General features: G+C 35.2%; 8 protein-coding genes, 3 long non-coding RNA genes, 1 other non-coding gene and 1 pseudogene across 73 annotated transcripts; 5 read left to right on the top strand and 8 right to left on the bottom strand.

Moving 5' to 3' along the window:
* Positions 1-22,935: 22,935 nt before the first annotated feature.
* Positions 22,936-44,408, top strand: LOC126704387 (probable protein phosphatase 2C 8). 8 transcript variants are annotated; one of them, XR_007648176.1, is made up of 11 exons: positions 22,937-23,396; positions 24,610-24,718; positions 25,692-25,728; positions 25,838-25,882; positions 35,194-35,246; positions 36,569-36,730; positions 37,650-37,733; positions 38,649-38,738; positions 38,850-38,897; positions 41,227-41,340; positions 43,736-43,781. XR_007648176.1 is itself a non-coding variant. In XM_050403369.1 (11 exons), the coding sequence occupies exons 1-11, from the start codon at positions 23,158-23,160 to the stop codon at positions 44,200-44,202; spliced, it is 987 nt and encodes a 328-aa protein (XP_050259326.1). In that variant the 5' UTR covers positions 22,937-23,157; the 3' UTR covers positions 44,203-44,408. The 8 variants fall into 8 exon arrangements, 6 of the variants coding, with proteins under 6 accessions (XP_050259329.1, XP_050259331.1, XP_050259330.1 ...); XM_050403369.1 differs by lacking the exon at positions 41,227-41,340 and adding an exon at positions 44,190-44,408 and having other exon boundaries at positions 43,736-43,842; XR_007648175.1 differs by lacking the exon at positions 41,227-41,340 and adding an exon at positions 44,190-44,408 and having other exon boundaries at positions 22,938-23,396; positions 43,736-43,902.
* Positions 44,409-51,478: 7,070 nt separating this feature from the next.
* Positions 51,479-53,444, bottom strand: LOC126704067 (disease resistance protein RPV1-like). The gene is made up of 3 exons (XM_050403104.1): positions 53,033-53,444; positions 51,825-51,920; positions 51,479-51,771 (listed from the first exon to the last, which is right to left on the bottom strand). Exons 1-3 carry the CDS (start codon positions 53,442-53,444, stop codon positions 51,479-51,481), a joined length of 801 nt encoding a protein of 266 aa, XP_050259061.1.
* Positions 53,445-74,191: 20,747 nt separating this feature from the next.
* On the bottom strand, positions 74,192-97,241 carry LOC126702653 (TMV resistance protein N-like). 45 transcript variants are annotated; one of them, XM_050401417.1, is made up of 17 exons: positions 96,984-97,241; positions 90,915-91,137; positions 90,301-90,825; positions 88,954-90,052; positions 88,546-88,833; positions 88,185-88,429; positions 84,125-84,368; positions 83,066-83,285; positions 82,687-82,852; positions 81,788-82,260; positions 79,893-80,105; positions 77,776-79,475; positions 77,019-77,664; positions 76,596-76,906; positions 76,048-76,170; positions 75,708-75,840; positions 74,192-75,589 (listed from the first exon to the last, which is right to left on the bottom strand). In XM_050401417.1, the coding sequence occupies exons 3-14, from the start codon at positions 90,810-90,812 to the stop codon at positions 76,623-76,625; spliced, it is 6,090 nt and encodes a 2,029-aa protein (XP_050257374.1). In that variant the 5' UTR covers positions 90,813-90,825; positions 90,915-91,137; positions 96,984-97,241; the 3' UTR covers positions 74,192-75,589; positions 75,708-75,840; positions 76,048-76,170; positions 76,596-76,622. The 45 variants fall into 45 exon arrangements, with proteins under 45 accessions (XP_050257374.1, XP_050257388.1, XP_050257386.1 ...); XM_050401431.1 differs by lacking the exon at positions 96,984-97,241 and having other exon boundaries at positions 77,776-79,038; positions 79,465-79,679; positions 90,915-91,373; XM_050401429.1 differs by lacking the exon at positions 96,984-97,241 and having other exon boundaries at positions 77,776-79,038; positions 79,252-79,475; positions 90,915-91,371.
* LOC126702657 (uncharacterized) lies at positions 80,861-87,854 on the top strand. 3 transcript variants are annotated; one of them, XR_007647813.1, is made up of 4 exons: positions 80,861-80,964; positions 86,450-86,662; positions 87,089-87,301; positions 87,728-87,854. It is a non-coding gene; the product is annotated as an uncharacterized LOC126702657 (long non-coding RNA). The 3 variants fall into 3 exon arrangements; XR_007647812.1 differs by lacking the exon at positions 80,861-80,964 and adding an exon at positions 83,182-83,285; XR_007647814.1 differs by lacking the exon at positions 80,861-80,964 and adding an exon at positions 85,519-85,606.
* Positions 97,242-145,736: 48,495 nt separating the features above from the next.
* Positions 145,737-147,814, bottom strand: LOC126701391 (T-complex protein 1 subunit delta). Its single transcript, XM_050399469.1, has one exon. The coding sequence runs from the start codon at positions 147,623-147,625 to the stop codon at positions 146,018-146,020; it is 1,608 nt and encodes a 535-aa protein (XP_050255426.1). The 5' UTR covers positions 147,626-147,814; the 3' UTR covers positions 145,737-146,017.
* Positions 147,815-149,747: 1,933 nt separating this feature from the next.
* On the bottom strand, positions 149,748-176,455 carry LOC126703551 (DExH-box ATP-dependent RNA helicase DExH3). Of its 4 annotated transcripts, none has more exons than XM_050402509.1 (19): positions 175,873-176,455; positions 170,261-170,418; positions 170,097-170,184; positions 169,652-169,879; positions 168,142-168,237; positions 164,879-165,067; positions 164,590-164,749; positions 164,382-164,512; positions 163,012-163,185; positions 162,659-162,931; positions 158,147-158,341; positions 154,744-154,947; positions 154,489-154,558; positions 153,924-154,072; positions 152,544-152,852; positions 152,192-152,251; positions 151,919-152,071; positions 151,720-151,830; positions 149,748-150,888 (listed from the first exon to the last, which is right to left on the bottom strand). In XM_050402509.1, exons 1-19 carry the CDS (start codon positions 176,218-176,220, stop codon positions 150,397-150,399), a joined length of 3,588 nt encoding a protein of 1,195 aa, XP_050258466.1. In that variant the 5' UTR covers positions 176,221-176,455; the 3' UTR covers positions 149,748-150,396. The 4 variants fall into 4 exon arrangements, with proteins under 4 accessions (XP_050258466.1, XP_050258467.1, XP_050258469.1 ...); XM_050402510.1 differs by having other exon boundaries at positions 170,261-170,415; XM_050402512.1 differs by having other exon boundaries at positions 170,097-170,167; positions 175,873-176,040.
* A 17,106-nt stretch (positions 176,456-193,561) lies between these two features.
* Positions 193,562-196,353, bottom strand: LOC126703295 (uncharacterized). Its single transcript, XR_007648007.1, has 2 exons — positions 196,091-196,353; positions 193,562-194,089 (listed from the first exon to the last, which is right to left on the bottom strand). It is a non-coding gene; the product is annotated as an uncharacterized LOC126703295 (long non-coding RNA).
* LOC126704482 (U6 spliceosomal RNA) lies at positions 194,748-194,851 on the bottom strand. The gene has a single exon (XR_007648196.1). It is a non-coding gene; the product is annotated as a U6 spliceosomal RNA (small nuclear RNA).
* Positions 196,354-214,426: 18,073 nt separating the features above from the next.
* LOC126703052 (beta-1,2-xylosyltransferase XYXT1) lies at positions 214,427-216,727 on the bottom strand. The gene is made up of 3 exons (XM_050401957.1): positions 216,339-216,727; positions 216,023-216,160; positions 214,427-215,858 (listed from the first exon to the last, which is right to left on the bottom strand). Exons 1-3 carry the CDS (start codon positions 216,478-216,480, stop codon positions 214,645-214,647), a joined length of 1,494 nt encoding a protein of 497 aa, XP_050257914.1. The 5' UTR covers positions 216,481-216,727; the 3' UTR covers positions 214,427-214,644.
* An 8,541-nt stretch (positions 216,728-225,268) lies between these two features.
* On the bottom strand, positions 225,269-228,193 carry LOC126703277 (uncharacterized). 4 transcript variants are annotated; one of them, XR_007647994.1, is made up of 4 exons: positions 228,144-228,193; positions 226,655-227,001; positions 225,846-225,965; positions 225,269-225,732 (listed from the first exon to the last, which is right to left on the bottom strand). It is a non-coding gene; the product is annotated as an uncharacterized LOC126703277 (long non-coding RNA). The 4 variants fall into 4 exon arrangements; XR_007647991.1 differs by lacking the exon at positions 228,144-228,193 and having other exon boundaries at positions 226,655-226,713; positions 226,790-228,088; XR_007647993.1 differs by lacking the exon at positions 228,144-228,193 and having other exon boundaries at positions 225,269-225,743; positions 226,655-228,099.
* Positions 228,194-229,094: 901 nt separating this feature from the next.
* Positions 229,095-230,482, top strand: LOC126704066 (uncharacterized; annotated as a pseudogene).
* Positions 230,483-238,135: 7,653 nt separating this feature from the next.
* Positions 238,136-254,344, top strand: LOC126701913 (protein DETOXIFICATION 16-like). 3 transcript variants are annotated; one of them, XM_050400354.1, is made up of 8 exons: positions 238,136-238,514; positions 240,934-241,478; positions 241,675-241,761; positions 241,883-241,939; positions 242,194-242,432; positions 242,668-242,786; positions 242,913-242,999; positions 254,232-254,344. In XM_050400354.1, exons 1-8 carry the CDS (start codon positions 238,218-238,220, stop codon positions 254,292-254,294), a joined length of 1,494 nt encoding a protein of 497 aa, XP_050256311.1. In that variant the 5' UTR covers positions 238,136-238,217; the 3' UTR covers positions 254,295-254,344. The 3 variants fall into 3 exon arrangements, with proteins under 3 accessions (XP_050256311.1, XP_050256312.1, XP_050256313.1); XM_050400355.1 differs by lacking the exon at positions 254,232-254,344 and adding an exon at positions 243,105-243,616; XM_050400356.1 differs by lacking the exons at positions 238,136-238,514; positions 240,934-241,478; positions 241,675-241,761; ... (2 more) ...; positions 242,668-242,786; positions 242,913-242,999 and adding exons at positions 248,051-248,379; positions 251,984-252,528; positions 252,680-252,766; ... (2 more) ...; positions 253,820-253,938; positions 254,032-254,118.
* A 19,882-nt stretch (positions 254,345-274,226) lies between these two features.
* LOC126703441 (protein DETOXIFICATION 16-like) lies at positions 274,227-281,062 on the top strand. Its single transcript, XM_050402396.1, has 7 exons — positions 274,227-274,784; positions 274,867-274,953; positions 278,204-278,260; positions 279,234-279,472; positions 280,430-280,548; positions 280,660-280,746; positions 280,850-281,062. Exons 1-7 carry the CDS (start codon positions 274,240-274,242, stop codon positions 280,922-280,924), a joined length of 1,209 nt encoding a protein of 402 aa, XP_050258353.1. The 5' UTR covers positions 274,227-274,239; the 3' UTR covers positions 280,925-281,062.
* Positions 281,063-288,358: the final 7,296 nt, after the last annotated feature.

The following is a 288,358-nucleotide window of genomic DNA, read 5'->3' as shown; positions in this document are numbered from 1 at the left end:
GTTACACCATTTCGTGATCGTGTGATTCATCTTTACGAAAATTGTGTGTACACTGCTAACCTTGTGTCGTGTTGTATCATGCCACCCCTATTATAGTTTCCTAGAAATGTTGAAAAATGACACGCTTATAAATTTAGATTAGTAAAGCAATTTCACTCAATATTCGGAAACCAATAATAGGAAATAAAATTATAAAATATGAATTAAAAAAATCAAGCTTCAAAGTATTAAAAAAACATTGTGGGAAAAGGCAAATATTATACAACAAAATGTGTTATATATAAGTCTTAAAAAAAAAGTAAAAATTATTTCAAATGAAATTGCAAAGTATTCATGCATTACACAAGACATTATCTTGTTTGCCTATAAAACAAAGACATCGTGACTTCTTTAACAAAATATTAAATATAAATATAAATATATATATATAACACAATATAATATAATTGCTCAAATAGGATTTGATAGGAAAATTAATGTTCATAAATTAAAATTTAAACTTGGACATAAGTACAATGCTTGTTAAGTCCATATGTTTTAGTGTTGGCAAACTGTAACAAATGTATCAATTTGTGAGTAATTCTTAGGTACTCTTGGAGCACGAAGAATGGTGCTCCCCCCTCTCATATTCACGGTGGGGTACACTCATTAAATTATGGTGGGATCCACTATGAATGTGAGAGGAGGGAGTATCATTTCTCCATGTTCCAAGAGTACCTAAGAATTTTTTGAGTCAAATTATGTATTTTATTGTGTCTTAAAATGGTAATTGAAGGTCAATGAAGACATAAAAAATTGCTCAAGAATAGCTTAAAAAAAGTAGAGTTCCTATAGGCATAACTCCAGTCTCAATTCTTCTCGATCAATCCATCCTTGAATAGTACACTTTTTGTCTCCTAGATTCCAGACTTGATTCGATCTTGATCTATTGAACATTGACTGCAATCTCAACTCCTTTTGACCCCCTTCGACTCCTACCTGACTCCTCTTAATCTATTGAGACTGCATACATCAACAAAAATCAGCAACATAAAAAAGCATATAACTTGTCCATTTCAAGCCTTATTTGGGCCCTGTTTGTCGCATTATAAAAGGGATATTATAAACTATCCCCTATAAAGAATTTTTAGAGGGAGAAAAAAAATACTATGTTTGTGCGGCTATGGTTATGTAACCAAGATTATCTCAAATTCACCATTCCAAAAAAGTTTCATGTAGATATGAACATTAGTTGGTGAACAAGCTGAAGTCATAGCTCCAACCACATATTTGTTTTTGTGAAGAAAACCTTCAAAAGGTTCTTGAAGTCGGTGGTGTTTTTGATTGTGATCACATATGCGTCATCCATGAAGGCAATCTTTATAGTTGAAGAGTCTAGACATTCTAGTGTAGTGAAAGGCTTTCTATGTAAGTTGTCAACAGGTCAATGGAGTCTAGTAAAAGATTTTTCCCAAGATTGTAAAACTTCTCTTGCTATAGTGGATTTGCTTCATTGGGAAAATTTTCCCTTAGTGATATTTACTTTAGGACAAGTTATTCCATTAGTTTTCCTTGAGTTATCATCTTTGTATGTTTTGTATTTTATGTTGTTTTTACTTTTGCACAAAATTGGTGTTTATTTGCATTAACCGGATTGCTTAGTTCATACATCCATTAACAATGCTAAATAAATGCATTTATTTACTTGCACATTTAAATTTTCCATTTTTCAAGCTTTAACATGTGATGATTTCCACAATCTACTCACAACCAACACCACATGGCAAGTCAACAATTGTTTCCGCATCAAATTTTATGAGCCTGTGTATGCCACGTGATAAGGAGTTTAAATATGAAATGAAATAAATGCATGTATTTAATTTTGTATTTACGGGGAAAAAGTCCATATTTATGAGAATTAAATGTTTTGTCATGGATGACAATTTTGCCCTACCCTACTTGACCTGCCCTTCCCCGCTTAATCCCGTACCATCGTACGGGTTTTCCTCGCCCCGCAAAAGTGGTGGAGTGAGGTTTTAGCCACACACCACGGGTTGGGTGGGGATAGGTTTAGATTTTTTAGATCCAGCCCGCACCGCCCTACATTGATAAGGGTTATAATTGTAAATTTTTTATACCCCAAAACCCTACTATTTAAACAAACAAATCAATATTAGTTTATTTTATTCTACCCAACATGACTCTTTATCTCTCTTTTCTCTCTAGTAAGGTTGGAAATAAGGGACCAATCTTGAACTCTTGTACATTACTAACTTTTGATTTTTTTAACGTTTTCTTTTGTCTTTATTAGAAACAAATTTGTATACTATTGAATCATTGATTCCATTCAATGTACTTGTCATCATAGATTTTTTCATGAACAAAATAATGTGCTTTCCATTTGTAATTCTCTGTGGCTATGCAACCAATTATTGTCTTTTGAAATAGACTTAATGTTCATATGAATATATCATGTTGACAATAGCAAAGAAAAAAAGAAATAAAATTTTATTGTTGTGTGTTAGGGACTAAGTATCCAGTAAGATAGATTTCATTTTCAACTGAAATTTGAGTATGATATTGCTTTGAACATTCGTTGCCTCAAATATTCGGCTTGAAAGTTTAAAACTCATTAGTTCATTTTATTTATGTGATTTTTTTCTCTCCCATTATTTTATATTATCTTTGTTTGAGATATATAGTTTGTCCATTACTAAGTTGCTAAACTAATATCAGGAAAAAAAAATCATATGAAAACATTGGTAACTTCAATCCATCTGCACCTATTAGCATCAATCAATTTCCATTGATGGTAGATGAAGATAATGCAACCCCATTTTCACCTCTGTTGGATAGGCCAAAAGATGTCTAGTCTAACAATGAGATAATTGAAGAAGAGGGGAAGTACAAATCAATTTTTTGGAATCATTTTAAGAGAAGGAAAGTTGATGGGAAAGACAAAGCTGAGTGCAATTATTGTTTGAAATTGTTAGTATAGGGATCCAATTATGGCACTAAACATTTGCATAACCACATGAAAATATGTTGAAGGAGAAAGTTTCAAGACATTAGGAATATGAAACAAAATATTTGGTGAGGGATCAAAATAAAGTGGATTCAACAATGGGTGTGAATGCTTATCATTTTGATCAAAATGTATCAAGAAATTAACTTGCTCCTATGATCATCTTGCATGAGTATCCCCTTTCTATATTTGACCACATTGATTTTAGAAGATATTCAACTTCTCTTCATCCATTGTTCAAGATGGTTTCTAGTGATAGGGCAAAAATGTATTGACCCCTTGCAAATTAATTAATTAATTAATTACCCAAGTTAATTAATTAGGTTCAAATTACATGCAATAGCGTGGTAATACAAACAATTCACCAAATAACTAAGTGCAGCGGAAAATAAATTTGACACGGTGATTTGTTTACAAATGGAGAAAACCTCCGAGGCAAAACCCCACCGGGTGATTTTATGGTCACCACTCCCAAGAATCAACTATCATCAATCACAAGCGGTTACAAGTATAAAGAATCTTACCAAACCCTATGGTCTATCCCGAAATACCAACCTACAGTTAAACCCTTACCTCAATACCCAATTGGACTTGTATCATAGCGGCAATCTTTCCATTCAATGCACGAATCCCAATATGTGACTAACCAATGATGCACGGATCCCATTACGTGACTAACTTCTTTGCACGAATCTCAGTACGTGACTAACTCCTTTGCACAAATTCCAGTACGTGACTAACTCCACAATAACCTTTTGATTGATGTAGTTGATTTGCAACAGCTTCACATAGAAATACTAATAAGATCTTCAATGATGGTGTGAGAGACTTTGCTTGATTACAGAACTCAAAGGCGTACAAGGAACGTAGCAAGAACTTTTTCTTCTGTAGGAGGAGGCTAGGGTTTCAAAAAGAAAACCTTATGAAGCTCTCTAGGATTAGGTTTTCATTTTTCCACCTCCTTGTTTAAATAATAGCTCAATGGGCTCTCCTATTCCAAATAGGTATACACAAACCTTGGGCTTTCCTAGTCCAATAAGGATTATACAAACTCATAAACAAATAATCTTTTAGAATAAAAGCATTATTGGCTATAGTCTGAATCTCGTAAGCTCAATAGATCGAGACATGTGTCGAGTTTTAATGAATCTCAACAGATCGAGCTTTTGTCGAGGAAGTATCAAGACTTGCAGATTGCACTTTTCTTGAGCAGTTCTTGCGTAATCTTCATGTCTTCAATGTAACCACTTGTAATGATCATCTTGAACCTACTTAGATTTACTCAGGCTGTGTTTGGTTTATGTAAAATATTTTCCAGAAATGCTATTTTCGGGAAAGGATAATATTTTCAAGTGTTTGGTTGCATTCCAAAAAATGCTTTGGAAAATATTTTTTAGTGTTTGGTTGTGTTGCTGAAAATAATATAGAAAACACATTTTCTTCTTGTTCCTCGCATTTTCTCACATTTTCTCAGCTTCCAAAAAAATATATAATACCATTTCTCAATAGAAAAACACAGAAACAAAACCCAACCAAAAAAAATTCATCAAATCCGGTCAAATTCATCAAAACCCAACCATTTCTCAATTGCGATCTCAGTGTGATCGGTGCAATCGGTGCCGTCTCGATGCGATCCTGGGGTGCGATCTTGGCGAAGTCGAATGCGTGATCTGGGCTCTAGGTTCGCTGGCGAAGTCGAAGGGTGCGATTCGAAGTCGAAGTCGAACAGCGAAGTCGAAGGGTGTGAAGTCGAAGGGCTCTGGGTTTGCCGGCGAAGTCGAAGGGTGCGATTCGAAGTTGAAGTCAAACGGCGAAGTCGAAGGGTGCGAAGTCGAAGGGCTCTAGGCTCTGGGTTCGATCTCTCTCTAGGTGCGATCTCTCTGACCGGAGCTTGGCTGGCCGGAGGGGTGTGCTCTCTCCCTCTCTCTCTCTCTTTGTCTGTGTTTTCCGGAATCCATTTGAAGGTAAAATAGCAATTGAAATTGATTTCTGGCTTGAGAGGGGAATTTTCGATCAAAGCTGAAATTAATTTCCGTTGACCCTATTTTCCTATGCTTACCAAACACACATTTTTACGGAAAACCATTTCCAGAAGTGGTTTGAAGCCAAAACAAATGCAGCCTCAATTACAAGTAAAATGCGTTTTGTCAAAGGATATGCCAATTACATAAAAATATGTCCCTTACATCTAGGAATACAATCAAGGACATTTTGAACATCTATGATAATGAAAGTGAGAAATCAAAACATGAAATTGATAAGAATCAGGTAGAATTACTATTACCATTGATATGTAGTCTTTACAAAACAAAAGGCGAGGGTATATGGTTGTAACAACACATTTCATCCATTGTTTTTGGAGATTATAAAGATAAGTTATGTGGTACTTTTTTTTAAAGTATATATACACATTCTTCTGTTTTAATTAAATTCTTTTCAAATGTTTTGTGAACTTATTTCATTGTTAGTTCTAATTATTTAAATTTCTCATTTCAGGTTTATTTATGTGATATCTTCGCGTACAAAATAAGTGATTTCTAGTGTCCTAGATACTTTATTGGAATGGAATATTGATAAGAAGTTAACTACTGTGATTATGGACAATTGCAGTACTAATGATGCAATTATAAAAATTATCTTAGTCAAACTTCAACGTGTACACTTATTATGCATGGATTAATGTTGCATATGCGTTATGCAACACATGTTCTTAATTTGATTGTTCAGGATGGTTTGGATATAATTGGATTGTGCAATGAGAAGGTTTGTGAAAGTGTGAGATTTTGGATTGCATCAACAAAGAGAAGGCAGAAGTTTGAAGAGACAGCTTGATAGGCACATGTAGAATGTGTGAAAGAACTAGCTCTTGATTATAAGACTTGTTGGAACTCTGTCTATTTCATGCTTTCTATTGCTATAAAATATCAAAAATTCAAAATGTCTTTTATTGATTGAATATATGTGAGTTATCTTATAAGTGCATTCCAACAGAGGAAGAATAAGAGATGGCAAGTAGTATGTGTGAGAGATTGGCAGTGTTTCAAAAGGTTACAAAGCTATTCTTGAGTACCTTATACACTACAACTAATCTTTTATTTTTTAAGGTGTGTAAAATAAAAATAACTTTGAATTCTTGGTTTACAAGCTCAAGTGATGTGATTAGGAGTATGACATTTAAATGTTGGAAAATTTTGATTGTTATTGGAATGTGATTCATGGTGTTCTGGCTATGGCAACCATTTTAGACCTAAGATATGAGATTAAATTGTTAAAATGTTATTTTTCAATATTATGGTGATTAAACCAATAAAAAATTCAAAGGGTTAGAGATACTTGTTATGAAATGATTTGTGACAATAGCTCTAGGAGAATGGGTAGAGAAGGTACTCGTGGCCCTTGTTTAGGTGAGAATCCACAAGTTGATGACGCCCTTATGGACTTTGAAAGATATCTCAGTCATAAAAAAAGGGGTGAAAATATTAAATTAGAGTTAGACCATTACCTTGAGGATGATCTAATGCCAAGAACTATGAATTTTGATATTTTGGCAAGGTGGAAATCTAATGGGCCTAAGTATCCTTTGTTGCAATGTATTGCAAGGCATATCCTTGTCATTCCAATGTCAACTATTGCCTAGAAGTCATCATTTAGCACAAGTGGTTGATTGTTATGTCCACATCATAGTAAACTTCATCAAAAGACTATGGAGGCATTGATGTGTGGTCAAAATTGGTTATGAGATGAAATCAAAGGTAATTTATATATACTATAAAACTAAAGAGGTTGACTTTTTGTTGACCTCATTATATGTTAACACATCATATTTGGAGTACTCACAAATTTCTACGTTATCAAATTTATTTAATTAATTTTTTAATACCTATATTTGCTAACCCGCTCTCCTCAATACTTCTACATGCTTTTTTTCTTTTTCTATCTATCTATGATTGACGATTGTCTTAGTCTTAGCCCTTTTCCCTTTGTTTCTGTTTCTCCTAACTTCTCCTTAGTACAATACAAACTCTTCCCTTTCACTCAAACCTAGTCCAACCTCGCACACTCCAATTGCCCAAGTTGCAGATACATCCGCTATTCGATGGAGAGGCATTACGATCGTCAAGGAGCTCTTTGAGACGAATAGGGGTGTGCAGAAAACCCACCAACCTGCCAAACCCGACCCGACCTACTGGGTTGGGTCGGTTTTTAAGACTTGGTGGGTTGGGTTGGGTTACAATTTTTTTTTTATAGCGGGTCGGGTTGGGTTTAGGTCATAAAATTATAAACCCGCCAAACCCGACCTGACCCGACCCACCCATATTTAATATACATTATATATTTAATAAATTTTTTTAAAAAAAACCAGCTGTAGGGCACTTCGGTTCCACCTATCATATATATATATATATATATATATATATATATTATATTTAATAATTTTTTTAAAAAAACCAGCTGTCCAGCACTTCCTTGGTTTCCTCCTATTATATATAACATCCTATTAGTTTACAATCACACAAATGATAAACCTAATGTGTCGCCTCCCTCTTCCCCTCCCCTCTCAGTTTCTCACACAGTCACACTTCACTCCTATTTGAACTCTAACACTCTCTCCCTCTGTTGAGCCACTATCGTCCATCAGCTATCATCACCACCTCAGCGGTGGTTCTATCTTTCCGGTGGTAGCTATCTCTTCCGGTGTTAGGTAAAGTTTCTCAATGTTTTCTCTCACTCACTCACTCTATCTGTTTATCTCTCTTACTGTGGTGGATCAATGTTTAGCTTTTGCTTTGTTGATTTCTTAGTTTTCTTTTGGTTGATTTTTAAATGTTTTGTCTTTGTCTCAACCTACAGGTGTATTTCTTACTCTACAATATTTTCTCTTGTCGACTTGCTGTGTCCCTTTCTCTCTATCTTGCTTTGCAGGTTTGTCTTTGTCTTGCCCTCTCCCTATTGTTTTTACTATTGTTGTTTAGTCATTAGTATTGTTTGCCTTTAAGGAGTTATATTAAACTAATCTTTGGGGTTTTTTTAAAAAAAATATATATATTTATATTTATAGATGGCATCTGAAACTCAATGCGGCACAAATGAGGTTCCTGTGGCACCCACTCCCACAAATGAGGCTCCTCAAATGGCAACAACAGACACTAGTGCTGCTACCTCAAATCTGCCTCCCATAGAAGTAGAAGGTATAAAAAAACCTAACCAAACATCATATGTATGGGGTCACTTCATCTTATTAGAAGGTGAGAGAGTTGAATGTAAGTATTGTGGCAAAACTTATGCTACTGTGTCAAAAACTTATGGCACTACTAACTTAAGAACTCATTTGGAAGCTCGATGTAAAAAATATCCTTATGGTAAGAATAAGGAGGATAAGATTCAAATGACTTTAGCCTTCAGACCTAAAAAGAGTGATGATGTGGAGGGTGCTAATAGTAATAGTCTTATTGTTGTAAGCTACAATGAGAGCATGTGTAGGGAAGCACTCACTAGGATGATTATTGTGGATGAATTGCCATTTAAATTTGTTGAGCATGAAGGGTTTAGGTACTATAGTAATGTGTTGCAGCCTAAGTTCACTGTCCTAACTCACACTACTGTTGCGAGAGATTGCATAAGAATTTATTCAATAGAGAGGGATAGGTTGAAAATATTTTTGGAAAAATCTACCCAAAGCATTTCCCTCACCACTGACACCTGGACTTCAATCCAAAATATTAATTACATGTGCCTTACTGCTCATTTCATTGATGATGATTGGCAACATCACAAAAGGATTTTAAATTTTCGTCAAGTCCCTAATCATAAAGGTGAAACCATTGGAAAGGTGGTGGAGTCATTGTTGCTTAGTTGAGGCATTGATAAAATTTTCACCGTCACAGTTGACAATGCAGCCTCTAATAGTGGGACTGTAACCTACTTGGATAGGATAACTAAAGAGTGGGGTGCTTCTATCTTGGGTGGTGAGTTTATGCACATGAGATGTTGTGCACACATTGTGAACCTTATTGTGATGAAAGGTTTGAAAAGCCTTCATGAGTCAATTGTCAAAGTCTGTAATGTGGTAAAGTATGTGAGGTCCTCTCCATCTAGGTATGATAAGTTCAAAGCATGTGTGGAAAAAGTAAAGATTGCTAGCAAGGGTTGTGTATGTCTTGATGTTCTAACTAGATGGAACTCGACCTACATGATGCTAGAGAATGTAGAACAATTTCAAAGGGCATTTGAAAGATTACGTGTTAATGATGCACAATATATTCGTTACTTCTTGGATGATGGAAGTGGGAAAAAAAATATTAGGACCACCTAATTTTAAGGATTGGGAAAATGTGAAGGTGTTTGTGAAATCTTTGAAGTTGTTTTATGAAGTTACATTACGATTTTCTAGTTCTCTATATGTCACATCTAATGTATTTTTTCATGAACTTGTGTGATGAAGACTGAATTGACAAACTTGTGTGAAAGTGAAGATCCTCTTTGAGTATGATGGCAAGGGATATGCATAAGAAATTTGATAAGTATTGGGGGGACGTTGAGAAGCTTAATTTGATAATGTTTGTCACTATTGTACTAGACTTGAGGTTCAAGTTAAGGTTTGTAAATTTTTGGTTTACCAAATGGAATCCAGGAGCAGTGGCAGAGAACATGACAAAAAAGGTTAAAAAGGCTCTTGTTCGTATGTATGAGCACTATTTTGACTGTGATGGGTATTCAAATGGGCAAGGTCAAGATGGCTCTTCTACAAACAATGTTGAGACTAAACCTGTGCAAGATCCCCATGCATTAGTAAAATCTATTTATAAGATGCATTTGGCAGCGGATAGTTTGGAAAGCAAATCAGAGGTGGAAAGATATTCGGCTGATTGTGTGGAAGAAGATTCTCCAAATTTTTGTATTTTGAATTGGTGGAAGGTGAATTCCTCAAAATATCGGCTTCTCTCAAAAGTAGCTCATGATGTGTTAGCCATTCCTCTCTCTACAGTTGCCTCTAAGTCCGCGTTTAGTACTGGGGGTCGTGTGTTGGATCCATTTCGAAGCTCTTTGTTGCCTAACACAGTTGAAATGCTGATTTGTGCTCAGAATTGGTTAAGAGCTACTGATATAATTGATCTTCAAGAATCAATAGAAGAAGTTGAATCCTATGAGGGTCTTGAGTCAGGTAATTTTTCAACAAAGTAATTTTTTATGATTGTAATTTTTTAATTGTTATATAAGCCTTTTGGGTTTTGAAATTCCACTATATAATTTATTGTCTTTTTTTTTTTTTTTTTTGATTTTTCTCAAAGTTTGCATCTCAAGGCACCATAACAGTGGAAGAGGAAGATTAGTTGGAAATTGGAATGCTGGATAGCTTGGATATTTTGGTTCTTAGTGGGACTAGTATAGAACTCTTTTGAAATCCCCTCATAGAACTAGTTCTGTATATTTTGTTTATAAACTTAGTTTGATATATTTTATTTATAACTAAGTTAGGAACTTAGGATACTAGTTCTGTATATTTTGTTTACCGACTCAATTACATATATTTTGTTTATAACTAAGTCAAGAACTTAGGACACTAGTTCAATAGTTCATATATATTTTGTTTATCAACTCAGTTAGATATATTTTGTTTATAACTAAGTTAGGAATTCATCTATATTTTGTTTATAAGTGAATTAAGATACTAGTTTATTTATATTTTGTTTATCAACTCAGTTGGATACTTAGACATATTTTGTTTACAACTGAGTTAGAATATTAGTTTATATATTAATATATATTTTGTTTATCAACTCAGGTGGCAAGTGTGTTATATATTTTTTCTGCTCAATTTAATAATAATAGTAATAAAAAAAAATTGTCTAACCCATGGGTTCAACCTAACCCAACCCGACCCATGTGGGTTGGGTTGGACTTATGTGATGGGTTGGGTTGGGTTGATTTTTTTTTGACCCACCATGGTGGGTTGGGTCAAAAAATCCCCTCAACCCGACCCAGCCCGACCCATGCACACCCCTAGAGACAAATTTGCTAGACAGGGTAATGGACTAACAATGGTGTTCATGGGTTGCAAAAGACATCATAGCTATATCAATCATTACTCTCTCAAAATTGTTGTCATCTCCCGACTCCAATTCCTTAAGTTGCACAAAGCTAAAAATAATCCCAGTCCATGGTGTGCGTTGCCTTCATCTCCGCTACCCTGCCGATTTTTATTTCTATGAAACTAGGTCTCCAAGACATTGTATCCCATTCACCTCAAGAACCACTCCCCTTCATGCTGTTGAGTTGACATAGATTGATTTGGTTGAGTTTTGGTTAGGATTTTCAATATTTTATATTTGTTAGAGTTTATCTACTTCTACTTGAGTAAAGATGTTCCCCCCCCCCCCCCAAATTTTACTTTCCTGTATCAATTTGTTTCTAATTTGAAGATTCTATTATTCTAAATTTTTTGTAGGTAGGGCTATCCAGTGGGTGGGTCAAAGACTCGACCAAACTGACTGGATCTGATCGACTCGATGTCCAGTAGGCGGACTCGAAGCCTAGGTCAGTCAGATTCGGGTCTTCTACTAATAAAAACCGAATATTTGGTTCAAGTAGCAGGTTAAGGGATTTAAAACCCATATAACCCGACCCGATCGAAGATTTTAGATTTTGAAAAAAAAAAATTATTTTTTCGGTTCTTTCTAGGTGAAAATGTGAAGATTGAAGTGATAAGACTAAAGCACTGACTTATTAAGACTTACACGCTAACTAAAACTTACACGACAAAGCCAACATCAAATCAAAATGGTAAAATTTCAAATCAGTTTCAAATTCTTCAAAGTTTAGATGTCTTCATAGTTCCACTTCCCCATGACCACATATTTTAGACCTAGCCTCTCATCTCACTCTCTCAAAATCTTTTTCTCCATTCTCTCACTCTTTACTCTCTCTAGTCTCTCACTCTCCACTCCACACTTTCCACACTCCTCTCCATACCCTAGCTGCTATTGTCGCTACCTCATCACCACACCGCTACCTCATCACTACACCGTGACACCACTTCTTTCTTGCCTCACTTTCTTTCCACCTTGGGTTAAGTCTTCTCAACCTCTCAATCTTAACTTCTCAGTCTCATGTATATTTTCTTCCTTTTTCATCCCTCTTTTTCTCTATTTTGATTTTTGAGATATGGGTTTATCATCTTGTTCAAATTATTTAAAACTTAAAGATCATAGTTATGAGAAATTGCTTAACCACAAAGTTGCATGTGCTTGATTCCACTACAAAACATAATATCCAGTATATTTCATTGAAGAGGATTATAGTTGTAAATTGTAATGACTAGTCAGTGTAGTTACTCTCTCTATGCTTTTCTATTTGATTCTAAGATTAGGGGACCAAAACTGACCATGAGATTGGATTCAAATATGAAACCCTAATTGTTTTGATTTGATTTGTTGGGCCAAAGATTTGAGTTATCACTTTTTAAAGATGAACCCCTAATTTAAAAAGATGAAATCCTAACATATTTTTATTTTGTTTATCAGATTGTATTTTATTGCTCATTTGTTTAATTCATTTTGTTTTCCTAACTGAAAAAATTTTAACCCTAATTTTATATAGGAGTTGAAAGTTGTTCAAGTAGGCTACTCTTTTTGCTTCCTCTTCAAGTTCGAATCCTTAACAGCTAAGGGTTCTCAAAGATATCATTTCTCTTTTGTTGTTTCTCCTTTAACTTGTTGTTGTTGTTTGTTTGTTACTTTTGTAGTTGTTTTTGTTGTTGCTTTGACCTGTTGTTGTGTCACTTGTGTGTGTGTGTTCTTGTTACTGGGTTAGTAGTATCATTGTTATGGTAGTTTGCTAATGCTTAAATTTGATGTCTTTACATTATGGAACCCTCTAGTGATGCACCCCACTGCCAAACATCACCTTACTGCCCCAGCTGAACTTGTTGCCCAACCTGAACCTGCTGCCACTCCAACTAATGTCGAGTTTCCCCCACTTCCCCCTAAAGGTAAAGGCAAGGTGAGTGAGAAAGCTGCTGGTTGTGGTAATAATAGGAAAAAGTCTACTGCTTGGTTTCATTTTGAAAAAATACAAATTAGTGAGGGTCATTTTAAGGTTGTTTGCAATTATTTCCAAAAAGAACTTATTTTGCTGATAGTAAGGGGCATGGTACTACTAATTTATTGAATTATATGTCAAATTGTGTAAAGAACCTCAATAGAAATGCACTTGAAGGGCAACAAACTTTAGCTTTTGAACCCAACATGGATGGGGAGGAAGGATTTCAGCTTGTACCAACAGCCTTTACTGTTGAGGCTTGTAGAAAGGCACTCGCTGAGATGATTATAATAGATGAATTGCCTTGTAGGTTTGTTGAAGGATATGGGTTTCAAAGATTTTTAACAACCTTTCAACCTAAGTTGTGCATTAGGGATATCTCATCTCGTTAAACTGTGGCTAGGGATGTGATTGGCATTTATGATGTTAAGAAAGAGAAACTGAAGGGTCGTAAGGTGTGCCTTATTAAGGATACATAGACTAGTATTCAAAATCTAAATTATGTGAGCGTTTGGTTTCAGCTGAAACCAACGTTCACGTTTTCATTTCACGTTTCCGTCCTTTTTTTTTTAGCGCATGAACAGTAAATTTACAGTCAGAGACAAAAATTACTGTTCATGCACTGTAGCAGCACTGTTCATGTACTGTATCAACACTGTTCACGCATTAAAAATATTAAAAATAGGTCCCACGGTACTTTTCATACATTTAAAAATTATTTTGCTACAGTGTTTTCAGTTTTCAGTTTCAGCAACAATAAGTTCAATCCAAACAGAGCCTACATGTCCCTCACATGTCATTTTATTGATGATGATTGGAAGTTGCATAAAAGAATTTTGAATTTTATCAAGTTAAAGACCATAAGGGGGAGACTATAGGTAGAAAGATTTTTTTTTTTACAAGATAGAAAGTCTACTCTAGCCTAATTTAAGTGTATATGTGTGTGAAACTCCCTCTTGGAGACTTGAACCTTGGCCCTTACCCCCTACACCCCACAAGCACTTATACTTGTGAATTGACCATCACGTCAAGGGTGCGTGGTGGTGATTATAGGTAGAAAGATTGAGATTTGTTTGCATGAGTGAGGGTATTAAGGGCATATTCACTTTGATAGTGGACAATGCTAGCTCCAATGGTACCTCCATTAAGTTTTTGCAAATTGTAACTAAAGATTAGAAGGGGACTATTTTAGAACATGAGTTCTTACACATGAAATGTTGTGCACATATTCTAAATCTGAATGGGGAGGATGGTTTGAAAGAAATTAATGCATCCATTGCTAAGGTGCGTGAAGTTGTGAGGTATGTGAAGTCCTCACCAAAAAAAAAAAAAAAAAAAAAAAAAACTTTTATAAGTTTTGCGGAGAGATTAGGTATTGAATCTAAGTCTCTTCTTTGTCTAGATGTACCAACCAGGTGGAACTTTACCTACCTCATGTTAGAAACTGCTGAAAATTTTGAGAAAATATTCATATGAATGGACTTTAAGGATGATAGTTATTTTTCATATTGGTGGTTTGGGATCTCCTAGTGGTATTGATTTCCAAAATTGTAGGACATTTGTTGGTTTTTGGAAGCTTTTTTACAATGCAACAAAGAAGTTCTCTAGTTCTTTGTATATTACTTCAAACACCTTTTTGATGAGATATTTGTTGTTCAAGAGAATATTAAACATTTAATTAAATCTCAAAATCACCTCTTCAAAAACATGGCAACTAAAATGAAATCTAAATTTGATAAGTATTGGGAAAAAGGAGATAAAATTAATCATCTTTTGTATGTAGTTGTAGTTCTTAATCTAAAAAAGAAAATGAGGTTTTTGAAGTTTTCTTTTTCTGAAATTTATGAAGATGAAGTGGTTGATGAGATGATTGATTTGATGAGGGGTACCTTGGTCAAGTTGTATGATTATTACTCTTGTGTTGATTCACCAAAATGTGCAAGTACCAAGTGGGAGTGAGAGGACACACATAGACGGTGATTCAATTGGTTGTACCGATCCATATGCGATGGTTAATTCTAAATCTGAGCGTTTCTTGGAGGCCAAGTAGTCCATAGGGTGTAGCAATGAGATTGACAAATATTTGGCTGAAAATTGTAAAAGTAAAAGGGATGTGAAATTTGAGATATTAGGGTGGTGGAAGGCCAATTCAAATAGGTATTAAGTGCTGTCCAAAATGGCTAGAGATGTGCTGGCTGTACTTGTTTCTACTATTGCTTCTGAGTCAGCATTTAGTACCGGAGATCGCATACTTGACCCATTTCAGAGTTCACTCTCTCCTCTCATGGTTCAAAACCTTGTTTGTGCTTAAAATTGGCTAGAACTTGGTTCCAAATTTTTTTTTTTCACAAATCAAATGAGGAATTGGAAGATGAATTTCTTGACTTGGGTAATATGTTTAACTTCCAAACTTTTTGACTATTAAGTGCTATTAGTGTGTCTTATTCAAACAAAATTTAATCTAATAGCCTTCATTTCTTTTTCTTTTCTATTTATAAATGAAGCAGCAACAAGTGGTGGAAGTTCAAGCAAAAGTTCAAGCTCAAGCAAAGGTATCTCAATTACTGTTGATGACTAATCACTAACTAGGTTAGTTTCTGCCCTTATTGTTATTTTTATTAAGTTTGGTTATTGCCATTTCTATTGATTTTGGTTACTGGTATTCTGTATTATTTTATGAATATCTTTTTGCCCCTTTTATTGTAGGAGGAAGGACACATTTTGTATAGAATGCAGACTTTTGGAAACATTTCGGAAGCTCTTTTGGACATATTGCTTTTCTAACTTATAAATCAACTCTTGCTTATAGAAAAGAAAACTTATAGTTTATAGGTTTTCTTTTCTATAAGTCATGGACTTAATTATAGAGAATATAGTAGTTATTCTTTAATGCTTTAGAAAAGCTATTTTTTGGAAATACGTAGGTCATGTTTGGTAATAGTTTTTGTTTTCTATTTTCAAAAACTTGTTTTTGGGAATATAAAAAAAAAAAAATTCTTGTATTTTTGAAATCAAAAACATGTTTGGTTAGTTGAAATTAAAAAGATAGTTTTTTGAAGAAAAAATAGAAAATACTAAAATATGTTGTTACTGGAATTTGAACTCTAATACTAGCTCATTAAATGAGATATTTTTATTAAATTAAATGTATATTTTCATTGACTTTTGAAAATTAGAAACTGAAAATAATATTTTGCACGTTTTTAGTTTCGTTCACAAATTGAATTTTGAGAACAATTTTTGTTTTTTGTCCATTTTGAGTTCCCAAACAAGTTTTTTAATTTAAAAAATAGAAAATTGTTCTTGGAAACAGAAAATAAGGGGAAAAACCAGTGCCAAACATACCCTTAGGTATTTCATAATTGTAACTAATTATTGTAACTAGCCTACTGCCTTACAGACTTGCAGTAACTGTCTTCTGCCTTCTCTACCTCTATGGCTTACTAAGTATATATGTGTGTGTGTGTGTGTGTGTATCTAGATGAAAATATTGTAGGATGCTCTTCTTATCTATTGTTGCCATACTTGTTGTGTGGTTGTGATTGATTTATTTGTTGGAATTTGTTACATGTGTGTAATGGTCGACAGGTTTAATAGGTTGAGATGGGCTTTTATGCCTATGTGACTACTGAGTTTTCTTGATTTGTTTTTGGCTTTTTGAGGTACTGCCCAGGTCTTAAGGCAAAGGCATTTTGAAAATATTTCTTTCTTGTATTGTGTGGTTTAACAGGTAGTTAAAAGTGCTTTTATGACTTTTTATTTGTTTGCTATTTTGCCCAAGTTTTTGCATGCTATTTTGTATATTTGTTGTCATCATTGTTTATATGTGGCAACTAGAAACATTAAATTTGGACTAATATGGCTTAGAGGCCCAAAAGATTCAAAGTAGTATAGTGGCTTAATATAAGTTGAGCTTGAAGGCCCAATTTGAAATAAATGATATAAAAAGAGGCCCATCTGATGTATATATATATATATATATATATATATATTCACACTAGGTTCATAAATATATAAATCTTTGTGAAAAGTAAGCTCATTAATTTGGGCTAAAAAGGCCCGTAAAAAATAGTATTAAAAAAATTCATGCAAATCCACAAAATGGCCCAATTTGAAGCCCAAACCTGCCTAACCAATGAATCTGACCCACTAAACCAATGACCCAAACCGCTAGGTCCACCTGTATGTTCAGTCGAGTATGGGTTAGGCCCAAACCCGACCCGACCCAACCTGTGGACAACCTTATTTATAGGTGCTGAAAATTATGCTTCTCTCTACTACAACACATGTAGAAGAACCAAGGTCTATTTCTTGGTTATATCTGCTAGGTTTTCGACAAAAGGCCTCTAAAAACAACCTGTGTTTCTTGGTATTTATTCACCTATGTTAGTTTACAAGCCTGTATAGGTGTTGGGATAATAGTGTAGATGAATTGTCATAAACTATTTGATGATGACCCACTAAGTTCTATATTTATGTTAATTTCCTCTTATTTATCACAAATACCATTAATATCTTAGACTTTGTTACCTGAGGTGTGTGTTTCTGCTGTATGCAGTTTGGGGATGTGCTGACTTGGGTTTGAATACTAAAAATATAATAGTTTGGACCATCTGATTTGCTCATTACCACACCTTTTGATTTATGTTTGGATTATCTGATTTGCTCATTAATACACCTTTTGATTTGTGTTTGGACTATCTAATTTGCTCATTACCACACCTTTTTGGTTTATGTTTGGATTGTGTATTCTTGGTTTTATACTACATTCTAATGTTCAAATTTTCTTGAAATTGATCATTTTTAAGATTTTTTTTTTCAAATTGTGGTCTATTGATTTATAAATAGATATAAGTTATGTCAAATGTCAAAACTCATTATTGATTTATAAATAGATATAAGTCATGTCAAATGTCAAAACTCGTGTAAATATCAATTTGTGGCTTATTAGTTTTATGCACATCATTCATTTGACAAAATCTCTCACTTATGCATTATTTTAAGCCAACTTCACAATAAAATGTGTTATGAATTATATTTGTTATATTAATATATGTTTATAAATAATTAGCTATAACTTTAAATTTGCAATGATTAAGATCATCTACATAGCATGTATTATAACTTTTGTGGTAAAGTGGAAAAAAAAATCTACAACTAATTAATGTTTTTGAGAAGTAATGTTAATCTCAAGGTTGTATTGGGGGGGCACTTGATGGAACACACGTTTGTATCAAAGTGTCTCATGTGCATGCACCAAGATATTGAGGTAGGAAGGGTTACCTAACACAAAATGTGTTGGCTGCATGCTCGTTTGATTTAAAATTCACTTATGTATTACCAGATTGGGAAGGAGCTGGTTCAGATTCGAGAATAATAAAGAGTGTTTTAACTAGGAACGATAACTTGAAAATCCCACAAGGTAAATTTAATTCAAATACATATTAGGGTATGTTTTATATAATTAAAAATTTTATAGTATATAATTAGCAATTATTATTGTTTATTAGGTAAATATTATCTTGTCAATGTGGGATACATGAATAGAAGTCATTTGATTGCACCTTATAGGGGAGTGTGTTATCATTTAAAAGAATACTCCTCTCTTTAAAAATGCTAAAGAATTATTTAATTTGTGACATGCGTCACTACGCAATGCTATTGAAAGAGAATTTGGTGTACTAAAAAAAAGATTTCCTATCATAGCAAGTATTACAAAACCTACTTATTGTGTTAGCACATAGAATGAAACCATTTTATCACATTGCACACTTCGGAATTATTTAATGGGTGTCGATCTTGATGAAAGTCTTGTTGCTGAAGTTGATGAAGAGGTTGTTACATTCCCTTCATGAACATGTGGCCCCTACTCTAAGAGAAGATGATGATGATGCTTGGCAAGATATTATAAGAGATTCTATAGTATTAGCCATGTGGCAGAGCTATGTCCAAATGTGATAACTTTTGGGTTTATTGTTGTCATGTTGTTTAAGATTATGTTATGTTTCAATCACTTAGACATAAATGTTATACAAATTTCTCTTTCCAATTTGATATAGATAGAGAGTAATATCTACACATTATTTTATGTGTTTTTTTTTCCTATTAATTATAGCACAAGCAAGATATCAAAGAAGAATGGTGGAGATCCAAGCAAAAGAAGTACAACGGACTATTGTTATGAATGATGTTTTAGTGGATGCTTTTTTTTACATCAACTGATCATAGGCTGTAGAGTTAATGTGGAATTGGGTTAGAACGCCAAGTGGCTCTAGATTCAGGGGCTCTCACTATGGCTAAACACAAGGGAAAGATCATTTCTACCAATGCTGACAAGATACTTTTATCAGGCAAGGTGGACAAGGGGGATATTATAAGCATTCCATTAATTATGTATCAACGTTCTAATTTTTATCCCTAAGGCATATGATAACATAGTGAAAGAGTTGATTGACAAATTTCACATGGAGATTAACAAGGATAAGGTGAAAAATTGACAAAAGACACTAAAAAAGAATTTTCATGAATGCCATGACATATTTAAAGATGGATTGAGTGGTTTTGGATGGAATGATTCTTCACATATATGGACAGCTGAACCAGAAGTTTAGGAGCCACTCATAGTGGTAAATTACAATTTTTTGTGAGTTTAATTTTGTATTACATAATTATATATTTGTTGCATTACCATTTTTCTTAGTTTGTAATAGTCTAAACCTGTGGCCAAGAAGTGGATGACAACACCTATGCCCAACTACCCTAAGATGGCACAACTTTGGGCTAAAGATAGAGTAAAAGGTGATTATGCTAAAATTGCAAAGGAGAAATGTACTAGGTATGTTGCATCGACCACTATTGATGAGATTGACATTATGGTATCCCAAAATCAAGTTTCTTTGAAGAACTTTGAAGTCGAAGGTGATCAAATGAGGTCATTAGAAAATAATGTTGTATGCTCTTGAGTGTCATCACAAGATGCAATTCCTTCTAAAAGCAAGAAAAGAAGAATGTCAGAAGATGATGAACTTGGGAATGTAAGTTCCCAGCCATTTGATAGTGTATCAATGACAATTGATAAGCGACTGAGATTATGGCAAAGTGCTTTGCAAAGTCATATAGAGTAAAAGTTCACACAGCTTTGAGTGTATTGAACTTGAATCCAATTTCAAAGACTGAGACCTAAATATTTTTAATGGAAAATCCAATGTATAAGAAGATGTTCTTTGGTTACCCCAATCTTGAGCACAAAGATGTCCTATTGACACTGATGTCTAGATCTAAGAATTAATAAGTGTGAGATTTTTTAGTCAACTTTAGATTTGTTTTATTTTGTTATTTTGTTTGTTTTGGCTAGATTTATTAGAGCTTTTTTTATGCCATGCATGGACCTTTAAAAAATATTTGTTTGCCTTTTTAGACAAATGTTTATTTTGTTAACGATAAATATGTGAAACATGAATTGCTTTACAACAATCCATGTGCCCCAAAATTGCATCACTCCAAAGTATTATGATGGGACTCTTGTTAATGATTAAAGTTTTTTTTTTTTTTTTTTCAATAGACAATGAAATATATGACCTTCAAATGCTATTATCCAGTGCCTTTTGCAAATAACAAGTCCAAAGTAGTGGTTTTATACTGTTACGGTGTTACCCCGTAACACCTATTTGTTTACTATTATTGTTTCTTAGAATTTTGAAAGCAAATAACAAGCAATAAGTTTCCCATATAGTTTATTATTATTACTTTCACACTAGAAGAGATGACAATAAAGTTGTTCACAGTTTAGCTAGATTGGCAATCAATTTTTTGGACTATATTGTTGTGTGGATGGAGAATGTTTCACCACAAGTTTCCCGTATACTATAGGTTGATATAGCTATTCTACATTAATAATATTCTGCACGTTCCTTTCTCTTAAAAAAATAAATAAATAACAAGCAACAATATTGTTCACATTTTTTTTTTTGGATGAACACAATATTGTTCACATGGAGTATAAACTAGAATCAGTTTTTTATGTTCTATAATAATGAGAGGTATAGTAATAATAAAGTGTTAGGGTCCCTTTTTGGACAGTGTCTAGGCCCAAGTTGAAGTAAAGACCTCGGGCCTTTTAGTTGTTGTTTAAAGGGACTGGACTTGGTTCACTGCAGCTAAATGTGTTGTTTACAAACCAAATGGTGTATAGAGCAAGAATCCTACAATACGTACATACTAGCAAGCAAGAATATATATGTATTGAACAATTTGAACAACAAGAAACTAATAAAGAAACAATGTAATAAAGAGAGAGACAAAATAATTGTTAAAAGTTCTTCAAACACTGTGAAATATTTCATTACTTTTCTTAGTTATAAATTACAGTGTATTTACTAAGACGTGTCACAAGGTCCAAATAAGTTCAAAAATTACAGACTTAGATGGCTATCTAAGCCTCTAAGACTTACAAAGATTGAATCCCTTTGAATCCAAGTATGTTCTATAGTGGCTGTTTTGGGATATCGGACGATATTTCTCTATCTTTTACTACTTTCTCTGAGTTTTTGACAGAGTTTTCTCAATGATTCTGTTATGATTCACTATTACTCAATGCCTCTTCAATGTTGGCTGCTTCCCCATTTTATAGTGTCATTCTAGGGTTCCAGGGTATCACTGATTCCCTCCCTTTGTTCCCCTGGGTACTAGAGCCTATGTCGTGCCAGCCACTTTGGTGGCCGGTCCCTTCCTTATTTTCTCATAGTTTTTTTCTTTTGATGCCTTTTCCCCAAAAGCTTCTTGCTGACTTTTATTTCTAGGGTGTCCCTAGAGAGTTGACTTTTAATCTCTCTTCCTTCAAGGCTTCTACACCTCATCTTTTCAAATTTAGCTTTTTCGGCTACCTTTTCTTTTGTCATTTTTCCCGAGTGAGTTGGTTTCATCTCTGCCGGGTTGAAAGTTTTTCCAACTACTTCCCTTTGTGGTTCTTCTTTCTGGGTTCCCCGAGGTACTTGCCCTTTGTTCATGAATTGTTAGTCCCAAGCTTTCTGATTCCTTTCTGCATCATTGAGTGGCTGATAAAGATGTATCTATTTTTCATTCCTTGTGTTTTTTGGACACTTTTTTTGAGCTGTCTTAATCTCATCCCAGCTTTGCTGCATGTCCCGAGGACCCCGAACTTCTGGCAGTCCCTGAATATCCGGCCCAGTTCTTATCACTGGACTCCCTTTTGATTTTCTGATTTTGACAAGTTGGACTTCTTCCTTTCTTTCCTTCGTTTTTTTCAAGGCCTATCCCTTTATGGGTTATGGGCTTTAAATCTTTTTTAATGGATTTGGACCTACCATCCTTTTATCTTGTGGTGAGCTCAACCCTTTTATATGGGGTTTACCCACTGTGCTATTTTGGGCTTTGGTGTTATAACTTTTTAGACCTCAATATAAATATTACTATAAAATAATTTCATTCTATTGCTTTTAATATTTACTTTCAAACAATGTTACTTACATTTCATTAATTTTGTAGGTTCCATTTAGCTCAACTAGTAAAGTCTTCGATAATTGAATAAGAAATTTGAGGTTCAATCTCGACTTACACAAAAAGCCAATTAGGGTCTTAATTTGATGAGGAAGAGCATCAAAAGCGGAGAAAAAAAAATTATTCCATTCTTTTTCATTTTTTTATTTTAAAACATCAAAACAAAATTACTTAATTCAAAATTTTTTTTTTCATTCATATCTTTTAAATATATTTCATTCTATCCATTTTTTTTAATGATAATTTCGTCCCATTTCATTCCATTTTTCGAATGAAACCTAAATCGAATGAAAGCGAAGTTAGATTACTTCATTAAAATTTAGGTAAAAGTTAAAGAGTTTAATTTGTAATTTAGCATAAAAAGAAAAAAGAAAAAAGAAAAACAGGGGATGGGAAGAAATATCTGATTTCAGATTACAAGATTATGTTCATTCTTCAGACACCCATTTCTTCATAGAATTCACGCTGTGCAGTGTTCCCGCGCTCCCTTCTCCCACTCCTGGAGACTATCTTCTTCTTCTTCTCTTTAAAGTGTAAACCTTCAAATTACACAAAACCAAAACCAAAAAAAAATTCAATTTTCTCTGTAACCAAACGCAATGAGTGAGACCGAGAGTCCCAAGGCTGAGCCTAGCGCTAACTCTAACCCTAACCACAAGCGCGGAAGCAATTCTTCCGAGGACCAGACCGATGGCGGCGGCGTTGTGAAAAAGTTGAAAACGGAGCGATTTTTCGAGATCGAAGCTGATGCGGCGGAGGATAAGGGCTCGAGACACACCATGGAGGATACTTCGGTTGTGCTTCTGGACGCCACCGCCGATTCTCCTTCGAACTTGAGGTCCATCCCTTCTTACATTCATTGTGTTCGGTTTCTGATTTTGTGCCTGTAGTTTGAATTTGGAGCTTAATAAATATATAGTTGTTGTTGATTAAAATCACTTCAAAGTTTAATTTTTGACTGTGTGTAAGTACTTTTGAGTTGCATTGTCACCGAGCTACTTTTGCTCATGATTTAATTTTAGTCTCGGTAATTTGCTTATGGTCTTCTTTGAGCTATTAGTTGTATATGGATTTATGGTTTATGCGACGACTAGTGAAGATTGTTCTGAGGCCTTCGTGATCAGTTGTTTGGTTAAGGAAAAATGCACCATATGGAGAGGCCTGTAAAGATCTAGAGAAAGCGCATGATAGGTCCCTATAGAGGTAATGTGGTGGGTTTTGAAAAAGGAAAACGTTCCTCTAGAGTATATTAAGGATCTTTGACTAGTGTGAGAGCAAGTGGAGGCATCACAAGTGACTTTCCTATCACTATAGGTTTGCATCAAGGATCAACATGAAGTCCATCTCTCTCTTTGTACTAGTGATGCACGAGCTCATTAAAGCAATAAAAGAGGAAGTCCCTTGCTGTATGCTTTCTGCAGACGATGCTTTTTGCAGATAATATAGTTTTGGTGGATTTAACTAGAAGTAGAGTTAATGCTAGTTAGAAATTTGGTGAGATAGTCTAGAATCTAAAGGTTTTCACTTAAGGAAAACTCAACCAGAGTACGTAGAATGTTACTTTAGTAAAATTAGAAACAGAGATGCGGTCAAACTCGACGGTCAAGAGATACTAAGGAGTTGAGAGAACCAAATAGGGTAGGGGAAAACCAAAAATAACATTAGTATAGGTAGTAAAAAAGGACATGTCAATTAAGGAAGTTACAGAGAGTGTGAATTCGAATAAAATAGAATGTAGGAAAAAAATACATGTTGCGGACCTTGACTAATATGTTGAGGATCCATAGCCAACCCCAAATAATTTGGGACTAAGGCCCTGTTGCGGTTGTTGTTATTGTATTTTTATATGAAGTTTCAAAAAGCTAATAGCTTTGTAGCTCAATTGGCAAGTCCTAGTGTTTCCAATGGAAATGACTAGGTTTCAAATTTCCCCACCCCAAACTATTGAATTGCCAAAAAAACTACAGAGAAAAAAATTGTTTATATGAAGTTTCAAAGTAAATTTGTTAGTTTGATATATGGTTTTTTTTTTTTTTTTTTTTGGGGGATAGGTGTGCACATTTTGCGATCTATGATGGACATGGAGGTCGATTAGCTGCAGAGTATACTCAAAAGCATTTGCATGCAAATGTTCTTTCGGCTGGCTTACCACGTGAGTTGGTGTGTTAGCTTGGTCTGATTTCATAGATTTTTGTTTAGTGAGGCACTTAGTGAATAGTTGATATATATTATTAATTTGATTGATTTTATTGGCATTCATTCGCTTATCTGAAGTGGCTACTACCTCTACTACTATGGTGATGCTGAAAATTGGTTTTTCATATTTTATGTTCGGGATTTGTTATGAAATCTTTGTCTGCACCTTTGCCCTCACCATCTTTAATTTACTTTAAGTTTCAGTCTTTTGTAAGTGGTTTAGTTGAAAATTTTCTTCTTGAAGACTTTGTACAAGTGGACTTCGCCAATCTCCTTGTTTTCAGCTGCTGGGTTTCGTGATTTTCTGGATTCCATGTGTTCTCAGTTCTCATTAGCTGTCTTTTTATTTTGTTCATTTTGGCTGTGTTGCCTCTTGTATGTTGCTCGTATACTTGGGCATTGTTCTTTTCTTTTCCTTTTTTTTTTTATTTTTTATTTTTTATTGAATTTTATTTACTTATCCAAAAAAAGGTGCTTTCCTTCACTGATATATGAGCTTAAATATTAGTTTTTATTGATTTTTATAAAATAAATAGTTTATTATATGGAGACATTTCAGGACTTTAGTTCATTACTTATGTAGTTGGTTTTATGAATATTTTGTCAACAAGAATTTTTGAAGTAACTTATTACAAAAAAAAAAAAAAAAAAAAAGGGAATTTTGAAGTATATGCCTATATGGCAATAATATCCTGCAATTGCTTATGATTTTATGACTTTTTCATGGCTATTTCATTCCGTGTATGTAATTAACAAATATATATATAAAGAAAGGAAAAATAAAGATGAGAAAATATATGCAATGTAATTATCTTCTCTGTTTGTATCTTAATAATATTCCTAGATATTTGATTTACCTTACCTAACTGTATTTGCATTTGAATTGTTTGTACTCTGTACTCTTTGATTCATATCTCTGCATTCTGTGGTGTTGCAGTTGGATGTAAAAGCAGCTAAAAGAGCTATACTTGATGGTATGAAATCATTTGCCCATCTCTTTTTGATCAACAATCTCTCAGTCAAATCTTTTGAAATTCCTTGTCTGTTATTAGGGGTTTTTATTGGATTTTTCCCCTGATTTAGGTTTTCGGAAAACTGATGAATATCTTCTTCAAGAAAGTGTTTCAGGTACATATAATCGCTTTAAAGTTAAGCACTTATTTTTTTTTTTTTCTTTAGATGCATGAAATAAATCTGTACATTATGTCATTTTCATTCTTTTGAATCAATTCGTCCTTAAAGTGTTAGGGTTTCTGAAAAAGTAGTTGAAGCGAGAATTTTGCACGGTGAGATTTAGCTTGCTATATCTATATTGCATTTCAATTTCTGAATGATACCTAGAAGCAGTAGTATTTTCAAGAGGCAAGGGGCCTAGCTAGTACCCTTTAAATTCCAGTGGCTATGAAGTATAGAATCTGGTGTAAGTTAATGTTGGAAAACCTTTATAGCTTTTTTGCCTGGAGTTGTGTGTCTAAAAGTTTCAATAGCTACACTCTTTTATCTCTTCATTTCATATTAGCTAAGTCCGTTTGGCTAAATAAATGCCTTCAACACTATGGGATTCTTTTCTTTTGGCTTGATTGCCCTGCCCACTACTATGGATGGTATTAAAGGCTGCATTTCTTTTAAGTCATATGTCATTTCTACCCTCACTCTCTTTCTCTCTCTCTTTGTCATTGCCAATTTATGACTTCAGATGACTTACGCACTATTTGCTTCAATGATAAGTGATTAGAGTTTTGGAAAAAGTGACTCTTTTTTGTGTCTGGTTATGACCTTGAAAATAAGTTGGAAAAACATTTTCTTGTGTTTAGAAGGCATGTAAAATTAGTAATATATCAAGTAATTCCAGATAGTTATATGAATCAAAATTTTAATTTATAACGTAAATATAATGTTGACCAAATACAAAATAAACTAAAAATAAGTTGCAACCATTAAAAAAATCCCAGCTAATATAAGGGACAATAACCAGACTAACAAGAAACCATGCAACAACATTATCTTTTTTGATAGGTAAGGTATTACAAATGAACATCCATATGATCTGAAAATCCAACTATATAGAAACAAGAAATTACCCCAATTGTAGTACAATATTCATAGAGTTCTCACAAAATTGTTCTTGATATCCTGTGCCGACTGCTCTTCACCTTCTAAAGTCTTCCAATTTCACTCTCTCCAAATGGTCCACATGATACAATGAGGAGTATCCTGCCACATTACCCGATTACGATGACAATGCCAAAATACTCCCCTCTATGAAAACATCAAATCCATCACCTGCCTTGGCATCACTCACATCACCCCAAAAGCTATAAGTGCAAAGGATCACCATTCTTGGGTCATAGGGCAATGAAGAAGCAGGTGCTCTATGATTCACCACCGCATTTGCTCATGATACATCTATTGACAATCACCTATTTCCCCTTAATGAGGTTATCCAAGGTTAGTATTCAAAGCAGCTGCCCAAACAAAAAGAGCCACATTACATGGTAGCGGTGGTACCTTGCTACCCAAAACACCTTTCCAAGGGAACAAAGATGTGGCACACATATCGAAAACTCAATAAGATTGTACACTAAACTGCCCTTTCCCATCTGAATTCCATACTAGGCATCCTCAATTTCTTCAATAGGGGTGCTTGGAATAAATCAAATCCATTAATTGGTTCACCCCTTCCACTTCCCAATCATGAAGGTCACTAAGGAATCTGAGATTCCAACGCAAACTTCTTGTGTCCCCTCTGTGGGTATTCAAGGATTACACTAAAGCATCCTTTTCTGCCACAATTAAATATAAATCTGGGTACATATCCTTCAAAAAAGATCTTCACAGGCTACACCCATGAGGACCTTGCATAAGGTGGATAACATACTTTCAAGTAGCATAAGGTGGCCACCCAGATTAGACTTCCATCCAGCCAACTGTTATTCTAATCTTTCCAACACAACATTCCTAACTGCGGTGGATTTGCATGAAGACCTCCAAGGCATCCACCATAGGGAAAGACCCCACCTTGCAACAAGGCAATTCTGCCAAATATGTGATATTTTCCATTGCTCCTGCAGAATTAATTTACTCTTAGGTTCTCTCTAATATTTGTCACTGCTGCAAAGCACATAAGAACAAGGTGGATATGTAACACAATTCTGTAGAGGCCTCACAAAATAATATATTATCTCCGCAAATAGAAAAGGGGAGATATCTCTTTTGGGGAGCCCCCATTCACCATCCCACCCTCAGTTGTCCTTACCAGCATAGCACTTAGTATCTCCATTACTAGAATGAATGGTGACAGAGTTAGAGGATCCCCTGCCTTAAACCCCTCAAGCTACTAAAAAACCCCAAAGGGGAATCATTAACCATGCGGCAACATTATCACAAACAAGCCAAAGGCATTCATGGGTGTATCACATATTTGAAACAATAATAATGTAAGTCTCAAAATTTCATTTTAAGTGGTACATTTTAAAAATGATGGTCATTTTAGCCACAAAAGACAAAGAATGATGCTACCTATTACTGAGCAAAAAACTGATAATCTAGAATCTTGAAGCCAAAACTATGTTGACTAAGAAAATAATTTTAATAATTTTTTCTTTGAATCAGAAATTGAATTAAACATTGTCTAGATAAGGGATACTGTGAATATTCCCAACAAGGTCCTACATATCATCAAAACATAGTGCCACCATTGATGCTGGCCATTATTTAGCTTAACAAGAGTTGGCTCAAAACCAAACCATATAAACAGGACCAACACTGGGCAGAATAAATTTTAGAAGAAACAAAAGCAAAAATTTTGGTGTGATATCAAAATGTCATCTGATGATAGCTGCATGAAAAGCTTTAGAAAAAAAGTCTTGGAAAAAAAAAAAAAATCATGCAGAACTCATGTAATGTTTCCGCCTGTTTTCTGGAGCCTGAAATATATGCTATTTTGATTGTGGGATATACAACACCCAGTTCCCTCCACAACAACCAATTCTAAATAGTTCTACAGTCCATCATCTAAAACCCTCTTGCCCCTGGCTTTTACAAACCGGGAAAAAACCCATACTCAACCAAATTCAACAAACAGATTGGGCGATAAAAATATTCACATATCTATGAACAAAAATTAGATCAGAGCCTTAGTAACCCCCCCCCCCACCAAAAAAAGAAAAGAGTTTTGTAATTGGTTGAAAGTTAGTGTAAAATTTAGTCACCTTATTATGAATCCCTGGAGAGTCACCATGTTTTGTTCTGCTTGTTCTGCTTAGAGAAATTTTAGACTGCTTGTGTTATCAAACTCTTTCTTTGTGATCTTCTGTATTTGAGTACTGAAACTATGGGTGGTTCCATTTTCTTTTTTCTCGAATCCAAATCGTTTGAATTTTCTGTGGAAGAGGGTGGTACTTTCTTCTTGTTACGCATTTTTGAAAGATATAAGGATTCTCTCCGATCGGTTTTCATGGGAAAAGAGAGTGCTTTTCGGTTGCTTACGTATATTGAGGATCACTTGTCAAATACCCGTCCTGATAACTTTGCTAGAACCTTCAGGGATGGTAATAAGGTTTTGATTTTGCAAATGGGATTCAATGCACATGGAAGCTTTCTTATGATCTCTGAGCTTCTTCATGGTCGTCGGAAGGGCCTCATCATTGTACCAGAAGGAAAGCTGGGTAGTGGGTGGAGAGGTTTTGGCTTTCATCTTCGCAAGGCCATTGCTCCCGTCTCTCCTGGCGTCAATTTGCCATCTCATTCTGCCCCGTTTCCGTCATTGCAAAAGTTCAGAAAGCATAAGTCCTTTCTGGCGGCAGCGGTGGAAGGTGATCGGAAATCGTATGGTGGTAGTAGAACAGGAAAGCTTGCAATGCCCAATATTCAAAATTCTATCAAATCAAATCTAGCTCCCAAGTCTAGATTGAGCAGTCAGAAGTCTCAGAGCCTGGATTTGCGCGATAGGGGTGCTGGGCAGGTAAGCACGGTTCCTGAGGCTGAAGTCACGCTTGAACTTCAGGATGACGCTCTTACAATTGCTGACTCTCCCCTCTCACTAGAAGTTTCTTTACATTTGGTACGTGGGCTGAATGGCAAGTGGGACATTAAGAGTTCAAACATTAAGGAAGTGGGCTGTTCTGGTGTTGGGCCCTTGAAAGATGTCTTTAAGCCCAATGCTCTACCTGAAGCCCCCCCACTTAACCCACCTCATGTTCCCAAACTTAAGCCCAAGCCTTCGTTGGTCTGGCAGCCCAAAAGAACTGCTTGTAAAGAACTGAGTCACCTGACCACCACGAGCTGCCCGTCGTGAGAGACCCTTTCTCCAGGTTGGTTAAGTCCTGGCGCGAGATCCTTCCAGTCGTCGCCGTGCCCTTCGACTTTGCCTCTGAGGTCGTCGGTGGTCTCCGATGTCGCCGCTGCCCATTCTCTCATAACCGACAAGTCCGTCGAAGCCAGGTTTGAGTCACCGGCGACGACGGACTCGAATCTTGTTTCCGATGTAGCTGAGTCTGTGCTTCTCGGCTCCGACGAGTCCGAGGAGGCCAGGAATGGGTCGGTTTGCTCCACAGTTCACGATGAGAGCTTAATGCTTGATCCCCGACTGTTTCTCCAGGAGCATTCCGGCAATTTTGACAAGAAATGGGGAAACTCGGAGCAGTGGTTTCTTGAATTACGTGATGGGAGGAGGGTTGCGGTTCCGGTGCAGATTGCTTTGCCTCCTTGTGAAGCTACAGAGGTTTTGGCAAAGCAACAACAGCTTGTTACGTTGGAATTTTCTGAAGTCACGAACATGTCTTTGGCTCTGTTCGAAGAAGATGATGTATTGGTGGAGGATTGGGCTTCGGATTCCTTCTCGGAGGAAGCTAATCAGCCCCTAGTGGTTGATCCAATTGCTTTTTCTCTACCCTTGGCCAAGGAGAAGCAGTCTCTTGTAGATGAGGATAGTGTTGTGGGTGTGGACACTTCAAGGAGTCAGGAACCTTACTCCGATTGGTTTCAAAAGAGATTCAATAACTTTGATAGCTTCCTTGGCACGTCACTTGTGGGTTTAGAAGATCAAGCAACAGAATTTTTATTGGCTGTTGAAGCTGAATTATATCGGAGGGCTGAGGTGAACAAGAAATCGTGTGGTTCAAAAGGTTCGGGGGTGAAAGGTTTAAGAGAGTTGAAAGGGTTGTTTAGTTCCATTAATTATGGCTCTTCATCTGCTAGGCGATGTGGTATTAATAGGAATCGGGTTCTTTCCGTTGCTCAATGAATTTAAAGCTTATTTCCTGGAATGTCAGAGGTCTGAACGAAGTTGACAAGAGGCTTCAGATTCGTAACTTGTTGCGATCCTGGAAGGCTGATATTGTGTGTTTGCAAGAGACCAAACTAGAGTGGATTACTAGAGGTACTGTTCGAAGTATTTGGAGTTGTCCTTATGTCAATTGGTTGTACCTGGGCTCTGAAGGTGCTTCTGGAGGAATTTTATTGATGTGGGATAGCCGGGTTGTGGAAAAGGTGGAGGAAGCGGTGGGGCATTTTTCAGTTTTTTGCAAGTTTAAAAATGTAGGCGACCAATTTGAGTGGGCTTTCACAGGTGTATATGGGCCTAATTTGAACAATAGGCGTAGGTTGATGTGGGAGGAACTAACCGGGCTGATCAGTTGGTGGGATTTGCCTTGGTGCCTTGGAGGGGACTTTAATATTATCCGCTTCCCTTCTGAGCGTTTGGGGGCTGCCAGCTTCTCCAGGGCTATGTTTGGATTTTCTGACTTTGTTTCTTTGCATGGGTTGTTGGATATTCATATGGAAGGGGGCCTTTATACCTGGTCTAATACTTCCTCAGCTTCTAGGCTAGACCGGTTCCTTTTCTCCCCTCTTTTGGCTGATCACTTCTCTCAGTTCACCCAAAAAAGGATGCCTAGAGTTCTTTCTGACCATTTTCCTATTTCGTTGGAGGGTGGGTGTCAGCGAAGAGGCAGAATTCCCTTCCGTTTTGAAAATATGTGGTTAAGGGTGGATAACTTTGTAGACAAAGTGAAGGAGTGGTGGGCTTCCTATTTGTTCCATGGTACCCCTAGTTTTATTCTTGCTAAGAAGTTGGTTGCATTGAAGTCGGACTTAAAAAAGTGGAATGAAACTGAGTTTGGCAATGTCACTTTTAAGAAACAGGCCCTTTGGAGTAAGTTGATTGATTTGGATGCTAAAGAGGAGATTCATAGTCTATTTGCTGAGGAGAAGTTAGCTCAATCTAATCTTCGTTCAGATATTGAAAAGTTGACTCTTATGGAAGAGACAAGTTGGAGACAAAAGTCCAGGGTGTTGCATTTGAAAGAAGGGGATGCCAATACCAAATTCTTTCATAGAATGGCTAATTCCAACAGGAAAAATAATGCCATCGAAAGCCTTATGGTTAATGGTACTTTGTCGTCGGATCAGGGTATAATTGCAGACTACGTTTCTCATTTCTTCTTGAATTTGTACTCTGAGCAGCAGGTTGAGCGGACGTTTCCGGATTCGTTGGTTTTTCCAATGATATCTGGGGAGAATGCGGATTGGTTAGAGAGGCCTTTTGAAGAGGCAGAAATCTTTGATGTTATTCAAAGTTTTCATGGTGATAAATCCCCTGGTCCTGATGGCTTCCTTATGGCTTTTTTCCAAGCTTGCTGGGGGATTATTAAGCCGGATCTCATGGCTGTTTTTCATCATTTTTTTGCCAATGGTCAGTTTGAGAAAAGCTTAAACACAACTTTTGTTACTCTTATTCCTAAAAAACATGCAGCTAATGAGATTGGAGATTTTCGGCCCATTAGCTTGGTTGGGGGGGTTTACAAAATTATTGCTAAAGTTTTGGCTAATCGTCTCCGCTTGGTGATGGGGGATATAATCTCTGCATCTCAGAATGCTTTTGTGAGGGGCAGACAAATCCTTGATCCTGTTCTTATTGCTAATGAATGCCTTGACAGTAGATTGAAGTCTGGGTTGCCGGGGCTGATTTGTAAGCTGGATGTTGAGAAGGCTTTTGACCATGTAAACTGGAATTTTCTGCTACAAATGTTAGAAAGAAGTGGTTTCTCTGCCAAATGGAGACAATGGATTAGCTTTTGTCTTTCTACTGTCCGCTTCTCCATCTTGATCAATGGCTCTCCTTGTGGTTTTTTTGGTAGCACTAGAGGCTTGAGGCAAGGTGATCCGTTGTCTCCTTTGTTGTTTGTTTTGGTGATGGAAGCTCTTGGTCGAATGTTGGACAAAGCAGTTCTTGAAGGTCGCATGTCGGGCTTTAGTGTAGGTAACTTGGAGGGAAGATCCATGGCGGTGTCTCATCTCCTCTTTGCAGATGACACGCTTATTTTCTGTAAGGCTGATTTAGATCAGATTTTGATCCTTCGCATGATTCTTATTTGGTTTGAGGCGGTGTCTGGCCTTAAGATCAACCTGGGCAAGTCAGAATTGGTTCCGATTGGGGTAGTCAATGATTTTGACCTTTTCTTGGTTGTTCTTGGCTGCAAGCAGGGCTCTCTCCCTATGAAATATCTAGGTCTTCCTTTGGGAGCTAAATTCAAGGATAAGTCTATATGGAATCCTATTCTAGAGAAAATGGAGAGGAGATTGGCGGGTTGGAAACGTTTATACTTATCCAAGGGAGGTAGAGTCACTCTTATCAAAAGCACCCTATCTAATCTACCCACTTATTTTCTTTCTTTATTTCCTATTCCTGCTAGTGTGGCTAACCGTATTGAGAAGCTCCAGCGGAATTTCTTGTGGGGCAGTCTTGGAGATGATCCTAAAATCCATTTGGTTAAATGGGCTACTGTTTGTTCTCCTATTTCTGCGGGTGGCTTAGGGATAAGGAAGATTAGACTTTTCAATGAAGCTTTACTTGGAAAGTGGCTTTGGCGATTTGGGGTTGAGGAAGAAGCCCTTTGGAGGCAAGTGATAGAGACAAAGTATGGTTGTATGTGGGGGGGCTGGTTTTCCAGAGCTGTGATTGGCCCTTATGGTGTTGGTTTATGGAAAAATATCAGTCAGGGATGGCCTTCTTTCTCTCACCATATTCTGTATGATATTGGTGATGGATCTAGAGTGAAGTTTTGGCAAGACCGGTGGTGTGGAGAGACTTCTCTTGCTGTTAGATTTCCAGACTTGTTCAGATTTTGTAGGAATAAGGATGCTAGTGTGGCTGAGCTTATGATGTTCGCTCATGGTGTCCTCTTTTGGGATGTGAGATTCATTAGGAGTGTGCATGCTCGGGATCTAGAGTCTATGTCCGACTTCATGGCATCTATTTATGGTTCGCATATAAGGGGGCGAGGTGAGGATAAAATGTGTTGGATTCCTAACAAAGTTAAGGGTTTCTTGGTTAGTGGTTATTATAGAATTTTAGCTGGCACCGCTTCCATTGGGTTTCCTTGGAAAAGTATATGGAAGCAAAAGATTCCCTCTAGAGTAGCTTTCTTTGTTTGGACTGCTGCTTTAGGGAAATGCTTGACGATTGATAATTTACGTAAAAGGAAGGTGTGGATTCTGGATTGGTGCTACATGTGTAAGAAAAATGGTGAATCGGTTGACCATCTATTTCTTCATTGTCCTTTTGCTTCGGATCTATGGTCTATGGTTTTGGGCCTTTTTGGAGTTTCTTGGGTTATGCCGCACTCTGTTCTGGGGCTGTTATGGTGTTGGCAAGGCAGCTTTGGTCGTCATCGAAATGGTTATATTTGGTCCATCATTCCTCATTGCTTATTGTGGTGTCTTTGGAGGGAGAGGAATAGTAGATGTTTTGAAGATACTGAGAAATCTATTCCTGACCTCAAGCTTCTCTTTTTTAGAATTTTAAGGGATTGGTTGTTTGCTTTGCAAGATAAATCTTTCCCCTCTTTTATTGATTTCCTAGACTCTTGTAATTTTTGTATTTGATTTCTTTTCCCTTGTACACTTCCTGTGCACTAGGGTGTCCCCTTTTTTATCAATATATCTTTTACTTATCAAAAAAAAAAAAAAAAAACCTGTCAGTGTGGGGGGGAGGGGGGGAGGGAGAGAGAGAGAGAGAGAGAGGAAGCCGATGATGAGACCCAATGTTGAGGGAATGAGAGAGATTGGGAAGAGGATGTTGTTGAAAAGGGATGATGAGATCCCGAGAGAGGGGGGAGGGGAGTTGCCGGTGAGAGAGATGGTGCAAGATTTTTGGAGGGGGAGGTCAAGAGAGTTGGGGGTTGGGATGATAATTAAAAAAAAAAAATATCCTTTGGAACATTTGTCTTTCCTTATTGATAAAAAATGGAAAACATTTCCTCTGAAAACACTCACTTTTCCATTGATCAAGCTTCGAATTTTCTTTTTACTTTGCTTTTCCAGACAATGTTTTCTGTTGAGAGTTAAAACAAACACAGCGATAAGGGCTCAACATTTTCTTAAACTTGATTTACATAATAATTTATTTTTATTTCTTGCATGTTGAACATTTTTACCAGGGGGATGGCAGGATGGTGCAACTGCTGTTTGTGTTTGGGTATTAGGAGAAACAGTAAGTTTGCAATTGTTATCTTTTTTACCGTGTTCCTATAATTTAAATATTTAAATATCAAAACTTCATTCAGAAGGTGCTTAGCAAGTTGTCTTTCTTTTTGTAAGATAAGTCCTTTGAGAATTAGTAAATTACATTTACCAGCCGAAATGGTTGAAACAGACAGAAAATGTGGGTACAGGCCAAAGCAGGCTAGAATTAAAACTGGTACGTTTTAGGGGATTTACCTGTATCGGTTGGTGACCAGTACGTAATTTTCTGGCTGTACTATGTGGTATGGTGCTAAATTCACTGCTTTGGTCTTACACCCAATTTTGAAGCTTTGGTCTTACACCCAATTTTGAAAAGGCTGATTTTTGGCCTCAAATCTGTCACATTGCTTCAGAGGGCACTTGCCATTGCATCAAGGTCCGATTTCTATCATAAAGATCTCCTAAATGAAGACGATAAAAAACTTGGTAAATGTGTATCAAGGCACATATAATGCAAGTAATTTATGCTGATTTCATAGAGGTCCTACAAACCTAGCCAGTTCTTTGCGCAGAGGATCATTTGGACATAAATGCCCACGGCTTCTTGCAAATGGATCCATATTTTACCAGAGGGTTTGCCAAGAGGGAAGTGGTCAACAATATCTATAAAAAAAAAAAAAAAAAAAGATGGAGGTGGTCAACAGTGTGCCCTTGACATACTTCATCTCTACTGTAATTTGTGCTAATTTTTCTTTTGATTATTATTATTATTTGATAGGTAATATAAGAACTATTATTAATAAATAAAAGATGAATAATACAAGATGTTCATGATGATGAACAATAAGAAACAGAAGAAACAAACAGCCAAACAAAGAAGAGGGAAATCAAATAGAAAAACTAAGGGAAGACAAAAACTCTGGAAGAGACGAAGACTCAGTAAAACCCCAACAACGAGACCACTCAAAAAGACTACGATGGCTTAAAACCTTCAACTCATCCAACGTCTTCTCCTTGTTCTCAAAGGAGCGACGATTCCGTTCCAACCAAACAGTCCACATTATGCACCCTGGAATCAAATTCCAAATATTCGAGTTGTGCTTCCCGAGCCACTGATGCCAACAAGACAACAATCCCGCCACCGATCCTGGCATAACCCAATGAATACCATAAGCCTGAAGCATGAAGGTCCATAAGGTATGAGTAACAGGACAGTGAAGGAGGAGATGGTCAATCGACTCCCCATCACAACAACACATACAACACCAATTTGTCAAAATGCGACCAATTTGTATCATATTCCTTGTGTATGCCATGAACTTTTAATTGATACTACTGGATATTTTCTAGGTTTTCGTTGCTAATGTTGGGGATGCAAAAGCGGTGGTCGCACGATCATCTACTGTTGATGGATTGCAGAATCAGACAGATGGAAAAAGTCAGCTGAAGGCCATTGTTTTGACTAGGGAACACAAAGCCATCTATCCACAGGAGCGTGCTCGCATTCAGAAGGTCAGGACTGCACATGCACATATATGTGCACATGTATATGCTATTGTTACCAAAAACTAGGATCACAATGCCAATGAGCTTTAGCTCAAATGGTATCTCCTTCCCTCCTAAGAGTGAGCTGGAGGGTGTGCCATGGGTCCAAGACCCACAAGGTGAGTGTGTAATTACCAGTAAAGGGGGGAAAAAGGCATCACAGCATAGGCTACTTGGAAGCAAGCAGCAGAACATTAGCAATAAAGTTGCAATGACTTAGTTGCAAAATGCTTTTACATCTGTTTGTACACAACTTTTTAATGTTTTTCGAAACCCAACACTTTCAGTTTCAGTACTCCCCTCCCCCATGTCCCCTTTCCTATTCTTTTCCAAATTTATGCCTATCTCTAATATTGAAGGTAACTATAGAGTTAGGGATGCTTTACTCTTTGCTACTTTGGTTGCATGACTTTTCTCACCAATGTTGATGAGAGACATACTATCATAGTATCATATTTTCAGCATTTGAATTAAAAGTCAAAGTACCATATTCTTCTGTCATATGGGAAATATGAAATATTTATTTGAGGACCAACAAAAGTTGACAACAAAGAGTAACGTTACAGAAACAACAATTTTCACAATAGTCGAGTTGGCAGTTTTTATTAATTCTCATCTATGCCCATCACTGATATCACTTTATCATCTACCATTCACGGCTTGCCACCACAGTAGTTGTGAAAATATTTGTGGCTCTAGTCATATTGGTGGACCAAAGGGTGATCCTCTAGTTCAACAGTCCAGATGATAGTATGGTATTTCTATAGATGGCTGGTTCTAGTCATTGCATTATAAACTTGATAACTATTTATATATTTGTTGTCTGATTATACTTTGAACCCCTATCTTCTTTCCTTGCAATAACAATTATGCTTTGCTACTCCAGGCAGGTGGTGCAGTAAGTTCAAATGGGCGATTGCAAGGGCGCCTGGAAGTTTCTCGGGCCTTTGGAGACCGCCAGTTCAAAAAGGTCTTTAATCTCTCTTTTTGGACAATTTATTTTGTAGTTTCGTGTCCCGCAAAAGGTTTAAGCCCTGACACTTTTTCCCTTGTTAAGATGTAGGGTTTGTCTTTCTTCCTCAATTGTTTCTTTTTGATAATTTTCCAATGAATAATGCACATAGGCACTGCCTCCCCTCCTTCCCTGGGCTCTTGATAGTCACGATTTGCACCATGTTTAGTGTATATATCTGATTATGCATGGTTATATAGAGTGAAGCATTACTTGGTATCAAAAGATTGGTGTTAAAAGATAGCATGAATACATTCCTTTTGAAAGGTAGGTTTGCACTGTTATTCCCTGAACCTAGGTTGAATGAGAACTTGCCTTGGAAAGAAGTGGCAAGCAACTCCTCTATCATGTGGACCATTTGGCGAGAGAGAGTGAGAGAACATTTGAAGATGAAGGGGCAAGCGCGGGGGCGGGGGATTCATATAACTTTATGGTTTAGTTTTTGGACCATATGAATGTCCTTCTGTAATTCATTAAGGAAGTTTATTTCAAGCTTTCCTTTATCTTCTTAAAAGATCTTATTTATCAAGCCAAAAAAGAAAAAAAAAGAAGTGGCAACGCTTTTTGAAGCCTGAAGAAATGTTGAAGTGCACCTCAATTTAGTTTCACTGCGAATCAAAATATTCTTATTAAAATAGAAGAGCAATAAACGCCTGTCCAGAAACCCCGGTCATGGATTTGAATGGAATTTTTTCCTTTAGGTTCTTCATAAGTTGAAATACTTCTTTCTCTGGCCCAATCTTGCAACTCCCTACAGTTTCTCTTCCTTGGGCCTTGGAAACATGCATTACAATAAGTTCTTGCAAATTTGGTCCACCTCTCTCTCTGCTAAACTCCATAGGAATGCACTTAAAATTGTATGGTGAATTGCAGGTGGGTGTTGTTGCAACCCCAGAAATTCATTCTTTTGACCTCACAAATAGAGAGCACTTCATCATTCTTGGTTGTGATGGCCTCTGGGGGGTATGTGTTTCCTTTATAGTTCTTCATCTTCACACATGCCTTCACTATTAATAACTGGATCTTCTTTGAATTCTACTGTTATTACAGAAATGGTTTTGTCAATTGTTTTAGGTATTTGGACCAAGTGATGCCGTTGATTTTGTTCATAAATTATTGAAGGTAAGATCACATCTTTCACTTTCTTTCTGACAAGTCATTGGCAGAGGGGTGTTTGACTTAGAAATAGTTTGTTGTGTAATTGGTTTCCCAGGATTGAGTTGACATGTTTTAATTAATGGCATGTTAGTTCCTATTACTTTCTTCATTTAGTCTATTGATCCTAGAACATTTTTACCCAAAAAAAAAAAATTATGTCAGTTGTTGTCCAAGTCATTTGGCTGAAAGTTTTATTCAATGAAAAAGATTGAAAATAGCGTGTTTCTGAAACTTATTTGAAAAGCTGTTGCACTTCTAAAAACGTGAGTTGAACTCATGATATTTAAGATCTGAAATCGTGGGTTCGACTCATGATTTTACTTGAAATTGTACATTTAACTGACAATTTCAGGCTGAATGCTGCAGTCGTGACTCGTGAGATGAACTCACAATTTCAAATTCACTGTTGTCTTGTTAGCTTGAAATCAGGAATTGAACTTGTGATTGCAGATGTTGAAGTGTGAGTTTAACTCTCATTTTTAAAAGTGTCACCATTTTTAGATAAGCTTCAGAAACACCATATTTTTGACATCTTCTCTCTTTTTGTAAATAAAAAAATAAAAAATAAAAATTACAAATTTCAGCCAAATCACTCATCATTGTCTCCTTGTTACACAATTTTTCTTCAACTGCCATGTTATAGGGGAAGATGGGGTAAATTGAATCTGCATTAGGAATAGAGGCATCTATGCGAATTTATCTTGTGGGAACTCCATAGTGAATTTCATCATAGGCTTCTCCTTCTCAAAATTGCCTAATATGGTTTTGACTGGTGACCACCCTTCCATCTGTAAAACCATGACAATGTCAAGGGAATAGATTCCAAATCAGATCTGGAATTCCTGCATAGTTTGGAATGGGATTAAGGATTAGGGTTTGGTGGGAAAAAAGGTTGGAAAATAGTAAAGAATAGTCTCTAATTGTGAAAATGAAGGGAAAAACCAAGGTTTGGGTTGCTGTTCCAGGGATGTGAATGGTAACTGGGTTGTTTGAAGATTATTTGGGGCTATTTGATGGATGAGTGGTTTAGGGTTTTTAAGTTTTAGATTTTAGGGTTTTAAAGGTGACAATTAATTGTGTACTTAATAGATTTCAAGTTACTGAAAATCTATGAACAATAAAGGAATAAAATATAACTTTCTAAGCATCACATCTAGGATCACAAACCTCAAACAGAACTTTATATATTCTGAAAATTTAGAAAACTTATTCTTCTTCTAAAACATTTCATCCATATAGATGAATGACTAATACCTATTCCTTATGAAACTTGGACGTCTTGATCCATAATAAGAATCGGACTCCTTGGGCTTTTACTAGTGAGCCCATGATAAATAACCGAACTCATATATAACCAAAATTCTTTCAAAAAAAGAAAGAAAGAAGATATATATATATATATATATATAGAGAGAGAGAGAGAGAGAGTAAACCTCAAAATTACAAAATTACCCTATACACTTAAAATTAAATGTATATGAATTGTGAATGGAGTTGTTTAATGCCCAAAAATATAATAAAAATGAAACTTAATCTACTAGAAAGTCTATTCAACTTCTTAAATAGCCTTGGTATCATCCGACATGTGACAAATTAATCCTTGGATATTAGAGTTTGTTTTGGGATACCTTTTATGTCTTTAGTGGTTTCTGGCATGGTTCTCCATCAATTGATATTACACAGTTTTCAATGGTTCTAGTGGACTACATTTGATATAGGAGTATAACTAGAAGTTATTTCAATATTTCATTTTGGATTTTCAGTGGATAATTTCAGATTATAACATAGTTATTTGTTTAGTTTTGATTAGTATTTGAGTTCGGTTAGGATTAGTTGTTTATCATTAGCATTTGATTAGTATTTGAAATTGTTTAGGATTATCAGATTAGTATTTAAGTTGTTTAGGATTCGTATTAGGAGATTTTATCTTTATCATTGTGATTCCTGGAAGTTGTATATAAAACTCTAGATGATTTCTTTTGTATTCAGACTATGATTAATATTATTCAGATTATTTGCAAAGTTTGCATTGCATTTGTTTGGTGGTGAATCCAAACACCTTAGGTGGGAAGCCTAAGGTAGCGTTTGGATTGGGCTCAAACGCAGTGCGTCTGCGTTTCAGCCCTTTTTTTTTATTATTATTTTTTTTAAAGTCGGTTTTGTTGACTTTTAGTGCGTGAACAGTGCATCTGTGTACTGTTCACAGACCTATAAATTTCACTTTTTAGTAACTTTTTTATTAAAAATGAGTCACACGACACTATTTACACATTTAAAAATTATTTTGTTACAGTGTTTTCAGTTTCAGCAAAAATAAGCTCAATCCAAACGTATCCTAAGGTCTACAGTTTGTAGTGGGACTAATCTAGGTGGAAAGCCTAGGTTGTCCTGCATCAACATTTTGTTAGTAAGTGGTTTAGTTCATTTTTTGCCCCACCAAGGGTCTGGCTCTCCATGTGAGTTTATTTCACTATCGTATAAAGGAATATTGTCTAAATCATCCATTTTTTTTGATAAGTAATAAGGATGTATATTCAAGAAAACTACCTTATGCAAAAAAACATAAGGCAGAGAAAGATTATAGAGAAAGAAAAAAGAAAAGCTACTAATTACAAAGGAGAGAGCTAAAGAACATCGGAGAGAATCACTAGTGGTGAGTCCCCAAGCTCTAGACCAGTCAAAGAGTGAGCCACTAAAAGAAGCCAAAAGCTGGTCATCAGAACTTTCCATATCCTCAAACGTCCTCCAATTTCGTTCCCCCCATAGACACCACATTAAGCACAACTGAGCTAAATTCCAAACGCTAAACGAATGCTTTCCAAGCCAATTCCACCAACCAAAGAGAATATCCGCAACCGATCTTGGGAAGACCCAAGAAATCCCAAAGGATCTAAAAACCAAACTCCACAACTGGTAAGCCTTACCACAATGAAGTAGCAAGTGATCTACCGTCTTTCCATTACAACGATACATAATGCACCAGTCAACAAAATCCATCCCTCTACCCCTCAAATTGTTACCTGTAAGGACCTATTTCATACAGTAGTCCATGCAAAGAAAGAAACTCGCCTAAGAGCCTTAACCTTCCAAACACCTTTTCAAGGAAAGATTATGGGCAAGGGATTTCTTAACTTATTATAAAACGATCGGATGTCAAAATCCCCATTCTTCGTCAACTTCCATCGCATATGATCTCCATTCTCAGTATGAGGTAAATTAGAACCCAAAGTACGGAGAAATTCATCCACACCACCCATTTCCCAATCGTTTGGTCTCCGAATGAAATGAACATCCCAACTTCTTCGTTCCTCTGTCCCTAACCGTTCAAGAGAGGAAGTCACTTATGCCTCTTTATTGGAAGCAATCCTGTACACACCCGAAAAGGTTAAGTGAAGTGGAGACTCCCCACACCAAAGATCTTTCCAAAGCTTAACTCTATCCCCCACCCCTACCTCAAACCGAATATTCTTACTAAAAACCTCCCAACCCATTCGGATACTTCTCCACAAACCACACCCATCTACCCCTCTATCTAGCTTGGAGGTCCATCCCCCCCATTCTTCCCCAAATTTTAGAGCTACAACCCTCCTCCAAAGCCTTGTCTCCTCAACCCTGAACCGCCACAACCATTTCCCTAGTAAGGCTTTATTAAGAGTAGTTATTTTCCTTACTCCTAACCCACCATTTTCCAGAGGTACACACACCTTGTCCCATCCCACCAAATGAGTCCTGGAATCCCCCCAAAAGAAATCCCTTTGCAACCTCTCAATTTTATTGGCCACATGCGTAGGGATAGTAAAAAGAGATAAAAAGTAAGTAGGAAGACTAGATAATGTACTCTTCAGCAACATCAATCTTTAACCTTTTGACAAATACATCTTCTTCTACCCAGCGAGCTTCCGCTCAATTTTCTCCAAGATAGGATTCCAGATAGTGGGGGACTTGTGGGACACCCCCAATGGCATACCAAGATAAGTCATAGGCAAAGATCCAATCCGACAACCCAAAATTTCTGCCAAGACATGGACATTAGGAACGTTCCCAATGGGAACCATCTCGCTCTTCAAAGTATTAACCTTCAAACCTGTCACGACCTAGAAAGAAAGAAGAAGCATCTGAACATGTAGAATCTGCTCCTCATTTGCATCACAAAATAGAATCGTATCATCCGCAAACAATAGATGCGAGACACACACCCCTCCACCCCGTCTACCATCAGCCTTAAAACCTCGAAGTAAACCAACCCCTTCAACTCTTTTCATCATCTTACCGAAGACCTCCATCATAACCAGGAACAACAGAGGAGATAACAGGTCCCCTTGTCTCAACCCCCTCGAGATATACATGTAGATATGCATGTACGAATCCACCTACACCATCTCACCCCAAAGCCCAATCTCTTCAACAAATCTAGAAGAGCCTCCCAATTCACATGATCATAGGCTTTTTCAATGTCCAGCTTACAAATAACCCTCGGAATCTTACTCTTTACCTACTATCAACACACTCATTAGCTATAAGAACTGAATCAAGTATCTGTCTGCCACCCACAAAACTGTTCGGAGACTCGGATATCAACTGATCCAAAACCTCTTTCAAGCGGTTTGCCAAAACCTTAGCCAGGATCTTGTATACACTCCCCACATTATTTATATCTATTCCTTGGTGGAGGGATTGAAAAAATGTTCCCAGGACTGCGTTCTGTAGGTTGTTTCATATTTATAATTCACTTTTGGTAACCTTTACCTCTACATGTTCTTTATGTTAAATGGTTACTTAGAAGGCTTACATGTGTTTAACAGGAGGGTTTGCCTGTCACCACTGTGAGCCGTCGTCTTGTGAAGGAAGCTGTGCGTGAGCGGCGCTGTAAAGACAACTGCACTGCAATTGTCATCGCTTTCAGGCACAAGTAATTCCAAGGGCACCAACTTTGTTCTAAAAGGAGTATTTCGCTATCGATCACGTTGAGGTTTTGATAAATTGTTAAGCTCCTTGCGTTTCTCATGTGTTGTCGTACTGTCAAATATTTTGATGAGTTGCTCAGTTTTGCATACCAAGTTGGTAGAATTAGACTCTGGGCACTGTTGTGAAGCCAACACACTATTCACAAGTTGAAATATGCATAAGATGTGTAACAGTTTAAATGGGTGTGGTTGTATAACAATTGCAATGTCTTCTAAGAATTTGTAGCTCTAACATGGTATCCTGAATGTTGGTATCTAATATGTTTTTCTTCCTATGTGCAAAATTTTGCAGGATAAGTGGATAACGTATGGCACAATTCTCAATTTCCAAGTCATCGCAGGCACAACCTTCTCTTTCCAGAGTAGAGATATAATATAATTCTTTCTTTTCCTCCAAAAATGATTGCTTATTTATGAGATTGTGAGGTGAGGAGTAATATTCAATACTTCAGAATTACGATGTGGTACTTCCCCCTTTCTCATAATAATAGGCTCTCATAAATTACATTTATGGTGAGTTCCACCTAGACGTGGCAAACAGTCGGGTCGGGTTGGATTTGGATCGGGTCAAATGGGTTGGGGGCCGAATAGGCCGGGTTAAAAAACGGGTCGTTTTAAATGGGTTGAAAATAGGTCAGGCTAATTGGGTTGTGAGCGGATCGGGTTGGCTCATTTGCACATGAAAAAAAAAAAAAAAAAACAAATAAATGCCAAATTTTTAGAGAGAATAAATAAAATTAATCACAGAAACAAATTGCACAAAACCTTTTTTTTTTTTTTTTTTGGGTTAAGTGGGCATCTACTATTATTAGATTATTTGTGTTACTATTATACATATGAAGGAATATATATATATATATATATATATATATATAAAATTTTCCATATCCTTCCACTTCTGATAGTTTTGTGTATAACTAAAATTCTTTACAGTCATGATAACAAAATTTTTCTTGTGAATAACTCACAGGTAGAATGCTTATAGTTACAAATTTACAACTTGAGAGAGAGATAAATTCTAAAGAGCTCAAAAAAAAAAAAATATATATATATATATATATATATATTTTAAGTTTACACACTTCAAATTCGAAATTCTGTAATGATGTGGACTTTTTCTTTTACTTTAGTTTTGTATTGTTCTAGTTAGACTTAGTGTTAGTAACTTAGTCCTAGTATTTAATTCTACTACTTAGTATTTAACTTAGTGTTAAACGTTTAGGCATATAGTTGTAAGTTCTTATGCCTTTTGTATTTTTTTTCCTCTACTATTTAGTATTTAACTTAGTGGTAGACATTTAGTACTGTAGATAAGTAGTTGTAGTTGCTTTTGCCTTTTGTATTTTTTTTTTCTTTTTAATTAATTTTTTTTTTAATAAATGGGGGTATGGCCATTGCCATTGGTGGCTACTAAATGACTAAGTATTGTCAATATAGTGCTTTGTGCCTTTATATCTATGCACCTAGCACCTTGGCATGTATTCTAAACATTTTTTAGGAGAAAAAAAGTTAAAAAACAGGTCGGGTTACAAGTTAGTTGATCGGATTGGGTTGTCCCACAAAAAAAAAACGGGCGGGCCACGGGTTGGCTCGGTTTTTATACAGGCCAAAAAATTTGAGTTCAAGCCGGGTCAAAACGGGTAGGTTTAGGTCGAGTCAGCAAATTATGGCTTTTTTTGCTATGTCTAGTTCCAATTTTTCCACTTCTACCATTCATGTAAGAGGAAAGGGAGTACAATATTTTTGGCTCTAGGAATAACGAATAATTTTTCCAAAGGGGATAACGTCCATAAGGAAATTTTTAAGTTTATTTACTTCCTATTCATTTTGTATTGATGGTTGGTTTTATGCATGGTTTTAAAATTTAAAATTTTAAAAGAAATGAATTAGAAAGAGATTCAAGGTTTTGAGGTTTGATCAGGTTTGCTCGACGGTCAAATTGAAATGATTTAATTGATAATTAAAATATAAATTTAACATATTGAAATATATTATTGGTCTCTAAAGCTTACTAGTTGAACACTTTTGGTTCTTGAAGTTTTAGCTGAGTGTTATTAGTTTTTTGAAGTTTAGATAATGAGCACATTTTGTCTATAAAGTTTCTTTTTTTTTATTTTTTATTTGAGAATCTTGTCTATAAAGTTTCAAGTGGGCACTATAAGTCCGTGAAGTTTAGATAATGAGCACATTTTGTCTATGAAGTTTCAAGTGGGCACTATAAGTCCGTGAAGTTTAAAAAATGAGCACTATTGGTTCATTTGGTAATGTTCATTAGTTTTCATACTTATGTATATATTGGAAAAACGAAGTGACTTTTTTTAGTGTCTATGGCAACGAGCAAGTAGGGTTACTACTTTGGATGGTAGGGATTTAGTTTTACTTTTGAAGAAATATAGTTATAAGAAAGTTCACAAGAACCTTATATTATTTGATCTAAAAGGAGATGAGAGAAATTCTGCATACTAAGAAATTAAAACAAAGAACAAACAGAATTTTAAAATATAAAAATAGGTAAACATTGATAGTCTTAACAATCAATAAATAAAAATAACTTGGAATCAGTACAACACATGAAAGACATATTTTGAACCAAAGTTTTCATAGTGATAGTCAATTGAAAAAATCAAAACACTTACAAAATAAATACATAGATTAACCAAAACCTAAAACAAAAAAAATAGTTCAAAAGTTGAGAATTAAAAAAAAAAAAAAAAAAAAAAAAAAAAAAAAAAAAAAAACCTAAGAGAGACCAAGAACTTAAATGGATGGATGTCTCTTGAATCCACAAGGTGATAGACTTGGAATCCACCCAAGAAAATAATAGACAAAAGTCAGAATTTTTATTAATAATCCTCCCCAAAAACGTTTATGGACTTAGGGGCCTATTTAAGGGCTTCGTAAAACTCGACAAACAAGAAAATATATTCTAAAATAATTCTTAACTAGCCGCTAACCTGTGCTATGTACCACCTACCTATTTGTGAGGTAAACTAAAATAATTTTATAAAAAATTTAAGAAACTACACCAATGCATGATTTGCTCTTGTATGATTTCAATTTGTGTTATAATTTGATGAAGAAGCCATTGCTTGAACATGCAATGGCTTATAAAAAATTTGTCAGATAGTTTCAGATAATACAAAAAAATAACTCAAAAATTCAGATATTAAAACTTTTGAAAGACCAAAAAATATTAAAGAATCAGATGATTCATTGCTTAGAAATTATTGAAATAAAACAAAATATATATGACTAAACAATAGAGAAATATAAGAGAAAAATGAGTTACATTCGAAAGAATAATTTTAATTATTGCAAGCTTTTTTATATTGTAAAAAACGGTTAAAGAGAGTTTGGTGGTTCATGTACAAAAATTACTTTTTAAAAAATACATGGAAAACTATAAAATATTTTTTTTAACAAAGTAGAGGAGAAGAAAATAACATAAGAGGGGCTCACACCTCTACTTGGCTTAAAAAAAAAAAAATAATAATATTGAGGTTCGTTTTGCTTTTATAGTGTTTATGATTAACCTCAAAAATTTGGAGATAAATTATCAATATTTGAGTTTGAGTTTAATTTGGACTTATTAGAGAGATAGAGTTTCACTCCTTGTTAAGTTTGGATTAAATAAATATATTTTTGTTTTAAAAAATGATAATGATGAGTTTGAGTTTAAGTTGGACTTATAAGAGAGATAGAGTTTATCTCCTTGTTAAGTTTGAATTAAATAAAAATAATTTTATTTAAATATTGTGCTGGTGTGAAAAATTATGAGAGTTTCAGAGGATTCGGTTATATATATATATATATATATTAAAAAAAAAATGATAATGATGATTTTGAGTTTAAGTTGGACTTGTTAGAGATATAGAGTTTCATTCCTTGTTAAGTTTGAACTAAACAAAAATAATTTTATTTAAATAAAAATGATAATTTTATTTAAATATTGTGTTAACATGGAAAATTGTGAGAGTTTCAGAAGTTTCGATTTTTTTTAATATATATATATATATAGTATAATACATAACCAAAATAGGAACCAAATTTAACCTAAAAAGTATTAAAAGCACCTAAAAATAAGGAAATAAATACCCTAAACCTAAAATAACAAAATTACATAAAAATACCAAAATTAATAAATTACAAAAATTAAATAGTAAATTCTTTCCTACATGAATTAGAGTTTTCTTTATATACTTAGTGAAACTGGACTGAAACCTTAAATCACTTGATGTGCTTAGTGGGCTGAAATTAAAATCTGCACATCGTGTTTCAATAAGTCGAAAAATAGTTTCGATCGATCGAAACTGTCATATTTTGATTTCTTGAATCTACAACTTCCTTGTTCTTGTACTCTGACTTGCAAAATCTTGAGCATTATTTAATCCAACTTATAGACACTATGATCTATTTCTAGAGAAGTTTATGTTCACATGTTTGCCAGTAATCCTATACATGTAGAACCTAACACATTTAATTTAGAGGAGTATAATCCTAAATGTAATAATAGTACCCTGGCATGTTTCTTTGTAGTTGAATCAAGAATCTTCCATAGAATCTACTGTGGAGTTGCAGGGAGGACAAATGCATGATACATGGACTCCGCACCTTTCTATTGTAACTTTTCCTATTTTAGGATCATAATTTGAACATTCACATAGAATCTTAATGTCATTCCAATCCTCTAGAATTATGTCTTCCAAAGAGCTATCTCTTCTATAGTGGAACCAAATAAATGATGATTGATCTAATAATAATTTCATAGACAAAATCCTTCTTTTAAGACCATTGATGTAAATGTAGATGGAACAAATACAAGTCCCAATTTCATATGGCACACAAACCTTCTGTTCTGTCTTTATAGCAACACAGAAAGCAAATGTTGGAGGTTTCCGACCAATCGAGAATGATATGGAACTTCCATCATTTTGATGGTTAAACCACCCTGGAATCTTAGTTCCTGGAAGTGCAAGGTTATATTCATATTTGTTATATATATCATCACCATCATCATCAAGTTCAGATGTTGAGTCCATTTTAGATGTAGCTTCAGTGGTTTAAATTCTGACACAGATTCATTGTCTATTTCAGGATCAAAGTTTGCTTCAGATGCAGAGCCCGTTTCAAATGCAATTTCTGATTCTAATTCAAAATTTGTTTCAGAATCAGAATCTTGATGTAGTATTCCCCTTGAACAGAAGAAATTTTGTGGAAGCCCTACACTTTCTCCAAATTGCTTGCAATTAACAAAATTAAGAAACTTCAGTTTTTCCAATTTAGTAATATATTATATTATAGTTAGGAAAGTCAACAAAACTTGATTCTTTCTATAACTTTGAGAGAGAACTGATTCAATAATCTACTTCTGGATTTTGAATCCAACGAATAGCACCCTATTGCAAATACAACTTGTATACATGGTGGAAGCCTTGGAATTTCCCGAAGGTTCCAGCAATTGTGAACGACAAGCATCTTCAATTTCGGATATCTGTTAGCAATTTTAGGGAGGGTAGTAATGCTGCTGTAATAGAAACCAAAACGTTCTAATTTGGGGAAGCAACTAGAAGTATCCATGGCTTTTGGAGAATCTTCACAATCAAAAATATAGAGCTCCTTAAGATTTTGTAAATTCGAGATGCTACTTGGAACATCTTTCACGTTTTTAAAACTTACGTGTAACATACGAAGGTCAATGAGATTTCCTATTGATGAAGGCAATGCTAATCTTTTCGTCCCGTCCTCAAGACTTTCACAGCAAAATAGATAAAACCTTTTGAGAGATTTCAACTTGAGGTTTGTTGGTAAAATTCTAAGATTTTGGCAATCAAAGAGACTCAAGTATTCAAGCTCTTCAAGAAGTCCAACAGATTGATGAACCTCAACTAAATTTCTGCATTCATAAAGGCTCAAACTCTTTATGTTTGGGGCAATTATTGATAAGTCAGGCACTTTTGTAATATTTTTATAATATGAGAAATCCATATATTTCAATGTTTCGAACCGACGCCTCTGTAGAAAAAGGATTTTTTTGAAATTTATTAGTAAAAGGAAAAAAAAAAAAAATTTAAAATGATAAGGCTAACAACATAAAATTATAGTACACATTTTTTAAAGGAAAAATGTTAAATGTACTACAAGTTTTATTACATAAAGTTTACAAAATGAAGTTACAATAAATGTGGTTAGTGGGCTTCAAAATCTCATAAATAAATATTTGAATTGTCTCTTTATGATTGGTGACACATTAAATTGTACGCTCAATATAGTAAAACTTGTAGTATCCACAACACTATTCATTTTTAAAAAGTAAATAGATTTGTCAATAGTTCATTAATTTGCATCCATAAATTCATAATGGTTCTGTGTACATTTTATTTGTGCACAATATGATCTTATTTATTGAAAAATATATAGAAATAATATTTAGTATAATATTAAATGCATGCTTTGGTTTTAGCAACAAAAAAAAGTGTACAGCAACTTGTTCCAAAAGGTTACTTGTTAACTAAAGCCTAATAAGAATTTAAAAATATCAATGATCATACCTCAAAATGCTTGTCCAATTTGATGTGGCTCCATTTCATGTTGAGTGCAACAAGTTTTTTAGGTTCAAAGGTGGATGGCAAGGAAGATAAAGGAAACTCAATCCAATCAAGTAACCTTAACTCATTGGGAAGAGACTTAATTTCTTCACAAATTACATTATGAATTTTCAAATATTGGAGACTTTGCATCTTTCCAAGATTCAATTGCACATTTCTTGGTTGTGGTAAGCACAATGCCATACCTTGAATTTCATCCAATCCCTAATTGGAAAAAGAACCACGTGATTTACATTGCACAATAGAATTTATAATTATTAAATTTTAAGCAAAATCAATGATGATAAACTAGTATTTTCTTCAACATTAAATGATAAAATCCAACAAAATGAGAAAAAAATTAACTACATATGCATTGTGAGAAAAGGGGACAGGTAGATCAAGAGGACTTATACCTTATCTCCATTTAGTACTATAGGAGCATCCACATAACACAATATCCTTCTTTGTCTCTTTGACACTTTTGATTCTTGTCGAGCAATTTCCAAACCCATTTGTTGTATTAAGTTATGCATCGATAATTTGTTATCTTTAGCAACAACCATGAGAGATTTATCAATAAGTTTTTTAATATCATAATATGGGTCATAAAAACTTCCACTTTGTAATATATCTACAACAACATTCTTGTAGAATCCTTTGAGGAAGCATGCAATATCAAGGAAAATATCTTGTTGAGTTTGGTCCAATCCATCATAACTTATTTTGAGTATTTCTTGAATATATTGATTAGGAATTCTTTGGTACTTATCTAATGTACTTTTCCAACAATGTAAATTTCTCTCATATAAATCAGCACCTGTTACTTTTAGAACTAATGGAAGTCCTTTAGCTAACGTATAAATTGATCTATGAGCTCAAAATAATCTTCTGTGGGCTTGTTTATTTTGAATGCATGATGATAGAAGAGTTCACAAGACTCATGTTCATCTAATTCCTTAACCTTATAGCTATAGTAAGTTAAAGGACAATCTTCTCAAAGAGTAGATAGCAACTTTTCCTCTCTTGTTGTGATAATTATTCTACTTCCAGAAGCAAACCAACAATTTCCAAGCAAATTTTCTACTTGGACTAATTTCTCCACATCATCAAGAATTAAAAGAATTCTTTTGTGGTGAAGCTTTTCCATGATCACATTGATTCTTTTAGACACACCATGCACTTTCAAATTTCTACCCCCTAAGATCTTAGAATAAAGAGCCTCTTGTAGTTGGAGTACGCCATCATTTGTTTTTGAGTTTTCTCTAACATCCTCTAGAAAGCTACTACCTTCAAAACGATAAGCAATTAAGTTAAAAATAGCTTTGCAATTGTTGTCTTACCTATTCCAGGAAGACCATGGATCACTAACATGCGAACATCATTTGACTCAATATCTAAACGCCAACTTATTTTTGCTATGCGAGAGTCTATTCCAACTGTGTATTTAACAACAAATACTTGTGTACAATTTAATTTAGCACTTAAGATCTTTTCAAAAATTTCTTGGATAAACCTAAATTGAGGGCCGCTGCCAATCATAAAACATAAAAAAAAAAAAAAGGTTAGAAAATAGAAATATGATCCTAAATTGAATATATTCAAAATGTTTAGCTTGTGAATTACATCTGAAATTTTGTTAATTAATTAAAATGGCATGTATTACAAAGATCTAAACTCTCAATATGAATACTGTTTTTTTTTTTTTGGGTTCAACTAAGAAATCAATATTAGGCTTTTAGCACATTGACACATGGAAAATCTTCTTTGGAAAAGAAAACAAACTTGAATATCGAGCATTAGCATTGGGGGGTGTAAAACCCCCAAATTGTTATTTTACATCCTCAGAATATATATATATATATATATATATATATATATAATAAAATAAAAACCCCCTTTATCCGAGTGTGTATATCTAAATTTTTTTACATCCATGCTACAGTGAGTTGGTAAATATACCAACTACTAAAGTATGGCTATATAATTTTTTATTCACTTCTGTCTCCTCTCTCCTTATTTACTCTCTCTCTCTCTCTCTCTCTCTCTCTCTCTCTCTCTTTTTCTCTCTTATATATTTATTTTAATTATTTTATTAGGTTGTATGAGAAAATAAGAACTAAGATGTTGAGTGTATTGTTAAATGAGTAGGCAAAATAGATAAAGTAGTGTTTTAAAGTGTAAAATAGGTATATTTTTACAAATCTGGATGTGAATGCTCTTAATGAATTTATTAAGAAACTCAGGGAAATTTTTGAAAATTTACATGAGAGAAGCTTTTAATTAATTGATAAGAATAAGGATCATATATTCTTCTCTTTCTATCATTGACCATTGTAGCTTAACTAGCTTAGTAATGAAAGATATGATCAAAATATAATTTTTTTAATAATTAAATTAAAAAAAAATACACAAACAAACAAACAATATAGCTTTTGGGAGTTGGTTCATTAAAAAAAAAAAAAGCTTCTAGGAGTTGTTTTTTAACGGTAAAATTTTGTGGTGATAACAAAGTAGCAATTAGATACATACTCATTTTTGTAATGCCAACCAGATAGATTGCCAGCTTCATTTAGAGCTGCCTTCCATCTTTGCACCTTGTTAATATTATCCTTGAATTGTTCATGTTTTTCTAGCGCTTCTCCAAACTTTCCACTTTGGCTACGTACTTCTGATGGATCCACCTTGTAAAAAACTGGAAGCAATATTTGGCCATTCTTCTTACACTCAAGAATTTTGACAAGTTCATTCAAGCACCAAGTGGAAGTTGCATAGTTTTTAGAGAAGACAATTATCAAAATCTTTGAACTTTCAATAGCTTCAAGAATTTTGACAAGTTCATTCAAGCACCAAGTGAAAGTTGTATAGTTTTTAGAGAAGACAATTATCGAAATCTTTGAACTTTCAATAGCTTCAAGAAGTTTTGTGGAAATTTTCTTTCCACTTTGAAGTTCATCATCCATGAAGGTGTTAATACCATAATGACACAAAATTAATGTGGATCATGATTAAAAAAATTAAGATCTGATCTTTATGATGAAAGTTATGAATTTTAGAATAAAAATACAGATCTGATTTATATGTCATGAAAGAATGAATTTTTTTATGAAAAAATATAGATTTGGTTTTATATGACATGAAAGAATGAATTTTTCAATGAAAATACAGATCAGGTTTTTTTATAAATATGAAAAAAATAAAATTTTCAATGAAAATACTAATATGGTTTTTTATAGATATGAAAGAATAAAATCTATATATTACTAAAAGCTGAAGTGTAGCATTTATTGTTTCTACGCTTCTATTGAGCCACATCAACAGCCACGTCATTCATTTATTTTTTATATTTTCTTTTCTCTATTTTAAATTTTCTTCCCCTTGTTTTCCCCCCCCCAAAAAAAAAAAAAAAAAAAAAAACTCTTCCTATTAGTTCACACACCTACTGTTACACTTCTTCCAACATTTCCCTTTCTTTTTTGCCATTTTATCTTCCCACTACTTTACCGTTATATTTCCTTTTTTTTTTTTTTTTTATTATATATTTTAACTCTTCTTTTACCCATTTTATTTTGTATAAATTTGATATCGTTTTCCCATTCAATCCATATTTTTTTCACACAAAACTATGAGTACTCTCTCTCTCTCTCTCTCTCTCTCTCTCTCTCTATACTTTCTTTCGGTGAATTTTCGTTCTTTCTTATAACTCTAATTAAGGTTGATAGTTTTTTTTTTTTTTTTTTAATATCCATCAGAAAGTCTTCTCTTTCCCTTTTATAGCTTTGGTTGAATTTTAGTTTGGGTTAATACTTAGTTTTTTTGGAAACAGGAATTTGAATATTCCTACCAATTGTTTGAATTTGAATTTGAATGAAGCCTATTATTTATTCCTTTAGTTTCATTTTAATTTTGGCTAAGATAACATTGTAATTTTGTAATGATTTTTGATTATTATGATAATTTCCTTATTCCTTAAGAGATGAGAAATTTGAATAATAAATTTGAAACTTATAAAGTTTAGTAGTATATTAAGTAAATATAATACACTACAATAGAAGTTAGAAGCATATGGTTCATCTTAAAAAAATATTAATCAAACATAAAATAATAATAAAATGATATATTTGTAGAGATAAAAAGATAAAAAAATACTTGTAGAAATCTTTTTTTTTTTTTTTTAATGACAATACTTGAAGTAATGGTTATTTTTTATATATTACACCTTGGGGGAACACTTCCCGCATTAAGCAGTTTTTGTCCGCTTTGGGGAGCCAGTCCCTCACGGTTTTGTCACGAAGGGGTGGGAGCTAAGGATTTTTGCCATGAAGTGATTGACACCTAGGCTCACCCGAGTCCCACATCGCCTAAGTGACCCTCCCACTCATGGTTTATAAGCTTCTGGAGCGACCATGAGTGTACCACTACTCAGCACATGAGGAGGAACCTCGGAGATGGAGTCCTTGGCAGGATCCTTGGCTTTATCAGGCAAAGGGATCGCATCAGGAATAGCCAACACCTGCTCAGAAGCTGCTGGGGTGCCATCGAGATTCTCTCGGATCTCCTGCGGGTAGAAGACCTTCTCAAGAAATCTCATTGCCGAGTCTGCAAGAATTCCCGCAGCATCAAGGGCATGAGCCCATAAGATGCTGCAGTAATCCCTGCACATCTCCGGAATCTCCTCGGAGAGCCTGGCTTCAGTTTCTTCAGCCCCAAGCTGATAAGTAGCTTTCTTCTCAGCATCGGCAGCCTCCCGAATCAGCTGAGCCTCTTCTTTAGCCCGCTGTACCTCCTCCTCAACTTTTTGTAGCACAGTTTTGAGATCTAGCACTGTTTGTTTTTCAATGGCCAGGCTGGTCTCGGTCACGTACAATTGTTGGCGCTGGTCCTCCGCTTGGGTTTCAGCGTTCTTCAAGCCGGCCTCAGCACTTCGGCGCTTTTTCTCCGCCTCTTTGAACTTCTCCGCAAGTTCAAAGTTCTCTTGCTTGAGGGACCCCACGGTTTTCTCCACCTCTGTCCAAGACTGGGCCTCAGCTTCAACTAAGCTGTGGTTGCTGCGACAAAACTCCTCAGCCACAAACACCTGCTGAGTGATCTGCCAACAAAACAAAAATTATCTTAGAATGCAACCATGTCTAGTGATTTAATGAAAGGGTAGAAGAATGACTTACCATTGCAAGGTCCCTCTTAAGGGATAGAAAGAGCTCAGGCTGAGAGAACCGTCTGTAGGCCTCCATATCCCGAGGGAGGAGCACTGGCTGCTCCAAAGCCTCAGCTATGTACCCTGCTTGGCCCCTGTTGTATTCTCGGACCGATGCAGTGTAAGGGATAGCAACCCCATCTAGCTCCAACTTTGGGCTCCAAATGCGTGGGGGAACACGCACTTCAGCTCGTTTTCTTCGTCTCGGCATTCCACCGAGGGAGCCCTCTTATTACTTTGTTCCCGGGTGGTTCTTTGTTGCTTACCCGGGCGAGGAGCCACCTCTCCTTCCTCAGGAGTTTCCATCGGCCTTTTCTTCTTAAGGTCCGGATTAGCCCTCAGGCCGAGGTCAGAAGGGACCTGAGGAGCGACTAGAGGAAGGACCTGGGTCTGTGGCTGAGCAGGCGTCTTCGATGATTGGCCTTTGCCACGGGAGGCCATTAGTTCGCGAAGACTTTTTCCTTTGCCGGAGGCCATGTTATCTACCTCTTCTTCTGAGGAGTCTTCCGAGCAGGCTATTATTATGGGGGGCGCCGACCACGGAATTTCGATCCTGCTCTCCCTCAGGATCCGAAAGCTCAATCAAAGGAGCTTTAGGAATTTCTTCTTCAAAATAAAACTCGTCTATCTCCTCCTCCAGAGAAAGACGAGAAGACTCAGTCTCTTCCTCGGCTTGTGCAGCAACTTCGAGGTTGTCTGGTGAAGGCAATTGAGCAGCTGGTGGAGGATCTCGAACACCAGGTAGCACGACTGGTCTGAGGTCTTGTCGGGCTAGGAACTTAGGCTTGGACACATCAATCTTGGACTACCAGCTCTTATGGCGTGGCCAATGGCTTGGAAAGAGCGGGTTAGAGGTTGGTAGCCCAAAACCAGATGAGCCGCACGTAGCTGCCCATCCGCGGTAACGTAGATTTCTGACCTTAGAAGGTAGTTTAAGGCCGGAACGTTTACGTGGCTCAGCCGAGGAGCAACGTGAGCTTTATCTGCAAATATCAGAGAAGAAGAATAAGGTTAGTTCATAAAATTTTTTGATTCTAAAGAAAGTGAGAAGAATGAATCCAAAGAGCTAAACCCTTTCCCTAAAATGATTGGCCCTAAAGGCACCGCACCTGGGATTCCTGCCCGAGTTGGACAATGAATACCATCGCTCCACTCTCCTGAGGCAATGAGGAAATCCTCCGCATAGTCTTATTGGATATGGGGAGACAGGAGATCAACCTAACGACCTCGGATCGGGACTTAAGATAATACCCCCCCTTTTCGATGTAGTGGCACTCGTACAGATGAACCACATCATGTCAGGAAAGGCCTAGACCCATTCGCTCATTCAGGACATCTACGCAGCCTAGTATCCTGAACATGTTTGGAGCGCACTGATGCGGCGTCAACCTATGGTTGAACACGTAATCCCGGGTAATCCTACGCATGAGGAGTGTCATTCCTCCCTCTATAAAGGCAATCATAGGGATGACAACTTCACCCTCGCCTCTATCTGTCAATACTCCTTTTGGGGGACAGTACTGCAGAACCACCCCCTGCTGGATGTGGTATTTTGCCCTAAAGGCCTCCATGGCAGCCGGGGTGTCTACTAGGTCCTTGAATCTACCCATCTAAGTTGAACTGGAGGGACAGGAATGAAAACCGAGGAGAAAAGGAAAATCCGAGGAGAAGTTCAAAACAACGAAACGAACGAAACTTACGAGTATCTTCACAAAACGCTCAGTAAGATGCTTGGAAATCTCTCCTGGGAAAGACGCTTCACAAAAACGGTTATGGAGGTTTAAAGAACGAAAGTGTTCGTAGATCTCTGGGCGCTGGAGTTCACTAGAGTTCTCTGGAGTTCTTTGGAGTTCTGATATGCAGATAAAAAGAAAAGCTGAGCCTTTCTAGCACTTTATATAGCAAGAAGGAGAGAGAAAAAACCAATCCTGCTCAAAAAATTCAAGGAAAAACCCTGGCCATCAGATCTATACCTCACCGTTGGATAGGAGGGACATAAAGTTACCTGGAGTAAATGGTCGTGCCTCATAAATTGTAGTGCGTCAAAAACGACTACCCGCACGCGCGAACCAGGGCCTACTTAATTCCATCCTTTGTAATGTCAAAACCCCGCTTTTCTCCTCGGAATGAGATAAAAAACTGGAGTTTTGAGGGGCTATTGTGGGGACTAGCCCAGAATAATAGGCTGGTCGGGCCTTGGGCTCATCCGAGAAGACGCCCGTCCGAGGAGACATCGTGGCCCAGGCAATCTTTATTTAGGCCCACTGGGGCAAAGAAAACGTATTCGAGGAGTAATTCCTCCTCAGACATTGCAAAATCTAGATCAAAGGTGCGCCCCAGCCACTGTAGTCCATCCTCCAAACACGTAAAAAAGAAGGGAACCTGAAATATCTCATCAAAGGTTGCCACCACCACATTAAATGCATCACAACTACTCTCCTGGCCGCATTAATGAGGAGTAGACCCCTGAACAGTGCTACCTTGGCCACTGCAACTCACAAAGAATTAATAAGGGTGTCTGATGGGACAGGTGCTCAAGTAGGGGCTTGGATGATCAACAAGTGTAAAGCCTAGATGATAGGAGAGGGCCTATATAACATGTAAGAGTCCCCCAAGAGAAGGGGACGGAAGAAAAAAGAGAGAAAGAACACAGAAAGCAAATTTTATTGTACACATGTATGCCCATGAATAAAGTTTCTCTTCACGTCCATCTTCTTTGTTCTCGTTTCTGCATTTCCATAGCCCATGCAACAAATCGTCTAAGCTAACTGAAACCAAGTTCTTTGACCCACACTCTACAAGAAATTCATTGTGTGAGACTTCTTTGGCCAAGACTTGACCAATAAGGATTGGACCATTAAAATTGTGCCCCTACACACCTCATTATATAATATTTATATTCCCACACATCGTGTGGGTCTGTGGCTAGTTTTCAATAAAAATACAGATTTGGTTTTTTTTGTTTTTTTAATAGATATGTAAGAATGAATTTTTCAATAAAAATACAGATCTGGTTTTTTATAGATATGAAAAAGTAAAATTTTCAATGAAAATACAGATTTGATTTTTATAGATGTGAAAAAAATATGGATTTGTGCATGAAATTTCAAATATGTTTTTATGAATGAAAATTAAAGAAGAATTTCCAATTTATGTTTGTAGAGATATGAAAAGATATACTCATGCACGGAATTTCTTGCAGATCTACAATTCCAAATAATGATTTAACCTTAGATCTATGCATGTTAATCAACATCAAATAAAATCCTAGACTAACCATGTGAATAAGATTTAGAAACAAAGACAGGCACTACAACAAAATGTATTTTCAGTGACGAAAAATATTCATCACTAAAAGTCCAGTTTTTCGTCACTAAGGGCCTTTAGTGACGAAATTGGACTTTTAGTGACGAAAGTCATTTCGTCACTGAAACCCCGTCACTAAAAGTCCTGGTGATGAAAAATTTCGTCACTAAAAGTCAGATTTAATTAAAAAAAAAAAAAAAACTTTTAGCAACGAAAACGTTTTGTCACTAAATGTTTTCCTCACTAAAAACACTATTCAGTGACGAAAATATTTTGTCACTAAAAACACTTTAGTTTATTAAATCATATTTAGTGACAAATAATTTTGTCACTAAAACTATGTTTGGGTACATATAGTGACGAAAAAGTTCGTCACTAAAACTATTTTTAAGAAAATCCAGGCACATATAGCAACGAAAATTTTCGTCCCTAAAATCATTTCTTACAAAATTTTGTTACATTTAGTGACGAAATATTTCATCAATAAAACAATTTTTTGTTGCTATATTTGTGACGAAAAAATTCTGTCACTAAAACTTATTTTCTTTTTTTATTATTTTCATGGCTTTGATATTAACCTGTAACCTGTCATTACATTATTAAAACCTCACATTTGAATAACACATTTATAAAAAAAGATCCATACATTCCACAAGTAAAAAATAAAACAAGTATTCAATTCAAACTCATTCCATACAATAATTGTTTGCAATACATACAATAACTCAAGATGTTTTATAACAATACAAAAATGGTAGCATAATATAATTAGAACTAATGGAAGATGTCCTCATATGTCTTCAAGTAATGCCAAAAGTAAATCCCCTAAAAGCCACCAATAAGAAATCTGTACAAATATAAAAACAACACTACATTAAAATAGTAAAGTAAAAACATTAACTAAGTTATAAGAAACATCTCTAACAATGTATCAAAAAAGGTAATCACATCATGTAGTGTGAGTCAATTGCTAAAATAAAGTACTAACCAAAAAGTGTTTTAACTTGAAGTTGAACCACCCCTATAGGTAAGAGCATCATCATAATCCTTGCTCCTCAAAAAGTTAAGAATATTCTTTTGGACCTCTTCTTGCTTAGCTCGTGCCTCTTGGTCCTTAGCTCGCTCCTCTTGGTCCCTAACTCTTGCCTCTATGAGCTCAATTATCTTATTTTCTAACCGTTGGATATACTTCATCGAGGAATTAGATGAGGCGGTGGTTACTAGAGAAGAGGAAGGTTCATGCCAAGTCCTTTTACAATACCAGACTTCTTCTTAAAAACCAAGTTTGAGATCTCCTGTTGTGTAAGGGGAATTGCATTAGGATCTTGACAATGATCCGCTTGCACTTTGAGAATATGTTCCTATCATTTGAAAGAGAGAAAGAAACAAACAATCACAACATTAATACTGCATATGTTATAGCTTTACAAACATGATAGGGATGGAATGATACACATACATATGTCACTTCATCCTCATGGTGTATCCACATATTTGTATTTGGATTGAAATTAACATCTTTGAAGATTTTTACCAATTTAGGAACTTGACCATCATTATTATTTGTCTGATTAATTAACATTCAAGTGTTAGATATATATACTTAATTAATCACAACATGCAATATACTAAGGTTTTAGAAAATGAAAAAACACGCACCTCCTCATCAACCCTAACAGCAAATGCCTTTGTCCCGCATCTATGTTTGCCTGAAGTTTTATTCCTATTTTTAGAGTTCTTTCTTGATTTTTTCTAATAAAAAACATTCAAGATATTTATTAGATCATAAATAAAACAGTATACATTTACTTCATCTAAGTATTAATCTAATCAATTGACAACATAATATAGTAAAAATTGGATAATAATAATATACACATAAATAATTTACCAGCCAATCTTCATTGGTCCATCTCCCATCAATGAGTTCAGTCCACTGCTTCTCTGTGGCATTCATTTGCGGGTGGCTTCTTGCATAGTCAGCACCATGAGATTGCTTGAGCTTTTTATAAGCCTTATGAAACTTGTAGGAGTTGGAACTCAATAATCTTCCACATTTTGTATTTAATGTTTTCATTACCAAGTTGGAATCTCCTTCTAGCTCAAACTGATCCTGTAAAATGAAGTGTATACGTATTATAAAAATATTATTATATGAATTTGACGGGTTAGATGTTATCAATGTAAATTTACTGTGACATTTTGAAGAACCACATCTCTAGTAGCAACATCAATGTTTTTTCAATTTTTTACTTTGTAACTGGACAAATTATTTCGCACTTGTACGCCAATTTGATTGACAAGCTTGCACGCATTCTTCCCAATGGGAACATCATACTCTGCAGCTATACATACTGGCAGCTTACCACTTTTTTCAACAAGTGTCCGTACTGAAATACCACGTGTTGCTCCACGGGTATTTCTGTTAGCAGATCCTATTTAAACATTATTAATGTTAAAAAATGATACATTCCATGTACATTATAGCTAAATTAAGTGAAGTATAATCTTAATAGTAAAAACAGGGTGTAGTTGTAATTAAGTATGTTCTATGTAATTATCAGTCGTGCTAGTTAATGCATCAATAGTCTGCGCCTCCCCACTAGAAGAATTTTGGATGGGAGGATTTGCTTTAGGAGGTGTTTCTGTAGATTGGACCGTAAATTGGACCACTGGGATAGATGCCTCACCTCGCGAGTGTGTAAGTCGTCCTAGTACCATCTATAACTAAAAACATACATATAATGGAACAACAAAGTCATTACAAGTAATGTAACAATAAAGTTATTATCATCTATTGTACCCTATGGAACACCTATTGTACCTTATGAATTACAGAATTAGATGACTCATCATCATTGTCATCGTCACCAATTGGTGGTTCATAATCATCATCTACCACAACACTAGCTCTATTTCTTTTCCCTTTTGCACAATTGGACTGAGCAGAATCCTTTAGAGAAGTTGAAATGTGCTTTAATCACAAAGCATCAATTATCTCTTGGTTTTGTCTCATTCTATCCAATCTTGCCATCTCATACCTCGGTATATTATGAGTGTATTTGGCTTTTTTGGGCATTTTTTGAAACTATGTATTGACATGAAAAATAAGTACAATTGCTACTAACTTAACATCAAAGTCCACACCATTATTCATATCAAGCAATTCACAAGTGTAAAATTTAAACACAATTGCTACTAACTCAACACAACAAATGACCACATCAATATCCATATCAAGTTCAAGATAAGTGCAAAACATCTCAATAACAATTACTACTAACTTTACATATCATAGTCTACACCATTATCTATATCAAGTAATTCACAAGTGCTAAATTTGAACACAATTACTACTAACTCAACACAACAAATGACCACATCAATATTCATATCAAGTTCAAGATAAGTACAAAAAAATTGCTATTTAGACAAGCATAAAACTTTAAGACATGCACACAATATTTAAGACAATTGTTATGAACTCTACATATCATAATCCATATCAAGATCAACATCGGGTATGTCATGCTCTTCATTTTGATTAGCATCTCTTGAAGTTCCACCTTCAAAAACAACCTCAGTTTCAACATCACATATACAATAGTCAATAATATTGTCCTCAACATTGATAGAGACAACATCAACAATTGCTTCTTGTTGGAATGCGTCACTATCTTCTGTATTATCATTAGATTCTCCACCCTCGACTTTCGGGACATCAAACACTCCCCTATGTTGGATGGATTGCACAATTTTCCAAGGTTCACCCAATTTGGTATCTTGAAGGTAAAAAACTTGTCTCGCTTGACTAGGAAGTATAAAAGGGTCATTTTCATACCACCGACTTGTAACATCAATACTTATGCAGTGTGCATCGGTTCTTATCATTCTCCTTCGACCATTGGTACCAGTATTATACCATTCACACTGGAACAAAACAACTTTATGGCTAAATTTATATCTCCAATGATGTTTCATAGGCAAATAAGCTCGATGATTAATGAATCCAATTTTACTTTCCAAAGCTTTTGAATATGGTTCATCGTTGCAAGTATAACAAGAATGATAACCGTTTGTCCTCCACCCAGACACGTTACCAAATCTAGGATAGTCATGTATTGTCCACAACAAAGTTGCATGCATCTTGAAAATGTTACCATGTCTTATCACCACGTTTTGAGTTTTGCAAATGGGCTTATTAACACGAACAAGAAGCTCAAGTCCTGCAGAGAAGTCATTGATTGGCTCAAATCTGTCATCTCAGGTACATATATATTTAATTGGAAAAAAAAAAGTACCGGAGGTATAGTCACAGTAGACATTCTTCTTCTCTGTTCTCTCAAAGATATCGAGATACTCTCCCCTTTAGCAGCAACAGTAGTCGTTTCGTTCCCCTTAGTTTCTTTTATTTTGGCTTAGATAACGACAAGACCTACCACCGTGCACCCTTGGTACGATGGTTATTCCACAAGTATTAGTGCTTGTGGGATGTGGGGGGTAAGGGCCGAGATTCAAGTCTCCAGGAGAGAGCTTCACACACATATACACTTAAATAAGCTAGAGTAAAATTCTATCTTGTGTATCCAAAAAAAAAAAAAAAAAAAAAAGGAAAAACAATTCTAGCGCTACAAAGAGGAAGACAGGTGAAATTCCCATTGACTAGCGAAGTCCTGTTTATATTGCATTTTTTTAGCAGCTACAAATCCTTTTTACACTGCTTTTTGGGGTTTATTTTGCTAAATAAGAAAAGAAAATTCGAATAATTTTACCAAAATTTTTTTAGAAGTTATTTAATTAAATGGTTTCACTTATACTTGATTTCGTGAAAATCAAGATTTGAGTAAAACTCGACTTTTGGAAAGTGGAGTTTTAGCAACCACTTGCTGATGTGGAACCATTGATGTGGCATTTAGAAAAACAATCATCACACTTAGAAGTTGGAACTTGAGTCCCATGCAAACTTTTTTTAGAACAAGTTCATAAAAATTGATTTCAATGAAAAAAAAAATTACAAGGAAATCGAGTTTGAAAAACTCGAGGTCTATGTAACACGACTACCTCCAAATTGTGCAATTTCCTTTTAAGAGTTTATTTATATATTTATTAAAAAATTAATTATTAAAGTAAAGTAAGAAAAATTTAGAGTTGAAAGTTCACTTTTAATTTTAGCATTAGAACAAATGATTTTTAACCTTTTAACTTTTCTCTCTTACAGTATAAGTGCAATTGCATGGTTCCAAATCCAACCAAAAAAAAAAAAAATTTCTCTTAGCAATTCCAACCGGTAAATTTTTTTTTTTTTTTGAAAAACAAGAGTATAATGAATTAAAAAAAAACCATGACTCAATATTTATGCTATGTTTAGTAGGGAAGAAGGAAAAGTTGAAGTATAAAAAAGTGAAATAATAGAAAAATATTTTAGTTTTCAACCATGTGTGTTTGGTTGGAAGAATAAAAAGTAGAATGATGGAAAACAAATATTATTCATTATTAAAAGACACTTTTAACAAAATGGATGGAAAGAAAATATCTACACATTGTGGATGCGTATTTAGGACCTTGGATAATTTATGCTAGATATATTGGTACACTTGCTTATTAAAAGACTCTTGTCTTGTTTAGGCAAGAGAATTGAAAAGGAGAGGGATATGATAGGGGCGTTCTTTTGTTTTTGTTGTTTGCTATGCAATATTGCAATTGATCACTATCATAATATATTTCTTTTTTTTTTTTCTTGACACTAGTGAAAGTCTAGTGTTTTGCATGACTTTAATCATGAATTTTCTTTTTATATATATATATATATATATATATATTATATTGAAAATAATAACTAAATGAGTTATTATTTCATCATCTTAAAACTCGTTTCTAACTAAATGAATGCTTATTGTAGGGTCTCTCTTTGGGGCCCAGGCCCAACAGGCGGGTGATTCTGGCCCAAGGTGCCCTAGACAATGAATTTGTAGAGAGGGGGTTACAGAACTAAGCCCTAACGAAGTGAGTGTTAGTTAACTTTGGGCCATGCAACGATTGAATCGTAAGAATATCTCATTTACGTCCACTGGATATCCAATTCGAGGAGACGCGTGGGTGCACTTCTGCTCTTGATCAAAGGTAGTGGCCTCTCTCTTTCTTTGCTTCCTTCTTTCTTCTCCTTTTTCTCGTCCCCTTCTTCATGGGGACTCCTTACTCTTATATAGCCTCCTTCAAGTCATCAAGGCCTTACACTTGTTGATCATTTAGGCCTTCACTTGAGTGCCCGTCCCATCGGACCTTTCCCCTGTCTTTCTGTGAGTTGTTGTGGCCAAGGTAACACTGTTCACCTGTCTTCTCCACATTAATGCGGCCAAAAAAGTAGCTGCCCTGCATTTAATGTGGCAGCTGTGGAGTGATTCTTTATTGTTGGTAGGATGCATGTCTAAGCCATATCTGGCACGTCCGAGGAGACATCCCTCCTTGGATAGTCTTTAAAGTAAGCTTAGGCCCATAGGAATTGGGCCGGGGGTCCTTTCTGGCACCTACACTTTCTCCTCAGACTGGATTAAACTCTATAGAGGGCCCAAGGACCATTGTTTGGTCTGGGGACTTTACCCCTACAATTATTATTATATAAAATGCGTAATTTTGTATATTTGTCCTTATATATAATATCTTTAGTTAAAATTTCAATAATTTTTTTAATTATTTTTTAATTCCTTATTTACTAATGAAAAGGGTGAATTGAACTCAAGCGGTTATTTAGAAACAAATAATAATAAGTAAAACCAATTTATTTAATCAAAACTATCATATAAAAATACATATGCATAAGTTGCAACTTGAAATAAAATAAAAAAAAAAATAAAATAAAATAAAAAACAAAAATGTGGGGTGCAAGAATGATTCTATGGAAGGGCTATTGGTGAAATATATGTGTGTGTGTGTGTGTGTGTGTGTTTTGAAATTATGATAATAGATTTTTAGTTGGAGTAGGATTTAAATTTCTAAAACTTTGATGATAAAATTTTAGCTAAATTAAATTATTATTAAATCTTATTCCCTGATTCAGGGAAAAATATCATAACAATTAATAAATAATTTTTTAAATAATTAATGAAATGTAAGATGCAACTTTGGAGGGAAAAAAAGCATGGGGTGTTATGTAGGATTCCAGATTTCAGTTTAAAATTTTTTTTTTTTTTTTCCTAGGAAAGGAAGTTAAAAAAATTATGACAGACCTTTAGTTTAAATAGAATTTAAATTTGTTAAAATTTAAATGATAAATTTTTACGTAAATTAAAATATTGTTAATTTTATCCCTTAATTTGAGGAAATATATCCTAATAATTAATAAAAAAATTAATTTAATAATTATTGAGAGCAGTTGTTTATTAGGAAAAAATTGAGAGAGAGAGAGAGAGAGATAGTATCATATAAATTTATCAACTCCTATGAATCTATATAATGTGTATATCCTTCCAAAACAAATACATATGTGTAATTTTCAACTAAAAAAAAAAGGAACAAAAACAAAAACATGGGGTGCAAGAGAGATTCTATGAAAAGATCATTGGTAAATATATATATAAGTTTAAAAATTTTGATAATAAATTTTTATTTGGAGTTGGATTCAAAATTTTGAAACTTAGATGCATGTTGCATGTTTTGTTAAAATACTTACTAAATAAAAAAAAAGTGGGGATGCAAGAGAGATTCTATGGAAAGGTCATTGATGAATATATATAAGTTTTGAAATTTTGATAACAAATTTTTAGTTGGAGTAGGATTTAAATTTTTAAAACTTAGATGCATTTTGCATGTTTTGTTAAAATACTTATTGTTATTTTATCTAAAATGTATGTTGCATGTTTTGAAACTATACAACATGTATATCCTTCCAATATAGATGCATATGCTGAAGTAGAATTTAAATTTTTGAAACTTAGATGCATGTTACATGTTTTGTTAAAACACTTATTGTTATTTTATCTAAAATACATGTTGCATGTTTTGAATCTATACAACATGTATATCCTTCCAATACAAATACATATGCTAGAATAGAATTTAAATTCTGAAACTTAGATGCATGTTCCATGTTTTGTTAAAGTACACTTATTGTTATTTCATCTAAAATGCATGTTGTATGTTTTATTAAAACACTTATTTTTATTTTATCTAAAATGCATGTTGCATGCTTTGAATCTATACAACATGTATATCCTTCTAATACAAATATATATGTTAGAGTAGAATTTAAATTTCTAAAACTTAGATACATGTTGCATGTTTTGTTAAAACACTTATTATTATTTTATCTAAAATGCATGTTGCATGTTTTGTTAAAACACTTATGTTGCTTTATCTAAAGAAATTGATAAGAACAAATAAGTTATTGTCTCTATTAACTAAAACTTAGATACATATTGTATATTTTGTTAAAACACTTATTGTTATTTTATCTAAAATGCATGTTGCATGTTTTATTAAAATACTTATTTTTATTTTATCTAAAATGCATGTTGCATGCTTTATTAAAATACTTATTTTTATTTTATCTAAAATGCATGTTGCATGCTTTGAATCTATTCAACATGTATATCCTTCTAATACAAATAGGACAAAATGTGCTTCTGCCCTTTTCAGGAAAATTAATTAGCCTTTTGCCCTTCTTTCTAAATTAAATAGGGAAATACCCCTCTTTTGAAACTCGATTTTCTCAAAATCGAGTTAAAAAAAAAATTTCTGGAGCCCTATAGCGATGTTTTTAAGGACCTATAGTGACGTTTTAAGAACCTATAATGACGTTTTATAACTTGATATCCATGAAATCGAGTTATAGGTCCTTAAAAACGTTACTATAGGTCCTTGAAAACGTCACTATAGGGCTTAACTCAATTTTGAAAAAGTCGAGTTTCAAAAAAGGGGCATTTCCCTATTTAGTTTGGGAAGAAAGGCAAAAGACTAATTAATTTACCTAAAAAGGACAGAAGCCCATTTTGTCCAATACAAATACATATGCTGGAGTAGAATTTAAATTTCTAAAACTTAGATATATGTTACATATTTTGTTAAAACACTTATTATTATTTTATCTGAAATGCATGTTGCATGTTTTGTTACAATACTTATGTTATTTTATCTAAAGAAATTGATACAATGGAATGGCTAAATGCCAAATTTAAGCTGATTTTACCATTTAGCCCAAAATGCCCACTCCATTAGATGTGCTAAAATGTAACTATTGTAAAAAAAAAAAAAAAAAAAAAAAAAAAAACAATTGTGCAACAACACTAAATGTAGAATCGGACGGTAGCTCAATACTAAAACCAAATATTAATATTTTATTATATTTACTCTCTTACGCTCTGTTTGTTTCGCTGGAAAACCTTCTATAAAGATTGTTTTCCACATTTTCCAGTGTTTGGTAACACAAAAAAAATCTGGTCAATGGAAAACTATCTTTGGTCAACAGAAAATTCTAATAAAAATAAGGCTTATTTTCTATAGGTTGTTTTCCAAAAATTTTTTTTGGAAAACAATCTCTCTCTCATGGGTTACATCTCCTATAAATATTATCTTCGTCTATAGCTGTGGGAAACATAATTTTTTGGCACCTTCTCTCTCTCATGATAATTTTTCTCACTTTTTCTCTCTTCCCTTTGCTTTTTCTCTCCTCACACCCTCACTGTCACTAACTCTAGTCTCTCATCTTCCCATAAATCACTCTCTCTGTCTCTCTTCTCTCTTTTCTCCATGTTTCTCTTCCACTCTGTAACGCAATTCTCTGATTAGATTTTTTTTTTTTCCTTCACTAATCGGTCAATAGCTCCGACTTGCAAATGAGAACAAATTTGCAGTGGTAATTATTTCATTCCTCTCTACCAAAATCCCAATTCTTTGCTTTGAATTTCAAGCTCGATTTTCTTTTTTCTCTAAGAAATTTTCAGTTTGATGGATTCCAGGCAAAAGTTACTTCTTTTTCGTACATAGAGTGCAAAAAAAATAAAAATAAAAATAAAAAGAAGAAGAAGAAGAAAGAAAGAATGAAGTAAAAGATGAAAATTTTAAACATAGTACCTATATTGCTCTAAATTGTTTTTACATGGGACAATCTTTACCGTGGACTAATAATATTGTTATATAATGAATGATAATTGTTTAGGAGAATTGCATTTGTTGGCAAATACTTTTTTTTGTTGGCAGATATTATGCAGTGATGATATATTATACAGTACATTATGTAAATACATAATTTAGAATAATATTAGAGACTTGTGGTTGACCATAGTAGACAATTAGTATACCAACAAAAAGAGTAGACAATTAAAAGTTATTATTATTTATAATTATTGGAAATGTATTCTCCTGTCAAATTTATATATATATATATATATAGACAAATGGTTGATATGTGTGTGTGTGTGTGTGTGTGTGTACGTACGTTACTGTCTATATCTATAAGCAAGATGATTAGTAGAGATCATGAAAATTTGACAACTAATTAATTTTGATTGTATCTATTGTCAAAATTTTAGTATGAAAACCAAATTCATTCTTGGTTTTTTATTTATAATGATTACATTAGTTAGTTTACAAATATACATGTTTTAAATTATAAAAGAAATATTTTTTTTAAAAAATTGCATACTAAACACTAGAAAACATTCTCAAACTCATTTTCAAGGTTGTTACCAAACATTAGAAAATGAGATAGTTTTCTAGAAAATGCTCTTTGGAAAATGAGCAATTTTCTAGAAAACGTTAATGCTGAAACAAACAGAGCGTTAGAAAAAAAATATTATATTTACTGTTTGCTTTATCAAAGCCTCACTCTCTCACCAGTCACTCTCATCTCCTCTCTCTTTTTCTTTCTTTCTTCTGTTTGCCATAGAACCATTTCTCACATATGTCACAGCATATCCAGAACTCACCTACAACATAGTTCTCTCCACAAGCACCACACAAGGTCTCCCCATGCTCGTCATCATCTTCTTCATCTACTACCTCTCTCGTCCCTGTCTTCCCTTTCTTTCTTTCTTTTTTTTTTTTTTTTTTTTTTTCTCTATTTTCCCTTGAATCAAGCCTCCGTGGGTCTCATATTTGGTGGAGCTCATGGTTTGATGTGGCAGATCGGGGTGGTGTCGTGGTTTGTGGATCGGGGTGGTACCATGCTCGACGTGACTAAGCCGCCGTGGGTCTCATGGATTGGTGGAGCTCATGGGTTTGATGTGGGTTTGATGTGGTGGCGGATGTGGCAGATCAAGGCGGTGCCGAGGTGGTGTATCAGTGGGTGTTGGATTGAATTGGGTTTGCTAGGTTTGCTGTTAAGATTTGCTGGTGGATTGATTTGGGTTTTCCCGATACTGTTAAGATTTTACTGGGTTTGCTGGGTATTTTAATGGGTTTGTTGGTTATGTTTAATGGATTTGCTAGATATGTTTTATTGGGTAGATATGAAGATGGAAGATGGAAGGAGAAGGAGAAGAAGGTGAAAAGCAAAGGAATGGAGGAGTCAGGAAGATACATACGCGTGTAGAGGAGAAAATTGGGAAAAAACAAAAAAAAAAAATTTTATTGTGTAAATGTATTATTTTAATGAGTAAAATAGAAAAATAAAAGTTAGGATGTTGGGTGTATTGTAAAATGATATGGTATAATTGATAAAGTAGTTTTTTGGAATGGTAAAATAGGATAAGATTGAAAAAATCATTGTGGATGCTCTAAGAACAAATAAGTTATTGTCTCTATCAACTAAAACTTATATGCATGTTGCATATTTTGTTAAAACACTTATTGTTATTTTATCTAAAGAAATAAGTAATAACAATTAAGTTGTTGTCTCTATCTAATAAATTGTTTTTATCCAAAATATTGCTATAATCTGGTGAAGTCACTTGTCACAATCATGACTTATAAGATCAACTTTTATTATATAGTATATGATATGATATGATAAAGGGTGGCTCTATAACCAGCCTAGTGGGTTCAAATGAACCCCCTGGCGTGGCCAGAAAAATATAATATATAAAATTTTATTTTTTTATTTTATTTTTTGTTTTGTGACCCCTAAAATAAAAATTTGAACACCTTGACCCTAAATTTTGTTTAAACCCAATTGAAATATGATCATTTTAGTGCTATTTTCATAGTATTTTTACAATAAAGATTAAGTGACAAGTTGTAATTAACTTTTTATCTAAACTCATAAGTGACGCCACTTTTTTACATACCTTTAACAACTTGCCACCTAGATTTGATTGCGTAAATGTTGTGTCAGTAGCACTATTCTTAAAATTGCTCATTTGTTAAATAAATAAACCTTCTCTCTGAACTCTGGCTTACTTTACCGTTGATGGTAGAATGAAACGGTTTTTTCCTGCACTTTTCTTCTTCATCAGCAAAAAATTACACCATTTTACAACTAACTGATTTGTATTTACATCTATGATTCTTTTCTCATTCTCTCTTTCTCATTTCTATGTTTTCTTTCTATCTAATCAAGTAATTTGATAAGTGTTCTACAATTTTTTGAGTCCAAAAAGTCTTTTAGTGCTTGCTTCAATTTTAAGAAAATAACCACATGTGTGGTTAAAAATCCATTCACTTCAAAAGCAAAATCTTATATAAATTACTATTCTTTTTCCTTAGTATCACGTTTACTCCCAGAACTATACTTAGGTGTGCTACTATTCTTCTTTATAATATATTTTTATTTAATTGATATTACTTATGACTATAATAAGTTATTATTAATTCGACAAATATTATGATTAGTTATTTATTTTTATTTATTTATACATTCAATTGTTGTTTTCTTACCGATCTTTAAACTATTAATAATTTTTTAAGACTATTGGACAGTATGGTTGTATTGTTTACTATTTAATATACTATGTTAGATTATTGTATGTAATATGACAGTTGTATAGGCCAAAAAAGAAAAAAAATTAATCATTTTATTTTTTTACTCCACCACAACAAAATCCTAGCTCAAGACACTATTGACCCTCTTAGAAAAAAATTCCTGGGACTACCACTGGCTATGATATGATGTTCACTGATCTTAAAATAACTCCAACTTAGTCTGAAAGAAGTGAATGAATATCAATTAGCATGTTCAAGAATCTAAAGAGTTAAGGGCATGTTGCTTAGATAGTCCCAATATGGAATTGATACTAAAGTAATTGAATGAGAAATATCCAAGTTTTTTCTGCTCTTCCAATTTGTTATTTTCAGAAGATGCATTAAAAGCATTGTTGAGCAATCTTGCCAAGTAGATGCTAAGTACAACAAATTGTAGTGTGAGCATTCTTGCCACCACTTATTTTGTTGAGAAAATGATTCGCAGATTTAAGGGTGATTATTGAGCATCAAAAAGTAATTGCTAGAGGGACTATGATTAGGGGTGTGCAAGAATCAAGTTAAGAATTTTTTTTTACCCAATCCACCATGATGGGTTAAAAAAAGTCCAACTCAACCCATAACAGGAGTCCAACCCAACCCACCTGGATTAGGTTGGGTCGGGTTGGACCCATGGATTAGACATTTTTTTTTAATTATTATTATTAAATTGAGCATGAGAGCAACACCACTACAAATAAGTGCAAATTTTTAACCAAACAATCATGAGTATAATACCAAACAAACACAAACGATATGAGAAGAACTTAGGGTTTAGGTTTTGTTTAGGAAGAAAGGCAAAAAATAAATAACAAAATTAAATAATATATGTTTTTAATATATTTTTAAAATTTTAATATATATCAAATATAGGTGGGTCAGGTCGCGTTAGACAGATTTGTAAATCTTATGACCTGAACCTAACTTGACCCACTATAAAAAAAATTTATAACCCAACTCAACCCACCAACCCTTAAAAACTAACCCAGCTCGGTGGGTTGGGTCGAAGTCAGTCGATTTTAGTGGGTTGGCACACACCCTAATTATGATAAATATAATAGAAATGACAGGTGTTGAGAATGCTTTAATAAAAGCAACTTGGGACTAAAAATGCCCTTTACAATGTCATGGCCACAGTTGAAAGTTGTTACAGTGCAAAAATGAGGTACTTCTGTGATGTTGATCAAGAGTGTGAAATTCCAATGGAAAAGTTGTGGAGGTCGTGGCACAAGAAATGGTTATTCTTTAATCAGATTATACTCCGTACTTTGCAATTTAGGCTTCTCATATTTGGATAAGAAAATTGATTCGGCTTGTGTACTTGGGCTTTGGTTATCTGAGTTCAATTTGAATGTTTACCATTCAGCCTGATCCAAGGCACCATATCTAATTCCTCCTCTTTTTATTTTTTTAATGGGATCTAATTCTTCCTTAAGGTGGGTATAGATCATATTCATACATTGAGACATAGGTACTCATTAGATTTAATTTATTGACTTCTCCAGAGGTCATCATCCAACGGGAAAGTAGTCACCTATGCCTGATCCTTCACGGCCTCTTCCCTTCTTCTTTTTTAGGCTGAATGGGAATTTTAATTTACAAGTATTTAGTTTTAAGATTATAATTTACTTTACTATTTTTAAAATAATACTATTATATTTTGTATCTTTTTTTTATTGGAGATCACGTGATGAGAAACTTTTGGTTCGTGAAACTTGATGTTTCCTTGACGCCATCTACATTGGCAAACTACCATTATGACAAATTTTTTAAGATTGATTTTAGGATACAATGTTACAAACTACTATTAACATATTTTCAGTTTGGACGCTCTTGAGTGTTGGTTCCTCTTTTTCCCTCTCAAGTTCCAATAATCAAATTATGCATATAAAGATTTTGTGACAAATGCTGGAAAAGGTTCAGTTTTAGGTATGATTGGAGTTGAGAGCTTTTACATTTTTTTAGGTATAGGTAAAAATTAATTAAAAAGTTGTGTAATTCGATCAGTGTTTATGTAGCATTTCTATGTTTCTTTATTCCAAGATTAAAGGACAAGATTGGAGAAGAAACAACTTAGGCCCTTTGAATGTGAACGCATGGGCCAAGCGAAGTTTCTGTTTGAAATTTCTCAATATGAATCAGAGAGCCAAATGCCAGGAAGGGGAAAAAAACATTATACATGTTGCAACTGTTGGAGAAAAAGAAAAACAACCATTATTTAATATAATAAACCGTTACATTGGAAAGAAAAATATCAATATGTAATAATGTACATGTGTGTATGTGTATATATATATTTATATATATATATATATATATATATTTTAAATAAAAGCGGCAGGATTCACTTTGCATTTCACAAAATTATCAAGTAGCCAAATCTCAGTGGCGCAATTTTTACATCCAAGATCTGCTAAAACTAGAGGAGCATTATTACAACTTTTGTCCACAAAATTAAACTCGCAGCATCTGAAATTAGATATTGCTAGTTTCTTTGTTGAACAGAGCATTTCAGGTCACTTTTTTTTTTTGTGTGGGGGGGGGGGGGGGGGGGTTGTGTTGCGGCAGGGAATATATGTTAGAAGCAGCAATGGCAATTTGGCAATACTAAAGTGGCTCTCAAGTTGAAACTCTTGAATTCCCTGCTGGTTAAAAAATTGTAGGACATGCCAGAATCCTGCAAAATGAGCCTCCAGCCAGCATTGGCTCACAATCGCCTCAACCTTAGCTGCAACAAAATTTACATTGAAATCTCTAATCACTGCAACATTTACCTTGGAGTAAGGTAACTGTGGGGGCTTCCATATTAGGATATGTATTTTCTGCAGTATCTCAGACGAAATTTTGCAGCCAAGTAGTGTTCATGCATCTCCATACCCATATATACCAAGTGGATTTCTGTACTCCTGGTTCCCCAAATCTTTCTACATTTTTGTGCGCCATAATTTCCATGACAGAGTGGGAAATAGTTTCAGTGACAAAGTATTCTTGTGGTGCAGCATCCAGTAGAATAGATCAGTCCAGTTATAGGTTAGCGTGGGATAAAGTTTATGCCTTCAAGTAATTGCCATACCTTTGGCGTCTGGGCAAGACCACAAAGCATGTAAACTGGTTTCAGGAACTTCATTACACTGCTCACAAATTACCAACGAGATGATGCATTTGGAAAATAGATGAGGCTTTGTGGGTAAGATAAACCAAAGAGCAGGCCATGAAAAACAATCTTGTTAGGAACCCGAGCCTTCCACAGTTTCTTCCCCATAATTGGTGAGCTGTGATTGTTTGAAGCCTCTTCTAAACCTGACACTGCCTCGTGGTCTGACAAATCATATGCACTCCATATTGGAAAATCTCCAATTTTTGCGCCCACCCAAAAGATACTGTAATCAAAATGTTGAGAATTTCACGGAATGCTTTAAATGACAGCAGATTCTTGTGGCATGAACAAACTGTACATAACAATCCTTCTGCAAGTCTTTGCATTACCATCCAGCACGTCACACACATAGTTTGCTGCAGATTGAGGATTTGTTAGTAAAACCACCCTGGATGTACTTGGTGTTAGCAGCTGCCTATCTTCCCAGATGTTAACCTGTCTTCCATCACTATCATCCAACAGTAGCTCAACTGTGCAACCTTTCTAGCTTCCATTATACTTCTCCAACCCATTTGATAGTAACTTTGTGTTAACAAGAAGGGGTTGATATGAAGGATTTATATCTGTATTGCATTAGAAGTTTACCAGAGCATTACATTCGGAGGACACCAAAAAAAAAAAAAAAAAAAAGAGATTCAATCAATAATAAGAGCCAATTGACAGTTAATTTAAATGCTTGACCATTTTGGGTCCTTGACCACTTTCGCAAGAGCCCAAGGTGAGTGTGAGAGGAGCATAGCTACTTGGCTAATACTTCTACGTTGACGCTCTTCTAACTATCCACTTTGGCAAAGGCTTCAAGCTTCTCAGATGTCTGATCCCATCATTCCATTGATTAAATAAAAGTTCACCAACAAGAAAAATTTGTGTTATTCCCACATGAAAAGAAAAAAAAAAAAGTGATACGGCTTGATATTAATTTTTGAGTTTGGGTCAATTTGGATGTGAGTGCCAAAAGGTGCCACTAAGGTACAAGTATCACAATATTTTGAAGTTGGTAGGAAGAAAAGTAATGACTTACAGGTAATGAACAGCAAACGTTTAGCCTTCCAGGTCATTTTCATTAGATTCTTCAAAATCAGCTATTAATCCTTTGAGTTTTGAATGCTCTTTGGCTGTGGATCCTCATTATAGTAGCACTCTCCTTCCATTATAAAAAAGTTCCCCAACAAGTAAAGAAAAAAATCTGTATTATTCAAACCTGATGAAAGAACTTAAAAAAAAAGAAAAAAGGAAAGTGATATGTAATGATTTTTTTTTTTTTTTTTTTTTGAGGAAGGAATGATTTTAATTTTTGAGTTTGTGGTGAATGGGGTGTGAATGCCGAAAGGTAATGTTAACTAGCAAAATACTTTGAACTTTCTTTTTTCCCTCTCTCAAAAAAGGGGTAAAAAATCTACAAAGAAAAACTCCAATTATACATATAACCAATTAACATTTTTATCATGCCAATTTAAACCTGGCAATTGAAACCCACACTTTCATTTCATTGGATTCACCTCCCCAAAAAATAAAAGAGAACATCAAGACTCTTAAACTGTAATAGCAAGGAGAAAGATGATGACTTACAGGCAAAGAAGTCGAAAATTCCTAATATCAGCCATACATCCTCCGAGTCTTTGGATGTGGTTCATTGTTAGAGTAGCCTTCTCCGCTAGGTCCAGCCCCATCTTCCTCATCAAGTCTTCGCTTAATTCTGCTACCTTCTGCAGCTGAATTGTAAGAATCATGGCTGAGATCACCCAGTTCCTCATAGAGCTTCCTGCTGTTAATGCTTAACTGTGTCAAAGTTTGATTGGGATCTTCAATGTCTTGGTAAATATCCTCCTTCCCTCCGTGAATGGATTCAAGCTTCTTGGATATTTGATCCCCTCCTTCCACTAAATAAAAGTTCACCAAGACAACAAGAAAAATTTGTATTATACTAACCTGATTAAAAAATAAAAAAGATGATGACCTGCAAAGTAGTAAGAAGAAAAGATGTTCACTTACTGGCAAAGTAGTCGAAAATTTCCCCTTGAATCCACTTTGGCTGTGGTTCCTCATTAGAGTAGCCTTCTCCACTAGGTCCAGCCCCATCATCCACATCACGGCTTTGCTTATTTCTGCTACTTTCTATGGGTGAATTGTCAATATCATGATGTACTACGCCAAAATCCTCATACAGTGTGCTGTTGTTGCTGATGCACTGTGCCATGGTTTGATTGGGATCTTCCATGTCTTGCTTGTATACCAACTGAACCCCAATTTTCTCCACCACCTCTGCAAATATTTGAATCTTGAGTTGACGGAATCCATTGGCATCAATGCGACTACATATTTTGCCCCAATTGGAGACGGAACGGTGAGTGGACAAATATAGCAGCCAAATATGAGGAGATTCAATTCTACCATATTTTGTCGTAAAATAATAAGATTGTGAGAAATCTGCAATCTTAAGTCCATTGAGCTGAAAAATACATGTAAAATTCCAATTTCTATGATATTGATGTGACCCATTGGGTACAAAAACAACACACAACACAATTCCCATTAGCTCATCACACCCAGGAAAAGACAATTGTATGTTATCACCCTGAAACTCATTGCTAAACCATTTTGGAATTTCACCTCCAGGAATAACAATATTTGGTAGTCCCTGAAATAAACAAGGCATAATATTAGGAGAGAGAGAGAGAGAGAGAGAGAGAGAGAGAGAGAGAGAGAGAGAGAGAGAGAGAGAGAGAGAGAGAGAGAGAGAGAGAGAGACCTGAAGCATGTTACTGCCATTTTGAATATAGTCAACCAATTTGAAGCAGTTGAAACATTGGAAAAGGGAGTGATTTGACATAAAAGGATAAAATTGTAGTTCTGGCAATCTCTCCAGTGAGCTACAATCGTTTGCAATTACAGAATCAATAGTTGACAGAACATTTCCCAATGATTGAAGCCTCTTGCAACCCTCCAAATAGAGTCTTCGAAGATTAAAGAGTTGGGACATGCTTTCAGGAAGGGAAACAAAATTATTTCCACTTAGGTTTAAGCATTCTAAAGATGACAGGCAGCCAATGTCATCGGGGATTGACAAAAGATCGCAATCATTAATACACAAATATGTTAAAGAATGCAGACCCGATAAGGAAGGCAATAATAAGCCCACTAAAACAGGACTTGTTGGCAGGGAAGAATATAAAAATGACGGCAATCCTATGCACTCCTGAGGACTCGTTGGCTGGGAAAATGGTAAATTCCATAATGGGTCCATCAACTCAAGACTTGCTGACTGGGAATAAAATTCAGATAATTTCCATCCACGAATATATAGATGTTTGAGATTTTTAAGGAGAACAATGGAAGAAGGAAACTCTATTATGGATGTCCAACACAAATTGAGCACCTCCAAATCTTTCATATTTCCTATGTTCTTTGGCAAGTTTTTGAATTTTAAACATCCTAAAAGATCAAGAGATTCAAGCGATTTCCAACTACAAATGGTGCTAGGAAGGCGCACAAGATTCATGCAAAATCTTAGAGTCAATGCAGTAAGGTCAGTCAAACGGCCAATTGATGAAGGCATCTCTTCTATAACTGTATTACTCAAATCAAGCATCAATAGACCTTCGATTATCCATGGCATCTCTGGCAAGTTTTTGAATCTTGAGCATGTAGAAAGATCAAGAGTGCCATGGAACTTAAAACCACAAGTTGTGTTAGGAAGACACCCAAGATTAAAGCAATCAAGCAAATTCAATGAAGTAAGGTGCATCAAACGTTCAATTGATGAAGGCAACTCCTTTATAGCTGATCCACTCAAACCAAGCTTCTTTAGGCCTTTGACATTCCCTAGATTCTCTGGCAAGTATTCAAAACTTGAGCACCCAGAAATCTCAAGACATTCAAGCGATATCAAACAACAAATGGTGTTAGGAAGACACACAAGATTTCTGCAACTCCAAAGAGTCAATGAAGTAAGGGTTGTCAAACCATCAATTGATGAAGGCAACTCTTTTATAGCTGTTCCACTCAAGTGAAGGTTCTTGAGACCATTGAGATTTCCTAGGTTCTCCAGCAAGTTGTCAAAATTTGAGCACCCACAAAGATCAAGCCTTTCAAGTGAATTCAAACTACAAATGGTGCTAGGAAGACACACAAGATTCTTACAATCGTTAAGAGTCAATGAAGTAAGGGTTGTCAAACCATCAATTGATGAAGGCAATTCTTTTATAGCTGTTCCACTCAAGTGAAGGTTCTTGAGACCTTTGAGATTTCCTAGGTTCTCCGGCAAGTTGTCAAAATTTGAGCACCCATAAAGATCAAGCCTTTCAAGTGAATTCAAACTACAAATGATGCTAGGAAGACACACAAGATTCTTACAATCGTTAAGAGTCAATGAAGTAAGGGTTGTCAAACCATCAATTGATGAAGGCAACTCTTTTATAGCTGTTCCACTCAAGTGAAGGTTCTTGAGACCTTTGAGATTTCCTAGGTTCTCCGGCAAGTTGTCAAAATTTGAGCGCCCACAAAAATCAAGCCTTTCAAGTGAATTCAAACTGCTAGGAAGACACACAAGATTCTTACAATCGTTAAGAGTCAACGAAGTAAGGGTTGTCAAACCATCAATTGATGAAGGCAGCTCTTTTATAGCTGTTCCACTCAAATAAAGCTCCTCGAGACCTTTGAGATTCCCTAGGGTCTCCGGCAAGTTGTCAAAATTTGAGCAGCTAAAAAGATCAAGACGTTCTAGCAATTTCAAACTACAAATGGTGCTACGAAGACACACAAGATTCTCACAATCTTTGAGACTCAATAAAGTAAGGGCTGTCAAACCATCAATTGATGAAGGCAGCTCTTTTATAGCTGTTCCACTCAAATAAAGCTCCTCGAGACCTTTGAGATTCCCTAGGTTCTCCGGCAAGTTGTCAAAATTTGAGCACCCATAAAGATCAAGACATTCTAGCAATTTCAAACTACAAATGGTGCTAGGAAGGCACACAAGATTCTCACAATCTTGGAGAGTCAATGATGTAAGGGCTGTCAAACCATCAATTGATGAAGGCAGCTCTTTTATAGATGTTCCACTCAAATTAAGCTCCTTGAGACCTTTGAGATTCCCTAGATTCTCTGACAAGTTGTCAAAATTTGAGCACCCATAAAGATCAAGACATTCTAGCAATTTCAAACTACAAATGGTGCTAGGAAGGCACACAAGATTCTCACAGTCTTGGAGAGTCAATGATGTAAGGGCTGCCAAACCATCAATTGATGAAGGCAGCTCTTTTATAGATGTTCCACTCAAATTAAGCTCCTTGAGACCTTTGAGATTCCCTAGATTCTCTGACAAGTTGTCAAAATTTGAGCACCCATAAAGATCAAGACATTCTAGCAATTTCAAACTACAAATGGTGCTAGGAAGGCACACAAGATTCTTACAATCGTTAAGAGTCAATGAAGTAAGGGTTGTCAAACCATCAATTGATGAAGGCAACTCTTTTATAGCTGTTCCACTCAAGTGAAGGTTCTTGAGACCTTTGATATTTCCTAGGTTCTCCGGTAAGTTGTCAAAATTTGAGCACCCACAAAGATATAGCCTTTCAAGTGAATTCAAACTACAAATGGTCCTAGGAAGACACACAAGATTCTTACAATCGTTAAGAGTCAATGAAGTAAGGGTTGTCAAACCATGAATTGATGAAGGCAACTCTTTTATAGCTGTTCCACTCAAGTGAAGGTTCTTGAGACCTTTGAGATTTCCTAGGTTCTCCGGCAAGTTGTCAAAATTTGAGCGCCCACAAAAATCAAGCCTTTCAAGTGAATTCAAACTGCTAGGAAGACACACAAGATTCTTACAATCGTTAAGAGTCAACGAAGTAAGGGTTGTCAAACCATCAATTGATGAAGGCAGCTCTTTTATAGCTGTTCCACTCAAATAAAGCTCCTCGAGACCTTTGAGATTCCCTAGGTTCTCCGGCAAGTTGTCAAAATTTGAGCATCTAAAAAGATCAAGACGTTCTAGCAATTTCAAACTACAAATGGTGCTAGGAAGGCACACAAGATTCTCACAATCTTGCAGAGTCAATGATGTAAGGGCTGTCAAACCATCAATTGATGAAGGCAGCTCTTTTATAGATGTTCCACTCAAATTAAGCTCCTTGAGACCTTTGAGATTCCCTAGATTCTCTGACAAGTTGTCAAAATTTGAGCACCCATAAAGATCAAGACATTCTAGCAATTTCAAACTACAAATGGTGCTAGGAAGGCACACAAGATTCTTACAATCGTTAAGAGTCAATGAAGTAAGGGTTGTCAAACCATCAATTGATGAAGACAACTCTTTTATAGCTGTTCCACTCAAGTGAAGGTTCTTGAGACCTTTGATATTTCCTAGGTTCTCCGGTAAGTTGTCAAAATTAGAGCACCCACAAAGATATAGCCTTTCAAGTGAATTCAAACTACAAATGGTGTTAGGAAGACGCAAGATTCTTACAATCGTTAAGAGTCAATGAAATAAGGGTTGTCAAACCATGAATTGATGAAGGCAACTCTTTTATAGCTGTTCCACTCAAGTAAAGGTTCTTAAGACCTTTGAGATTTCCTAGGTTCTCCGGCAAGTTGTCAAAATTTGAGCGCCCACAAAAATCAAGCCTTTCAAGTGAATTCAAACTGCTAGGAAGACACAAGATTCTTACAATCGTTAAGAGTCAACGAAGTAAGGGTTGTCAAACCATCAATTGATGAAGGCAGCTCTTTTATAGCTGTTCCACTCAAATAAAGCTTCTCCAGACCTTTGAGATTCCCTAGGTTCTCCGGCAAGTTGTCAAAATTTGAGCATCTAGAAAGATCAAGACGTTCTAGCAATTTCAAACTACAAATGGTGCTAGGAAGACACACAAGATTCTTACAATCGTTAAGAGTCAACGAAGTAAGGGTTGTCAAACCATCAATTGATGAAGGCAGCTCTTTTATAGCTGTTCCACTCAAATAAAGCATCTTGAGACCTTTGAGATTCCCTAGGTTCTCCGGCAAGTTGTCAAAATTTGAGCATCTAGAAAGATCAAGACGTTCTAGCAATTTCAAACTACAAATGGTGCTAGGAAGACACACAAGATTCTCACAATCTTTGAGACTCAATAAAGTAAGGGCTGTCAAACCATCAATTGATGAAGGCAGCTCTTTTATAGCTGTTCCACTCAAATAAAGCTCCTCGAGACCTTTGAGATTCCCTAGGTTCTCCGGCAAGTTGTCAAAATTTGAGCATCTAAAAAGATCAAGACGTTCTAGCAATTTCAAACTACAAATGGTGCTAGGAAGACACACAAGATTCTCACAATCTTTGAGACTCAATAAAGTAAGGGCTGTCAAACCATCAATTGATGAAGGCAGCTCTTTTATAGCTGTTTCACTCAAATAAAGCTCCTCAAAACCTTTGAGATTCCCTAGGTTCTCCGGCAAGTTGTCAAAATTTGAGCACCCATAAAGATCAAGACATTCTAGCAATTTCAAACTACAAATGGTGCTAGGAAGGCACACAAGATTCTCACAATCTTGGAGAGTCAATGATGTAAGGGCTGTCAAACCATCAATTGATGAAGGCAGCTCTTTTATAGATGTTCCACTCAAATTAAGCTCCTTGAGACCTTTGAGATTCCCTAGATTCTCTGACAAGTTGTCAAAATTTGAGCACCCATAAAGATCAAGACATTCTAGCAATTTCAAACTACAAATGGTGCTAGGAAGGCACACAAGATTCTTACAATCGTTAAGAGTCAATGAAGTAAGGGTTGTCAAACCATCAATTGATGAAGGCAACTCTTTTATAGCTGTTCCACTCAAGTGAAGGTTCTTGAGACCTTTGATATTTCCTAGGTTCTCCGGTAAGTTGTCAAAATTTGAGCACCCACAAAGATATAGCCTTTCAAGTGAATTCAAACTACAAATGGTCCTAGGAAGACACACAAGATTCTTACAATCGTTAAGAGTCAATGAAGTAAGGGTTGTCAAACCATGAATTGATGAAGGCAACTCTTTTATAGCTGTTCCACTCAAGTGAAGGTTCTTGAGACCTTTGAGATTTCCTAGGTTCTCCGGCAAGTTGTCAAAATTTGAGCGCCCACAAAAATCAAGCCTTTCAAGTGAATTCAAACTGCTAGGAAGACACACAAGATTCTTACAATCGTTAAGAGTCAACGAAGTAAGGGTTGTCAAACCATCAATTGATGAAGGCAGCTCTTTTATAGCTGTTCCACTCAAATAAAGCTCCTCGAGACCTTTGAGATTCCCTAGGTTCTCCGGCAAGTTGTCAAAATTTGAGCATCTAAAAAGATCAAGACGTTCTAGCAATTTCAAACTACAAATGGTGCTAGGAAGGCACACAAGATTCTCACAATCTTGCAGAGTCAATGATGTAAGGGCTGTCAAACCATCAATTGATGAAGGCAGCTCTTTTATAGATGTTCCACTCAAATTAAGCTCCTTGAGACCTTTGAGATTCCCTAGATTCTCTGACAAGTTGTCAAAATTTGAGCACCCATAAAGATCAAGACATTCTAGCAATTTCAAACTACAAATGGTGCTAGGAAGGCACACAAGATTCTTACAATCGTTAAGAGTCAATGAAGTAAGGGTTGTCAAACCATCAATTGATGAAGACAACTCTTTTATAGCTGTTCCACTCAAGTGAAGGTTCTTGAGACCTTTGATATTTCCTAGGTTCTCCGGTAAGTTGTCAAAATTAGAGCACCCACAAAGATATAGCCTTTCAAGTGAATTCAAACTACAAATGGTGTTAGGAAGACGCAAGATTCTTACAATCGTTAAGAGTCAATGAAATAAGGGTTGTCAAACCATGAATTGATGAAGGCAACTCTTTTATAGCTGTTCCACTCAAGTAAAGGTTCTTAAGACCTTTGAGATTTCCTAGGTTCTCCGGCAAGTTGTCAAAATTTGAGCGCCCACAAAAATCAAGCCTTTCAAGTGAATTCAAACTGCTAGGAAGACACAAGATTCTTACAATCGTTAAGAGTCAACGAAGTAAGGGTTGTCAAACCATCAATTGATGAAGGCAGCTCTTTTATAGCTGTTCCACTCAAATAAAGCTTCTCCAGACCTTTGAGATTCCCTAGGTTCTCCGGCAAGTTGTCAAAATTTGAGCATCTAGAAAGATCAAGACGTTCTAGCAATTTCAAACTACAAATGGTGCTAGGAAGACACACAAGATTCTTACAATCGTTAAGAGTCAACGAAGTAAGGGTTGTCAAACCATCAATTGATGAAGGCAGCTCTTTTATAGCTGTTCCACTCAAATAAAGCATCTTGAGACCTTTGAGATTCCCTAGGTTCTCCGGCAAGTTGTCAAAATTTGAGCATCTAGAAAGATCAAGACGTTCTAGCAATTTCAAACTACAAATGGTGCTAGGAAGACACACAAGATTCTCACAATCTTTGAGACTCAATAAAGTAAGGGCTGTCAAACCATCAATTGATGAAGGCAGCTCTTTTATAGCTGTTCCACTCAAATAAAGCTCCTCGAGACCTTTGAGATTCCCTAGGTTCTCCGGCAAGTTGTCAAAATTTGAGCATCTAAAAAGATCAAGACGTTCTAGCAATTTCAAACTACAAATGGTGCTAGGAAGACACACAAGATTCTCACAATCTTTGAGACTCAATAAAGTAAGGGCTGTCAAACCATCAATTGATGAAGGCAGCTCTTTTATAGCTGTTTCACTCAAATAAAGCTCCTCAAAACCTTTGAGATTCCCTAGGTTCTCCGGCAAGTTGTCAAAATTTGAGCACCCATAAAGATCAAGACATTCTAGCAATTTCAAACTACAAATGGTGCTAGGAAGGCACACAAGATTCTCACAATCTTGGAGAGTCAATGATGTAAGGGCTGTCAAACCATCAATTGATGAAGGCAGCTCTTTTATAGATGTTCCACTCAAATTAAGCTCCTTGAGACCTTTGAGATTCCCTAGATTCTCTGACAAGTTGTCAAAATTTGAGCACCCATAAAGATCAAGACATTCTAGCAATTTCAAACTACAAATGGTGCTAGGAAGGCACACAAGATTCTTACAATCGTTAAGAGTCAATGAAGTAAGGGTTGTCAAACCATCAATTGATGAAGGCAACTCTTTTATAGCTGTTCCACTCAAGTGAAGGTTCCTGAGACCTTTGATATTTCCTAGTTTCTCCGGTAAGTTGTCAAAATTTGAGCACCCACAAAGATATAGCCTTTCAAGTGAATTCAAACTACAAATGGTCCTAGGAAGACACACAAGATTCTTACAATCGTTAAGAGTCAATGAAGTAAGGGTTGTCAAACCATGAATTGATGAAGGCAACTCTTTTATAGCTGTTCCACTCAAGTGAAGGTTCTTGAGACCTTTGAGATTTCCTAGGTTCTCCGGCAAGTTGTCAAAATTTGAGCGCCCACAAAAATCAAGCCTTTCAAGTGAATTCAAACTGCTAGGAAGACACACAAGATTCTTACAATCGTTAAGAGTCAACGAAGTAAGGGTTGTCAAACCATCAATTGATGAAGGCAACTCTTTTATAGCTGTTCCACTCAAATAAAGCTCCTCGAGACCTTTGAGATTCCCTAGGTTCTCCGGCAAGTTGTCAAAATTTGAGCACCCATAAAGATCAAGACATTCTAGCAATTTCAAACTACAAATGGTGCTAGGAAGGCACACAAGATTCTCACAATCTTGGAGAGTCAATGATGTAAGGGCTGTCAAACCATCAATTGATGAAGGCAGCTCTTTTATAGATGTTCCACTCAAATTAAGCTCCTTGAGACCTTTGAGATTCCCTAGATTCTCTGACAAGTTGTCAAAATTTGAGCACCCATAAAGATCAAGACATTCTAGCAATTTCAAACTACAAATGGTGCTAGGAAGGCACACAAGATTCTTACAATCCTTAAGAGTCAATGAAGTAAGGGTTGTCAAACCATCAATTGATGAAGGCAACTCTTTTATAGCTGTTCCACTCAAGTGAAGGTTCTTGAGACCTTTGATATTTCCTAGGTTCTCTGGTAAGTTGTCAAAATTTGAGCACCCACAAAGATATAGCCTTTCAAATGAATTCAAACTACAAATGGTCCTAGGAAGACACACAAGATTCTTACAATCGTTAAGAGTCAATGAAGTAAGGGTTGTCAAACCATGAATTGATGAAGGCAACTCTTTTATAGCTGTTCCACTCAAGTGAAGGTTCTTGAGACCTTTGAGATTTCCTAGGTTCTCCGGCAAGTTGTCAAAATTTGAGCGCCCACAAAAATCAAGCCTTTCAAGTGAATTCAAACTGCTAGGAAGACACACAAGATTCTTACAATCGTTAAGAGTCAACGAAGTAAGGGTTGTCAAACCATCAATTGATGAAGGCAGCTCTTTTATAGCTGTTCCACTCAAATAAAGCTTCTCGAGACCTTTGAGATTCCCTAGGTTCTCCGGCAAGTTGTCAAAATTTGAGCATCTAGAAAGATCAAGACGTTCTAGCAATTTCAAACTACAAATGGTGCTAGGAAGGCACACAAGATTCTTACAATCGTTAAGAGTCAACGAAGTAAGGGTTGTCAAACCATCAATTGATGAAGGCAGCTCTTTTATAGCTGTTCCACTCAAATAAAGCTTCTTGAGACCTTTGAGATTCCCTAGGTTCTCCAGCAAGTTGTCAAAATTTGAGCATCTAGAAAGATCAAGACGTTCTAGCAATTTCAAACTACAAATGGTGCTAGGAAGACACACAAGATTCTCACAATCTTTGAGACTCAATAAAGTAAGGGCTGTCAAACCATCAATTGATGAAGGCAGCTCTTTTATAGCTGTTCCACTCAAATAAAGCTCCTCGAGACCTTTGAGATTCCCTAGGTTCTCCGGCAAGTTGTCAAAATTTGAGCATCTAGAAAGTTCAAGATGTTCTAGCAATTTCAAACTACAAATGGTGCTAGGAAGACACACAAAATTCTCACAATGTTCGAGACTCAATAAAGTAAGGGCTGTCAAACCAACAATTGATGAAGGCAGCTCTTTTATAGCTGTTTCACTCAAATAAAGCCCCTTGAGACCTTTGAGATTCCCTAGGTTCTCCGGCAAGTTGTCAAAATTTGAGCATCCCCAAAGATCAAGACGTTCCAGCAATTTCAAACTACAAATGGTGCTAGGAAGGCACACAAGATTCTTACAATTTTGGAGAGCCAATGAAGCAAGGGCTGTCAAACCATCAATTGATGAAGGCAGCTCTTTTATAGCTGTTTCACTCAAATAAAGCTCCTTGAGACCTTTGAGATTCCCTAGGTTCTCAGGCAAGTTGTCATAATTTGAGCATCCCCCAAGATTAAGACATCTTTGCAATTTCAAACTACAAATGGTGCTAGGAAGGCACACAAGATTCTCACAATATTTGAGACTCAATGAAGTAAGGGCTGTCAAACCATCAATTGATGAAGGCAGCTCTTTTATAGCTGTTCCACTCAAATAAAGCTCCTTGAGACCTTTGAGATTCCCTAGGTTCTCCGGTAAGTTGTCACAATTTGAGCATCCAAAAAGATCAAGACATTCTAGCAATTTCAAACTACAAATGGTGCTAGGAAGGCACACAAGATTCTCACAATCTCGAAGAGTCAATGAAGTAAGGGCTGTCAAACCATCAATTGATGAAGGCAGCTCTTTTATAGCTGTTCCACTCAAAGAAAGATACTTGAGACCTTTGAGATTCCCTAGGTTCTCCGGCAAATTGTCAAAATTTGAGCATCCAAAAAGATCAAGACATTCTAGCAATTTCAAACTACAAATGGTGCTAGGAAGGCACACAAGATTCTCACAATCTCGGAGAGTCAATGAAGTAAGGGCTGTCAAACCATCAATTGATGAAGGCAGCTCTTTTATAGCTGTTCCACTCAAAGAAAGATACTTGAGACCTTTGAGATTCCCTAGGTTCTCTGGTAAGTTGTCACAATTTGAGCATCCAGAAAGATCAAGACGTTCTTGCAATTTCAAACTACAAAAGGGGCTAGGAAGGCACACAAGATTCTTACAATAATTGAGAGTCAATAAAGTAAGGGCTGTCAAACCTTCAATTGATGAAGGCAGCTCTTTTATAGCTGTTGCACTCAAATAAAGCTCCTTGAGGCCTTTGAGATTCCCTAAGTTCTCCGGCAAGTTGTCAAAATTTGAACACCCACAAAGATCAAGCCGTTCAAGTGAATTCAAACTACAAATGGTGTTAGGAAGACACACAAGATTTTCGCAAAACTTTAGATCAAAATGAACAAGCTTTTTAAGAATTCCAACGGATGGGTGAAGCTCACGTAATTTTTGACAAGATGAAAGATTTAATTTCTCAAGATTTGGGACTCCAGTGAAGTCTGGGGATATAATGAAGCCCGACGAAGACAAGTCGATGATCTTCAACTTGTCAAAATTCTGTTTTAAGAAAGAAAAAAAAAAGTTAAAAAAGAAGTCAAGTTGATGAGTTTCCTAGTGTCTGATTTATTGAAATTTAAATGCAAAGTTGTGAGGATACTTAATAACACAATTACCTTTATTCCTATGCAAAGTTGTTCATTTCTGCTATGTGGCAAACAAAGCATAACAAGCTCATCTGGCTGGAAAGTTGACGGTAGAGAATTTGAAGGATAATAACTCCAACAGAGAACTCTTAAAGAATTTGGAAGATGTTGAGGATCCTGGAAAATACCATAAATTCTAAGAAATTTAAGATTGTACATTTGCGAAATGGCCTCAGGGCTCCAACATGTCTCTTTTACTTCATGTTCATCTTTATCATAATTACACAAAATATGCATGGCTTGAACTGCTTTCATTCCCTAATAATCAAGAAGGAATTGGTGAATTGCAAAATATATTATTAGCATAACAATTTAAATTTCAAAATTGTTATACAAGAAGGTAGGGAATGAGCTCAAATTCTCTAAATAACCTCTTACCTTATTTTTTTTCAACACGCTTTCAATGTCCTTATAACACCACAATCTACTACGCTTTCCAGGATCATTAAGGCACTCGTTACGAACTATGTCCTTCCCCATTTCTTCTAGTAAATCATGCATCCACACTATATGCATATACGTAATTTTCAAGAGGGATTTATCAATGAGTTCCTTCAATCCAATGACAGGATGAAGGCCAAGACTATCCAGTACTTCTAATACATGATCTTTCTCCTTGTGGTTAAGGAAGCATGCAATATGCAGGAATATTTCCTTCTCTGCATCACGGAGTCCATCGAAACTTATTTTAAGTGCTTGGAGAATGATTCTCTCAGGAAAATCTTTGAGCCTCTCTAATGCACTTTTCCATTCAGCAATACTTTTTCCATTCAAAAATGAACCTAAAACCTCAAGAGCTAATGGAAGGCCCCTAGCATAATTCAAAAAATGTTTAGACAGCTCTAAATAATCATTTGGGACATGTTTGCCTTTAAAGGCTTTTGATGAAAATAGTCGAAGAGCATGTTCATCATTCAATCCATCAACTTCATATATTTCATTTACTTCATGTGTTTTCAACACATGCTCATCTCTTGTTGTTATGATAATTCTACTGCCCGGACCAAACCAATCATGCTCCCCAACTAAGAATTTCAACTGGTCCAATTTATCTACATCATCAAGGACAAGAAGAATCCTTTTACAACGTAACCTATTCCTGATATTGATAACTCCATCATACTTATCTCTAATTTTCAAATCTGTTCCCTTCAAAATATCAGAAATAAGATCCTGTTGTAGTGTAACTAAACCATCTCTTTCAGATCTTTCCCTAACATCCTCAATAAAACTACAAGCTTCAAATTTAATAGAAACCATATAATAAACAACTCTAGCAAGAGTTGTCTTGCCCATTCCCCCCATCCCCCAAATCCCTATAAAGCGAACATCGTTTGACCCTAAAGCTAAATGCGACTCAAATTCCTCCATTCGAGAGTTTATTCCTACTAGGTCCTTGGCAATGTATGGTAATGCATCATATTTCAAGTGAAGCGATATACATCCCACGATGTCTTTGATGTTTTCTATCTCAGAGCTGCAATGAACAAAGTACAATATGCATTGAGTTTGAGCCACCAACAGGTCACACAAAGAATACGATACATATTTAAAGTTTAATTCTGCTGACTGAAACAAAAATATATAAATCGATTCACTGAGGACAAATTAAAAGATGTAGAATAAACATGTACGTAGATTTGCTTAAGGTTCCAAATAAAGTTACAAATATGAAGTGGGTCATCTAAACATTTAAAAGAAATAAATAAGTTGAAGTTAAATTACCAATATTCCTTTAAATGCCATCCGCTCAGGCTGCCCACTTCTCTCAAAGCATCTCTCCATTTCTCCACCGTCTCTTTGTTCTCCTTTTTTTCATGTTCAATAAATGCCTGCTCAAAAGTTCCCAGTTGTTTCCGTATATTGGATGGATCCACATGGTGAAAAACAGGCAGAATTGTCATTCCCATCTCTTTCTTGCAGTGAATGATGTGTGCAAGTTCAACTAAACACGAATCTGAAGATGCGTAGTCTTCTGAGATAATGACAATAGCAAATCTCGACTCCCCTATTGCTTTCAACAGCTCTGGTAAGATGGGTCTTCCTCTGTCAAGGTTTATATCGTCTTTAAAAATGTGAATGCCTTTTTGTATCAAAGCTTCATAAAGATGACCCACAAAATTGTAGCGGGTGTCCTTGCCTCTGAAACTGAGAAAGACGTCATAATTCCATCGGACAGCAGCTGAAGAAGAACTTGGGAAAGATGACGAGTCCGTCTTCATGTCCAATAAAGCCATTAGAAAAATAGATCTGCATGCAAAATTTAAAAAAACCAAAAAACAAAAAATAATCAATTAGAAATTTAGAACCGAAAAACGATTAAAAAGAAAATAAATAACTTGATCCCCAACCAGACTTGCGTAGTTTTGAAAAAGCGTCGAATCCAATCTGAAATTTGCAAATGAAGAGAGAGAAGAATAGGGAGAGAATTTGGAGAGGACCTAGAATTTTGAAAGTGATGAAATTTCAGTGCTCCTTTTAGGAAATATTACAAGAAATTTCCACTGGTCTGTTTTATTATATTTTTCTGAGTACTTCCACTTCCTAGAAATTTCAGTGCTCCTGAGAGGAAACAAAGAACTAAACGATGAGTTTTTTATTTTTGAGAAGAGCTAAACGATGAGTAGATCATGAGAGGCCGAGAGGGTACAGTGAGAATGGAAGAAAGTGAGAGAGGGAAGAAAAAGGTCAGGTCAGGTCAGTGAAGAAGGTAAAGAGATGAGAAGGAGAAAAAGTAACATCTGAAAAATTGAGAAGTACAAAAAATAAATTAAAGAAATGGAGTACGGAGCCTTCTAGGAACGTTCCTAGTTTACTTTACTTTACCCAATAGGCCAATACCCATCTACTACAAGTTTTTTTTTTTTTTTTTTTTTTTTTGAGAAAGCATCTACAACCAAGGTTTTTAAACCCGGATCGTTTATTGAACCGTAAAAGATAGAAGTTCAAGGTTTTTGAGGTTGAACCGAGGTCGAACCAGGGTCGAACCGTGATGACGTTATAATTAATTTAATAATTATTTTAAATATATATAAAAACATTAAATTAAAAAAAAATAAAAAAATTAACTAAAATAGTCTAATTCATTTAGAGAATTAACATTACTTTAAATATTAATCTAATACAAGAATTTATTGTATAAATATTATAAAAATATTAAGTAAAAATATCATTACGTTAATTTATAATCTAAAATATCTACGTCCATAATATTTTTACAACAAATTATAAGTTGATTCAAATTTAAACATATCATTGAGATTACTTTTTTATTCTAACAATAACGATCAATAATAATCTATTACTTAAAATTTATTGTGAAAATATGAGAGACATCATCTTTCTATTTCTAATCCAATACAAATTTAAATTCTTTTTCTATTTATTCCCTCCATTCACCTACCACTCCATTATTCCCTCCATTCACCTACCACTCCAAAGCAAACACATCACGTTTGGAATTTGGATACCCTTCTTCGCCTGCCACTCCACAGCAACATCACGATGGGACATCAACTTTAACTTTTTTTATTTATTTATTTTATTTCCCAAAGCCTTCCATTTCCCAATACAAATTTAAATTCTTTTTCTATTTATTCCCTCCATTCAGCTATCACTCCATTATTCCCTCCATTCACCTACCACTCCAAACCAAACACATCACGTTTGGAATTTGGATACCCTTCTTCGCCTGCCACTCCACAGCAACATCACGATGGGACATCAACTTTAACTTTTTTTATTTATTTATTTTATTTCCCAAAGCCTTCCATTTCCCAATACAAATTTAAATTCTTTTTCTATTTATTCCCTCCATTCAGCTATCACTCCATTATTCCCTCCATTCACCTACCACTCCAAACCAAACACATCACGTTTGGAATTTGGATACCCTTCTTCGCCTGCCACTCCACAGCAACATCACGATGGGACATCAACTTTAACTTTTTTTATTTATTTATTTTATTTTCCAAAGCATTCCATTTACCAATACAAATTTAATTTCTTTTTCTATTTATTCCCTCCATTCAGCTATCACTCCATTATTCCCTCCATTCACCTACCACTCCAAAGCAAACACATCACGTTTGGAATTTGGATACCCTTCTTCGCCTGCCACTCCACAGCAACATCACGATGGGACATCAACTTTAACTTATTTTATTTATTTATTTTATTTCCCAAAGCCTTCCATTTCCCAAGGTTTGATCTACACCACACCTTTTACTTAGTTGACAGTTCCATTTGTTCATCCCACAGGACGTAAGGACGGGGAAAATCTAAAAAAATTTGAAATGGCATTCCGGTCCTGAGAGAGAGAGAGAGAGAGAGAGAGGGAGCAGATGTACATGTACAGGCCAGGGTTAGAGTGGAATGAGTGATATTTTTGGTTGAGATAATACACACAGCTCAGCAAGAGGAGAGCAACACCAGCCTGTCCTTTCTTTCTCTCTCTCTCTCTCTCTCTCTCTCTCTATGAGAATAGAGATGAGGCTTGTCTAGTGCTCTTATTCCTCTACCCAGGTCGAGTACTCTTCTTATTCCCACTATTCTTTTTTCTCTTCTTCCATACCCAAGCTCTTCTTCAAAAAACCCCGTTGGCCTCGCATAGACTCCACTCCTCATCACCGAAAGACTAATCATAATCATAATCTCTTTTCCAGAAACTTTCAGAGACAAGGATAAAGCTAAAGGAGAGACAGTGGCTTTGAGGATCGAAAAAAAAAAGAAAAGAACGGCGAGTCAGTGCGTCGGAGGAGCGTCGCCGTGTCGCAACAATTGTGTTTCTTTTTCTTTTGTTTTTCTGTGTGTGTATTTTTTTTTTTTTTTTAAGGTTCAGATTCAAATGGATGCAGGGAACCGTGAGAAGCGATCTGATCACGGTTCTCAAAACCGTGAGATCCGACCGCGGTTCGCACGGGTCCCTGCTTTTATCCCATAGAGCGATTTTTGCAGCTAAAAGAACCGCAAAGATGAACGGTTCAAGGTTTTTCCGGTCGGACCGTACGGTCCGGTCCGGGTTTCAAAACCTTGACTACAACAAGTACAATCTTCTATATTTGATTATTTTTAAATAAAAACAATCTCATCTCAGCTGTACTAACTACTAAGTAATATCAAGTTTGAATTTTTTTAAGGATTTTTTTTAAGAAATTTTTTAAGGGTACACGATCATTTATATTTTTAAAAAAAAAATTCTCGAAAGTTGAAAAAACATTGATAATCTTTTTAACTTTTGAGAAAATATTTTCAAAAATAAATGACTTAATGTATGAAGGCACACATTAACTGAATCTTTTTTTTTAATCAGCAATCTCATAATTATATCACCGTATAAGAAATTTATTTTTATACTCCCAAATTAAGTAATTTAAATAATTTATGTATACATATTTGATGCGTAATTCCAAAACGGTGCATCGACACACTCCGACACCAAAATATTCTATTCTTATGGCCAATCCGAAGAAACATCCGAGACAGAATTCAAAACTTTGTTTTATATTGCTTTTTATGTTGCTTCTAAGTTAATGGTTTGTTTATATCTTTATTAAAAAATTAATTATTAAAGTAAAGTAAAAAAAATCATACAATTGTCTTTTAAGAACTGAGATTGTTAAACTTTAAAAAAAAAAAAAAAAAATCCATTTTCAATTTTAACATTAGAACAAATGAATAATTTTAAACCTTTAACTTTTCTCTCTTACATTTAAAAAGTGCAGTTGCATGGTTCAGGTGCTCATATATATTGTGCATATGCCTAGTATTAGTTATACGACGGCGTCTTTGCATGACTAAAATAATTAATAATGTCAGCTCAAAAAAACAAAAACATAAATATTGTTAGTTTTATGTATTAATTACTTAAATCCACTCTAAAAGTTTAAATTATAAATTCTTTGCACTTTCCATTGTAAACTATTAAAACTTTAAAGTTTAAACCATCTTCTTAAATTTAATGGAGATTGTGCTTTCTAGCCTCACTTTATTTTTAACCCTTTTTTTTATTTTATTTTATGAGAATCTATTTTTAATTGTGAATAAGACACAATTTGCAAGCATTGTTGAACACACAAAATTAAGATGGCTATTACAACTCTTAGGTCTATAGTCTTAAAACTTTGATAGTAGGGATGTTGAGGCAATTCTACGCGAGGGAGTCAATTTCGTATCGGAGGTTGTACTAGTTTGATAAGTGGAACAATATATTTCGATACCGGTCAATACCTGTATACCGTTTCAAATTTACCGCAATATATATATATATATATATATATTTATATGTTTATGAATTTATATAAATAATTAGAGCTTATTAATCTTAAAACACAACTTAATATATTTAGTGTCCATTTGACATGATTAATTTGTTAAACTTATTTTACTATTTAGCTTATTTTTGCTACTATTTATGAGTCCCACTGTACTTTTTAATACTATTCATGGATCCCATCATACTATTTTTCAGTTAACTTTTACATTTATCTACAGTATTTTCAGCAAAAAGTTTTCAGTTTTAGCAAAATAAACAGATCCCAAACAAACCCTTAGTGTGTGTTTGGCAAAAATTAAAAAACCAACTTATTTTACTATTCAGCTTATTTTTGCTACTATTTATGAATTCTACTACATTTTTTGGTACTATTCATGAGTTTCATTGTACTATTTCAGCTAATTTTTATCTTTATTTACGGTACTTTCAACAAAAAAAGTGGATCCCAAATAGACCCTTAATTAGAACTTAAATTCCTATTTATTTTGTTTATGCTACTAGCCCATGTCCAAGCTATTTTAAACCTCTATCCAAGCCCAATATTTTATTTGACTACCCAATAAAACTTTGAGAGCACAAACCTACAATATTTTTTTTGAAAAATAATTACAACATGTTACTAACTTCGCAGCTCAAATCCTTCCCTCTATCCCCCAAACCTACTCCCTCCGTCCCACTTTGTTTGTCCTATTTGAAAAGTCAAACTTTTTAAGGGAACATCATTTATTATCTTGTCTACCTTCTAAAAATGTGTAAGTTTCCAAAACTACCTTTAAATAAATCTATCAAAAAATTGAATTATTAATAAAATAGGGATATAATAGGAATATTAGTAAATTAATGACTTTTATTTTTAGAAATAGGACAATATTTTGAGACATCTTAAAATAGAATAGAAGATAAACAAAGTAGGACGGAGGACTACAATATTGATATTGAATGATAAACAATTTCCCATGAAACAAAAGAGTGGCGGACAGTTATTTGAGTAATATTTGACTATGTGTACAATTTCTCATTCTTCCAAGAAAGCTTTTTAACCATTCACTTCAATTCAAAAAAAATTACCATACGTAAGGGGTCAGCGGAATCAGACTCACGCCAGTCACACACTCACACAGCAAGCAGCACATAAATTAAGACCCGTATAAAACAAAAATAAAGAAGAAAATAAACCAGAGGAGCAGACCAAGTGAATAAGAAAAAGACGACGACGAAGAAGGGTGACAAAGAAGCATGTTTACTGCGTAGGCGACGTGATCGACGCTAATCCAGTAAGTTATTGCGAGGACGGAGAGCGATTTTAGATCTGATAGTTAACTTTTTTTGTTTTGGTCCGGTATGCATTTATCGGCCGGAATCCGGTATTTGGTCCAGTATGACCGGATCAACCCGTTAAGACCGGTATTTAATCCGACACGAAACACAGGCATTTCTGTACCGGAGTAGGTGCCAATACGGAGATTACCGGTCATACCGGCCGCTACGGTACGAGATTTACTTTATTTCTACGTGTTCCCCTAACTTGTTATCAGACAAATGATGCTATGTTTTGGTCACATTCCAACCATGAGTTTTATACAGTCAAATCTAGTTATTATGTGGCTAAGATCATCGCAATAAAAGAAAATTTAATTTAGAGCTCAAATGGGGCATAAGCAAGTGTGGTCAAAGTCTCAAAGATTTGAAAGTTTTACTGTGTTTGATTCTCAACACACCCATATCTCAATTTTCATAATTTAGTTCTCAATTTTCAAATTCCTGTTTGGAACCCAAACTTGAACTCAGTATTTGGTTTGTAAAAAGCACGTGGGGCCTATGTCAGAACGGCTACCCACGTTTCTTCTACACACAAACCCAACCTGAAGATAAAAGAAGAATGCAAAGGTGAAAAAAAATAAAAGCTTTGACCTCATAAAATAAACCCAGAAAAGCAAGCCAAAAGATCTCAGTTTTAAAGGTTTGGTGTTGATATATGAAGTTCTGATCTCATATCATAAACCCAGTATATAGCACAAACATCATAAACCCACACACAATAATCCGAAAATCAGAGCCAAAAGAGACTGTAACAACACATCAAACTCCACAAAATTTTAACAATAGATGAGACTGAGAGAATAAGGGGACGCACCTGAGATTGGGGCTAGAACAAGTGGATCTGAAATTAGGGAAGAAAAATTGACTTGATCCCAACCTGATCAATTGCGTTGTGCTGAAAATACGTCGAATCGGAGTGAGTAGAAATCCAATCTGAAAATTTTGCAAATGAAGAGAGAGAAAAGACTAAGGAGAGCTACAATTTTGGAAGTAATGAAACAGACTGAAGTTTCAGTGCTCCTTTTAGGAAAAATTACAAGAAACTTCCACTGCTCTTTTTTATTACTATTATACTTTTCTTTTTCTTTTTTCTTTTTTTTTACGCTTTTTCTAAAGTGACCATGAAAGTTGCAGTGCGGGAGCAGCAGAACTTCTCTTTTTATTATTTTTATTTTAACGGCTGCTATAAACCTTTTTTCATATTTTCTTAAAAAAAAAAAGTTCTTTTCATATTGCTTTTTCACCGGGTTGCTTTTTCTTTATAGTAAAAGTGTTTGGGAATGTTTTTGCTAGAAAAAAGAAAATTTTGGCCAGGTTATTAGGTACCCAAAAAGCCTTAGCTACCTGTCCAAATGGTTTTTTGATTAATTTACAAGATCATTTGACTGAAGAATATAACTCTATCAGCCAGCTAGAAGAGGAGTTGTGGGCTTTGAAATCCAGAACTAATTGGATTATTTTGGGGGAGAGGAATACTTCGTACTTTCATATTTCCACGCTCCGCAGAAGAAGCAAGAATAAAATTACCAGTATACAAAATAATGAGGGTGAATGGTGTCACAATATTGAGGAAGTGAAGGAAATTTTTAATACAAGTTTTAAGAAGCTGTATACATCCGAACAAGTGTTTTGTCCTATTGCCCCCCAATGGAGATCGGATTGGTGTGCCAAGCTCAGCCATGAAGATGCTGTTAGTATGGAGAATATTCCCTCGGATGGGGAAATTTGGAATGCTCTCAAAACAATGAAGCCCTACAAAGCTCTTGGTGTTGATGGGCTTCATGCGGGTTTTTTCCAGAGGTTCTGGTTAGTGGTGGGGGAATCGGTTAAAAAGGAAATCAAAGAAGTGTTTAGGAAGCAAAAAGTTCCGGAGTATCTTAACCAGACCTTAATTGTTTTGATTCCTAAACAATCTGGTCCAGAAACTGTTAATCAATATAGGCCCATAAGCCTTTGCAACACAATATACAAGGTTATTACAAAAATTATTGTTTTGAGGATTCGTCACTTGCTACCATCCTTGATTTCTCCAATGCAGACAGCTTTTATTGAAGGCAGAAGGGGTTCAGATAACGTCATAATTGCCCAAGAATTAATTTACTCTCTTAGGAAGAGGAAGGGGAGGACAGGGTTCATGGTTGTGAAGATTGATCTTGAAAAGGCCTATAATCGCCTAGAGTGGTCGTTCATTAAAATGGTGCTTGAACATTTTGGTTTTCCAGAGAATATGATAAGGCTGATATTGAGTTGTGTCTCCTCCACTACCACAACGCTATTGTTCAATGGTAGCAAACTTGAGTCTTTCCAACCTTCAAGAGGAATAAGACAGGGAGATCCCATCTCTCCCTATCTTTTTCTGTTGTGTATGGAGATTCTTGGAGCCCAAATCACTGGTATGTGCGAGGATAGAAGGTGGGGGATAAAGTAAGGGCTTCTAGAAGTGGTCCGAGCTTTTCTCACGTATTCTTCGCTGATGACTTGTTGCTGTTTGCCAAAGCAGACTACAAAAACTGCGAAGCTATCATTGAAGTCCTTGACAATTTCTGCAACCTGGCTGGGCAGAAAGTTAACTATACCAAATCTAAGGTTCTTTTTTCTCCTAATGTGACTAGAGGAAGGGCAAGAGGCATTTGTAGGAGATTGGGTATTGCCGCAACCACCAACCTAGGTAAATACCTTGGTTTTCCCATTATTAACCAAGGAAGAGTGGGGAACGCCTTTAATTTTGTGGTTAACAAGATCCAAAGTAAGCTGGATGGTTGGAGGTCTAAACTATTATCAAGGGCTGGTAAGCTGGTTCTTATTAAATCCTCCGCGGCTCTTGTGGCAAAATATTATATGCAATGCCATATGCTGCCTGTTAAAGTTTGCAACCAAATTGATAAGCTTCAAAGAGACTTTATTTGGGGTTCAACTGAGGAAAAAAGGAGGCTGCATCTGGTTAGGTGGGAGACTGTGACACTTCCCAAAGAACTTGGAGGGCTGGGGCTGCATAATATGAGGGATAGGAACCGTGCTTTGTTAGCAAAGCTTTGCTGGAGATTAGTTTGTGAGCAAGAAGCGCCTTGGGCGAAGATGCTGGTGGCTAAATACCTCTCGCCCAGCAAATTATGTGATGAAGGTAATAAGCTTCCTTGCTCCTCTATTTGGGCAGCTTGCAAGAAGGGTGGACCAGTCTACGTCAAGGGGCTAAAATGGTCAGTGAGGAATGGGGAGAAAGTAAAGGTGTGGGATGATTTTTGGCTTCCTATTGGTCCTTTGAAAAACATAATTGAAGGGCCTTTAAATCGGCATGATAATCTCATTACGGTGAGGCAATGTTTTAATCAAAACCATGAATGGCAAGCTCAATGTCTTTCTTTTGATCTGCCGGAACACATTCTCAGTGTCATCAAAGCTACTCTGCTGTCTTGCAGCCCGGAGGTTGAGGATTCACTTCATTGGGCCTTTTCCAAAAATGGTTTTTCCTCTTTGAAATCTACATACTTGTTGGCAAGGGATTTAAACCCTTTGAACCTTGATACTATCACGGTGGATTGGGTGTGGAAAGCTGAAACTTATCCTAAGGTTCAGTTTTTTCTATGGCTGTGTCTTCAAAATAGCGTGCCCACCGGGGAAGTTTTGGGTTCAAGGGGTTTAAGTCTTGACCCCATTTGCAAAATCTGTCTTCAAAGCATGGAAACTATGGATCATCTCTTGAGGGGCTGTTGGTTTGCCCGTGACTTTTGGCAGCAAATTCAATTCCCGGTTTGTCTAAGGGATACTTTTAGTTTACCGGTTAGTAGATGGCTTGAAGTCAACTGTAAGGCAGAAATCAAACATAGTAGAATGGGCATTCCTTGGAAGATTGTGTTCCCCATGGGAGTGTGGCAGCTATGGTTGCATAGAAACACTTTTCTTTTCAAATCCGGCAAGGTGAACCGGTCTTGTTTCAATAAGAGTGTTAAGGATAGTGTAGAGTACTTCTCTATAGGGCTGAATGCTAAATTGCCTAAAGTCAAATCTGTTGTGGCCGTGGGATGGGAGAAACCTCCAGTGGGTTGGGTGAAACTAAATTCAGATGGTTTAGCTATTAGCAGCCTAGGACGTGCTGGTGGGGGCGGAGTGATTAGAGACCATGAGGGGAAATGGTTGAAAGGTTATGCTAGGTCTCTTGGTAGCACCAACAGCTGTGTGGCTGAACTATGGGCTGTGAGGGATGGTCTTTTACTTGCTAAGGAAATGGGGCTGCACAACATCATTGTAGAGCTGGATGCATTAAGTGTTGTATTACTCTTAAACAATAATACCAACAACTTGACTTTGGAACCTTTGCTTAATGATTGCAGGAACTTAGTGAAGGAGTTCCCCAACATGCAGATAAAGCACATATATAGGGAGGCCAACCAATGTGCGGATGCAATGGCCAAAATGGGCGCAAACAATGTAAACTCTTTTGTTGTTTTTTTGAATACACCGTCTGTGGTGGAAAGAATCCTAGCTAATGATAAAGCTAGCTTGTGTTGTAACAGACTTGTTTGTTCCTAGTTTTTATGATATTTCCTTATTGACCCAAAAAAAAAAAATACTAAAAAATTCAAGCACTACAATGAAGAAGATAGGCTGTAAAGTTCCCATTAACCAGAGAAGTCCTGTCAATATTGCCATTTTTTTGCCGCTATAAAGTTCTTTTTACATTTGCTTTTTGACCTATATTTATTAAAAAATTAATTATTTAAGTGAAGTAAGAAAAATCATGCAATTATTTTTTAAGAATTGAGATTTAAAATTAAAAAAATTATTTTTTTATTTCAACATTAAAACAAATGAATAATTTTAAACCCTTTAACTTCTCTCTCTTACATTAAAAGTGCATTTGCATAGTTCCAGGAATTAGTAATACGACGGCGTCTTTGCATGACTAATATCTACTAATCTACTTCTACTAACTATATACAAAGAGGGGTTAGCCAAAAAAAAAAAAAAAATATATATATATATATATATATACAAAGAGGCTCATCAAAAAAAAAAAAAAAAAAAAAAACTATATAAAAAGAGAAAATGTCTCTTTCTAGAGTAAGCTTGATTTAGTCCATTGGTGAGCAAAACTCACCGTTTTGTCTTCTTTTTTTTTTCCTTTTCTTTTTTCAGTCACGCTATTTTGGTTTTTGTATTTTTAATATTTATATGAGTTGTCATATATATTGTTATATTAACATAACAAATTTTACAATATTTTTATAATTATTCAAGTGTCAATTTCTTATAAGTTGAAATAAAATAATAAAATATGAGAATGCGACTAAGGCAATATCTCTTTCTACAGCAATGTCTCTTTTTACAGTAAACTTTGTCTAGTCAATTGGGGAGCAAAACTCACCATTTAGTCTTCTTCTTTTTTTCAGTCATGCCATTTCAATTTGCAATTTTTTAATATTTATATGAGTTGTCATATATATTATTATATTGATACAACAAATTTCATAATATTTTTATAATTATTCAAATGTCAATTTCTTATAGATTGAAATAAAATAATAAAATATGAGAATGTGACTAACTACAATTGAAAATAAATGTTTTTGGGAAAATTTTGTAACACTTGCTATTATCACAATATTTTCACAATTGTTGAGGTCTTAGTTTCTTATAGATCCAATAAAAAAATGCTAAGTCTACAACATTTTTACATTAATTTCACAACAAATCATATGTGGTAAGTTACCATTCATGGATAAAAAAGTGATATCAGTCGTGGGTCTATTTAAAATCAGTAACAACTTGCTAACTAAAATTTGTTATGAAAATATCATGGAGATAATATTTTTATAAAATAAATAATAAAATATTTGACTGAAACTTACCACAGCTAAAAATAAAGGTATTGTGAAAATATTGTAACATTTTCTTATGTTCTTAGACTTCTTTTTTGGTTTAGTCAAATTTAGTGAGCCAAAATTCATTGTTTTACACACAATTTTCTTCTTTTGGTTTCTTGTTTGTTGTTTTTTTTAAATGCATAGTTTAAATGGTTGTTCCAATTAAAAATCAATAATAATTTACCACCTAGAATTTGTTGTGAAAATGTTGTAGACGTAGAATTACTCAAAAATAAAATAATAAAATATCATAACAAGGCCCACCATAGCTAAAATAAAAGACATTGAGGAAATATCGTGACATTTATTGTATTCCTGACATTTTTTTTTTTTTTAGCTAATTTTTTGAGCCAAAATTCATAGTTTTACACTTTTTCGGACAATTTTCTTGGATTGACTTTTTTTAACACATTGTTCAAAGTAAATATATATATATATATATATATATATATAGTTTTATCAACAAAAATAAAATGGAAAAAAGTATTTTTCCCCTCTATGTTTGGGGTAGTTTTATTCCCCCCCCCCCCCCTCCTCAACTTTAAAGTTGAATAATTTCCTCTTTTATATTTTGTAGACAAACATATAGTCTCCGCTGTTACTCTCTTAGTTAAACTCTAACAAAATCTTATGGTTCCTAGAATATTTCATTGTGCAATATCTAAAATAACTCACTAAATTTTAATATCCCAAAAAAAATTTTCTTGTATTTTGAGTTTTATGTGTTAGTTATACTTAGAAAGTAAAAAATTGTGATGTATGGTATTCTATTTGTTGCCTATAGAACACTAATTTATTAGAAGATAAAATTTTCTTCATTTACAATTTTATCTAATAGAAACTTCAATGAAATATGTCTTTTGTTATCTTATTCTTTTTTTATTTGCTTTCTTTCTTAAAAAGATGTTCATTAAAAATTAAGTAAACTAAACATCGTAGTTAGGCTCATAAAATAAGATGATAAAGAATGAAGTATGAATAACAAAATATTCATTGCAAATGGTTGTAGGTATTTAATTTGATGAAAAATTTTAATTGTAGCTGTAGGGTCACGGTCCAGAACGAACCGAAATTGTAGTTGGGTCGGGACGTGAATGGGCCCATAAAATATCATTTGTAGAGAGTGGGATCTAAAGGCTAAGTCATGTTCACCCGGCAGTGGTTTTGTTAAGTTGTTCATATATGGTTCAGGTGTATTCACCTTTGGAACCCCTCCCTCTCCCTCTGGGACTGGAGGCCTCTCTTTAGGTTACATATTTTTTCTTTTATACTAGCATGCGTTCAATTTCCCTCGTCCACGTGTAGGGTCGACCTTTCCAAGACTGATACTTGTCCCATCTGTCCCAGACCTAAGTCGTTGGGAGTGGCTGATAAAGCCAAAGAACACGGCTCTGTTAGGTACAAAGGTCAGTCTGGGAAAGACAGTAAGGTCAGCCTTTCCTAGATATTTCAGATTTCCTTTTAAGATTGTCCCTATGCCGCTTTTGCCCCTTTTCCTGATGGAGCTTTGGACCAAACCGAGGGATGCGCCGTCCTCGGCTGCCTCTTTGGGCCCATGTGTGCTTTACACTAATGAGCTTGGACTAACATCCTCTTCGGATCGGGCCTTAAAGCTTCCCATGAACAAATGGGCCTAGCCCACATATTGTTGGGCCCCACAATAGCCCCTCAAAACCCTGCTGTCCGACCTCTTGGTTGGAAAGGGGGGTTTTGGTAACTCCGAGTCTTCATTACTGCTCATTTAATTCGACCCTTCCCTGGCGTTGGCAATTCTCCAAATACCCAGGAAACGCTCCGACCTACGAGATATCATCCTTGATTTAGCCTTGATACGTTCTGTCCGTTTGGTTACCCGAAGTAGGTCTTTAATGTTTTCCTTTCACGAGACCTCTCAAATTCAATGGCTGCTGATGACGTGGGGGAGCGGAACAGGCGTATTCTCGCTGGCAGATTTCCTTGAAGCTCTGAACACATTTAATGCTATCCTTTTCATCCCTTATATAAAGAGGGTGGACATGAGTTGTTTCTTTCACAAGTGAATCCCTTAATCCCCCAGAAAACTGAAGTCCTCAGATTCCTCCCAGAATTTATACTTACCCTCTGATTCTACCTCGACTCGTAATACGTTCACCACAGTCATAGGTGATGAAAAAACCTTCTCCCTCCCAAAAACACCTCGTTCTGACCAAGCTCGAGATGGCTCGGTCGGGGCAAGGATGGCAGAGACTCAAGATTTATCCCGCCTACCTTTCAGCCAAAATCCGAAGCAGGAACTCGTCATGTCGCACCTTCAACGTGATTGAGCCGAGAACATACAGCATCATCACCACCCGCTCTCTCATGAGCATATCTAATGTGGCACCGGTGTGCTAGGAGTCAGGACTGGGGCAGGGACTAAATGCCCCTGCTTCTTCCTCTCTTCGTTCACTGGCGCCACCCTTTACTTTTCTTTCTTCTTCTTTCCCCCACCAGATCCATCCTAGTGCTTTTCCTTCTCCCTCTTTTGCTCATTTTACTTTCTTTTCATTGCTTCCCTCTTCTTCTCCTCCTTCTCTTGCTCATGTCCTCCATCTTCCTCATTCATCTCCTCCATCTTCTACTCATGTCCTCCATCTTCTTCTTCCTTTGCACTCTTCGGTGACAAGAGCTTGCTGAAGTGCTTCCATGTGTTCCAATTCTTCTTCCTTCTCCTTTATCTTTTTCTAAAAGGGTTCTTCTCCTGATACGAGCAGTACTGAGGCAGAGATTGGAAAAACTTTGAAGGCGAGTTTAAAAGGCAGCTGACTATTTACTTATCTGTATTGCAGATGCTAGTGTTGTTTTGGCAGTTCATTTTTTGTATAGGCTTGTTCAAGCCCTTCTTTGTACGTTGTAACAATTTTCCATATTAATAAAAGTTGCTATTCATTTATTTCGTATGTTATGTTTTTATGCTTTTACAAGTTTACCAGCGCTACTCGGCACCGTAATATAGTATTTGAATCAATAATAACTAAGGCTGAAATGTTTGCTAATAAAAAAAAAGCGTCACCATGACTTTAATAAAATTATTTAACATAGCAAAGCCGACCAGTGAGGGACGAAACTCACCTTAAAATTAGCCAAGATGAGGACTAAGTGCTTGATACAGTGTAGGAAATAACTATCCGAGGACATTTCACTCGCCAAATGGACAGTTTCCTTTGGTTAATGAGAGTTGGGCCGTTTCGCCATCCTTTAATCACACTGGCTTTAACCTTTTACAGTATTTGAGCCGAGAACCTTCCCCGTTCGAATAATCGGTTTCCCAAAAGGCCTGGGTCCGAGGACTTCGTAATACCTGGGTTCTGTCTTAAACTTAGACATTTTTCTCATTACTTGGTTTACCCATGGGCTTGAGTCCGAGGACCATGCAAATCCTAGGTTCTGCCCGAAACTTAGGTTTTCTCAGTACTTGGTTTCCCCATAGGCTTGGGTCCGAGGACCATACAAGGCCTTGGTTCTGTCCAAAACTTGTATTCTCTTTTTAAGTAGTTGGTTTCCCCAGAGGCTTGGGTCCGAGGACCATACAAGGCCTTGGTTCTGTCCAAAACTTGTATTCTCTTTTTAAGCTCCCTTTCCTCAGGTATTTAGCGAGGTGCCGAGCAGGAAGTTGTCCTCGGCAACAGTTATTCCTCGGTGTGGGCCATTGCCCCTGGGCCTCCGTGCAAAACAGGCCTGGGCCACGAACTCACTTGGCCCACAACTTAAAGGGTATTTATGTAGTTTTGGTTACGTAGTACTTTTTGATGTCCCAATGTTCGAGGTGCTCCTTCCAGAGACTCCTTTAATTCCCTGGTTGCAGGTGACGTTGGAGACTGAGCCTACGCCATCTTGTCTGTAGTGTTCCTTGGGACGCTGCGTGAACTAAATGCCACCTCTTTATCTCTTTAAATAAATAGGAGAAAAAGTTACTTCATCTTCGCACCAATTCTTTAGTTTTCTCCCAAATCACAGCTCCTATATTCAGTGTTGTCTTCCCTTAGCACAACATGTCTGAGTCGAAGGTTGGGAAGAAGGAGATCTCTCTGCCACGAAAGCGCCGTGCACTTATGAGACTAAAAATGGTGAGGTATGGGCACAGGAAGCATAGGCTCAAGAGAATACTCCATTTCAATAGAGGGGAAAGGATGTCTCTTCTTCTTTTAGTCAAAATCCGAAGCAGGTTCTGTTCATACCAGAACTTTGGTGTGTCAGAAGAAAAATTCTCCGCCATCATCGCCTCTGTCTTGTGGCGGGCGAATATTTAGAGAAAGCCCCTCAACTTCCAACTCCCTGCACCTTTCCTTCAGCGGTGTCAGGCTCAAGTTGGGTCTCTTTTGCTGTTTGAGTTGTGGGCAAGTGAAAGCATTGAGGAAGAACAAGATCTTGGAGTTGTAGCCAACCTCTCCTCTGATCTACTTCCTCGGCTTTACTTTATTCTCTTGTATCTTCCTTTCTTTTTGGTTATGCAGTGAGTTTTGACACAAACTGATTCTAGCTTTTCATTGTACGCTGTACTGTTTCTTTGCTTTAGTAAAAAATGGAGACTTCTTTATTTGTTTTGAATGCTGTTCCTTTGATAACACTACTTTGTGAGTGGGTGTGTTCTATGTGTGTGTTCCTCCTCGGCGGTATTTAAAGCAAGAACTCTTGAAACACAATCCAACTAATTCTAATCTACCGACACTATCAGGCATAATAATGACTCATAGTAAGTTAAACTTAGGAAACTAACCGAGATGACGGTTGAACGCTCTGTAATAAGCGCGGGAATATTGTCCGAGGATGACAAATTCTAAATAATTCACCCGAGGGAGCGACCGAGCATTGCATGACTCCGGTTATGCTTTTGGAAACACGTTACTCCATTCTATACTGGTCCGTTTAGCTTTGAGGATCCGAGGGCAAACTAGGAAATCCATGTAACACAGTTTTTCCTTATAAGTAGTTGGTTTCCCCAGAGGCTTGGGTCCGAGGACCATACAAGGCCTTGGTTCTGTCCAAAACTTGTATTCTCTTTTTAAGTAGTTGGTTTCCCCAGAGGCTTGGGTCCGAGGACCATACAAGGCCTTGGTTCTGTCCAAAACTTGTATTCTCTTTTTAAGTAGTTGGTTTCCCCAGAGGCTTGGGTCCGAGGACCATACAAGGCCTTGGTTCTGTCCAAAACTTGTATTCTCTTTTTAAGTAGTTGGTTTCCCCAGAGGCTTGGGTCCGAGGACCATACAAGGCCTTGGTTCTGTCCAAAACTTGTATTCTTCTTTATTTGCTTATCTTCCGAAGGTTTAGCTCCTCGAATAAGGTGGGGGAAGCTGGCCTGATGTTTGAAGCCCCTAGGCTTGCCCATGTCGTTGACACCGTGGAACGTAGCCCCTAGTGGGAGCTTATATTGGAATAGCAACAATGTGTCGCCGGTGATACAGGCACTCTCGTAGTCCCTTGTTCGACAGAAGCTCAACTTCGCCACTGCTCGAGCTAACGCGCAAGCCTTCCCACAGACGGCGCCAATTGTAGGGTCACGGTCCAGAACGAACCGAAATTGTAGTTGGGTCGGGACGTGAATGGGCCCATACAATATCATTTGTAGAGAGTGGGATCTAAAGGCTAAGTCATGTTCACCCGGCAGTGGTTTTGTTAAGTTGTTCATATATGGTTCAGGTGTATTCACCTTTGGAACCCCTCCCTCTCCCTCTGGGACTGGAGGCCTCTCTTTAGGTTACATATTTTTTCTTTTATACTAGCATGCGTTCAATTTCCCTCGTCCACGTGTAGGGTCGACCTTTCCAAGACTGATACTTGTCCCATCTGTCCCAGACCTAAGTCGTTGGGAGTGGCTGATAAAGCCAAAGAACACGGCTCTGTTAGGTACAAAGGTCAGTCTGGGAAAGACAGTAAGGTCAGCCTTTCCTAGATATTTCAGATTTCCTTTTAAGATTGTCCCTATGCCGCTTTTGCCCCTTTTCCTGATGGAGCTTTGGACCAAACCGAGGGATGCGCCGTCCTCAGCTGCCTCTTTGGGCCCATGTGTGCTTTACACTAATGAGCTTGGATTAACATCCTCTTCGGATCGGGCCTTAAAGCTTCCCATGAACATATGGGCCTAGCCCACATATTGTTGGGCCCCACAGTAGCATATGTCATCATTTATTGTGAAAATTTAAATATTGTGACAGTGACTTATCAAAACTTAATTGTTTATTGTTGGAAGATAACAACATTTGTTATCATTCTTAGTAGAATTTTTTCATGAGTAGATACTGTCTTTAATAAATAAGTTCTAAAAAATTAGTATAGTAAATAAATAGTCATATATTAAATAACTATTCTAAATCTCAATACATGATTTCATACTTATTTTAAAAAAATTATATCTTAAATTTTCTCACTCAAGAGGCAGCACATGTCTTGCACGTACAAACCTTACTAGTGATAAATAATGTCAGCTCAAAAAAACAAAAAAATAAATACTGTTAGTTTTATGTATTAATTACTTAAATTCACTCAAAAAAATTACTTAAATTCAATTAATTCACTCTAAAAGTCTAAACTATAAATTCTTTCCACTTTGCATTGCAAACTATTAAAACTTTAAAGTTTAAACTATCTTTTTTAAATTTAATGGAGAATATACTATTTTAGCCTCACTTTATTTTTAATATTTTATTTTATTTTATTTATAAGAATCTATTTTTAATTGTGAATAAGACATAATTCGCAAGCATTGTTAAAAACATAAAATTAAGATAGCCATTACAACTCTTAAGTCTTTATCTCTACTGTACACTTTTGGTGCGATGGACCTCACTCCACAAGTAAGTATAAGTGCTTGTAAAGTGAGAGAGTAAAGGCTAGAGTAAAAAAAAAAAGTCTTTTAAGTCTTTACACTTTGACGGTGGGGATATTGAGGCAATTTTATGTTTCCCCTAACTTTATCGGACTATTGATGCTATTTTTTGGTCACATTCCAAGAATGGGTTCAACGCAATCAAATCTAATTATTATGTGGCTGGAATCATTGCAATGAAAGAAACTTTAATTTAGAACTCAAATGGGGCATATGCAAGTGTGGTCAAAGATTTGGAAGTTTATACAGTGTTCGGTTCTCAACACATCCATGTCTCAATTTTCATCACTTAGTTCTCATTCTCATAACTCACAACTCACAATTCTTAACTCAATTCATAATTCCCTTTTTTTTAATCTCACTCAAATTCTTGTTTGGAACCCAAACTTAAACTCAGTTTTTGGTTTGTAAAAAGTAAAATAACACTCAAACAATGGGAACTATGTCAGAACGGCTACCCGCATTTCTTCCACACATGAACCTAAACTTAAAAAGAAAAGAAGAATGCAAAGGTGAAAAAAGAAAAGAAAAGGAAAAAAAAAAAAAAAAACTTTGATCTCATAAAATAAACCCAAACAATGAAGCCAAAAGATCTCAGTTCTAAGGGTTTGGTGTTGATATTTGAAATCCCGATCTCATATCATAAGCTTAGTAAATAGCACAAACATCATAAACCCAAAAAACTAAAATAATGTAGTCTGAAAATCAGAGCCAAAAAAGACTGTAACAACACATCAAACTTCACAAAATTTTAACAATAGATGAGATTGATAGAATCAAGAGACGCACTTGAGATTGGGGCTAGAACAAGTGGATCTGAATATAGGGAAGAAGAAATAACTTGATCTCCAACCTGACTTGCGTAGTTTTGAAAATGCGTTGAATCTGAGTGAGTAGAAATCCAATCTGAAATTTGCAAATGAGGTTTCTCTTTTTGTTATTTTATTTTTAACAGCTATTGTAATTCTTCGAGAGTTTCGAAGTTAAGTGGTGGACCATAATGGTAGAGTCATCGAATGAGTCAGCTCTACTGTACACTATAGCAAATTCATCCCGCATGTTCAAAATGAGAACAAAGCGTAAATTCATGGTGACTAGCAAGAGTTGTTGATAACTCGACTGTTACAAAAATGGTGGGGGCATTTAATATATGTCATAAATAGTGTGCTAAACCGATTCTAAGTTTAGGCCCATCTTTTTGTCTTTAATTACTGGAGCTATACTATTTGATTTCTGCATGTCAAGAAAACAGTATAGATAGAAAATTTGAAGAAAACAAAACAAAGCAAAGCCAAAACGACACCGTGAACAGTAAGAAGAGGGTGACATCATTTTAATAAGACGGTGGCGTTTTGCAAAAGAGAATTGAAGAAAAGGCTAAGAACGCGCTTACCGTATTAATTCAAAGCTTAAGTGAAACATATGAGAAGCACGTGGTTCTATTTCCAAGAAATTTCATGTTGTCGATCGAACATGAGGGTCATCATATGAGTCTACTCTACATCATAGCTTTTACATCCCACGTCAAAAGTAGCAGCAAAAGTTATCTGTTTTTTTTTTAGCTAAAAAGTTAGTATTTTCATATTGGCTTTTCACCACAAATAGGTGAAAAGTTAAAATTCTTTTCATTCTACAGTAAAAATTCAAATTAATGCATTTCAACGAGAAAGATAAATCGTATTTTCCCCTTTATTTATTCATTTATCTGTATATATTAAGAGGATTTAGAAAGTTAATTATTGTTTTTTTTCTGTCAAAAAATCCATAAATTAATTAACCAATAACTTAAAAATGGGGTTAAAAAAATAGTAAATTGGCAAAAAAAAGTTAGTTATTGTTTTTTTTACTATAAAAAATACCACTATCTAAAACTTAAAAATATGATTAAAATAGTAAATTAACAAAAATAATAAATTCGTACTTTTACGTTGAAATGCCTTCATACTTCTAATAAATTCTTACTTTTACGTTAATTTAAATTCCTACTTCTACTCACTAACTTCCTACAAAATAGGATAACTCTTTTGTTAATTTTAGAACTCCTCCAATCTACAAAACTCACCTCACTTTTTTTTTTTTTTTTTTTTTGTGATTAGAAAAAGTAGAAATCTCAAATTATAATAAATGCAAATTATTAATCTTTACCCAAAAAATGAAAGAGCCTCTGAGTACGAGCTTATTATTATTATTATTTTCCTTTTGGATAAAAGGGAATATGTATGCACAACCACAACGAAGGTAGCTAGTCAAAATATATGGCATAGTTGTTCTATAAACAGTATTCACATTGTCGGTGTCAAATTGCTGTTGGCCTATTTGGTAACATTATTCAAATACTTTTGTTTAAAATAATGTGAAAATTGTGGTTTAAAAAGTATTGTAAAAATACATATTTATAGTATTTATAATGAAAAAAAATATGTTTGGTACCATATTTCGAACAACATGTTAAAAAAAAAAAAAATTGATACATAAGAGTTTTAGTTGAGTGGCCCATTGAAGAGAAGAGAGAGGGAGAGAGATCTAATTGAAGAGAGTTGTAATGAGGGAGGGTTCCAGGCGTGAAAAGCAAAGGGAGGAAAAAGAAAGAGAAAAAGGAGTGTCGAGGAGAGAGAGAGAAGCTCAGTCCAACAAGTCATGGTCTTATCAGGTGGAGCTTACAATTTTTAATATATTTACAAAAATGCCATTAAGCAATGTTATTTGAAAATCTTACCAAACATGTATTTTTTTTAGGCCCACAATTTTTAGTGTTTAAATACTGAAAACTGTTGTTTAAAATAACTTACCCAAGAGGCCCATATTGTCAAATTTAACTACAAATATAAAAATAAAAAATAAAAAAATAGAGCTACATTAGTGGAGTTAAAGACATAATTTTTTGCTCTTGAGCTACAATGCATAACCATTTTTGGCTGTACACTGTCGATCATATGGTATAATTGAAAAATATATTTTATTTGTCATTTTATTATTATAATAATTATTTTCTTTTGGTTATGGCTGTGATTGGTGTTTATTGTAGTGGATATATTATTTTATTATATTGTTTATATTATTTTAATGTGTTAAATGCCAAAATAAAACCATTGATATTTGGTTTTTGTAAAATGAGGTGGTAAAATAGATAAAGTAATTTTTTGTGGTGCAAAACAAGAATGGACCTTGGATTTTAAGTTAGCGAGGGCTGGAGTATAAAGTAAAAAAAATAAAAAATAAAAAATAAAAAAAATCCAAATAAGCATCCATATAGTATTAAAAAATTGTAAATACTCAAAATTGTTGTTTCTAAATAAATTAAGATGTAATCATTTACCAACAAAGACAAAAACAAAATAATATTTTTTTTTAATACTATAGGCTGGCTAGGATTTTTTTTTTGAAGTTAGAGCATTCATAATGGTGGTGCTAAAATTTTTAGCTTTTAGCCCCTTAAAAAGGTACTTTATCTATTTCATCACCACACTTTACAATACACTCAATATCAAATGTTTTATTTTTTATCACTTCATTTAAAATAATACAAACAACTCATTAAAATAATAAAGGAAGAGAGAGTTTGAGTTTTTTAATTGAAAGAAGAGATATAATCTTAATAAAATATTTTATTTTATTTTTAACAACTTGTTATAGTCAATTGATATTTATACCAGTTTACTGTAATTGCAAAAAGTTTAGTTTTTGTTTTTTCAATAACACGTGATTTTTTTGCTCTTTGGTGGTAAAATAGGTTTTTTTTTTTTTTTTTTGTTGCTAAAATACAATCACCATTTTGAATGTTTTTATTGTTTTTGTTAAGTATTTTGGTTGGATAATTGCTATTTGGGTGAGGCCAGCTAAAATTATTGAGGAAAATAGGGGCCTAAGATTTTAGAAAGTGGCCCAATTATAAAAATGATATATATAATAACTAAAAAATAAAAATTGGACCCAGGAGGCTCGGGTCCCTTGGGCCTGACCTGGGTCCGTTCCTACAAAAGTTAAAATTTTTGGCACCACCAATACTGATGCTTTAAGAGTGCACACCAGAAGCATCAAAACTTACAAAATTAGAGACATCAATAGAGGGAAGTTCTTCTAAAATTACGGAGTCTTCCTGTTGAGCACAACCCCTTTTTAATTATTTGCACATTTATTTGCTTCGTGATAAATATGGCTAACTCTAACTTGGTGAAATATTGAAACCTATTAAGCATTGACCTACAATCATTTAAGAGTGATGAATAAGGGTCCATTTAGGATTTGCTTATTTTACTGAAATTGAATTTTTTTGCTTAAAGTACTATAACTAAATGTAAAAGTTAGGTGAAATAGTATAGTGGGACCCATAAATAGTACCGAAAAGTATAGTGAGACCAATAAATAGTAACAAAATAAATTGGCAAAATTAATCATGCCAAACAAACACTAAATCCTGTTAGTATCATATCAGAGTTAACCAAATCAACAGCTTTCAATACAGTTAATTCCTAGCTAAAGGGCCCGCTTCAGGCTAGCGTGAAGGGCCCAAAATTTAGCACCATCATTAGCTAGTAGAAGTTCTGTTTACATTGGGTTTTTTTTTTTTTTTTAAAAAAAAAAGCTACAAAGTTCTTCTTTTACATTGCTTTTTTACGCGCTAATTAAAGAGCCTAATTGATCTTTATATTATTAACAGAGATATATAAGATTTAAATTCTTTTATTTTCAATTTAAATTAACTATTAAATTAAAAAAAATTATATTTATTAAAATTCAAACATTATAACTAAAAAAAGAAATTGTACAATTGCCTTTTGAATGAGATTGAAAATTAAAAAGTTTACTTTTTAATCTTAATCTTAGATTAGAAATTAAAAAAAAAAAAAAAAAAAATTTCTTTTAGTTTTTTGTAACTTTTATATCTCACATTAAAAGGTAAAATTGCATGGATTCAAATCCAAAAAAACCATCTTCTTAAACTCCAACCGGTTAAAAACAAAATTGAAGAAAAATAGTAGAAAGTAGAATTCATTGCTAGAAATATATTATTTGGACGTACCTTAGTTTGCTGGACATATATTATTTGAACATGAACCATTTTGAATTGTCTCATTGCTGAACACATAATAATTTATTAATTATTTTCTAATATTATCAATTAGTATACATTTTTAATATCTTTAACTCAAAACTTAATCAATGATGTTATGTTAAACATATATTTATTTCAATTGCTATTTTGATTCTTAAACTTTGGGTTTTATCTATTTTATAAGTTTAAAACTGCACTAGTAGTCAATGGTTTCTTTGACTCAATACTGAGTTCCAGACTCACTTCCTAATACAAATCCGAGTCTAATAAAGTAATCCTACTATCGATAACTCGTGGTTGTACACAAAAAATGTCCCCAACAATCCCCAACCTAAATTGCATGGTTTTGAAATTACGTTGATTCAAAGAGAGATAGAATCAATGTGAAATTTGGAACTGATGAAAGAGATAGTGAGAGGACAACTTTTGAAGAGTAGACTACCAAGGGCTGGCCTTATTTATGAGAAATTTGAGGGGTATTTGGTACATGTGTTTAAAAATATATGTTTTATTAAGTGAAAATACGTGTGAGTAAAAAAATGAGTGAAAATACGTATAATATTGTTTAAAAATAGAAAATATGTGTTTAAACATATCTACCAAACAGTTTTTTGGTGTTTAAGCGGTGATGTAGGAAATTTACAAAGAAACTTCATTCGGCAAGTTTCAGAGAATGAGTTAAGTGGTTGACCCCATGTGAGAGTCATCGTATGAGTCAACTCTACTGTGCACCGTAGCAAACACGTAACGCGTGTTCAAAATGAGGACATAGTGTAAATTCATGGTAACTAGCATAAGATGTTGATAACTCTATTGTTACAAAAAAGGTGGGGGCATTGAATACATACGTGTCATAAAGGTAAATGGTGTGGGGGAAAAGTTGTCAACTTTATTTATGGAAAAGTTATTTATTTCTGGCCAGGTTAGGCCCATCTTTTTGTCGTTAGTTACATAGAAAGAGAGTGAACGACAGGGACAGATTTTCAAAAGAAGACTACAGAGATCGGTCTTCTTCAGTCTTCACGCGTAACTTGACTTATGGCGTTTGTTTTCGCGTTGGAAATTTCATGTAGAAACCTCAATTGTTGTCTACTTTCTCTGGTTTCTTTGTTGAAAGGTCTTGGTTCCCCACAGTTTGTGATTGATTGATTTCCTGAGCTATACTATTTGATATTTGCTCCTTTGCTACTATGATTGATTCTACTGTTGCTTTCATTCTACAGTAAAAATTCAAATTCATGCATTTCAACAAAAAAGATAAGTCGTATGTTCTCCTTTATTTATTCATTATTTATTATTATTATTATTTTTGGATAAAAGGGAATATGCACAACCACAGCGAAGCTAGCTAGTCAAAATATATGGCATAGTTGTTCTATAAACAGCATTAACATTGTCGGTGTCAAATTGCTATTGGCCTCTTTGGTAACAGTATTCAAACATTTTTATTTAAAATAATGTGAAAACTATATTTAAAAAGTATTGTAAAAACACATGTTTATAATTAAAAAAAAAAATGCTTGGTACCATATTTCAAACAACATATTTTTAAAAAAATTCTTGATACATAAGAGTTTTAGTTGAGTGGCCCATTGAAGAGAAGTGAGAGAGAGAGAGGGATCTAATTGAAGAGAGTTGTGATGAGGGAAGGTTCTAGGTGGGAAAAGCAAAGGGAGGAAAAAGAAAGGGAAAAAGGAGTATGGAGGCGTGAGAGAGAAGCTGAGTCCAATAAGTCATGATCTTATCAAGTGGGGCTTACAATTTTTAATATATTTGGGTGAAGCTAGCTAAGATTATTGAGGAGAATGGGGGCCTAAGATTTTAGAAGGTGGCCTAATTACAAAAATGATATATATAATAACTAAAAAATAAAAATTGGACCTAGGGGACCTGACCCCTACCTAGGTCCATCCCTTCAAAATTTAAAATTTTTTGTATCACCAATGCTAATGCTCTAAGAGTGCACACTTGAAGGACCCTCTTGGGTTCGTCCTTGGAAAAGCTAAAATTTTTGGCACCACTAATTACAATGCTCTAAAAGTGCACACCAGAAGCATCAAAACTTACAAAATTAGAGACATCAATTATTTGTGCACACTAGAAAAATAGTAGAATTCATTATTGAACATATATTATTTGGAAATACCTTATTTTGCTGGACATACATTATTTGAACACAAACCACTATTTGAACATGAATTTGCTAAGCTTGGAGTGCTCTCATGTCTTGGGCATGTGGTAGCAGTGCTTGTCTAGTAGTTCTCTTATAGGAATTTCAGTGACCTCCCTGTGTGACGTCTGGTTTTTTGGTTGTGAGGCTGTCTAGTAGCATTTGTGTAGTGTACTCATTGTAGTGCGTGATAAGGAAATCAAATGGTTGAAGAACTGGAGAAGTTGTGGAGTAAATTATTGTTTACAGAAGAGGAAGACGAAGGCATCAAACTAGGTAGTAGTTGTACAACGACTGCGAAAGCTGTGGGAAAAAATTGCATAGTTATGAAGATTCTGACCATAAGAAGCATAAACCTAGACACGTTGGGGAAAAACTTGAGAATGCTCTGGAAGCCAAATAGAGGACTGCAAATCTCGAAAATAGAGGAAGAACTCTTCTTTGTGGAGTTTGGTGATGGAAAGGATAAACAAAAGGTTCTTGAGATGTGCCCCTGGAGTTTTGAAAAACAACTTATTGTCATGAAGGAGTTTGAGGGGGAGCTCGTTCCAAGGGATATTGAAATGAAAAGGTCTCTTTTCTGGGTTCAGATTTTCAACTAGCCTCTCAAGAGTAGAATAAAGGAAACGGGCTGGACAATCGGGTCAAAACTAGGGGAGGTGCTCGAAGTAGATGTCTTGAATTCAGGAGTCCAATGGGGGAGATGCCTACAGGTACGTGTTAGTATTGATGTCATAAAGAAGCTCATCCGTGGAAGAAAATAAACATTGAAGGAGGAGAGAGCAAGTGGGTAAATTTCAAGTACGAAAGACTACCAAATTTTTGTTATAGGTGTGGGATGCTCGACCGTGCCATTAAAGAATGCTGGAGGGGTCACTGGAAAATGGATTAGCTGAGGAAGAAAGTTTGCAATACGGGGCCTGGTTGAGGGGAGACCCGTGGAAGAGATATGGAGGAGATATAGCCCAAGCAGGTCTAAGGAAAGGTCAAGTAAACTGGTAGAGATACATCGAGCCGGAAATGGTGAAGAATGGGGAGCTTAGGAGGGTGGTCGAAGCAGAACAGGGGAAGGAAGGAGAGCATGTGCTGTCGCTATTAGGCGTGAAACACAATGCCTCAGGGGAGGAGTTTCCAAGGTCTGACATTCAATGTGAGGTAGGGAGTGTTATACATGAATCATGAAAGGTCAATGGGAGCGTAGGGAAAGTGGTGGAAAAGGAAGCTAGTTTAGGTGATAATTGCCTAAGGAACCAAATAGCCCAATCTGACACGATGATGGCTATGTAATGGGAAAAAGCAGAGGTGGAAAAGACAGAGCCACTATTTACATTCAAGCTGATGCCAAACAAAAGCTCCACACAATCCGGAATGGAGGAAGGGATGCCCAAGACCGAGATGGGCCCAATGGCGATGAGCTTTAACCAAAACTTGGGCTGGGTTGCAGAAAAAATGGGCCCAATATCCAAGCACTGGAAGAGGTTGGCAAGGGAGGTTAAATTAGATGTCCCTACAAAAAACACAAGCCCAATTAAACTAAAGAGGAAGGGCCCAACACCATTGATAGAACTAGACCCAAATGCAATGGAGTTGAAATGTAGAAGGGGGAAGAACAAACAGCATGTTGATTCAGAACATGAAAACTCTATGGCTGGCAGTGAGGCGGTGGCTGCGAGGCAGCACCGCCGAGTCCAATGACTCTCTTAGCTTGGAACTGCTGGGTCTTAGGGACAAACCTGGCAATTCGAATCCTCACCGATGAGGTGAAGGCAACTGACCCAACGTTGGTCTTTTTAGCAAAAACAAAGGCTGGCGTAAATTGGATAAAAGGTGTTCAATGAAAGCTTGAGTATTCCCAGGGGATTATTGTTCCTAGTGACAGAAGAAGTGGCGGTTTGGCGTTATTGTGGAAGGAAGGCACCATGATTGATTTCAAGAGTTGTTTGAACTCGCATATTGATGTGGCAGTCCGTGAATCTTCGTCCTTCGAGCCATGGCAAGCCACTGGCTTTTATGGTCACTCAAAAACCAATAAAAGATACATCTCATGGCACTTACTTGATTTACTAAGTACACAATGCAATATTCCTTGGGTGGTTATCAGCGATTTTAACGAAAAAATATTTTCTGATGAGAAATTGGGCGGCGCTAAACGAGAGGCAAAAGAAATGATGGCTTTCAGGGAGTGCTTAAACAAGTGCGGCTTAGTTGATCTTCGTTTTATTGGGTAGAAATATACATGGTGCAATGGATGTTTTGGGGGAGACATGACCAAGCTTAGACTAGACAGGGCTGTGGCTAATGAAGATTAGATGCTGAGATTTTTGGATGCAAGAGTGTTTCACTCATCAATGTATATATCGGATCACTGTCTCATTAAGCTAAGTCTGAAAAGAGGACAGAATCGGCAACCACAAAAAAGGAGATTTATGTTTGAAGCCATGTGGATAAGAGACACCAGGTGCCGTGAAGTAGTGGAATCGGCTTGGGACCTTGGTGGGAACTTGTCTAGTGTTCAACTTATTGATAGGTTAAGGAATTGCAAGGAAATGCTTAAGAGTTGGAATTAGAGAGAATTTGGCAATGGGAATCTAATAATAAAGCAAAGGAGAGAGTAGCTTCAACATCTTGAGTCTATCAATAGCCTCCATGGAAAGGAAGAAGAAGTTCAGCAACGGAAATTAGAGATTAATGAAATTTCTGACCAGGGAGGAAATAATGTGGAATCAGAGGTCTAGAGCTATATGGATGAAATGGGGGGACTGAAACTCAAAATTCTTTCATGACACTACGAGCCAAAGGCGTAAAAGGAACGGTATTGTAAGGTTGTTAGACTCGGATGGGAGATGGCAGGATGACTCGAGGAACATAGAGGGCATTCTGGAGTATTTTGGTTCCATCTTCAAATCAAACAAGCCAGCTGATTTTGAAGCAAGCCTAAATGCCATCCATCCTAAAGTGACCCCGGCAATGAATGCAACATTGACAGCTAATTTCAGAGCGGAGGAGGTATGGAATGCTTTTCAACAAATGCACTCAACTAAGTCAACAGGCCCAGATGGTATGTCCCCAATTTTTTATCAAAAGTACTGGGATGTAGTTGGTACAAATGTCATTGATTGTGTGTTGCATACCCTAAATACTGGTATGATGCCTCCTGCCCTAAATGAAACTTTTATTTGCCTCATTCCAAAAGTTAAGTCTCCCTAAAAAATTACCGAATTTCGCCCTATTAGTTTGTGCAATGTAAGCTATAAGATAATTTCCAAGGTGCTTGCAAATCGGCTGAAGAGAATTCTTACAGATGTTGTTAATGAATCTCAAAGTGCTTTTGTTCCAGAGAGGCAAATTACGGACAATGTACTTGTGGCGTTTGAAACAATTCATTATATCAATGGGAGAAGGAAAGGCAAGGAGGCTCTAATGGCCCTAAAGCTTGATATGAGCAAAGCATATGATAGGGTGGAATGACGGTACTTGGAAGTGGTTATGCGAAGATTGGGGTTTAATGAGATATTGATTTTTCTAGTGATGATGTGTATTAGCACAATTTCCTATTTCGTGCTAACTAATGGGGAAGCCAAAGGAAACATTGTTCCATCAAGGGGGCTTAGACAAGGAGATCCAATATCTCCTTATTTGTCCTTGTTATGTGTTGAGGGATTGTCTACAATGCTAAGAAAGGAGGAAGAGCAAGGAAATATACAGGGAATCTTAGTTAGTAGAGGAGCACCCCAAATTTCCCATCTTTTCTTCGCGGACGATAGTATTGTTTTCTGTAGAGCATCAGTGGATGAGGGTAGAAGAATCCTTAAAGTTTTGGAGGATTATGAGGCTAAGTCAGGGTAGAAATTAAATAAGGATAAAACTTCCTTATTCTTCAGCAAGAACACAAAGAGAGAGGTTCAAGAACAAATAAAGCACATTTTTGGGGCTCTAATCATCCAACATCATGAAAGGTATCTCGGATTGCCCTTCGTAGTGGGGAAGGGGAAGAGGAAGGCTTTTAATTGCATTAAGGACCAAGTGGGAAAGAAAATAGTGGGATGGAAAGGGAAATTGCTCTCAAGTACTGGTAGGGAGATTTTAATCAAAGTCGTTGCCCAAGCCACCCCCACGTACACGATGAGTTGTTTTAAGTTGCCGGATTCGCTTTGTAAGGAGTTAAATGCAATGATGAGCAGCTTTTGGTGGGGGCAAAAAGATAAGGAGAGAAAAATGGCATGGATAGCATGGGAAAAGCTTTGTATTCCAAGAGAAGAGGGGGGCATAGGCTTTAGAGATTGAAGAGTGTTCAACCTTGCTCTTCTCGCAAAACAAGGTTGAAGAATCCAACAAAATCCTAATTCCTTAGTGCACAGGTTATTCAAAGAAAGATACTTTGTGAATAGGCCTTTTAGGGAGGCTATGCTAGGAAGAAGAGCCTCATATGTTCGGCGTAGCATTCAGGCAGCGAAGGAAGTTATGGTTTCAGTGTTAAGGTGGGTTGTTGGAAATGGTGAACAAATTGATATTTGGAAGGATAGGTGATTGCCCACTCCAGATTCCTTCTAGGTAGTCAGCCTGAGGTCCTCATTAGAATCAAGCAAAGTTTCCTGGCTGCTGGATAAGGAGAAGAAGTTGTGGGATGTGAACAAAGTAAGGAGTTCGTTCCTCCCCCATGAAGCCGATATAATACTTAGGATCTCCATCAGCCCTTATTTATTGAAAGACTCTTTAATTTGGGTATGGACAATCAATGGGAGGTTTTCGGTGAAGAGTGCATACAAGGTTGCCCAAAAATGCTTGAAGGAGAGTAGTCACAAAGTGGATGCAAGAGGTGCCTCGAAAAACTACAAGATGAGATCCCTCTGGAATTTAATTTGGAAGCTAAAGTGCCCCAACAAAATCAAGCAATTCATGTGGAGATCTTGTAGGGACATCCTCCCAACAAAGCAACAATTGAAAGCTAGGGGAATTAACATTAAGGATAACTGTGACCATTGTGGGATGCATGAATCCACGGGGCATATCTTATTGGGATGCAAGTTTGCTACTAAGGTTTGGGGTTTTTCAAGGCTTAAGCTGCCAGCATTGCCCAACTAGCCACAAGAGTTCCTTGACATAGTATGGGAAATTAGAGAGAGGAAACTTGACATTGATTGGAAGATTTTTGCAGTCACGACATGGAGCCTTTAGAACCACAAAAATGCACTTAAACATGGGGGGCTGTGTAAGGATGCAGTTAGAATTACAAAAGAAGTATCAGAGTATATAAAGGAGTCTAGGCAGGAAAATCAAAACCCGAGCAAGCCATCAAAACCCCCTAAGTCCCAATGGTCTCCTCCTAGGCGTACTTGGTATAAAATAAATGTGGATGGGGCTATTTTTAAGGAGTCTGGAAGTTGTGGGGTGGGGGTGGTTATAAGGAATGAAGGGGGTCTGATGATGGGAGCTTTGAGCAAACGGGTTGAGTTGCTGCCGAAGGCATTGGAAGCAGAGGCAATGGCAGTGCAGGATGTGTACAATTTGCATGGGAGTTGGGATTAAGGAAGATCATAATTGAAGGTGACACCCAAGTAGTTATCAAGGTCTTGCAGAATCCTGAGACTTGCCAGTGGCCTTTTCAGAAAGTAGTTGAGGGCTCTATGCTAAGCCTTAGCTACTTAAAGGCGTGGACTGCATCTCATGTTGGTAGGACTGGAAATGAAGCAACTCATTTGATGGCTAAGATGGCCAAATCTCTATTGGATTGTAAAATATGGGTAGAAGACACTCCGCCCATTATAGCTGACCAAGTGCTCAAAGATGTAACAAATTTGTATCATGTTTCGGTCTAATGAAAATATATCCAAGTTTCTTATCCCAAAAAAAAAAAAAAAAAAAAAAAATCATAGTTGGACATGAACCATTTTGGACTGTCTTATTGTTAGACACATAATAATTTATTAATTATTTTCTAATATTATCAATAAGTATACATTTTTAATATCTTTAACTCAAAACTTAATCAATGATGTTATGTTAAACATATATTTATTTCAATCGTTATTTTGATTCTTAAACTTTGGGTTTTATCTATTTTGTAAGCTTAAAAGTGCACTAGTAGTCAATGGTTTCTTTGACAAAATACTGAGGTCCAAACTCACTTCCCAAAATAAATTCAGGTCTAATAAAATAATCCTACGATTGATAACTCGAGGTTGTACACAAAAAATGTCCCTAACAATCCCCAACCTGAATTGCGTGGTTTTGAAATTACGTCGATTCAAAGGAGATGGAATCGGTGTGAAATTTGGAACCGATGAAAGAGACGGTGAGAGGACAACTTTTGAAGAGCAGACTACCAAGAGGTGGCCTTATTTATGAGAAATTCGGTGTTTAAGTGGTGACGTAGGAAATTTACAAAGAAACTTCATTCGGCAAGATTCAAAGAATGAGTTAAGTGGTCGACCCCATGTGATAGTCATTGTATGCGTCAACTCTACTATACACCATAGCAAACACATCCCGTGTGTTCAAAATGAGGATAGAGCGTAAATTCATGGAGGTGACTAGCAAAACATATACTCCAATTCCCAAATCTAGTTGCTCTTGAATCTTTCCCACTTGTAACTCTAAAGATCTCTTCCGTTTCTCCGATAAACCATTATGCAACTGACTATATCTCTAACGATGTTCCATAGGCAAATAAGCTCGATGGTTAATGAATCCAATTTTACTTTCCAAAGCTTGTGAATATGGTTCATCGTTGCAAGTATAACAAGAATGATAATCCTTTGTCCTCCACCTAGACATGTTACCAAATCCAGGATAGTCACGTATTGTCCACAATAAAGTTGCACGCATTTGAAAATGATCTTTACTATAAGCATCATAAGTTTCTACACCTTCTTCCCACAACACCTTCAACTCGTCAACCAATGGTTTCAAGTAAATATCAATCTCATTTCCCGATTGATGGGGACTAGGAATAAGTAAGGACAACATAAAATATGGCTCCTTCATAACCAACCAAGGCGGTAGGTTATAGGGGATAAGTATGATAGGCCACATACTATAGTTGTTGTTCATATTCCCAAAAAGGTTAAATCCATTTGTAGCCAACCCTAACCTTACATTGTGAGGTTCGAGGGCAAAATCAGGATATTCCAAATCAAACTCCTTCCACTCTTTACTATCAGCCGAATGCCTCATTATCCCATCGCCCACACGTTTGTCTATATACCATTTCATGTCCTTAGCTCTTTAGCCTGACATGTACAATCTCCTCAGTCTCGGTGTCAACGAGAAGTAACGCAATACCTTATGAGGAATCATCTTACCTTGGGCACGTGTATCATTGTACCTAGGCACCTCACATACCAGACATTTGTCAAGGTTTTCATTTTTCTTCCAAAATAGGCACAATCATTTTTGCATGCATCTGTATGCTCATATGACATGCCCAAGTCAGGTAATATCTTCTTTGCTTTATAAGTTGATCTTGGAACCAAGTTACCTTTCGGTAAAACCTTTGTCAGCAATTCTAGCATCATATCAAGTCCCTTATTACTCAAGTTGGTCATTATCTTTATATTCAACATCTCAATAACAAACTTCAAGATACTATAATCAGTGCAACCCGGATACAACTCACGCTTTGCATCTTCCTCAAGTTTGTCAAAATGACGCACCTCCTCATCTTTGGTTGCATTTCTTGGTTCCCCTCTAATTCGGTCACCTACCAAGGCATCGATACCATCCATATGATCACCTTCCGACATTTCATTATCATGAATGTTCTCGTTCAATATATGAGATTCTTCATGATTGTACCAATTAATGTAAGATTGCATAATTCCACGATGAAGCAAATGGATACGCATAGTATGAGCAGATTGTCGATAGCAATTCACAAAAGGAATACACTGGCACAGAATGTTACCACTCTAGTCCACAACCAGTCTTGCAAAATTAATGAATGCATTGACCCCTTCAATATATGGATAACTTAATCTGCCATTAGGTGTCTTACCCATTGTCATCCAACTTTTATCCATGTTTGACTACAATTGCAAGGTGAATACTACTTTAGTAAAATAAAAACAACTCATGCATAATGTATTCTAACATCTAAGTCTGTAAGCTACTTAGATAAAGTTCTATCTCATTCATGAATGCACAAGTTTATATTAATACTTAAACAAATATACATTGCACACACAAATATATACACCCAATATTAGTTTAAACCATCTTATAACATCATGTAAGCCACCGCTTGCTCCAACACAACAACCTACCATAAAACCAATCACAAACATCACAAGTTTAGAGTGTTTACAAGTATTGAAATTAATTAAAATACTATTCATCACATTTAATCAACAAGTTTCATTCACATTTGCAAGAAATGAAAAACACTCCCAATATTAGTTTAAACCACCTTATAACATTATGCAAGCCATTCGCTTGCTTCAACACAACAACCCACCACAAAATCAATCACAAACATCACAAGTATAGAGTGTTTGTAAGTATTGAAATCAATTAAAGTACTATTCATCACATCTAATTAACAAGTTCCTTTCACATTTGCAAGAAATAAAAAACACTCCCAATATTTGTTTAAACCACCTTATAACATCATGCAAGCCATTCGCTTACTTCAACACAACAACCCACCACAAAACCAAACACAAACATCACAAGTGTAGAGTATTTACAAGTATTGAAATCAATTAAAGTACCATTCATCACATCTAATTAACAAGTTCCATTCACATTTGCAAGAAATGAAAAACACTTCCAATATTAGTTTAAACCCCCTTATGACACCATGCAAGCCACCCGCTTGCTCCAACACAATAACTCACCATAAAACCAATCACAAACGTCACAAGTATAGAGTATTTACAAGTATTGAAATCAATTAAAGTACTATTCATCACATCTAATCAATAAGTTTCATTTACATTTGCAATAAATGAAAAACACTCACAATATTAGTTTAAACTACCTTATAACACCATGCAAGCCACCCACTTACTCCAATACAACAACCCATCACAAAACCAATTCCAACATCACAGGTATAGAATTTTACAAGTATTTAAATCAAATAAAATACTATTCATCACATCTAATCAACAATTCTCATTCACATTTGCAAGAACTGAAAAACACTCCTAATATGTATTTAAATCACCTTATAACACCATGCAAGCCACTTCGCTTGCTCCAACACAGCGTACCACCACAAATCCAATTTCCAACATCACAAGTATAGAGTTTCATAATGTTTTTAACTAAAATTTATTTACTTTGCTCAAGCTAAGCTTACAACTTTCAGAAAAAATCCAAAATTATTGCAAATAATGTGAATTTAGCCTGCAAAAGAAAAGTTAAATTTATAAATACTTCAGTCTTGAAAATGATCCTCACATAAGTTATTACACAAACTCATAGCTTACATATGTAATATAGCAGTCATCCAAATTCCTCATACAACATCTTCAACTTCTTCAACTAAAATTTCAACATCCAACCCCTGTAGCCACATCTAACCCAGATTTCAAACAAACCCGCCTCCCCAATTTCACAAACTACACAGCAAAGCTCCTTTAATGAAGAAGAGTTATTTGGACATACAAAAGCATAAATATACACATACCAAGTAACTTTTCCTATCAATTCATAGAAGCAGCCAACCAATTGAATTCAAGAAGCAAACCACAATTAATAATTTTGGGGGGAAAAAAAGGAAAGTAGAAAAGAAAACACCATTATGCAGTACCATTACACAAACATGAAAAAAGTACCCCACCAAAGAAATTTTAAGTGCAACAGAACAAAAACTCAGGAAGTTCAAAGGGTCAAAACCATTAGTGTAGCTGAAACACATGCAGTGAAAGGGAGTTACAATTTAAATTTAGAGAAGTTTAAGGAATCAAAGCTATCTGGCAGAGCTGAAACACGCTCTAAGGAACTTCTCCAAATGGTGTGAATCATTGATGCCCATGATACAATAATAACAACCAAGTCTATTAGTCTCAAAACTTTGGTGTGAAATATGATAGTAGAGAATGTACCTTTGTTGGTCTAAGAACAACAACTTTTTCTTTCTCTTAGCCAGTAGTTCATACAGTGCTCTGGTGAAAACTGAAAATAGTCCTACAAAAGATCCCAATTGAACACCATTATAACAGGTTCTAATGGCCTTCATTAACAAAATTCCACGAGAAACAGAGAGAGGACCATGTAGAAACAGTACCAACATTTAAAAATAAAAATAAAAAACCAAATAAAGAAACATAATTCACTTTTCAAATTCCTTTTATCACAGAACAATGGAGAAAAAAATATAAACAAACCAAAATAAAAATGAGAAAAAAAAAAACAAAAATATAAATAAATCAAAATAAAAATGGAGAAAAATAAGCAAACCTCATACATGGGTTGAAATTAAAAAAAAAAAAAATCAAGTGGGTATCCAAAATGAAAATCAAGTTGAAGAACTTACATGGGTTGAATCCGATGGGAATGCAAAGGGTTGGTTGGAAGGTGTCGGCAAAGAGGAGTGGGAGACGAAGAGTCAGCGAGTCGAAGACAATAGCGGCGATGCAACCTGATGCTAAATGATGGATCGTCGCTGATGGATCGTTGCCGATGGTCCAACTTAGAAAATGAAGAAGTCTGTCGCAAGGATCATCGTCGTCTCAGGAGGGAACCGTCACTGAGTCAAGACGATGGATCGTCGCAAAGATTGTCACAACGATCGTCGCAAGGTTTACTCTTAATGAAGCTTCATCTGCGACGGTGGTTTGGGTTTGGGAGCTCAACGACGATGGCTGAGCTTAATCATCGTTTGGGTTTTTTTTCTTTTTACTAAGAGAGTTTTCGGCTGCTTTGAGTGAAATGTTTGTGGCTCAGAGAGTTTTGACCCATTAAACAAGACTGAAATGGCTCAAAGAGGGCCGAGTATTGAAATTAGGCTTTTAAGTCTTTAGTGACGAATTCTAGTTTCGTCACTAAAGACCGGGCTTTGTTAAGATTTTTAGAGACGAAATTCATATTTCGTCACTAAATCATACTTTTAGTGACGAATTGTGATTTCGTCACTGAAAACATATAAGTGCAAAATTATTATTATTTTAATTGGCGAATATTTTTCGTCACTAATTCTTTCTTATAGTGACGAAAGGATTTTTGTCACTAATACTATCCATAGTAATACCTACAGTAAAAAAATATTTCATCACTAAAAATTTCAACTTTTAGCGACGAAATATTTTGTCACAATAGATTAATTAAACTCGCGTTGAAGTTTCCCTCCACTGGCGCCCATTTTTTAGATCACAATAGCGACGAAATTTATTTTTCATCACTAAATGTTATAATTTTTTTCATTATTAGTGACGAAATTCATATTTCGTAACTAAAGCTATATTTTTAGTGATGAAAAATATTTCCTCACTAATTTTTGTCACTAAAAATACATTTTGTTGTAGTGAGGCAATGAACAAGCCATAGATATGATTATGTAAAGTTATACAAAAAAAAAAAAAAAAACTAAAATGTACCTACATGAATGAATTCTACAAAAGGAAATTACTTTAGAAGTCAGAGAGAATGGAACCCTCTGAGATCTAAAGAATTGTCGCTTAACAAAAAGAAAATCCTAAAGTAAAATTTCTAGAGTTTCTTTTACTTTAAGAGGAGAGGTGTGCTAAATCTTGGGTGGTCTCCTCCATTTATAAAGGTGGTATCTACTTAAAAAAATAAGCTAAAGTTGCTTTGAAAGTCAATAGACACGAGTTGTGTCAGATTTATTATAAAAAATAGGATCTGGTGAGTAAACTGCAAAAAAAAAAACTTGGACACATTTTGAAATTTGTGCCAATCGGCACTTTTGAAGTGCTAATTGGCACTCTTGATAGATTAGTCCAATTTTCATTTTCTCATGCATTTTGGACTCTTTTTAGTGTTTTTCTGAGTTGGGAAATGTATTCAGATGTGTCTTGGACTTATATTCCTGATAAAACTCATCCTAACTTGATAATTAAACCTTTAAAATAATTATTTTAGAGATAATTATCCTAAAAGCCCAATTATCAGTTCAAATTTAATATTATCAATTTATTCCTTTTATTCTAATGCGACCAATCACTTTTTGACAAAAATATTCCACCAATCACAAATATTTTTTAATTAATTTTAATTGTTAACCAAACAAAATTAATTTTAATTAATCTTGTGTGATAGGTTCCACTCAAATGAAAGCATGCAAACCGTTAAAACTTGATCTTGTGATATTTTTTGATCCGACCGTCCAATATGAAAACCGAATGTATCGTTGTGATCATTAGAACCTCAAGATCATCTTCATGATATGTGATGAATGACATAATGGCTAAATGCAATCATGATTTTTGGGGTACAAAGAATGGTTATTTGGTCATCTTCCAAGGTTAAATTATGGATGTGAAATTGAGTGTCTACAAAATGCCTCTCATTAACAGAGCTTGAAAAGCTAATGTCAATGTTAGAAAAAGACACTAATTTTAGCAACTATGATTTAATCAAGGTTGATTTTTCAAAGATTTTCTAGCCCTAGAACCCGAAACCTTGAGACATAGTATTAGTGTTTTATTGTCTTACAAAAAAAATGAGAAATGTTGACATCTAGTATACTATATGAATGATGAACCTGTGTAAAAGCTTGAATGCTGTTAAACTAGTACATAAGTCCAAATGATTTTAAGTCAATGCGTAAATCCGAATAGTGATGATCGACACATACGTCCATATGGTGATGATTGGCACGTAGGTCTGTATGATGATCGGCACGTAGTTCCGTATGGTGACGATGATTAAGAACTATATCTACTCAATCTAAAATCTTGAAGGTGACTGAGAACTATATCCACTCAATCTGGAATCTTGAAGGTGATTGAGAAATATCCGCTCAATCTGGAATCTGGGTGTGACTAAGAACTATATTCTCTCAATCTGAAATCTGGAAGACGACTGAGAACTATATTCACTCAATTTGAAATTTTGAAGGTGACTGAGAACTATATCTGCTTAATCTAGAACCTGAGATGACTGCATTTTCAAGTGCACAGCCAAGCACAATAAAATGAAAACGTTTACAATAAATATTTTCAGTGTAAAATATTTTACATTTGAAAATATTTTACTTCGAAACAAACAGAGTGTTAATCTTTCCAAGTTTATCTCTAACCACACATTTTCTATTTATGAATTTATCTTCCCAATAAGCAATAAGATCTCTCTCTCTCTCTCTCTCAAGTCACACACCATGTGAGTGCTAGAATTTGGAATTTTTTTAAACATACCCATTTTTTCTTGAGAAACAAAGAAAGTCTTAGTGGGAAGCCAAACCAAGCAAGAAAAGAAGAATCAAAGAGGGATGAAGGGGGCTGTGAGCTTGCTGAGCACAGTGCCACAATGCAAGTTCTATGCCAATCCTAAGCGACGAAGGAGGCACTAGATGGGAAGTGTCGCTAGTGAGATAAAACTCGAGCAACAAAATTTCAAAATAGTGGCTATATTTTTCTTCTTGGTTTGAAACGCAAATCATTCAATATATATACAAAAGCAGAGACCTCATGCGAGAGTGCATAAGGTCCTGTCATGTGGCGCTCTAATTTTTTATTTAGTTTTTTTAACTTCTTTTTATTAAGTTTTTTTTTTTTTTTTCCTGTTACCCGATAACTTATGGTAACTTCTTTTTACTATTATATAAAATATGAGTTGTTCTTAACAATTAGTCCAAATGTTATTTTCTACAAAATGGGCTTCCTTTTAAAGACAAAACCAAATCTTATGAAAAGCCCAAGCCCAATTATTATTTTACGTATTCTAACCCAGGTCTAATCCTTCCTATGTGTAGGTCAAAGCCAAAACTCTTACCCACTTACAAACTCTCTTCCGCCTCTCCCACGTGCAAATGATACTTCTAGAAAATCTCATACTCATGAAAGCATGTCTTCCTTTTTTCTCAATTCAATTCAATACATTTTTGTTTACTAATAATGTTCTATGCAATTTATGTAAGCAAATTCTCTTTGTCATTGACCAATGCAACAAAAATATATATAAATCTTAAGATTCCTGAGGTTGCTGAAATAATTGACAGATGCATATTTTTAAAATTATTAATAACAAAAAAAATCTTGATAAATATCATATACTATCTCACAAAATATCATTTACATAATATTTTCTTTAAAAAACTTCAATGATGGGAACGGTCAAAAACATGATTCTATTCAAGAAAGAAAAAATACATGCAAAACAATTTTCATAGGAGGATTTATCTTTAAAGAATATGAAGACAATAGAAGAGATCAAATGCATTGAATGAGATCCCATGAAATAGGTTTATTAATCATTTCAAATTATACTTATCTTTTACATGAAAAAATAATAATACATTATAATATTTACATTATAAAAAAAATCATATTAACTTCAAAGTTGATTGCATGATGTGAACTGCTACGGAATTGCAACAACCAACATTGATACAATGACGGGTTGGTATTACATTTCATGTGTGTTTTAAGAACCCACAGGTAGAACTTGATCATAAGATACCACCACGCTCTGTAGTCGACAACCACGATGGCTCACTCTAGCGACACTGACCCGATATTAGCCCTTTCTCTTTTTGATTGCTCCACTCACCTATCAATAATTTTAATATAGCTTTTAGGTCTCCCCCTTCGAGATCCAACCATAAAACTGCAACTCATTTGATCCCATACTCAATGAGCTATGTCCGATTACTCAATGTGGTGATTGGTTCTGATATCAAATGTTAAGAACGTATGGGTAGAACTCACCCTTGAAAACCGGCTTGCAAAGGGAGGGTGCCCAAGAGCTTATAAACACAGTGTTAAACTTATACTTAATCCATGTGAGATATTAGGATCATAATAGTGTGCTTTATGGAAGGAAGGTCAAACCACAATCAAGATCATTTTGGTGTGCAAAATGTGAAATAAAAACATATCTCTCTATCCCAAAGTTAAAGATACTCACATTTACTACATACTCTCCAAATATTTATAATATATTCATCTCACTATAAGTACTATATATATAATTGCAAACTACTTCAGATACATGATTCAAATTGAAGCTTTTGATGCAACTAACAAAACAACTTTTTTATATTTGATAGAGATGCAGAGAAAATACTAAATAAATCTGCAAAAGATCTTGCTGAAAAAAAAAAAAAAAAACTGAGTAACAACTTATTTAAATTATTATATTATTGTAAAACTTTTGATCATAATATATATTAAATGTATTCCTCATATGCAGATTGATATTAGAGAAGAAATTCCACATGATTTGAAGAAAATTTTAGGAAGAAAATACATTTTCCTACTTCGTTTGAATGAATTCAATCTAAAGGATGGTTTTAAAAATTACACAGTTGCTAAGAGTTTTGATGCACCTTCAAATGACAAAAAAGGCGTGGAAGAAAAAAAAATACACAATCTAATATGCTAACCCTTTTGCTACTTCCCTATAAAGTAACAAAAAAATATAAAATCATTTGCAAAAAATTGTCACATCACTAAGTTTTAATATGAATGCAGATACTTACACAAAATCTTAGCGACAACAAGTCCACAAGTCCAAACTTTATAAGATTCAATCCATAATCTTCCAATTCCAATTCATTAGTGATTAACACAAATGATGCAACAAAAGGAAAAAGTGATGAAATCTCAAAATTGAACAAATAAGAATGGACCAAACTTCAAACATTGAAGATGAAGAAACAGATGATGATAATATATCCCTAAACAAGATTTACAAGCATCACCATACTACAAAAACAAAGCATTGAAGAAACAAAAAAACAAGATTTCGCAATGAAGTTTTTTATTACATCACATAGTAAAGATCAATAATATGGAATTAATTAACATGTTTTTATCATCTTTTATCATACAATATTACTTCAAAGTTGTTTTTTTTATTGCTCATTACTTGAACAAAATATTTATAGGATTTGGCTTATTTCCAATATTTTTTTAACAAGAATCTCTTTCTGTTTTAGTGAGAAACTGCCATATCACTTACTAACTAAATAAAAGGTAGAGATTAAAACCCACTACTACTTGTTATTGTATATTTAAAATAAAAAGACACTTCCAGTTAAAAAAGTACTGGAGGTAAGCCAAACCCATATTTATAATGGATTTGAGTGTGCAATTTATAATTATTACTTTTTATGATGAACTCATTATTAACAAAGTTTTATAACAAATATGCTATAATATATGTACAACATTCTCTAAAAAAAATTCAGATAAAGTATTAAAACATTATCCGTGCATCGCATGGTCAACTTACTAGTACTGTCCAAAACAACTAATATAACAAAATTTCAAAATAGTATTTCAAAATAGTATCTATGGGGGCCAGAGAATCCATATTTATATATACATGTTGGGCTAGGGGCCCAATTCGAGGACGTTAAGCCCTTCTAGAGGGATCTATGCCGATGGAGAAGAAATAGAATTCGATCAGAATCACCCAAGTGGAAAAAACGAGGAAGAATCCCTCCTCGGCTGGGTAAGGTTGAGGACAGAGGACATAGTCTGCCAGTAAGGGCGACAATCCAGACCACTCTAGGGAAGAGGATAAGTATTAAGGAGGGATAGGACAAAGGAAAGATATAAAATATCTAAGATAAGGTTGCTGCCATGACATTGAATGCTCTGTAGCTGACTGAACCATGCTTTTCGGCCTTACAGTTATCCCCAAAGACTTTAGGGAGGGGCTGATGGGACAAGTATCAGATTGACCAATCTAAATTTACACGTGGAATGTGGAAAGAGGAGGAAGAGGATAGTATAAAATAGAGGAGAGACCCTAATTGTGGGGGATGGGAAAAATTCCAAACAAATCTATATTGGAGCTTTAAAATAGAAAGTATTTAAGAATCAACGTCCTTGGCCCAATCCGAGAGCACTATTCCTTAACAAGCTTTTGTTATCTTTCCCATTTTTGCACTAAAATTTGTTCTTCTGTTACCTGATTCTCGCTAGCCCAGTTTCCCAATCCATTCTTTACAAATTTATTGTGTTGGACTATTTTGGGCTTAAGTCCATACACCCGTTGGGCTAATACCCAAAAGTTGGTCCTTACAATTGGTGTCGTCTGTGGGAACTCTGGTGTTTCAGTGAGTTCAACGCTCAACATACCAAGGCGATGCAGCAGGAGATCGATCATTATAAGAGACCATTTTGGCAAAGATGCACGCTATGCGAAGGATTGCCAAGAAGGATACAATATTAGGGGCTTTCTATATCGAATACATGTCTCATACCTCTAAGAAGGGTGAAGCCTTCACTGACCTGATGGCCGAGTTCGCTAAAACCCCATGAGGATACATATTGATGGTGTTGCAAATCAAAAGGAATCCAAAGTGGGGTTGGTTTTAGTATCTCCTGAAAAGTTATCATTATTAACAAAAATTTCCCTTGACATGCATCTTACTTCTCACTAAGACATCTTTTATAAGTGTTCAAATAGAACTAAAGTCATGTCTGCAGTCTTCGGACCAGATGCTTTAGGGAAATTAATATTAAGACATCTTTTTATAAGTGTTCAAACAAAACCAAAGTCATGCCTGCAGTCCTCGGACCAAATGATTTGGGGAAATTAGCACTAAGTCATCTTTTTTATAAGTGTTCAAACAGAACCAAAGTCATGCCTACAGTCTTCTGACTAGATGCTTTGGGGAAATTAACACTAAAACATCTTTTTTATAAGTGTTCAAACAGAACCAAAGTCATGCCTACAATCCTTAGACCAGATGCTTTGGGGAAATTAACACTAAGACATCTTTTATAAGTGTTCAAACAGAACCAAAGTCATGCCTGTAGTCCTCGGACCAGATGCTTTGGGGAAAGTAACACTAAGACATCTTTTATAAGTGTTCAAACAGAACCAAAGTCATGCCTACAGTCTTTAGACCAGATGCTTTGGGGAAATTAACACTAAGACATCTTTTTTATAAGTGTTCAAACAGAACCAAAGTCATGCCTGCAATCCTCGGACTAGATGTTTTGGGGAAATTAATACTAAGACATCTTTTATAAGTGTTTAAACAGAACCAAAGTCATGCTTGCAGTCTTTGGACCAGATGCTTTGGGGAAATTAACATTAAGACATATTTTTTATAAATGTTCAAACAGAACCAAAGACATGCCTGTAGTCCTCAGACCAGATGCATTGGGAAAATTAACACTAAGACATCTTTTATAAGTGTTCAAACAGAACCAAAGTCATGCCCGCAGTCTTCGGACCAGATGCTTTGGGGAAATTAACACTAAGACATCTTTTTTATAAGTGTTCAAATAGAACCAAAGTCATGCCTGCAGTCCTCGGACTAGATGCTTTGGGGAAATTAACACTAAGACATCTTTTATAAATGTTCAAACAGAACCAAAGTCATGCTTGCAGTCTTCGGACCAGATGTTTTGGGGAAATTAATACTAAGACATCTTTTATAAGTGTTCACATAGAACCAAAGTCATGCCTGTAGTCCTTGGACCAGATGCTTTGGGAAAATTAACACTATGACATCTTAGTACGTGATGGTCCCCTCGAATCACTTGTTTTGGATTCAGTATTCTATGATGGATGGCATAGTTCGTGGTATAAGCACACGGTTATTTTCCTTACTATTTTTTATAAAGTTAATTTACTCAAAATAACAATGCCACCATTCATAAAATAGTTATTGCAGAGAAAAGAAAGATTCACAAAGCAAAAAGTGCAAACCCTTTTTATTAGATGAAGGAAATGTACATTATGCATAACAGTAAACTTTCATTACAAAATAGGAGACCTATCTATCATTTTTCTTCTAATTACAAGATGTTCTACTATCAAGGCTGAAAAATTAGGAGACCTATTTATCATTTTTCTCCTAAATTACAAGATGTTCTGCTATCAAGGTTGAAAAACAGGAATCCTGCCTGTCCTTGTTCTCGTTAATTTTCTCGATCAACCTTGGATTGTTTTTACATTTGTGCACATATGATATAGGTTGGAACCGAAACTTTGTCGCACCAAAAATTTGATGCGATCTGCACTTGTTTTGGGCCGTTGCTGGAGAAGGAGGATCTTCTTTCTTGCTCGGCTGAAAGGCAGGAACATCTTTGGCCTCTGCTTCCTTCGTCTTGACTGTGCCATCTTGGGCCCTGGCAGCATCCTTGGTTTCTTAGGAGGGCATAGTTTCCTTGCCCTTACCTTTATCCTTAGCCATCTTATCTTTTAGGCCTTGATCACCATCTTGGCTGGATCCTTTGGAAGCCTCGAAGATTTGAGAGTTTGAAATTTTTGGAGGACTCGAAGGTTTGCAAAGTGAAGAAGAATGATTCCCCTGGGGCGCCTTTTATAGAAGGCGAGACCTAGTGGGAGTTATTCCGCTCGAAGTTCAAAGAGAAAGTTACAAACGAGAAAAAATCCCGCTCAATTCCCAATAAAATCCTCAGCTGTTGGATCCTCATCATGTCGTAGAGCATGGGGAACATAGAGATGCGAGAATTTAATAAAGGCGCACCTCGTATATTGAAACATCAGGAACATGACTTGGTCAACTATAAATAAAAATAATAAAATAATAAAATTTGTACAGACAGAGGTGATGTAAATTGGGTGCGAATGAACTATCATCACATTGACATCCTCCTTTTTTCCTGAGGAGTCAGAAAGAAGGATCTCGAGGGGCTATTGTGGGGGCCAGAGAATCCATATTTATATTGGGCCAGGGGCCTAATCTGAGGACGCTAAGCCCTTCTAGAGGGATCTATGCCGATGGAGAAGAAATAGAATTCGATCAAAATCACCCAAGGGGAAAAAATGAGGAAGAATCCCTCCTTGGTTGGGTAAGGCCAAGGACAGAGGGCATAGTCTACTAGTAAGAGCGACAATCCGGACCACACCAGGTTAGAGGATAAGTATTAAGGAGGGATAGGACAAAGGAAATATATAAAATATCTAAGATAAGGTTGCTGCCACGACATTAAATGCTCTGTAGCTGACTGAACCATGCTTTTCAGCCTTACAGTTATCCCCAAAAACGTTAGGGAGGGGCTGATGGGACAAGTATCAGAGTAACCAATCTAAATCTACACGTGGAATGTGGAAAGAGGAGGAAAAGGATAGTATAAAATAGAGGAGAGATCCCGATAGTGGGGGATGGGAAAAATTCCAAACAAATCTGTATCAGAGCTTTAAAACAGAAAGTATTTAAGAATCAACATCCTCGGCCCAATCCGAGAGCATTATTCTTTAACAAGCTTCTGTTATCTTTCCCATTTTTGCACTAAAATCTGTTCTTCTGTTACCTGATTCTCGCTAGCCCAGTTTCCCAACCCATTCTCTACAAACTTATTGTGTTGGGCTGTTTTAGGCTTAAGTCCATACATTTGTTGGGCTAATACCCAAAAGTTGGTCTTTACAGTATCTTTTTTTTTTTCTTTTTGGTTTGAAACGAAAATACTATCCAAAATGACCGATACAGGTCGAAACGATCGGTATAAGGCATATTTACCGGTAAATTCTAAGAGCATTTCCATAACAGTTTGGTGAACGGCATGAAATTTTTCGTCCATATCGGTCAATACTATGAGATTTTCACTCCCTTGAATTTAATATTGTTCTCAACAAGCAAGTACAACCACATAAGCATCACCAATGTCCTAAATGTACAAGAAAGCTATTGAATTTAAGATTTTTTTTAAAAAACATTGTATTATTAGTTTTTTTTTTTGTGTTGGGGGGGGGGGGGGTGTTTAAGTGATTCCTTCAATTATTATAGCATTAAAATTTAATAGGAATATTTTGCATAAATACATGATATGCTTATAGGCAAGAGATAACATTAATAATATACTATGGTAATGCTGTAATGGCATTCTTTTGTGTACCATATATATGGTGCCATTACATCATTCGAACCATATATATGGTGCCATTACATCATTCGAACCATATACATGGTACACAAAAGAATGCCATTACAGCATTACCATAGACACGCTCAAGAATACTATTAAAAAAAGAATCAAAATTTCCGTCTTTGAAGCTAATGATTTAAAAGGAAATAAAAAGGAAACAATATATCGTTCTCTTTTAGAGAATCTCCATGTATAAAAAGCACACAATACTTTCCAATGTGTACAAAAAGCAAATGATTCATCTTTTGCATAATGTTTTGGTGTTCTATTTTGAAAATTGAGAGAACGTTTTTAGCCTTTTAAATTCAGAATTCAGTATGATTGAATTTTGTTATTGTTGCATGAAACTTGTATAACCAGTTAGTCAATCATACATTGAAAGTCTGTCTCGGAAGTCAGAATGGAGCACTTACGATTTGACCATTCAATATTGAGAACATTGGTAGTAATTAAGGGCTTTAATTCTATAGTATGTATCAAAACATATCTTTCTATTTCGATGAATATATATTATTAAACCTTCTTCTCAAAAAAAAAAAAAAAAAAAAAAAAATTTATCAAACCTCAATTAGTTTCCTCATTCTCAATGTTGAAGTAGAAGCAAGACATCGCATAAAGGAATTAATCAACTATTCATGGAAAAAACCGAACGAAGAGAGTGCCAAAAATTCCCTACCAAAATCCATAATAAAGATGACACTAAACATGGCACGAACTTCTCAACGCATCTACCAGTATGGAGATGGTATTAATACATCTACTGTTGCGTTTAAAGAGCTCTTAACCTCGTTAATTGTCAAACCTATCCCTATTGAATAAACTTAGGGTTCATTTGGTACACTAAATAGAGATTATAATAGGAATAATAATCTTTATTATTGAGAACAAAATTTATTGTAATGGAATAACTAAATCTATTCATAAATTTGGTTGTAAGTTGTAATATTGAAATAAAACTTAAAATCTATTTTAAGAAATATTTTACTTATATAATTATATTTCCTATAAAGTAATATTTTTTTAAAATTTGAGCGAGATAAGTTTTGTTTTTTATATTTATATTTTTATAACTGTTATGTGCATATGAAAAGTTTAATTATTTAAAAATATATTTATTTTATAAATTATTATACCTATTAAGGTATAGCTATTACAACCTTTTTAGAGAAGAATTATTATTCCTCATTTTAGGCTTCGTTTGAGAGTTCATTAAATTTGAATCTCTTATTGAATGAAATGGAATATTACAAACTGTGCTTGATCTGTTTTTTATATCGTACTTCATTTAAATGAGACTAAAAAACACGTTGTCATTTCCAGTCTTTAGCTTCTTTTGTATTCTTTTGTATTGCCAAACTGTTTCGTTTCACTCTTCTTCTTAACACTCGCCCTCAAGGGAGCCGTTGCTGCTCTTGCATCTGATTCATCTGAACAATTAGTACCATCGTTTTGTACTGAATTGTCTTGACAAGAAGAGTTGTAAATGTTCAAGAGATCCATTGTATCAATCAACCTTGAGAATGTAGGAACCCCCAAAGGTTTTGTGAACACGTCTGCAATCTGATGAGTTCATGATCTGTGAAAGGTCTTGATCACTCCTTGCTATATCTTTTCAAAAATGAGATCACAATCGATTTCAATGCGCTTATATCTTTCATGAAATACAGGGTTTGCTCCAATGTGAAGAGCAACTTCATTGTCACAATAAAGTAAGGTTGGTTTTGAGTGAGTAAAGCACAAACCTTTCATCAATTGAATTAGCCAAATCAGTTCACATGCTGAACTTTTGAAAATTGTACTTTGCTTCTTAGACCTCTACGTGATCAAAGATTCACCTAAATACAAACAATATCCAGTTAAAGACCTTCTGTTATTTGGACAACTTACCTAATCTGCATCACAAAAAGCCTTTAATGTATTGAAAAATTCTAAAGAGTTGCCTTCATGTGTGGTTCACGAGGTTCACTGAGAAATTGACTTAAGTGATGCACAACATATGTGATAGGCCTAATCAATGTGAGATTCATTAAGCTACCAATCAATCTCCTATATTGAATAACATCTGTAAGTAGTACCCCTTTAGCTTTGGAAAATTTGAGATTTTGTTCCATGGGAGTTTTAGTTAAGTTTGTATCCTAGCAGACCAGTGTGTCTTGGAGAATTTCAAGTGAGTGTTTTGTTTCAAGTGAGTGTTTTCTCTAATTCAAAACTACCCCATATACCAGTGTTTCTAGCCACCTTAATTCCAAGAAAATAATGAAAAGACCCCAAGTCCTTCAGCTTGAATTTGGCATCAACATACCCTTCAACTAATTGATATAATTCTGATTATTCCCAGTGAGCAGCAAGTCATCAACATAAACAAGCAAAGCCATAAAAGAAGAAGCTGTGTTCAAGGTGAATAGAGAGAAATCCGCCTGTGATTATGTAAATTCCAACTCAAGAATGGCATTTGAAAGCTTGGCAAACCATTGTCTTGAAGCTTGTTTTAGACCATAAAAGGGATTTATTCAATTTGCAGACTAAAGGCCTTAAACTTGAGGAAGAAGAACCAGTACCACTCTCCCCCTTGTTGTGAAAGACAGGTGGCAATTGCATGTACACATCTTCCTCCAAATAACCATGGAGGAAGGCATTGTTCGCATCAAGTTGTAAGATGTGCTACTCTTGCACAACATCCAAGCCAAGAACAAGCCTGACAATGGTGAACTTAATGATAGGAGAGAATGCTTCAGTGAAATCCAAACCATTTACTTGTGTGAACTCGTTGGCCACAAGCCTAGCCTTGTATATCTTTATGGATCCATTTGAATTGTTTTTGATCTTATAAACCCATTTGCAGCCAACTGCATTTTTACCAAGAGGAAGATGAGTGACAGTCCAAGTGTGATTATTTTCAAGAGCTGCAATCTCAGTATCCATAGCAATTTTCCATTTTGGTGATTGGACAACCTCATGAAAAAAGGTAGGTTTAGAAGCCGCATGGGAGATATTAGAAACAAACAACTTGAAGGGATTGAAAAAGGAGAATAGGAGAGACAAAAAGATGAATCATAAGGGGAACCAGCAGAAACATTTATAGTCTTGAAGATAAGGTGGGTGATGAGATCTAGAAGATTTTCTTAGAGTAGGTGGAGGTGTAGGTGTATGTATTGTAGTAGGCATCGAATTATCAGATTCAATGGAATCATCAATATCCATGAATGAATCATGAAATGCCATAGGAACATCTTGATAGGCAAGATCAATGTCCATAGATAGAGGCTCAAGGTTAGTGTTTATGGAGATAGGTGGAGCAAAAATAGGTAAAATGGGAGGACTTTGTTCAGAATGAAAGACACCAGACTGAGAAAAAATGAAGGGATCAGGGAGAGCAGTTGCATTTGGACTTGAAGAGAGAAAAGGAAAAGATGACTCATGAAAAACATCCCTAGAGATGAAAAATTGACTAGTGGAATGACCCATGACCTTATTTCCTTTGATGCCAATAGGATAGCCTAAGAAAACCCATTTTTTGGCTCTAGGATCAAACTTGTTTCTGTTGAGCAAGAGTGGAAGCAAAACACTAACACCCAAATACTCTAAGATGATCATAGGATGTAGTATGATTAAACAACATCTCAAAAGAGGTTTTATTGTGAAAAGGAAAGGAAGGAAGTCTATTAAGTAAATAGATAGAAGTAAGAACAAAATCTCCCCAAAATTTCAAAGGCAAAGAAGATTGAAATCTAAGTGATCTAGCAATGTTTAAATGTCTTGATGTTTCCTTTCAACAACAGAATTTTGTTAGGGTGTCTGGGTACGACTTAGTTAATAAGTGATGCTCTTATTTTGAAAAAAAAAAAAAATCATGAACTCAGCTGTATTGTCAGTTCTTAACTTTAGTGTCTCAACCGATGTAAATTTTTGTTCTGTTGAATATTATTCTTGATGGTGAGTTGAATCAAGCTCATTTTGTCCATGTGGTCGTCCATGACTAGGCCACATCCAAGTCAATTCACAAGAAAGGAAATCAAGTGGAAAGTGTCACAAAGAATGAATAGGCTACGTCTAGAGGCTCAATGGTCATCCAAGGTAATTTGGTCGTCCATATCACAAGAAGATATGGATGACCACTCAACACTTGATAAGTTTCAGAGAATTTCCTACAAATGCATAGTAATCAGACCACGTTCTATTATTTCGAAATGTGAGGGTGAGTTCCCCGAAATCCGCTCTAACTCCCCTCACTAAGCCCATACATCTCCCACGATGGTAATGGAGCCTAACAAGTAGACCCACTCAAGAACTCACTATAAAAAGGGACCTAATCCCATTAGCCCAAGGTATGCTTTCACTGTTCATACACTTAGAATACTCGTGTTCACTGTTCATACACTTAGAAAACTCGAGTTCAAGAGAGAGAACTGACTTAATCGTCAGAAGGCCTTTGGCTGATTTACTCTAGTCACCTTCGATAGTTCACTTCTTTGTTTTTAGGTCTTTTAATCACCATTGAAGCCTGGAACATTCAGCTTACTAATTTTTCAAACATTATCAATTCTCATACTTGTGGACTCCATGTTATGGTTTGTTCATATATATATATATATATATATATATATGAGTATGAATGTAACTATTTTGAATGATTATTGTGATTTATTGATAATAATTAATAAAAAAATTAAAACATAAAAGATTTTTTCTTCTAATATAATAGAGAAGGAGGCAATTAATTGTCATTTAAAGTAATTAAAACAATAGAGAACTTACTTATATAGTCATACACTTATATTATTACCTAGGAGTAGACCTCATCGTGAATGTGAGAGGAGAAAGTACCATTCTTCATCAGGAGTATTTAAGAATTACTCTATTGATATTACTTAACTGTAGCTATGTTGCTAAAAATTTTAGCTTTACTACTATTGATGTTGCATGTTTTTTGGTGTGGTGGGTGCTAAAATAGCTTTTTAAGTAATTTTAGCACCGCCATTGTGAGTGTAGGTTTTTTTTTTTTTTTTTTTGGGAAGGGGGGGTAGTGATTCCTTCAATTATCATACATGAAGTGCAAGAGATAACATTAATAATATACTAAATTTGCAACTATGCAAAATATCATTCGAATATTATACATGGTACATGATGAAGTTACAACATTACCATAGACATGCTCTAGAATACTATTAAATAAAGAATCAAAATTTCCGTGTTTGAAGCTAATGATTTAAAAGGAAAGAAAAATGAAACAATATATCGTTTTCCTCTTTTAGATAATCTCCATACATAAAAAGCACACAATACTTTCCATTGTGTACAAAAACGCAAATGATTCATCTTTTGCATAATGTTTTGTTTTCTATTTTGAAAATTGTGAGAGCGTTTTAGCCTTCGTAAATTTAGAATTCAGTATGATTGAATTTGGTTATTGCTAATGTTGCATGAAACTTGTATAACCAGTTAGTCAATCAAATATTGAAAGTCTCAGAGTGGAGCACTTACGATTTGAGCATTCAATATTGAGAACATTGGTAGTAATTAAGGGCTTTAATTCTATAGTATGCATCAAAAAATGTCTCTCTATTTCGATGAATATATATTATTTAACCTTCTCCTCAAAAAAAAAAAAAAAAGAATGTTATTAAACCTCAATTAGTTTCCTCATTCTCAATGTTGCTCTGTCTTATATACTGCTCGACATATAATTTTCTTTTGCCTAGAAGTTGACCTATAATAATGAAAAGCTACCTGGGTTTCTATCGTAATACCCTCGGGTTTTAGGGACAAAATCCATCTCCCCGTGAGCTACCATTATACTATGTAGTCTGTACATTCAGTCTCCGTGACCCATAAACTATACTGATACCTGAAGCATCAAGATCCCTGCCAATGACCCAACTGGTCTGATGGCACCTGAGTAACTACCTAGGGGTTGGGGGAAGGGGAAGAGTTCCGGTAGTAGAGTAGACATTTCTAACCATTTAAAAAATGAAAGAAAGAAAAAAAACAGTCAAGATCCACAGCATTCTATCACATGAGGAAAACATTTGTTTTCCTTCCAGACCCATTATTTTTTGTTTCTTTGAAATTGAACCTATAGGGTGGCACAATGAAAGTGGTTTTTCTTTCTTTTCTTGATATAAAAAATAGCAATGAAACAGAAGGTTATCACGATGAAAATTGAAAACAAACCCAAGATCAAATTCATCCTTCAATCATTTTGACAACAAACCAACTCATTAACAATTACTACCTATTTCAAAAACTAAGATATCTACTTCAGCTTTCACACAACCCCCCCCCCCCCCCCCCACAAAAAAAAAAAAAAAAAAAAAAAAAAAAAAACTACTCATCATTATAGGGAATCTAAGAATTTTAACACCATTGGAGGCCGAAATATGCTCACAAGTCACAATTGCAATTGATGCCAGTCATTACATGGTTGTGACTTTCTTAGTGGGTAACAGGATACCTAGAGTACTCGAGAGTGAGTAAAAGAAAAAATCTAGGACCACAACAACACTCATTTTCACAATTATTCGATATGGCTAACTATGAGTGTTGGAAAAAAAAAAGTTGTTAGTTCATGTGAAAGTGACAAACAACCAGTCATGATCTGCCATGTAGAATAGTTGTGAAATTGGATGTAGAATTGGTTGTGATCCTAAAATAGCAAGTAAAATCATCTAAAATCTTTTGGAGCACAATTAATAAACATTAAGTTCAAAAAGAATATTGTCAAATCACTGCATACAGTTTCTCCAGTTGAACAACAATGTAACAAAACTGATCCACCATCCAAATGTGTGATCATATCTATAAAACGTAAATAAAGTACAAAAATAGCTTCTCATCATAGTCGATATTTCTTTAAAAGGAGTGCTTTTCCCTCTTTGAATGGGTGATGTCCATATTTTTTGAAACACTCTGTACTGGAGGTTATGGCTATCATATTAACTATATGATAGCAATCTTGTCAACCACATCCTCTGTACAGTCAATTTAAACTATATAATGTGCAGCAAACATTTGGCAAGCAACAGAATTCTATCAAGCAAAGTTGCAAAAGTTTATTATTGAGCTTTTATTTTTTTTTATAGGTAGTTTATCATTAAACTAAATAGTCCTAAAAGGAAACACCTAGTTTTACATTGAACCAAAATTAACAGAATTAAACCACCAAATACAATAACCATGGCAGAACACAATAATAGCTCTTGCTCTCATAAATCTGAAATCCTATGAACAAACTTCCCCTTTCATTTAGAGGTCCAAAGCAAGAGTCTACCAGAAACCATCATCCTTAAGATATCAATGGAAGAAATATCATTGACTTCTATAACCCACAGCTAAATACCTCAAAAGCACAGATCAAGTGACCTAATCTAACATGCACATTTTTGCTTAATACCTCAAAAGCAGAAAAATCAGTCAGATCAAGTGACAACCTAATCTGTATTGGGTAGATAATCATAAGCTCACCCTGCATAGCTCTGTAAGATTGCATATTTCTTAGTATCTTCCACCTAAACTCAATACAATTAAGTCCGACCATAGTACCTAATTGGTATACCAAAAAGATCATAACATTATGAAACATTTGTTTTATTAATATATATAAAGAATAAACTTTTTGATAGAAAATGAAGAAAGTCTTCAAATCATATTGTCCAAAAATCATATTAACTTGGTGACTTTCTTGATAAATTCCTTGGATCAGGTCCAAGATCATCAGCTATGGTGGTTGACTCTCCATGCTTGGCAGAGATTCAAAAGCAGATCACTCCCTATTTAATCCATTTCTTATGTAAAGAGAACACAGTAGATGGCATGGAGACAATAGTAAGTAAGAAGGGAGGCATGTACAGAAGCAGTCATGAAGCTTGGGCCGGCACAGTAACGCAAGAGATTACGTGCAGTTAACAAGAGTTTTACTAAAAAATATGAATTGAATGTATATGCACAACCTCATTCGATCATACTATGAGGCCTTAAAATACCTAATTGAGCAAAAAAGGGAAAAACTCCTGCTATTACATCTCTAGTTTTGGTGAGCCTAAGCTAAAGTTCGTATGATAGTCAACATATACTGTCTTCCATTTCAACTTATACTCGCATTTAATCAAAATGCACTGCTTTATTATTTAATATAAAACACACTTAGAAAACAATGTTGATATTACAATGATTTATGAAAGAATTTGAGGTTCAAGTTATTCCTGTCATTTCTCCAGCTAAATTAGCAAATGAATATACAAGCTTTGGCCAAGTCCAAATTCCTTCCTATTTAGAAAAGCATTATTATCTGTACACATTGCACACTTTAGACAGGTAGCATGTCTCTTTCACAAACCAAAAATACATGTCTAAATTTCCTCTTCAAATCCCACTTTATTCGGCTATAGTGTAAGACAAAAGACACTACATCAATTCAAGAAGTTCAATGGTGCATACTCTTTGCAGATGATATAATTTTAGTAGATAAAACTAGAAGTGAAGTTAATGCCAGGTTAGCATAAACACTATAGAAAATATATAGGGAACATCTAGGTAGAAAGAAGAGTAGTACTAAGTCATCATGCTGAATGACCCCTTGTTGGCAGAACTCGGCAATCAGCAGTAAGGCCAATGAAGGCCTTCAATACATCAATGTTTGCATTTTACAATACCATAACAACATAGAAAATTCAATGTAAATTGTAAACACATTCGTGAATCATCCTGAGTTCCAGTTCCAATGAAAAATAAATTACCAAAACTAAACAAATATAGACTAACAAAATCTCCAGGAAACATGCATCCCAAATTCAAAGGAAAAAAAAAAGTTGGCAATAAAGCATGTCAAAATCCTTTAATATAAAAATCCTAATAGAACACAAAACACAAGCTAAAGAAGCACAAAATAACATAAGACAACATTTTTCCTCCAATGCTGTTCATATTCCAACCAAAACTACCAGTTACCTCACTGTAACAATATCATCAATCTTCAAGATCATCCTCACGCACTCCGTTGCAAGTGTGATGGCACTGGTACTCACGAGCAACGGCTGCACCACATTCTCCTCCAAGATATTAGTAATCTGCCCTTTCCTCACATTAATCCCAGCATTGATCTCCCCTTGGGCGTGTCGGTTCCTCAGCTCAGTCACAATTGCAATTGGATTCAACCCTGCATTCTCAGCCAGGGTATAGGGAATAACCTCAAGCGCCTCAGCAAATGACTTCACACAATAACCCTCCATACCGTGCAGCACCTTCGCCCAAGCACCCAACTGCCTCGAAAGCTCAATCTCAGGCGCCCCACCTCCCGCAATCAAAAACCTCTTGCTAACCAAACACCTAACCACACACAGAGCATCGTGCAAACTCCTCTCGGCCTCATCAAGCACCAGCTGGTTCGAGCCTCGAACCAAAACAGTTGTAGTCCGACCCATATCCTTAATCCCAGTAATCTTCACAATCTTTCCATCCCCAACAGGAAGCTCCTCCACAAGATCAGCATAGCCCAACTTCTCAGCCCGAAAATGCTCGATATTCGCAATGGGCAAACAATTCAAAGTCTTGGTGATGAACTCAATCTCGTCACGCTCCACATCCTTCACCACAAGAATCTTCGCTTTCGCGAGGTAATGTAATGACAAGTCGGTCACCGCGTCACGCAAAATGCTCTTCTGAATCAACAAGACATTGCAGCCAGTGGCCTTAATCTTCTTAATCATTCCCAAAATGTATTGCCTCTCTTCTTTCAATATCCTATCCATTTGCGCATAATCCGAAACCACAATACTCTGTTCGATATCGGTTTTTGGCGGCGAAATCTGGAACTGAATGACGGCGATTTTCGCATTCTCCATACGAGTGAGTCCACCGGAAGCGTGACTCACTTTCTTGTCGAAAACAAGGCCTTTCACAAGCTCGGTATCGTCCACGGTACCCCCGAGCTTCTTCACGATCTTGATATCTCGGAGATCGACGATATCAGGTTTCGCGGGATCGACAACAGAGAGGACGGAATCAACAGCGAGCGGAGCGAGGAGACTGGAGTACTGACTAACGACCTTGCTGTTGAGAGAAGTGGAAGCGGACTTGATGAGAGACTCGCGATCGGAGAGCTCGACAGGGACAGCCATGGCGGTGAGGACATCGACGGCTTTGAGAGCGGCCTTATGTAGAGAATCGGAGATAACCGTAGGGTGAATACCGTGGGAGAGCAGAGAGAGGCACTGACGGAGGAGAGCGCCGGCGATAACGACGACGGTGGTGGTGCCGTCACCGGCGGCGGAGTCTTGGGACTTGGAGAGCTCGACGAGCATCTTGGCGGCGGGCTGGAGGACCTCCATCTTGTTGAGGATGGTGGCGCCGTCGTTGGTGATGATGACGTCGCCGGAGGAGGTGGAGATCATCTTGTCCATGCCGCGCGGGCCGAGGCTGGTGCGGACGGTGTCGGCGACGGTGCGGGCGGACAGGATGTTGGACTGCCTGACGTCTTCTTTGCGCTTGTTGTCCACGTAGGACTCCGTCTTGGAGCCGGATCGTGGGAGAGCGACTGTTGCTGGTGATGCCATTGTTGCAAAAACCCTAACCCTAGAGAGAGAGAGAGAGAGTGTGTGAGAGTGTATGAAATGTGGAAGTTGAGAGTGAGAAATGAAAACCTAAGAGAGAGAGAGAGTGAGAGAGGGTTTTTGAGACTTCGAAAGAGGGAAGCGGGAGAGTGTTCTGGAGGGTTTCAGTACAGGAAGGAATTAGAAATCTGAGCGAGTGAGAAACTGACCTACTTCAAATACGCCCCAAACGACAGCGTTTCCGGTTTTTTTGGGTTTGGCCCGTTAGCCCAACTCTGTGTTTTTGTTGTAATTGCTGGCTTTTTCTATAAAGGTTTCTTGAACAAAAAAAAATTATTATTTTAAATTTATTCTATTCAATAATTTTGTCAAATTTCGTTAAAATATTGCCATTAAAAATATTTTTTTCACTTGAAAAAAATTTATAGATTTTTATATGATTTTTTTTTTTCATTAGTTAATTACATACTTAACATAAACTTTTTAGTGAAATTGAACAAAATTTCAGAATTGAATAAAATTGAAATTTGGAGGACTCAATTGAATGAAAATAAAATTAGAAAATTGAAATGAATTCCAATCAAATACGTTTTAGCCTAATTAGATTTGTTTGGGAGGACACAATAGATTTCTCTTTAGCAATTTTCTTTTAGATAGATAGTGGGAAAGTGGAGTACTAGAGATAGTGTTCCAATCACAAACATACGACACCACAAAAACAGTTTACACGTAAATTAATACATTTTAGGTGTATTATGGATTTCCTATGGTTTATCTTGAAGAAAGCAGATTGGTTGTGTGAAGATTAGACTGTTGTAATCACAATTTTATGGACACTTTGGTTAAATAGGAAAGAAGTTTGTCATGGTGGTTTTAGGAAGAATGGGAAGCAACTAATTCTATGGTGTACTCACTACCTAGAGGAGTATTGGGCGGTTGTGGAAGTCCCAATGAAGCTTTCTCAAGTTTTGGTTTCAAAATGGGAGCCTTCGTCTTTTCCTTTTTATAAGATTAACGTAGATGGAGCTTTTTTTAATGAACAAAAAGAAGTTGAAGTGGGGGTTGTAATTTGAGGCCATGTGGGAACTTTTATTGCAGGTCTTAGCAAGAAATTTCGGTGTCCTCTGGAAGCTATTGAAGTTGAGGCAAAGGCCTTTGAATTTGGCTTGGAATTTGCTAAGGGTCTGGGTATTCAGGACTTTGTTCTAGAAGGAGATTCACTTAATATTGTTCATGCTCTTAGTGGAAATTCTCATGCTACTTCAACAATTGCTGCTCTGATTTATGGGATGTAGGCTACTTCCTTTGAGTTTTGAAATGTTTTATTTTCTCGTGTTCGTGGGAATGGCAATATGTCTGCTCACCAATTAGCTAAACATGCTTTAGGCATCTTTGATTTTTCTGTTTGGATTGAAGAGAGTCCCTGTTTTCTTTAACAAACTCTTTTCCATGATGTACCTTCTACTTTTAATTATTAATGAAATTTGTGTGTTTTCTATTAAAAAAAAAAAAAAAAAACCCTCAAAACAAGTTTTAATTTCATCTTCTTATTACTTACCCAAAAAGAGGGGGAAAAATCATCTTATTTTTCTAAATAATTTTATGGGTGTCTCTCCTAATGTGTTTACCTTACATTTTGTTGGTTGAAAAGGATGAACTTTTCGATAGCCTAGTTTGTTTTTGTACATATCCCACGGTTACATAATTTAAAAATTTTAGTGCCGTCTTCACTCCATTTTTATTCCCTTCATCCTTCATTTGCACAAAAATTATCTAGACTGAAAACTTAATGATGGAGAATCAATTGATTGCCAATACAACTACAAGACCATGGAGAAAATCACAAGCACAAATCAAAGCTTTCTTTCAGCCTTTTTGTTCTAAACCGAACACACAAACATAAATGTAAGATTTTGATAGCCAAAGGCCATGCACAAAGTGCTAGGGGGTCTAGAGGAGAAATGGTTCAAACTGCGGAATTAACAGCATGTTGTAATTATCTTTTTAAAAAAAAAAAAAAAAAGATTTTGATAAAGTGATATTTCTTTGATTTCATCTTTTCATGAATAACATTGGGCTACAAAGTAATTCTGTGTAAAATTTTAATAAGGCGTTAAGAGCCTGGTCAAAGGAAGTTTAGCATCTAATAAATAAATACTTGGTCCAACTTCCGAAAGTTGAGCCACACTTTCCAGTTCCAGCAGGAGTCAAAGGCTTTCATCCAACAGACTTCTCAGGTTTTACATAAGCAATTTACAAAAAATGAATTGCACAGATTGATCTAACATGTACATTTTTGCTTTAAGAAACTTTTTCTAACTTGCTAACTCTTCCTCTGCCAAGAATGTTTATATTTTTACCTTTGGCTAAATTCATGACTCTACTGAAACTGCCTATGTTACAAAAGTTGACGTATACTTATGCAGCCGTGACTTGCCTCCGAGCTGAGACATGCAGCATCTTTGTGTAAAACTTAAATATAATTTTCTTCATCTGAGTGGCGGTAGAATCTCCACTTTGGCCTCTGAACAATGTTATCCCCCCATTCCAAAATTAAGGATTCAACACGGTCAATAACTGTCATAGAATTTATGAACTGCAGCTTCACTTCTACTTTAAACTGTCTGGAGGGTTCACTAAGGTCCGCACCTGTTTTAGATCTTTTGAAAAGTATGCTCCAGTCTAGTTGCAACTCCAAGTCCGGAAAGATTTGAACTCCATTCCACCAAATCTTTCATTTGGGAAAATAACAATAACTGTTCTCTATGATCATTTTAACCCCACTTAGCACCACGAATTGAGGTTCTTCTCTGATCTTTCTTTTTGCTCTTCTTTAGAAGCATAGACATGTGGTCAATATCTGTAGAAACTGAAGGGCTCTCACCACTCAACCACAGTAGAGCCTCACCAGCGGCATCCTTCTCTGCAAGTTTCTTACTAGTGCAAGGTTTCCCCACAAAATTCAACCCATTAAAGATCACAGTGGAACGGAACTGGTTATTTTTCAGTTCTTTTGTCTTGTATGTGGGTGCTTCATGTCCTGCCCTGGCAAGCAAAGTCTGTAGCTGATTCTTCAAATTATTACCCTCAACTCCACCTTTCGAGAGTGCACCTGGTAGCATATCTTTTGTTGCCTTCTTTGAGGGTGCTGGCAGGTGCCGACCATAGACAAATCTACCATCACATTGGTCCTCTGAGACTAGCAATCTTACAGTTGAAAGGAGCTTGTCATTGTATAATTGCATATCATGCTTGGGATCCAAGAGCTGCCCACAAATATCAAGAAAATCAAAGAGTGCATCAACATTTTAGCAATTGAATATGTGCTTCACATGGGGAGATTCTCATAAGAAATTATATTCTTAGAAATAAAGTAGTAATTTTTATATAAATAATAAACGTTTTGGCATAAGCACTAAATACTCCCAAAGAAAATAAGTTCATCATTCCTTTTGTTATAAATTTCTAACAAAAGATGATTGATACCATTATCTACATTTACATTTTTTACAATAAACAAAATGCTATTTTACTCTGGAGAGCCATATTTAAGTGGGCTTTATTTTGATGGGTCCATTCTAGAGTGCTAAATTTGCTTGACAAACTAATTTTTTTTATAAGTAAAAATTTGCTTGACAAACTAATGAAAAATACTAATAACTATTTGTTTATAAGACTCTTTTTGTGAACTATTAGATTAGGTGATAGAGTGGGCCTAGTTAGCTTTAGTTTGTAGCCCTGTCACAGAAGTTAATTTTCTTTTTCCCCCTTTTAGGATTTAATTTTAAGCGGCACATTCTTATCTTAAGTCACTATAATTTCTACCGCTAAAAATTGTCCTCCTTTAAAATAATTTAGCAATTTCCTTTCACTTCATACCCTCCACCCATTGCAGTTTGAGCCAGAGTTCATTGGCATTTTGGTTTGATCAATTTTTGCATGTGTCTGTGTGCGCAAAAATTGATCAAGAAATAGAGTAGAGAGAGAACTCTAGATTAAGAAATAAGGGTGCAAAATGACATCAATACAGGAATGATCATCTCTGAAGAATTCAAATGCATTTGAGTTTTGAGTTGGGAAAAATGGTCAATTCTTACTTTCTTCCGTATTAGTTCCTCAACTTCTCTCCTTAAGCTTATGAACGTATCTGCTAAAGCAGGTTTCATGAAAAATTCCAGGTATCCTCCCAACATTTTTAGGTGCCCATCCTATCAAAAGCCAGTTATAGCATCAGCATCTTCCACTAGTAATACATATTCCATAAGCAAAAGGTATAACTCAAATGAAAGAACTTACTAGTCCACCCCTGGAAATATTCCCTCCAAATAAGAGCAGCACTGAATCGGAGACACCAGTTGAATCACGGAGAAATACCGAATTTACTTTCACCTTTTCATTGAAAACTAACCATGGATATGGAATTTTGGGTACCCCAGCATTCACAGAATTCTATTTGATACGGTTCAGAATTAATAACAAGGCAATCATAATTTCGTAGCATTGGTGCTTCCATTCAAACAGAAATGCATATAAGAATGTACTTAAAGTTCCAAAAGACAAGAAACTTACCGAGTACAGAAGTACTTGACCATCCTCCATTGTTTTCAGTGCTATTGACTTCTCTTTGTTCTGTAGAAACAAAATTCTTTCAGTGCATACTATATACCAAAGAACAAATATATGTAACCCAAAAAGATATATTAAACTCTGACGTAACTTCTGGCTGAACAGATTAATTCATTTAAATATAAAAAGAAGTGCCTTTATAACTCTTTTTGCTCACTGGACTTCAGCTTACATGACAAATAAAACCAAACATGCAGAGAAGAAAATATTTAAGGGAAGGCAGAGCAAAACGAATAAGAGAAGAGAAAAAAGGGGGTGGGGTGAAGGGGGAAGGGAGTGAGGAAGCATGACTTACCACAACAGAGCATATTCCAGGGAACAAGCCTGCACAGATGATAGCTCGGATAAGATGCTCGTCATGGCTCCATCTATTGCAGTTTTCTGGGTTTTGATCAACTAGACCAGTGTCCTTCAGCAAAAAGAAGAACTGCTTCCGAAGAGAGTCAATGGCTTTCAGAGTTTGAGCAGAAAGGAAATTTCTCCAACAGTACTCATAACCGGATTGTGTTCTTTCAGCATCTTTCCAACCCTCATAAGCTCGGACAACGGCAAGGTGGTCACTGTAATTATGGGCAGCAAACTGTGCTTTTGCAGACTCTGCAAGCTGCAGACAGTGAAGAAACAAAAGATGATTACTCACTCTCTTTCTCTTTTAATTGAGAACCTGATGCTTGATATGAATTAATAGTTAGGATTGTATATCTGCCCCCATCATCAAACAACAAAAATCACTTGGAATAAGTTAAGACCTGTCTAGTACAAGAAGTCTGCAATTTACATGGAGGAAAACACGATGACAAAAACATTGGATTGTCCAAGTGTAATGTCTTATTCCTCCATATTCTAACTTCTCTAACAACACTCACAACTGACTTATGACCTCAAACATCTCTAATCCCCATGACACCCCCCCCCCCCCCCCAATTTTCTCCAAATTTAAATAATCAACATATAATGTAATACACAGATTTTCTGAATATTTACATTCTAAATAATCTCTCAATTAATCATAGGATGGATATAAAGTGTTACATAGCTAATATTTTATGAGCACCTCTGCACTATACTATTTCTAGAAGGGTCTAGAATATCCTTTTTTTATGATGTGGAACCTCACCAAGAGTCTAGAATATCCTAGTGGTGAGCTGCCACTGATGAGCTATCCCTCACCAGCTGGCATTGTCAAGAACATTCTCTATTCCTCATAACCAACTCTCCTACATATGTGGAATATAGTGGCTGAGGGCTGAATCATATTTTCAGCTTCTACTTTTGAATCTTCCTCATTGAATTCTCTTCTAAATATTCCGTTAACATAAGGAAAGGAAGCATATATCAAGTCTGCATTATTTTTTTTTTTTGATAAATATCGTAACTTTTGTGAAACAAGATAGCCCAAGTACACGAGAAGTATACTATGAGACCATCACAATCAAACTCTCAAATTACAATTAACAATTAGATCTAAAAGAAAAGTAAAAGAAAATGAACCCAAAGACGACATCCAATCAAACACAGATTTCCATAAAAACAGCTTCAGATTGGGAGTATCAAGTCTAGAGTATTCATAGCTCATCATGCATGCAAGGAAGGTAAACAAGATTAACACAGAAATACATACTAGAACATAGAAAATCATCAATATTTCACAAGGAACACATAGTATGAATCTTACATCCTTCTTGTCAAATGGCATCAAGAATGGATCTCTGGCACTAAGACCAGCAACAACAGTCATTATTGGATCTAAGCAGTTGAAAATAGCCCCAAATATGAGCATCTTTCCAAGTTTTGGCTCAACTGGAAGCGTTGACAAGTTGCGTCCTGTAAAGCAACCAGTCATGATTCTGAGGATAAAACCAAAAGCACTGCCTTGAAACAGTCTAGAAACAAAAATAATCTCTGTGCGAAACAGAACCAAAAAAGTGCAAGTGTATGTGTGTGTGTGAAACAGCTTAGATACAAAAATGGTGTCTCTGTTAAACAGCTTAGAAAAAAAAGGAGTCTGTGTGTGAAGTAGCTTAGAAACAAGACTGGTGTCTGTGTGAAACAGCTTAGAAACAATGATATTCATGTATTCTACAGCACCGAACCAAGACTGGTGTCTCTGTGTATGTGTATGTGAAACAGCTTAGATACAAAAATGGTGTCTCTGTTAAACAGCTTAGGAAAAAAAATGATGTGCAAAATAGCTTTAGAAACAAGACTGGTGTCTCTGTGGCGTGTGGGTGTTTCTATACCTAGCAGAGTCAGATTTTCATTCTCATCCAAAGCCCCAATGATCTTCAAGTATTCTACAGCATTTTGAACCTACAAATCAAGCATGATACAAATAAATAACATATCTACTTGCATAAAAATACCAATGGAGACAGAAGCAGAAAAATATAGGGCCATAATCCAAAAGCATATATCTTAATAGCATCCAGAAAGAAACATTTCTGGGCAGTGATGAATATGCAGAGGCTCAGAAGCAAACTCAAATTGAAATTTACCGATAGAGGTTCTGGTGCCTGCAATGCCCTAGATAAGAATTCTGAAATACTTCCAAGTTGTAAACTTTTGATTTGTAAACATAACGATTGTAATGGTGTCCTTAAAAGTTCTGGCAATTGATAATCAGCAAAAGCATCATATACACATCTGGGATAGAGATGATAACACTCGCCAGATTGAACCCGACCAGCTCTTCCTCTCCTCTACAAAATAGAAGTGAAAAACTAGTATCAGCAGTCCATGAGATGAATCAAATCTCACAATAAAAAGTCAATAGTGTGCAAAGAACTGTAAAACCCGACATTAAAATTTGAGTGCTACATAACTACTAAATCATACAAAATTTTACCAAGCAGAAGCAAGAATGTGGATAGTCAATAATGCTCAAGCTTTGCATCATGTGTCACAAGATCTGGGACGAGTTTCATGAAAACCCACTTATGCTAAGTTAGGCAAAATGGAGGGGAATGGAATAGAAAGGAGAGGGAAAAGGGAAGGGAAAGTTATCTTTCCTTCAGGTGTTTGATTTCTTAGAGGAAATTGAATGAAAAGAAGTTTAAATTAGTGTGTCCCACAGCAATTAAAAACTGAACATAGTTGTTTTCTCTTTCGTACCTATATTTCCTCCCAATTTGGGAAGAAAAGAAACGGTGGGCCTGGTGGGTAAGGGAAACCCACCATCTCCCTTCCCTCCCCACCTCTTTCTTTCCACCCAACCTAAGGAAAGACACCTCTTCCCTCCCTTTTCCCTCCATCTTCACCCTCATCCTTTTCCTCCCCTTTCCCCCCATCCAAAAAGTGTTTTAGACAAATGGGATGACTTTAACCAAGGCCGAAAATTACAGATCAATTTCCACTCATTTCTACCTGTTTGTTTGAACCATCATGAACTTCAGATGTTTTTAAAAAAGTGAAAAATGATAAAAGTCACGCACCCCATGAACTTCAGAAGTTGAAGACTAGATACAACCACCCACCCATTTTAAGGGGAAGAGGAAGTGCCATTTGAGACAAAACTCATTGGCATAATGAACTTCAGAAGTTTAAGGCTAGATACAACCACAACTACACTCAAACAATGCAAGCGGAGGCCTTCTAGAGGAAAAAGGGGCTGTAACATCATTTTTCACTTGTGGATTATAAGGACACTTCTTAGGGTGAGTTTGGTTCAGCTTTTTGTAAAAGTGCATAATGAAAAAGTGGAGTTTCAAAAAGCTGAGTGTTTGATAAAAACTGTTAAAAAGTGCATAATGAAAAAGCTGAGTGTTTGGCTAGCACTTATAAAAGTGGCAGTTTAAGGGGTAAATTACCAAAAAGGACAATGTATATATAAGGGAATTTATTTCATACTTTTTTTTTTATAGGAGTTTGTTTCATACTTAAATCAATTACTTCATCATACTTAAATCAATTTTTCTCTTTTTAAAAAAATTATTTTTTTCTTACCAATATTAGCTAATAATAACCTACCACTTAAGATTTATTGTGAAAGTATTGTAAAAATATTATGATAAAAATTGATACTAATTTTAATTTTAACATACTATTAAAATTATTTTTTCTCTTTCTAAAAAAATTATTTTTTTCTCACCAATATTAGCTAATAATAGCCTACCTTAAGATTTATTGTGAAAATATTGTGATATAATTTCTTTTTTCCCTCTTTTTTTCTCTCCACACACGTGGGCTCTACTTCTTTTTTTTTTCCCTTCTTTTTTTCTCATCCACCCACGTACCCACACTCTTTTCTTTTCTTTTTTCCTTCTTTCCTCTACCATCTTCAGTCCAGAACATTCCCAGCTCTCTTTCTTTTCTTTTTCTTTTTTTTTTTTTTCCCTCTTAGCACTTCGGTCCAGAACACAGCTCTCTTTCTTCTTTTTTTACAGCTCTCTTTCTACTTCTTTTTTTTCCTCTTAGCACTTCGGTCCAGAACACAGCTCTCTTTCTTCTTTTTTTTTTTTTTTTTTCCTCTTAGCACTTCAAAACGAACGAAGGAACCAAACTCACCCAACTCATCCAACTCCAGAACGTAACCTTAAGTGCTTGGATCGGGAAGATTGGATGATCGGAACCAACTCCAGAACTCATCCTTCTTCTTTTTCTATTTTTTTTTTTCTTGTTCTTGGATGATCGGGAAGATTGGATGGTCGGTAAATCTCTCCCCCCCTTTTTTTTCGTTAGTCTTCTTGATCCGCCAGAGGGTCTTGATCTGCTGTTGTTCTAATTTTCTTGTTGTTGTTGTTGATCTGCTGTTGATTCGAAAGAGTTGTTGGTCTAATTTTTTTTTTTTTTTTTTTTTCTGTTCTTGATCTGCTGTTTCCGAAAAAGTTGTTGTTCTATTTTTTTTTTTTTTTTTTTTTTTTTTTCTGTTCTTGATCTGCTGTTTCCGAAATAGTTGTTGTTCTAAATTTTTTTTTCTGTTCTTGATCTGCTGCTGTTGTTGTTTTGATTTTAGATTTGTTGTTTAATAGAGGGTAATTTGGTAATTTCCTGTGAGCCCAACGGCTATATCAAAACGCTCCATTCACATTTTGATTTATGGACCTCAGGAGGTCCATAAATTTTGCGCGTTTTGGACGTTGTTTTTGCCTGAGTCCAAAACGCAGCTTTTATCAAAAAGTTGCGTTTTGGACTGAGCCAAACGCCATTTTTCTACGGCTTTTTCTAATATGCGCGTTTTCAACTCCTAAAAGTGCAAACAAACGCACACTTGTACCTGTCCACAAAATGTATATACTCAACTGAACCATGGTTAAAGACTGCAAGTGCCACATAAATGTATGGGGACAACCTGAGCATGATAGTATCTTTTTCAAACAAATGAATTCTTTAAGAATAAGAAAGGAACATAAAAACTCCAACCTTGTTTAAAAAGAGGCTTTTGTTCTGTTGACACAAGTGAGCCATCAACCCAACACAAATAGACCTAATATGACTGGTCTAATGAAAAGAATACTTAGGTCAATCATTTATAAAATTTTTGGAGCAGAAGGATTTTTCCAGGACACTTTGGGCCATGAGTAATCAATAAACACCACAAGAAGTTAATCAAGGAAATGTCCTCAACAAATGATAATATGTTTCTTAAACATACTGTGAGAAGGTCATACAGTTTAAACATCCTATATGAACATGGTTTACCTACCAAAACCCATATACTTTCTATTAGTTTGTCTTTTCCTAATCACCTAAAATACATGTATTCTGCCACAGAACCAGTTACCATCAACCAAACACACCCACAAACAAGAATCTACAAGATGGGCATGCCCATAGGGACAGTAACTAATGCATTTTGTACATGGAAAAAGAAAAATTCACAATAAAATAAGCGTTGATATCATGTCAGATATAATATCTTAAACTAGATATGATAGTGGGTTGTTATCAGAATAATCTTACTTGCCGAGCAGCAGCCTTTGATATCCAGGATGGTAGCAAACAAGGGGTATTATTTAGTGCATCATATGATGTCTCTTTTGCCTTTCCACAATCAACCACAAAAACAACATCATTGATGGTGATACTAGTCTCAGCCATGTTTGTAGCTAGAACTATTTTCCTCACTCCATCTTCAGGCTTATCAAATATTAATCTCTGTATGCAAAACAACATAAAGAAGGAATCAGGAAAATTTACCCACATTTGATGAATGGTATTGTTCAAATCTGAAAATGTAATAAGATGTGATGTAAAACATGTAAATGATATATAAAATGAGGCTGTAATCCTCTTTCAGTCTACCAAGAGGGAAGGGATTATAATTTAAGCCAAAATAATTACATCTAGGAATGCAGTTGGTTGGGTTACTCGGGAAAATATACCTCAATAAGAAAGGTTTCCAATTACACCAATTGGTTTCAAATCAGAGTTTTTGAACCTGAATCAGCTTCAGTAGGGTTTAGTCAATATTATGTTTATCAAGCTTTGCATTATTTTATTCATAATTAAATTACAAACATACTGGGAATCAGCCTCTCTAAAATAAAATAAAATAAAATTGGAGGCTCCCCACCAATCAGGTTTATGGGATGCATGCTGGTAGTAATAACTAAATACAAGTTGAATTTCAGGACACAGAGTCCTAATTGAATTTTGGTGGTTAGATTCATGATATGCCATTAAAAATGATAAGTGAGTCAAGATAAACTTAGGATGTCCAAGCCCACATACAACAATAATGCACTATTCCTTCAAAGATGACATTTTGATTATTTATTGCATTAAATTGAGAATAAACATAGAAGTCATGATTTTTTTTTTATAGGTAAGCAGAAAACTTTTATAAAAGATAGAAAAAAGAGAAATACAAGAAGTTCATGATGATGAAAAAAAACAGGAGCAAAGAGAACAATAAACAGAGGGTAATCAGGAAACTAAGCTAAGGGAGGACAAAAACTCAAAGAAAGAAGAACAATCAGTAAAACCCCAACAACGAGACCACTCCAAAAAACTACGTTGGCATAAAAGCTATAACTCATCCAACGTCTTCTCTTTGTCCTCAAAGGATCGACGATTTTGTTCCAACCACACAATCTACATTAAGCACCCTGGAACCAAGTTCCAAATGTCCGAGTTATTCTTCCCATGCCACTGATACCAACAAGATAGCAAACCCGCCACCGATCCTGGCATAACCCAAAGAATACCAAAGGCTTGAAGCATAAAAGACCATAGGGAATGGATCACAGGACAATGAAGAAGAAGGTGGTTTACCGACTCCCCATCACAGCAACACATACAACACCTATTAGCCAAAGGGCGACCCTTCAGCATTAGATTATCCAAAGTGAGGATCCGACCATGTGTAGCAGTCCACAGAAAGAACGCCACGCGCTTAGGAATCTTTGGTTTCCAAACCCCCTTCCAAGGAAACAAAGAATTTAAAGCACCCCGGATCGCAAGGTAGTAAGACCGAGTGTCAAACTTACCATCGCCTTTAAGCCGCCAGAAAAGGGTATCTCTCCTAGTACCCTGAGGAATACGAGTTTGGATAAGCTGAAGAAGAGAATACGATGCAGCCAACTCCCAATCTTCAAAAGCTCTATAAAACGTTAAATTCCACACTCTAATTGTACCCCCTTCTGGAATCCACAAAACCTCAGAGATACAAGCATCCTTGACTGCTAAACACCCATAGAGCTCAGGATAGAGATCTTTTAGAATAGTGTCACCAATCCACCTATCATGCCAAAAGCGGATACGAGTGCCTTCACCCACTACAAAAGACAGATGCTTAGAAAAGCTCTCCCATCCATTGTTAATGCTTCTCCATAGACCACACCCATGAGACCTCCTGCAAACATTAGTACTCCACCCCCCTTGACCCTTGCCATATTTTGAGGAGATAACACGCTGCCAAGAGGGTGTTTGAGAAGTTGGATGTTATTGCTGGATAGTTCTCTATCAGTGTATTATTGAGAGGAGTGGTGGATGACTTTGTTTGGGCTTGTACAGGTGTGTATGGCCCTAATGACAATGGGCAACGGCCTACTTTGTGGGAGGAGTTATCTTAGGTGCGCGCCAAGTGGCCCATGGCATGGTATCTAGTAGGTGATTTTAATATTATCAGGTACCCAAGTGAGAGGCTTGGTTGTGAGTCTTTTAGCCTTGCTATGTTCGCATTCTCGGATTTTATAGAGAATAATTCTTTAGTTGATTTACCTTTAGAAGGGGCCTCCTTCACTTGGTTTAGAGATTTTGGTCTTCGCTCTATGTCAAGAATTGACAGGGCTTTGGTTTCTCTTGATTGGAAGGAGCACTTTGAGAATGTATCCCAACAAGTGCTTCCTCGTGTTCTTTCAAACCACCGTCCTCTTCTGTTGGAAGCCAGTGTTGTCCGACGCAGTCAAAGTGCCTTTAAATTTGAGAACATGTGGTTGAAAGCCGAGGGTTTTGTTGATAGAGTTAAGCAATGGTGGGAGGGTTACAATTTTGAGGGCTCTCCAAGTTTCATCTTGGCTCAAAAATTGAAGGCTCTGAAAGCAAACTTAAAAAAGTGGAACAAGGAGGAGTTTGGTGACTTGGCTTTTAGAAAGAAAAACAAGCTAACTGAGCTGATGGGGTTAGATGCGAGAGAAGAGTTAGTGGGTCTTTCAAATGAGGATCAGATTCAGTGCCTTCAACTCAAAGGAGACATAGAACAGTTGGCTTCTCCTGAGGAGATTTCCTGGAGGCAAAAGTCTCGGGCCTTGTTTGTGAAGGAGGGAGATAATAATACTTGGTTTTTTCATAGATTAGCAAACTCTCATAGAAATGCTAATCAAATTAAAAGGATTGAGGTGGATGGTGTTCTTTATGAGGATGAGGTAGATGTGCGCTCTCAGATAGTTATCTTTTATCAAGGGTTGTTTAAGGAAACTGAGGTGGGACATCCTACCATGGATGGGTTAGATTTTGCTTGTATTGATGAGGACGGGCGGTTATTCTTAGAGAAGGAGTTCAAGGAGGAAGTCATCCAGGTATTAAGGGAGATGGAGGGGGATAAAGCCCCTGGTCCTGATGGCTTTACCATGGCTTTCTTTCAGAAATGTTGGAGTGTTGTGGAAAAGAATGTAATGGATTTTTTTGATAATTTTCATCGACACTCTGTGTTTGACCAGTCTTTGAATGTTTTGTTCCTCACTTTAATTCCTAAGAAGTGTAATGCCATTAACATTAAAGACTTTCGCCCCATTAGTTTGGTGGGTATTGTGTATAAGCTGTTGTCCAAGGTGTTGGCTAATAGGTTGAGGGTGGTTTTGGATAATCTCATATCTAAGACTCAAAATTCGAATGTTGGCGGAAGGCAGATTTTGGATACAGTGCTTATTGCAAAAGAATGCTTGGATGGTAGATTGAAGAGCAGAATTCCGGGTGTGGTTTGCAAGCTGGATATTGAAAAAGCTTATGACCATGTGAACTGGGAGGCCTTGTTTTATTTGTTGGGCCGGATGGGTTTTGGGTTGAAATAGAGGGGGTGGATTAAGGCTTGCGTTTCGTCTGTCCGTTTTTCAGTCCTGGTAAATGGATCCCCTGAAGGTTTTTTTGGAAGTTCTCGTGGGTTGAGACAAGGGGACCCACTATCCCCGCTGTTGTTTCTTTTGATAATGGAGGTTTTAAGTAGACTCTTGAAGAAGACAGAGGAGTGTAATCTTATTCGGGGTTTTCATGTGGGATCTATGAACTCTGTTGGGGTGAGTATTTCCCATCTGTTATTTGCTGATGACACTATCTTATTTTATGATGCCTCTAGGGAACAGCTACTGTCCATTAGGTTCGTGTTGTCTTATTTTCAGGCTTTTACGGGTTTGAAGGTCAATGTAGGGAAAAGCGAGATTGTCCCTGTTGGGGAGGTGAACAATCTAGATGCTTTGGCTAACATTCTTCGTTGTAAAGTGGGTAGTTTGCCTATGAAATATTTGGGGATGCCGTTGGGAACCTTTTTTTAAGACAGCCTCGATTTGGAATCTTATTTTGGAGAAAATGGAGAAGAAGCTTTCTGGGTGAAAGCGTTTCTATTTATCTAAGGGTGGTAGGCTCATGTTACTTAAGAGTACTCTCTCAAGTCTCCCGACGTATTTTTTATCTCTTTTTACTATTCCTAAAGCTGTAGCAGATAGATTGGAAAGTATTCAGAGGAATTTCCTTTGGGGGTCTTCTGAGGGGTAAAGTCTTATAATATAAAATCTATTGACAGGTAATGTTAAGTCACGAGGCATGCCTAATTTGAGCCTCAAGGTTTTAGTTTTGAGCCTTGTCCCATTAACACCAAATGCTTCCCAAATTCATAAATAGCATATTGATTTCAACAAAAATACATCATCAACATAAGATTCAATTTATTGGAACATTTTGTCTTTCCCAGGAGTTTTCCACAACAAAATCATTGCAATAACTATGCATAGAAAACACTTGGATAAATAATTCAATTACCTGCTCAGAGCTGGCCATGGAACCATGGCATGCAAGAAGCAGCACCTTGCTTGGGTCGCCCAAGAGGGGATGAGATTGGAGCTGGTCCTTCAAAGAATTTATGTCATCCCAACCAGTCATAAAAACCAAAACAGCACCAGACCTTTCCTTCTTGACTATGTGGCAGAGCACATATTCAATGAGGTTAAAACCAATTGAGTCAGGATTCCAACAGGATAAAGACTCCTGAGTCCGTAGGCTATACTCCTTAAAGTCGGCAGCTTCAACTGCATCCTGTTCACAAGAGTGGGAGCAGATTGCTATAGAACCAAGAGTAAGCAACAAAAACTAGATAAGATTGCAAATTTGCATACCTCAACAGCAGAAGCAATCTGGCTCTTCCTCTTTTTTAGAGTTTGAGCTTGTTTCTGCATTTTCCACACCTTTTCTTGACCATAATCATCAATTTGATTATATGAAGTCAATCGATATCCAGTCATTTCAAGAATATTCTCCAGAAAATGTGAGCGGACTGGGTATGTAAACCCCTGAAATAAACAAAAAGAAAAACACCACCCAAAGAAAAGAAAAAATGTCAAACTGGCATTGCTTACGTTCAGATCATGTCATATTCTCTCTTTTTCTGGTAGACATAAAAATCCAAGGCGCCAAGGGCTCTCCAAATATTAAACAAAATATACAAAGAAATGAAAGAAAAAGAACAAAAGGAATCAGGACCAAGAAATAATACCACCACAGAAGTTAACGAATGAACAAGAGAAGATCCATCCAATATTATAAGAGCCAATATGTATAACAATTTCACAAAATATTTATTTTTATAATTATATTTAAGTACTGCAAACTCAATTAATACTAATTCAAATTAATTTGGAGTAGTCCCATGGATGCTTAACTAATTGAGGTGGGCTCTATTTATCTTTATTTGTCATTCTGTCTGAGCTAAGGTCGTGCTGTCCATCATCTCCCTACTGATTGATATCCTCCTTCAATATGTGTAAGCACTACAAACTCAATGATCAAAATCTCCAAGACACATATATACTTTGATGAATATTTCACCTTAATTTGAAACTTTTGGATGCTTCTAAATTGAGGTATCAATTAAAAACTGAACAAAAAATCAAGCAAATTTAGGTCTCTAACTTTGACAAAGAAGTTGACTTTGCAAGACTTTCAAAAGTCTTCACTCCTGAATTTAGCCTATAAGTTCACCTATTTTCAAAACTTACAGATCTAGAAAAGAAAGAGAACTTGAGAGGCCTTGGGGAAATAAATGATGGATAAGAATATAAATCTTCTTTTTCAGCATTCAATATGGCCTATAATGCCCTCCAATTAACTGAAATGCACTATAAGGGCCATTATAGGCTACAAAATAAAAATGGCAGGCACAATGTTGATGATTTCAGACAAGCTACCCACAACAGTAATGATAAATAACAAACATGTCATAAAAGCAAACAAGAACATGAGTTAGCCCTGGTTATGATGGTAATAGTCATGGAGTCCCCTAAACTTCATCATCCAACAATCATTTCAGTAGTTGTACTTGCATTATATGTGAAGGGATTTTAACAAAGAAATGATATAGTGATTAGCATTGTGAATTTTTTTTCTTTTGATAAATAACATTCTTATTGATGAAGAAAATAGGCCAATTACACGGGGAGTATACAAGGAACAAGGAAATCAATCTCTCAAAGTAGCACCGTGAACTTACAGGAATATGAATCATTGGAGCACCACCGAAGTAGGAAGAGAAAAGCTCAGCATTTAAGGTTGCACTCATCAAAATCAACCTCAATTCTGGTCTACGGTGAAGGAGCTCTTTGAGGACAATAAGAAGAAAATCTGGAATAAAAGCAAACAATGGTCAACATCCCATTTGAAATAATGATGAACAACCCATAAATCAATTCCAATGTTACCTTCATTCATTCCACGTTCATGAATCTCGTCGACTATAACATGAGTTACCCCTTTCAAATGTCTATCAACAAGTAATCTCCTCAACAATATGCCAGTGGTGCAAAAAAGAAGACGAGTGTCCCTCCCTTTCATTCCCTCTAGCCGAACTTTATAACCAACCTTTCAGAAGGAAAAAAGGTTTAATTGGGGAAGAGGGGGAGGGGGGTTATTTATAATCGAGCTAATAAAAATGATTGAACGAGCTTAAGTTCTAGAGGCAAGAGTAATAACATCAGATGCAAAACTTACAGAATCTCCCAGTTTCTCCCCTCTTTCTGCAGCAACTCTTTCAGAAACAGACATGGCAGATATTCTTCTAGGCTGAGTACATATAATACTACAGACAGCTCCACGAGCTGCTTCAATCTCAGATTCCAAAATGTATTGAGGAAGTTGCGTGGTTTTACCACAGCCAGTTTCACCTGAGACAACAATGACCTGCAAAATCATATATGTTATTAATAACCTTAACCATTTGTTTAGTCCACGCATGTATTACAGCCCTGGTAACAACCAATGTACAAAACCCATCAAATACTTTAATGATACAGAAAATTGCTTTCATATCTATCCATAACAGGCAGAACCAATTTAAAATGATACAGAAAATTGCTTTGTGCCCAACCAATTTATAATGTGCGTACTGTAAAAAATAAATAAATAAATAAATAAAAACCTGATCCTATTGAGTATAGCACTAGCAATTACAGCACGCTTTTTTTTAAAAAGTGCTCCATACGCTTCTGTTTAAGGAATTCAGTACTTACAAGTAAACGCTTAATACCCAAGTAGACCTAGAAAGTTGATCATGATCAACTTTGGAGATGCAAAACAAAGAGCTACAATTCAAAACCAACATCAGACTGTTTTCCTCTTTTGTTGGATTGCTGGGGGGAAGGGGGCTAAAGAGAGGGGAGAGGTCGAGTCCAATTTGAAAACACATAGTATACAAATATGGGTTTTTGAGAGAAAGTGTGCACACTGTGGGAACAGTGTTGTTAAAAGCGCTGATCGCACTTAAGCGCAAAGGCCTAGGTGCAAAGCGCAAGCGCACGTCTGATCGATGTGAAGCACACATTTAAAAAAAATTTAATAAATTTTAAAAAAATTATTATTGGTCAATACAACAATCAAGTGATCAATTAATCATATAAATTACAATAAAACATTTTATATAATTTATATAACATTTATATAATTCTCTTGTGCTTTACAAAATATATGCAAACATGATATTTGATGGCCATGATTACAAAAAATCATAGAATCAAAATACAAGTATAGAACCAGAAAGGCAAAGGCTAAAAAATACTAGAATGTTAAGTAATGTTATCTTTGCCTAACAAAATCAATATAAATATGCAATGCAATCCTAATCTACATAATCATCATCCTCATTAAGCAAGGGATCATCATAATTTTCTGACTTGAGTGTTTGTTTGTGTGGTCGTGGTCCAAAAGGTCTAAAATATCTAAAGAGGCAGGCTTAGGTTTTTGGTAGAACACCACACTATTAGTTTTTATATATTAAATCAATGGCTTATTTCAAACATATTTAGATCTAATGGCAAAAAATCAAATCATGATTTTTATTATAAAAAAAAATACAAAAAGCTCAAAAAAGCGCACTTTGCGCTTAATAAAAAAGCTCTAAAAAGTGCGCCTAAGGCACGCTTTTGTGAGGGCGCCTCGCTGTAGAGGGAAAAAGCCCCAAGGGCTGTGCGGTCTGCGCTTAAGCGCGCATTTAACAACACTGCTACAATTTCCATGGATCACCTAGTTTTGTTCTTTATATGAAATTAAGAGGTTTCAAGGAGGACTTTTTCACTTGGAATAGAGATGTATTTGGTAATTTAGATATCAAAAAGGTAGTGTTGGAAGAGATGAGGCTTTTAGATATGAAGGAAGAAACTGATGTACTATCTCTGGAGGATCATACAAAGAGAGAGGAATGAAAGTTTGAAATGGAGAAATTAGTACAATTGGAGGAGGTTAACTGGCTCCAAAAATCAAGAGCACTGTGGCTAAAAGAAGGGGACAATAACACATGGTTCATTTATTGGTTGCCTAGTCCTCATAGTTGAGCAATTTGTCATTGGAAACTTTGAAATCAAGGAGGTAACATATTTTATGTAAAGGGAGGTGAAGCAGTGATTGGCTTTAACAGGACTTCGTGTCTGTTTGACTAGAGGTTATAAGCTCAACTTTTAGCTTTTATGTATAGCTTTTTAAAAACCTCTTTTTTTTTCTTTTTTCTTTTTTCTTTTTTTGGCTCACTTTTTCAAAGTACAAGTATACTTTAGCCACTTTCAGAAAGAAGCTAAATAAGTTGTTCCCAACGGACACTTCATATCCAAAACCAGCTGAATGGAGACCACAGGTAGAGTCTCTACAAATAGATTGAGAGGAAATTATGGCCCAAGACGCAGATAAATGATGAAAAAGGATCCTCCTTGGCGTCAAGGCCTCAATGGACTGTATTAACTTGAGATGAGTTCAATATAAATAATATATAAGCTTATCATGTTTAAGATGATTGCTCATTGCAGTAGTAAGAAGTGAAACATCAATACTTATTCTTATTTCTAGCAATTTTGGCAGCAAAACCTGTGTAAATTGCAATACATATGGCAAATAAGTTTATATTTATCAGTTTTTTTTATGTTCTCTTTTTTTTTTTTTTTTTTTTGTTATGGAAAAGTGCCTAAAGAGAAAAAAAAAATTCTCTCTTCTTTTAATCGTGCGAACGTTTTAATTGCCAAATGACTCATTAAATAATAACTAATTATCTAATTGGGCTATAAATCTAATAATATAATGCATTGGTACATAGCCATCTTAGTCTCAATGATTTTATTTAAAGTTCAGATTACCAGAATGCCAAAAAGAGGATGTTTTGCACAATTTACACACATCAGCAGACCCATTGCAATGGATTAGACAAGGACTACTAATATTAAAATCATGATAATAGGAATGAAATCCTTTTCAATGTGGTATTCTTACATACATAATATCCACATCAAAAGTAAAAAACAACCTTCCACCACCAACTAGTAACTCCATCCATACCAGAATCAGCAATATACAAAAACAAGGCAAAGAAGCACCATATTAAAAATAAGACAAAAATTATGATTGAGAATCAGACATTATTAAAAACAAAAACAAAAGAACATAACACATTGAGTACAAAATATGCACCCTTTGGTACAGGAAATAAATAACCAGCTTGATTAAGGCAGATCCACACACACAAACACAGAGTCACATCTCATAAAAGTAATGTTCACTGACTCCAATCAAACTAATCCTTAGAAGAAGATATAAATAAATCTCTCTAGAAGATTAGACATATACAAACAAAATGGATTCCAACACATAAAAACCAATATACCTATATGACATGGTCAAACAAATTTCTTCTTTAAGGCATACTCAGACGTGTAAAGGAGTGAAGGTCAGAGAGACAACCATAATTTACAATAGTAACCAATGAATTATAATTTCACCTGATTTTCAGAAACAGCTTTTAATAATGCATCCTTCTCTTTGAATGCAGGGAGACTTCTACGAAATTCAAGCATCTTTTGACCCTCAGGAGTTTCCTATATATGAATACATATCTGTCAGACAACTTGCAATTGCTTAAGGATGGGGAAAAAACGGAAAACTAGAAAAAAGGTAGTCTTTATTAAGATGATGCATATTGGAAACATCACAACTCAATGTAAATTATATAGTAAAAGATAAGAATGATACTGCCTTGTTAATATTACTTCAAAAGATAAAATATGATAAGAAGGAGAATACACCAATCATAAGGGTACAATTGATACACTGAATGAAAATTACATTAAGAATAGTAATCTTTATTATTGGGAATAGAAGATATATTAATGGAATAACTATTACTATCCATAAGTTTGGTTGTTACATATGAAAAGCTTGTAAAAGATGATGTATAAGGAAAATTTATAGTTTTGGAAATATATCAATTTTAAAACCTATTATATGTACTCAGGAATAGCTATTAAATCCATCTTAAAGAGGAATAACTATTCTTCAATTTAACGAATAGTTATTCCTATGTAATAACTAATCCATGTAATAAAAATGTAACTAAATGACCGAATTGCTATTATACATGAATAGCTATTCCATTATAGGAGCTATTACACTATACCAAACATACCCTAAGTGATTCCTCATTATACTAACCAACTATTGAAAAACACAAATTTAGTAACATGAAGCAGAGACTTCATAAGGGCAAACATATTCATACTATTAATATACTAAACATGCACAACTGAGCAGCATATGCCCTACATTCAAGTGTATGGGAAGATGCTAATATTTTACAAAAAGAAGATAACAGTAATAAAGCAGAAAACAATTCCTGTTGCAAAAAAGGGACATGATTATAAGCCTTATAATTGCCTGGCAACAGAAAGCAGCTAGTTTAATGTCATTCCTGTTTTCTTAAGTTCTAGAGTCGGGCATTTATGTAAGTTTAAGAATTTTTCTGACACAAAATACTGCACAAAAATTTCCTGTTCAAAACCAATAAAGGAAGCAAAAATGATGGTAAAACCTCTTCTTTTTTTTATTGATTCCTAAGTTACATGCACTTAGCAGATTTTGAACCCACCACACACTCCATCCCATTATTATGGGAGGAGGAACTGCCATGTAATTGAAGCCCATTGGAAATAAATGAGGGTAAACCCAAGTTTAATTGGGCAAGAACCACATCTCTAATCAAAACAATGACCAAAGCTATGCCAATGCACAAACCACAAACATCTTTAAGAAACTATTGAGAGAGAGAGAGAGAGAGAGAGAGAGAGAGAGAGAGAGCCTTAATTAGTGGATAGTTAAGTATTTGAGATATTATAAATAGATAATAAATATTAAATCAAAAAAGTTTGAACTGCCGGAAAGAATAACTGTGCGCCTCGATAATAACAACAGCCAAAAAAAATGTATTTGAAAAAGTTTTGCTGGTTTCAGATAAACCTGCCAATCTTGTTGCTTATCTCGCAATTGCAAACTTCTCCGTTGGAGGATTCTCTCCATGACAACACTATTCTTTATCAAGGGCTCCTGCTGCTCGTAAAACCCCTCATCACTTCCTGATCTTGACAAGGAATTATCTGAGAAACTTCCATTGCTCATAGGTTTTTGAGAGAGAAAAAGTCTGAGTCGAGCATCTACTTCTCTTTGCAATCCCAAAGGTAAGATCACCTATTAGTAATCAAAATAATAAGTACATCACACCGGATTCACTAGATGCAAAGTTTAGTACCTTCAAGAAATATGCACAACCTTCTAGGGTAAAAAACAATAACTGCCCATCTCATCCATTTTAACTAAGAATCATTCAGGGAAAGTGCTTCAAAAAATTCTCAAAAGACGCAAGTCATCCCTTTTTTCCAAACATAAAGTAAATGCGAGAAAATACCTCTCTCTGTGGACGCTTCTCATCCAGGTCAGATCTGTAGTTGGGCAGAGGGACTTTACTAAAGACGACAACTTTTGCATATTGATGGCTGCCAAAATAACTATATTTCAAACACAGAAGAGATAGAATTATAAGATGCAAGATTACTGTACATGATCAAATACCTATGTAAGCCCATCCTGGCTGCCATTGCTGAAAGTTGCTCAAAATCACGTCTATCTTTTCTCTCCCTCGACACCACTTCTTGCTCATCTTTGTTGCGAAGAAGCATGGTTAATTTCCATCTCCACTCATCAATGTTATCTAGGGTTGAAGCACACTGCTAATCATAAATCAATAATTAATAATTTAATAAACACATGAACTCAATCTGCCAGAAATTTTTCATAAAAAAAACATATATCACAAGCACACATTAAAACGTTGGTCGAAGGATGAAATGTATGACACAACATCAACAATGGTTAAGTAGATCACCAAATAATGGCTTGCTGATATACAAAATACAATGAAATATAGTAAATAAGGTATGCTGTTTGAAACTTCAACATCATGATCCAAACATATGGCTACTTGCAATGAAAGAGTTTGATAACACATGCAGTCTAGAGAACAGAAGTTTCTAGAGTAAAGATGGAGAGAATCTACCAAAGGTCCATGAGTCTTATTTTGTGTTTTGAGTCATTTTCTTATTTGGTTTAGAAGTTCTTATGTACCATTTCTTTATTATTAGTAATCACAGTCTCTCTAGAAATAGGTTATTTAGGAGTCCTAGTCCTTCTAGGAAAGGATTTAACAATAGTCCATATAAAGGTTTTATTATAGTAAATAATATTCATAGTGAGATCAATTTTAATAAAATTCCAGCAATTTATTTTAAGATTTGAGGGTGTGATTGCCTTTAGGTGTGATTGCTTAGGATAACATAGATGTGATTACCTAGGGTTTTATTTTTCTTATATCATGTTCGATTCATTGTTTGAACACCAAATAACCATCAAACATATTCAAGATCCAATCTTTTCTTTACCTAAACCCTTAAATGTCAAACCTCATTCAAAACCCCAAAAAGATCTCATCAAGAAATCTAAATTAGTGTTGAATTCCTAAAGATCCTACATCAAAATTACCTAAAGCTTTAAACATCACACCTTATTCAAGAATCCTTCAAGATCTCATCATGAAAGCTAAATCAGTGATAAATTCCTAAAGATCCTACATCAAAATTACCTAAAGCTTTAAACATCAAACCTTATTCAAGAATCCTTCAAGATCTCATCATTAAAACTAAATCAGTGATGAATTCCTAAAGATCCTACATCAAAAATAGACTACAAATCTTGAATCTTTTGGTATTTCATCTTGTTTTTCCTTGATGTGCTCAACCCTTTTACCTACACTGAGCATATTTATCGCTAAGTAACCAACTACAGCCACACACAAAATTTAATTGACACATGACCAATCTAACAAGTTTCCCAATTTTTAACACATGCATATAACTAACTTTTCCTCCAATTTTGGGGCCATAGAAAAGCTCCCATTATTTTTGGCCATCCCGTCCATGATGCCATGTTACCGTCCATCCCATGCTTTCATGTCATAGTGAGTATGCTGCCATGTCATTACGAGTAGTCTCACATGCCATGTCACATACTACATTAACTTGAGCTTCAGGTAAGAAAGTAGAGCAAACAATGAAGCTGCAAGAGCCAAGAGCTGGAACAGGAATCAAAGAGTGCCTCCATTAAGTAACCTAAGGCTCAAAACATCTTTGAGCCTTTGCATGCACATTCATATGTAAATGCAAAAATATGTCTGGGATCACTCGATTTTGCCTTGGACTTAATTCCATCCATCAAGTATTGGTTGATACAATGAAAGAACATGATAAGTAACAAAAAGAATTTGGCACATTAAGTACCAATGGACAAGCACACTGACACTAATTTCTTTTGATGTGACCTTTCTCCTTGTCAATTATTAGTAAAATTGGTCTATAATATATATATATATATATATATATATAAATATATATATATATTGATAAGTAACATAAGAAATTTTAAAAAAAAAACCAAGTACACTTGAAGTGTACTACAGTGGCACAAATCAAGAACCCAGATTACAATGATCTATAAGATTGGGGAGAGAAAAACAAGAATAGGAAGGCAAAACTAAACTCCACTCAAGGAGTACGGAAAAAGAAAAACTTGGGGCCCGTTTGGTTAGAGATTTCTAATATTGTTGTTTAAGTGTTGTGGAAATATGTATGGGTTAAAAAGTGTTATGGAAATACGTATTATGGTGTTTAAACATTAAAAACTGTTGTTTAAACACCCCTACCAAACACCCCTTAATGTCAAGAATAGACCATTCACAATCCTCAAAGCATCTAGCATTCCGCTCCCACCATAAGCACCATAACAAACAATGTGGCACAAACCTCCATAAACCTGTATTTCGACGTCTACCAAACTTCCCCTGCCAAGATGCTAACACCTCACTAACTTTATACGACATAACCCAATGTATACCAAACAAACAAAAAAACCATAGACCACAACTCATATGCTATAGGACAATAAAGAAGAAGATGGTCCACTGATTCCCCACACCTTTTACACATAAAGCACCACTCTAACACTGCAGTATGCCTCTTCCAAAGATTATCCGTAGTTAAGATCTTACCTAACGCAGCAGTCCAAGAAAAGAACACTACTCTAGGAGGAACCTTTGATTGCCACACCTATAATATTGATCAACATATTCATGTAATACAATCTTAGGGCATGTTTGGAACACTAAATGGTTCTTACAAAAGGAATAAGAATCAATATTACTATAAATAAAATAAGTAATGATTGAATAACTAATATTCATTTGTTTGGTTGCAAAACTAGAATAGAATCCCGAATCTGTATCTCATTACATAGCACAACACATAAAATGGCATAATAGAATCTTATATTTTGTCAAATTTTCTAAAATAAAATACCCTTTCTTATAAAACTATATATATTCCATAGGCCTCAACTAGCATTCTATTATATATAAATTTTTTTTGGATAAGTAATGTAAAATTTCATAGATATCAAAAAAAGAGTCGCCCAAGAATACAAGAAGTATGCAATAAGGGACCATACAATCAATCACGCAAATTACATAAATCTATCAAATCAATAACAGAACATAAGGACTGACTATGCAAAATAGGCATCCAATCCAACACAGCTCTAAAGAAGAATAATTTGAGATCAGACATAGTTATTTCAGTATCTTCAAAACTCCGATTATTCCTCTTCCTCCATAGACACCACATCAAACAATGCAGGGCAGCCATCCATACATGATTAAACAATAAATAGTTATCGTTCAAATCAACAGTGTTTTTAAAAAATTGATTAACTAGCAATCAAGATCTTTTGTCAATAAAAATTTTTGATTTTATTTAGCATCATTGCTAATTTAGTGTCCCAAATGTCAGGCCTTGGTGCAATGGCAAGTGTCTTCCACCAAAAGTGACTCATTGCGGGTTTGAGTCTAGGAATTAGCCTTTCCACAAAAAATTGGGGGCAATGCAGCCTATCATGACCTCTCCCAAACACTGCAAAAGTGGGAGCTTTATGCACTAGGACGACCTTTTTTTGTTAATTTAGTTTCCCCCTTGCAAAGTTTGTTCAATATCTAAAGCTATGCTCAAATACACAAGTAGGTAGAACTCATATTATAATTTTTAAAACAAATATTTTAATTCTATATTCAAATACTTTTGATTAAACCCTTTTTTATACTATACAAAACAAGCCCACCTTTCAAATTCAATAAACTTCAACTACATTAATTTGTATCCTTAGGATATTAAAAAATTTACACCAACATCTATCTCAAGCCACTTTAAGATCCTTGGCAAGCAAAAAACCTCAAAAACTCCTCCACTGATCATCATCTAATAGGCTTCACCACACTGTTTGAGACAGATGAGTCAACTTAAGATTTTGACACAAAGTGCAGGCTTTGTAAACTTTTGAGTCAGACTCAAGATTTAACACCAAGCAAAAATGTAAGGAACCCTAAACATTAAGCCCTGAAATCATGGTTGATGAGGATCAATGGAGGGCTAGGATTGTGGTCAGAAGTTGCAATTATTGGTGGCTATTAGAGATACAGAGAGAGAAAGAGAGAGATGATAGTAGAGAAAAGTAAAAGTCAATGATGGAGCTTTCTAGAAATGGAAGTATCTTTAGATGGAGTACAAAAATGACAATTTGTGTTATGATCAAGTTGGGAACTCAAAAAAACTCAAAAGAAAGAAAAATTAGGGCAAACAAAGGAAGTGTCAATCGGCACTAGAGTCCAAATCAGAAGTTCAAGGCTCCCGCTTGACACTTTGTGCTAGCTTTTCCCATAATGCATTCCAATTAAACTCAAGCAAGTCCAAGACCCTCTTGCACATGGGAGACATCTAGCAATCAGTTTAAGGATTGAATTAGAGATGTAATCATGTAATCTATGAGGCAAGATGATTGAGCACATGTCCAACAGTTTGATTAGGGTTAGAATTAGTTAGAAGTTGTTACAAGTAGATTGAGTTGGATTGAGTTAGTTAGAGCTCTAGCACATGTAACACATTAATCACATGTATTCATCAAGTCACATGCTTGATTAGAGAGCCAATAGGAGTGAGCCATATGTGGCCGATTAGATTAGGGCATGAGATGTATAAATAGATGCTTGCAACTCTCATTTGCCACGTGGGATAATAATCAAGTTGTTTCCTTTGTGCTTAGATTTCTCTCTAGTTTTTCTTTCTTTGGAGATAGAGACTCTCAAAGAAGTCTCTTCTTTCTTTTTGTGCAATTCATCACTCGTGAAAACTCATTACCAACCAAAACCCTAGCATTCTCTAAAGATCAACCTTTATAATTCCATCATCAAGAACCTTAGAAACCTATTCATAACCGAAATCCCAAGCCCTTAAATATCAATTTCCAACATCTAAATTGACAAGATTCAATTTTACTCATCAAGGAACACCACCCATAACTGTGTATGTTCTCTACAATTCAGTTTTTTGGGAATGTAAAATTTAATGAGAATTTAGGGCATCAAAACTATTATAGACCTTTTGAGGACAAATAGCAATTCCTCATATTTTAGGGGAATAGTTATTACTAAGGAGTCATTCTTTATAAGTGAAACCAAAAAATCAATTAGATATTGTCTAGGAATATTCATTCCATTCCTAGGAATGCAAAAGGTGAACCATGATTTACCATGGAGTAGTTCCAGGTTTGGGTTTTCTTTTTTTCTTTTCTTTTCTAATGAAACTGAAAGGGTAAAAGTGAATCAAATTCCATGAAAATCCAGTTAAAATTTATGGTTTCAGCACCAAAAACAAGATTCTTGTATAATCATTTGGTACTATCTATTTTACTTAAGAATGAAGCAGCAAAAGTTGTAAGACTTTTTATAGTTTATAAAAGTTGTAAGACTTCCAATTTCTATCCCTTAACTTTCTCAGCTACTCAACCATTAGTTACTGAAAATTCATGATTTATTTATAGCTATTAAAAAAAAAAAAATACATACACTCTCAAAAATCATAATAGCACTTCACAAAGCTATTTCTTCTCTTGCATTCAAAAGCAAAAGCCAACGAAATTCTCTGCTTCAAAAGCGAAATGGCCAACCAAACAGTGCCAAACTCAACAAATACCATAAACCCAATACAAAACAAACAAAATTAAACAGAGTGAGTGAGCCAAAAACCAACCAATTGCTGCTGAGTCGACCCCGAGTCACGGTCCGACTCGTCACTGGACACGTCCTGGTACGCGTACCGGCCGTACCCGGAGCTCTGCTGGTACCAAAACGACGTAGCAACTCTCCTCTGCCTCCCATTGCGGACCACCTCGAGGCCCGAGCAAGTGACCCGATGCCTCGAGTAGGGCCGCACGTGCGAGTTCCCAAACCTCGGGTGTCTATTTCTTGAAAAGAAAGGTAGCAGTGAGGGTTTTAGAGTATTGGGGCCTCGAAAATAAGAGGTGGGTCTGAGAGATATGGCGAGAAAAGGGACTGTGGTGGTTCTGATATAGCCATGGAAAATGGCTGAGTAGGGCATGGTAGAAAGAAAGAAAGGTGTTTGTATAAATGTCTGAGAGAGATTAAGTAAATGGGAATTGAATTGGGAAGTGTGCGCGTGTGTGTGTTAGTTCAAATGAGTTGAGTTGAGTTGAGTGACATTTGCCACTGCAATTAGGGTTTTGTGACAGAGTAGGGGAGTTTACTCTGTCTGTTTAACGTTGTTTTTTGGTGGTTGCAAAGCAGATAGGGGATTGGCAGAGGTTTTGCGTCGATGGCTAGATTTTTCTTTATATAGTTCTGTTTTTTTTTGTTTTTTTTTTTTTATTTTATTTTTTTCATATCTCATAATTTTGTTCAGATTATTTATTTTTTTCTTTTAACCAAAGCTGAATGTTTCCTAAAACTATAAATCCGATCAGTAGAATGTCAGGCTCAGCTGAATAAAAATTAGGCGAAAATATAATTTTAGTTCCTATATTTTAGAGGCATGGTCAATTTGGTCATTACATTTTTGTATAAATTAATTTAGTTAATCCTATTTTTAACTTATAATCAATTTATTCCATTCTGTTAACTCATTAACGAAAAGTGTCTGCGTGGGTAATGAGGTGTATTGTTGACATGCTTAATGCCTACATGGCTACTTAAATAATAATAAAAAATGTTAATTAACATTAAACAATACCATGTCAATATTTTAATTAAAAGAAATAAATAAAAAACATAAACAAAAAAATGAATTCCTCATATGGAATTGCTAAAACCATAGCCACTCATTACTAGAAGAATATCATCAAACATTCATATTCAAGAGATCTGAAGTTTAATTCATGCTTACATCATAAACTGATTAGTGTTTTGGTCTAATGATAAAGAACTATCATCAGAAATGGATGCTATAGGTTAAAACTCTCTCCCTAAAAAAAAAAAAACATCCCTAGTGGTGGTGAATCTGGATTAGTGGTGGTGCTAAACTATTGAGATGGTGGTGGTGATTTGGGATGTGGTGGCCTGGTGGATCTAGGTTAAGTGGTGAACATGTTTGGTTACCAAAAAAATTGCAAGAAAAGTAAAAAAGAAAATTGAAAAAAGATGTGAAAATATGTTTGGTTAACGAGAAACGTTAAGAAAATTAAAAGAAAATGATAAAATTGGTATATAAAAAAAAGAAAAACTATTTTTCAATGTTGATGTGGTTGTTTGTTACTATGTAAGCACTAATGTGGCATTAAAATTTTGACATGTCAACATTAGGCATGCAATAGTGCACACCATTAGCCACATAAGCATTTTTTTTGTTAATGAGTTAATAGTAGGGACCAAATTGATTGTAAGTAGAAAATAAAATGAACCAAATTGACTTCTACCAAAATGTATGAACCAAATTGATTGTAACTCCAAAATGTAGGAACCAAAATGGTATTTTCGCCTAAAAATTATATAAATTCAAACTTTGTTTAAGTTTGAAACACACTTACAAATAATATTTTAACTTAAACTGTTAAAAATTACAAAATTTTGAGCTAAGTTTTGCTCGATTTGATTTATTAGTTAAGTTGAATCGAACTCGAGTTTCATATCAAATTTAAACTCGAGTTCAACCAAAGCACTTTATCAAATGTCAATAGCATTCACATTTTCTTATGCAAAATGGCTAAGAGCCCAAATATGCTTGATGAACCCAAAAAACAAAATACCCAAATTGGCTTTGCTAAAGGAAAAGTAACATGGCAGCCCATTATGAAAAATGAAATTGAGCTGCCTCGTCACTTTTTCATTAATGAATTGACCTATATTTAATATAAGGTCTATTGGCTGCAATTTCAAAACTCATGTACTAAAATGGCCAAAAATAAAAAGTTAAGGAATCTTATTGCAATAGCATAAAAAGTTTAGGGGATGTTAATATGTTTTACCCATATAAAGTTTGATTTTTAGAATATGTTTTTCCCCTAAATTATGGTAATGAAGCTAATAATGAAATTTAAAGGGTTAGGAATATTTGTTGTGATTTGCTTCATAATTATAGTTACTAGTATGTAATCCATGCTTAAGTACGGAAATGATAAATTATAGTAGTGTTATTAATGTTAGTTTGGGTTATAAAACATAGAGAATATTAGTTCAATCAGGACATTTGGAGGTACTAAAATAGTTTTTACTTGCAATCTTCATTATATTGGTTATGCCAAGTTTCTCATTACACTGCTATTATGTATATAATTTTGAAAATCACTATTGAATACTACATATATAATATTGTAGATACCACATTTTGTACCTCTTACGACTCGAGCCCTTATTCCCCAATGATGCTGAATTCTAAGACCCAAGGTTGGTTTAGAGCCCAATCAGATGTTAAATTAACTTGAGAAATGTTAAAATAAAAAATATAACTTTTAATGAGTAAATAAATCTATTTTTGGAAAAGTAAAGTCAAGGAAACTCTCGCTGCGCGTGTGCAACAATCGGCAGGCACGATCTTGCACACGCATAGCAAATTCCAAAAACATAAATAAGTCAACTTTTCTACATTAATGCTGAGGTTTGGAACGAATCCTACATTGTCTCGGAGTTGTTCCAAACCCCTATTTTTCATACTATAAGTAGCCTTTCATGGTATATTTTCAAAACACACAGAAATCCCACAGAAAAACACTAAGATTCACTAGAAATAGTGAATCAAAGAGGGAGCTTTTTAAAAAATATCCTCAAGTCAATTTTCTTTTGATTAGAGCCTTTTCTAGCCTTGATATTTGAGTTTAAGATTACTAATCACTTTTTTATTGAATTGTGAATAGATTTGACTGAGGGAAACGATAAAAAATCAAGCTTGAAAAGCTTTTGTTTGAGATATCTAGTCTAAACTTTTCTTTTCCTTTATGCATTTTAATCTTTCTGTTTGTTTTAGTTGTTTGTTATAATATGTCTATATAGCTTAGGTTTGTGTAGTTGTATGTTTTAAAAGCATGTTAGGTTGCTAGAAATCGTGTTTTGAAATCTGTGCTTTTAGGGTTTCTGGCAGAAACCCACGTGTGTATAATCTTGCTTACGCACGCAGGCTTGATTATGTGTATGTAGGGTTGTTCATGCGTGCATATGAACTAGCCTAGAAACCTTAATTTTAATTCTTCTTATTTTGCTTTCGTTTCCATATGCAATACTTCTGTTTAGACTCTTTTTCATATTTTCATGCTTTTAAGTTTTTGTTTTATATGTTTAATTGCTTGTTTGTCCCTCACGTGTTAGAATTAGGGTTTGTTTTGTGTTTTCTTTGTCTTAATGCCATGAACATGCATTCATATGTTCATGTATAATGCCATAGGTACTGAGTTGCTGCAAGGTAAGTGAGGTAAGTCATGCATTTCGCAATGTACATGCATTTATTTGTGATATGATCTTGCTTAGGTTTGATGATATAATTGTGTTCTTAATACTTTGGGTGATAACATTATTTGTTTGTCTTGTCTCTACCTTGATTTAATGTTCATATGTTTCTACCTTGGATGAGATATGATGATATGATGATAGTAGCATGTTAGGATTTATGTTATGCCATGCTAGATGAATGCTAGGTTGGTTTGACATGTATACTAGATGTATGTTAGGGTTTATGATGTGAGATAGGAGCATGTTAGGGTTTGTGATTAAATGAGATGCCATGATGATATGACATGTATGCTAGGGTTTATAATGTGAGATAGGAGCATGTTAGGGTTTGTGATTTGATGAGATGCCATGATGATATGACATGTATGCTAGATGAATGTTAGGCTTTGGTTGACAAGCATAATAGGTGTATGGTTAGGGATAATTGATATCATGTTGTGTGTTTAGATGTATGCTAGCATGTTTGTGAGCTAGATAACAATATTGAGTGTACCTTTAATAGGGTTAAGATATAAGACACAATGAGGGAAAGCCAATCTTAGGGTTGGGCGGTTTTGGGTGCCTAATAACTTCTCAAGACCATACCTTAACTCCGAACCTATATCTCTAGTAGTAAAATAAAAAAAGGTCATTCCTCGAAAGGACACTATATATATGGTTCCTAGACTATTACAAAAACTAGGCAGCGACTCGCAACACTTTCCGTTGCGTCCACAAATATCAATTTACAATGACTGTCTGTGAAATTTTTCTAAATATAACACAAAAAAAAAAATAATAATAATAAATTGATCCAATAGTATCTCCTAAATTGAATGAGGATAGGTGCATAGGATTGTTCAGCTTAATTACAATTTGTTATTTTCAAGATCCTAGCATACAAAATATCTGAATATAAATAGTATAAAAAATATGCTCACTAGTTCAAAGAAAAATAACAACAAAAATCTAAACAATTTAATTTTTATTGAAAGCTAACAAAAGCAAAATCTAATTTTGATTCTAATTGAATTTTCTCTAAACATTGGTTATATATATATATATATATATATATATATATAATCATTCAAACTCTCTTTTTCTCTAATTTTATATATAGATTTAAATATATGATTTGGGTTTTTATGGTTCATTTATATCGAATTCCTCGTTCTCTACACTGAATTAACTCATTTGGTACAAAAATTAAAAAACTTAGATTACATGAGACACGTGATGCAAAATTAACCTCTAATTAAATTCCAATTTTTACATTGAATTAACTAACTGGACACAAAAATTTAATAAATTTAGATTAGATGGGACACGTGATGTAAAATCAGACTCTAATTAAATTCCAATTTGAAATCTAATTGGATTTTTCTCTTAGCTTTATATATATAGATAGACACACACAAGGGAGAATGAGTTATGAATATGAAGTTAATCGGGACATTTGTACAAATGAGGACACTTAAAAAGATGATGACGCCTTTATAAACTTTGGTAAGTATCTTAGTCAGGAGAAATAAAAAAAGGTGGGAATATAAAATTGGAGTTTGACCATATCTTAAGGAAGATCTATTGCAAATAAATTTAGAATTTGATATTTTGGTTTGGTGAAAATTTAATGGGTTTAGTATCCTACTTTGTAAGCCATTCAAACATGAGATATTTACAAATTATTACACTATTTTTTTGTTGTGAAATTTGGATAAAATTATTGCAATATTTTCACAGTAAGAATGTAGTAGAAAATCTTACAAATTAGCAAAGCATCTATTGAGGTCACACCATGCCTTAAAAATAATTATCAAAAAACCAAAAAATATTTTTTTTGAAAAAAGAATCCTAATTAAATACCAAAGTTATTTGTCAAAGAGTGAACCCAAAGAATGAGTTAAAATGGGTTACCATCACAAGATGGGCATTGTGGGATGGCTAACGCCTTCCCTAAGTGTAGCTAAACTATCAAACTCATGTCTTCTAGTTCAAGACATGATTTTGGATTCTATTTTAAGTTAGGAACCATTAGATTCTTCTTTTAACTTAAATTAGGAAATAAAATTGCTTAGAAATAGGTGCCAAATCAAACATTAGAATTACAATGGTTGATTGTGACTCCTTTAAAATATGGATTCATCTAATCAAAAAGATACTTATGGGTTTCAATTAGCTCAATTAGTAAAGTTTATTGTCGTCGAATAAGATATATGGGGTTTGATTCTCGTTTATACCAACAAACCAATTAGTGTCTTAATTCGATTATAAAGAGCGATTATTAAAAGTAGACGCCATAGGTTGGCAGACGCCATAGGTTGGCAGATGCCATAGGTTGAAACCATCTCTTAGATTCAAGAGGAATTGATAAAGGACAACCAGAACAATCAAATAGTAAAATTAGAAGATGGGAAAATTAAATGAATATGACCTAGGAGTTAGCACCAATTAAGAGTCCACACCTAAGGTGGAACTAGAGTTAGCACCAGACCAAATAAACAAAATGCCAATTTTTTTCCATTCATAAAAAAATCAACTATCTCCTCCAAAAAGAGTACAATAGGTTGGTTATAAAGGGAAAAATAAACCCTAGCTCTAATTAGAGTAGGAAACCCTATTTGCCTTATTACAAAAATAACATTGCTTCCAAATATTAAAATACTAATATTCTAATAAAATACTATGACTTAAAATATAAAAATACAATTGACTTGCAAACATGAATAATACTAAATTAAAATGAAAGTCTTCTTGTGTCTTCCACTTCAAAAATAGCTCCAAGAAAGTTCAGAATGGTGGCTAGCAAGGACTACTACAATGATGGTCAGTTGTATTGAACCAAAGAAGTTAATTTCGTACCATGCTAGTTAGTATAACCAATATTTACTGTACAACCACACAATCCGATACATAAATACCTTCATTTTATTTCACTTCAAAAATTGGACAGTTCCAAAGTAAACTGGCTATTTCAGCCGAAAAATAGATTTTGCCTAGTACATTTTTCTTTTCCATTTTCTTCACAAAGCAACTTCAATTGAGCCTATGAGACCCACTGATATTGGTGACGACAACTTGTTGATGAGGAACTGAAATGGGTGAGAACTAGAGAGAACTTTATTATGTTTGGGTTAGGGATAGATGAATAAATAGGAAAACATAGACAAATAAAGAACCAAAATGAAGATAATGATATAGAGGAGAAGACGGTGAAAAGTAGATAAGTGGAAGAGTCATGATATGTGTGTAAAGGAGAAAAAACAAGAGGGAAAAAAGCAAAAAAAAAAAAAAGAATAAAGATGATTTTAGAAGGTGAAATCGAGGACTGAGAAAATACAGTGTAAGGGAAAAATAAAATAAATAATAAGGGAAAAAATGTTTTTGGGCTGAGCTAGTGTCTTCTCTTAGAGCATTAGAATTAGGGGTGTAAAACCCCCTAGTTGCTATTTTACAACATAAACCACTAAAAGTATGCAACATCCGGGTATGTAGATGTAAAAAATTATACCATCTAGCTACAATAAGTTGCTAGTTATACAACTTACTTTTCAAGGTTGGGAAACTTAAAATTTCTTATGTTATTACTCCTCTCTTTCTGACTCTTCCTTTCTTCTCTCTATCTTCCACTCTCCCTCTTCTCTCTCTATTCACTTTGTATCTCTCTTTTATCTCTTTCTCGGCTAAAATTTTTGGTTGGGTTGAATCGGTGGTTGCTAAGTTGGGATTGGTGGTGGGTTTCGGTGGTGGTCATTCCAATGGTTTCAGTGTTGGTTAGAAGGGTGGTTCAGTGGTTTTTTTTTTTTTTTTTTTCCTTTGGTCCGATGGTGCTTCAATGATAGAGAATTGAATTGTTTATATTATTTAATGTTGTAGTTTATATTATTTTAATGTGTTTGTGTGTAAAACTAGATACTGGGATGTTAGGTGAACTATAAAATGAGATGGTAAAATAAATAAAATATGTTTTTAGGGTGTAAAATAGAGACTTTTTTGCATCATCAGATGATAATGCTCTTATAGACTTACAGGCATGCTAACTTATTTATTTATTTAATTAAGTAATTGACCTAATAATTACTAAGATAAAAAATTAATCTACTAAAAATTTATGGAGTAGATATTTGTATTATTAAAATTATTTATTTTTAGAACAATGTTTAATTACAAAATTGGTTGTAGCTTAAGGCTACAACCTTACTCAATTTCTTTTTATTGGAAGTGATTTTTGATAAATCCACCATTGAATTCCATTTTCTTCTTATATTCTCCATACTTGCAAAATTTCTAGAAAATTAAAGATCAATAGCTATGTCATCAATAAATTGTTTAAATTGCAAATTTTTAAAATTATGTATAAAATATAAGCTTATAGATCATATAGAAAATAATATCCGATTGACACAAAATTTGACATGTGTATTAAGAGTATAAAGAACATACAATTCAACAATTAAAATTTTAAAATATGTAGTAATGTTAATTTTTTTAAAGGAAGTTATAACCTTAAGTTACAATCAATTTTGTAACTAAACTTTTTCCTTTATTTTATATATCAAAGAAAATAATAATAATAAAATTAATTAATTAATTAACAATATATATATATATATATATATATATATAAAATGGTGATAACCTTGAAACGATACACCAATATTAATTCGTACTGACAAATTTTGTTCCCCTAATCAAATCGAAATGGCTTTCAGTATTATATTGACTCCATTGTATTGAATTGAATAGTGTCAGTGATGATTAAGTTGAGTAATGATTGATGAAGGGCTGTTTGAACCCTATTGAAGGCTTGAATAAAGTGGTTCTAATAAGCATTGGCATTGGGTTTGCAAATGGTATATGTTGGGGGATTTTAGAATCAAAGCACAAAACAAGCCCATTACTTGGTCTTCTAATGGCAAATTTTTTTTACAATAGTGCTATAATACACTTCTGCATTTAGACTTTACCATTCACAGATTGCAAAACTTAATATCATTAATTTATTTTGACTGTCTCTCCTATTTGTCTTGTCCTCACTTCCTTTTTATTATTTTAATTATTTTTTATGAAGAGGAAGAGAGAGAAAGAGTTGATGAAAATAATATATTAATGAATAGATGAGATAATTAAAAAATGAGATTTTAGATGTATTGTAAAATGGTATGGTATAATAGATAAAACAGCTTTTGAGATGGTAAAATGAGATTTTTTGTAGAAACTGGATGCTATATTTACCAACCATGTTAAAAAAGAGCAGGGCGGACCCACATTGGCCTCCCAAACTTTTTTTAAATTGCATTATAGTATGTAAAAACTAGCACCCAAACCCCTTTTGCAAGAGCTGCCCCCCTTGTGAGTATCCTTATCAAGTTTGTTCACACTTTAAAAAAAAAAAAAAAAAAAAAAAAAAAAAAAAATCAAAACCTGTCATTAAGTTCGAATAGAAAGCATACTACAACCATCAAGAGGTCATGTTTGAATAAATAACAAATTATTCTTATCCGTTTCCAATTATATTTTAATTTAATTTCTATTTATTTATCTAATGATTATGATTTCATTTTAATTTTTTCCTTGAATTTAGTAATCCAATTAATACCACTAACTTTAACCTCATAAACATGTTAAAACTAGCAACACTGTCTTTGCCTTTGACGTTTGTAGAAGCAAATCTAGAAATTGATGTATGAAAACTCATTAGTATTGTAATTATGAGTGCAACACCTAATTATTATTGCAAAATTTTTACAATACCTTGTGCAGGGGTCGTAAATGAAATGATAAACAACCCTTCTAAGGACACAACTAATTTATAATATGGGGCTACTAACAATTTACAATGGGAGATTTGAACAAGAACAACGTTTAGGCACAAGACTACGTAAAGAGACGATATTTATTCATGCACAAGAAAAAGAATACACTTTTCACTCTTAAGAACATGCTCTTGAAGGTGTTCTAACGCTTTGTTTTTCTCTCTACTCTTCTCTCTCTCAGTTTTTGTCTAATTATTTGTGTGTCCCTCCCTTTTCCCTTATCCTCCCTTATATTTGCCCTACTTTCTTCTCCAGGATGTGTTGTCCCTGCATAGCTGGAGGGCTTCTTGTCCCATCAAGCTCTTGTTTTTCTACTTTCATGATGAATGGAGGCTTTTAAGGCTAACTGCACTGTTTAGGCTAGTCATTCATTAATAAATGCGACTGTGCCAAGCAAGTGAGTCTCATTAATGCGGAGGTAACTATTGCTTTATCAGAAAACTTTAGTAGGCTTCCTTAGACAATTCTGCATTTCCTAGTGTCAGGGGAGAAAAAGTTTTCCTTCCGACAAATGAGATTTATGTTGGGTTGGGGGCCTAAATCGAAACTTGACAATGGGCTCGATGCACAGCCCAAAGGCTATCGGTGAAGATCCAAAGAATTCACTGTATCTTATGCCTTGGGCCTAGATTGAGACTGACAAAAATGGCCCATAAACAGTTCCTATAGCAGACACGTTAGCATGATTAAAAAACATATTGCAAGAAATAGCCCAGCAATAAAATGTTTGCAGTAAACTAGCCCAGCGGTAAAATGGCCTAGCGGTAAAGTAAGACAAAACAGAATAAACCTCCAGCTGTTAGCTATTTCACAGATTAAGGAAAGTATCCACATTTTCAAACTCATCATCCATTGGCTCTAGAGAAGAGTCTTCTAACACAACAATATGAGGGAAAAATTCTATAGTGACAGTTACATCATAACCTTCAATAGTAAATGAGTAAATAAATATTATGGGCTCTATTATGACAAATAATGAGAAAAACTTAGTGTGAGATGAAGAGAGAGAAATCCTAGTTAGCGAAGCAAGATCATCATGATACCAGGGCATGCTTATGGATATGACACATGTAATGAGTAGTGAGGGCCATTTGTGAGTTGTATGAGTGATGAGGGAGAGTGTCCAGTAAAGCTGCTGGGGCTTTTTGCTAGGGGTAGATAAGTGTTTATGAGTAGAGCTATAAAGAGTGTTTTTGAGTTAGGAGCTGAGAGAACTTAGTTTCTAAGATTGAAACTAAGAACTAAGAACTCAGAACTTTGCCAGAGCTTAGAGAAGGCTAAACAAAGGAGTTAAGGAAGAACCTCTTTCTATTAGTGTGTCTCTTAGTGTATCTTGGTCCCACCCCCCCCCCCCCCCCCTCCCCCAAAGTGTTAATGGAGAGTTTCCATTTATAGTTGAGTTTTAGGGGGTAATTAGCAACTAATCTCTATTAAATCTTCCTCAATCTTCAGAAAATCCTAGGATTTTATCTAAAAGTGGTAAGCTTAACTTTTAGAAGGTTCTTACTGTTTTAGGTAATAATAGTTGGGATTCTGACTTAGCATTGAATGCTGATTGACCTTGGTTGATGGGATTAAAGCATGCATTAGGCTAATGATCTTGGTTATGTTGCTACTAGAATCAGAGCTCCCTAAGGCAAATTGTATCACCCCAAGCCAGGTGTTAATCTTGAAGCCCTTACTGGAAATTCTGCTGGAATCTCCTTGGTGCCCTCTAAACCACATTTCCCTAAGTTTTCCCATTTGGGGTTCATGTGCTTAGTCCATGAACTAGAGAGTACACGTTTTTGATATGAAAATGAACTGATTTCAAGTTTTTTCAAGAGCTTTCATGGCTTGGTCATGGCTGCTCTTGGTTCTTGACTGAATGGGCTGGAGAAGAAAGAAGGGACAGCTGGTTGAAGCTTCCCAGCTTTTTGTCATGTCACTTCAGCTTTATGTCAAATGAGAAATAATGGAATTTCAACTTGTGAAGGAAGGGTTTAACCTCTGATGGACACATGTCCTCTTTTGATCTAATTGGACAAGTTGGAACTTGATGGCAATGGGCTCCAGCTGTTAAGTTGTGTTGAAATCTGGCTGGTTAACTCACGTGAGCTTTAGCTGCTGGGATTTGTGTATGAGTTGGGCTAGCTTAGTTGGGCTTTGTAGTTGAGCTTCTTTGGGCTTGGTCATCCTTACAAAAATAAATGGTTTTGCCATAGGTAATATACATGAGCTTTTGTAGTTAGTTGATTATGGAAAAATAAGCATAATTCCCATAAATTTTGTAAAAGGAATATTTTTGAGAGATAGGTAATTTATATTTCCCATTAGTGAAGGATTTAGTATATGTCAAAATAATATTTGAGTTTTGTAAATATGTGCCAAAATAGCATTTGGGTTTTATGAAATAGTTGCTAAAATAATATTTGGGCTTTATAAGATAGTTGCCAAAATAGTATTTGGGCTTTGTAAAATAAGTGTCAAGTTAATATTTGGGCTTTGTAAAATAGTGCCAAATTAATATTTGGGTTTCGTAAAATAATCCCAAATTAGTATTTGGGCTTTGTAAAATAGTGTCAAATTAGTATTTGGGCTTTGTAAGATAGGTGCCAAATTAGTATTTGGGTTTTGTAGGATTTTGTAAAAATATTGTCGTGTAGCAACGGGTTTTAAGAGATGCTGTGTAGCAATGGACTTTAGAGGTGCCGTGTAGCAACGGATTTTAGATGTGCCTTGTAGCAATGGGCTTTTAGAGGTGTTGTGTAGTAACGGGCTTTTAATAAATGCCGTGTAGCAACGGGCTTTTAATAGGTGTCGTGTAGTAACGAGCTTTAGAGGTGCCATATAGCAACGGGCTTTTAGAGGGTTTTGTTGGGCTTTCTAAATTTCACCCACAAGTTAAATGATTTTGGGCTTTTTTGTGGACGAAGTATAATTTTTTGGCCCAATTTTGGTAGTAATGTGATGAGCATTTTTGTGAAAACCCAAATTGGATAATATGTGGGATATAATGGGTAATATTTGTGAGAGGGCCCAAGATAATTTATGGGGCTTATATATGGAATATTTGTGGGAAATATTTCTATGGGCTCAAAGTAGTTTATGGGCTTATGTGGGTATATATTTTTATGAGTGAGCTAATGAAATTAGGGCCCGAAAATTTGTACCTCGACACTTAGAATTCCTTCTCAGTAGCTTAGAGAGTACATCACCCTTGGTGGCTCGGCAAGTGTCTCATCCTCGGATTCCAATCTATGATATTTCTAATGAGAATGGTATCCTGGCTTGATCTATGGTTCGAGGTCTTACTCTTTCAAAAAGGCCTATCATCAAAATGAGATAGCTAGTATTGGGCCTATTTTCATTTGAGGCCCAACTCTCTACTACTCCTATATCTTACGGTTAAGTAATTTACCAACTATTTGTTCCTAAATTTAGTTCCAACTCTCTAATATATATTGTTATCAAAAGAAAAGAAAAGAAAAAAACTCATAACATATATCACGTAAGTTTTTACTCTTTAGCTCTTTTGGTTCCCCCCCCCCTCCCCCCCCCCCTTTTTACCATTTGAAAAACACCATTAGTAGACTACTTTAAAAATATTTTTTTAAAAACACATCCTTTTTTCCCTAAAAATTAGCACATATTATCTCATCTCACACAAAAAAGATATATTTCATACACTTTTGCCACACCTTTTTCCTAAAAATTAGCACACACTATTTCTATTTAAAAATATCTCACATCTCTTTTTCGGGTTTTTGCAGTATGTAGTTTTGTTCTCTTTTTACAACTCTCTCTTCCAAAAAAAAAAAAAATTATACTAAAAAACAAAAGAAAGAAGATCTAAAAGTTAGGGTTTTGTTGTAAAAATTATGAACAAACATTAACTTTTTTCATATCATTAGCTTATTACAATTTCTCATTTCCATCTTCTCCCCACAACCCATTTCATATTTTTACATCCCAACCTTTCAATCAAAACCCTTTCTCAAACAAAAACTTAATTCACAATCCAACACAAGAAAACCTCTGGAAAATTCACCCAAATCCATCATTAACAAACCCCAAGAGCCAAACCTAACATAAAACATAACCTCCTTCTTGAATTGAAAGTAGCAGGAAGATCAAAGGGTTTCAAATGAGTTCCAGCAAAGGCTAGAGAAAGAACCATGGTCGTCAATGGTGGTAGTGAACGGAGCAACGACAAACGATAATTGCGGAGGTGCAAGTTCTAGCTTTGGCCATGGGTTCCTTGGATGAGATCGAAGAGAGAGAAAGGTGGATTAACCATGGATTTCTTCGTACAAACACCAGACTCATATATCTCGAGCCCTCTCTGTTTGAGCCATTGCTCCCTACTGCCATCACACCATGATCCAACTGGCCGCTAGTGCTATAGGGATGTGAATGTAGAGAAGACAACCCAGTGAGGCTTTGGCCATGGTTCCCTGGATGAGATTGAAAAGAGAGAAAGGTGGCTTCAAACTAAGATTGGCAGTGGATCAACCATTTGTTTGAGCCACTGCTCACTGCCTCATGCCACCACCATCACGCAATATTGGATCTTCTTCTCTCTTATTTGTGTGAGCCGTTGCTATGGTGTATGTGTTTGAAAGTGTGGGATTTTGAAATTTAAGGTGTGGCCGTGTAGGATTTTTGTGAATGTTTGAAAGTGTTTGAAAGGATTTTTGTGAAATTAGACTAGAGCACTTTCAAAGGTGTCAAGTGTAGGATTTTTGTTAGGGTTGTCCACGGGTCAGGTTGGATTGGGTTTGGGGTTGACCTGCAACCGACTTGACTAAATTGGGTGAATGGAAAATGGACTCGTAGCCAACTGAATGTTTGAGTCAAACCTAGTGGCACAGGTCATTGGTTGAGCGGGTCGAACTGTCGGGTGATTTCGGGCTTGAATCCCAACAAGAGAAAGATCAAAACGCAATGAACAAAAAGATCAAAACCCAGACAACAAAGAAATCAAAATTCAATAACACAAACCAAGACCAAAAATACCAGATCCATGAGACTGAAATGAAAAAGGGGGATATAAGACTAAACCCACACTAACACCACCATTCCTTCGCCCACCATCACTATGTCCACAAGATCAGTACAATTTTTTTATTAAAAAAAAAAAAAAAAACCTTTTTTTTACTAACCCAGAGGCACAGACTGCACAAGATCTTAGGAAGGATTCATAAATATGTGGAGATTCAAGTTAAACTTTTAGTCAATGATGGCGGCGATAGACCTAACTCGATGACGGTGGCAGTAAAGAGGCTAGGGTTAGGGGCGGCAATAGAGGCATAGAGCCCAACTTGGCAACAGGTGATGGCGGCAGATGGTTAGGGATTTGAGAGAGAGATTAGAGAGGGTGAGAGATCAAAAAGTGAGAAAATTTTCTGAAACTAACAATTAGTAACTATGATATCCATGTTCTTCTAACTATGCACCAACTTAACTTAGAAGAACATGGATATCATAGTTACTAATTGTAATAAAGATATAATGGGTTCAAGTTAGTTTAATTGGTAAAATTTTTTATTATCAAGTAAGAGATGTAGAGATGTGAAGATAATATAATTAAAATTCTATCATATTTATTAAAGAAGAATTGTAACAATGATACATCTATCTATTTATAATATAATATAAAAATTGGGTCCTTAAACTGGAGGATATACACAATGGTGATATGTATCCTTTTGAAAATGCATAAAACAATAACATATATAACGTTGGTAAGATTATGCCACGTGGCAAATAATTATTGGTACATGTCAAATTTATTTTGCCATATGTCAACAATAAATTCCACCATTGTAATAAATTTCTACTACAAGCTACTTTAAATACTCTAAATTGTCCTTAAATACACATTAAAAATTCCACCTTTATAATAAATTCTTAAATAATACGTAGATAAATACTTAAATATCTATTATTAGCTCATTTAAATTCTTAATTTTTTCCCTTTTTTCTCTTGGAAACTACTTTACAAAGATTTTTTAAAATATTTTTTATATAAGTAACCTAGAAAAAGTCTTAAAAAATCAATTTATAAAAGTTAAATCCTCAAATTGGAGGATGCACACAATGGTGACACGTTTCCTTTTGACAATATAGAAAATAATAACACTTATAATGTTCGGAAGACTACGCCACATGGTAAATAATTATTGCCATATGTCAACATTAAATTCCACCATTATAATAAATATCCACTACAAACTCCTTTAAATACTCTAAATTTTCCTTAAATATACATTAAAAATTCCACCTTTATAATAAATTCTTAACTAACATGTAGTTAAATACTTAAATATCTGTTATTAGCTCCTTTAAATACTCTTTTTTTTTCTTTTTCTTTTTTCTCTCGGAAACTACTTTACAAAGAGTTTTTATTTTTATTTTTTTATAAGTTACCTAAACAATTCTTAAAAAATTAAATCTCCAAACTGGAGGATGCACACAATGGAGACACGTGTCCTTTTGACAATGCATAAAACAATGACACATATAACGTTGGGAAGATTACACCACATGGCAAATAATTATTGGTACATGTCAAATTTATTTTGCCATTTTCAACATTAAATTCCACCATTGAAATAAATATCCAATACAAGCTCCTTTAAATACTCTAAATTGTCCTTAAATACACATTAAAAATTCCACCTTTATAATAAATTCTTAAATAATATGTTGTTAAATCCTTAAATATCCATTATTAGCTCTTTTAAATAATTAATTAATTTTTTTCTCTTTTTTCTCTTGGAAAAAACTTTACAAAGAATTGTTTTTATATATAAGTAACCTAAAAGGCTTTCTTTTTGGGGAGAAATTATTATTTACACCAAGAGAACTGCTGACATGGTTCTCCCTAAGTCATCTATGCAAATGTATGTGTGAGCTTCCTAATCAGTACAATGAATAAAAAATAAAAATTACTAGATGATGTCACATTTGCATAAATAAAAACATTTTATTGGTTAGGAGGTTAGGGAGGACCACGTCAGCAGTCCTCCTGATGGACCTAATAATTTCTCCTTGAAGGGGGGTGTTGACAAATTAAGAAATGTGTGTACAACTAATTTGTTCACACATTTCTCTTTTTAAGTGTAAACAAAAAATAAATAACTAAGAAAAAACGTAGGTGTCTTTATTATATATATAAATATATATATATATATATATATATATAATTACACCTATTTATTATCACTCTCATTTGAGTTTTTTAAGGAAAAAAAAACATAAACTATCACCATTTTTATTTAAATGGGTATTACTATTACACATTATTTGGGGGGATTCTATATTTAAATACACTAAACTTACAATTTTTTGTTATACACACCTATTTATTACCATTTCTATTTAAGTTTTAGGGGAAAAATGAATACAAAATAAAAAATAAAGTTATTTATGTCATTTTGTAGTCAAAAGGAAAAAAAATTGATTTATGCATATAAATTTTAAATATAATACACGAATTAATACAATATATGGAAATAAGTCCTTTTGTATTACACAAAAAATAACTGTCAATTTAATGGTTTGTATAACCCATAGGTATAGTTAATGGGTAGTTACATAGAACAAAAAAAGTTAGTAGGATCATCATTTGTAACTCATAACTCTTTGGTTTCTTATATCTATGTAACTTATAGTGACTCATCTCCTATATATATATATATATATACACACATATATTATTGTAATTTTATTAATAAATGATAATTGCACTATCTATAATTTATAATTTATAATCTATAATCTATAATTATAATATAAAAGTTGGATCTTTAAACTGGAGGATACACACAATGGTGACACGTGTCCTTTTGATAATGCATAAAACAATGACATATATAATGTTCGGAAGATTATGCCACGTGGCAAATAATTATTGGTACATGTCAAATTTATTTTGCCATGTGTCAACAATAAATTTCACCATTGTAATAAATGTCCACTACAAGCTCCTTTAAATACTTTAAATTGTCCTTAAATACACATTAAAAATTTCACCTTTACAATAAATTCTTAAATAATATGTAGTTAAATACTTAAATATCCATTATTAGCTCCTTTAAATACTCACTTTTTTTTCCTTTTTTCTCTAGGAAACAACTTTACAAAGAATTTTTTTTTTTAAGAACACAAAGAAATTTGTTTTTATATAAGTAACCTAAAATACATTTTGGGGGGGAGGGGGGGGGTGTTTGAGTAACCTAAAAGGCAAGTCTGACAAGTTTTTTTCTTTGTTTTAACTTATTATACTTAACAGTAGCATAACTAAAGACCAAAAGAAACAAGGCATGATAAGCTAGAAACAATGAGAGAAGGGCTAAAGATACATTCTCCTCGACAAAAAATTTGAAAAGTTTAGAAACACCTTAACAGAAAAATCCTTGCATTGACAAAAAGGTTGCATGGCTGGTGTGCTACATTGCAACAATGTTCACCAATTACTCTGCTCTTGACGTTGAATGATTTCTTGGCGAAGTTGGCTAATGCATTGTTGCTGCTTTGGATCCAAGTTTGTAGTATCCATCATGGTAATTTCCAATTATTTTTTCATTCGTTTCAATTGAAGCTTCTCTCTTAATCTCTATGAGTTCTTGAGTTTGAGGATATGCCCTCTCAAGAACTTCTTTTTTCTCATCGTGTTTTTTGTTCTTTTCTGCCATGTCTCATCCAGTATGAGGATATGCCCTCTCAAGAATACTAATTCTAACAAAACCAATATCCCAAGTCAGATAAACTGTATAAAAGTTAATCTCCAATAAATTGACTTCAAAAATAGAATTTTTTTAAGAGAGAAATTAGATATACAAGACAAGAGTGACAAAAATGCACTTCATCAATACGAGAGTGATTGGCATTAGCTTCAACTTTTAGCTTTTAGCTTTTTGTATAACTTTTTAAAACCTCACTTTTTCTCACTTTTTTCAAGATACAATTGTTTTAACACACTTTCAGCAAAAAGCTAGATAAGTTGTTTCCAAATCCTCTTTTTAATGCATACCAAATGAACTCATGGATTCAAAACCACTTAAACTTTCATGAAATTCACGCTTTAACAATACCAAGCTCTGCTACAAGAGAATCATTATTCACAATGTTATTAGGATGGCTTGAAAAAGTCACAACGCTAAATATGGATATGAGGAAAAACATGCAGGAAAGAATCATTGGGAATGTCATAGGAATGAATAGATTGAAACAGGGACAATGACAAGTACTAGGCTGGGTATAATTCCTTGGTAGAGAATTTGGGCCCTTTACAGAAAATTCAACATTAGCACAGAACAATTATTTACCTATAAAATTGAAAATCTTAAACTACTAGAGAAACAGACCTAGCCTCACTGATTACCAACAACATCCAATTTTATTGGACCATTTCTCGATTTATGCTTATCATTCTTGTGCAGGGGTCATGCTAATTTTCTTTTTTTCATTCCAATTTTATTGGATGAACCCGAAGGGATAGTAGAGTGGTAAAATTTAAAGTCTTAGAATCAAGCTTTCTACAATACTAGTAACTTAATAGCACAAGATATAAGACAGCAACTGAGGTGGCATTTACAATGTCATTTGTCAACAAAGTTTTTCAGCATAACCCTTTTATAGTTGAACATCTGGAGAAGTAAATTAATAAGTTCACAAGTTGATTCAATTGACAAAGCTTACTAGTACACTCTTTGATAAAGTTGGCAACAAATTTTGGTTGAAGATTTCATTTCAAAGGAGACAACAACAAAATTTCAGCAGGGGTTTGGGTTTGCCAGTCTGGGTCTTTGTCATGAGTCATGACCTACCGGAAATTCAAATTCTTTGAATCCCTCTAATTTTGTCGCCAACCAACAAATAAATGACCAAACGAAATGGTTTTTCTTGGGCTTAATTTGCCAAGTATGCAGGGAATCCTTTTGGACAATACTGCATTGCAGTCCTAATGTTAATTATACTTGCTAGATTGGTCTCACTACAGGGTAAGGTCTAAAAGTTGTATCTTTGTTATTCTACCAAATTGTAGAAAGAACAAAAAAAAAAATGTTTATTTTTTCATACCCCACATATTTGTTCTTGTTCTTGCAGTGAAAAACTTGATTACCTAAAATAAGAGACCGTGTACACCACATCAAGCAAGAGCAGAAGGAAAATCCCTTTCAAGTGAGCCAAACATGATATAACTTCAAAACCTAAAGTTTGTGGTGTATGATAAAGATCTTACTTCAGTGGTAGATAGTTCTAGCATTACTTGTCAGACCTCTTCTAATTTAAAGGCTTTGAAGCTTAATTTCTAAGGAATCAACTTCATACCATTATACAGACATCGACAAACAAGCATTATTAACCAAATCCTAGAAACTCAGTTACCAAAAGAGCCCCTAACAACTTTTAAAATTGAAAAATACCAACAAGAATTACAAAGATTATAAAACATACATCTCAAAGCCAATAATCAGTTATCAAAAGAGAGAAAATAAAAGCACAAACATACAAACCCATACACCGATATACACAAACAAACCTACATACCCACACAAAACCCACCACCTAGAAAATAAAACATACCTACCAAAACCACAGACCCAGAAAATAAAACAAACCCACACACCTAGAAAACAAAACATACCCACCAAACCAACACACCTCACCCATTATCCATACACACAAAGCACAAAGCAATAAAATTTGGGGGAGAGAAGGAGAAAAGCATTGTACCTGAATCGGTGGGCTTCAATCTATGCCGTGCAAAATACTCCTTCCCTACACTGGTCAAATCGACCACTTATTCTTTTCTAAAAATGGCGTGAACTCGAGAGCGCCAAAATTTACAAAGCGAAGAGAGAGAGGTGCTAAGAAAAATAAATAATATTTTCATTTTTGAGCCTCTGGCGAGGAAGAATGGGTCGCCAGTTGTGGCGAGGGCACAATACAATGTTAAAATTGTGGGAGAAAATACTGAGGATGATGTATGAGTTTTTTTTTTTTTTTACTTGAAATATTAAAATAACTTCACTGATGCAATGCTCCAAGAGCACTCACAGTAGTGATGTTATATTGGTATATTACTATATTTTAGTTCCTTAAACGCCAAAATCATGCTCCAACAGTAGAGTTAAATTTTTTTTTTTTTTTTTTTAGCTCTATTGCTACAGTACACACCTATAGATAGATGTGCATCGTTCATGAGAGCTAAACAAAAAAAAACATTATTTTACTCCGAGTGGATTAAAATAATAAAATTTGGTTCTCTCTCTCAGTCACTCTCTCTCTCTCTCTCTCGCTCTCTAGAAGCTCTCTCAGTTACTCCGTGGTTCTCTCTCTCTCAGTCACTCTGTGTCGCTGCCACGTCGATCGGCACACCTTTTTTTTTTTTTTTTTCCTGCTGTGGGTTGTGATGTGGTGGTGGTTATGGTTGTGTGGGTAGATCGACGTCAGTGGGTGGCTAGGTTGTTGGTCTCTCAGTCACTTCGTGGTTCTCTCTCTTTCAGTCACTCCGTGTCGCTGCCACGTCGATCAACACTTTTTATTTATTTATTTTATTTATTTTTATTTATATATATATATATATATATATTTTTTCCTGCTGTGGGCTGTGGTGTGGTGGTGGTTGTGGTTGTGTGGGTAGATCGGCGTCGGTGGGTGGCTGGGCTGTGGGTGGGTTTGTGGGTAGATTGGTGTGTTCGTGGTGGTGGCTCGGGTGGGTTTTGTGGTGGTGGGTGTGGGTGTTGCCTGGTGGGTCTAGTAGATCGATGTGTTCCTGGTGGTGGCTCAGCTTGGTTGATTTTTTTTTTCTTTGTTGTGGGTTGTGGTGGTGGTGGTTATGGTTGTGTATGTGTGGCTGTGATGTATGTGTGTAGTGAATATATTATTTTATTATAGTGAGATGAATTATTTTATTATAGTAGATATATTTATTTTATTGTGATGTTTATATTATTTTATTGTGTTAAAAGCTAAAATAGATTCACTGCTGCAGCATGTGTATAGGTAAAATAGATAAAGTAACTTTTGGTGGAGCTAAAAAGCTAAATTTTTAGCTCCACTACTGTGGATGCTCTAATGAGATTGGTTATTTTAAAAAATTCAAATCTGGTATATTTGTAAATTAAGCAGTATGTAGAGGTATTTGGAAAACTATGAACCTTCCCAGAAGGTCCTTCTTTAAACTTATTTGTACTTTCACACGTGACTTTTGATGTCTCATTTTTCAAGTTCAAATACTCTCCTTCACTCACCAGACCTCTTCTTCTTCTTCTTCACCTCACCTCTTTTATTTTATTCCATTCTCATGATACCTCTCACTAGGGTTGTAATCGGTTCGGTTCAATCGGTTTTTTTTTTATCTAGCCAATTGAAACTGAAATTTTCGGTTTGCAAAGTTCTCAACCGAAACCAATTGAAACGGTTGGAACTCAATCGTTTTAGTCAGTTTTTTGATTGATTTTCGTTTTTTATTTATTTATTTATTTATTTTTAATGCAGTATTCAAGCCAGTTGTTTTATGGCCCTTTTGGGGCCTTTTATGCTCTTTGTAATTAAGCCTTTTTTAGAAACCTGTTTTAGGCCTTTTTTAGGAACCAGTTTTGGCCCAGATTTGGGCCTTTTCTATTTTGGCCAATGGCCATCTTTGGGCCTTTTTTAGCAATCTGTTTAGGCCCTTTTGGCCTAAATTCGGGCCTTTCTTATTTTGGCCATTTTTGGGCATTTTTTTAGGAACTTGTTTTGGCCCCCTTTTTGGGCCTTTTTACACATCTATAAAACATTTTACAAATAAGAAAAAATCACAACCTGCTTTGCGTTTTACATTTTTCATAACTTGCTTTTGCTTAACAACATAAATCCAAAAATACACATTATAGGAGATTCATCCAAAAAAAAAAAAAATCACAACCTGTTACAAATTCATAAATCCAAAAATACACATATAACAGATTCATAAATCATAACCTGTCATAGATTCATAACTTGCTTTAGAGCTTCTATTATTCTCATTAAAATACACATATCACATATTCATAAATCCAAAAATAACCTGTTAACATTATATAACCTGTCAACAATACATTTGCACAACTTGTCAAGTGTCAACACAGATTCATAAATCCAAAAATAACCATATAACCTGTCAACAATACATTTGCACAAGCGCAACCTGTCAACACAGATTCATAAATCTAGAAATAAACTAGAGCAAAAAATTGCTCTAGTGCTCAAACTAATCTGTAACTTGTTACAGGTACCCATCAAATACAAACAAGATTAAAAAATAACTTGTACAAGTCAAAATAAAATAACTAGTGCAGATTTCATTACTTCATTAGTAATATGTCAATGTCCACATATTGTCCATATGTCAATGCCTACATAATAGCATTATAGCCAAAGACACAAAATAAATTGGCCGTATGTCATTGCCTATTGCCTATTATCATATATTGTCTATGTATAGGCCACTGTCAAAACTCAAAATAAAAGCCTATATCTATATGTAGGCCATTGTCTACTAGTGTCTAATAGCAAAAAGTCTACACATCAATATGCCAAGTTCACACATCAATATGTTGTCAAAATAAAAACTAACAAAACCCAATATGTCATCATCAATACCACCTGTCCAAAGAGCAAATAGCAAAGAGCAATCTTCAACCATCAACTTCAATAGGTGTTGGTGTGGACATGTCTAGTTCCGATGTTAATGCAACATCACTCATAAGTTCTACAAACAAAAAATGAAAAAAAAAAACATATAAGTCACTTGTACAATAAAACAATAAATATTCCAAGAATCCAATACATTCAAAATTTTTTTTTTAAATTTTAATAAAGAAAGAAATAGACATGTAGAATGTACAATAAAACAATAAATATGCCAAGAATCCAAGACATTTAGTTTTTATTTATTTTTTAATAAAGAAAGAAATAGACATGCATAATGTACAATAAAACAATAAATATGCTAAGAATCTAAGACATTCGTTTTTTTTTTTTTTTTTTTTTTTTTAATAAAGAAAGAAATAGACATGCATAATTTTTTTTTTAGCAAATAAAGAAATAGACATTCATATTTTTTTTAATATAAAAAATAATAGTTATACTACCATCAATCTTTTCATACTCTTCAACATCATCCATGGCAGCTCAAAGATGATTGGAGCCGATGAAGAAAGGAGCTAGTTTTGACCACAAATGAGGACTTCCACCATAAGTGGAGACAATGAACTCCGGAAGGGATCAAAGACACGACCAGCCGTACTAAAAGCAGATTCTGAGGCCACATTGAATACTAGAATTGCAAGAGCATGTCGTGCAATTCTTGAAAGCACACAGTATCGTGGAGAATTAACCTTCCACCAAGCCAAAATATCAAACTTCTCATCCAAGACATCTTCACAACTCTCTAACAAGTATTTATCAACTTCTAATTTTGTATTTGAAGAATCAATACCCTTCAAGTGCTTCTTAAATCCTCATTGCCTTCACATCAACCACACTAGAACTGTCTCTCTCCATTGATCCACTTGGTTTTTGGCCTTGGGCTTGTGCAGCAGCACTAGCACTACTACTCCTGACTTGATTTTGAGTATAAGCATCATACAAATCCACCAAAATAGCCTTTACTCTGTCTGCCATATTAGTAGCCTTTTGGTTCTCATACAAAGTACCAAAACAATACTCAAGATACCTCAACTTGTATCGAGGATCAAGACCTAACCTTACATACAACAAGTGATTCATATTATCAAAGTTCCCCCAATACCTTTCAAATTTGTTCTTCATGTAATCATCCATATTTCTCAACAAATAATCATCTTTTTCGTACTCCAAGTCAATTGTGTCATGAATTGACATGAACTCCAAAAAGAAAGAATTTCTAGTGACATAATTAGCACCCAAAAACCGCAAGGTTGCATCATAGAAAATTTTAAGAAATTTTGAAAAGATCCTAATCTTTCCCCAATCTACATCATCCATTCCCCAAGCAACCTCATGTCTATCATTTCCTTCTTCCTTTACCTCCTCTCTAATTGTCCCAAGATAATTTGGATCTTTTTCCTCCAATCCCTCAAAAGCCTTTTGATACTTCTTGGCCTTCTCCAACATCATAAAGGTGTAGTACCACCTAGTGGGCACATCTAAGCACAACTGACTTTTAAAGCCAACTTTTTCCTTCTCCACACATAACTTAACTGTGCTTTGTCTTTGTGGAGATGATCTCACATATCGCACGGATTTCCTCACCTTCACTATTGTCTCATCCATTTAAGTTAACCCTTTACGAACAATTAAGTTCAAGATATGAGTACTACACCTCAAATGCAAGTATTTATGCCCTAAAATTGTTGCCTTCCTATGCTTAGTCTTTTTTTGAATAAAAGAAATCAGCCCACTATTAGAGGCAGCATTATCAACTGTGATAGTTAGAATCTTGTTTATCCCCCAATCAAGTAAACACATCTCAACCACCTTCCCAAGTGTTTCACCCTTGTGATTTTCCACTAAATGGAAACTAAGAATCCTCTTGTGTATTTTCCAATCACTATCTATAAAATGGGCAGTGTGACACATGTAGTTCAAATTTTGAACGGATGTCCATGTATTCATGGTAAGGCAGACCCGCTGCTCTCTTAGGGCTTCTTTCAACTTTTGTTTCTCATCTAAAAACACCCTAAAGCAAGATTTGGCAATTGTTGTGTTGCAAGGGATTGGATTGAACTTAGGTTGGGCAACAGACATAAACTTCCTAAAACCAATACTCTCCACAAACCTAAAAGACAGCTCATCTAAAATAATCATCTCCGCCAATGCTTTCTTACATGTCTCAAAATTAAACACATAAGGCACAAGTCTACCACTACTTTCTCCTTCTTCTTTAGGTTTGAATGCTAGGGTTGATTAGTTTTTTTCCGCTTCCCTATAAGGATATTTTAGACATTGTGATTGTATGTGAGTTTTCATGGTTGTAGTGCCATTTAACTTACTATCACAAGCATAGGTTGTGCCACAGTAATTACAAGCTGCCCTAGGTTTTTCCCCCCTTCAGTAATAGTGAAATGACTCTAAACAGAAGATCTTTTTTACCAGTATTACCTGCTTTTGGTGGGAGTGGGGGTTTGCCTTCGTCTTCATGCACATAAGTTGCCCCTTGACCCGCTTCATTGTCTTGACCCTTTGGGATTTCTCTTGTGTCATTCATCTACAATATAAAATAAAATAACAATAAACAAAATAAGTTAGAAACTATAAAAAGTAAAAAATAAAAATTTAACACCAAAATGAGTCTAGTCTATAATAAAAAAAATCTTGTAACAATAACACAATAAGTCAGCAAAAAAAAAAAAAAAGAATGAAAAGAACTCTTCACTCTACTCTAGTATATGATAACACAACAAGTCAACAAGAAAGAAAAAAAGAAAAAGAAAAAGAAGAAGAAGAAGGAACGAGAAGGACTTTAGTATACAGAAACAAGCCAACAATAAACACATCAATAAGATAATAATAAATACATCAACATCAAATCAATAATAAACAAATACCCCAATATCACAGTCAACTATTAACAAATACACCAACATCACATTTAAGCACATGGGGTTATTCATTTTTTCAAATCTCTAACATCAATAAGAAAATAACAACTCAACATCACAGTCACAGATTCATAGCATGTCAACAACAATAAACAAAAATATACCAAGAATAAATAAATAAAAAAACAGCTAACTTTATATATCAAAAGTCAACAAGCACATAAGACAAAGGTAAGCAGCTAACTTTAATAGAGAAACCAAATAGCACAAGCAGCCAAGCACATGGGTTATCAATTTTTTCAAAATCCTAACTATTTTTGCATATAAAACTTGAAAAAATAAACATCTTGATCTTATGTTGTTACTACAAAATAGAGATTCAGTATTTTAAAAACCCTAACTTTATTGATTTAGTATTAAACAAAACCCAAAATACAAAACTGAGAGAGGGTTATTGAGATTTTCAATGAGCACATGAGACAAAAGCAAGCAGCTAATTTTAATAAAGAAACCAACTAGCACAAGCAACCAAGCACATGGGTTATCAATTTTTTCAAAACCCTAACTTTATTTGCATATAAAACTTGAAAAAATAAACATCGGTTTGAAGTGGTTCATTCCGGCTGGAATGGAACGTAATTCAAAACTTTGGCTGACGAGGTAAATGACGTGGACAGGTAGGCTTGTGTGGTTGAGACGTGGCGAAGGGTGATATTAGTAGGCTTATACTTAGGGGTGTGCGAAAAACCGACAAAACCGGTCGAAACTGACCGAATTGAGTCCAATTTTTTGGTTCAGTTTCGGAACAATTCAATTTCGGTTTGAATTCTTGAAACCGAAATATTTCGGTTTCGGTTTTGGTGTCCCACACAAAATACCGACCCAATCGAATCGAAATATATTAAATATTAATATATACAAGTTATATCAAGGTAGTTCCTGGTAGCATAGTTGTAAGGACACGCGTTTTCACATTTTTAACTCAAGTTCGACCCATAGTAAATGCAGTTTTATTTATTCTCTCCTTACCATAACAAAACTACGTCGTTTTGGGTTTGTATATAACCCTAAGTTTTATCTGTTCTCTCTCACTTTAAGCTGCAGCCATTCTCCCCACAACCTTCTTTCTTCTCCATTTCTTTTAGGCACTCAGAAACAAAGTTCAAGAATCCCAAAAATGTTTAACCAAAAAAAAGAAAATGCAATCTTCTTGATTTTGAGTATATGTTTCCTGTGTTTGCTTGGTGTTCTTTTTTTTTTTTTTTGGTATGTTCTCTAAATATATACATGATTTTTAGTATATTATTTTATGTTTGCTTGGTGTTTGGGTGTTGAGAAAATGTGGGAAAGCAAAAGGAAATAGTTTTTTTTTTTCTTTGATCTGTTTGTTTTCTAAGACAACACGGCATGATGTTTGCTTAATCTTAGTTTGTGTTTTATGTTTTTTTCCTGTGTTGCTTTGTATTTTGTGTTGAAAACAAAGTCTGTGTTGGTCTTGCTTTTCTTGTTAGTTGTTGTACTAATTTTTTCTTCCAATAATGTCTCTGTTTGATGAAAAAATATATATATATATATATATATATATTTTTTCGTGCTTTTGTTTCTCACATACCAAACATCGGAACTCGACCGAACAAAACCGAAACCGAATGCAATTGGTTGGTTTGGCGTTCCTTCCTTACAAGTCGGTTTTAGTGCTCAATATGTTAAAATCGAAATTCTATGTTCAGTACAAAAACTGCCTTCAACACTGACCAACCTAAACTGATTACACCCCTACTTATACCGGTGCATGAAGAAAGATAGAGAGGACCGTGGCTATGAGATGGCTTGTGTAGTGGCCTTTGGTTGTCAGATTTCTAGGTTTGGTAAATCGGAGACTGGAGAAGACTCTAGTGTGACTCGTGTGGTGAGATAATCAACGGAGTGTGAAAACCAATAGCGATGTGTGATGAGTATTGCTGGAGCCTTAGGCCTTGCGTGGTGGCGTGTACAATAGCTTCTGGTGACCAGATTTTTGGGTTTTGCTTGTGTGATGTTGGTGAAGAGGTTGGTTTGGTCAGTTTCTTCAAAAGAAGGTTAAAAGGGCACAAATCTGAAAGGAAGTGGCACGATTCATGTGGATTTTGACATTAGAGCAGGTGAGGCCAAGAATCATTGTTTGGCTTTATAACAGTGACTTGTAGAAGGCAATGGTCTTATAGTGTTATGCGACTTACTATATCGAAGAGTTCTGATGGCAATAGTGGGAAGCCAAAGAAGATGAACACAGCAAAAACATCAAGGAAGACAAAGATTGCACTTAAATACATCATAAGTACAGAAAACCGTGGCCATTGGAAGGTGGCTCAAATACTATGTTCAATATTAGCTATGTTATACCATGTTGAATGTGTTAAAATAGATGTGGAAGTGGAAGCATAAAATATAGAATACAAGAACATGAAAGTTACGTGGTTCAATCTTATTGCTTACGTCCACGAAAGAAACCCTAGAAAGATACATCTTTATTATATAAGATTGTAGTACAATTACTGTGTTACAATAAACTATAATGTGGGTATATATGATAGGCTAAATCTTAGACTAACTATATATTAATTGTGGTTAATAAACTTGTAGTACAAGTAGGAGACTTAGTTTGCACACAAGGTAGGATTGGGCTTAGACCTATTTACATTGGACTAATATACCTCTATATGTCTCTAACAAATATTAATGGAAATGCTAGATGTGTAGCACACCAAGAAATGATTCAGTAATATATATTGTTCTTGTTGCAAACACAAATGTGAAATGACATACACTATTAGATTTATTGTGGAGAAGATTGGTAGCTTTTCTTCCAAAGTTGCATACTTTCAAAGATTCTGACCACAAAAAAGAGATACATGTTGTAGGTCCAAGAGTTGTAGTTGGTGCCATATAGAATAGTGTGAAAGGGTTGGGTGACTATCATTCCATGCAGCTTTCAAAAGATAATTTTCCATTTTCAATGTTACAGAAGCATCAAATTAAGAAACGAACCTAAAAAATGGAATCTAAGTGAAAAACAAAATGGAAAGTTCCCTACTCAGAGAAAAACAATGACCAAAATTGGCTAGTCAACGGAGGCTGGTGGTGATCAACAGTCAGCTGATGTGGTGCTAGGTTTGATGTGGCTCACTATTGCGTTGACACACATGGGAGCTTCCAGCATTAACATGACAACTCTTTTGGGCAACATGTGGCCTTGTTTCATGGTGGTTCTTCCTAGTTCTAATAGATCTTTGAGTATCAATTGGTGTGCTCATAGGCAAAATCGATACTCGTTAGGTAGAGTTTGAGGGAAATAGCTGCAAGAAAGTTCAAAATGGTTGTTGGCAGGGACCACTCCAATGATGGTTAGCAGTATTGAATAGAATAGTGGTTGGTGATGATTGATGGAGGGTTGTTTGAATCCTATTTGTTAGGTTCTAAGACTTTAGGAATTAATGTATTAGAACTTCATTTTGTAACATATTAGCAAACCATAATCAAAACATAGAGTCTAGGTTTAGGCTGTTCAAAGTGTGTTTATTTGTAAAATTGGAATCAAGTGATTGCAGAATTTATTGGACTAAATCTGCAAGGCTCGATCGATCAAAAATTACACTTGCTCGATCGAACCACGTGTAGATTTATTTTTTTCGCAAAATTTTCAATTTAGCCCAAGCCTAGTTTGACATTTAGGGTTTTATGTTTTACTCCAAGTATAAAAGGAAAAACCCTAGCTATGTTTTAGAAGTCGTTAATGTGTGCTGTGTGTTGAATCTTTTGTGAGATCTAGAGGTGTTTACCTTCATACACACTTAGGGTTATCAAGATCAAGATTCATGTCAAGAGCTTAGTGATCTTTTCAGTTGCTGCATAAAGAACTTAAAGAAGATCTGAAATCTTTGAGTGGAGTCTCAAAGTCACAAGTATGAGAACTTGTGGTTGTAATGGATCAAAGAAATAAGTAGTCTGTGAACTCGGAGCTGTCACGTGGTCGTAGTAGTAAGTTTTTTACTCGAGGTAGTAATAGGATGTTAGTAGTCTAAGTTCTATTGTACAAACTTCAATTCTTTTATAGTGGATCTGTTTTACCTTGAAGATAGCTAGGTTAAATCCTCCGCAGGTTTTTTACTGGTTTGGTTTTCCTGGGTTATTATATCGTGTGTTCTTTATATTTCCGCATTATTTACATGATATGATTTGAATGTGTTAATCTAGAACTGAATAATTTATCTAAGTAATCACTTGGCTAAATAACTACGTTAAACAACTTGTGTTTTAAGGGGTCTAAAAACGTACACTATTAAATGCCAAAAAAAGGTGGTTCTTGCAACCCTTTGTATTCACATCTTATATGATCTTTAGTTTCTAATCCGCAAATAATACCATGTTAAGAAAGAGAGAGATAGAGAGCGAAAATAAATTGTTAATATATATGTATACAGAGGTGGAGCCAAGGGGTGAGGGGGAAATTGCCCCTCTTATCTGACTCCTCCTAAAAAGCTTTATACTTACTAGTATATACTATTTAGGAACCAACTCTTACATCTTTTGTCCCTTCTAACATAGGAAGAAAAACAAAAAACAAAGATAGTCTCTAATTAGAAGAAAACTTCCATGACAACCGAGGAAAAAAAGCTTCTCCGATTGACATTATTCATAAAAGAAAAAAACTGCCATGAACCAAAACTTGTGTTTAATTTATTTTGTCCAAGTTTTTAGCTTTACACTATTCACATAATCACAACAGATATTTAGCAAAAAAAAAAAAGGAAACATGGTGTTGGAATTCACGCACACACTAAGCTTCATCAATGGTGTAAACCAACTCAGAGATGAGGGAAAGAGAGATATTTATGAGGGAAAGAGAGAAAATATCTAAATGTGCATCAAATTCTTATTCACAAATAGTCAAGCTCTATTCCTTATATCCAAAACAAATACGTGGGAAAAACCAACCAAAATAACTAACAAACTGACCAATTAATGAATGCCATCTGTCATCTACACCTAACTAACTCTACTATACAGTAAACTACATGTAACTTAACACCTAATACATAAACGACTTGCAGTTTAGCCTTATGTACAAGACTATCAACTAAATTACAACCCATCATCTAACACATAGCACTTATAGTGTTTATACTCCCCCTTTTTGCACCACATTTCAATATGGCCCTATATTTTAAACAAAATAATAATTATTTTAAAAAAAGGGGAACTACCTAATGTTATGGTACTAAGCATCCCTTATCTTTTTTCCTCCATTTTTTTGATTTTTCAGTTTCAAATGCTGGGTTTTTTCTATAAATCTAGATTTTATAAACTTCGAATTATAAATAGAAAAAGAAATATTTAATACTACATATTTTTAAAATCAATTAAGGTAGTGAGATGTATGTGGGAGCAAGTGATCCGAGGACAATCTAAGGCCCATGGGCCTTTCTCGAGGATGATCAAAAGCCCATTCATGTGTCAACCTAAGTCTGACACGTGGGCTAAGACCGAGGAGGGAGGATGTCAAGACCTCTCAGATACAGACTAAACTTAGGAGAAGAGGTTCGAGGAAAGGAGGTTAGTAGGCCTATCATCTGAGGAGCAAATGCTCCTTGGGAGTACTTTATTTAGCTCTCTGCACCAGAAAGTAAAGCACTATGGAAGACACTAGAGTCGTGCAAGTAAGGGAAAAGGGAAATATTTGGAAAGGTGGCCATCACCTTTGTATTCAATTCTCTACATCAACTGAGCTAGCAACATTTATGAGGAAAAGAAATTTGAACAGTGACTCCACAGCTCACAACTCTCTCTACCACCTCCAGAAGAGTTCTGATGGGACAAGTATCCAAGTTATTCCCCTAAGACGTATAGTTGGAGGGTTGAGATGTAATAGAAAAGACTATATAAGGAAAGGAACCCCTCTAGAAAAGGGGATGGGCATTTTATGAACTTAGGGGGAGAGAACTAAAGATCCTACTGTAAAGAAATCTGCTTTGACTGTTAATGAACAATCCATCCTCGATCCATCCTTGGACCTGCTCGAGGAGGAATTTACACTGAATTTGTGCTTCATTCATTCATATTAACAGCTTTTATCCTTTTAGCCTTAAGCTTGTAATTTTCTTAGTATTACAATTGACTCGAAAAGCCCACTCTCTTACAAAGTTATTGAATTGGGCTTGAAGTATTGGGAGCCACTATTCTAAGTGAACTTGGTGTTCTGTCCTTACAATTGGCGCTTTTTGTGGGAATAGTCACCTGCAATCTTTGTTGTTCAAGCTTTCCTTGTGATATTAAGAAGTAAAGATGGCAAACTCCAGGCAGAATAGAGAGGAGTCCGTGGGTTTGCAGCGTGTTAATCATTTTGTTAGTCTAGAGAGAGAGAGATCGAGAGGCTAATTGAACTCCTAGTGTACGGGTTGAAACAGACTACATGGACCACACCAGTAGAAGTCAATCTAGGCCTGGAAGTCATATTTCTCATGACTAGGAGACACGAAATCTCAGGTTGGAGATTAACCATTTGCATAAGAAGCTGCGCTGTAGGGTGCATGTTAAAGGGGACAAAACACCCCCATCAAGCTCAGAATTTGATTTAGAGGAAGATCGCAGCTATAGGTAGAGGTTGAGGACCTTTTCTAATGAGTTCTTCACCGCATCCTCACACCTAGATAGGGAGGAAAGACATCATAGGAGAAGAAATAAGAGCTCACCCCCTAGGAATACAGGGAATGACGCAATGAGTAAAGCTCTGAACCAAATTTCCCGGTCACCTTTTACATGCAAAATTGATAGGGCCAAACTCCTACATCGCTTTACCTAATCGACCTTCTCCATTTATAATGGAAGGAGCAATCCCGTAGAGCACGTGAGTCACTTTAACTAGAGAATGACCATTCACTCTAGAAAACAAAGCCTTCATGTGCAAAGTATTTCCCTTCAGCCTCGGACCTGTTATGGACACAACGAATGGAGTCGCCACCTAGTTTTTGCAATGGTCTAGGAATCATATATATAGCGTCCTCTCGAGGAAGGACCATTGATCTTACTACCAAAGATATGAGTTTGGAGTTTAGGTACGTTCTTGGGAAGGTGTTAGGCACCCAAGACCGCCCAGCCTTAAGGTTGTCCTCCTATCATTGTGTCTTGTCTTAACCTCGATAAAATCGTGTTCAATACTTATATTCTAAACTCACACACACACACACACTAGCATACATCTAAGCATACAACATGGCATCATTCATCCTAAAACACATACATATCTTTCCATAAAGCATAAGGAACCCAACCACACACATATATAAACCTTGACATTCATCTAGCATGTGAAAATCCTATCATATCATACATTTAAATCAAAGCAGTAACTCAATCATGGCAGCAAGGTATCATAGCAATCTCAAAATTATATAAAGCATGTAATTGGAATTAAAAGAAATAAAACAAATATTCAAACAATATACATCATCAAATGCATGTTCATACTAATGCATGACTTACCTTTATTTACCTTTCAGCAACACAGCACCTATGACATCATGTATGAGCATGTGAATGCATGTACATAGCATCTTAAACAAGAAAACCCTAATCTAACAAGTTAAAAGCAAACAAGAAAATAAAGCATGTGAAATAGGAACTCAGATACAGATATGTATGCAAAAAGGACTTAAACAAGGGCAAAATATGTGAAACAAGCAAACCAAACAAAGCAGAAATTTGAATTAGGGTTTTTGGGCAAATGCCTGCATAAGCAGACAAAGGCCTGCATACACGGCCAAATCCCACGTACGCAAGATTTGACCTATGTACGCATGCTCATGACATGCGTACGTAGGGTTGTTCAAAAACCCTAACCTAGAAACACGAAACAGAAAAACAGAGCATAAAAGAAGAACATAAATCTAACAACTAAGCATGTTTGTAAACGTTAAAAAAAAAAAAAAAAAAAAAAAAAAAAAAAAAAAAAAAAAAAAAAAAAAACATAAAGCTAAGCTAAACAAGCATATATAAACATAAACTAAACAAGAAAAATAGATTAAGATGACAAAAGAAAGACAAAAAAAAGAAAGCTAGAATGAATACCTTAAAGCAAAAAGCTCCTAGGCTTGATTTTTGACATTTCTCCTCGATCAAATCTATTTACAAACCAATAAGAAAGTGATTAGCAACATTAAACTAAAAGGATTGGGGCCAGAAAAGGTCCTAATCAAACAAAATTGACTTGAGGGTGTTTTGTGAAAAACTCCATTTTGATTCACTATTTTCTAGTGAATCTTGTATTTTTTCCATGAGATTTTTGTGTGTTTTGAAAATGTACCATGTAAGGCTTTATATAGTGGAAAAAATGGGGTTTGGAATGGCTCCCAAATGATATGGGATTCATTCCAAACTTCAGCCATTATTGCAAAAAACTTGCATTTTTTATGTCTCTGAAACCCTAGTTGTGTATGCAGGAGTGTGCTTGTGTACGCATGCTTTGGCCTACGTACACAGGCTACTGCTGACGTACGTGGGCCGGTGGCCACTTTGATCATTTTATTTTCAAAAATAGACTTTTGCTCATTTAAAAGTTTATACTTTCTATTTTAACACTCCTCAAGTCAATTTAATATCTGATTGGACTCTAAACTGGCCTTAGGCCTTAGAGTTTAGGCATCATTGGGGAATGGGGGCCCGAGTCGTAAAGGGTACAAAATGTGGTGTTTACACCTGTTGCTATGAGATGGTTCGACGGGCTGGAAGAAAGTTCAATAAGCTCTTATGAATAACATGTAGCGGAGTTCCTAGGCCTCTGGATTCCCTGCTGTCCATGGCAATGAGAGAAGGTGAGACCTTGAAAACCTACTCTGACATATATTGGGAAACTTTTAATGAGATAGATGGAGATTTTAAGGATGTGGCCATTAGAACCTTCAAGGTGGGGCTTCCCACAAATCATGACCTAAGAAAGTCATTAACTATGAAGCCCGCTCGAAGTATGTGCCAGCTCATGGATCGTATTGATGAGCATAAGTGGGTCAAAGAGGATCAGGTGTAAGGAAAGGGTAAGGCCAAGATCTTCCCACTTGAAAGGAGAGATCCTTAGCTTGATGGGTACGACCATAATCAACCTAGGAGAGACTTCATCAACCAGCCCTTGCGAGCTAATGCCCAAGTAGTTAGCTTGGTATTTAAGGAGCCTGTATATCGGATCCTTGTAAAGATAAAGAATGAGCCTTATTTCAAATGGCCCAACAAAATGGGAGGAGACCCATCCAAAGGCAATCAAAGTCTCTATTGCCAATACCACTAAGACCGGGGACATACCACCGAGGATAGTAGAACCTTGCATGACCATTTAGAGCAATTGGTCAAGGCTGGGAAATTGAAGTAGTTCATGCACCAGCCTTTTGGGCAAGGAAGTCAGGCCGAGCAGGGGTACCAACAAGAAGTTGCTTCACGCCCATCGTTAGGGACCATCAATGTCATCTTTGTAACCCCAAGCAGGGAAGTAGGTCCCTCCTCTAGAATCATGTCCATAGCATCAAGGCCGAAGCTTGAAAAGTAAGTCTGAGAATCCAAGAGGGCCAAAACAAAAATACGACCAACCTTGGGCTTTTTGGATGAAAATAAAGTTGGGACTTTCCAACCCTATGATGATCCCTGGTAGTAGCCTGTCGTATTGGAGGGTATGACATGAGAGGGTATTGGTGGATCAAGGAAGTGGGGCTGAGATCATGTACCCTGATTTGTATAAGGGGTTGAACTTGAAGCCGGAGGACCTAAGCAAGTACGATTCACCTCTGTTGGGATTTGACGGAAGAATGATGACTTCCAAGGGAATGATTAAGTTGCTCGTGCAAATGGGGGACGAAGTGGTCGAGGTGGAATTCATCGTGGTTGATGCTTACTCTTCCTACATGGTCATTTTAGCAAGGCTTTGGCTCCACATTATAGGGGTGGTGTCCTTAACTCTGCACATGAAGGTTAAGTATCCCATCGAAGGACGAGTCGGGGAACTTGTGTGAAGCCAGACAATGGCCAGGTAGTGCCTAGTGGCTGCTATTAGCCACCAGTCAGATTATAGGGATTCTCTCGGCCTAGAAGAGGTCCCATATCAATTAACAACCATGGAGTCTGAAGATCCGTAGGGTTGAAGAAAGGGGTTTGCAGTGTGAAGAGGTGGAGAAAGTGATCATTGGGTTAGACGAGGATAGATTTTTTAAGTTGAGACCCAATTACCCCTTGCTGAAAAAGAAGAGCTATTAAGGTTCTTAAGGGAGAATATAGATGTCTTCGCGTGGAGTGCGTATGGGGCGCTCGGAGTAGATCTAAATTTCAAATGCCATCACCTGAATGTGAATCTGGCGATCATGCCCAAAAGGCAACCACCTCGGCGTTCTTCTAAGAAGCATGCCGAGGTAGTGAAAGAAGAGGTGAACAAGCTCAAGTAAGCTAGGACAATCAAAGAAGCATTTTATCCCGAATGGATGGCCAACATAGTAGTGGTGAAGAAGAAGTCAGGAAAATGGAGGGTTTGTGTGGATTTCACTAATTTGAACAAAGCTCGCCTAAAAGACATTTTCCCAGTTCCTCGAATCGACTAGTTGGTAGATGCGACGGTTGGTTATCCTCAAATGAGCTTTTTAGATGCCTTTCAAGGCTATCATCAAATACCATTAGCCCTGTCCAACCAAGAAAAAACAGCTTTCCTGACCCTCACTGGGAACTACAATTACTAAGTAATGCCCTTTGGTTTAAAAAATGTTGGATTAACCTACCAAAAAATGATGAAGAGGATGTTTGAGTCTTAACTAGGGCAGAATGTCAAGGCATATATTGATGACATGGTTGTAAAGAGTAAGCAGGTTACCGAGCAATTAAATGACTTGGGGAGCGTATTCTCAGTGCTTAGAAAACACAAGCTGCACCTTAACGCTTCCAAGTGACCCTTGGTGCCAGTTCTGGCAAGTTCTTAGGATATATGATTACCTATCAGGGAATAGAAGTTAATCCTGATCAAATCAAAGCCATAAATGACCTGCATCCACCTCGGAACCCCAAAGAAGTGCAGAAACTGACAGGAATGACCGCCGCTTTGAATAGATTTATTTCTCGATCGTCCGATCGATGCAGGCCCTTCTTCCAGCTCCTCTATAAATGGAGAGACTTTGAATGGACCGAGGAGTGTAGTGTTGCTTTTGAAGAATTGAAGCAGTGTTTATCACAACCTCCTATCCTGTCCATGCCTGAGAAGGAACATGTTCTGTACGCTTATATAGCGGTTACTAACCATGCAGTGAGTCTAGTCCTTGTTAGAACGGATTTTGGGGTGCAAAAGTCTGTCTATTACATTAGTAAATCTCTCCAAGAGGCAGAAACTTGGTATTTTCCCCTCAAGAAGGCAATTTTGGCTGTCATACATGCCACGAGGAAGCTTCCCCATTACTAGCCCACACCGTCGTGGTCCTCACCCAGCTTCCCCTATAAGCACTGTTATGGAGATCAAACTATATAGGGAGAATAGGCAAATGAGGAATAATAATGGGAGCATTTGACATTAAATACTTGCCTCGTACAGCTGTAAAAAGGGCAGGTACTGGTAGATCTGGTTGCTAAGTTCACCAAGAGTGCTGAGGAGACTAGGGCTAAGGAGAGCAAGATATCGGGTGATAATTTTTGTTTCTTTATTTTAATGCAATGAAAAATATATACTTAAAGTACTGAAACTATGGAGTGTGATAAGGATATGAAATATATATTTGTAGTTTACATTTACATTTACATTAAATTTTGTATGACAATTATAGTTTCTTACAAATATTTCTTTATATATATATATATATATATTTTTTTTTTTTGAAGAGAGTTTCAAACTATGGCGTCCGCTCTTGATGATAGACCAAGACACCAATTAGTTTTTGGTATAGGTGGAAATTGAATCATAGATCTCTTATACAATCATTAAAGATTTTACCAGTAGAACTAACTAAAATCCACAAATATTTCTTTATATTGTTATTAATAACGATTAATAGTTTTTTTAATATTGTCTTTTAATCTTGCATCTTTGAACTGAAATCTAGGTTATGTCACTATTAGTATATACTATATACTAGATAGGAAGAAGCATACATTTATTGGCACACACGATGAGAGATGTACAAAAGACAGAAGTGCTGCACAAATAATATGAACGGCCTAGACCCTTGGGCGTTTCAATTAATAATTAAACTAATTAATATTCTAACAATTAAAATTTTATTAATTATTTGGAGGACAAAATTAAGCGCCAAGTGGAGATGGACAAAAGCTTGGCAGGTAAGCTGCGAATGTCATCATTTATTGGAATAGTATTGAGAGCTGTACTAGGCTACTAGCTAATAATTTCTCTTTTTGGTTTTTGTTCTTTACTTCTTTTTAACAAGGTACATTTTTCTTTTAACAGGAAAATTTTCATTTAATTATAAAAGAAAATGCATGCTATTTTCTATTGGGCTCATGGATCACTAACATACTTGCATTGAGAAAATGTAGCATTCTTTTGAACATCATATTTACTTTCCAAAAAATTAGAATCATGTCCCAGATACATCAATGCTTCTTCTACAATTTTATACAAGAGAAGAAGGTTTTGAATCAATGGCATATGACTGTTTGCTATAAAAACCAAAAGGGAAATGAAAAATAAATAAGGGAATAACAAAAGGTAGGTAGGAAGGCTTGGCCTCCTATATATACCTACCGATGCAAAAGCTCAAGGGCTTTTACCAAAGTGGTCCTAAACCTATTCACATCAAGCTTTACATTTTGTTTGTCCAAGTACACTGACTTAAATGCTATCCATCCTTGTTTCTGGATTGAATAAGGGTCCTTAAAAACCACATGGTCAGGAGGGTATTGTTGTACCAGAGTGCTCTCTTTTGTGCTTATCTTGTATTCCAAGTACTTTACATTCATATCCTTTGTGGGCTCTCCATAGTAAGTTCTTGCCAGCCATTCAAAGCCCCCAAAGGGCACAACTTGGATTAATATTGCATTCTTGGGAAGGAAAACAACGTTGGCCAAACCAGCTCCATGAACCCCCATTAACACATCACAAGAATTCACAAGTTCTGCAAATTTTGCAACGTTCATGGTAGGCTCTGCAACAGTTACCTTGTAGCCCAACCTACTTGCCATTTTAGTTATTTCCCCTATGTTTGTAAAAGACCGTGTTCTCTTTCTTGAAATGATCAGAAGCTGTGGCTTTTTACGTTGACCATCTCTGAGTTTGATTGCATTGGCATTCTTTAGAGAATAGCAACTTCTTAAAAACTCTTTGAAGTCACTCATAGAGTATGAGTTTTTTGAAGGATCAATACTCAGCTCTTTGACATCTCGCTTTAGACCAACAACCACACTTGGGAAGCAATGGACCTCTTCATCTTTGTCAATGTCTATCAACTCATATCTGGACAAGTTCTTTAGGATTGCTTCGAACTTTGCAATCCACCATGGTCGTTTGTCTGTAATGAGAAATTGTACTTCTCCATTATATTGTCGAGAAGTTAAATATAATGGAATAACCACGTCCGTAAAATCGTGGAAATGATTTCCTGTATATCCCCCTTGAGAAAAAAGGATGGCTGGAACACTGTGATTTTTGTTGCATGGAGGGATTTCATTGCGACCAGATAATTTTACTGACCATTCCTTAGTTAGACTCATTGCTGCTCGGTCACCTTTTCTAGCATAAGGTCTTATACTCCATGAGTTATTGTTCCCTGCCAAGATGCTCATTTCCGATGAAACAAGGAAAACTGATGAGGAATTCCCTTGAATCCTAACATCCCCGTTGATATTGCAAATATCACCTCTTCGTTCGGTAACATTGCACAAAGGCTCCATTTTCTTTATAACAGGCTCCGTTTTGTTTGTCACAGGCTCCATCTTGTCTGTCACGATTTTGGCAGCTGAAAAATTGACATGTCAGAATAACGAGTAAATGATTAAATTCATTATTTCTACCCATTTAAGCTATCGAGAAAATTGAGCTAGAATATTGCCATTAAATGATTAAATTTACTAATTTCTTGATAACTCAAGCTTTTGCTTATCAAGATTGATCAAAGCTAACCTTTAACTGTTTCCTGAGAGCTGCTTGTATTTGTTTCTGATAAGTGAGTCAGTGGCGCCAACGGTTTCGAGTAGCTGCCGCTTGTATCTCTGACCATCAGCATTTTGAAACCAGCAGCCATAGACTGCTTCAAGTTCACTGTAAAGCAATACCAGATAAGAGAGACAAAATATATAAAATATTGACTCCTCAAAACACAGCACTAATATAGCATGAAAGCTACAGTTTAATACGTAACTTAACATAGATTTAAAATCTTCAAAATAACTTTATGTTGTGAAAATTAGATTGGTTAACGTAAGAATAAAGGACATACAAGCTGGTAGAGGACCCAAATAAGGCTTAAACACAGTGCAAAAGCTCAATGCAATAAGCAAGCAACCAAAAAATGCTCCATATCCCAATTTTTTCTTCTCATGCTTACTAAAGCTTCTAGCAAGTAGATCATTGTACATCATTTTGGTCTAAGCACAACACACGCTTGGTCTGAATTTAAAAGCCCATTCTACAAGTGAAGGCTTTATCTTTGAAGTAAATGAGCATCTAAAGAATCAGGCTGTATCCTTTTGAAAACTCTAAGTGAACCAACAAAGAAAGTTCAAGTGGACGGCAGAGAAAGATTTGAATTCCATTTTGGTTGACAATTGGAGTGGAGGTTGAGAAGCGTTAATATTTTCTATGAATTGTTGCCCCCCCACGAAGTTGTTAGCTCTTGTCTTGGCAAATTTTAAAAAACACCAAATAAAATCGGACGAAAGCGACTGCGGTTGACTGTTGAAACAAACACATCTAAATTTCATGATTGATTTGGTGATATTTCGTGCATGATGAGAGTGAAGAGCAGCTTTGGATTCCTGCTCGAAAGGTATGCACCAACCAAACTTGGAAGAAAATGGATATCATAGTAACTAATTGTAATAAAGATACAATGTTCGAATTAGTTTAACTGGTAAAATTTTTTATTATTGAATAAGAGAGGTGAGAATGCTATAGGTTAAAACTTTATCATATTTATTAAAAAAGAATTGTAACAATGATGCATATAATTATATTATCATATTTATTAAAAAAGAATTGTAACAATGATGCATATAATTATAATAATGATGCATATAATTATAATGTCTCAAACTACAAAAAGGAACAATGCCATTAGCACCTTATCAATCAACCATTATTTACCCTGTATAGTTGCCAACTATTAGTTACTGGTAATTAGCATGTAATAGTCGGTAACTTCAATAAATGTTTGACATAAATGGATATTGTTAGGGGAAATGATATCCTTTCATTTAACCCTTTAATTTCGTTATATTTTTGGTTGAATGTGCGACATATGACATTTATTTGATTTTTAATTATGATGTGTCTTACATCTAAATAAAAATTAGAGGAAAATGGAGGATTTAATGAGAGATGATCTTATCCTGATTAATAAAATGAAATTCAGCTAAAAAATTTGAACATTGTTCACGAAAAATTACAAGTCAAGTAATTACATTTAACAAGGTCATCTTAGCTTTCCTTAAGAGTGTTCGAAGGAACTAAACTAAGGATCAAAATTAGAGCAAGCGCACAACATGTTTTGCAATGTGCCAATATTTTACTGGTTGAAGAGTTTAGCGACGTTTGGAGGTACTTCAAATATTGCTGCATATATTGTGTCGGTTGGAAACTGGGTCTAAATATGCCGAAGTTGTAATTGTGAAGAAAGTTGAGGCATCCAAACAAGTTGTATGGTAGAGTAGAGAAGGACATTCTAACAATCTTTTGTCTCTGTGTTGGTGGGATGCATGATAATGCAGGATTTTTTTTATATATGTTCTCTTCTCCGGAAGACGTGTGCGCCATTAAATAATAAATAATACCTTATTTAAAATGTTGAAAGGTGAGAGTTGTTAACGAATAATTGTCACGCCATTTATATATAAATAAACTACACCATCTCCCTAATTCCATACGAAACATCAAACATATAGCTTATAATTCTGTCATATATATATTGGATTCTAGAACAAATATTCTTTTACACTCACCGAAGTCCATTATTTCATACAGATATACAATTGATGCATGAATATTCATATTTTAACACATTAATGTAGATATTAATAAAGAAATGTGAAAAAATGAAATTTTTTTAATAGATTTTCAATCTAGCTATGATGTCCACGTTTAATGATTGTGTTCATTATCATCAAATCAAAACACCTGTCAAGACACCAATTAACAGGCTTGAGATGATTTTATAATTTATGGAAAAGTTCATTTAAAACTCTCTAGTATGCATATTTGTACAATTTATGGAAAAGTTCAATCACCTCACCAAAATTTTATTGACTTTATAATGTGAAGATCATAGACACTGAAGGGATGTATCTCTATAACAGGCAAAGCTTGGGTCCAGTTTTGCCCCAATAACACGCTAAGTCAATGTTAGGTAGCAAATGCAGAAACAAAGGACAATTAGGGTGATCATTAACCCATTTCCTTCAAGCTTACCTAAACCCCCCCGTAGCACATGCACTGCCGTGATGATTTATTTCTCTTGGAGCTCCTGTTCCACCGAAAAGAGGAAAAATATCATTTTAAATTGATTTTCTTTTATATATTTATTTATTTTATATTGTTAATCTCATATTAAGATTCTCAAGAGTCAGAGTTTTTAGGTAACTCCATGATAGAGTTATTAAAATTATATCCATTCATTTGAAATGATTGGATTAAATATAAACACATCATCAATATTTTTTTTTTAAATGTTTGACTATTATATATACATGAAAAAGATTATCATAGTTTTGGTCTCTGTACAGATTATTAAAATCCCAAATCTTGATACCTAATCCTATTTTTTAGAAGGATCTTGAAACCAAATTGGTCTAGAAAAATTATTCAAATTTGTCGGTAGATTTCTTTATTAAATTTTATGAGGTGTTACGTTCACAATATTTTTATAACAAATTATATGTGGCAAGTTATTTTTAGTTCTAATTTGAATCCACAATTTAAATTATTTTTTTTACCCACTCATAACAGTCAATAGCAACCTACCACTTAAAATTTATTGTGAAAGCGTTGTGCAAATATTGTGAGCATAATATTTCTCTTGAATTTTAGTTATTTAAAATTGTAAAAATAAAAGCACAATAAGATTTTTATCTAACAAAATTTTGATAAGTAAATAAGATCATACAGTAATATAGAAAAAGGTGTTTGACTAATAGAATGATATGTAACATTATGTACTCTACTTAATCAAGATTAATTTAAAACCAAACGGATTGAAATATAGAACCACTCAATTTTGCATGTGGCCTTCTATTTCCTAAAATTTTCTTTTTCTTTTTATCTATTACAAAACATAAACACCAATTAACAATTATAATTCTATTATCATTTGAGTGATTTTTCAAATCTCAATTAAGTGATCTCATATATTGGGATTTGAAAAATCACTCAAATGAGACTCAAGTTCTATTGACATGTGAGATCATATGAGAGATCACTGATTTCATGTGGTGGCACAATAGCGTCAATGTGGTAGCACAATAGCGTCCTCTCTCCCCTTATCCTATCACTGATTTTTCTAGAACTTGAATTTTAGGAATCCTAGGGACTTTTTTTTTTAGTAATGAGTGAAGTTATGAATTCCCATGTTGTCAAAAAGATGATATACTTCAGATTTTGTTTTTGCTTAGGTAAAGAAAGAGGTAGTCATGACTAAGGAAAAACATTGACTAAATCTGATTGGCCGCACATTCCCAATTAATTATGTCCCTAGGGAAGCTTTTTATTGTGGCAGAATTCATCAAGTATCAACCAATAAATCATAATGCTTTTTTGGGTTTAAAGAGGTTTAATTGTTACTTCAACAACATAGAGCAGGAGCTAAAAACCTTTATTTGGGTGAAAGTGGCTAGCATGTGCCACGTCTAGGTTCATGAAAAAGCCTAAAGAAGTCTAATCATAGCCTCCAAATCACACTCCCTTAGATCTTCAATAAGGTTAATGAGCTTGGCTAATGTATAAAGGATAGAATTTTTTTTTACAAAATATGTATAATGGGCCCAAAAAATAATCAGGTTTTACTTTGCATTGGTTTTGTAGAATTTTTACAAAAATGGACATCAACACTATTTAAGTTGGTAATTTGGTATATTGATGACATCTAACAAAGATGTTAAGAGTTTAAATTCCTTCTTCCATTGTAACTTTATAATTATAAAAAAATAGTGAAAAAATTTGATGACATCTTGATCCGGTGGATATCAATGCAACAAAGAAATCATGACACATATATAGTTGCGCTAACTAACCTGTTGACATTAGACTGCCAGATAAACTCCCAAGGACTCTGGAACAATAGATTGGGCTGGTTTCTGTTTTTTTGGTGAAATAGATTGGGCTAGTTTCAAAGTCCAGAAAATCCACTTAAAAATGGAGCAGCGGGTGCTGAATGTTAACGACCAAACCCAATATTAAAGAAGCCCAACAAAATGAGCCATAATGGAGCGACTAAGACCATTCTGGTCAAACAAACCCCAAGCAAGCAAGCACACCATACATGTTAAAAGAGCATCATGAATGAGTACCCTTATAATATCACAGAATTAAGAGTGTCCTCTCTTATTGAAGTGAAGCCATTAGGCTAAATTTCTTTCCCTTTGACCCCTATATGAAAGGAGAAGGAAATTCATGAAAAAAAAAGGAGAGTGTGATATCTCATATTGTGTAGATTTGTTGTACAAATGTGAGTTGTATAGACATATACTAAGTCCCATATTAAGTGTTTTTAATTTTTAATTTTTTTTTAAAAAAAATTTATGTATATCTTGATTATGTAGATAGAAGGAGTTTTAATAGTAACTTGACTAGTATTTTTGAAATATAATGCAAGTGTGGTTAACGCTTTACTTAGGTTATGACAGATGGTATCAAAGCCAAACTTAATATTTTGTAAGTTTATAAGTTCAATCTTATGAACTCTTGGAATAAGAGTGTACATTTTTTGTGAAAAAAATTTGGTTTTAATATTATTTTAATTTTAGGTTGTTGCTTGTTATAACATATAGAATGTTAGTTGTAATATTGTAAACACTCATTTTGTAACCGTGAAAATTTTAAATTTTTAACACAATTGGACCAATGGCAAAATAGTTGTTTCACATAAATGTGAAAGTTCCATAATTGACCTAGGTTTGAATTAATTCTAAATTATAACAGGCCATTATAGAACTTAAAGACTTAATGGTGTGGGTTCCAGTTTTTTTTTTTTTTTTTTTTTTGGTGAGGAAAGTGTGGGTTCCAATTAGTTTAATTGATAAGGTCTTTGATGGTTGAATAAGAGATCTTGGATTCTATCCCTGCTTACACCAAAAACCAACTAGTATCTTGGTTTGATGATAAAAGACAATTATTAGGAGCGAATGTCAACTCTACCTCCAAAAAGGCTTAATGGTCTTTTTGTAAGTTAAAATCAAGGTTTCCGATTAAATTGTACAAGGAAACAATTTTCATTGGTTTAAGGATGATTTAAAAATCAGCATGTATGCATGGGATTAAGGACGGTCATTTTTATTGGACAGTAAAAAGACGAACAAAAATCAACTAAAATCTTGATTCATATGGTCTAAATGGCAAACAATTATGAGATAAATCTTATAGGGTATTATTTTTATAAATGATATATATATATATATATATATAGATATGTACAGAGGTAAATTACAACTTACCCACTTGTGGTTTGACTAAAATTTAAGTTGTCTATTTGTGGTTTGAAACTTGATATTTTACCCATCTGAAATTTAATTAAAATTTAAGTTACTTATTTGTAGTTTGAAATCCCATAATGTAAGTGTTTCGCTAGATTCTTTTTGATCTTATATTTTAATGTTTTTTTTTTGTGTTTTTGGAGGAGAAAAACATAGAAGTGAAGTAAAGTTATATATTTAGCCATGTTTTTAACAAAGTTGGGTTTTGAAACTTTAATTGAGCTAACTTCAGGTGGGTAAAATGTCAAATTTCAAATCACAAGTAAGTAACTTAAATTTTGTTCAAATCACAGGTGGGTAAGTTGTAATTTGCCCATATATATATTTTGGGTAACATAGAGGTTAGTTAATATTAAGAAGCAATAAGTCTATTCAAAATACTCCTCTTTATCTAGGGTGTACAGAGATGATCCACCACAAGTGGAGGATTTGAAAAACAAACGCATCATTACTAGCATTGCCTATCCTTGATAAAGTATTTGCACAACAATTGGCTTCCAGATATGTTGTCTCAATTTGCAAGTTAGGGAAAGTCTCTAAAAGATCACTGTAATTAGTGAGTAAAGGCTCTAATGAAAAATCGACAATGAAATTTTATGCAAAATGAATAATATCAATGTAAATTTACTCAGTTACTATAGCAATCATGTATTACATAATTTTGCATAACCTGATGTGAATGAGTTTTAAACTTAATTGACTAAAATGTGATACATTTTTTATTATATAAGCATTAATGCAAATACTTGGAAAGAAGAGGTGAAAACGCTATAAGGAGTGTGGAGTCTCTGGGCTAATGGATGCTTCCTGGGGCCTGCCATTGATGGTCATGGCCGCTTAATTTATTTTATTTTTTATATATAATATTTTTTTCGCTCCAGGGCAATTACTTTTTCTTTATGTTTTTTTATTCTTTGATAGTTATAATAATAGGTGAAGGAGGATTTAAATCCTGGTATAAAAGAGTTCAAATTATGCTATGCTATTGCAAATTTTTTGGCAAAAATAATTTATTTTTAATATGCTCACATGAGATGTCTCTACAGAAAAAGATTACAAGTGGACTATCAGTACCGAATTATCCAAAAATTAAAATAAAAAAATAAAACAAAAAAGTGGACTATCAGTAAAATTGACTGGGTAAGAAAACATTTGGGCCGAGAAACATTTGTATATCTCAAATTCAGGCCACTATGATATTGGGTTTGACTAGGGCCTCAAAGACTATTGATTTAATATTATAATTTATGTTTTTATTTTTTTACAATATAGAAATTATACTCTAACTTAATAATAAGTGAAGGAGGGTTTAAATCCTGATATAAAAGAGTGCAAATTATGCTATGCTATTGCAAATTTTTTTCCAAAAATAATTTATTTTTAATATGCTCACATGAGATATCTCTACAGAAAAAGATTACAAGTGGACTATCAGTACCGAATTATCCAAAAATTAAAATAAAAAATAAAACAAAAAAGTGGACTATCAGTAAAATTGACTGGGTAAGAAAACATTTGGGCCGAGAAACATTTGTATATCTCAAATCCAGGGGGAAAATGGCCCATTAGTATTAATTTTTGAAATATTTAGCAACAAAGCACTGTTTCAGAAATAATTGGAAAAATACTACTTTTTGTAGTACTCGATCTCACCATGCTCGAGTATCCCATTTTTCTGCTCGCGAGTACCCCACGTACTTATTTAGCTTATTTCACAGATGTTATCTTCTTCTTTGGGTTTTCTTTCTCTCTCCGCTCCCTCTGTAACTCTCTCTTTTCGCGTCTTTTTTTTTTTTTTTTTGACCTTTTCCATTGCTCTTCCCCGCACTGATCCATGCATCAACACAGTGGCAATGGGCATTAAATCTGAAAGTAAGAGCACTAGCATTGAAAAATGCTAAAGCCATATTTAAGGCATTTTTGACATTTTAGAGGACAAAAACACTTGCATCAAACAATGCTAAACCACACTATTGCAAAATTTTTTGCAATAGTGCTACAGTACAATTCTAAACTTAGAATTGTACTGTAGCACTATGCTAAAAAATATATATATATTTTATTCCACCCCTTAGTTGAAAAAAAGTGATGATGTGAAAGAAATAATAAAGAAAGATTAAAAAAATAATATTTTAATGAAAAAGTAAAATAATAGAGTTTTTGGATGTAGGGTGTATTGTAAAATGGTATGATATAATTGATAAAGTAACTTTTTGAGATGGTAAAATAGGATAGAGTAGCATTCTTCAATGCTGATGCTCTAAAAAGAGATCCAGAAAACAAGCATAACAACCTCAAAAAGTAAAAGAAAAAAAGAAAAAGAAAAACTTAAAGGTGTGGAAATTCCTTGGGTTGCAAATGGGCATATTAACACTAACAACAACCTCAAGTCCCGCAGAGAAGTCATTGATTGGCTCAACTCTGTCGTTTCAGGTACATATATATTTAATTGGGGAAAAAAATTATCTCTGTTCTGTTCAATTTGTTTTCTGGGGTGAAGGGTTTTTGGGTTTGATAGATCTGAAGGTTTTTCTGATTTGAAATGAGGTTTTTTTTTTTTTTTTTTTTTCCAATTGAATTTTTTTTTCTTCTTGTAGAATCAGAATAGAGGGATGAATAGCAACTGGGTTAAGAAACTGGTTTGCAAAGATCCAATTAGTAGACACGGCTTTTTCATCCGTAGCAATTTCTTTCTTCTTTTTTTTTTTTTTTTAAAATTTTATTTTTCGGTAGAACTTCATGGTTCTGTTTTGGCTTTTGTTCTCTTTGTTCTATTTCCTTAATCTATACAAAAACAGATCTGAAATTTCACGTGAGGTGTGGAAATTTTATTGAGCGGAAAAATGACAAACTTTTGCGGTTTTTGGTTCTGTTCTCTTTTTCTTTTTTGGTTGATTTTTCAATTCAGAGGCTCTCATGGGAAAAAACGCAGGAGATAATATCAACTTTTTACGGTTTTCTTGGTCCTTTTTCTCTTGCTCTTTCTTATTGATTTCTTTTATCGATTCAGAGGCTTTTCGCTAATCTAGGGGAAAAAAATTAAGATCCGTAAAGGTGTGGAAATTCCTTGTGTTTTGCGTGTTTGAACATAGACTATCAAATTTCCTTGTGTCATGCAGATTGGTACCCGAGTCCAAGAAACTCGGGTACCAATCTGCCTAAGTTCATGATCATGCAGGTACTAGGCCAACGTTAAGTTCAAATGAGGCAGATTGGTACCCGAGTTACAGGGGCTCGGGTACCAATCTGCGTAATTTCAAAATTACGCTGGCTTAAATACCTGGGTGATTCTGAAATTAGGCAGATTGGTACCCGAGCTTCCTGGGCTCGAGTACCAATCTGCCTATATTAAAAAAAAAGGCATAGTACCTTGGATTTTTTTTGGTTTAATTTTTTCCCCACGCAGATTGGTACTCGAGGTCACTAAACTCGGATACTAATCCGCCATTTTTTTTTTAAAAAAAGGGACTGAAAACATTCATTAAGAATCTATGCAACAACACAAAGGAAAGCAAGAACTGAAGTCACAGCAAAATTTGCCACAACATGAGAACACAGGTGCTTTGCACCTTCTACTGAGAATTGTCTTCCATCAATATATAGAGTGCACAGACAAATCAAAAAGGAAAAAAACCACCACACCCTCAACAACAATGGAAAAAAGTTCATCTCATTTTTTTTTCATAATAGCTCAGTGCTAAGCAAGATTACATAATACTCACCAAATAATACATGGGCTAAGTTATTATTTTCCATGTACTCATAGACTAACAATAATTGCTCCCCTTCAATACAACATCCATAAAGCTTCACCAGATTTGGGTGTTGCAAACAAGAAATCATGCCTATTTCATTTAAATATTCACAATTTCCTTGCTTTGATTTAGATGAGAGTTGCTTAACTGCTATGACAGTACCATCAGGTAGTTCACCCTGCACCGAACCTTATCGGATAAGCAGGAAAATCAATACTCAATGGGATCAGCCATGTAAGAGTAATACCTTTTTTTTTTTTTTTTGCTAAACATTTGGTAAACGAGTAATACCTTGTACACAGGACCAAAATCACCTTCTCAAATTTTGTTGGCAGAATAGCAATCATTAGTGGCTGCTTTTATTTTTTTTGAAGGTAAAAGTTCTTCTCTGCAAATTTAGTCCTGTAATATCTGTTCCAGGAGGCATATATGAAGCCGTATGATAAGGAATTGTCAGTTTTCTTTGTAATTACTTTCATGATTCACACTTAAGGAAAGATGATATGCTCATATGAAAATTATATGCTCAGGTGCATAAAAATTGTAAATTTTCATTGTAACTGCACAGAAACTAATCATTACTTGAATAAGAAATTGAGAATTCAATTCAGTAAAAAAGAAATCAACCCTAACAATTTAACACGACAAAATTTTGAAGAAAAAAAAAAAATTCTAAGAAGTTTCATATACTCTGATAAATTACATATTGTCCCAAAAACTTAAATTATTTGGAAATGGTGAATTAATCACTTAACCATAAATCCAACAATCGCTCTCATATAGACCCAAAATGCCCCTTAATAAGTGTGGTCCAACACATGGGATATTTAACATTTTAAATAGGAGCTGGTTCCCACAGTTTCTGCATACAAACCCCAAGTAGAAACTACAGACTCAGATTAAAGAAAAGCCAAGCTGCTACGAAATGTGTCATCAGTGCTCTTTTCTTTCTTTCTTGTTAGTGCCAACACTATCTACCACTTTCTTTAAGCACAATATTTTGTTTTTTCCTTTTTACACTCGCCCTACTTTCTTTTCTAAATAATTTCCCCTAGAAAGTAGGATGGTACTCGTTCAATTTTAAGAGCATTAACACTCACCATTTATCCTTGCCACACTCCAGCTTTCTTGTTGTTGTTGCCCCAATATATGTAACTAGCTGAAAGGAAAATGACAAAGAATGGCAAGTAAAATATAAGAAACTATTTATTGGATAAAACTGGTTTTAGTTTTACCTTGTAGAGTTCAACTAACACATTGCCAAGAGATTCCTAAGAATCAAAAGGGCAGAGATGACAAAAAGATTTGATAGCCTCAATTGCCTCATCAAATCGATCCAATTGTTTCATCACAACTGCCATGTCTTTCAAGGCACTATCAACCTGGTCCCCAGAATTTATGGCAGACCATAACAAGGAAATTGCCTTTCTTGGATCCGATCTATCAACTGCAGTTGGAGAAACAAACATTTAATAATATATATAATCAATACAGAATGGAAAATAACAAAAATTCCAGACGGGAAATCTTCAAACATGAAAACTATCCAATTTTTATGGAAGAAAGGTCAGTCTCTAAAATCTGTATGATCAGCACAGTTCAGATACATTCTCTTTGGCTATTCTTCAAATTTTTTGATAAATGTTTCCTTCATTACTACTTCTCTTTTCTCACAATATTTTTAAGATAAGCTTCGTAACAAGAACCAAATCAATAACATTCAAGAACCAGGAAATTCCAAAAAGCAAAGATAACTTGCAATTCAATTCAATCAATCAGAATCCAGAAAAAAACCCATTAGTCTAAACCATATGAAAGCACAAAAAAAATCTCAGGGACAGCATCATCGGCCTCAACTTCCGTGCCAGTGGTGGCATGGAAAAGCCCATCTTGTTGTTGTTCCACAGCCTTTTCTTAAAATTCAAATTTGGCAGTCACTTTCCTGAGAAAATCTTCAAACCCTTTTCTTGAATTTCCAAGAAAAGTGTTTTTTTTTTTTGTTTCTTTCAGTTGTTGGAGAACCACTTTCTATTAAAGGATAACTTAGAGCATTCAGGAAGAGAGAGAGTTTCAGATCAGGTTTTCTGGGGAAAAACATACCCCTGGCACAGAAAGGTACCAGGCCACAGACTGCATATATGGAAGAAAAGATTATGTATTCAATATATTACAAGACTACATAGGCAATCCCAGAAAATTCTCAAGTACCTACCCCAGATAAGACCCTAATTGAACCACAAACAATCAGCCTCAGTTACTTACCCTAGATAAGACCCTAATTGAACCACAAACAATCAGCCTCAGTTCCCTAACCTATCAATGTCTAAATTCAAACTCCACTAAAAAAATACGCTCTATCAACTATTTGTGCATCTATATAGAGCAAACTAAGAACAAAGTTTTCATTTTTCAACAAATAGATTACACTGTCCATATTGGGAAAGTAGAGAACATCCCAGCAATGCAGAATTATCAAAATAAGGGAGTAGAAAACTGAAATGTCCAAAGTCAACCATTAAAAAAATGTAGTAATAATAATAATCATAAATAGACAATTTAAACTTAATGAAATTACAAGCAGTTGCATACCAACAAACCTTGCTGATCTGGAAAGGCAGCAACACATCTTGTCTGGTACTCTTTAATCTTTGTCTCTGGTAACACATCATCCTAATCACTTTGTTTAGTTTCATCACACAGAAAAAAGGATTCTCTATGTCCGCTGCATGCAGCGAGGCACTCACAGCACGTGGGATACCACCTATATCACACATGTCCCCTATCCAAGATTTTTAGGGAGAAATAAAAGGCTAAGAGATATAGATGACAAAAATCCTGTTGATATTATTGAGAAATGAGAAACCCAGAGATGCAAATAAATACAGGATTCAACCATAAAAGTTTTGCCATCAGTTCCCCAAAAGTATGCAAGAAGTTCTTAGGCAAATTGGGCAGCATGTTTGACAAGAAAAATATGCAAAAAGAAAAGAAAAGGGAGGAGTAGTCAGTAAAAGGAATCCAAAAAAATGACGACAGCAATCTGCACAAAAAAATGAATTCAAAACCACAAGCTTCAGCCTTTGCTCCAGTGGCCTTACTTCCTAAAATTGATGACTTAACCTACCTCTCAATTTAACTTGGAAGAGTTACAGTTTTAAACGTTTTTTTTTTTTTTTTTTTTTTTTTTTTGCATAAATTCTCTTTTTAATAAATCTTAAATATTCAAATAAACTTGCATATTCACGTTTGCATTAACCCAGTATACTGAAAAAAAATATTGGAGACAAAAGCCAAAATAAAATTAGAGATGGACCAAAATTAATTTAACTCATAGTTGTGGGAGTGGGACATTAAGAAATAGAACAACCATCTAAATATTCATTAACAGCTGCCTTGAGGAAAATTCTAACTAAAAGAGTATCACTTTGTAAATCACCTAGGTAAATCATTATAGTGAAAAAGTAGACCATTTGCTTCTTCATTGCAAAGTTGCTCCTAAGTTAAGGGCTCTCATTTTTTTTCCCCTATGTACAAAGAACAATGGTGACTGGTGATGCCAAAGAGAGTGATAGATGATTTATTTGGTTTTTATAGCTGGTCTAGCAAACATAGAAGCTCTCTTACTTATAATGGCACCACCTTTGTTTAATGTGGACCATATGGAGGGAGAAGGAAGTGAATGTTTAATGAAAAGGAGTCAACAGTTCTAGAGATAAAATCTGGCTTCTTAAGATCATTGTTCGAGTGGTCCTGATCATAGGAAATAATGAGTAAATTTCTATTCTTAGATTTCATTGATTCACTCTCTATTCATAGGCAATGATTAGTGTTTTCATTTTTTATGAGTATCTTCTACACACATCCAGTGTGCGTAGAGTATCTCCCCTTTCACAACTATTGCAGGTGGAAAATGGGGTTGAGGAGGAGGTCATGTAGATGGTCCAAGTGAAGATGCAAAGTTTTCAAACGATTTTGATTTGGTTTATATTGGAAGTAGCTGCTCTCTTTTGGTTATAGACAAAGGAAACCAGGCAATTCGAGAAATCCAACTTAATGATGACGACTGTTCTTACGACTATGATGGTAGTTTCCACCTAGGTATAACGAAAAAATCAACACTTCCCTATGTCATTTTTATTTCAAGATCACAAAGGTGTGTAAGATGTGTTTTGATATTGCAGGGATAGCAGTGCTTGTTGCAGCTGCATTTTTTGGCTACATGCTAGCGTTGCTGCAGCAAAGGGTGCGAGCAATGTTTTCTTCCAAAGATGTAAGTTATCCTAGGATATGTGTTTTCAATCACTAGTTACTCCCTAAAGAATTAGAAAAAAAAAGGTCGTACCTAGTGCACAACAAAGTCAGCCTTACTATAATGGATGGGATGGTGATAATCGTCAAGTTCAACAACAGCAGCAACATATTCAGCAACAGCCACAACAACAACAGCAGCATCATTACAGGCACTTCTCATCTAGCCCTCAAACTTACTATGAGAAGAGCTGCGAAACAAATGAAATAGTCTTCGGAGCAGTTCAAGAACAGGATGGACGTCGTGAATTTTATTAGAGGGCACTACAATATGGAGTTCCTAGCTATAATCACTACAATATTCGGCCTCGATTGAATTACATGGGTTATTCTCAAGCCTATTGATCATCCTACAGCTACATTTTATTAGAGGGCAACAAAAGAAGCTTGTAAACTTTTAGTATGTGAGATATGAAGATGGGATGGTTAAAAGCGGATGTGAAAGGCAGGCATGACTGTTTCAGGGTTATCGTTTTTTTTTTCTCATAGGTAACGTCTTCCAAAATTTCCTTAGTAAAAGAAGTACATATATGTAATATATACATCTGTTGGATGTGTATTTTATTTTAACTAGAAATTAAGAGGACCAAATCAAAGCTAGTCTTTTAGCTTCTTTGAAATATCTTTTAGCTTCTTGAAAATTGTCTGATGACAGCATAAGACCTGTTAAGCACTAAGATTGTGCGGAATTTACTAAAGCATCTTGCCATCTTCTACATGCAAGGCTGAAGGTATAAGTAAAATGTTCGCATTTATTTGCTCCTATGTGTATGTAAGAACAGTGTGTGTCCATAACCATTCAAATAGCATTTGATAGAACTTAAATGCATTCATTGTAGTTAAATGTTTATATCAACTAACCATGAACTGTTAACTATGATTTTTCATAGTTGTAAAGTTTAATTAGAAAATAAAAATTAGAAAATGTTTATAGCACTTACTGCACTGCAATTCTCATCTCCCCTAAACTCATTTTACCTAATAATTAGAAAATAAAAAACCCAAAAGACAAGCACAACCAGACCAACATTCTAGTAATCACCGACAAATATATATTAACTAACTAACCAAATTGATCAAAACCCAGAATCAAATTAATTTCGGATCAAAACCCAGAATCAAACTATGCATAAAAATAACAAATTTACAAACAAAAATACCCACAAGCTGAACATGCAAGCTGAGCGAGACATACCTTGTGAGAGGGAGACCGAGAGCGAGACGGAGACGGAGAATGAAGCAGATCGCGAGATTGAGAGGGAGAATGAGAGTATTTGCGAGATTGAGAGGCAGAATGAGAGTATTTGTGTGGAAATAGCTTTAGATTGAGAGGGAGATAGCGAGATTGAGAGAGGGAGATAGCGAGATTGAGAGGTTTGGTTTGTGGGTATGTTTTGGAGGTAACGTGCAAAACAACAATGCAAAAGAATTGTATATAGTTAGTTAGGCAACGTTTGAAACAATAAAGGAAAGTAGCATCTCGAGTTTTAGAAACTCGAGATCCATATTACAAAAAGGCCCCATAGATCTCGAGTCTTTAAGACTCAAGTTTTATGCGAAAAAAATTTCACCTGTAGTGGCGTTTTTAAGCCTTTCAGTGACGTTTTAAATCCCTATAGCGGCGTTTTCCTGGAAAATTTTTTTCTTGAGTAATTTATGGAGTCCTATAGTGGCGTTTTTAAGCCCTATAGTGACGTTTTATAGACCTATAGCGGCGTTTTTATTCAATTTATGGAAATCGAGTCTTTAAAACTCGATTTTCAGCTTAATTTTTTTCCACTTTATACTAATCTACATACAAATCGAGACTTAAAAACTCGATTTTTATCTTGGAACTCGAGTTTTAGACACTCGAGATGCTAGTTTTCAATATTGTTTTGAAACATGACAATTAACTAAATTTTTTAATATTTATTGTTATTTAGAAAAAAAATTCTATGTTTTGCTCTGGGTAACAAATGGTTTAAGCTCTGGGAACATATGGTTTAACTGTGGGGTAATAGGGAGACAACGTGGGTGAGCAGTACTCGAGCCTCCTGAGCTCGGGTACCGAGTTTATTTTTAAAATTTTTCTGTTCCAACGTCATTCTGTTCCAACGTCAGGTGCCACGTTAAATGGAGTACTCGAGCTCTCCAAGCTCGAGTACTACCAAAAGTGGTACTTCCCTATTTATTTCCCAAACAGTGTTTCGGGCCTAAATATTTCAAAAATTAATGCTAATGGGCCAAAATCGCCCAAATTCAGGCCACTATCATATTGGGTTTGACTAGGGCCTCAAAGACTATTGATTTAATACTATAATTTATGTTTTATTTTTTTACAAGATAGAAATTATACTCTAGTTTAGTCTAAGTGTATTTGTGTGTGAAACTCCATTCTGGAGACTTGAACCTCAGCACTAGGTGTATATAAGTTTTTTGCCACACTTGTGATGTGGTAGAGTGTGAGTAGTGAAGAAAAAAATTATGGGTTCATGAATAAGTGATAAATAGTCACTGACACTCAAAGTATGTCACGTCAAAGTTGTGACAAAAGTTATGAAATAGTTTGTGATCTTAGAACCACTCTAATATTTTCATAATAATTTTACAAAAAGTCCTAAGTATTAAGTTATTATTGGTTTTATGTTGGGGACTGTCATTGAAATTATTTTTTGTTCACAAGTGACAATCAATAACAACTTTTGACATAGGATTTGGGTGAAAATGTTGGAAGTAGCATTTCTTGTTTGCCATGTAGCTTTGTTTGTCTGTATTAGAGCATCCACATTAGTGGAGGCAAAAATTTAACTATTTAGCCCTTACAAAAGTCATTTTATCTATCTTAATTTACCATTTCACAACTCACTCCACATCAATGGTCTTATTTTCTCAACAAAGTTAAACACTATTCACTCATTTATTATTATTTTTCTCTCTTATCCTTTGTCTCTTCTCCCTCTCTTGAAGCCACCAAACCCACTACCACAAATCAATTACCACCACCATCATAGCCACCATCACGGCACTACCAAACCACAACCAACATCACGGCAGCTTCAAGCTCAACCAAAAAACCAGAAGCCAACAGAGAAAAAAAAAACCTAGCAAAAAATGAAGACCCACGAATCGGAACAATGGTCCAATCAACAACCCACCACCACCAACACCCCGAAATCCACCACCACCAACACCCACAAATCCACACTCACTACCACCCACATCCACCACCATCGTGGCCACACTGGCCCACGAATCCCACCACTACTACACCACCCACACCACCACTAGCAACCCACATCAATAGAAATCAGGTCAAACCCATAATCCCATATCAACAGAAATCAGATCAAACCAATCCCATAAACACAAATCAAACCATAAACCCATAAAACCAACACAAACCCACCAAACCTGAATTTGAAAATAGAGCTATCCATGGCCACACAAGTGATTGGTTGGAAGAGAGAGCAACCAGTCTTGCCATGGTGGGTCCGTCCATGGTGGCTTTGAAGAGAAGAAAGAGAGAGAGATAGAGAGGAGGAGGAGATCGGTGAGGTCAATGAGGTTTGAGGGAAGAGACGAAGAGTGGAGAAGTGAAGAGCGAGGAGAGAGGAGCAACGGGTAGAAATGGGAAAGGAGGAGAAAGAAAAAAGAAAAAAAGAAAAGAAAATATTAAAATATTCTGACTAGTGTGAACACTACATAAAATAATATATATATATATATATATACACACACATTTACATTTGAGCTACATTGCACAACCATCTTTGGCTATACATTGTAGTTGAGAAGCCAAAATTTATGGCTTTAGCTCCACCAATGCAGCCACAATTTTGTAGTTGGTAGTGCTAAAAATAGCAATATTGTTTTTTAACACCACCAATAATAATGCTCTAAGCATTCACATTAGTGGACCCATAAATTTAACTATTTGGCACAATAAAAAGTTACTTTATTTATTTTACCTTCTCACTTTACAAAACACCCAATATTAGTTGTTTTATTTTAGTTTTCAACACAATAAAATAATATAAACAACACAATAAAATAATATATCAACTACAATAAAATAATATATCTATTACAATAAACAACAATCACAACCACCACCACCGGCCAACCACCACTTCATAAAGCCCACCACCACCACCACCACCACTACCCACAGCCTACTCCTACCGCCACCACAACCACTGAAATCAGCCTATAACTACCCAAGAAAATCAACCTACAACCACAAAAATAAAACCCACGGCAACTTAAGCCAAGAAAATCAGCACACAACCATAAAAGAAAAACATAGGCAAGATCCACCATGGCATGACCCACGAACCCCATGGCACAAACCGATGACCCACCACAACACAAACTGATGACCTACCACGGCATGACCCACGAACCCCACGGCATAAACCCACACCCTTAGCATGACCCACCACACCCACGACGCTGATGACCCACCACACAAACCCCATGGCATGACCCATAAAACCACGAAACCGATGATCAACCATGGCATGACCCATGAACCCCACGGCACAAACCCACACCTACGGCATGACCCGAAACCGATGACCTACCACATCCACGACATGACCACGACGTCGATGACCCACCACACCCACACCCACACCCACACGACAAAAGAAGAGACCCTTACACAACAGAGAAAATTTTAAGAAGAAAGAGAGAAACAATTTGAGAAGAAAAAGAAAAGAATTTGAGTGAAAATTTTGGGAAGAAAGAGAGAAAATTTTGAGAAAAGAAAAGAGCAGAGAAAATGAGATAGCAGAGAGAGAGAGAGTGGCGGAGAACGAAGAGTAGAGAAAAGAAAAGAAAATATTAAGATATTCTTAAGCAACATAAAATAATATATATATTTACCTTTGAGCTACAGTGCATAGCTATTTTTGGCTGTGTACTTTAGTTGAGAAGCCATAATTTATGGTTTTGGCTCCACCAATGGAGCCTCAATTTTGTAGTTGGTGGTGCTAAAAATAGACATGACTTTTTAGCATCACCAATAATAATGCTCCTAGATATGGGGATATAGATTCTCATAGCCATTATTGTGATGACACAGTGTCTCTCATATTTTTCCAAACAGCTCTTCTTGCAATAAGTTTGAAGATTCACAATTATTTTCACATAATATTTCATATTGTCCAGGTGGCAAATTGTAAATGATAGATGCTAAAATGATGCCAGTTATGAACCCAAATGAGGATCAATAAAAATCTATCAATTCGACTGTTGCAAAAATTGTTGCAAAAATTGTTAAGAAAATTATTGTTACACTTCTTCTAGAAAATACAAATCTTACTCAAACTTTACAAAAGTGATCTACCGTAAATAATGGACAATCATTACTTTTTTTTTTAAACAACTCACAATTGGAACCCTTCAATAAAAAAAATAAAAAAAGTGAAAAAAAACTGTGTTGTTAGCTTTTATTTTTTCAAATGCATAGTTCCATAAATTTCACTATCAGATTTGAACCATATGACTCAGCTAATAAAGCATAATGGTCCCAAAAAAATGATGGATATGTTGACGACAATGCAAAACACGATAATTTAATTGCAACCGAGCTCCCAACCAGTCTTGGTTCTGATAATATATTGTACATAAAAAGACAAATCCACAATTATTGACACAAAATGTAGAAAAAGTGGCACGCTTAAGGCATCTTCTCAGTTTTCACTTAAATAATCTATGTTAAATGACCATCTAGTTGATCTAGTCAAATGAAAAGAAAAACGAAGACGCATTCTTGGTGCCCAAGTTTTTTATTTTTTAAGAAAATGGTGCCCAAGTTAATCAGCTAATAAAGCATAATGGTCCCAAAAAATTGATGGATATGTTGACGACAATGCAAAACACGATAATTTAATTGCAACCGAGCTGCCAACCAGTCTTGGTTCTGATAATATATTGTACATAAAAAGACAAATCCACAATTATTGACACAAAATGTAGAAAAAGTGGCACGCTTAAGGCATCTTCTCAGTTTTCACTTAAATAATCTATATGTTAAATGACCATCTAGTTGATCTAGTCAAATGAAAAGAAAAACGAAGGCGCATTCTTGGTGCCCAAGTTTTTTATTTTTTAAGAAAATGGTGCCCAAGTTAATCAGAATCTTATTTAGCAGTGTTTTTTACAATCAATCCATTGACCATTTGTCCATACAGACGTACTTGACTCGTAGTCCATGAATACATTTAGTCTGCCTTTGTCGTATCATATGTCCCACAAACCACGTGCTCCTAACTACTTGCCCTTCGTATACATCTACTTACAATACGTGAGATTTATAAGTGTGTGGATCTCACATGTTGTAAGAGAGTTTTTTTTTTTTTTTTTTAATACAAGATATAATTTTTATTCTAACATAATCTAAGTGTATATGTGTGTGAAACTCCCTCTTGGAGACTTGAACCACGGCCCTTTCTCCGCACACCTTATAAGTACTTATACTTGTGGAGTGACCACCGCACCAAAGGTATGCGATGATACATGTTGTAAGAGAGTTAAATGTATAAACCTGAAGCATAATACAATTTTGCTCTTGTAAGACACGATAAAATATAGAGATAACAAAAAAAAAAAAAATTGACAATAAATTTGATACTTGATAAATGTGGCAGATTATTGAGAGACAGGTAAAAGAGTGATGTCAATAGTGAATTCAGGTAAAAATGAGTAGAAGCTTACCAACTTAATTAGTGCGAAAATATTGTAAAATGTTTTGTGTATTACTCCATTAGACACCAAGTATGGACATGTTAAAATTTATTTGTTCTTTGAGATGAATAAGGAATTTGAGTTTCGACTTGTAATTTGTATACATTTAGTGGTGGAGCCACATTGAACTAGGGGCTGTGGTCTCCCAAAATTTTGAAAAATTTTCAATACTATATATATATATTAAATTATTTGAATTTTATGCAAAAACATAGATATATGAATTTGATCCCTTAATTTTTTTTTTTTTGAGGAAAGATCCCTTTAAAATTTGAATATGTTTGGGCCCCCAAACATAAATTGCTAGCTTCATCACTATATAGTGTATACGGTCAAAAACAAATTGGTATTTTAACTTGATGACAAAGAGCATTTATCATGAAGCAAATATTGTATTAGTGGTGGAGTTTGATGGTTTTGAGTGGGTGAAGGTCGATCTCCATGAGTAACTTGGGGGGCTTTGATGGGTATGAGTGGATGCCCTAGCAGCTCCAAATGCAATATAAGTTGTTCATATGAATACCTTTACTTGCAAAAAAAATTATATACATAATTATTTTTAAACTAACTTGTTTTGTCTATCCTAAAAAAATATGAGAAATGTTATATCCATAATATTTTCGCAAAAAAAAAAAAAAATGAAAGGTTGTTACTGGTAGGTAAAACAGTAATTTCAATAGTGGATTCAAATTAGAACTAGTAACAACTTACCAACTAAGATTTGTTGTGAAAGTGTTGTAAAAATATTATGAACGTAGAATTTCTTATAAAATATTGAACCCCCCTAATTTGAGAATCCCAAGAATTTGGAATCGATAAAAGTAGATTAATGTTATGTTTACAACATTTTTAAAACAAATTTCAAATGACAAATTGTTATTAATGGATAAAAAAGTGATATCAGTAATTGATCGAAATTAAAACTAATAATCACTTACCATCTAATAAGATAAAAACGTAATATCATTTAGAAAATATTATTAAAAACTTTTCTTAGAATAATTTATTAATATATGTCCTAAAATTACTTGTTAATTAGACCCTCTAAAATTTACTCCTTACCATACAACTAGCATGACCTACCTGTAAACATTGTTTTAAAACTAAAACATATGCACTCATTTCAAAAAAAAAAAAAAAAAAAAAACCAACAAAAAAAACACCATCGGTAGTTTGGAACCCAGTTTGCCAATAAATGTGTGTTTCTAAAAACATCCCAAATATAGAAAAGAAAAAGAAAAGGAGAATTTTGCTTTGCTTTGTCTGGCTGGATGTAAGGCTGAGGCCGAATGCAGCCGCCAATCGCCATACATTTTTGTCCTCATGTTAATTAGTCTCAAATTTATTTCATTGAAAGCGACCCTTCGTATAAATTATAAAAAATAAATGTATTAAGTATTAACAGGATAATGTATTTTGACCCATATACGTTTTTCTATTACACTAAACCTTGACCGTTCATTTGATTCTTGCTAGATTACTCTAATACCCTGCAAACACCAAGACGGCAGTTTAAACTATAAAGCCAACCAAATTAACTTGGCCAGCCTCTCTGCCTATCAGTCTCTCTCCCGGTCTCTCACATCTCTATCTCTCTTCTGTGTGTGTGGAGCACAGAAAAAGATGGAGAGAGAAGAAGAAGAAATAAAGGTATCACTAGGGTCACCATTGATTCAGATATCTGAAGAAGAAGATGGGTTCACAATCAGTTGTAGTAGAGAGGGAAGGATTACTAGAAGGGAAGTTTTTGAAGAAGTAAGAAAGCAGCTATGGCTGGCAGGGCCTCTGATAACTGTGAGTCTATTACAATATAGTTTGCAGATGATATCTGTGATGTTTGTGGGTCATCTTGGTGAGTTGGCTCTCTCTGGCGCTTCAATGGCCACTTCTTTTGCAACAGTCACAGGTTTCAGCTTGTTGGTGAGTTGGCTTCTCTTTATTAATTAGTTTCTCTCTTGTTTGTATTTCTGACTCTCTGAGTTGTACTCCTTTTTTTTATTTTTAATTTTTTTTTAATTGGTACTTATGAAATAAACTTTTTTTTTTGACAACCATGTTATATGTAGTTATGTACAATCAATTTTACATTTTTTAACAACATCTAATTAACAGATTATGATTAGTAAAACAACATTTTCATATGCTATCATCACCTATTTTTATTGTACATCTAGCATTTCAGCTTTGGATATTTTTTTAGTACTCCAGGTGTACTAAACCAAGGGATGTACGGCACAACCACAACCTATTGTCGGAAAAAAAAAAAAGGGGTATGTACCCAACCCAAAAAAGATGAAAAGAGAGGCGATTTTGTGAAAAGTGAATATTATCAAAAGTGGCCACAAAGTGAATATTTTAAAAGGCATTTTTAAACATTTAAAGAAATGATCGAATAAGTTGAAATTTGAAACTGAAAACTTGAACATATTTGATGTTTTCTCTTTTTTTGATTGAATTCTGAAATCTGAATACATGAACATGTTTCTCACATGCATACAACCTGTACTCTCAAAGTCTGATTTTAAAATTTATATTTGTTCTTATAAAAATATTACAATTTATTTTTAAAAAAAATATACAAGTAGCAAAGAATGTATAGATGCTAATAGAGTTATAAAACCACTCTTTGTTACTAAAAGTAGCGTTGTATATTTTGGGAGTCGGAATTCTTGGTATGATGAGTTCTATTTAAGACAAATTACAACTTATCAACCTATAATTTGACCGAAATTTAAGTTGTCTATTTGTGATTGGAAATCTCATGATGCATGCGTCTCGCTGAATATATATATATATATATATTTTTTATCTAATTTGATTTTGTATTTTTATATTTTAGAAAAAAAAATAAAAATAGAACAAAATTACATATTTAACCATAATTTTAATAGAGATGGGTTACGGAATTCTAAGTGAGCTAATTTTAAGTAAAATGTCAAATTTCAAATTATAGATAGGTAACTTAAATTTAGACCAAACCACGAATATGTAAATTGTAATCTGCCATTTTATTTATCTATTTTTCCTAAAGAACAGTTTTTTTTATTTTGGTTTGAATGAGTGCCCTTGTGAAACAAGAATGGTTAATATTTTCATAGAGTAATTATGCAGTAAGAAGAGTCAAGAAATTAGAATTCTCCAGGTCACGTGATAGTGATCTGACCTCTATACGTCAGAGAAGAGGAGGAAGTATTCTGTAATTTTACACATTCATAACTTTTGTCGGTATTTCACGCACGTGATCTTATTTTATTACTCACACAGTCACACGTAGTTCGTGGTTGTCCGTTGCTCATGAAATGTCTAATCATAGAGTGTGATAGACGTTGAAAAGTAAGAAAAATGTTAAGAAATACAATTTTTGTCATAATTTGCTCACGTGATAAGTTATGTAACTTATGTTAAATGAAAAAAATCATGGATTTACAACTCTGTGCCACTGCCATATAAGAAAATTGTGGTAAAATTGTGACAAAAATTGTAGTACTAGCGTTACTCAAAAAGTAACTCTCAAATTGAATTGTAATAACAGGCTATATATATTTGTGATCTCAACCCAGATATTTATCATCACTGATATCCTCTGCAAACTCTATAATTACTTTGTTGTTTACTAAACCCACTTTAAAAGAGGATTAGATTGTTTAATTATGATTTTTGAGACTAAAAAGGGAATATCCTGAAATATATTCTCCTTTATTTGATGGTTCCTATCGTGGACAAATCAATTTATTTATTTATTATTATTTTTTGGGTTTTACTAATGTCTATTGATAAATCATATTAAAAGACTTTTTACGGGAAAATTAAAAAAAATATAAAGGTAACTAACTTTTTTGATAGTTTTTTTTTTTTTTTTTAAATTTCTTATAAAATTTTTCTAAAAGAGATGATTAATGAATGCCCTAAAAGTGCATACATTAACGGGACTTTTTTATTAAAAAAAAAAAGGTTCTTGATCATAAAAACTAATATAAATTATTACAAAGAAATATTTTGGATAAGATTCGTGGTGTCTTGCTTACTACCACTCACATAGAATTTGACTAGAATAGAATCTTTTGAATGAAAATCATTTGTCAACAAAATTAGTTATTTCTTTAACATAATTGGTTAGTTTGCAGAAAAATCAAACATCAAATAGCTTTAATTTTATACTAAAAGCATTCCAAGTTCTCAACCCAAAACCAATATGGCTCTACGCAAAACCTAATTATGGTTCATGATATTATCATTTCCTTGTTGAACGTAGAAAAATGTGTAATGTTCAAAGAACTCTTTGCATGTGACTGTTTTTTAAGGTTCTTATACTCTTTATGATGATTATTTACTTGAACAGATGGGAATGGCAAGTGCATTAGATACCTTATGTGGCCAGTCATATGGAGCAAAACAGTATCATATGATGGGTATACAAATGCAGAGAGCCATGTTTGTTCTTTTCCTTGTAAGCATACCTCTTGCAATCATTTGGGTGAACACAAGATCTCTTCTAATTCACTTTGGTCAAGAACATGATATAGCAACCGCGGCTGGAGAATATGCCTGTTTCATGGTCCCAAGTCTTTTTGCCTATGCTTTTCTGCAATGCCTTGTTAGATTCTTACAAACGCAAAACATTGTATTTCCAATGATGATAAGCTCTGCATTCACTGCTTTACTTCACATTCTTATATGTTGGATTCTAGTATTTAAGTCTGGACTTGGATATAGAGGAGCCGCCTTGGCAAACGCCATCTCCACTTGGATCAATGTGTTACTGTTGGCACTTTATGTCAAGTTCTCTTCTTCATGTGTAAAAACCTGGACAGGTTTCTCAAAGGAGGCCTTTCATAATATTTTCACTTTTCTGAGACTTGCTATTCCGTCAGCTGTTATGGTTTGGTAATTTCTTTTTCTTAACGCTCTACATGGTTACTAGCAATACAAGAATAATTTCACTTTTTCTTCTATATTCCTTGCTGTGTTCGCTACATTTGTTATAATTCTTTTCTCCACCACTTTAGCATGTGAATGCCTGTTTTCAGTTTTAAAGATCCTAATGAAGTTTACTGTGATCTGTTAACATGATTTTGATCAGCTTGGAAATGTGGTCATTTGAAATGATGGTTCTCCTATCAGGTCTTCTTCCTGACCCGACGTTACAAACTTCAGTGCTTTCAATTAGGTTAGTTCTTAACTTTGATGATCTTTTTACCAACTATTTACTCAATTTCCTTGATGATTGTGAGTTCCTGTTTAGACTTCTGCGTTATTATGTATGAACTAACCCAACATATGTTTGCCAGTCTTAATACAGCTTCAATAGTTTGGATGATCCCCTTTGGACTCAGTGGCGCAGTAAGGTGAGTCATGCTGATAACAAATCTACTTCTGATATCAAGGTCATCAATTTTAAGGGAGTTTATGCATTTTGGCATTTAGTAGCTTGATTGGTGCTGCTTCAAAAATTGTCTGTACTAAAATTTTCGAGTTTGGACATTTTTAAACTTTTGTCTTTTGAGCTTCAGAAATCATTACTTTTTGAGGCTGGAACATGTCACCCACTTTCTTATTCTATGCCATATCTTTTGATATGTCCTGTTTTTCTTCTTCACAGTACTAGGGTCTCAAATGAATTAGGAGCAGGGCGTCCTAAAATTGCGCGTTTGGCAGTATGTGTTGTATTAGTGGTTGCCATCACAGAGGGTCTGTTGGTTGGATCAGTCCTGATACTGATACGCAACGTTTGGGGTTATGCATATAGCGATGAAACACAAGTGGTCGAATATGTAGCAGGCATGATGCCAATTCTTGCAATATCCAACTTTTTAGATGGCCTCCAGTGTGTTCTTTCAGGTATTTCTCGATTTCCATTCTCTCCTAAATCTACATCAACAATATCATAACCAGATTAAAAAAATCTTCAGGGCTCTTGTCCATGGGATATCCTGAATCTTTGTGGTATCATGGAATATACAGAGCTGTCGGAGAATAAAATGTTTAGTGAACATTGTCCGCTAAAATTTTAGTTGGTTAATATAAAATTTCAAATCTAGTGTCTAGTCTGTTATCTCAATTCCTGTACATTTAGGCAATGCTAGAGGATGTGGTTGGCAGAAGATTGGAGCATATATCAACCTCGGGTCATACTATATAGTTGGAATTCCAGCTGCTATTTTATTGGCATTTGTCTTCCACCTAGAAGGAAAGGTAAAATTTTTCATTCTTTTTCTGGTTTTTTTGTTTGTGTTTTTCTTAACCTTAAAGTCCTTTTCCATGTTCACTTAAATTGCATTATAATTCAAGCAAGCTTATTTGTTAAATTGATCTGGATAGGGGCTCTGGCTGGGGATCATATGTGCGCTCGTAGTCCAAGTGTCATCACTTCTCACTATTTCCATACGTACTAATTGGGAGCAAGAAGTACAATTCTGCATCTCCCTCTTTAATTTTTTTTATTAAATAAAAAGAAAATTAATCTGTTCATGTTTTTCTCACTATAAATCTCACATTCTCATTCTTCTATAGGCAAAGAAGGCTACAGAAAGAGTCCATGACTCAATTATTCCTGTGGAGATAATCTCTTGAAGCTGAAGTGTGACTACAACAGAGAAAACTTATTACTAATTGGTGGTTAAGGAATAGATCTTAAGAAGTTTTGGGATCTTAAGATTGGAACTTTACATGCTTTAATGATTCAGTCAAGGTGTTTGATCTTTATAATCATTGGCAGATTTTGCGATCAAAAGATGCAGCTGACTAGTGGCTCAAATTGGTACTCCAACCCCAAGTTTTGATGTGTTGGGAACCCTTTTTTTAAGAGGAAAAGAGAAGATATAAGAGCAGGACTAAAAAGTGCCTTGATCAAAAGGCTTGTTTCTTCCTACTTCTTACTGAAATGTGAATGTGCTTTCTTCTGAATAGCATAAACATGAACTTCCTTAGAAATGCATTTGCTTTCTAACTTAAAAATTAATAAGAGCAGTTCTAGTTGTATAAAACATTTATTTATGCAAATGGTTAATTTTATTTCCTGCTTATACATTTTCCTTCATATGCGATTTGCCAAGTTAACTATCTACCACCAGCTCAGATATGGTCTTTACACCAAACGTTATTGCAATTGAGTTTGCGCATAATTCTCCGCCATATCTAAGTTTAATTTCGTAGTAGAAAAAAAAATCTTCTAAAATAGCTTTAAATTGGTGTTGAAGATATTGTGACTACACCTTCGTTGGATTTACCAAATGGAGTAGACTTGGCTGCAAGAGGACAGTTGACTTGAGGCTATTAATTTCCATAACTTGTAGTTGTTTTCTTATAACAGTAAAATCACTCTGTTTATTTATCACACTGGCATCATTCCTATCTCTGGCTTTATTTATTTATTTATTTGTTTTTTTTTTGTGGGGGGGGGGGGGGGTCTTTTTGCTTAATAATACTATTTAAAAAATGTGCACTGAACTTGTCTCTTCCATAAGAATTCAATGTTGGAACTTGTCATTTTTGGAGACCATATTTAAAAAAGGCTACCCCCAAATACTTTAAAATAGTCCTAATTAACAAATTGAATTTTAAGATAGTATTGTGGGAGGAGGAAGCCCGAAGATAAGCAATTGTCAAGTGGGATCCACCTGAGGTGTAACTGGGCTTAACTATCCATTTGATCAGGCTCAGTACAGGGCAATTAAGTCAAGAAAAGTGAGGAGGACAACCAGCTTGAGGAGTCCGAGGAACGGTTACTTCTCGGGAGACGAGAGATAAGCCGCAAAGGTCATGCGGGTGGAGGCCAAGGAGGATCATAGTGATGTATGAGTTTGAACACGAGGAAACTTCCAGATGAAGCATCCATCACCTTTGCACTTAATATACTATACCAACTTAGCCTATCACATTGATGGCAGAATGACTTCTAAATAGTGCCACCATAGCTTGCAGCCTATTCTACCGCCACTAGTAATGTAATGATGGGACAAGTATTTAAAGAAAGATCAACAACCCTTCAAATGGAAGGCTAGGATGCACTCCAAGCAGCTATATATAGGAGGGAAGGTCCTCCTTGAGGGGGGACCATAAAAAGTTTGGAGAGAGAAATAGAGAAATAGAGAGAGAAAATGATCAATGTAGAACCAAGAAGTGTATTTCTAAAGAACAGTTGTTCCTCAACCTGCCTGAGGAAGGACTTAAATAAAAATTTCTCTTTTCCTGACATAACTCCTTATCTAAATTGTCATCCTTTCTAATTAATTTAATTTCTTTAGTTACCAACCCTTGACTACAAGAGATTAAAGTGTTGATCTTGACCACCCACCTCTATAAATTAGTTGTATTGGGCCTCCATCCTAGCCCAGTCTCATCCAAGTTGGGCTTGGCTGATTTTTTTGCCCCCCTACAAGTATTATTAAGTGAAAACGACATATTTTTATTTTTGTGTGTGTTCTCTTTCTCTTAATTTTTGAATCCAGTTGATCCTCCAACTAATATAAAACTTAATTTGGCTTTCTTAGTTTTAGATCTACAACGTTTCCAAGGTCAAAGCCTTTCATTTCTCCAAGAAGCTTTTTTGCTATGAATATGCATACATTGTGGATGCTCAAAAAAGTGTTGCTTTAGGGAAGATGGGAGATGGAAGTCCCTCTCGAGTTTCCCTTTTCTTTTTCGATTTCCACATTGAGTGCGGGTGTGGCAGTGTGGGATTGTGTGAGTCTCTTTACTTATTTTATTTTAAGAAGTCTTAACTAACCATTGGTTTTATTCCAAGTGTAATTGGTCACCTATTTATTTAATTCATTTTAATTACTCAATTAACTAAAAACCAATTTCAAGGGTTTCTAAGTTAATTAAGGTAACTTATATATTTTGGGCGGCCCCTTCATTAGGATCCTAATGCTACCTCATCTTTCTTCTAGAAGGCCCCCCATTCTTGCTTTCTCGATTTAGCCATTTCCGACCATATTTCCGTGCTGCTGTTTGGAGGTTTTTAGAAGCTTAGATTTCTTCAAACTAGACATTGTTGGAAAGATATAGATGTCTAGTTTTCTTAGGTTTTGACCCTTATGCAATTTGAAGCTATGGTCACTAAGATATCGCACTTGGAAGGAAGGTGGCATAGTGTAGAATTTTGTGTAGCACTTTTCTTGGAAAATTAATTCCTCGTTATCTGGAGGGCATATTGTTAAACCTTTTTTTTAGAGTAGCTAATCCATCATACTTTAATGTGGTATATGCCTTTCACACATGTTGTAGTTGGAATAATGTTTATTGCGCGAAAATGCCCCCAATAACAACCTTTTAACTTGACAAATAATTGAAATAGTATTTTTAATCAAGATTTTGATGTTTTTATGATATCTTATTTGTTTTAACTCTGATTTTGGTCTTTGAATTTATGTTTTAAAGGGGCTACATGATTTTTAGGATGGAAAAAAAAAAATTTATCTCAATCATATGGTTGGATTTTTGGCCAACTTCTTGACTGGTTCCAGTTAGAGCTAGTTGACATTAGTCAAACTTAGCCAAAATTGGCAAATTTGGGATTTTGAACTCCTGGATCATTAAAATGATTTATTCAACATCCGTTTAAGATAAATAGGATTTTTTTCATATAATTCTTTATTTTTTTACATTTAAAAATACAATTATTTTTATAGGGCTTAATCGGGCCGTACAGAATACAATACAAAATATTTTAATGAAACTCTTTTACACTTAGGCAAGAAATAGGCTGTGCGCAAGAAATGATTTTTTTTTTTTTTTGGGGGTATTTTTGGGACATATTATCTTTTTTCACATCTGATATCCATATAAAATATATATATATATATATATATATATATTTATTTATATATGTGTGTGTTTGTACAATATTCACTTTGATCAATCTTGGTCAAAGTCGGTCAAGTCATGGTCATACTTGGTCAAATGTTACATTTTGCGATAAATCCTTTGAATTTGACCTAATTTGGTTAATTTTCACCAAGTTTCTCAAAAAATAAAAAAAGTTAGTAAGTTTACCCGACTGATCTTTTGACTCAAATTTTATACTCGATTGGAAATGGTTTTTGGTAAGGGACAGAGAGGAATGGGGTTAGTAACAATGGGCATTGTCTTCACGATAATACTGTTGTAAAAAGCCATTATTATTGAAAACGTTGTCAGCTGCATGGGCTTCAAATAAGTTGACAAAGTTCGCCATGCATGTGAGGACGAACCACATGGACATGGGTTTCATGGGTCACTCAACATACTACCTATCTATCTTCATCAATATTTCGCATTTCCAAAATTTTCTCCACTTGTTCTCGTGATTAATAGTATTTCATCTGCAGCCTTATCATGACTAGACAACCAGGGTAGGGATACTGCCTACTGACACTCGCTCACGTGAATTTTATTTTTTATGTTTGTTGCCCAAACATAATTTTAATGGTTTGTTTAGATTGAGGAGAGTAGAGTACTGTAAAGTAGTGTAAATTTGATCCAAAATTAACCTATTTTTAGCCAGCTCTACTCTACTTTCCTTTCTTCTTCCTTTATCCAAACTGCCCTAAAATACTACTTTAAAGCTTTTTAACATCTCTATATAATTGGAAATCTCTTAGCACTTAACACTAATTATCTATCAAACAAACAATGGGATATTCCGCAAAATTATTCTTTAAAGGCACATGTTCTTATTAGCTGATCCTAAATTGGTGCTGGTTTTGTCCCTTGGGGATGAGTCTCTGTCTTCTTCAGCTAAACGTGTCTCAGTTGTCAATGCCATGTGACATAAAAATATAAATTCAATAAAATTTGTCCTTGTACACTCATTGCTTCTACTGTGTCACATGAAGTGAATCGATCGAGGTTCCATTTTGACAGGGAAAGCATCTCTTTGTTAACAATTAATGGTGTAATGCCACCGCTAGGTATTTGTCCATACGTACATTGTTCTCATAAGTGTAATTTCCTAGGACAGGTTCTCGTAATCTTAAATTATAAGAAATAATGTTGGCATGCCTCTAAACAGGAATGGCTGGCTTAGAAGAAGAAAGAAAGGACCCAGAAAGTTTCAAACATTTTTTTCTTTGTTTTTAGTGTAGTTAAGATCCAAATTTCAGTTGACAAAAGATTTTACGGTTTGGCTTACAGCCTATACTTTTTTAACTGGACATGTATTTTTATTTTAAATATATAATGACAAGTGGTAGTGGATTTTATTTTCCACATTTTATTTAATTAGTAGGTAATATGACAGTCTCTCATTAAAATAAAAAAAAATTCCAACTAAAAAAGTACTGAAAGTAAGTCAAACTCAAAATTTTATAACCAATTAATCAATTATACTTTTAAACGATGTGATTTTATTTTTTAAGTGAGATGAATGCATTTTGGCACATGTTATTCTTGGAGAACATATATCTTAAATTGTCCTTTATAAACGTTTGAATGCAACGTCTCGATCTCGTTCAGCCGAAAAAAAGAGAGTAACATCTCTCTCTCTCTTGCTAGGAGAAGGAAATAGCAGATGGCGAAAGAAGTTGAAAACATGTCTCTTAATTCACCATTGATTCAAATTTCTAAAGAAAACGGATTAAGCTACGATAGAGAGAGAAGCAGTGAAAAGATTAGTCAGAGAAATGAGTTCTTTGTAGAGATGAAGAAACAGCTATGGTTAGCAGGGCCTCTGATCACTGTAAACCTATTGTTGTACTTTTTACAAGTGATATCTCTGATGTTTGTTGGTCATCTTGGAGAGTTAGCTCTTTCTGGTGCTGCGATGGCCACGTCCTTTGCATCTGTTTCTGGTTTCAGCATATTGGTGAGTTGTGTTTATTATGTAAACAGGTTTACTAGCTTTTGTTATTTTAGTTCTACTTGAACCTTTAACTCCTTTGTCTTTTTCTACGATATTGTTTTGTAAATTTCAGCAACCGGTAGTGCGATTCTAGTTTCACATTATGAATAGGTCAGGACTCAATATCTTCATAAATATATTAATTGACCTCATTTTTAAGATTTTATTTTTTTAATAATACAGTTAATGCAAAGAGGGAGGAGAGATGTGAATCTTAGATGTCTCTAATGGAAACAACAGAAAATGTTGGTTGAACTAAAATCCAACTGTTAAATGTTGGATGTCAATTGAATTCATATTTTGAAAATCTATATTGGTTGACCGAATATGTTGGTTGAACTAAAATCCAACAAAAAATGTTAGATGTCAATTGTATTTATATTTTGAAAATCTAATTGTTGAATTACATGTTCTATATGTTCTTAACATGCATGCCAATTTTTATGCTAATTAGATGTAATTTACCATTTAATCCATTAACTCATATTTGATGCATTATGTAATTTACCTTTTGAACCATAAACTCATATTTGATATATTATTTTAAACTACAAAAATTTGAATTTTTAAACAATTGATTGATAACTTAACTATTGATATTTGATCATCTTTAAATTTTGTAAGTATGGAGAATATATGAAGATAATGTAATCCAATGGTGGATTTATCAAAATTCACATCTAATTAAAAAATATTGAGTAGTGTAATATTACTTAAGGTTACACAAGGTGTAACTTTAACCCAATCCTATATATATAAGTATAACATTGATCTTAACCCCTACGCAACACAATAAGTGAAATTAATCTAATTCATAACAAATGCTAAAAAATTAATATGAACCATATGAGGGTTTCATACCCTAGTTAATAATGTAGCCTAGTTAAAAGATAAAAAGAAAAAAGAAAAAAAAGTTGTGAACATTAAAAAATAGAAACGTATTGATAAGATTTATACATTTTGCAATATATTGTCGAAGGGATCTGATAAATCGACCCACCCAAGTTACTGTGTTGGAATCAATCTGAAACAAATTTGATTCGATGCTTGTGGCAATCGATAGCTTTAGAATCTAATTCTAGTATTTCAAGTCTTGATTTATCTCCTTTAATACTTGAACGAAACCCGATTGAAAACCCAACCAAATACAGCGAAATCTCAACTAGATCCGGCAAGATATCGCTAGACCTATTGAGTTTTCCACTGGAATCAGCAAATTTGGGTCGATCCGTTGAGAGATCTCGCTAGATTCGATGAGATCTGGTTAGATTTCCATTGGATTTGCCAAGATCTCATTGAATCTTCATGTTTTTAGTTGGAACTACAATCGTCGCTACCTCTCTTGGTTTTGACATAAACCAACCCAACCCGTGGAACAACCAACTCAATCCGACTTGTTGGAGTTATCAGTCAACGATGAGTCCTTTGTTTCACCACCTGCTAGAATCGGGTCGAGTTTGCGTAGAGCCCATATTTGAGCCAAACTAACCCATGGACTTATATAAGTCAATCATATGAGATGTTACTTTTGTTAAAAGCAAATCACCAAAGAGCATAGTTGTTAAAATATAAATCGTATCATGAATTAATTTTTTACTTTTCTATATTGTGTACCATAAGATAAGATACATGAACATTTCGTAAAATTATTAAAAATTATAGATATACATATATGTAAAAGGTACATTTATGATAAATTCGGAATATATACAACTAATGGCCAATTTAACCATTACTTAATAATATTTAACAAAGCTAACTAAATAAATCAAATTAACATATGTTTATAACATAGACATTGAAATTAATTAAACTTGAAAGTGATAATACATGATATATGAGCCAAAATATTAATTTGTTTTCATCATCTTGATTTACTATCTCTTTTCTTGCTCTTTTATTCTAATAATTTTTTCTTTATATTTCTTCTTGACATTCTAACTTCTTAGACTTATAACAATAATAACAAAAATAAAAATAATTATATTTTCATTTAAAAATTTATTCATAAAAATGATAGAATAGAAAATAAATTTGCAAATATGAAAGTGAAATGTCAAGGAGGTAGTCCAAATTTTTTAAAAGAAAGAGAAGAGAGGAAAAAAACCTCATGAACATGTTATTTTATTAGACTTAATAAAGTATCCCGAGGCTGAATCGTAATGATATCAAAATTAATTTAATAGTAATTAAAATACAAATAAAGATCTTTAAATGATAAAAATTAACAAAATTTTACTAAAAATATCTAAAAAAAATTTAAGCAACTTTCAAATGAATTTTCACAATTTTTATAAATTTAATAAAAAATAATAATGCATAAACAAGTATAAAAAAATTGGGTTTGGTAATATTTCAAATAATAAAAAAATTTAGTTTAGAATAAAATCATTTTCAACATAAATTTATAAATTGCACATTCTCTTGTAAAAGTATAATTCTTGAACCACTAATAAAATTATCAAATAATAATAGATTGAAAGGGAGTAATATGATAAATTGAAAAACTATAATCTAAACTCAAAATAAATATAATATGAAATCTAAGAATGACACAACAAAGGAGTTTGGCTTGGTGGTTAGTGTGTCAGTATAAACTTTATAAAAGCTTTATGATTACTTTGCCTGCATTCTAAGTAGATTTACATACAATGAACTTGGATTAAAGTTATATAACAGAATTGGACCCTAACTATTATTAGATCTTGATATCTTTAACAACTGTAAAATCTAACATAAAAATAATCTGTTAGCCACTCATTGTAGTGCAAAACTTTAGAATAATTTTATAGAATTTTCTCTACGAACAAACTTATCACACTCAAAGGAAAGCATTTTCTAATTGTTTTGGCTCTAGAAGTTTTTACTCTTACTATTTTAGTAGTATAGTAGTTTCTCACACTCAAAATTGTGAAATAAAGGTTCTTTATATATATGAATAATGAGTTTTACCCATTAAGTCAGCAAATTCAGTTTTCTAATGTTTCGGTTGAGCAAGCACGTAGTGAAGGTCAAGTGAATTTATTATTTTAGTTTTTTTTCGATGGAAGGTGAAGTAAAGGTCTTAAGAACTCTTTGTTTTGAGATCGCTTGCTATCAAGTGAGTCTTCTAAAGCTTGATATCTTCAATGTTACTCCAAAACTCAACTTAGTACAAATCAAATTATGTAAATGCAACACTCACTAACACTTATTTTGACACAAGAATTAGCCAACACAAACTTAAGACCACACACTCATTCGAACATAGAGATGTTATATATGCGCGCGTGCACCACTTGATCTTAAGTTATTTTGTAGTTCTATATATATTTGTTGTCTAGCACTTCTTTTTTTTCACATTTTTGTGTACTTGTTCATTTTTTCTAAAGAAGAAGATGACTAATTGGAAGGTACACCATCCTTGAAAATCAAGCATATAAATATGCAAAATTTGTTACACAATTTTGTCATCATTCATATTATATTATTTTCTCTTCTAGTTTCAAATGCAGTGTTAGAAGAAAATTCCTTAAAGTGGCAGTTTTTTGAAACATTTTTTTTTTTCCTGTTTTGGTTTGAAAATAAGTATGGAATGTCAAGTGCATTGGATACCCTATGTGGCCAATCAAATGGAGCAAAGAAGCATCATATGTTGGGCATACACATGCAAGGAGCCGTGTTTGTTGTTCTCCTTGTAAGCATACCCCTTGCTATCATCTTGGAAAACACAGGGACCATTCTAATCAAATTAGGCCAAGATCCTGAGATATCAGAAGCAGCTGGAATATATGCTTCTTGCATGATCCCAGTTCTCTTTGCCTATGGTATTCTTCAGTGCCTTGTCAGATTCTTACAGACTCAGAACATTGTGTTTCCAATGATGCTATGCTCTGGAATTACAACTATACTTCATTTCCTTGTGTGTTGGATTTTGGTATTCAAATCCAGCCTTGGATATAGAGGAGCTGCCTTCGCGATTTCAATCTCTTATTGGATTAATGCAGTATTGTTAGCATTATATATCAAATTCTCTTCTTCCTGCACAAAAACATGGAAAGGATTTTCAAAGGATGCTTTGCACAATATTCCCACTTTTGTTAAACTTGCTATTCCTTCGGCTATTATGGTCTGGTAAGTTCTGCAGCCCACAGAGCAATACAGCAATTAATATGTTATACTAAATATACTATGTTTACATGTAATTGAAAAAAGTTACTAGTTGTTTTCAAAATTTTAATACGGTTTTTCAAAATTTTAATACGGTTTAACATCATTTGTACAGCATGGCAACGTGGTCGTTTGAAATGGTTGTTCTCTTATCTGGTTTTCTTCCTAATCCAAAGTTAGAAACTTCTGTACTTTCTATCAGGTTCTTGTTGAATCCAAGGATAAGTCAATTCACAAATTCAAGTTCAACTTTATATATAATATTTTGCTTTGAAATTTAATTGTTTTTGGTAAATTCTACGAAATTGTTTCCTAACAGATTTGTTTGTTTGTTTGCCACAGCCTTAATACTATTGCAATTGTTTGGATGATTCCCTACGGGTTCAGCGGTGTTGTGAGGTCTGCCATGCTAAACTGTGTAGATTGAACATGTTCCTTTCCATTTGACTGGTAGTAAAAATAATTCATCTCACGGCTAAGATTTTATTCATGAATTTAACCCAAAAAAAGATGTCATGTCATTTAAAATTTAAATACTATGGTATTGTATACATTTTTGAATTTGTAAAACTTTATCTAAGTCATAATTGATCAATTTCAAAATGGTTATGAGATTATGTTTTAATTTTTTATCATTTTTAACTACTTCCCATGCTTTATCTTGTGTATACAATATATACAAAAATTTAGGAAGTGTTTATTACACACTGTGTGGATCCACACGTGTATAACATGTTTTCCTAAAAATTTATGATTGAAATTACAGTCTAAAAATTTGTCTCCTAGGGTTCTTACATTGTTTGATTTTGTCTTTGAACACTTTTTTTTTGGTGTTTCCTTTATATGTATAGTACTCGGGTGTCAAACGAATTAGGAGCTGGAAATGCAGAAGGTGCATGTCTAGCAGTACGTGTTGTCTTTGTCATTGCCACTATTGAAGGCATGGTTGTGGGATTGGTCATGATATTAATACGAAACATTTGGGGCTATGCCTATAGTAATGAAGTGGAAGTGGTCAGACATGTAGCAAACATAATGCCGATACTTGCAACATCCAACTTCTTAGATGGACTCCAAGGTGTTCTTTCAGGTTTTCTACATATCCTCACCCTTTACTATTTGGAACTAATTAGCATGTTACTATCTTATTTTTAGGCCTCTTACCCATAACAAATAAAAAGGGAATTTGTTTTTAGGATTTGTTTGTTTCTATGACAATGAAGCTATCTAATGAAGTTATTATGTCAACAATTAGGCACTGCTAGAGGATGTGGTTGGCAAAATATTGGTGCGTGTGTAAATTTTGGATCATATTATTTAGTGGGAATCCCATCCGCTATTCTATTAGCTTTTATCTTCAAATTGGGTGGAAAGGTAAGAAACGTCTCCAACAATTATAATCATCATTTGTTTCATAAGATGATCATTGTCTTGTATTCTCTGACTATGATCCAAATGTTCAAATAGGGGCTCTGGTTCGGAATCATATGTGCACTTATTGTCCAATTGTCATCTCTTTTAATCATTACCATGCGCACTAATTGGAAGCATGAAGTGAGAATCTATTTTTCTAATCTCTCTCTCTCTCTCTCTCTCTCATAGAATCAATTTTTGTTTTTTGTTTTTAATTTATTATCTAATTGAGACAATGTGTCTTTCTTATTTAGGCAAAGAAGGCTACAGAGAGAGTGCATGGCTCAGCAATTCATCCAGAAGCAGTTTTAAGTTGATTTATAATCACATCAATAAAAATAAAATAAAAAATAAAAAAGAAAAAAACTTTGTCACGAACTGAGTTAAGAAATGCAAGATGCAATATAATTTATTATTTCTCAGATATTAATGTGAGGGCAAGAAATATGCCAATCTTGCTATATGCTATAGGCAAGGTTGTCAAAATCGAGATCCTACGTAAAATCGTGAGAGGTAGGTGAGCTTATAAGATTCTACATATTTTCAGATTTAAAGCAAAAAATACATTGATATTGATTTTGTATGTTGAATAATCTTGTAAATTGTGAATTTATCTGTAAAAAACAAAGATTTGCATCATATGATACAATTTACATGTCATACATTGCTTTTTCTTTTTTTATACTAATGAAATAAATATATTTAAGTTTTAATCTAATGTATCTAAAAAGTTAAAGAAATGTTTAATTAGCAACTAAATACCAAAATATTTATCAACACATATGGAAATATTTTACAAGTTCCAAGTTCCATGTTTAAAATCCAAAATAAGTTATCAAATGGACACTAGTTAACTAAAATATGAAATCTAAAAGCAAAATGAATATTAAGGTGAAGTGAATATTTAATTATTCTCATTCTAGGTGTGGGTTAAGATAGATAGACCCCGGTTAATTAATTCAATTACCCAAGTTAATTAATTAGGTTAAATTCCATGCAAATCGTGAAAGTACTAACAAATTACCAAATAAACTAAATGTAGTGGAAATTAAATTGACATGATGATTTGTTGACAAAGGGGAAAAACTTCTTGCAAAGCAAAAACCCCACTAAATGATTTTAAAATCATTACTTCCAAGAATCTACTAATCAATAATTAAGCAGTTACAAGTATAAGGAATCTTACCACTACCCTGACCTATTCCAACATACCAACCTACAGTGATCCTTTGTTTCAATACCTAATTGAACTTGATCTTATAGTAGCTTTCTTTCCCTTGATGCACAAATCTTAAATTTGTGACTAACCCTTTTACATGGATTTTAGTACATGACTAACTCCAGTAACTTGAATGAACGTTGTTGGCTGCAATGTTTTTCACTTCATCAACAATGAAGATTAGGAAGCACTTAGTTACAAATCTTAAATTTGTGACTAACCCTTTTACATGGATTCTAGTACATGACTAACTCCAATAACTTGAATGAACGTTGTTGGCTGCAATGTTCTTCACTTCGTCAACAATGAAGATTAGGAAGTACTTAGTTACAAAACCCTATGACGTACAAATGTAGTAGCTTTTCACAGAGAAAATAAAGCACTTGGTCTTGTATCCATGTGTGACGACTCTTAAAATAAGCTTTATATATGTCTAAGGTTGTGAGAAAAGAAATCCTACACAAGTACACAAGCTTCTTGATAGATTGAGCTTTCCATCAAGCCATTTGTCGAGCTTTTCATTGAGTCTTGATTAAAGTATTTGTCGAGCTATCTATCGAGGCTTAATGAAATAGCTTTTCTTCACTTGTTTCTTGGATCAATCTTCATGTCTTTAATACGAATATTTGATATGTTCGAACAACATATTTCCTGATGTATTAAACCCAACTTAGATCTACCCAATTACAAGTAAAGTGCATTTTGTTAAAAGATTAGTCAATTACATAAAATTATGACCTTAACAATCTCCTCCTTTAGCAATATGTGACAAAACCACAAACACAATTATGAGAGAAGTATAAAACAATAATCTCCATAACTATTACAAAAAAGTACAAAAGTCTAACTATTACTATGAACTCTTGAAAAACTTTACAAGAAAAGAAATCATGACATGAGAGACTTGCAACCTGTTTTATCGAAAACACTTAAACAAGATCTATCAAGGCATTAAGTGTGAAATGTAGACAAGTTATATAAAAGAAGAGACATATGCTTGAAGAGAGAAAAGAAACAATACATGTAAGATAAAGGTGAAGAAACATACATCACACACACACAGATATATATATATATATATATATATATATATATATATCAAGAAGTACAATAATGTATGTAAAAGTGGTCACAAGACCATGGTATATGTAAGTGAGAAAAAAAAATACAACAAAACCTTACAACATCACTCAAAGAACTCTCCCCCTAACTAGTCTATCCCTATGCTAGCTCTCCTCCTAACAACATGACTACTCTCATATACAAAATTACTCCCCCTTTTTGTCACAAGAGACAAAGGGTGAATCACTAAGAGGCAGCCATCTCATCATCATCTCCACCATCCGAAGAAGACACCTCAGCAGGCTTGGGTGTGGGAGAAGGAGCAAAACCACCAAGGCAAGACTAGCGGCGAGCAATGCGACCAATCTTGGTGTTCATCTAACATATCTCATCGGAAAGATGGTCAAGACGACTACCAAAATTAGCACACATGAGCTGAAGTTGATCCATGATGGTAGCAAGAGAGGCCCCTATTCCAGAAGAAGGAGGAGTAGATGAGGAAGAGAGTCGAGAAGCAGAGGCAGCATTCGTTGAAGTAGACTCAACATGAGGCCGTTTGGCAACCAGCTGAGCATCACTTCTCCAAATAGATGCCTTGTTGATGGCACCCATGGCATTGAAAGGAGTAGAGAGAGGAATCGTGACGTGCATGTGTGAGAGGATGCATGTGATAGCTGAAGGAAAGATGAGAATAGGATTTTGAAAAATAAATTTAGATATGATTTTTGTTTTAGGAAAAGAATAAGGTTTTGAAAAGTAAATTCAAATTTGATTTTTGACTTGGAAAAACATAGAGATTTCGAAAATAGATTTCAGATCTAATTTTTGTTTTAGGAAAAGAATACGGTTTTGAAAAATAAATTTAGATCTGACTTTTGTTTTAAGAAAACTATAGGGATTTTGAAAAAAATTTTCAGATCTGATTTTTGTTTTAGGAAGAGAATAGGATTTTAAAAAATAAACTCAGATCTAATTTTTGACTTGGAAAACAATAGAAATTTTGAAAACGGATTTTAGATCTGATTTTTGTTTTAGAATAAGGTTTTCATAAATAAATTTAGATCTAGTTTTTGTATTAGGAAGAGAATAGGATTTTGAAAAATAAACTTAAATCTGATTTTTGTTTTTAGGAAAAGAATAAGGTTTTGAAAGTAAATTCAGGTCTAACCTAACTACATGAACAAAACACATGCACATAAACAGGCATTCATAATAAATTCACTAGAAAGAAAAATCAAAACCAACAAAAGAAAAAACATGTTAGAAAAGGCATGGAGAATTGAATTAGTTTCATAGACATGAAAATAAAAAGGATGGAAACTTGCATCGATGCATCAAAGAATTTTACAAGGGAATGGGGAAATCACTTTAGAGTTAGAGAGAGGGTAAGTCTCTCTAAGTTCTAAATAGATTGTACTTAACAGAAAAGAAAGTCCTAAAGTTGAACTTCTAAAATTTCTTTTACATTAAGAGCAGAGGGGTGCTGAATTCTGATTTTAATTCTGTATTTATAGAGATGTTATGCTTAAAAAATAAGCTAGGTCTGTTCAGATACAAGTTAGGTTGAATTTTTATCCCTAAAAAATCAGATCTGATGTGTTTTAACCTAATTTAAGAATTTTTGGGCCAAGCCTCGAGGTTGTGCCAATCGGCACTGTGGAAGTGTCAATTGACACTTGTCGATTGGCACTCTTGGGCATTGGGCCCATTTTCCTCTTTTGGTTTGATTTGGACTCTTTTTTAGCGATTGGACGTTTTTTAAACTTGTATTTCAAAATAAATCCCTTTTAATTTGATTATCATGTCCTTAAAATAATAATTATATGAAAGATAATTATTTTAAAAATTTTAATTATCAACAACTCCCTTATTATTTGATTATCCATTTTATTCTTATGCAACCAAGTTTATTTTTTATTCAAATCCAACGACCAATCACGTAAATTACTTAATTAATTTTAATTGTTGACCAATCATAATTAATTTCAATTAATCATACGTAATTAGCTTCACCCATATAAAATGCATGCAGACCGTGAAAACTTAATCTTATGATATATTTTAATCTGACAGTCCAATTTGGGAATCAGGCATATCGTTGTGATCATTAGAATCTCAAGATTTTTTTTTATTATTTTTTTTTTTATGTGATGAATGATTTGATGCATGATATGCAATTATAATTTTGGGTATTCAGAGTGATCATTTTAGTCATCTTCCAAAATTAAATTATGGGTGCAAAATTGAGTGTCTACAATGTTGAAGTAGGATAGCTTCAAATATGTTTGGAGCCAAGCCCTTACCCATAAACAAGAACTATTATGTAGATTTGTTAGCAAACAAAGGCCAAAGGGGTATCTTTTAGATAATTTTTTATCTTTTAGAAATTTAATCCACCCGTTGGGGGGTGGTGGGAGGGAATTTGGTTAACTGTTAAAAGCTTCGAGTTGTCAAGCACAAGTGCATTGTCAATTTCCCTTCGAGTGGCTAGCATTGAGTAAAATTGACTTTTTGTTCCATATTCCAAATTGCATCCGTTGACTTGAGCATTTCACCTTTCACTCAAATACAAATAAATCTTGTATCATCTTTCTTCAGGCCAAACAAATGAACAATAGTAAATAAAATAAATAAATAACTAAACGCCCTAACCAATTGAGCAAGGTTTTGGTTCACACTTTATGATTCCAATATGGCAATAGAACATAATTTTTTTAATTAAAAATTGTTCCCTGTTGTAAGAAGTTAGAGGGCAATAAACTTAGGTGTGGTTAAATTAAGGGCAATCAACTTAAAAACAAAATATTAAAGTTTAACTGATGTCTTTATGGTAATTATTAAAGAAAATAGAAATGTCTAATCTACATTAGAGCATTAGTATTGGAAAATTCCAATTCTATTCTATTTTACCATTTTAAAAAGCCACTTTATCATTATACCATACCATTTTATAATACTTCCACTATCCAAAAACTCTATTTTTATTAAAATATTATTTTTTAATCTTTCTTTATTATTTCTTTCCAATCGTTAATTTTTTTCAGACTCACATTTTCCTGGGCTTTCCAACAATCATTTTTTTTTCCCTCTCTTTCTCCCTCAGCCTCTAGCACCGGTTCAACACACAAACCATCAAACCATAAAAAAAAAATCATCACCGGAGCAAACCCAAACGTCAAACCATCAAACCATCACAAAAAATCATAAAAAAAAATCGGAGCAAACGATTCACTCATCGATCAGATTCGTCACAAACCATCAAACCATCAAAAAAAATCATCATAGGAGCAAACCCAACTAGAGTAAATGATCCACCCACCGATCAACGCCACCAAAGCAACGCCACCGGAGCAAACCCATTAAAAAAAAAATCATCGCCGGAGCCACCATCGGAGCTACCAATGATCAACCCAACCGATCCACCCACTGATCAACAGATCCACCATTTCAAACCCACCGATTAACCGATCCAAACCCACCATCAACCGATCCCAACCCACCGATCTAAATCCAGCTCGTCGATCCACGCTAATCCAACCTCCAAAATCCAAAAGCTAGCACTGGTGCAAGCTTTGAACGAGAGAGATGTGAGAGAGGCCGTGTGAAGCTTCAGCAATGGAGATGGGTGAGAGGCTTGGTGAAGCTTCAGTGATGGAGGATGGTGTGTGATGTTGATGTTGATGTTGATGTTGGGAGGAGGATGGTGTTTGGGTCTAAATAGAGGAGAGAGCAGATAGAGAAACAGAGAATGAAGAGAGAGAGGGAAGAGAACAAAAACAATGAGAGAGATGAGAGATAAATTTCGGGGGAAAAAAGCATCATAAAAAAAAAAAAATATATATATATATATATATTTTTTTTTTTTTTTACAATACTGCTACAGTGCGATTCTACATTTAAAATTGCACTGTAGCAGTATTGTAAAATTTTTTTGCAACACCTAAGTTTAGAGTTTTTTGATACAGAGCATTTTGGGGCTGCAAATGCCAAATTCTCCTTACATTTGGCATTTGCATTCCTCAATGCTAATGCTAGTAAAAGTGAAACAAAGTTAGACTTTTTATTTTTATTTTTATTTTTTTATAATTTATGGAATGTGGCTTAACAGTGTATGAAAAAAGGTTTGTCAACAATGAAAATTTGACCTTAAGAATTGCCCTTAGGACACTCGATAGTAAGACCGTATATTTCTTTTATTTTTGGTATCTCAAACCAGATATTTTAAAATAAGAAAGTCATATTTAGTGGTCAGAAGAGCACATCCACGATTAGAAAACAATGAGCTATGGTTGGTAAATCTGTGATTGTTTGTTTGTTTGTTTTTGTTTTTTTTTTTTTTTTTTTTAACATATAAAGCTCCTTAAAATAATATTAAGTGGCTTCTCTTTACTCTCCGGGGACACCGCTTTGCGAAAAATGTTGGAGCATATGCAATCGTGCATGCCTAGATAACTCCACAGCCTGAAATCATATGGTAATGGTACTACAATATGCTTAGTTCTGTTCCAAGACACGCTTCACTAAACAAGATTGAAGCACTTTATAGGATCCAGTTTAATAGAACAAGCAGAACCTATATTTATGCATGTTACAAAGTGACTTAGATTCAAGTCACAGTAAAACATCTAAACTTACCGGAATAGATAGTAGCATAGCATGCACGTTAAGATTACTACTATTGTTACTTTAACTTCATAGTTTTGGAGGACTATATATATGAAGGAGCTTTGATGGCCTAACAACAATACACAGTCAGCCCCAAGTGTTTTATAGTTTAACTTATACCTATTGGTTTTTCCAACAAAAATGTCCACGATTCAATTTTTCCCTTCCCTAATTATCGAATAAAAAATACCCAACAGACCAAAGGGAGGGTGGTTAATGTAAATGAAGTGTGATTGCATATTGTCTTTTAGGGAACGTTTCGCTGCGGCACTACTAACCACTACCAAGGACAAAAATTAACTCAGGTTATTAATAATATAACAAAGCTCTCCATTCGAAAATTTATTGCATTAGAGCATTAGATTGACACGATCTTGACATGTGATCATTTTTCAACACATAGCATATATGTGTTTCATTTTGTACTCCAAAGCATTGGACACAAACTAAAACTTTTAATAATAAAACTTTTATTAATCAATTAAGTAAGGATGAGTACGACTGTGTGAGTCAATAATTAATATAGTGCTAATGAGTTGAGTTTTTTCATTTAGTTTAAAATATTTTATAAAAACAATGACAAATAAATAATGACAATTGTATAAAGATAAATTTTTTTACAAACTTAATAAAATAATAATGTCACACCAATTCACATTGGCAATAAATAATAATAACTAGTAATGAATTATCACGTAATGATTTCGAAATATGAAAACTTTTAGGTGGAAAATAAAAAAATTCATGTATTTGTGGGGTTTTTTAATTTGTTGATAACTCAACGTATAGTTCATTTGTTATTAAATTTTGTTTAATTTAAATTTCTTAATGATACCTGGAAAAAATTCTTGGAGCCACTGCTAGTGTTCCCTCATCCTTTACACTGTTTTTGGCAAAAAAATAAAGAGAGGGAAGAAAAAGGAAAAGACGAGAGAGGAAAGGGAAGAGAAAGGGAAAAAAAATTCCATGAAGTTGTTTGGTTTGTAAGAGATAAATATAGTGTTTTGGTGGGTCCAACCATCAAGACTCTCTTTTCTCCCTTTTCTTCAAAATTGGGAGGAAAGAATTTGGTGGACCATAGAGGAAAAAAAATGCCTCCACTTTCTTTCTGTTACCCCAATCCCTCCTAACCAATCAAAGGAGCTTACTTCATTTCCCTTTCTCTCTTTTCATTTGTTCCCCAATTTCTCCTAACGAAACAAAAGATTAATGTATCACAACAATCGAATTTGAGTGCTAGGCTCCACGTATGACTTGCTTTGTAACTTAAGTGGCTGTGCACTTTACTTTCTAGCTAGGACCTCTTAATCAAGATTCAAGAGGCACAATTGCACAAGGTGTTTATTGTTGTTGTTTTTGCCAGTTGATCAACCACATGAGTTGGTGAGGATTTTGTAGTGGAGGCCAACGATATTATCCTCAGAGCAAACCAGTGTTGAAAAGTAAAATGATAAATTTATTTTTGCAGGAATGAATGAATAAAAAATGGGGTGACAAATTGATAGATTAGCAGAGCAATCTCTTATACGGTGTCCAAGAGCCCAATGACCAATCACACGTGGTGAAGACGAGTGGACCCTCATGAGGAATGGAAAGTGCTATCTTTACAATAATTTCATAACATTTTTACATAAATCTCAATTATGATTTTTAATATTTTTTTATTATTTGATACTGACATCTTTTATTAGATGATTTATATAGAAATAAGTACAATATTAGAGTGCTCTAAAAATATACAATCAATAGAAATTACAATTATATATGAATATTCTAATTATGCTAAAGACTCTTGTAACTTAATTGACAACTCCCCATATAAAGTGCTTGAGAGTCTAAAGGTCAAAGAAGAGGGTTAACAATTTTAAATCATAATTTTGTCAAAAATCTTATAGCATACACTTTTTTTTAGCAGAGACATATATTTATGATTCAAATTAATTCTCTATTCTCTTAACTAATGTATCAAAAAAACAAAAACAAAATGTTAGTGCTTGAACATTTTTTCGGTTAATGTTCTTATATCAGCGTTATTTAGTACTGCTATATATATGGAGGCCCTTTAAAACCATGCATATTAGTGCTCGAACTATAATTGGAGCCAGTCCAAACCGATCAGATAAACTCTAAATATATAGAACAGCATGCATGATGTGGTATGACGAGGACAACCTGTAAATATTTCAGAATTCCATGTATATATCACTCAAATGTGTCTCGAATCTGATTGTTTTTCGGTGTTAGGGAATCTGGGTAAGGTATGCCTTTAACTTTTCTGTCGTATACTGCAACCTAGCTATATATGGCAGCATGCACTATCTGCGGACATACATGCACTACTGCAACCTACAACTAAAACATTTGCAGCCAACATCTTTCTCAAGATGGTGCGTTAGTCACGTACTGAGATCTCTATATCATTGGTTAGTCACGTATTGAGATTTGTGCATTGAACAGAGAGATTGCCACTACAATATAAGTCCAATTGGATATTGGGGTAAGAGTTCAATTGTAGGTTGATATTGGGTACTGTGATTCCTTTTACTTGTAACCGCTTGTGATTGATAATAATGGATTCTTGAAAGTGGTGACCTTAAATTCACCCGGTAGGGTTTTGCCTCGGTGGTTTTCTCTATTCATAAACAAATCACCTGTGTCAAACTTATTTTCCGCTGCATTAACTTAGAAGGTGATTTGTTTGTGTTATCACATTATTACTTGTTAAATTGACTTAATTAATTAACTTGGATAATTAATTCATTAATTTGCCAAATGGGTCAATATATTTTTGACCTATCGTAGGATATATAGCCTTATCTCTATTTTCAAGTCATGAAAACGCATTATTGGCATGGTTGCCACTTGCCATAATGCATGAATGACATGTTTAGAGCATGTAGAATTCGTATATAATGACCCCAAGAAATGATCATACCTTATCTGATCAGAATGCTTTCCCCAAAGTTCTATGATCATCCGAAGTTTTTTATGGAATTCAGGAAAATCGAAAAAAGACAAATAAAAAACTATTAAATTACCCATTGACCTAAAAGCTTAAGCTATTAAGAAATGGTGAATTTAATCACTTAACCATAAGTTTAACACTCCCCCTCACTTGTGGGCCTAAACTTCCCCTTAATAAGTGGGGGCCCAATAAGTGGGAATTTAACATTTTAAATGGGAGGTAGAGTAAAGGCAGAGATCGAACTCAGGATCTCCTGCTCTGATACCATGTTAAATATTAGCATTGATACACCATGTTGAATATGCTAGTATAGATGCGAAAGCGAAAGCATAAAGTATAAAACACAATAACACACGAGAGTTACATGGTATCAGAGCCACCTTCTTGTGGCCATGGTTTTCTGTCCTTATGGTATATTTGAGAGCAATCTTTGTCTTCCTCGGTGTTTTTCTTCGCTGCGTTCATCTTCTTTGGTTTCCTACTGCTGCCGTCAAAACTCTCCGGTACAGTCAAGCCACTGTTAGAAGTCGTATCAACACTGCAAGACCATTGCCTTCCTCAAACTACCGTCACAGAGCCAAACTTCATTCAAGGGATCTTCTCAACCTTATCAAATCTCAAGATTTCATCAAGCTTCCATCTTGAGTTTGAGAGGGGGTGTTAGAGATATATTAGCCCATTAGTATAAGCCCAAGCCTAATTCTACTTTGTGTGCAAGCCAAGTCTCCTACTTGTACTAGAAGTCTATTAGTTTAGAGTTTAGTCTACTATATATACACATGTTATGATTCATTGTAACACAGGATTTGTACTACACTATAATATATTATTGATGTAGCCCTTTAGGGTTTCCTCCGTGGATGTAGGCCGTTAGGCTGAACCACGTAACCCTCGTGTGTTATTGTGTTTTATACTTTATGCTTTCGCTTTCGCATCTATACTAGCATATTCAACATGGTGTATCAATGCTAATATTTCACCTGTGTCAAACTTATTTTCCGCTGCATTAACTTAGAAGGTGATTTGTTTGTGTTATCACATTATTACTTGTTAAATTGACTTAATTAATTAACTTGGATAATTAATTCATTAATTTGCCAAATGAGTCAATATATTTTTGACCTATCGTAGGATATATAGCCTTATCTCTATTTTCAAGTCATGAAAACGCATTATTGGCATGGTTGCCACTTGCCATAATGCATGAATGACATGTTTAGAGCATGTAGAATTCGTATATAATGACCCCAAGAAATGATCATACCTTATCTGATCAGAATGCTTTCCCCAAAGTTCTATGATCATCCGAAGTTTTTTATGGATTCAGGAAAATCGAAAAAAGACAAATAAAAAACAAACTGAATGTTTTATAATATAAAAAATGAAAAATTAATTTGTTGCGGATCATAACATAATTAGCCCCACTGGTTATATATATATATGGTAGCTAGCAACAGTAGGAATATTAGAGAGAGAGTATAGCTAAAAAGCATGAGGGCCATTAAGAGAAAGGAAATTGTAGAAGAAGTGAAGAAACAGCTATGGCTAGCAGGGCCTCTTTTTTCTGTTGGTCTATTGTTTTACAGTATACAGGCGATTTCTGTGATGTTTGTGGGTCATCTTGGCGAGTTGGCTCTCTCTGGTGCTTCATTAGCAACTTCCTTTGCATCTGTCACTGGTTTTAGCTTGTTGGTGAGTTGGGTTCCTCTTAGTTTGTCCATTTATTCGAGTTTAGATTCTTAAAACAACAGTCATACATGTTTGATATATATATATATATATATATATATATATGCTGGCAATTCTTACTTGTTTGTAGATCTCTACTCTTTTGTGTTCATAGGCAACGTGCAATTTCTTGGAACTGAATTACGAAGTGTTTTTACAATAATAAATTATCATTATCAATCACATTTTATCCCCAGCAGATTTGAGCAATGTTGTGTTTGAACAAAATTTAAATATAAAAAACTAACTTTCATGTGTTGTTACCATTTGTTATCTTATGTTTAAGCTGCCATTTGGGTAAGCATCAAAAGCCAGCAATCGTGCTCTCGTGCTAGGCGCGTAGTAGCAAGTGGGAGTCTTGCAGCTTCTTGCAAGAGTTGGAGTGCCTTCACCAGTGTGAGGCAGTGGTAGCTTGTAGGTGTTGCAGTGTCATTTAGGTGGTTGAAGGGTGAGCTGTTCCCCAAAAGTCCATACACAGACAGTAAGAAACCAAACTGAGACATGGCTGATGAGTTAGAGGAGCTATGGAAAAAACTAACATTTACGGAGGAAGAAGACACGGGTATAGAGTTGGATAGCAGTAGCACAAGCGCTGCAAGGAAGATTGGGAAGTATTGTGCTGTAATGAAGATCCTATCCCAAAGAAGTATAAATATAGATGCCCTGAGGAAGAACCTTAGAATGCTGTGGAAACCAAATAAAGGGGTGCAGATCTCTGAGCTGGAGGAGGATTTATATCTGGTGGAGTTTGGAGATGAGAAGGACAAAAGGAAAGTGCTGGATATGTGCCCCTGGAGTTATGAAAAGCAATTAGTTCTGATTCAAGAGTTCGACGGGAAGTTGACTCCGAAGGAGATTGAAGTAAAATGGGCCCCCTTTTGGGTCCAGATTTACAACCTGCCTTTGAATAGTAGGACGAGAGAGACAGGTCGGGCTATTGGGTCGTGTTTAGGGGAGGTGATTGATGTGGATGCTTCAGAATCCGGAGTGCAGTGGAGTAAGTGTCTCCGAGTTAGAGTACGAGTCGACGTTACCAAGCGATTGGTACGAGGGAAGAGAATCACAGCAGAGGGAGTTGAGTCTAAATGGGTCAATTTTAAATACGAGAGATTGCCAAATTTCTGCTATAGATGTGGGCTCCTTAACCATTCTCTGAAAGAATGCAATGAAGGGCAAGTTCAAGGGGATAAAGCGGAAGTCAGTCAGCTTCAGTATGGATCCTGGTTGAGAGGGGAGCCTATGCGAAGAGGAGGGAAGGAAGCATTTGCACAGGGAATGAGGAAAGATACAGCGGAATGCAATGGGGCGTTTGGGGGCAGTCCGATTGTTCAGCCGGAGAAGCGACACCCAGCGGAGGAACGAGTGGAGGCAGGTGGAAGTCACGTGAATGAAAAGTCGAATCAAGAGAGCAGCATTCCCATACGTGCTGCTGTGGCAGAAACCTCACCTACGCCTGTGTCAGATATCCTGCACGAGGATGGTATGGTCAAGGAGTTGGTAGGAAAGGTTGAGGAGAAGGTGCCCTTGCTGGAGAGATTCGGTGAGGGAAATCTGATAACCAAACCGGATTTTATGGAGGGGTTGCAGTGGGAAAAAGTACCTGGTCAGGGGCCTCAGTCTACTTCAGAGGGAAGTTTGAACTTAAGTTACGATGATAACAGGAAGTTTGTTGGGCCAGTCTCTGAAATTCCTATACCCGACCTATTAGCGATGTGTTTTGACGATAAAAAGGGTTGGGTTGCTGAGCCTTTGGGCCCAGCAAGTAAGCATTGGAAAAGGCTGGCCAGGGAAAAAAATAAAGGGAAGTCTCAGGTTACTGGAAGCCCAACTAAAGGAAAGAGGGAGGGCCCAACACCTCTCCTGGATCTTGATCCAAACTCAGGTAGCTTAAAACGAAGAAAAGGGAGGCAGACAGGAGATCACGAACAAAATGGTAAGGAGAATACGGATGGCGGTGTGGCGGTGGCTGTTGAGCAGCACCGCCGAGCCAAATGAGTCTGTTAGCTTGGAATTGCCGAGGATTGGGGTCGTCCTTGGCAGTTCGGACCCTCGCCGACGAGGTGAGATCAAAGGATCCTCTTCTGGTTTTTCTTTCGGAGACAAAGACCGGATTGAATCGGATTAAAGGGATACAAAGAAAGCTGCAGTATACTCAAGGTATAACGGTTCCAAGCGACAGTCGGAGTGGGGGGTTGGCGTTGCTCTGGAGAGAAGGGATTGATGTGCGGTTTAAGAGCTGCTCTTATTCGCACATCGATGTGGAGGTTCATGATAGTTCTGTATCAACCCCGAAGCGTGCTACTGGGTTTTATGGGCAACCCGACGCAGCCAAAAGGTACATTTCGTGGGAGCTTCTGGATGCTTTGAAGGTTCAGAGTCCATTACCGTGGGTGGTGTTCGGCGATTTCAATGAAATCACTCATCCCGACGAAAAGCTTGGAGGTCCGGAGAGAGATGCTAGGCAAATGAAGGACTTCAGGGAATGTCTTAGTAGATGTGGTCTATTTGATTTAGGTTTTGTTGGGCAAAGGTACACTTGGTATAATGGAAGGGAAAGGGATCAGAGAACTAAGCTAAGGCTGGATCGGATAGTGGCTAGCGAGGGGTGGATGGGTATGTATCCGGATGCAGGTGTTTATCATTTTAGTATGTCAATTTCTGATCACTGTTTGTTGTATTTGTCCCTACACCGGTGCCAATCTCGTAAGCCAGCAAAAAAGAGATTTTTCTTCGAGGCTATGTGGACTAGAGAGGCTGGTTGTAAGGAGCTGATTAGAGAAGCTTGGGACCCGGTTGGGAGGAGCTCAGGTGGTACGATCGTAGACCGCTTAAAGAATTGTCAAGAGCAGCTCCGTAGGTGGAATTGGAGAGTGTTTGGGAATATTAACAATACATTGAAGCAAAAAAAAAGCCAACTGCAACAACTTGAAGCTGTGGATGGTTTGCTGGATAAAGCGACGGATTTTCAGGGGCTGAAAAAGGAAATTAACGAGATTCAAATTCGGGAGGAGATTATGTGGAATCAAAGATCAAGAGCTTTATGGTTGAAGTGGGGGGATCGAAATACTAAGTTCTTTCATGCCACAGCGAGCCAACGGAGAAGGAAAAATAGAATTAATGGTTTGCAAAATCATCAAGGGGAATGGATAGATAGTCAGGAGGGTATTGAAAATATTACTTTAGACTACTTCACAAAGATCTTCAGGTCGGATAATCCCTCAAATTTTGATGCGAGTTTGGGTGCTATTTCGAAGAGAGTCACGTCGGAAATGAACGAGGAGTTGTTGGCTGGGTTCAAGGCAGAAGAGGTGTGGCAAGCCCTGCATCAGATGCATCCCACAAAGGCTCCGGGCCCTGACGGTATGTCTCCCATCTTTTACCAGCATTATTGGGATATTGTAGGACCTGATGTGGTTAACTGTGCGTTAGGAGCTTTGAATTCTGGTGTGTTACTTTGTACACTCAATGAAACATTTATTTGTCTTATTCCTAAGGTAGCTTCACCACAGAAAATTACAGAATATAGACCGATAAGTTTATGCAACGTAGTGTATAAAATCATCTCTAAAATGCTTGCAAATAGATTGAAAAAAATTCTTTCGGAGGTAATTGATGAGTCTCAAAGCGCGTTTGTGCCAGGCAGATCAATAACAGACAACGTGCTTGTGGCTTTTGAAACAATGCATTGCATAGACCAGAAAAGGAAGGGGAAGGAAGCTCTGATGGCAGTAAAGCTCGACATGAGCAAAGCATACGACCGAGTCGAATGGCCGTACTTAGAAGCTATGTTGAGGAAGATGGGGTTTCATGAGAAGTGGATTGCTCTTATGATGATGTGTGTTCGAACGGTCTCTTATTCGATCTTGTTAAACGGGGAGCCAAAAGGAAAGATAGTTCCTTCAAGAGGTCTTAGGCAAGGGGATCCAATCTCACCGTATCTTTTTCTACTATGTGCGGAAGGATTGTCGGCTATGTTGAAGAAGGAAGAGAATGAAGGATACATTAAAGGTGTGGCTGCAAGTAGAGGGGCTCCGAGTGTTTCACACTTGTTCTTTGCCGATGATAGCATCATATTTTGTCGGGCATCGACCTTGGAGTGTGAGAGAGTTTTGAAAGTGTTGGAAGATTATGAAAGGGATTCGGGGCAGAAGGTTAATAAGGAGAAAACAGCCTTATATTTTAGTAAGAATACAAGTAGGGAAGTGCAAGACCGGGTCAAGCTAATGTTTGGGGCTGAGATCGTTAGACAACATGAGAAATACTTAGGGCTTCCGCCACTAATAGGAAAGGGGAAAAGGAAAGCCTTTAACCGAATTAAGGATCAGGTGGGAAGGAAAATCGTGGGGTGGAAAGGAAAGCTTTTATCCAACGCAGGCAGAGAAATACTCATAAAAGCAGTGGCACAAGCTACCCCCACATACACGATGAGCGTTTTCAAGCTTCCGGACTCCTTGTGCAAGGAGTTGAACTCAATGATGGGTAATTTCTGGTGGGGCCAAAAAGGAAGGGAGAGGAGAATGGCGTGGGTTTCTTGGGAGAAGCTTTGCAAGCCAAAGTCCGAGGGAGGTATGGGGTTTAGGGATCTCAAGGCGTTCAACTTAGCTCTCTTAGCAAAGCAAGGTTGGAGATTGGTGGAGAATCCAAACACGCTGGTTCATAGAGTCTACAAAGCTAAGTACTTTGCAAATGAGTCTTTCTTGAATGCTCAAGTGGGTAGGAGACCCTCCTACGTGTGGCGTAGTATTATGGCGGCTAAGGATATAATTCTGAAAGGTGCTAGATGGTGTATTGGAAATGGTCGTAATGTTCATATCTGGGAGGATAGGTGGGTTCCGAGACCTGACTCCTTTAAAATATTCAGCCCTCGGCAAACACAGGATGATGTGGTGATGGTTTCGGACCTCATTGATGCTGATAGGAGGTGCTGGGATACAGCGAAGGTCAGGAGCACTTTTCTCCCACATGAAGCAGAGCTGGTGTTAGGCATTCCAATCAGCTGTAGACTGCCTGATGATTAACTTATATGGGCCTGGACCTCAAATGGAAAATTCTCTGTGAGGAGTGCATACGGGGTAGCTCAGAGGTGTCTAAAAGAGGGACCAACAAGATCTGATCTAGGCAGCTGCTCGGATAATGCAAAGATGAGAGAAATTTGGAAAATGGTTTGGCGGTTGGATTGTCCAAACAAAATAAAACATTTCATGTGGAGGGCTTGCAAGAATATTCTTCCTACTAGGAATAGGCTAAAGGGGAAGGGAATTAGTTGTAAGGATTGCTGTGCGCTGTGTGGGTGTAGTGAGACGTCGGGGCATATACTGTGGGACTGCAAATTAGCCAAGGAAGTTTGTAGTGGATCAAAAATCAAACTCCCTGTTCTGCCTGAACCGGTGCCTGAGTTTTTGAATATTGTGTGGGAGGTTATGGATTCTCATCCAAACACAAATTGGGTGCTTTTTGCGGTGACAGCATGGAGTTTGTGGAATAATAGAAATACGGTGATTCATGGTGGTCTAAGCAAAGGGCAGGAGGGTAATCAAGTTTGTGGCAGCATATATTGAAGAGACTAAAGGGGAGAAAACATCACAGAGGAGAGACCATCATAGTGCTGCACATTTGTGGAATCCACCAAAGCAAGGTTGGTATAAAGTTAACACGGATGGGGCAGTTTTCAGGGAGGCAGGTAGCTGTGGCATTGGCGTGGTGATCAGGAATGAAAAGGGCCAAATCATGGGAGCTCTGTGCAGGAGATTGGAGCTGCCGTTGGGAGCGCTGGAGGTAGAGGCTAAAGCGGTGGAGGAAGGGGTCCAATTTGCAAGGGACCTTAGCCTGGGTAGGATAGTTATTGAGTGTGATTCGCAGGTAGTGGTCAACTCTTTTTGCAAGCAAGGCCCGGTGCAAAGTAACATCCAGAAAGTGATTGAAGGCACAAGCCTTGGTCTGTGCTGTTTCGATGCGTGGGAAGTGGCACATACACGTAGAGGCAGTAACTCAGCAGCGCATATTATGGCAAGATATGCCAAGTTTGTAAATGAATGTGATATATGGGTGGAAGATACCCCACCTATGATTGTTAATCAAGTGCTAAATGATGTAAGCCGGTTGGCTACTAGTTCTGTTGAATGAATTTATAAGTTGAAGATCAAAAAAAAAAAAAAAAAAAGCCAGCAATCCCTACCATCACATTGCCCTGTCTAGCATCTTTTATTGGCCAGCAAAGGGTACGAGAAACCCAGCTCCCTAGCCTTTCTTAGTCCCATTTATAACTAGCTTGAACCGACAGGTATCTAAGAACAAGAGAAAATGAGAGGGAAAATTCCAAGCTCTTATGAAGATATCATTATTATTGATGTCTCATTCGCCTGTCCGTTAGAAATGCCACATAGAACTTGGATATCCCATGTACACAAACTTTGAATGGATCGATCGCCCTTGGAAATCATTTTTTTAATGTTTCGTTTTGTTGTTACGATGTTTTCCGTTGGCTAAGATTTTGTATCTTGGCCAACACAGAAAAATGTGAAAGGCATAAATAGAACAATCCGAGTAATGCAAGGGACACGATCGTGACCCCTCTCATATCTCAATTCCTATCCTGTTTGCGTGTCAATTTTTAATTCGATTTTAGTATTTTTCACATGGGTCTCCATTATATGTACTTAAAGATGTTGAAATTCAACTAAGAGTTAACATGCAAGCAAAGTGTGAATTTGTATGTGACAAAAATGTGTGTACCTAAGTATTACCCCAAAAATCCTCTATCTTTTATTTTCTCCGATTTTCATATATATGATTTTCTCTATTTTAATCTTTGTTTATTTATCACACTTTCTATGTGTGATTTTTCCATCTTGATCTAAATATATATATATATATATATATATATATATATATATATATATATAACCAAAGCCATAGAAGCTCCCACAATTTTCCACATTATCATTATTTTTAAAATATAGCATTATAAAACAAAAATTCTGATTTTAATAACTATTTCTCCTCGATACTCCTCCTTTCTTATAAAAAGCCGATCAACTCTTTCTCCTCCCATCTTTCTCTATATGACAAGCGCAGCACAATCCAAAACCAAACCAAAAAAAGTAAACGTAAGCACAAAACCAAAGCACAGACGGACAGACCCAAACCAAAAGTTTCTCCAAAAAAAAAAAAAAAAAAAAAAACCAAAATAATCCCATCTCCCATCTCCCTCTTCGTTATCTTCCTCCTTATTCCATCCACCCAGAAACTCCATTAAAATACCTTTGAAATTCCAACCACCCAGAAACTCTATTAAAACACCTCTAAAATTCCAACCACCCAGAAACACCTACTAACAGCAAAACCCATGGCCATTCATGGCTACCCACGACCCCACGGCTACCCACGACCACCAACGACCCCACGCTGAGCTGAAGCCACCCACGCCAATCTGAAGCCCACCCACCCAAAGTCGATCTTGAGAAGAGAGAGGCTTCACCGTGAGCCGTGAGAGGAAGAGAGTAGAGAATGTGAGAGAAAGAGATGAGAAAAAAAGAAGAAGAAGAAGAGAGAGGTCAGAGGAGTCTGAAGTGAGAGGAAGAGAGAAGGGTAGAGTCGTAGAGAGAACGCAGAACAGAGACAGAGAGAAACAATGAGAGAGGGATGACATTTATAACACCATCACATGCCTTATCATTCACAAAACTGCCATTACATCATTTTATAAAAATATTTCTTTTAAATAAATAATCAAATAATCATTTTTAAATATTTTAGCTTAACAATAATAGTAAATAAATTTCAACATAAAAAAGTAGTAAACAAATGACTTTATTTCAATTTAGGGAAAAAAAAAAAAAACTTATTTCAGTCCAAAAATAGTAGAAGTAATAACCATATTATTATTGTCTAAAGTCTAACTGAAATGTACAAAAAAAATTGCATAGGTGATAGCTTAAACTCTTCATTCAAATTTTTTTTTTTTTTTAAAGTAATAGCTTAAATTCTTCATTTATTATTGGATTTTTTTTTCATAATCAATAGTTTTCCCGTGCATCACACGGGTTAGCGACTAGTTATTTTATAAGGAAATGAGACATGTGATTTTTATCAAAAAAAAATAGCACTTGGGATTCTTATTAAAGTATAATTTTTTTGTGCTATGAGGCTGCATTTGTGTCCAAAAGTTGTTAATGGGTGGATAATTATTGAATGCTGGGGAATACAGATACTCAGTCCCACCTCGATCGAGTCTTTAAATTTTGTAGTCACTCCAACGACTATGTAGGACACACCATCCCATTAAATAAATATATATAAAAAAAAAGAGTAGGATACTATATATCAACAAAAAAACCATTCATTACCACGTGTCTTTTGGAAATGGTTTGATGCTATCAATTTCCTCTTTCTCCTATTATTTTTGCAATTTTTTTTTTTTTTTCAGAAACAGGTAATTTAGATCTAATAAAATGAAATGTGGAGATATTAAGTCCTTAGAGATCAAGGCCCACATGTTAACATTTTCATGTTCTTTGTTATGACTCTATATGGCTTCATAATTGCAAAAAATTCATAATAATGTTTTATATCTTCTAATGCATATTATATTTACAAAATTAAAATGTTCTTCTTGTTGGATCAGATGGGATTGGGTTGTGCATTGGATACATTATGTGGCCAATCATTTGGAGCAATGCAGTTTCACATGCTAGGCATACACACCCAAAGGGCTATGTTTATTCTTCTACTGACTAGCGCATTCCTTTCTGTCATTTGGGCAAACACAAAACCAATTCTAATTGTAATGCACCAAAATTCCGAGATATCAAAAGAAGCTGGAGTATATGCCACTTTAATGATCCCATGTCTGTTTGCTTATGGCCTTCTTCAGTGCCTAATAAAATTCCTACAAACCCAAAACATTGTCTTCCCAATGGTTCTGAGCACTGGAATTTCAGCTTTAATACACATCCCTGTGTGTTGGATTTTGGTATTTAAATCTGGGCTTGGAAGTAAAGGAGCTGCCATAGCAAACTCTATATCATGCTGGATAAATGTTTTATTGATGGCACTCTACATCAAGTTCTCTTCTTCGTGCAAAGAAACTTGGACTGGCTTTTCGAAAGAGGCGTTGCACAATCTGGCTGAGTTCCTTAAAATAGCCATTCCTTCAGCTCTTATGCTTTGGTAAATTACTCACCCTAAATTGAATGTGAGTTCCAGAGTAATTCCTTTTAACTGAATTGTTCATTCCAATGATTTTGAACAGCCTGAAAGTGTGGTCGTTTGAACTGATAATTTTTCTCTCTGGGCTTCTTCCTAATCCACAATTAGAGACTTCAGTGCTTTCTATCTGGTTAGTCTTACAATCTTGAACATTTCTTGTCTTAATTTTCTTTTACATCTTAGTTTTTCATTTTCATTTTTGGGTTATATAAACTGCAATTTTGGTCCCTATGTCATGTTTCCACCGCCTTGACAAATGTTGACGTGACTCTTTTTTTTTTTTGGTGGCTTGTGTAATTTTTTGTAGTCGTCAGTTTCAAAATTAGTACTTGTGCAAACACGTGATTACCGAATTAACTTAGGTGTTAAGACCCCAATTTTTTACTATTTTTTAAAATACTAGATATAACTTATCAATAAGAATTGTTAATCTCTCTCTCTCTCTCTCTCTCTCTCTCTCTCTCTCTCTCTCTCTCTCTCTCTCTATATATATATATATATATTGTTAGAGATATATTAGACATATGTATACTCATGTTAAGATTCATTGTAACACAGGTTATTGTACTACACTCTTACATAATAAAGATGTAGCCCTTAAGATTTTCCTTCATGAATGTAAGCCGACAAAGCTGAACCATGTAACCCTCGTATTCTTGGTGTTCCTATTCTATACTTCCCCTTCCGCATCCACTTTAGAATATTCAACAAAATATAACACATCGCATTACTAATATATTTAATATGGTATCAGAGCCAAACTTTGTTCTTGGCATTAAACAAACATCTCTACACAGCAAAGAAATTTCCCATGTGCACACAGATTAACCTTCCATCCCGACGACTTGCCTTGCTACCTCTCGGATCTAGACTCCACGTAATCATACAGCCACTGTTGCTCACACTCATATCTAAGATCCACAAGAAAAGCAATCTATGCCTCCTCTTTCAGATCTGCGCAAATCAAGCCTTTGCTTGACGAAACCAACCATACAGACGTGCTCCTCGGCCTCTCGGGAGAAAAATCCAAAAGTCCAGCCAGCATCTGCTACTGCATGAGCCTCCACGCGCAGACAAAGTCCCCGGATCTTTCTCCCACATGCCGCCACGATTTCTTTATGTGTAGCTTATCTATTGGACGCACACGCCGTCCTATCAGCCATGTCGACCATTGATTTGCCTATGGAAGAAATTTGGTGACCATCTGTTGAAGCACGCGCCTCAATGCGTCGTTTGATTTTTGGACTCTCTACCACATGCCGGTGGACTCCTCACGCGCTACCACGTGCTGAAGAACTACTGCTGATTTGGCTTGATGTCATCTAATGATGCCATCTAGCCACGTCAACGACGCACAAGCCTTAGCCACGTCAGCACCATGAATGACATCAGCACCTTTACAGTCCGATTTGTGACCCGACCCAAAAACCCAGAATGGACCCGAACAGTGTAGCCTGTGATTGACTTTGACCTGTTGACCGTGCTTGATTGTTGACTTTTTCTATCAGTTGACTTTGACTTTTGGCGTTGACCATTGACCAAAATGTCAAAATTTCTGAAAATGTCTATCTTGCTTAGTTTTTCACATTAGATTCCAATTTTGGACTCTATTTCTTCATTTGAAGCTCCTAAATTGGTCAATTGGAAAATTTTTCATCATGGTTTCTTCAAAGGCATTCTTCAAGGTAGGCATCTTCAAGGAATCTTCTCATACTTATCTAACCTCAAGCCTTCATTGAGCTTCCGCCTTGAGTTTGAGGGAGGGTGTTAAAGATATATTAGACATATTAGCCCAATATAATAGGCTCAAGCCCACTATTGCTTGTACTAGTAGTCTAGGGTTAAGTCGCCTATATATACTCATGTTAGGGTTTATTGTAATATATGTTATTATTATACTACACCCTTACATAATAAAAATGTAACCCTTAAGAGTTTCCTCTGTGGATGTAGGCCGGCAAGGCTGAACCACATAACCCTCATGTTCTTGGTGTTCTTATTCTATACTTCCCTTCCATATCTGCTTTAGCATATACAACATAGTATAACATATCGCATTACTGATATATTTAACATATGTAAAATAATGATATAAGATTGGAGAGTGTTCATTCGTAAAATGAATAAAGTGAAAATTCAAGACCTAGAATTTTCTAAGTGAAAATTTGAAATTCAGGTCTTTCGATCGGTTGAATCTTTTGCTCGACCGATAGAAATGATGAGGAAAATAATTCTGGATTTTCTGACTGATTCAATTGGTGTTTGATTCTTGTTCGATTGATCAAAAAAAGCCTTTGATTGATGCTAGATTCCTCTCGATCAATCAAGACTCGTGAAAATTGAATTTCTGCAGAATTTTTTGATAACGGTTCTGAACGTTTGAAAATGTTTTAAGCCTTGTGAACGGTTTTATGAAACATTTTAACTTTACATACGTGCCTTTTAAGGGTTATAACTCTGCGTATAAATAGTGGTTCATGTTCACTTTATAACTAATTCTTTTTCTCCCTCAAATAGTTTCTAAGAAACACAAGAAATCTGGTGGGTATTTTACAAAACTGTTATTTATAAAACCCAATAAACCTGGTTGTATCATGAGAACAAATTTTTAAAAGTTCTTTAGCAACTTGTATATAAGGGCAAATATTATCTAAGGATAACATTCAATTGTGCCTCTAAGTCAATCATAATTTCAGTTTGCTTGCTATATTCATTTTGTTCTTTCATCATTACTCCTTGATTTGGTGAAGTTCTCAACACACACACACATATATATGAATTAACATGTCATGAGATAGCATCTTAAATTAGAAAGGAAAATTCGTAGTTTACATTGTATTATCAATGTAAAATGTAAGATTTATATTGATAATACAATATAAATTTATAATTACTCAATTATATTAGTAATTGTGCAGACATGTAACCATGTTAAGGACCACAATTTTTTCTTCTCCCTTTTTACTATTTTCTAAAATTCTAAATTGCCATATTTTTATATATTCTAATTTTATGAGATTAGTATGTGGCCAGTGTGTCAAAAACATTCAAACGAAAGGTGTATCTTCATATATATATATATATATATATATATATATATAATAAGGTTAACATTGAGATGTTTAATTAAAGCAATTGCTAGTTTATGTAAGCAGTTACAATCTGACACATAATTTATTTTTTCTTTAATAATTTGATAGTTGAGGGAGAGAAGATTTGAATTCTGAATTTCTCTTTTGAAAAAATTAGGAAATATGAACCAATTAAGCGCTCTTGACATGATCTACAACGCACATAATTAAATCATACTTTGACCTTTTATTTCATTTATGTGCTCAATTAGTACTTTTATTAACTAATAAACCAATTTTTATTTTCAGCCAAAACACATTGGGACTGTTGTGGACGATCCCTTTTGGACTCGGGGCTGCAGTGAGGTACGTTATGCAGACTAAATCATGCATAAGGGCAAGTTATGGAAACTTCATTTAAGTGTGTTTGAGAATAGCTTATTTGTTGTGTGAAATAAAGTTAAGAACTAACTTATTTTCAAAAAAATAAAAGACTGATTATCTGCACACAAAAAAAATCTAAAAACAAATAATAATAATAATAATGTCAAACGCACTCTCATAGAGTTTTGTATGGCTGCCTGGCCACTAAGCCACCTGCCTCGTTGGTAAAACATTTCTTTATGTTCCAATAATATCAACCTTAATTTAACCTAGCAAATACTTTCATCAATATTTACCAAAAAAAAAAAACTTTCATCAATTTTTCCATTAGTTTTATACATATAGAGAAAGCAATGTTCAAGCCCATCTCCTGGCCGACTAAAGCTCCAGTGTCCAACTCTTGTCCTCTAACCATTTTTTTTTTTTTTTTTTTGTAACTCTTGTCTCCAACTTTGGCGGCCCAAGCTTTGGAAAGAGATAAAGTTGGGCCTTGGAAAGAGATAGAGTCAGACCCTCCTCCTCCTCTAAACTTTTGTTGGTCATAAAACCTAAAGTTACATATTAAATACTTTGAAATCTAGTGAAGACTATATGTGAGAATACAAATGTGGCATAGTTCATCCTATCCAATTTTTTTTTCACCAACCAAACCATAGTATATTCATAGCATTTCAAAAGGGGACTTGATTGTCTCACTTCTTTTATACACTCTCTATACACATCATATATCATCAAGTTTTAAATATTTAAATTTCTTTAAAAATGTGAATACCTAATCTTGATTTTGTGTATATTGTATATATATAGTATACATCAGCAAGTGTGAATTGTGAAAAGCTTGGCTTGACTTTCGAAATTTACAACTTTCCTACTGAGCCTGAGAATGAGCTTATAAAATCATTAAATATAGAACAATGATTTCTACTTGATCTAACTCCATTTGTTTGATCTATAGCATCCGGGTTTCAAATGAATTGGGGGCAGGGAAACCAAAAGCAGCAAGATTAGCCGTAAGGGTTGTCCTAGTCATGGCCATCACCGAGGGAATGTTAGTTGGATTGCTCATGATACTATTACGTAACATCTGGGGCCATGTTTATAGCCATGAACAAAAGGTGGTTAAATATGTAGCGGTCATGATGCCAATTGTTGCTCTTTCAAGCTTCCTAGATGGGTTACAGGGTGTAATTTCAGGTTTGTTTTCTTCAAATTCCAATGTTTTAGTCGAGTTTATGTTAAATTTTGATTTATGCTCATTGATATAAAAAAATAAAACCAAACAAAAAAACAAATAAAGAACAAGATTCGAGTGAGTGATAGCTCACTGAAAATTTCACTCTTTGTGGTATCACATGTTTGTAGTTCTAACACCACCGTCCTATCTCCTACTATCTACCAATCTCCAAAATATATATATATATATATATATATCTGAAAGTATCATATTATTGTATTAAATACTAAGACATCAAATGAATAGGATTCAAGTTATTAACTATTATTCTTTTCTTTTCTTTTCTTTTTTTAAATAATTTGATAGTTACAATAGGAAAAATAAAATTTGAACCACAAATATCTCCACTAAAACACTAGGAAGCAGTAGTTAAATTACAAGACTCTTGATAAATTTCTAGTATTGAACTACAAGACTATTGACAACGATCATTCTTCTTAGTTTCCTAAAAATTTAAAGAACCAAAGTTTCAAATAATAATTTACAACGACTTTCCCTCAAAAAAAAAAAAAAAAAATATATATATATATATATATATATATATATATTACGACTTAATTTGAAATTGATTAGCTGTTAAAGAAATTTTCCTTCCTAATTAAAGATAAAAATAAAATAAATGTTTTTTAGGAGATAAAATCTTTGGAGAAAAACCCTTTTCATTTACTAATTCTAAATGCATTCTAAAGTTAATCGATATGTTATGACTTATGAGAAACACACACATCTCTAGCAAAAAATTTCATACTTGCTGATATGACAAATTGTTAGTAATAAATAAACAAAATTAATGCTAGTAGTTGGCCAAATGAAAACTAATAAAAATTTATCAACTCAATAGTTATGAAAAATGTTGTGATATTATTTGTATATGCAGCATTGCTCATGTGTTATTATTTCTTATGGTCCACAAACAGGCGTTGCAAGAGGTTGTGGTTGGCAGAAGATAGCTGCATATGTCAATCTTGGATCTTTTTATCTTGTAGGCGCTCCTTGTGCTGTCTTATTTGCTTTTTTCTTCCACATGAAAGGAAAGGTAAAGTTGCTTCAGTCTCGCTTCTGCTTATGTTGTTTGTCATCTTCGAACGATTGCAAATAATTATTAGTTATTTCACGTAGGCTTTGTAATCGAATATGTTTCGAACAGGGGCTCTGGCTGGGGCTTATATGTGCATTTATTGTGCAAGTGATATTCTTTCTTATCATTACCATAAACTCTAATTGGGAAAAGGAAGTAAGGCATTCTATATTCCTTTTTATATATTTCGGTCACTCTTTTTTTTTTCCTCTCTTCAAACGTTTATTGCAACTCACGATCTTTTTCTCTTGCTTTTTAGGCAGAAAAGGCGGCGGAAAGAGTCAACGACTCCAAGAATCCAAGTGGAGAAGACTTCGAGAGACCAAAATGTTAAGCCTATGTTAAGCCTATAGCGGATAGGTGGTGCATTTTATTATTATGATTGTAATGCTGACAGCACTAGCATTATAAAAACCCCCGATTGCTATTTTACCATCCAACCAGCAAATAATCAGCATTACCCCGATTGCTATTTCTTTTTCTTTTTTTAAGAACTGTGAACAGTTGGTTGTGATTAGGCATAGCAATTTTCATCCAAATCTATGAACCCATCTATTACCCACCTAATTTGGATAAGTTTTAACCCAACTTATTGGAATATTTGGGTTAAATGGGTAAAAATCTATTAGGTTATTTAATTATGTGGGTCTTAATGAATAAACTCACTAACACCCATTAAAACCCATCTAAAATTTAAATAAACAACAGAAAATCTAAATTTCTAGAAAATGATTAAAATACCACTAAAACTTAAAAAATAACCAAAATACCCCATTGAAATACCACTAAAACTTAAAAAATAACCAAAATACCCCCATGAAACTTTAAAAATGACCAAAATACCCCCTAAATCTAAAAGATGACCAAAACACTTCTGAAACATATAAAATGACCAAAATAACCCCTGAAACCTAAAAATTACCAAAATACCCGATAAACGTAAAAAATGACTGAAATACCTCTAAAACCAATAAAATTACAAAAATACCCCCCCAAAACCTAAAAAATTACCCAAATACCCTCTAAACCTAAAAAATGTTCGAAATACACCCAAAAACCTAAAAAATTACCAAAATACCCCCAAAACCTAAAATGTTACCGAAATAACCCAAAAACCTAAAAAATGATCAAAATACCCTAAAACCAAAAAAACTACCAAAATACCCCCAAAACCTAATAATTACCAAAATGCCTTTGAAACCTATAAATTTACTAAAATAACCCAAAATATAAAAATTACCAAAATACCCCTAAAACCTAAATGATGACAGAAATGTCCTCGTAACCTAAAAAATTACCAAAATACCCTTAGAATCTAAACAATGACCAAAATAACCCCGAAACCTAAAAAATTATCAAAATTCCCTCAAAACCTATAAAATGACTAAAATACACTTATAACCTTTGTAGTGGGCCTTTTTTGCAATGTTGGGCTGGGCTGCCTCTTGTAGTATTTGGCTCAAATGTTCTGAGTGAGGGAGAGAGGAGATCAACCTATTGGTACATGCCTGCCATTCTAAATTTTTTTTTTTTTTTTTTTTTTTTCTCTCATTACTTCTTACTTTTTTTTTTTTTTTTTTTTTTTTTTTTTACTTTCTTTCCTTCTCCATGCTTGCTTCTAGGTTATGGTTTCTTTCTTTTCCCTGAAATTCCTATTACTGTGATTTTTCGAATCCCCTCTCAGTGCACAGCAAGGGGTCCTTTATAGAGCCTGCCGTGACTGATATTTACTGTTTTAGCCCTTAACTGCCTTTGTCTAGTGTGGGTGTCCTTGCCGACCACTTACTGGTCGTCAGTGGTTCAGCCACCACCACTTACCTGTACTGGCTATGCCGCTCCCCCCTGCCAGACAAAGAAGGCTATTTTTTTTTTTTTTGCTTGCTGTGGCTTTTCTACCTGTTACAGTGTGTGTGCTCTCTCTCTCTCTCTATCCCTCATGGCATGCACCTGGTGGTTCCAACTCATCCTTACTTCTTTTGGGTGGTATGTCATCCTAACAGGACATTTCTCCCAAAAGAGCCTGAGCAGGAACCCCAGAATAGGTTTTTTCCCCTCTCCCCACCGCCAGACCATGCCCTCTTTTACCTCTGACCCATAGTCCACCACTTCCTATATTGGTTGGGTACAGGCTGGTAGTGCTTGGGTCTTATGCGTGCTTCACCTTTTTTGCCTGTTGCTCACACATTTGCCGTAATCTGGAGTTTGGTTTGTATGTTTTGCCATGCATTTTTGGCTTCTTATGGTGTGGGTTGTTTTCCGATTTGCCATTCTTTATGACTTGCTTCTTTTAGGAGTTGAGCCTTGTTGGATCATGGGCCTTCCTTCCCCCCAGCCTACTCTGTGTTCACTTAGTGGCATTGTTAGCATTTTCCTGTCGTACCACTCTGCTATTCCTACTGTAATGTTATTTGACTCAATCCTGCTGGGCCTCTTTGGGCCTGCCGTTTATTTCCCTCCCAATGACTTAGTGTGTTCACTGGGCCTTTTCTTACATTGTTTGCAGGCTCCTGTGTCCCATTTCCCTGTTGGGCATCCTTGGCCCATTTGCTTTCCTTGAGCTTCCTCGGCCCTTTTCCAATCATGCTTTCCCATGGGCCTTTATTAACTCTCTTGGGCTTCCCTAGCCCAATTACTTTATACCTCATCTTGCCAACTTCTGTCCTGGTGCTATCCCCTTCGAAAATTATTTGTGAGCCTAACGCGGCCAGCGCATTTGCAAATCGGTTTTCGTTTCTTGGAGCGTGTTCTACTTCGAAGGTTGAAAACTTCTCCTCCATCTTCTGGGCCATTGCTCTGTATGGGGCTAGGCTGGATTCCTTTAGGGAGAAGCTCCCTTTGGTTTGGCAAACCACCAGATTCGAATCACCCATTACCCTTAAATGCTTGACTCCTATTTCACGAGCCGTGGCCAACCCGGTTAGAGAGGCTTCGTATTCTGTTGTGTTGCTTGAATAGGGGAATTCCAGTTTGAATGATAGCAAAACTGCCTCGTCTTCTTCATGGTACAAAACTGCTCCCACTCCCCCTGATTGGGCGGTAGAAGACCCATCAAATTTCATTACCCATTATTCTTTGACTTCTTCTGCCATGGCTACTTCCCCTGGAACTTCATCATCCAAGGGGAATTCTTCTTCTCCTGGGAACTATGCCAGCAAGTCTCCTATAGCCTAGCTTTTAACTGCCTTGGGTGTTCCTGCTTGTAAGTCGTACTGTGACAATTGTAACAACCACTGGGATATTCTGCCAGAGAGGATTGGTTGTTGCAACAAAGCTTTGATGGCATGAGACTTGGTCATCAACCATACTTCGTAAGCTAAGAAATAATGGCGTAGCCTCTGTGAAGTGTACACAATTGCCAGGCACGCTCTTTCCGCCCTTGGGTAACGAGTTTCTACATCTTTTAAGGCACGACTTATGTAGTATACTGGTTGCTCGATGCCACTCCCATCCTCTTGGGCGATTAACACACCAATAGCATACGCGTTGGTGGCCAAGTAGAGTAGCAATGGTTTTTTGTGGATTGGGGCTTGCATAGTAGGGAGGTTCATTATGATCTGTTGTAGCCTTTTGAAGGCCGTCTGCTGCACTTCTCCCCATTCAAAGTTTTGCCATTTCCTGAGTAACATGGTGAAAGTAGAAGTAATTGATGCCAGCCCAGGGATGAATCTTCGGATATACGAGACGTTTCCTAAGAAGCTCTTCAATTCTTTTACCATGGCTGGGAGTTTCATAGTTGCTATGGTCATGGCTTTAGCCAGGTCCACATCTATTCCCCTACTGTGAACCAGGAAGCCCAAGAATTTCCCAGAGGACACTCCAAATGCACACTTGAGAGGGTTCATTCTTACTTTGAAAGCTCTACACCTCTCAAATACCTTCCTCAACATGTGGAAGTGTTCCTCCCTCCTCCTTGATTTCACCACTATGTCATCCACATAGCCCTCTAGTTCCTGATGCATCATGTCGTGAAATATGACCGTCATTGCTTGTTGATAACTTGCACCTGTGTTTCTAACCCAAAAGGCATCACAGTGTAGTAGAAGTTGCCTATGGGTGTTCTGAAGGCAGTTTTCTCCGCATCCCTTGGTGCCATTCTGATCTGATTGTACCCATTGAATCCATCTATGAATGAGAACAGGTACTACCTGCCACAGAATCTATCAATAAATCCATGTTTGGTAATGGGAATTCATCCTTTGGACAGACTCTGTGAAATCTACATAGCATCTTATCTACCCATTCTTTTTCTTCACCGGTACTATGTTAGACAGCCAGCGCGAGTGTTGAATAGGCTTAATGAATCCTGCGGCCAGCAGTTTCTACACCTTTTTGACTATTTGCCCCTTTATCTCAGTGTGGAATATCCTGGCAGGTTGGGCCACTGGCTTGGCCTCTAGGTCCACATTCAGCGTATGCACCACCAGTCCGGGATCTAGTCCTAGTATTTCACTATAATCCCAGGTGAAGACGTCCTTGAATTCTTTCAATAGTAGTATCAGTCCTGTCTTTTCCTTTTCCGTCAAACTTGAACTGATTGAAATGGACCTTGGTTCTTATGAGTCAGACCCCAAGTTAACTTCTTCCAACTCTTCTTTTGCCACAACTTGTACATCCTTTTCTGCCACAACTTCTTCATTTTTTTCTTCATTACCCTCTTCCTTCGAATTTTCTTTGCTTGGTTGCTTGCAAGGTTGCAAGTGTCACTGTTTCTTCACCGTGGAAGTATTTAGTACAAAATACATCAACCATGTCATCCGAGGTTGGGATTGACCTTGGCTTTAGGCCAATGTACTAGGCGTATGCCCGGTCACATAGCGATTTGGAAAACTCTCGAAGACATAAGTCTTCGTCTACGGCGTAAGGGCCAAGAGTATCAATAAACTTGTTCACGTTTTCCATGGCACTTCCTTTCCTGCCATCGTATTGTGCAAAGACCCGTGGCTCATACCTCTTGAGGTATGGTTTGTTGAGTACCCTTAGTGGATATGGAGGTCTTCGTACATAGAATCTCTCCTTAGGTGCTCTGGTCCTCTCTTGTTCTAAGAGGGCCGCTACTTCGACCATAGTGATAAAGCGTTGGTCCGTATTTTGCGGAACACCTCCTGTTGGTGTCTCATATTTGTCTGCCGCATGCTCTGGGTCATGCTGGCTCCCTTTCTCTTTTGTCTTGTCTGTTTTAAACTGATAGATCTCTTCCATCATTTGCTGCTACAAGTGCTGCAATGACTACAACACTTCAATGAAGACATTGGTATTGTCTGTGGGGATTCTTGGCGGTGGTTGGGGTTCAGCCCCCATTCTGTTGGCACCCTCAGTCTGGTTGGGTTGTTGTTGGTGGGGTGTTGTTGGCCTGGATTTTGCTTATGAGGGAACAACGCTCATGTTTCGCGTCGTTCTGGATTTTGGTGGCATTATTTGTGAAGGAATCTGTGTTCTATCCCTATCTGTTTCCCAACTCCCCAGTGGAGTCGCCAATTTAATGTAGTGGGTCTTTTTTGCAATGTTGGGCTGGGCTGTCTCTTGCGGTATTTGGCCCAAATGTTCTGAGGAAGGGAGTCGGGACCAGTCCAATTGTAACTCACTTTCATCCGACTTGTGCACAAACTATGCCCCGTTCGCCAGAGTTTAATCACAGACCAATGGCAGGCAGAACCACTGTGAGTAAGTTATGGCAGGTAGATATAATAAAGATGATATAAGAAATACAATCACTACTTTTAGCCATAATAAATAAAAGTGAGCAACAAAAGACTCTTTGTACACAGAATAAGCTAAGTGAAGGATAAAAAGAGTTAGCAAAATCAAAGCATTAGTCTACCACACCAAGTAATACACGGGGTTGAAACTAAGAAGGGAAAAACCGTTCCCTAAATGCGAGTAATCTCAGAGAAGAAATTAATTGCTTTGAGAGAATAGGCCTAAATGGTCCATGCCCAAATACAGATCTTTTGCCTTTTATGGAGAGCAGGGCTATTGAGGGAGAGATGAGATTAACCTATTGGTACATGCCATCCATTCTAAACTCTCTGTTTTTTTCTCTCGTTACTTCTTACTTTTCTTTTATTTTGTTTTTAATTTCTTTCCTTCTCAATGCTTACTTCTGGGTTATGGTTTCTTTCTTTTCCCTAAAATTCCTATTACTGTGATTTTTCAAATCCTCTTACCAGTGCACAACAAGAGGTCCTTTATAGAGCCTGCATTGACTAGTATTTACTGTTTTAGCCCTTAACTGCCTTTGTCTGGTATGGGTGTCCTTGCCGACCACTTACTGGTCGTTAGTGGTTCAGCCACCACCACTTACCTGTGTTGGATGTGTTGCTCCCCCCTGCCAGACAAAGAAGGCTATTTTATTTGTTTGCTTGCTATGGCTTTTCTACCCATTACAATGTGTGTGCTCTCTCTCTCTCTCTATCCCTCATGGCATGCATTTGGTGGTTCCAACTCATCCTTACTTCTTTTGGGTGGCATGTCATCCCAGCAGGACATTTCCCCCAAAAGAACTTGAGTAAGAACCCCATAATTGGTTTTTTCCCCTCTCCCAACCGCCATACCATGCCCTCATGCCCTCTTTTACCTCTGACCCATGGCCTACCACTTCCTATATTGGCTGGGTACAGGTTGGTGGTGCTTAGGTCTTGCATGTGCTCTGAGGAACCTGACATAACTTAGTTTCTGTTTAATACTTCAATAGATGTCATAGGGTATTAATTTCCACTAAGTTTGTGGTCTGAGGGATCTGACATAACTTAGTTTCTGTTTAATACTTCAATAGATGTCATAGGGTATTAATTTCCACTAAGTTTGTGGTCCGAGGAACCTGACATAACTAACTTTCTGTTTAATACTTCAATAGATGTCATAGGGTATTAATTTTCACTAAGTTTGTGGTCCAAGGAACCTAACATAACTTAGTTTCTGTTTAATACTTCAATAGATGTCATAGGGTATTAATTTCCACTAAGTTTGTGGTCTGAGGAACCTGATATAACTTAGTTTCTGTTTAATACTTCAATAGATGAGGAAACACATGACATATGATCGGAATAAATTAAATGGAAACTAAACAGGACTATTTTTATTAATAATAATACATCTTTAGATTGTTTACATTCCAAGGGTGGAGTACAGCTTTTTCATCTAGATCTTCCAAATAGTAGGCACCTATTCTTGCCACTAAAGTGATCCGATATGGTCCTTCCCAATAAGGCCCCAATTTTCCCCAGGCTGGATTCTTGGTGGTCCATAAAACTTTCCTCAGTACCAGATCTCCTACAGCCAACGGCCTTAGCTTTACATTGGTATCGTAACCTTGCTTGAGCTTATGCTAGTAGTAAGCTAGTTGGACCATTGTATTCTCCCTTCGCTCTTCAATCAAATCCAGACTCTTTTCCAACAACCCATCATTACTGTCCGGGGTAAATGCACTAGTTCTCAACATTGGGAAACCTGTTTCCAGAGGGATTACGGCCTCGACTCCATATGTCATTGAGAAAGGGGTCTCTCCTGTTGATCGTCAAGGCGTTTTTCGATACGTCCAAAGGACATGTGGTAATTCCTCCACCCATTTTCCCTTTGCCTCGTCTAACCTTTTTTTGAGTCCATTCACTATAACCTTGTTGACAGCTTCAGCTTGCCCATTTTCCTGAGGATAAGCCGGAGTGGAATATCTATTCTTTATCCCCAGGTCAGAACAGTATTGCCTGAAGGCTTTGCTATCAAACTGAAGGCCATTATCCGAGATAAGGGTATGAGGAACCCTGAATCGAGT

Source organism: Quercus robur, chromosome 10, assembly GCF_932294415.1.
Source record: "Quercus robur chromosome 10, dhQueRobu3.1, whole genome shotgun sequence".
In the NCBI taxonomy this organism is placed as follows: Eukaryota; Viridiplantae; Streptophyta; class Magnoliopsida; order Fagales; family Fagaceae; genus Quercus; species Quercus robur.
Note: the sequence above shows the minus strand (reverse complement) of the source record. Positions and strands in the feature narration are given on the sequence as shown.

Bases quoted from the DNA above. Each gene is read 5' to 3' on its own strand.
- LOC126703052 (XM_050401957.1), bottom strand. From the start codon at position 216,480: ATGATGTACAATGATCTACTTGCTAGAAGCTTTAGTAAGCATGAGAAG. The intron at 216,161-216,338 runs GTATGTCCTTTA...ATTGCTTTACAG, and splicing joins TTTGGGTCCTCTACCAGCTT to TGAACTTGAAGCAGTCTATG. The intron at 215,859-216,022 runs GTTAGCTTTGAT...TCAATTTTTCAG, and splicing joins CTCTCAGGAAACAGTTAAAG to CTGCCAAAATCGTGACAGAC.
- LOC126701913 (XM_050400354.1), top strand. From the start codon at position 238,218: ATGGAGAGAGAAGAAGAAGAAATAAAGGTATCACTAGGGTCACCATTG. The intron at 238,515-240,933 runs GTGAGTTGGCTT...TTACTTGAACAG, and splicing joins TCACAGGTTTCAGCTTGTTG to ATGGGAATGGCAAGTGCATT. The intron at 242,787-242,912 runs GTAAAATTTTTC...TGATCTGGATAG, and splicing joins TCTTCCACCTAGAAGGAAAG to GGGCTCTGGCTGGGGATCAT.
- LOC126701391 (XM_050399469.1), bottom strand. From the start codon at position 147,625: ATGGCATCACCAGCAACAGTCGCTCTCCCACGATCCGGCTCCAAGACG.
- LOC126704387 (XM_050403369.1), top strand. From the start codon at position 23,158: ATGAGTGAGACCGAGAGTCCCAAGGCTGAGCCTAGCGCTAACTCTAAC. The intron at 23,397-24,609 runs GTCCATCCCTTC...TTTGGGGGATAG, and splicing joins GATTCTCCTTCGAACTTGAG to GTGTGCACATTTTGCGATCT. The intron at 38,898-43,735 runs GTAAGATCACAT...TGTGTTTAACAG, and splicing joins TTGTTCATAAATTATTGAAG to GAGGGTTTGCCTGTCACCAC.
- LOC126703441 (XM_050402396.1), top strand. From the start codon at position 274,240: ATGGGATTGGGTTGTGCATTGGATACATTATGTGGCCAATCATTTGGA. The intron at 274,785-274,866 runs GTAAATTACTCA...GATTTTGAACAG, and splicing joins CCTTCAGCTCTTATGCTTTG to CCTGAAAGTGTGGTCGTTTG. The intron at 278,261-279,233 runs GTACGTTATGCA...TTTGATCTATAG, and splicing joins GGACTCGGGGCTGCAGTGAG to CATCCGGGTTTCAAATGAAT.
- LOC126704067 (XM_050403104.1), bottom strand. From the start codon at position 53,444: ATGGATGATGAACTTCAAAGTGGAAAGAAAATTTCCACAAAACTTCTT. The intron at 51,921-53,032 runs GTTGGCATTACA...TTAAATACACAG, and splicing joins TGAAGCTGGCAATCTATCTG to TTGGAATAGACTCTCGCATA. The intron at 51,772-51,824 runs GTAAGACAACAA...ATCGTTTTGAAG, and splicing joins CCATGGTCTTCCTGGAATAG to GTAGTAGCTTTCTAGAGGAT.
- LOC126702653 (XM_050401417.1), bottom strand. From the start codon at position 90,812: ATGGCTTTATTGGACATGAAGACGGACTCGTCATCTTTCCCAAGTTCT. The intron at 88,430-88,545 runs GTAATTGTGTTA...TTCTTAAAACAG, and splicing joins AACTTTGCATAGGAATAAAG to AATTTTGACAAGTTGAAGAT. The intron at 79,476-79,892 runs GTCTCGAGGAGC...GAAATCTCAAAG, and splicing joins GAACCTAGGGAATCTCAAAG to GTCTCAAGAACCTTCACTTG.
- LOC126703551 (XM_050402509.1), bottom strand. From the start codon at position 176,220: ATGCCCTACTCAGCCATTTTCCATGGCTATATCAGAACCACCACAGTC. The intron at 164,513-164,589 runs GTAACATTGGAA...CTTTTATTCCAG, and splicing joins TGAACGTGGAATGAATGAAG to ATTTTCTTCTTATTGTCCTC. The intron at 158,342-162,658 runs GTAATTGAATTA...TTTTGCATACAG, and splicing joins CCATGGCCAGCTCTGAGCAG to AGATTAATATTTGATAAGCC.